At 42.0% G+C, this 267,661-nt stretch overlaps 1 long non-coding RNA gene across 2 annotated transcripts; it reads right to left on the reverse strand.

Annotated features, from left to right (window-relative positions):
* Positions 1–24,877: 24,877 nt before the first annotated feature.
* LOC135983012 (uncharacterized) lies at positions 24,878–233,404 on the reverse strand. 2 transcript variants are annotated; one of them, XR_010600508.1, is made up of 5 exons: positions 233,157–233,404; positions 230,569–230,801; positions 34,900–35,011; positions 34,402–34,490; positions 24,878–28,592 (listed from the first exon to the last, which is right to left on the reverse strand). It is a non-coding gene; the product is annotated as an uncharacterized LOC135983012 (long non-coding RNA). The 2 variants fall into 2 exon arrangements; XR_010600507.1 differs by lacking the exons at positions 24,878–28,592; positions 34,402–34,490; positions 34,900–35,011 and adding an exon at positions 219,315–225,754 and having other exon boundaries at positions 233,157–233,387.
* Between the last annotated feature and the right edge of the window lie 34,257 nt (positions 233,405–267,661).

Genomic DNA, 267,661 nt, shown 5'->3' on the forward strand with positions numbered 1-267,661 from the left:
AAACAGTGTCAGTGGGGGATAGTTCCCGCAGAACAGGTTGTTGTCATTGCTGACCTATTCAACTGCAATGACAGCAACCTGCCTTTGTCTTCTACTCCACTAAACAAACTGATGTCAGCCTCAGTCCTGCTGCAGAAATATCAAGAAGTAAAGAATTCACAGAGGAGGCATGCAGCAGGGTTGACACATTTTGCAGAAACAGGGAGAGCCAGTCAATAAAAGGGGATGGAGGATGGATCAAAAGGGGCTGACTTACAATGGGATGTGGGCTCAAAAGGGGTGCATACAATTCTAAAGGTCACAATTTACAAAACAGAGTGTTCCCTGAATTGTCACCTCCTCCACAGTAGGGAGGGACCTGGGAGTGACATGAGGAAGAAACGCATTCCTAGTAGTTTAACATAGGGGTATTTTTTTAAAGGGGAGGGGGAGCAGAATTCACTGCCGTCTGCAACAATGTAATCTGCTGACTTCATGCAGAGAACAGGACAACATAAATGTATAGAAGGGGTGATAGTAGGATAGACAGTGAAATAAAGAACGATAAGGAAGGGTGGGTTTGTGGTTAAGGCAGTGGCCTGCTTCTCAGAAGATCTGGGGGTAAATCAAGGCTCTGTCACACACTTCCTGCATGATCTTGGGCAAGACACTGCATTTCTCTGTGTTTCAGTTCCCCATCTGTAAAATGGGGACAATAATGCTTCCTTCCTCCTACACTCTGCCATGTCCATTTTTATTGTAAACTCTCTGGGGCAGGATCTGGCCCTTACTGTGTGTTTGTACAAAAGCTAGTACAATGGAGTCCTGATCTCATGTGGTGCATTTAGGCCCTTCGGTAACAAACAATAGAGTTGGTTGGCCAAAATCCCTGGGAAGAAGAGAGAGGGGAATTGAGAAACATTTCTAATTTGTTTTCCTTTTGCAGGGTTTGAAATGGAACATTTTAACCTTTTTTACGTTTTTCATAAACTACCTTTTTAAAGAAAAATATTAAATGTTCATCATTTAAAGTTTTGTTTTATCCTTTTTTCCTCATAGTATTTCTCTTAACCCATTAACCAGTAAGTGCAAGATAATGATTGATGTCCAGGGATTTTCTTTCACTTTTCCATTTGTTACTGTCACTTTCCAAAACTTCCTCAACATTGGAAAAGTTACAGAGTGGCAAAAGGAAACATAAAACTCTGTAAAGTTTATACCTTTTCAAAAATTGGAAAATAAATTGAAGAAAAAAAAACCCTTTTAAAAATGTGGGGAGAGTAACATTTTCTGTCATTTTACATTATTTTCATACTTTTTTAGTGGAAAAAAGGTTAAAAAGTATTAGAAGGTTTTTTTAATTCTCTTCACTTTCTCAAACTTTCCCCCCATTTTTTTCCAGTAGAAAAAACAAGAGGAGAAGAGTCAAATACTGGGAAAAACTGGGATTTTTCCTACTATTTCAAAACAAGAAAATTTGAAGTTGTTTAAATTTCTTTATAAATTACATTCTGTTTTGTCTAAAGCAATTTTTTGGGGATAATGTTTTTAGGGAAACTATTTTTAACTGTCAATAATAATAGATAAATGGGCCTGCAGATAGAATTTACCCCCAAACCTTTAGAGATTAATGTACAGAGGGGTCTTTAACCCCAAAGCTTCTCCACAATGAGCTCCCTTCTGTGGTGGCAGTGGCTGCAGATGGCCCCTGTACAGCTACCCTGCCTCCCACATGTCATGATATTATGCGGTTAGGGTGACCAGGTGTCTGAATTTTAACCGGAACTCCTGCTCAAAAAGGGATCCTGGCAGCTCCAGTCAGCACCGCTGAGTAGGCCATTGACTGTCCAGCTGGCAGTGCTGCGCAGTGGGACTGGCAGGCTCCCTGCTAGCCTCCGCATCATGCGGCTCTCAGGAAGCAGCCTGCATGTCCCCCGTCCTGCTCCTATGTGTAGGGGCAGCCAGGGGGCTCCGCATGCTGCCCCCATCCCAAGCACGACCCCTGCACCGCATGCTGCCCCCGTCCCAAGCACCACCCCTGCAGCTCCCATTGGCTGGGAACCACAGCCAATGGGACTGCAGAGGCAGCGCCTGCGGACGGGGCAGTGTGCAGAGCCGCCTGGCCATGCCTCCGCATAGGAGCTGCAGCAGGGACATGCTGCTGCTTCCTGGAGCTGCCTGAGGTAAGCCCCACCCAGAGCCTGCACCCCTGGCCCCCTCCCAGGCCCAAACCCCCTGCCCCAGCCCTAATCCTGCTCACTCTCTTCCGAACCCCTCAGTCCCAGCCCAGAGCACCTTCCTACACCCCAAACCCCTCATCCCCAGCCCTGCCCCAGAGCCCACATCCCCAGCTAGAGCCCTCTCTCTCCCCCACATATGCCCTAACCCCCTGCCCCAGCCCTGATCCCCCTCCAGCACTCTGAACTCCCCCCGGAGCCCACACCTGCAGCCAGAGCCCTCATCTACTCCCAGACCTCCGAGCCAGCCCAGTGAAAATGAGCAAGTGAGTGAAGGTGGGGAGAGCGAGCAACAGATGGAGTGAGCGGGGGGTGCGGCCTCAGAGAAGGGGCGGGCCTGGGTGGGGCCTCAGAGAAGGGGTGGGGCAAGGGTGTTCGGTTTTGTGTGAGTAGAAAGTTGGCAACTCTATATGGGGTTAAGTGGCATGGCTGTCTTGTTTGGGCCTGCTGTACTGGCAAACAGCATGAAAATAGTTGTTTATGCAGATAAGTCTCCATATAGTAAATGGCAGTAGGGATCGGTGATATTTTTCAAATAGTTTATTCACTGAAATTGCTGTTTCAGAATGTAGGTGACATTCACAAAATGGCTGGAGGAAGAGGTGGGCCAGAGAGAGAAAAAGAGAGAGAGAATGACACTACAATCCAACCGTCAGGGCTCTCCCCTGGGAGACCCAGTCTCTGCTCCAAAGACTCTGTAATTATTTAAACACAGTGGAATAGATGCAACAGGAGAGATTGAGAAAGTCCTACCCTAGAAAATCCCACAGCTGGGTGGCGAAGGCACTCTTCTGCAATTTGGGAATCCAAGTTCAAATCCCTCTCTGAATGAGGTTGGAATTTTCAGGTTCAGGCCAAATCAATTTTTATTTTCAATTTTTCAGAACTGCAAGCAAACCAAAAAGTCTGTAATTTGCCCAGCTCTATGTGTAAGTGCTGATGACAACGGTGGGGTGACATGGTCACCACAAAGGAAAGTCTTGAGTATTTTAAAGGAATGGTTAGGACTCTTGAAGGCCAGCCTATCTAGACCATTGCATCATCCATTTTGTATAGTCAGTTTAACCTAGGGAGTTTGAATTTTTAAAAAAGAAGGTGCAACATGGCCTTATTTTGTAGGCTAAAAAGGGCCCAGTCCTCAGCTGTTGTAAACTGGCATAGCTCCATTGAAATCAATTTACACCAGTTAAGCATCTGGCCTCAGCTGTTTAATTGCTGACCACCTAACAGATAATGTTGCAAGTAATACAATGACACAGAGAGGTCAAGTTACTAACTCATAAAAAGTGAGGACTTTTTGTTTCTTGCCATGGGCAGAAATGTCTCCAGAATTTTACTGGGCACCCAACCTGTATTTAAAATCTCATCTTTATTATTACATGCATATATCAGACAGGCTTTTTGTCCATGGTACATATGAGCTGAAGCTGTGATTCAAATAGTCTATTAAACCCCTCTACAGCATGCTCCTTTTTTTGCAGCAGCGTCCTCTCAACCATTGGGTAGTTAGGCAAATAAAATGCCTAATTCTTTGCAGGAGCCCTGAAAATCACCCTTCTCGGAGGTGTAAACTTGGTGATTGTACTCCATTGTTAAACATTTTATTTGTGATAGTCCAGAAAAACAGAGAACTTGAAATCTCTTTGTGGCATATTAAAGTGCTCACAATTATAATAAAATCCTGCCCCAGCAGCTCCAGTCACAGACAAAATCAGTCTCAAATGTCCAATGAACACTGAAGTCCCTGCAGAGTTTCAGCTTCCCCAAATAATCAGGGTACCTCAAGCTGTGTTGACTTTAAGGATGTCCTGAATGCCCATCATAAACCACTCCACACACTCGCCACTCTCGGTAAAAATATGTTTTTTATTTCAATGCTGTTTAGGGCATTATATTTTTACTTCACCAAAAAAGGCAGCTGTATTCTGCTCAGGCAAGACACTGCCAGATGAATGTCATTTTGTAGTACCCGACACATCAAAATAAAATAATAATAATAAGAAAAAAATCTACATCCTCACAATACAAACTAATCTTCAGGCTTCCCATCAAGCAAAACATATTGACAACTGACAATAGGCAATTAATAGATTAATGAGCATAGCTCTTATCTGTCTACATTATGAGTTTATCTGGTTGTAACAGGATGAACACAACATGGGCCTGTGCTCACTGCATTGGTGTCCCAATAGAAATGAGATCACTGCAGCGAGATATGAATGCAGCATTTTGATTACCAGGTATCGTTCAATGGAACAGAAAAAAAACGTACTTTATTCTATACGTTTTTAAATTATTCAAGGGCAAAGAACAGAATATAATTTACTAGGGAGAGAATTAGAGGAAAAGGTTTTACAAAGGCTGGAGAGATTAGGTTTTGATTCAGGGTTAAGAACGCTGCCACTAGCACACATAGAAACTGTCAAGAAATAAGATGAAACAAACTTCCCGCCTAAACTGTGCCTAACACAAATTACAAATTCAGTTTTTAAATCAGAAACTGGATAAAACCAAGTTAATGGGCAGAGACACAAAGCCAGAACTTCGGCTGGGGTAAATCAGCACAGCTCTATTGATTTTGATGGAGGGAAACTGATTTAGTCCTGCTGAGGATCTGGCCAAGGTGCTGTATAACTACATAGGGAGAGAAATACATGTTCAGTTTAGGATGAAGATAGGACAAACAGCATTGCAATGTTCCTTTAAATGGTAGATCTGGGGAGGGTGAATTAAGGAGGAATTTGGGGTTAATACCACCATTATTTCAATTCTATTCTAAATCCCGCCCTTTTTATTGCCAGTTAGAGTAACATGTTTCTCTGCTGTCATGCTTACACTATTCTTATTTCCTTCACTAGATGCAATCTCTGCCTTTCTTACACTTGGAGCCAAACCCTGTTCCCTTTTGCTCCCATGAGCGATCCGGTTGTCTTCGATGGGGCTATTTGCATGAGCTAAGTGAGTTTGGCCGTTGGTAGTGTTATAAAGCTTTTGAATAAATGTGTTATTTTGTGGGCTAGCAAACAATCTACAACTGCTGCGTGGACACTGTAGCTCTGCCTTAGAATTACACAGGCTTTCAATTTGACTAACGAACTGAGACAAACCAAATACAGCGTGATGAGCTGTAAATGCTGTAGATGATCATTCCATATTGTTTTGTTCATTATTTCGTTTAGAGGTGATTGACTAGGCTTGATTCGAAGTCAATGGGAAAACTCCCATTCAATGAATTTTGGATCAGACCCTCTGTTATTGCTTCTGTATTGCCCTACCCTGTGAGAATTTGGAGATTCAACCTAGTTTGATTGACAGTTTTAAGTGCTTTATTTTCATGTGGAGACCATATTCTTCTTTATACCATGACTGCACTTACAAGAATTTAAGGCAAACAGCTACTGTGGTCCACCCCAGAGGTGACTGAAATGCTACTTCCACGTGTGTCTGTTTCTACAACAAAAGGCACTATACTAATTCACAGAAAGATGATGTTATTATACAATGCAATCAAAAGGGAATTCAGCTTGTATCTCATTTTTAAGAGTTAATATTCTTTTATCTGATCAAATGGTAAACAGTGCTGGTAAATTAAGTTTCTACAGTATATATATTTGCAAAAAGAAGTTTATATTCAAACTCTTTTGAGATAATCCAGCAAATTTTTGTTGATATCCTCTGTGGTCACGTTCTTTAAAAGCCTGGAAAATGGAATAGTCTCCCTTGCATTGCTTTAAAAATGTACATCAATGTCTGGAGTTTCTAAGTGAATGGGGCCTACTAGACATGAAGTGGGGAGAGGCTTAGGGGTTTTCAAAATGTTGATTTTATTACATTCTCTTTGATTATATTCCAGGAAACCCAATCTAAAACTTCATCACTGAGAGCTACATGGTGCCATTTAGACACAGCCCGTAGCACGGAGCTGTGTGGAGCCTTGCCGCCTCACAGGGAACACTGGAAGGCATTCTGCCTCAGGAATTACATGTTCACATATACATCCTGGAGCTCCCTGATGCACCGAGGGGTAGCTCCTGGGCTTCTCAAAGACAGAATACCAGAGCTGCTGGGCACAGAGTGGCTGTATGCCCATTACCACTTCCTTAAATAAGATGCACCTTACTCTCTCCTGCACTGCCAGCCACGGTCTTGCCTCCTTTCCCCAGCTCTGTGAGGCACAGTACACCTCAGAGCAGCAAATGGTAGCAGATTCTGCTGTCTCCAAGCAGAGTCTAGCCCTGAGTGCTTATTTCCACAGCAGTGAGTTTTCAATTCGGTGCATTCACTCCTGATCTCCCTGGTAAAGTGTAACAAAAGCCCTTGGCATTCATTTTCTCAGTGTTTCTGGGAATACCCTTTTCAGTTTCATAGATTGATCTGGGATCTCTCTTTTGCTGTTTCCGGAGAGAACTGTTGACAGCACAATTAAGAAACATCCCATGCCTGTTTTGATGGGAGATATGTCCCTGACTAGAGGGCAGGAAGCAAATTTGACTAGACCAGTTGTGACTTCCTTTTTCTTTGTTACTATAAAATATATTATACAGAAATAGATTGCTAATGAACTTCCACCTTTGGGTTTCTGGAAAACAACTCACTCTAATACTTGGAAGATGCAGGGACCTTTGGTCTTAGAAAATGAAACATCAGACTCATTAATTTGGGGGAAGTGCAGTGGTCCATTTATGAAATTTCTTAAAAACATGATTCAAAAAATCCTTCTGAGACTGTATTTTAATGCTGAGATCCCAATAGCCTTACTATAGAAATAGAAAGTAAAACAAAGACATTTTTGATCCAGGTCAATTAGAGCAGTGGTTGTCAATGTTTCCAGACTACTGTACCTCCTTCAGGAGGCTGATTTGTCTTGAGTACCCCTCACTTAAAAACTACTTGCTTACATACTTGTCTGTATGAAATTTTAGTTCTTATTGACTTCACTAGTGCATTTTATGTGGCGTGTTGTAAAACTAGGCGACTATCTAAATGAGTTGATGTACTCCCTGGAAGACCTTTGCATATCCCTGGTTGAGAACCATTGAATTAGAGAAATTTTGCATCATGACATAGATCTATTGAAGTAAATGGACTTATGCCAATTTACACCAGCCAAAGATCTGGCCCTATTTCTTTAACATTTTAGGTGGAATAATTTGTTTTAATTTGTAATATTTATAATCTTGCTCTAAAGGAACCAAATTTAAGTTTTAGGTACTTCTCAGTTACATCCTTTCCTCAGACTTCATCCCACACACAGGCAAGTTTACTCAGTTTCTCCATCTGCAGATGGAGATAACAATACATACATCACAAGAGTGTAGTAAGGCATAGTTGTGAACCCCTTATTCACACTGGTGAGCAGGTACTTATGGGAGTAATTGGTTCACAATCTGGCCCTTAATGGTTGTAAGTTACTTTAATTTCCTCATGTGAAAGGTGATGCAGAAATGGAAAGTATTATTTATTTCAGTAGCGGCTAAATGAATTTACATTATTCATGTGAAAATATTTAAGTTTTAGATATTCTTCTCAGAATCCCCAATTATAAGTGTGTGGGAGGGGAGGATTCCAGTCCAAAAATGTGTGGCTCCTTTTAAATCTCAGCTTTTATACTTTGTTACATGAGATCAGTCATACGTGTAAAAAAAGACACATGAACATGGTTTGTTGCAACAGTGAAAATTTAAAGATCAAATACTTTTTTCATATCAGCTCCCTCATACTGATTTCGGCTCTGAGCATCTAATCAAATGCTAAGTACCTGTGCCTACGATGATGGTTGCATATGCTTCGATAATTAGTTTGGCAAGGCGTTCTATATCAAAGTTACACACATTTTTACACAATATCAGGCAAACCAGCTTGGATCTCTCACTATTCATGTCTCTGTACTAATTGTGCTCTGCATCATTTCACAAAAACGTTATTTAACTGAGCTTGAAATTTGTCATTATACTGAGATTTCTAAAAATACCCAAAAACTTCCATTTGGCTTGCCAGTAAAGAGAAGGACTTTATATAGCTTGTTTGTTTGAACTTCGAGGCTCATACAGTCCCTGAAATGACACTGCCTTGGTTACTGTTGTGCCCCATTTCTCACATTACTCATGATGGGTTGGATTGTCACAGCCCAGCTCAGCCACACAAGGGAGTAAATATTATCTTTTCCAAGTAGACCCCGCTGATATAGGGATGCCCCTTTAAAGGAAGGCCCCAGGACAGGTATGGACAGGGGAGTCCCTCCAGTGGAGTAAGAGGTGAGTGTCAGAGCCAAAAAGCAGCAGCAGACGCGTAGAGTCGCCATACAGATTATTTTGGCCTCCGAGATCAATAGGGTTTCTGGACAGCTCCCATGTGGGCAATGGGTATAAACCACGGCCTCCTCGCATGGGTTTTACTGCAGGAGAAAGCAATGCCACCTCAACAGCTTGTGGTTGGCAGTACTTATTATTGCTTAAACAGCTTTCAAGAGCCACTCTAAGACACCCAAAGAAACAGGGAGGGAAGCCCTTATAAATAATTATAAAGCACTGAAACTATCCAAGAAAAAGGACACATCTATATTCAGAGCACGTGTTAGCTCCAGAAGAGATGTTACTTCATTCTGTAGAATCTTCCTATGCATTAGATGCATAAAGAGAAACAGGAAGCATTTGACAGGAGACATTCTCATTACAGCTAGAGCTGCAGAAGGAGGTAGGGGAACTGCTTTCTTTCTTTTAGTTTCTCACAAAAATAAATTTATTTTCAAATGTGATCCCTATGTTTCACTCCTTAATAAACACTGTAAGTTTATAAGGGAACCCCAGCCTGTCTTTCTAGAATTATAAAAAGACCAATTGAGTGATTGCAAGAACATAACACATTCAAAACCACCTTCACCAAACAAGGACATTCCACCCAAGAAATAGATTCCATGCATCATGGAACGGGCCACCAAATAACCTGAGAGAACCTGCTTCAATACAGAAATAACCCCCCCTCTGAACACCCCCCCCCAGTTGTTACCTACTACCCCACATTGAAACCCATAAGGGCATCATCAAACACCTACAACCCATACTTGATGGGGACCCACATCCTGAAACAAATCTTTCCTGAATCCCCTCTTCTGGCCTTCAAACAACCCCCCAATCTCTCAGACCAAGACACACCAATTCAAAGCAGTACCAGATCCTGTCAGAACAACAGATGCAAAATCTACAGACATATCTCCACCATTACGATGATCAACACACAACACACCTTTCAAGATCCATGAGTCCTACATATGCCTATTACAATGTGTGGGGTACCTCATCCAGTGCACTAAATGCCCCAACAACAAGTTGTGGGTGAAACCAGACAACCGCTATGCTCTTGAATGAACTCACACAGAAAAATGATAAAAGACAAAAATACCAGATCACCTGTGGGTGAACACTTCTCGCAATGTTATCAGTATGTCTGACCTATCACTCCTCATCCTCAAAAGAAACCTGCACAACACTTTCAAAAGACAAGCCTGAGAACTTAAATTCATCACTTTGCTAGACAGTAACAATCATGGGCTGAACAGAGACACTGCATTTATGGGTTATTACAACAATCTGTAACCCACTAAAACCCTCCCCAACTGTCTTCCTTTCCCCCCTATGACTGGAGGGTTGTTAACAGGGCACTTCACCTTGAATCGTACCTTGAAATGTGTGTTAACTACTTACACTAAACCATCTGTCCCATCCTGTATTTAGCTGTGACATTCCCAGCCCTGAAGAAGAGCTCTGTGTAAACTCGAAAGCTTGTCTCTCTCACCAACAGAAGCTGGTCCAACAAATGATATTACCTCATTCAGCTTGTCTCTGCGAGAACTGGCTCACTCCTGGGTCATGTTATCTTCCAAACAGCTCATGAGGACACTGTATAATTCCCAGAAAAAACAAAGGCAGGGGACTCATGAGTATATAGAATTACTGAATTCGTGAAAGACACAAATCTGCTCCTGTAGAAGTCAGTGGCAGAATTCTCATTGACTTCAATGGTGCAGGTCCATGCCCATTGGGTGGCTATTCAACTGCAGCCCCAAATATTTCACTGAACCTTGGAAAGCTACAAAGGACCAGACACTGTGGTCAATGGAGGAGATGAGAATAATGAAATAAATTGCACTGAAGATATCCTAGAGGAGAGGAGTAAATGTTGAACCCTTGGAAAAGGAGGTGGAGGAATTGAGTTTGACTGAATTGTATGGAAGCTTGAGACTGTCTATGCAAATGGCTACTGGTGAACAATTCATTTCAAACCCAGGCCAAAGTAAAGAAAAGAAGCCACGTGCACACACCAGTTTTTGTCCCCCCCAAAGTCAAGAATTGCCTAATCAATACTGGCACTAAAAAGAGATAGGAGCTCTCAGGGGTATCTGGCTCCAAATTACTTTAATAGGAGTCACACGGCTAAAACTCAGTGCAAAGCTTTGATAGTTTACCCCTTAGTCTTTCTAAGCATCTACTGCCACCAGGTGGCAAATGCAAAGCAGCAGGAGGGACAGAGAGATTTGTTTTTGCATTGACCGGTGCCAGAACGTGTCTAGGAATTTGCACTGCTTGCAATGCAAGTGTCAGTTATTGGAAAGAGAGTGAACACTTAACACTTACCATGCCCGTGTGCTCATATGAGTGTGTCTGGTGTCCAAAGCACTTGGACTAATCCAATCAGCCACAGTGTTCCATTACCTAAAAATTAACTAGGACTTTTCAGGTAATGCTTTGATTGGACTTTCCCCCCCTCCAAATTGTGCTCAACCACTTAATAGAAAAGCTCCAAGGGATTTAAGGTTTTAAATCAAATAAAGAAGCACACAAAAGGGAAAAAAATCCAATCAGGGCAGAAAGGGATGGCTTAAATAAGAACTGATTTTCTTTCTACTTTCACCAGCATCAAACTCTATATGAGCAGCAGCAGGAGATGGAAGAGGATAAGAAGAGTTTCTCTCTTTTGTATATCTTGATATGAGGAGAGGTAGCGTCATGCAGTTAAGAGGGTATTGGTCTGGGAGGGAGGACATTGGTTCTATCCCAGCTCTGCCGCCAACCTGCTGTGGGCCCTGAACCAAGTCACTTCACTTCCCTGTGACTCTGTTTCCCTTCTCATTCTATTTCACTTTTGTTTATTTAGAGCAGGGACTGTCTCTCACTATGTGTTTGCGCAACATGCAGCACAATGGGGCCCAATTTTGGCAGCATCCTCTAGGTACTACTGCAACACACATCATAAATAAATGTCAACAACCAAGTTTTAAAAGGAAGCTGAAAAATACCAAAAGGAAGGAAAAGAAATGCAAAATAAATAAAAACTAAGAACAGAGACCTCAGTGAAGAACCGCACTGAAATGGAAAATAGTAAAAACCTGAGCAAAGCCAATGGGGCAAGCATCCATTTATCTGCTCAGATGGAGCAACTGGTAGGACAGGGTAAATGGGTAAAGATTAGACTAGAAAGTTGGATGCTGGTTACAAGAAAGAGAGTGGGAAAACCCTCGCTCAAAGATGTGACAATGTGCTTAGGGATCTGCAAAACTAGAAAATTCTTCTCATAACATTTTACCCCCAAAATTGCAATTTTATGGCCCCAAAATTTCACTTGTAGTGAAATGTTCATGCAACGCATTTTTGCCGCAAAATATGTAAGCATTTGATATTTTGCATGGTTTTGATTCAAAAAAATGTCTTAGCTGGAGCAAAAAATGTGAATTGTGAAAATGCTGAGATTTCTCTGATGACTTATTTAAAAGTGAACTGTCATAACATTTCCCAGCTTTTTCTTTAAATATGTCCAATTTATAGACAGACAGGAAGATGGATTCTGCGGTTTCCAAATTTTGTTGCGAAAATTTCACACGGCTCTTGTGATAATGCAGGCACCCCAAGAGTTGTAGCTGCCCCCACAGAATCCAGGATATTGTATCGTTGAAATGACCTGTTTATTTCTGAATTATGAGAGTCATTCACTAGTGATATTCATACTGCATATAAGTGCCCCATTACTCTACTTGTTCTTTCTTCCAGTCAAGGATTTTACAATACAACTCCATATTTAGGCCAAAACTTTCAGAAGAAAAGGGACCTAAAATTAGGTGCCTAAACACATATTTGGAACCTAATTTTAGGTCCCTATTATTGAAAATGTTGGCCCATGATGCCACAACTGCTGAGATTCCATTGTGATGGGAGCCTTAGAAATATGGTAGATAGATAGGCCCAAATCCTCAAAGTTATTTAGGTGCCACTTGATATCAGGTATTTTGAAATCAATGGGAGTTTAAGTGCCTAAACAGCTCTGAGGATCTGTGCCATAGTGTTTGTGGGTCTGATCCAAAGCCCACCAAAATTAAAGCCTTCCATTGACTTCAGTGAGCTTTGACTCAGATCCTAAGTGGGTGGATGGCCTGAGGGCTACTGAATACTTTTGTTGTGAGTGCTAGTGTTAAGCTAGTTCCTGCAAAGTCACTTTCTACACAGACATTAGACCCAGACCTCACCAACTCTGTCTCCTGAGCTGAGGCAGATTGGCACTTCAGAAATCGCAGGGCATGCGGAAGGTTAACATTCTGACACTGAGAAGGCAGAGAAGCCTGGAGCTCAGCAACTGGCTGAATATATGCACAAGAAAGGATATGAGGTAAAGGTGGAAGAGAAAGAGAAACAGAAGGTAACAAAGGAAGAGAAAAGTGAAAAGAAGGAGGCATAGCAGAGGGGAAGAAAAAGGGAGGGGATGAGAAGCAGAGAAATAAAATGAATTGAAGGAAAGGAACAAAATTAAAGAGAGAGGATAGGAGAAATGTACAGAAGGGGAATAAGAAAATGAACAAAGAAAAATTAAAGGAAAGAGGTGAACTATAGGATGATAAAACAAGTGGTGATGCAGAAAGCAAGAGAGAAAAAAGGAGGGGAGAAGAGTGTGAAGAACAGAAAATGAGTAGACATGGGAGAGAAAACAGAAGGCAGAGGAAAAGGAAGGTAAAGAGAAGGAACTGAGCTGAGGAAGGACTGAAATCAAAACAATGCTAGGGGGCCTGCTGTGGTAGGTCACTAAGGGGTTCACAAACACACGCACTTCAGCTTCTGTTTTTGATTCTGTGCCATTGTTAGGCCTCAAACTGCAGCTGCAAATTGTTTGTCTGGCAGTTCTGGTAGGTTTGATTCAATAACTCCTATAAGAGGGCAGGCAGGATATCAATGCTGCTTTATTGCCTTTTTCTCTGCCTATAATAGCAATCCTCCAGTCATACAGTATTATGAAGTGTCATCACTGGGGGTCTGTATCTCAAAATAGTCAAGCCTCATCTTCCCAGACCACTGTGATAAACTAGTAAGGCTATTAGTCTGTAACTATGTTCATTTTGAAAAATGATAAATATTAGGGGGCTGACTGGCAACGGGCCAGGAGCAGAGTCTTGGTGCTCAGATGCCACCGTGATGGGGTTTAAGAATATGAGTGTGTGTGAGAGAGAGAGAGATCTTTGTATAAAGAGAAAGAGGAGAGAGAGAGAGAGAAATACCACTAAGATCCCAGTTCAAATCCTGTCTGGACTGATAATGACCCATGTAGCTCCACCTGATGACTACTTGGTGGCCTTTGTGAAGTCTCCTTCCAACTGGTATTGGACAAAGCATTCACATCACAAAAAGCTCCCCTGTAATCGTTACTGGGAAACATAAAATAGGTTGCTCAGCCAGACTTTCAATTGGATAACGTTACATGCAGCTTTCTTAAGCCTTTGGATCTGAGCTCTTCAAAAATAAATGTGCATTACTATGATTATAAAGCAAAAAGTATCTGACATTTGACCTAATTAGCCCGAGACTCATATTCGGAGACCAAGGACTGATTTAGATTAAACTACCCTTCTTACTTCCTGCAGGGAGCTGTCCCTTCAGGTCACGGTGGAGGTACCTTAGCAGGGTCGCATGGGGAAGCTTCCTCAGCCTTGACTGTGATAATTAGAGACCTTCAATTACCCAATGCTGTCAAATCATCACCTTGGACAAATACTAAATCCAAGTTAAAATTGTCACACACATAGTGAAACAGGAAAATCAAGATCAAGAAAATTGCCCATAAGATATTTTACTGGCGTCTGATTAAAAAACCCTCTGTAGGTTCTTCTGGTTAAACACCCCACTAGAAACAGTATGCTAATATGTCTGGTGTGGGCCAGGTTATTAAGTGAGCGGCTGCTCAGCGAGAGAGTTTATCTGCTCAAACTTTATCTCCCTTGGATGTCTTTCAGAATATATTTCAAAATCATTGTAGCTTTACTCTGCAGTTTATTCCATATATTTTCAATTCTTTGACTCATATGCTTCTGCCTCCAACTTATTTTTAATAGATTAATTTGCAATTGCTCCATTGGCATTTGAACCATTCATGACCATTTGCAACTCATCTCATTTCACTCATCAAGCCCCTACATAATAATGAAAGTTTTATCAAGTCACCTCTATTTGTCTTCTTTCCATGCCTTCCCTCTTGACAAGCCTTCTTAAACCTGAGTCAACTGGGCTTTCATCTGATGCACCCTCTTCAGGGCAAAAATAAAATTCCTCTTGAAAGGTGACTCCAAATGAATTCATTTTCCATCAGTTCTATAGAAAATTTGATCACAGTCATGTGATTTCAATTCTCTGACACCTTTAAAGTAACCTAATATCCTGTTTTCTTTTTTTCAGAGCAGCCGCACACACTGGGCTGCTGCGATTTTTCTGTAATACCTCTTGGTCTCTTTTTTGTTTGGTACATTGCACAATATCAACACTGTTGTGGCTTAGTAGCTCCAGACATATTGGTCTAGTCAACTAAATCCAAAGCTCTCCGTTCAGTGATACTGGTTCTTTATGATTTGCTTAACCTTTGCATTTGGTATAAGTAATGAACAAAGTTTGATATTTTAATTGTGATAGTCATTCAAATCATGTTGATGGGCCAGATCCTCAGCTGGTGTAAATTGGCATAGCTGCATTGTCTTCACTGATCTGACCACATGCATCATAAAAAATACATGCTCTAAAGTCAGCCTTGAGGGCCACCTGCTAGTGAGCAGATTTCAGTTGATGTTTATACCCACTGGTTGTTTCATGTGTTGGAATCAAATTTGTTTCCTATTTAAATGCTGAGGTCTACTTAGTCCAGCCATCTACCATGGCCAGGCAAGCTCACTGGCGGGAGAATTGGTGCAGTTCCATTGTGCAAGGCAGGGCTGGGCAGAATGTTGGGACGTGAGCAGTCCAGGAGCTCATTTGCACCTTAAGGTGGCCCTATTCTCAAGTAAAAGCACTCTTTTTTAAAATGTGAAACTTACTCAAAGACCAGTTTTCATATGGAAACATAGAGCTATACCAATGTTTCTATCCTCTGGTACAAAACTGACTATTCCATAAAAATGTCATGGGAAACATTCATTTCTGGTTCTCAAAATAGCACTAAACAAAACAACAACAATTTCTCATACACCAAGATTCTGCAGAGACTACAAACAGGGGGAACAATTAGTGCTAAATAAGGTGTGTATGGGGAGGAGGTGTTATTTCCACTCCCTCTAAGACTGGAAGTGAGACCAGAAACTCATTTCAAATAAGCACCAAGCAGCCACTGGATAGTAACACCTTTCAGTCTCTTGAGACCTGAGATTGATTTGAACTGGTCTACCACTTCAATGAAGGAAAGCTATCATCCCATTACTAATCTCTTGAGCCATTCAGTCCCACTTGAACCAATTTGTTTTTTTACTCAACAAGCTATTTTACATATTTCACTCGTTACCTTAGCTCATAATATTTACGGAGGAAACTTATCGGATGATTTGTGAAAATCTAAATATGACTCTCTCTCCCCCTTTCCACCCCCACTGTATTTCAGTTGTGTCATGCTTTATTAGGAATATGATGGAAGAACTCCAGGACTGTCAAGCAAGACCACCCCAGCACACTCTGTCATGAACCTACGTTGCTTTCCTTTTAAAAGAATAATGATTTTCGTGTTACCAATGGCCAAATAAGAAAAAAGTGTTTCTAGTTATTTATGCACACATGGTATTACTCTGATCACTCTACAATTAGCTGTTTTATGGCCTTTTTGTGAATAAATGTAATTTTGTTTGCTACTATGCTGTTCTCAAGGGAAATAATATTTATTATATATATAAAATGTATGTCTTTAAAGTGCATTCTGAGAACACCCCTTCAAGACAGAGAAGTATCATTATCTCCAGTTTACATTTGGGGAGACAGAGGCACAAAGGAGTTAAGGATCATATTTTCTAAAGTGGCCTTTTAATTTTGGGTGCCTCCATTTTTGGGCATCAAACCTGAGACACCAAGAGCCTCATCTCAGAGAAGCCTAGATCTAGATGCCTAAAATTACAACTGAAGTCAGCAGGAGCTCGAAGTACGAAGCAATGCACACCTAAAAAATCAGGCCCTAGGCACCTATTGCTGGGTGCACAAAAGTTCAGGCACCCCAAATTAGAGCCTCCCTCTATGAAAATTGGGCCCCACATGACTATCCCCATGCCTCACCTAAGATTAGTACTTAGGAGTTCCTGGCTTACAGACCTGGATTTAGCCAATTAGGTCATACTGGAAGAACTCTGTCAGTTAAGAGAAGTAAGGAGTATTACAATATGAATCTCCTTATTTTTCTTACCATTCTTCTGAAGTTGGATGGATTACTTTTCCTACCTCCACTCTGCACTGCACATTTTTCATAACAGCTACTCCGGCTGTTAAGAACATAAGAATCACCATACTGGGTCCAATCAACACTCCGTCTAGCCCAGTATCCTCTATCCAACTGTGGCCAGTACCAGATGTTTCTGTGAGAATGAACAGAACAGGACAATTTATTGCAGTGTTTCTCAAACTGGGGTCGCCGCTTGTGTAGAGAAAGCCCCTGGTGGGCCAGGCCAGTTTGTTTACCTGCCCCATCCGCAGGTCTGGGCGATTGCAGCTCCCGCTGGCCGCGGTTCGCTACTCCAGGCCGATGGGAGCTGCTGGAAGCGGCACGGGCCGAGGGTCTTACTGGCCACCACTTTCAGCAGCCCCCATTGGCCTGCAGCAGCAAACCGTGGCCAGTGAGAGTCACGATCGGCTGGACCTGCGGAGGGGCAGGTAAACAAACTGGCCTGGCCCGCCAGGGGCTTTCCCTACACAAGCGGCGACCCCAGTTTGAGAAACACTGATTTATCAAGTGATCCATCCACTGTCATCCAGTCCCAGCTTCTGCCAGTCAGAGGTTTAGGGACACAAACACTTATTCTTTGTCTATCACCCCCAGAAATAAAATCCAGGTCTTAGAAAAATGTGTAACCTCCTGATTTCAGCCATTCATGCCCCTGAGAAGTTATATTGCCAAAATGACACTACTCTGATACCATTCCAATGACAGATATTAGAGTTTGAATCAGCAATGCACACTTTATGAAAAGGGATGCAGCTATAATGACACTATCAATTCTTTGAAAACATTGTAGTTATTTATCAAGTGATTAAAATATAGTAACTTACTCTGGTTTTACTAACCTATTTTCCATTGGATCTTAAATGATTTTACTGCCTCAAGTATGGCACTCTGATTCCTTATAATTCAGATTTTATTACATTATCATATTTTTTAGATTTATTTCTAGGTTTTGCATAAGATTCAAATTGTTATCCAGTTTATAAAATAAGATATATTTATCTTGGTCAAAAATCACATTAAGATAATTATCTTGCTCTTTTGGCAGATAATTTTGTTTATAATATATTGAAAATACTTATTTTTTAGCCACTCATTCTTGTTAAGGTGGCTATATTTTTGTGATCCAAGCAACATTTTTTCCCCTCTCTCCGCTTGTCAACAGCTGGGTCCCCACCCATTTCCCCCTTCCCAGGGGGAAAAAAACGTGTCTGCTACTGGCTGACTAGCACATATCCAGTGAAACACCTGTGAGTCAGACACATATATGAATAGCATATATGCCACTGCTGATTAATCTGTGGTTCATGATACATTTTACTTAGGGGCAGTTCAGAGGGAGATTCATTAAGGCAATTCCACATCATGATAAAGGTAACATTTGTCAGACTTGAGTGTCATTTTAATGTGTGTGCTAAAGGATGCTGTCACAAGCTTTCTACCAGTACTGTTGTACCATCCCCTGCACACAGCTTAAATCCAGTTCCTGTACGGTAACTAGAATGCTGAAAGTATATTATGGCCAGAATGCTATTAGTTCCTGATACAGACATAGATCACAGAAAAGAATATTTTCTCAGGGAAAGAACTTAGGTGACTATTATGGTCTTTGTCCATCTCTACTTTCTCAGCAAACCTTGGTGTCCTGCTGTGCTATTACAATTTCTCCTAGAGCTGTATTTTCCTCTTCATATTGTAAGCAGTGGCATGCTACAGTCAATCCTGTCTCTAGCCCATGCTATTAATTCTGAAGTAATTTATTCAGGTTCCAAGTACCATCAGAGCTTTCAAAGTAAAGATGTGCTGCGGCACCAGCAACATAGGATACCACAAGCAAATCGCACCTTCCGTCTGTTCTTGACACTGGCCTCCACAGAGACCAGATCAAATTCAAGGGCTTGGGCTTCCCACCATGGCTCTCAGTGGCTTGGGCCCAGCGTATTTAAAAGACCACTTACATCTCCAGGATGAAGATTGGGGTCAACCGCTCTGCCCTTCAGGCACAATGGAACTGTCTATAATAATAGTAAAGCTCATCTGTGCAGGTGGCAGCTTTCTCAGGGACCAGCCTGAACAAACTCCTACAGGTACTAAGGATCATCACAAACCTGACCACCTGTGACTGGTGGAAAGGAGATATCCCCACTTCCACTGAAACCAAAATAGAGGGGACAGTTATGATTATCATTTATTATTTGTACTGCAGTGATGCCTAGAGTCTCTTGCAGGGTTCAAACCTACTCCAGTGTAGTAGGCACTTTACATACACAGAACAATAAAACTGTCTCTGCCTTTACAATCTAACCATAAGATCGGAGACAACAGGTGGCTAAAAAACAGATGGCAGGAACACAAGGTAAACATGAAGGTAACAAATTCTGTGCCGGTGGAAATGGGTGCTGCTCCATTGTTTTCAATGCTGTCACACAGTAACGATAGAGCACACCATCATCTAGTTAAAGCATATTCCAAAAGAGTACAACAAAATAAGCTTAGCAACAAAGTGGCAACAAAATAAGCTTGCTTTGTGTATTCCCATATTATGAACACACTCTCTCTCTTTTCTAATGCCAGTGCAGCCCATGTTAAGAAAGTTGCTGATCATAAACATGGACTGTAACATGCTACACCCAGGCCTTAAACTTCCTCCTCCTTGCCGCTGCAAAACAACACCACAAGCATCTCAAAGATGTTAAATATGTGACAATCAGTTCATGTTTTGCAGGTTGTCAAAATCCTGACAGACAAAGATGTAGGGAAATCACCTGTCAAAACACTCTTAGGAAAAGTTATGCTGTCACTGAAACACCATTTATTTTAAAAAAAGTATTTAAAAAAAAAAAAACAACAACCCTGAAAGTACAGTATATCAGTATATAAGGAAACCCAATTCTCCTGGCCAGTGCTATTGCTCTGTGTACCTTCATTTTCATTCCTTAGTCTGCAGGGAAATAAATATTTCTCACAAGCCATATATATTAATTGGAGTGCACTCCTGTAATGACACAAGTTATTTGATAACAAACCGCAGTGGTGTTACTGCAGTATTGCAGGATGGTTACTTTGCAGTGGCCATTATTTGAAATGAAGTTACTCTGCAGTTACCACAAAACAGCATATAAAATTATGCAGTAACACAATAAATAACCCATGTCATCTCTATAGCTATACCTTTTGCTAGGACAAATACCAACCCAATCTAAAAACAAATCTCAGAGTGCTATAATAATGTTGGAATGACATGCCTCTTAAGCTGTTTACAGCTGACAGACTAAGTGAAATGGTTTGACAAGGAAGAACACAGTATATGTTGACAGCCTTGCTTAGTTCATATTTGAAAGGCAAAATTAAAGTCATACTTTTACAAGGTGCAGAATTCCTCTTCCTTGAAGGACATTCTGTAAAGCAAAGCACAATATTAAGACGATGTCACCCTCCTCCTCCTTGTCTCCTGTTTTTATGAGAAGGCCACTAAGTGGTACACCTAAAAAAACCCCAAACAAAACAGTCCTCTGACTCCAAATCTCAGTAATTGCCTGTGAAAACATATCATTTAGGAGAGTCTGAGGAAAGAGCAAGTGTGAGAGAAGCCATAAGTGTTCACCCTCCATAATTTCAGGGAGCACTGGAACATATGGGCACCATTTGGCTTTTCTTGCAGCGGGCAGCACCATTAAGAAAAAGCAAACATCAAACAAAGGATGAGTACAAATCTGCTAGATCCATGGGAACACCTTTCACTTGATTACAGGATGTGGGAGAAAAATCTAAAACCCCTGAGAATAAAAACCTCCTTTGGCAGAGGAGAGGAGGGTGGTGGAGAAATAGTGATATGAAAAATAAACCTGTCTAGGGCACTTACAAAATATCACTAAGGAGAATGGGGTAGCTCAAAAAGTGTTAGTGATACAACGGTGGAGGCTTTCACCTTGAGCCTGTAATCCCAAACTCAACTGAAAGATGTTACCACCTGATTATTGCTTGGTGGCCAGGGTGAAATGAGCTTGGGGGTCTCGGTCCAGTTTCTGCTGGACAACTCTTTGCACTGCAAAAATCATTGCTGCTATTTGACAGCATTGTTAGAAGATGTAGTAGAGATCATGGAGACTAAACTGCCCTTTACCTTCTATGGGTGGTGGCCAAGGCACGGTGGCAGGGCAGTTCAGGGAAGGCTGAATGGATTGCTATACCTTTTCTGTGGATAAACATAGGAATTCACTCTCTAGGACTGTCAAGTAATCTTGTTCCTTTCACATATACTGAAATTCACCTAAAAATATGAGCCGAGAGTTTCCTATTCACATTTTTTCATTGTGAAGAATTATCAAGAGAGCATTGGGAGTGGCCCTATATAGAAAAGTATAGGACCTGATTCTAATTTCATTTACACTGGTCTAACACTGGTGTAACTCCACGGACTCCATATGACCCTGATGTAAGACTAGAATCACGTCCACAGTGTTCAGAAGGACCTCCGTTGTGTTAGTACCATTCTACAATTAAACAAGGGGGAGCTGGTTCAAGTGATTACCTTACTACAGGCATGAAAGCTTAAAATGCAACATTTCCCAGTTGCTTTAATTGGCTCCATGTCAATAGCTTGCTGGCAGCTCTCTCATGGGAATTGTGCAAAACTTTGGGTGATAGCTGCAGTTCACGATTCAGAACAATGCTGAGTGGAAGCATTTTTTCTAACTAATGGAAGTTTTGCCTACATATTTCTTCCCACACATGAAGGTCATCAAATGTTTGTGTGCCAAATGTTAGAATTGATGCCATCCTAATGAACTCTGAAAACATTTTCCTGTCAAAGCGAATAGAACAAGTTGACATCACTGATCCTGGCATCGACCAAAGAGAAAAAACAAACAAACCATCAGTTCAAAAATCAAAGGGTTTTTTTGTGCTCTAAGTTCAAGGATGAGAGTCCAGCAGTGCAATGACAGAGGGAGGCTTGGTGCATGACAAAAGGGTTACACTCATTTGAAATGAAATGGGCCCGAAGGAAAAGGGATTGCCTGAGTGCTGAGGTTAGAACACTCTGGGGCCCTGCCTACTCCTACTGGTAGACACAGCTGAGAACTCCTGTGTCTAAAATGTGCTGGGTGTTGTCCATATCATACTGTACTACAGGCGAGGATCTTAGCAGGGGACAAAACCTGTTAATACATTTTGTCAGAAGTGACAAACTAATGCAGTTGTTGGAAGTGAACCAGTGGTTCTCAAAGTTTTCCATACTGTGACTACCCTGACATACCCATTTCCGTCTAGAGAGAGACCCCCTTCCAATTTAGCAATATGGAATGGACAAGGCAGTCATGAGACTCAGGATGAGAGCCCTTGATGTGAATATTACAGGCAAACAAGAAGAAAATAAGCCCTTTGGTTAAGGTACTGGACTGGGACTCCGGAAATCTGGATTAATTTCCTGGCTCTGCCACAGACTTCCTGTGTGACCTTGGGCAAGTCACCTCGTCTCTCTACATCTCAATTCCCCATGTGGAAAATGGGAATAATAATACTTCCTTTCTTCTATCTTGTGTGTGTCTTGGCAGTTTAGAATGCAAGGGATGGGCAGTTCTCTTACCATAAGCTTGTACAACACTTAGAACAATGGGGCCATCATCTGGGTTGAGGCCTCTACATGCTTCTGTAATACTAATACAAATAAAAAGCACTATTTATATAATAACTGGGAAGTGACAAAGGGACAGGTTTCAAAGGCATTTAGATGCCTTAAGCTGCAGAGAAGTGCCTAGGGATATTTTCAAAAGTGCTTAAGAAATTTAAGAGCCTAATTTCCAAGGAACTCCCAGCAAACGATTCTTCATTGTGTTGCTGAAAACATTTTGCTGATGACAAATGCCAGAGGAAAATTAATCTGGGTGGGAGTTATAGTTGAGAAGCAGAGTGGCAGAATTGGGATTGGTGACAAGGGAGCAAAAAGAGAGGATGAGAACACCCCTCTTTACTTCCCATTTCAAACACATTTTTCCTATCCTCATCTTTTTATTTCCTGCTATTTTCGAGATCTGCTCTGCTCCCCCTGTGCCACTTTCCAGTTCATGCCTCCTGTTTTTTGGCTGAGCTGTTAGCCCAGTTTCCGCTTCCTCCAATAGCAGTTCTAACCATCAGTCATTCTCCACTGCTGCAGTTTTCCTTCTTCTTGCCAATTCTGGCCACTTCAGAAAACTTTCATCTTCACCCACCTCTATTTCTGCTCCATCTCATTTCCTCTTGCCTTTCCAATGTTTGCATTGCCACAATACATCTCTGCCAGTATATAGACCATGCAGAGATAGACCTAGAGATCCCAAATAGGTGAAAGATGGATGATAGGTGAAAAGATGATAGGTGAAAGAATGCCGAAAGAGGGAAAGGTTAGATTGCATAAAAACCCTTGCTTGCTTTACCAGAGTGAGTTGTACTTTCATATATCATGATGGATGCAAGTTATGGGTCACTCTCTCACTTATGAAAATAAATGTACCATATCACTGCCAATTGTTATACTGTATATTATAAATTCTATCTCAAGATTTATACACTTAGCAAACACACACACAATACAGGTATGGCTCAGATATATGTATGACCTATGAACTAATACCCCTTGTAATATTGAGAGAAACAGCTGCAAAGTACTCCAGTGCAGTATACTGGTATTGTGTTATCCAGAGTGGTCCAGCTTTTAATGGAAAATGGAAGAACAGTCCAGCACATCTCTAGTTTGCCTGGACTGTAAGGGACAGGGGCGGATCTATGTTTTTTGCCGCCCCAAGCATGGCAGTCAGGCCGAAGGCTGCCTGACTGCCGCCCACATGGCGTCCGGCATGCCGCCCCCCGCGGCTTGCCGCCCCAGGCTCGCGCTTGCTGCGCTGGTGCCTGGTGCCACCCCTGGTAAGGGACATAAGAAAGAGCACCTGCTTACGTGATTTGCTGAACTGGGGCCTACGAGCACTGTGCTCAGACCCCATTTCAGGCAACAGAAAGATCTCTCTTTTCTATTACCTAGGGTTTTGGTACCATACATATTACCATAGTGTCTGAGAACCTAATTGCAGATATGATGAGAGGCTATAATAAAATTATAATTGCGCTAGAGAACTGGACATGCCTAATAGGCATCGCCTATTCACAACCAACAGGAATAGCATGCTTGGCTAACTGAAAAGGCAAGAATTTCAAACCAATAAAAGGAAGTTGTCATGAGGTGTAGGTATCTTGTCCTGAGGTCAACCATGAAGGGGTGAGACCCCTTGCCTGAGCTGAGAAGAAAAGCCAACCCTTTAGGGCCCACCTTAGGTGTCAGATCTGATGAGAGGGGATAATAGTTGTAGCATGGTAAACAGTTGAAGGATGGAGCCAACACCTGGGCCTTATCTACAGGGAAGCCATGAAAGGTTTCCAGTGAGATGGGGAGGTGGCCCTGTGAAGGATGTGGAGAGCGTGGATTAACTTCTTCATCCTTCCAAACAAAGAGGAAAAGACTGATGCTTGTGGAACGTTCTCTCCTCTATCCTCTTTTTCACTGACACTGAGGAGGACTGTGTGGGGCCCCTTATTGAGAGAGGGCTCTATTGTTTGTTTGCTGTGTAGTTAGCCACTCTGACCCCCTTTCCCCCCCCCCAAAAAAAGGAACAGTGAGAAACTAATCGCCTCCCAGGAGGAAAACAGCCTAAACAAGCTGTTTTGCTATTTGCTTTAGTTTGTTCTTCCACCCTAGCTTAAAAGGGTCAGCAACCCTAAACCCACGGGCCCTATTATAGAAGTACTTTTGTATGCAACATATAATTAACCTCTGGAACTCCCTGTAGCAGGATATGATTGGGGGAAACATATGAGTAAGATTTTTATTTAATAAAAGGATTAGATATTTATAGCAATAAGAATATCGTCTGCATTTCTACAAGCTAGGATACAAACTAGCAGCCATTGTTCTTCAGGTCAGAAACCAATAACAGCTAGGTTTGAGAAGCAAATTCCTCCCCATGGAACAGTATTACAATTAGATGAATTCTGGGGTTGTGAAACTTCCTCTGAGGCCTCCAGAAATGGCCACATACACAGGCAGGAAAATAAAATACAGTATATGGCTCTTTGACCTATTCCAACATAGCAATCCTTTTCTCTAACCTCATAGCTGCAAGACCACCCATCTGCAAGAACACAGGTGTTAGACCTCTGATTTTAAAGCCATAGAAGGATTAACTAAAAAGAATGTAACTACTGGGTTGATTGTGAGGCTTATCTGGCAAACTGAAACCTATGAACATGTTGTAGCAAATGGCAAGAATCAGGGACTACATGGGAACTTTTGATTTTATACCCCTCATGACTCAAGTGGCTTCTGAAAAGAAAAGCCTCATTCACAAACAAGCAAGAGAAAGTGACAATCCTTGAAGTTCTCAAGCTATTTTTTGCAGAAAGGTAAAATTGCTATAGCTAGATGGACAGGGCAGCAGACAGTGCTGTTTGGAATCTGCTGGCGTTTGGAGTATTTTGAAAAGTACGACTTGCAAATAGGGTTCGAGAGGGAAAAGTGACATCCTTTGAAATGGGCCCTGTGTGCCACAGCATCAGTTTTGTTCTTGTGCACAGGGAAACTACCAGTGCTATGAAAAAGAAATAACCTTCCCCTAACAGTGTGTGACATTAACAGAGATGTAGATTTTGAATTGATTCAGAATTGGGAGCCTTCCTGGGTGCAAAAGATATTGCGAACCTCAAACACCTCAACCAATTGTCTCTATTGTGCCACACAAATATTTGTGCCCTTTGGAGCCAGATCCTTGCCTGGTGTAAGTCTCCATAGTTCCAATTGCTTCTATGAAGCGACACCAATTTCTACCAGCTGAGGATCGAGCCCTTGGATTTTATCTGAAGGATCTCCACAAGTGATGGAAAACCCCCCCAACCATTTCAGGTTTTAACACTTCTCTGTACAAAACTGAAATGTCATTGCATGTAGTGGTGTGAAGAGACAAACAAACAAACAAAACCCCCTGCAGCCTTGTGAAACACAGACAGGGAAACTATAGCTGTGAGTTCTGACAGTAATAAAAACATCCCTGGATTGATTCCAGAGAATTTATTGAACAGAATTTAGTTAGTTGGGTTCTTTGGAGTTAGTTAGTTTGTTGTTGCTTTTTTAAAAAGATTGCACATCACTTAATTTTTATGAGCTCAATTATGTCTTTAAGGCTCAGCCCAGCATAGGGGGTGATGTGGAAACAAACCTCTCGAGAGAGAGCACTGCAAGACAGAATGCCTTGTGGGTGCACTCAGGCCGAATATGTATTACTGCAACCCTTTATAGGCTTGAATTTTGTATTATCTATTGCAAGTCACTGGCTCCTGAGTGGAAAGCCAGATCTACAGTGCATAGGAGATTGGAGCCACGGCTCTGCCTTCTTTCCACCCCTTCCTGACCCCTTTGGAGCTCAGTGCAGGCCAAGGGAGTAAGGAAGAAGGAGTCCCTGGAACTCCCTCAAGCACAGGGGCTGGAGAACCTGACCCTAACCAAGCCCTACAAGGTTGGAAAATGTTACACACACACACACACACACACACACACACACATACACACACACACAGAGTTGAGAGATGCTCCCTTCACACATACACATACCCTTCCACTCTGTATGGCCCATCCAGAATCTAGCCCTGTCTAACTACAAGAGGTTTGATGGGAAGGATATGGGATGTATCTCATGTGTTGTAAGACAAGTGTCACTTGTGATTTATTTATTTAGAATAAGCCACCCCTGCTCTGGGTATTTTTTGCATAATTTAAAACATTCACAATGTTAAAACCAAATACAAACCATCAGAGAATAAACTGCTCATCTCACCTGCCCCACGGGCCAAGCAGTAGCTAATCCCGAGGGCCATGCAGTCCTTCAGCCCATCCCCTTCCCAAAGGTCAGAGAAATCAATGGCTCTTGCAAGCACGTCTGGAAGGTTAACAAGTCTGAGCTCTGGCAGGCCAACAGGGGAAGCAAAACTAGAGCTAGAAATCAAGATATTCACAAACAGTGAAAGTGCCTGTAAGAAACACACCCATCCTTGTTATTAGCCTTTGCAAACCAAGCAACAGGGACTAGGGAAATGACCAGTGCTGACTGCATTCCCAGTGTCCTGCAAATACTGAGTCCACAGCACCCCCCACAGCCCAACCCATCAGCCCCTTTTCAAAGCTCATTGCAAAGTTCCTGATCCAAGCTGCTTGTGGCCTCACAGCACTGCCACCCAGGAGGGCTCCTCCGAGGTGAGTGTTAAAGGAGCAGCGGGACTGATACTGTATCTAATGTGGCACAGGGTTCCTCCAGCACAATGCGCCCAGACTAATGAATGGCAGTGCCCCGGAGTGCAAACAAACAGGGAAAGGTTCTATTTTCAAAGCAATCACATTGCACTTCAATGAAGATTCCCTTCCCCCACTCTCCTCAAAAAAAAGTTTTAATATACACACTAAATTAAGCTTGAAAAAAGGGGACATTTCATCTTTAATCTATTTACTTCTGAATATTTAACATACAATTCTGGCACCAATCACCAGATTTAACTGGAAAATTACTTACTAATCTGTTTGCTTATTTGGAATAATTGGGTAGGCTGCCAGGGAAGAGGATTTCCTACCCTGTTTAATATCTCAGTTAGTAGTCCAATTTCAGCTTGGCGGCATAATTACTCTGACAGAGCTGTAGCCACAGGGCCTGTGAGTGGGGCTGCTTTTTAAACCGTAAATTATGGAGGATTAGCATTTATGAATTTTAAATCAGGGCTGTGGTAGGAGACACTAAAGCTGCTTAGAGCTTGCAAACCATTGCATTCAATCACCAGTCATTAACACTTCCCTTCCCAGAGCTTTTTGCAACCATACTAATAAAAATACATTTGCAATCTCCTTGGGGTGACAGTCACTGTATCTGCGGCACAGTGTTGGGATCCACGTTCTAGCAAAAGGTGTCACGATTCAGGCTGACCAAGATTTGCCTCCAAACATAACACCGAGAAGCTCTCTCCCTTGCCGGGTTTCTGCTGCTGCTTCTAACAGATGGGAAACTGTGTCATTTGATCCCGAGGATATCAGTGTTAGTATAGTTAAACAATTACAAATATTAAAAACACAGCTGAAATCAGAGCTGCAATGAGGCTGTTCTGCAGAGATCTGAACTCTGCCATGCTTCTAACTCAGGCGCTTATTGTGAGCTTATTGCTGTTGTGTTTGCTCGTCAGGCTCATGATGAATCGTTATGGGGTAAATCCTTCCTTTGATGTATGCGTGTAACTTCTTTTAAAGCCAATGAGAGTCATGTACATGCACCGAGGATAGAATATTCTGTGCCCTGAAGAGTGAGACTTAAAGAAACCTGACAAAAATGGTACCACTTTGAAATTACGAGTCATTCCACTCAGGAGTCCAAAGAGCTCTGAAGCCATAAGATGTACATCCAAATGAAAGTATTATGCCCTTATTCCTTTATGAACATGTCTATGTGTCTCTCTCTCATTGAGGGTCCAATTCAGCAAGGTACTTCAGAAAGCAGTGCAATAGCGAGTGCCTGGTGTTACCATCTGGGAGGCCGGAGATGCACACAGGAATCCAGAATTGTTAGCGTAAGGTCCCACAAGGAAAATTTATTTATAACAGCTCCTGCATGACTGAATGTAAAGGGAAAAAATATGTACAGTGCATGAAATTATATACATAAGAACATGAGAACATAAGAGCTGCCATGCTCGGTCAGATCATGGTCCATCTTGCCCAGTATCCTGTCTCTGACAGTGGCCCATACCAGACTTTTAGGGGCACTGTACAGAACAAGGCAATGATGGAGTGATCCACCTGGCTTCCATACATGGCTTCTGATAGTTAGAGGTTTAGGGGCCCCTCAAACAAAGGGTTGCATCCCTGACCATCTTGACTAATAGCCATTGATGGGCCTACCCTCTATGAATTTATCCAGTCCTTTTTTTGAACCCAGTTTAATTTTGGCAACAAGTTCCACAGGTCAGTTGTGCATTGGGTGAAAAAGTACTTCCTCTTGTGTTTGTATTAAATCTGCTGCCTATTAATTTAACTGGGGGACCCCAGGTTTTTGTATTGTGTGAAAAGGTAAACAACATTTCTCTATTCATTTTTTCTGTACCATTCATGATTTGAGCTGTTCCATACCCTTGATCATCTTTGTTGACCTTCTCTGAACCTTTTCCAATCCCATTATATCCTTTTTGAGGTGAAACATTCAGAATTGGACACAGTATTAAAGGAGCAGGTGCACCAAGGGTTAATATAGAGGTATTGTGGTATTTTCTGTCTTTTCTTTTTTTTTTTTTTGATCGTTTTGCTAATAGTTGCTACCATGCTGTTAGCCTTTTGACTACTGCTGTGCACTGAGCAGAAGTTTTCAGAGAATGATCTATGGTGATTCCAAGATTTCTTTTTTGGGTGGGAACAGCTAATTTAGAATCCATGATTGTATCTGCATAATTGGGATTATTTTTCCAATGTACATTACTTCATCTAGTCATCCAGTTTTGAGAGATCCAGATGAAACTCCTCACAGTCTGCTTTGGATGTAACTGTCTTGAATAATTTTGTATTGTCTGCAAACTTTGCCATTTCACGGTTTGCCCCTTTTCCAGATCATTAATTAAGATGTTGAACAGCAAGATCCCAAACCAGATCCTTGGGGGACCCTGCTGTTCCCCTTTCTCCATTGTGAAAAGTGACCATTTACTCCAACCCCTTCTTTCCTGTCATTCAACCAGTTGCTGATCTATGAGAGGACCTTTCCTCTTATCCCATGGCTTCTTAGTTTTCTTAAGAGCCTTTGGCAAGGGACCTTGTCAAAGGCCTTCTGAAAGTCCACGTACACTATATTGACTGGATCATCTTTGTCCACATGCTTGTTGATTCACTCAAAGAATCTGAATAGATTGGAGAGGCCTGATTTCCCTTTAAAAGGCCATGTTGACTCTTCCCCAGCAGAGAGGTAAATCACTGTGGGGCAGGAGGCGGGACTAGGAAAGACCCGTCTGGTGGCTCCCACCCTGAGCTAGGCTCAGTTGCTTGTCCTGGCTGGGCTGGGAAGACGGGACTTCCTCTTCCCGGCATGACATCTGGGGATGGGTCAGACCCACCCCCAGATTTTTCACCCAGCTGCAGGAAGCTCTGCAAACTGCCCGCTCCCCACCCCTGCACTTCCTGTACCCATCGCTCCTCAGCTGCAGGGGAAGGGATCACTGTACAGGGAGCTGCTCCCCCATCCGCCCCACCCCCATGCACCCAGACCCTCTCATACCCAGACCTCCCACTGACCTTTGCCCCCCACACTCAGAACCCCTGCTGCCAAGCTCCACTCCCCCTGCACCTGGACCACACTGACAAGCCATCCACACCCGGATCCCCACCCCACCAAGCCCCAACCCACTGTACCTGGATCCCCACCCCACTGATCCCCATTCCCTCACACCCAGACCCCCCCGCTGAGCCCTAAGCACCTATCCTGGATCCCCCTGCAGAGTCCCCATTACCATTGCACCCAGAACCCCCCAACAAGCCCCTGTACATCCAGATCGCCCCCACACCTGGATCCCGCACTGAGCTGCCCACATCCAGATTGCCCCACACAGAACCCTCTCAACCCACACCTGGATCCCCCCACACTTGGATCCTGCCTTGCTGAGCCTGCCTGCCCACACCTGGTGCACCTGGCATGGAGGGGCAGGGCCCTGGGATGTTTCTGGGGGCAGGCTCCTTGCACTGTATCTGGGTTAGCAGCCTCACCGCTGAGTCTGTGTCCCAGGGGGAGCTGCACAGTGATCTCCCACCTTTGTGAAGCCGGTGGCCTGTGTTCCCCAATGCCATGCTGGAGCTGCCGCATTTATTTGACAAAATGTGTAGAATTTTAAAATATTGTGCACAGAGTTTTTATTTTTTTGGTGCAGAATACCCTCAAGAGTAAATTTCATATTTGAGTTCCTTCAAAACTCTTGGGTGAATGTCATGTGAATGTGATGCCCTGGAGACTTATTGCTGTTTAGTTTATCAACTTGTTCTAAAACCTCTGCTATTGACACATCAATTTGGGAAAGTGCTTGTGATTTGTCACCCCCCAAAAAATAGTTCTGATGTGAGTATCTCCCCCATACCCTCTGCAATGAAGACTGATGCAAAGAATTCATTTAGCTTCTCAGCAATGGCCTTGTCTTCCTTGACTGCGCCTTTAACACCTTCATTGTCTAGTGGCCTCACTGCTTGTTTGGCAGGGTTCCTGCTCTGATGTACTTTAAAAAAAATTACTGTTAGTTTTTGCATCTTGAGCAAATTGCTTCTCACATTCGGTCTTGACCTGCCATATTATTCTTTTGCATTTTACTTGCCAGTTTGTGTTCCTTCCTATTTTTGCAATTAGGATTTGACTTCCAAATTTTAAACGATGCCTTTTTGCCTCTAATGATCTCCATTACTCCACTGTCTTTTTTTGATTTGGGTATACATTTAGTCTGAGCCTCTATCATGATCTTTTTAAGTAGCCTCCATGCTGCTTGCAGGCATTTTACCCTTGTGATGCTCTTCTTAATTTCTGTCTAACTAGCATCATCATTCTTGTGTATTTCCCCTTTTGGAAATTAAATACTACAGTGGTGGGTATTTTTGTGTGTGGGTATTTTCCTCCTACCACAATGCTAAATTTAGTTACATTATGGACACCATTACCAAACGATTCAGCTATAATTACTTCTTGGATCGGATCCTGTGCTCCACTTAGGACTAAATCAAGAATTGCCTCTCCCTTTGTTGGTTTCAGAACTAGCAGGAGCAGTCATTTATCGCTAGAAATTTTATCTCTGCATCACATCCTGAGGTGACATTTACCCAGTCAATATGGCAAAAGTTGAAATCCCCCATTATTATTGTGTATTCTGATTTTGTAGCTTCTCAATCTCCCTTAGCATTTCACAATCACTGTCAGCATCCTGGTCAGATGGACGGTGGTATATTCCTATTGCTATACTCTTTATTATTCAAGCATGGAATTTCTATCTGTAGAGATTCTATGTACAGTTTGATTCATTTAAGATTTTTACAATATTTGACTCTATGCTTTTTTTTCACATATAGTGCAGCTCCCCAGGCAACATGACCTACTCTGGCATTCCTATATATTTTGTACCCCGGTATTACCATGTTCCATGAACTATCCTCATTCCACCAACTTTCTGCAATACCTATTATATCAATATCCTCATATAATGCCTGGCACTCTAGTTCAGTCGAGTATTTAGACTTCTAGAATTTGTCAATATTCAGTTGCTTGCCTTCAGGGCCAGCTCCAGGCACCAGCTTGGCAAGCAGGTGCTTGGGGCAGCCACTCCGGAGACGGGCGGCAGGTCCAGCTATTCAGTGGACGGTCCCTCACTCCCGCTCGGGCCAAAACCCTGGAGCCGGCCCTGCTTGCCTTCATGTGTAATGTTTAAATGTGACTCTTTGGTGTTTGACTGTTCCACACTCACTCCTACCTATACTTAACCAACTTCTTTTTATTGTATATAGTACAATAAATAAATGTACAGAGTGCAAGAAAAGTATTAGGGGATAAAGAAAGAATTGACACTTAGCTAAAATCCTGAAGGAAAGGTGGACTTTTTTTCAGGTTCTCTGAAGATAAGAACAACTATTCTCCCCTCCCGCACTTCTAAATATTATTTTTCATGTATGTTTGCAAGGATTATGGCTCATCAAGGTTACATCAAGCTGGACTCAAGAAGAAATTATCTTCCATTGCAAAGTATTGCACCATTAGGTGGGTTTTATATGCTTTTCCCCAAAGCATCCAAGACTGACCACTGACAGACAGGACACTGGATTACATGGAGCTATGCTGAAGTCAGTGGGACTATTCACATGCTTAAAGTTAGGCACATGGGGTAAAATTTTCAAAAGCACCTAAGTTCCATTTTCAAAAGTTCTGACGTGACTTAAGAATCTAAGGCCTGGTCTACACTACGGGTTTAGGTCGACTTTAGCAGCGTTAAACCGAATTAAGCCTGGACACGTCCACACAACGAAGCCCTTTCTTTCGACTTAAAGGGTCCTTTAAACCGGTTTCTTTACACCACCTCTGACGAGGGGATTAGCGATAAAACCGGTCTTTGCGGGTCGGAATTGGGGTAGTGTGGACGGAATTCGACGTTATTGGCCTCCGGGAGCTGAAAGTCAATAGGACTTAGATGCTTAGAAGCCTAAATCAAAGAGACTTAGGCTACCAAGTCACTTAAGCACTTTTGAATATTTTACCTATGCTCAAGTTCTTGTGTGATGTGCATCATCCTGGAATGTATCAAGAAACAAACAGACTTTTAACGTAGCAAGCAACAAGCAAGTTTTAGACCACTGAGATCATGTACAGACAGACTATACTGTCGTGTTCAGACAAGTTATAGAACAAAGTGGGATATGGCAAGCACCTCTTCTGGTAAATTTTATGGCTTTCCAGAAGGCTTTTGACAGGATGCACAAAGACGGTGTTTGGAAAATTATGACATACTACAGAATACTAGCAAAAATAATTAGAATCAAGGATCTCTAGCAGAGGTCGGCAACCTTTCAGAAGTGGTGTGCTGAGTCTTCATTTATTCACTCTAATTTAAGGTTTCGCATGCCAGTAATACATTTTAACGTTTTTAGAAGGTCTCTTTCTCTAAGTCTATAATATATAATGAAACTATTGTTGTATGCAAATTAAATAAGGTTTTAAAAATGTTTAAGAAGCTTCATTTAAAATTAAATTAAAATGCAGAGCCCCCCGGACCAGTGGCCAGGATCTGGGCAGTGTGAGTGCCACTGAAAATCAGCTTGCATGCCGCCTTCGGCACGCGTGCCATAGGTTGCCTACCCCGATCTATAGGATACTGCCAAATGTGCAATCAAAGATGGTGACCACATCACTCAGGGTGGTTAGGCATTGGAATAAATTGCCCAGGAAGCTTGTGGAATCTCCATCATTAGAGATTTTTAAGAACAGGTTAGACAAACACCTGTCAGGGATGATCTATGTAATACTTAGTCCTGCCATGAGTGCAGGGGACTGGACTAGATGACCTCTCGAGGTCCCTTCCAGTCCTATGATTCTATCAGCCAATGGCTTGTAGTGACAACTGTATTATGTCCCCACTATTGCTTGCACTGGTCATTGACTATCTCATGAGGAAAGTAATTGAAGAAGGTAGCCAAGGAATTTTATGGATAAATGATATATTCAATTGAATGACCTCATTTTCCCTGATGATGATGTCCTGCTTAGTTCAACACACTGCTTAATGGAAGAAAAGAACCAGCTTTTGGCACATGCAGCAAAACAAGTTGATTTGTTCATCAACATGAGGAAGACAAAATATATAGCTATCAGTTTCCCAAAAGTAACCATTAGAGTAGATAAAGAAACACTAAAAGAAGTAATTTTACCTGTCTAGGAAACGAGATGTGCAGTGATGACGACACCATGCTAGATGTCAAGGAGCAAATGTTAAAAGCAGCAAACAACTTTCATAAACCTGAAAAGATTTGAAAAAGTTGCATGATTGGCATTGACACAAAAATATGAATGTTTAACACGTCTGTCCTCCTTTATGGAAATCTACAGCAGAAATCGATAAAATCAATTCATTCCAAAGTAATTGCCTGCGAAAGATCTTCAGTGTTCGTTGGAAAGAGCTTTTTGCAACATCAGAAATTCTAAGTAAAGCAAACCAATCTAAGGCATCAACATGATAAGACAACAACGATGGATATATTGAAGGATGCCACCAACTCGGCTTCCATGGCAAATGATAATATAGGCACCATCTGGAAAGAAAAAAATAAAGATACCTTGCTGAATCAGGGTCTAAACTCCTACCCATACCAGTGAAACCTAAGCTAGTGGAAGCTAAGGAAGAACGGTTTATATGGAACCCTGCATACCTTTTCTCTTTCGTCCATCTTTCTACCGCCAGATCCTGGAGGAAAAGTGAACTCTCGGCAATGCTATCCTTCTATCAGGAACTCCACTGATAGGATGGCAGGTCCCCAGAACCTATTGAGAGATGTAAAAATAAACTTCAGCCAGATTTAGAGTCAAATTAAGGGACCACCCAGAGACTGGATTTTCTTCCCCATTGAAGCCAGATAAATAAGACTCTATGTAGCTGACCTCCTCTTTTCTCTGAAGGCCAGGTGAGTCAGAGATGTCACATATAATCCCACCTCTGCAAGAATCAACCCAAACCAGCATGGAACAAGTGTTCCCCATTGTGCATGCAGCAATTAGGGAACATACCTATACGGCTCTGACAATCAGACCTGGATGATCCTGAAGTGTAGGGTCTGGGCAGAAGGGCAGGCATGAAAGAAGTATTCAGCCTCCTCTTTTTCTCCACATCTCTTCCACCATTTTTAGGCCTTTCCTCATTACAGTTATTAATTACCCAAGGTTCCTTCAGTGATGGATTACACTGTGTATATTACAAGTGTCGAGGGAAAGAAGAAGCGTATGTTCAGCACTGAAATGAGTGAAAAGTTGCCTTCAAGTGCTCTCCTCCCCCTTTAAACATCAGAGAATGAATGAGAAAAGCAGAGAGAGGCAAAGCCTGAATTGACACGCCAAAGAATATATATTTTTGTATTAAGTGCTATTAGTCTGAAGAACCAGCAAGACTGACAGAGGCGGTGGGACACATGGCCACCAAAAGATAAGGCCTCAATTCTGAGCTGTGCCAGGAGATTGACAGGGGTGTGGGGGAGGGAAATGTGGCTTTACACCCCTTTTGCAGACACCTGGTTTCTGGAAGCCAGCTGGTCCTCCACGTAAAGCAGAGCAGGGTCTGAGCTACGCTAATTTACATTCAGCCACAACAGCCCCTAAGGGTCACTCTTGTAGCTCAGAATAGCTGGAGTGCAGCGTGATTCAGCCATGCCCCCCTCCAAACACCTTCTGTTCACACCACGTCTCACTCCTACTACAATGAGGAGGAGGGAGAATATGAGGGGTGGTGACGGACAGCTATTTCAGCATCTTTACATGGCTCGTGAAACCTCTTAACCTCAAAGGGCTGGTTATGCTGGGTATGCGGCCCTTTGATTTGGGCAGAGACGATATAAAGATTGCAGTGGAGACCAGAATCAAAACCTAACTTCTTAGATTTTCCTTGACCATCAGAGACTGAAAGGAGAAGGAAAGGAAAGAACTTAGACTGAGCCCCAACACAACACTCCTACATGTGTGAGATTCCTTAGCGTTTTGGTGATATGCACCTATCCCAGTGGTATTGCAGATTCACTTGAAAAATACTGATGGGAGCTACAGAATACAGTTTAATCCTTGTGCCTCAAAAGAAGATGATCTTCCTTTACATTTAATTTTTATAGCACAATATTTCTGAGTGCAGTCAAATCTACTCTCTTTTGACAGTGTTTCCCTACATAGCTTTGAAAGTGTCTCAAAACTTGTGGAGAAAAAAAAGGTTTTTTCGACAGTATACAAGATGAAGGTACAGCACCAGATATAACTTTGACTTGGAAATCTCTCCTCAGAAGGTTTAATATGATTCCTCTGCCTGAAACATGTATAATGTATGAAGCAATCCTGTCCAGTTTCCTCTCAAAGCCAGCTGAACAATCTCCTTTCATTGGCCATGGTGCCTTAGAAGCAACTCCTCCACACAACCAGGTGGCTAGTCACACAGCCTTGGATTTTTATCCTCTATAACTAGACACATTTCAAATATAAATAACACTACCTCTCCCAAAAGTTGGTTACTTACAAACCAAGAAAGACACTGCCATTTCCTCTGACATGGATTATATAATATTATTTGGATTCTTTCCAACCTTGGGGGGGGGGGAAGGGAAGGAGGAGAATCTTTCTCCAGTCACTTATCCAGATGGAGACCTGGCTTTGTAGGACACCATCAACAGTGTGTCTGGGAGAGCTGCTTTGGAGAGATACTTGTCCACTTCTGAATAATGAAACAGAAAGTGTATCTATGAAAAGCTACTCGCCTGACACCCTGTCTAATTTCTCTGCTCCCACAGACACTCACTATCAAATGAAATGTGGTAAAGTTAGAAAGCTAGAAATGGTTCTTGTAACTCTTTTTTTTGGGGGGGGGGGGATTATACAACACAATTATTGTACATCACCAAATAGACTTGATTTGAATCTCATTTATATCAACATAAATTGGGGTAATTAAACTGAGGTTGGGACCAGAAGCAGAAGTATAAACTTATCACAAAGTCCTTGTGCTGTGACCAAAATAAGGAAGTACTAGAAAGCAGATAGCATGGGGATGGGCATGAGCTAGACAGAAAACTTGCCCTTGCAAGATTTTAAGAAAAAAGGAGCATCAGATACAATTGAGATAATATCTCCTTTGCTAAACCAAAACTAGTTACACTATGTGTTTAGTGTAACTTGTAAGATTGTCTACTACCTTACATCTTTTTATAACTATTTACAAGTGTGCCAGGTGAGTGTACACTGCTACCACCGGTGACAGTGAGTGGAAATTTCTGGTTGCATTTTATATCCAATTTGCGCAGGTCGAAATGACTACATCAGGAGCAAGGCAGTGGAAGCCCCCTACTTTGTTCTCCATGGGCAGGATTTCAACTGGAAGCACAATGCTAAGCGTAAGCTGTTCCACTCTAGGAGCAACACTGGGCTGCACGGTGACTCTGGGACACACCTCTAAATCACAGCGCCTCCCCTGCTTCTTCCTGAGATAGTGATTACTGCTGCCCTGCACCAGCTAGCCAAGGCTCTGCCCATTACCCATGCCCCTGCTCAAGGAAGGGAGTGAGCAGGTACACTGCACACCTCCCAGTGCAGATGGTGAGGCACTGCTTAGGCGAATAGAGTGAAGATACACCTGAACCCTGTGGATCTATACCTGGGCATGTACCCTATATGCGCTCTACTTACTCAAGTTCTGCCTTCCCTGCTATTTTTAGCAGGGCGAACCGTGTCTGCTTTTCACTGTGATACGTAGCTGCACATACCCTACTCACCATGGCAAGAGATGTGCAGTGTAGATGTAGCCCAAGTCAAATGTAACCCAACTTATTCTATCACCACCAATTTTTCAGAACATTCAGCACTGGTCTCGCAATGCTAGTCTGAACTGTGCAACCAGTTATCTGGGATTAGTTTTGTACATTTGGTTTTATGGCACACAGAGAAGCCGCAGTATCAAGATGATGCAGTGTGCCAAATAAATGGTCATAACCTTTTAGATATGTATATTGTGACGTTGTGCAGTCTATATGGTTTTATAAAAACTTGATAATAAGTCAATATAATGTAACTGAGATAGTTTTAGAGAAAATACGGTAATAAGTGAATGTAACGTAACTGGGATATGCCTCATGCAAAAGGTCTCTTGTAAGGTGTCATTACAAAGTTTATAATCTACTGAGTATGATCATCTGATTTGTATAAATGTACCACTCTTGTATCTAAAACTAGAAATATAAAATGTAACTCTGAGGGCCTATTGTAATTGTGTAAAGTGTGGACCATTAATGATGGTTTGGAATCTTGATGACTCCCATTGTCTGCAGATGGCTGTATTTACCTGTGAGTCTTCCTGTATATGTGTGTGCTGGCAAGTGAGTAATGAAGTCTTGCAGTGACATGTGATCATGTCACCTGAACTGGAATCCATCTTTAACCTGGTGCTTTTCCAGTGGGGGGGGGGGGGGGTGGAAAACCAGAGAGACAAAGAGTTCCCGCCTTATGCAAAAGATATATAAAGGGGGGAAGAGAACAGAGAGGTGGAGGAGCCATCATGAAGAATCCCCTAGCTATCACCTGAGCTGCAACAAGAGCTGCACCAGGGGAAAGAATTGTGCCCAGGCCTGGAAGGTGTCCAGTCTGAGAAAAACTTACTGAAACATCTCTGAGGGTGAGATTATCTGTATTTAGTTTGATTAGACATAGATTTGCGCATTTTATTTTATTTTGCTTGGTGACTACTTTGTTCTGTCTGTTACTACTTTGAACCACTTAAATCCTACTGTCTGTATTTAATAAAATCACTTTCTATTTGGTAATTCACTCAGAGTATGTATTAATACCTGGGGGAGCAAACAGCTGTGCATATCTCTCTATCAGTGTTATAGAGGGCGAACAATTTATGAGTTTGCCCTGCATAAGCTTTATGCAGGGTAAAACGGATTTATCTGGGTTTAGACCCCACTGGAAGTTGGGCATCTGAGTGCTAAAGACAAGCACACTACTGTGAGCTGTTTTCAGGTAAACTTGCAGCTTTGGGACAAGTGATTCAGACCCTGGGTCTGTGGCTGGAGCCAGACGGGAGTGTCAGGCTCAGCAAGACAGGGTGCTGGAGTCCTGAGCTGGCAGGGAAAACAGAAGCAGGGGTAGTCTTTGCACATCGGGTGGCGGCTCCCAAGGGGGTTTCTGTGATCCAACCCATCGCAGTGGCGTAGTCGTTTTACCCTGCATAAAGCTTATGCAGGGCAAACTCATAAATTGTTCGCCCTCTATAACACTGATAGAGAGATATGCACAGCTGTTTGCTCCCCCAGGTATTAATACATACTCTGAGTGAATTACCAAATAGAAAGTGATTTTATTAAATACAGACAGTAGGATTTAAGTGGTTCAAAGTAGTAACAGACAGAACAAAGTAAGTCACCAAGCAAAATAAAATAAAATGCGCAAATCTATGTCTAATCAAACTAAATACAGATAATCTCACCCTCAGAGATGTTTCAGTAAGTTTTTCTCAGACTGGACACCTTCCAGGCCTGGGCACAATTCTTTCCCCTGGTGCAGCTCTTGTTGCAGCTCAGGTGATAGCTAGGGGATTCTTCATGATGGCTCCTCCACCTCTCTGTTCTCTTCCCCCCCTTTATATATCTTTTGCATAAGGCGGGAACTCTTTGTCTCTCTGGTTTTCCACCCCCCCCCTCCCCACTGGAAAAGCACCAGGTTAAAGATGGATTCCAGTTCAGGTGACATGATCACATGTCACTGCAAGACTTCATTACTCACTTGCCAGCACACACACATACAGGAAGACTCACAGGTAAATACAGCCATCTGCAGACAATGGGAGTCATCAAGATTCCAAACCATCATTAATGGTCCACACTTTACACAATTACAATAGGCCTCAGAGTTACATTTTATATTTCTAGTTTTAGATACAAGAGTGGTACATTTATACAAATCAGATGATCATACTCAGTAGATTATAAACTTTGTAATGACACCTTACAAGAGACCTTTTGCATGAGGCATATCCCAGTTACGTTACATTCACTTATTACCGTATTTTCTCTAAAACTATCTCAGTTACATTATATTGACTTATTATCACGTTTTTATAAAACCATATAGACTGCACAACGTCACATATATATACACAAAAGTGTGGAATCAAGTATGCAGTGAATGAGACCTGAAACTGTATTTTCAATAGAGGTTAGGGGCAGCTAGAGAGTCAACGTGTATGAGTCATTTCCCATATCTTGAAATGTATTCAGCTGAATTCTCACATACAGCGTGGAGCTGGATCTCATAAAGGCCTTGATTAAAAATAATTCTCTCCTTGAAAAGCACGAGTGACTCATCTACCAAAAAATATATTGTTTAGGACCATGGATCTGTTGGAATTTACTCAGAGGACATCTACGGGCAAGGTTCAACTAACTTCTGTTGGTGAGAGAGACAAGCTTTCGAGCCACACAGAGCTCTTCTTCGGGTCTGGGAAAGGTACACCACGCATCACAGCTATAAAAGCAAGATGGAACATATTGCATAGCACAGTGGTTTTCAACCTTTTTTCATTTGCAGACCCCTAAACAATTTCAAATGGAGGTGCGTGGATCACAGGTTGAAAACCACTAGTTTAGCATAATACACTGGGTTTATGGCTTAAATCACAACCATCTGTAACTCACTAACCCCCCTTTTTGTCCTATGACTGCAGAGGTGTTAACAGGACATTCTATCATGAATGGTCCTTTAGAATATGTGCTAAGAGTACTTTTCCCAGACCAGAAAAAGAGCTCTGTGTGGCTCAAAAGCTTGTCTCTCTCACCAACAGAAGTTAGTTGAATGAAAAATATTACCTCACCCATCTTGTCTCTATAATGAGCAGAGACAGACAACTGCAAATCTTTTCCCGTGACTCCATCTCTATAGGGAGAATGTGCGGGCTTTCCCCATAGACCATTCAGAGTGAGACTAGTTGAACCTTGCTCATAGATGTTCTGAGTAAATTCCAACAGATGCATAGTCCTAACCAACATATTTTTGAGTAGATGAGTCCCTCATGTTTTTCAAGGAGAGGTTAAAGAGGGGAGCTAATTGAAAGAAATACAGCACGTTTTCATGAATCATAAGAACGGCCATACTGGGTCAGACCAAAGGTCCATCTAGCCCAGTATCCTGTCTTCCGACAGTGGCCAATTCCAGGTGCCCCAGAGAGAATGAAAAGAACAGGTAATCACCAAGTGATCCATCCTGTCGCCCATTCCCAGCTTCTGGCAAACAGAGGCTAGGGACACCATCCCTGCTGATCCTGGCTAATAGCCATTGATGGACCTATTCTCCAGGAACTTATCTAGTTCTTTTTTGAACCCTGTTATAATCTTGGCCTTCACATCATCCTCTGGCAAGGAGTTCCACTGGTTGACTGTGCACTGTGTGAAAAAAATACTTCCTTTTGTTAGTTTTAAACCTGATGCCTATTAATTTCATCTGATGACCCCTAGTTCTTGTGTTATAAGGAGTAAATAACACTTCCTTATTTACTTTCTTCATACCAGTCATGATGTTATAGACCTCTATCATATCCCCTCCTTTAGTCGTCTTTTTTCCAAGCTGAAAAGCCACAGTCTTATTAATCTCTCCTCATATGGAAGCCGTTCCATTCCCCTAATCATTTTTGTTGCCCTTTTCTGAACCTTTTCCAATTCCAATATATCTTTTTTTAGATGGCGTGACCACATCTGCACACAGTATTCAAGATGTAGGTGAACAATGGATTTATATAGAGGCAATATGATATTTTCTGTCTTAAATCCTGTTTACAGTGTCACACCACAAATGTGCTGTTTTATTTTATTTTATTTTAAGTTCCTGGACACCTGATGGGACATGCTTCCTTACAGGATGAGCCCAAATTATTCCCCTTACTTCCTGATCTGGCTTGGGAAATCACTTAGGAAACAATCATTAGTTAAGAGCATCTCATATGGAAAAATGCTGTAGTCTGATATTAATATTCCATGTTCTGTATAGTATTTAGCATGCATATTTAATTCAGTGGACAATACAGTGAAGTTAGCCAGTTTGTACTACAACCAGATGATAAAGCATTTCTGATGGAAAATAATATCTCCCAAGTGTGTCACCTTTTACATAATGGACAGATTTTTGTCCCGTAAGCAAATCCACAAGTAATATAAATCCTCTCTTTTTGCCAATCTCTCTGAGAAACTTTGGGCTAGATTTTTCCCTGTTTTGGGGCCACTTTGTCAAAGCAAAACCCCTATGAAGCCATGTCCTCAAGGTAAGTGCTAGTGTCACAGCTCCCACGACTCTCTCCATGGTCAGGGCAGGAGTTTTCTGTGTTCTGGGGATCCCCAGCTGCCATCCCAATTGCTTTGAAGGCCACTGGCTATCAGTGTAATTTAGAACAGCTCCCAGGTTGCTCTAACTTACCCCAGGGGATGAGCCGGGTACAAAGCCAGCCAAGCATTAGGGAGTGCCAAGGTGACTTAAAACCACCTTTGCCACCCTATACCAAGCTGTACTGTGCACTCCATTGCTGCAGCTGAGGATCTAGCCCTATATGCTAAACAGCAAGGGTCTGATTCCTTAGACTCCTCACTGACATTACCCATACATTACCCATTGGAGAGTAAAGGCCTAATGGCAAAGGCATATTCCTTCTTCATAATCATCCACCCCATTAAAAGGGTAGCAAACGGAGTCTGATCCTACCCTCATTGGCTGTGTGGGAACAGCACTGGCCCATACTGAGGATTAGGAGAGATTAACTGCCAAATAACAGACCGCCGAAGCATTCTGGCTCACTGCTTTTCAGCATATTTACAATTTTCCATTTGCCTTTTCTGCCTTAGAACTCAACTGTCAGGGTGGTTGGATCCTCATATAAGTGCTGTAAAATGGTCAGCCTAGGCTCTGGACAGTGTTGGAAGGGATGAAAACAAACTAACAGCTTTTTCTCATCATGGTGGGATCAGATCTCAAAGGTTTGCACTGACATTGCTGGTGACCCATTTTGTGTGGTCTCCCCTCTGTGCTCTTTGGGGTTCCAGTCTTAACAGGGAGAAATTAAATTCACTATCTGTCATTAGTTGTAGGATTGTGACTGCGATACCCGACAAACCTCCACTGCACAGCTGGCTTTCAGCATGTTGGGAAAGTTCTTGCTATGGAAAAATGACCAGATCTAGAAAGGACTCCTTTACTACCCTCCTGACGGTTGCTTATTAATTACATCAAAAAGATTCAAAGCCAGATCCTCAGCGGCGTGTAATTGACTTCAGTGGAGCTATACCGACTTATGCCACTGGAGGATATGGTCCTCAAGAGTTAGTATTGTCTCCATTTCCTTTGTATTAAGCAAAAGGCCCTGCCTCAATGGGATCTATGCAAGAATATATGTAAAAGCCTATAATGTGAAAATTTATTATCTTGTACTTTAGATTGTTTCCTGCTGTGCCCTTTGTTTCTTGTTTCATTTCATTATCCTGAGCTGTTTTACTGTCTGAGAACTACAATATGAAATGAACTCATTCATTATCTTAGGGCCAAATCTTCCAGTCCTTCCTAAATCTATATTCCGTCAAAACTCCCTTTGACTTCAATGGGAGTTTGGACCAAGTTACAGCAAAATAAGGATTTGGATTGCATTATGGCCCAAAGCTGCATCATGACACAAACCGGTAACGCTTTGTTTCTCTTTTCACTCCTCTGACATAAAAACAGGTCAATGAGGTATTTTTTTTCTTTTAATTTACAAAATAAAAAATTGCTCCCAAGCCGAGATCTCATATGTCAAGTTTAAACCTCAGAGAAGTGGTTTATGGCTTAGTCATGAACCAGAGAAATAGGGGTACAGAGTCAAAATGTTGACTTGTTGCAGTGCAAGGAGGCGCTGAGAGATGTCAGCACTCTGAGTTATATTTTATATTAGCTGAAAATGAGCTAACTCTGTTATTTCCGTAAATTAATCTTAATTAAGATAAAGCCCTCTCAAAGCCTAACAGAGAGAGAAAAACAAATTCATCCTGAACCACGTCTCTTTGCCATGAAATTTAGAATTGTATTGGGGTCATTTTATAAAGAAAATAATATTCCCGGCCCATCACAATTTGTGACAGTCAGGTTAGAGAAAAAGCAAAATTCCCCATCGTCCTCTCAAGATTTCCTGCACTGTTCTTTTGTGAATACGCTAGAATGGGTGATAGATGGGAGGCTGCCCCTTTCTAGAGTTCTTGCTGCGTTTTGTGATAACTCATTATATTTCTTTCTTTACAAATAGCCCCATTAACACTCCAGAATTGAACAGAATCATAAAGCTTGAAACATCCCACTCCCATTCCAGTAGAGCTAGAAGTATTGTTTCATGAATTACAGAGCTGCCAAGACCTGATTTATCCAAGCATAGCCTTCAAAGCTGAGTCACAGGGGGGTGTGCGGTGGGGGGGGGGGGAATGGATTGGAAAATTGGAAAATAGTTTTTATTAAGATGAGGATGATATAACCTAGCTGCAGCTTTATTTAAATTGAATTGTGTGTCTTTTATGTTTCTCCAACAATATGGTTGATGAAAATATTTTAGCCCTTGTTTTTTTGGCTGAACTAAAAACCCTGTTAAACCGTTTATAGAAAATTTACAAAACAGAAGAGAGTCAAGCTCTTTCAAAGTCTCCGTGGCCTCAATAAAACCTTATATATTCTGAAATTAGATGTCACTCTTAGTCAGATGATTCCAAACAAGACTACTATAATCCTCTCTGTTATGGAGATATTTATTTTTGTCTGAAAAACTTCAAAGCATGCCGTGAAAGATAATCAAAATCAAAATTACCATTCCAATGAGGATTTTTTTAAATAAAAAAGAATAATTCTTACAGTTCTTCTGCAAAAGAGAACCAAACTGACTTGCTTATCTCTTCCTTTCGTCGTTATTCAGTAAAGTTTTTACCTCTGTTGGGCAGAATCACGTCACCAGAAAAAAACCCTCATTCTCCACCCCCCTCCCAAAGTTAATTAAGTAGCTTAGGACCATCACCCATACACTGAAATACAGTGGCCCACTTGGGAGAATACTATACAGACATACTGGGCTTTTCTCCCCTGGGCCTAGATTGATGCCTTTAGTAACAATTGATGCCAGAGCCCTAAGAACAGCATTCACCCTCCCCGAGCTGCCCACTTGTTTTATTATAGGTTATTATTTATTGTGTGTCTTGCAATCGCGCCTGGAAGCCCGAGTCATGAACCAGGACCCTATTGTGCTAGGCACTATACAAACATAGAACAAAATGATGGTCTCTGCCCCAAAAAGCTTTGCGACAATTAGAGATGCTGTGACATACCAAGGCACAATCCAGGCCAGAGGGGGCTGTGTCACCCCTGAGGCTGCAACCTTGGGTGCCTTGATACCCCTGTGCTTCCCTGAGAGGAGGGGCTGCAATTCTGGCCAGTCCTTACATGTGCTGTACACAGAAGGGAATAGGCTCCTTATTCCATCTCCAAATACTGAATGGCAACGTAAGCACAGCCTCAGTCTGGCCCTTGGTGATGGCTATAACAGATGTTTGTTTTCCCATTTAGAGTATTAGTAATTCCCTACCAGCACCACTAACGAAAACTGAAGAAACAGTGAACTTTCCACTGTTAGTAAAATAATTCCTGGATTTTATCCCAAAGACTTCTAGGCCCTACAAATGACTATAAAGTGGATATATTGTGCATTGGACTTGCACTATTCTGATCCAGAGTAGAGAATCTGGCATCTCTCAGGGGAACATACACAGCTTTGATACATGTCCAACATGTGGGGGACTTCATATTATGTTTGTAGTTAGCCTGCAGCGGTTTGATTTGGGGGGATGAATAAAGATACTGCATTTGGAAGATCAGCTTGCTTGATTCCTTATTCAGTACATGACAGGTTCTGTAACCCTTATGTCCCACAGAAGAACTACCAAGATCAAGGTGAAGGGATATTTGGGGGAAGGGAGGGCACTGCTGTGCAGGGTGGCCTTGTGATAGGCCACAGGATTCAGTATCCCAAAACTCCATCTCATATACTCTCAGTGACCCCTAAGCATAAGTAGAGGCTCTAAAAGGGCTGTATTGTAGCCCCATGACCAGTCCCTGGAAAGAAGTGTCCTAATTGCCCCAATCAGTGTTACTATGGCTTTCAGTATGAGGAACTTCACCCAGAGGGAGACAGAGAGAAATGAAGGATGGCACAGGAGAGGACGTCTGGAGACCTGGCTTCTCTTCCTGGTGAAGCAAAATGGCTGTTCGTGGTTCCTAGCTGGAGAGCACTAATGAATCTGGCCCTAAATGGCCATGGAATATCTCTATTATACCTGTTGCTTCTGGAATTACTAGTTGTAGGTGGGTACAGGACTAGTGAGGAGCATAGCCCCTAACATGGATACCATAGCCTCTGATATTCCGCAGGAGTCAATTGTGGACCTCCGCAGTCCATCGCCTTGTCACACTCTATGCAAAGCTGATTTTGTGGTTCCTTTGTTATGTAAATGAGCTACTAAAACAGTCCTGATATCCTCTAAAGCAATAGCACCCGTCTACAAACTGCAGAAGCTCACTTCTGTGTGGCAAACAGCTCAGCTCCCCCCTCCAATCCCTTTTCAATTTGCTGGGGTTATAATTTTTGCATTTCCTTTCTAGACCGCATACAGTCTTACTTGCATTGTTTTACACACCATAGCACAATGGCTTCATCAGTTCTCCCTTTTATTTCATAATTATTTTAAGAAGAGATGCTCTGCAATAACACTGCATTCAGAAGCAAAACACAGAAGATGGAAACTTTTTAGGCTGCCTGCTACATGGGCTGCTTTGATATTCTGATCTCACCCCCCTCAAGTACAGTTCTTGACAGTGAAGGACGAGCGTGTAAGTCAATCTCTGTTAAATGCTAGTGTGCTCATTTAAAGATACAATGGGCACACTTGGCTGTGTTCACGAAAATCTTGGTTGATACCAATTAAGCCCTAAAGAGATTCTATTAATAGTCTAAACTCTTCTCAAATCCACTTTGCAATTTATTCTGGAAAGTCTCAAAGTTCGATGAAACTGCAAAAATCCTCCAAAGATTCAATGGAAGGAGAAGTTGGAGCAAATATTACTTTTAATAATAGCAAACCTCTCCATGTCCCCAATTTGGGTTCTAAATCTCACTCTCACCTCCTTATCCCTTTTATTCTCTTTTATTCTTTGAATTACTTCCTATAATTGAGACTTTCTTGAAGGGCTGTTTAATGAGAACAAGTTACATTTATAGGTTTCTGAATATAGATTCCTTCTTTGGGACATGGTGTGCCCAATTTTAGACCTTTATTCTGAGGTCTTTTCAGCATTAGCCCTGATTTCCATGTGAATAACAATCAAAATATTTGGGAGGCGGGAGAGAGAGGAGAGGGAGAAAGAGAGAACCCTACCACCACCCTAGCCAAGGCATAAAAAGTAAATTGATCAGGGAGCTTTAACTTCATGGGCTGTTTCAATAGACTTGGAGACCATTAGCTCCCTGGATTTTTGATAAGAAGTTTTGATTTTTGTTTGTATTTTAGAAGATAAAGTTTTCAGTGACAAAAAGCCAAGCCCACAGTTTATATTCCTGTCTTGATGTACTTTTAAAAGGTTTTCCTCCCCCCGCCCCTCCTTGGCCCCTAATTCATGTTGCATAAGAGGATCCCTGCATCTAAATTGTAAAAGGATACCATTAGATTTACTTGTTTTATATTCTATATATAAAAACAAGAACCCTTCCCTGAAAAAGAGAAGACATTTCTGCTAAGGGATTACACGGTACACCCCCTCAGAGTGAGAGACCCTGAGAGCCAAGGTGACAGGCAGGAAACAGAAATGACAATCAGTTTTTTGGAGAGCTGGCCTGAGCCTCAAGTGGCACCATAGTAGCTATTACAGCGGCTCTTCTATTTCTAAGCAAAATGATATCAAACAGACAGAAAAGACATCCAATAATGAGAAACTTGCAGCTGTTCTTGAAGAAAGACTTTTTATATTGTATCCCGATCCAAAATACTTTAAACCAGTTTTATCAATAGCGATAAATCAGTATGACGATGTGATGTCTCTTTAATCTTTTCTAAAACAAAATTTTTTGAACTTTTGAGCCTGGCCTTCCCAAATGGGTTAGGTCTTCTAAGACAGCATCAAACCTTCTTTTCCTTGCTTCCCATGTCAGCCTGAATCCCGATAGTTATGAAGCATAAAAAAAGTTCAAAGTAAAATATAAATTACCATCCCCTTCAAACACAAGTAGAAGTCTTATTAAGTCTCTAGTGCTTGAATCACGTCCCATGTCTGTTCTTTAGACCTTTCTTCCTTTGTGAGGCATAAATGGACACATCTTATTGATTTTCTTTCAACCTGGATCACCTCGATTGCTGTGAATATGGCAGACAAATCCAACTCATTCTCCCGCAGGGAACGAGGAAGAATGCAGACGAGAAGCTGGGGAAAGTCTTCTCACAGTAGGATACCAAGAGTCATTACGCAAAAACCCAAGTCTAACTGCTTGTAATTCCAAGTCCTTTTTCTTTTCAGCTCCTTCAAAAAAAATTTTTTTTAAACACTGAGCACTCTTTCTTAAATTTTTGATGAATACCATTTTGACTATGGGATCAATTGCTCAAAGTGTTTTTGTTTAAAAGAAGTAGGATCAGATAGGCCCATGAGGGCTACTAACCCTGATAAGCATATATGGTTAACGATTAGTGAATGTGTAAACAGACTGGTCAGAAAGAGGAAATCAGAACAACAGAAAGCATTGTGTGAAGCTTGAGAAAAAAAAGCAAGTTTTAACTCCCTCTTCCCTCCCTCCCGCAACTTGACTACACTTTGTATTTTTTTATATAATGTATGGACTTTTTTCTAAGGAAAATTGTATGAAATGAAAGGAAGTGTAAAAGTAGAAAGATTTTTGTGCCTTACACCAAACCACTTACTGTACATGAAAAAGGGATTTAGTTATGTAGGTTTTTTTAAAATCAGGTGAATGACTTCAGTGAAGTGTAAAAAGGTGGCAAGAATGGGTAGTACCCCCAGCTCTGCTCCCAAAAGAGGGAGAAAAGACACAAGTGAAATCCGGTGGGATATCTGTGGATGAACTAGACGGACCGTATACAGACATATTCAGTGGCAATCTGTTCTAAAAAGGATTGTATTAAGAGTACAGTGCACAGTGGCTTGTACATTAAAGACATGATATGCAAGGACTAATTTCAAAATTCAGTAATTCATTTAACGAGAAGGACTACTGTAAAAGCCAGATTTAAAGGACTTAGGTGCAGTTCAAATCCTTTCACACACAGCCATCAGCACAGTGCACTAGCAAGGCAATGCCCATTTAATAAAACCGTGGCTTTATAACTTGTCAGCATCCATGAAGTTGCTCATCACGATGGCAATGAAATGCATTTCTCCAATAGCTCTCAGTGTGGCATGCAAAAGCTTTTAGTCCAGCAATACACAGTCAGTTCCACATAAAATTAACACCAAAGTGTGTTAACATCAAGGGAAGAGACAAAGTCTCTTTCAGATGGACTTCACAAAGTTTCAGAGAGCTAGTGTTAACTCCATGGGACCTTTGATGCTCTTTAATGAGGCATTTTATAACTAAACTTCTTGTTACTTTAGACTCGTATATGAAGAACATAAAATGATGTGATCACAGAAGATGCACTAGGAACTTTAATATTCTTGCTATACAGGTTTTTCTATGCTATCTTGCTACATATTCATCTCATTACATAAAGTCATACTGACAGCAATGGCTAGACCTAGGTGAATACCTCAGAAGAGTTTCTACAAATATTCACCCAAGTAAGATACTGAATTGACTCTGGGTGTATACACACTCATTTTTCAATCTTTTTGGGTGAAATTCAGCCCGGTGCAGTAGGCCAGCGCAAGACCTGGGCACCACTGAAGTATCCAAAATAAGGGCATGTCTACACTGGAAACTTGAAAGCGCTGCCACAGGAATGCTCCCGCAGCAGCGCTTTGAAGTGCGAGAGCTCTCCCAGCACTCTTGGTAATCCACCTCCATGAGGGGATTAACTCTGAGTGCTGGGAGCGTGGCTCCCAGCGCTCTGAGCTTGTCTACACTAGTGCTTTAAAGCGCTCAGACTTGCTGCACTCAAGGGGGTGATTTTCCACACCCCTGAGCCAGCAAGTTAGAGCGCTATAAAATGTAAGTGTAGACAAGACTTAGGAGGGACCTAAGTGGTGTATAGACCCTGTATTCATCCTTTCTGTGAATATTCTAGAGAGTAAGTTTACTGATTGGACTGTTCACAGAAATGCTACCAATTTTAAATGCTGCAAATGGCCCATGTAAACATTTGAATGGCACCCACTGTATTTTTAGGAGCTACAGCATTTGAAAAAAGAATAATAAATAGATACTAAGGACAGAAGCAGAGCATTAAGGTAGACAAGGGATGCCTTATGGAGGGCTGAGGCAACACTTGAAGACCAATATCTGGAGATGAGAACAGTTAGGAATGATAAAGAGCACTGGAAAGTGCCACAGGTTGAGGAAATAAGAACTCCACTCAGATGTCAAACCTATAGATGTTCCCAAAATTAAGAACCTCAGTCAGAAGATGAATGAAACAACCAGTTTTTGAGCCCAAGTCAAAACTCATTTTGACAGGTGGAATGGCCCAGTGGTTAGGGCACTAGTCGAGGATTTTGGAGACCTGGGTTCAAGCCTCTACTCCGCCACAGACTTCCTGTGTGACCTTGGCAAATCATTTAGCCCCTCTGAGTTTAGGTCCCCTTCTGTGAAGGAGGGATAAGAGCATTTCCCTACCTCACTGGGGAGTTATGAGGATAAATACATTAAACATTATGAGGCACTCAGTAATGGGCTCCATATCAATACCTATGATTAATTCATTTCAGGTTTTGCTGTTCACAAGAATTTGGGCACATTTTTCCCTATTAATTTTTAGTAAATAGAGTGGAAGAGATATAAACAATTTATAAGATCAAGCCATGGTACCTGGTGGAAGAATCCAGATGTTCCTCCTGCCAATAACATCATTAAATGGATGAGGTGGATGTGAAATATTTATGATGAAGGTGAATCATAGAACACAGAGCCGGGATCTAGGGCTCCATCATTCTCTAGCACCAAGTACAAAAATACAAATGCACTGAACAAACACCACACAGAGGGAGAGAAGGAGATCTCCCTGCTGAACGAGGGGGTAGGGCTGACCTAGGAAAGAAGGCCTTAAAAGCCAGAGGCTAAGCAACCAAAGGGAGCTAGCGAACAGGGGCCGCCAGGGCAGGCTCTGGCTTTTTTGCCGCCCTAGGCAAAAAAGCCACCCGCCGCCCCCCCGCCCCCCCGCCCAGCGCGGCAGGGGAGGGCGCCGAGCCCGGCCACGGGCCCGCAATCCCCGACTGGCCGGAGCGCCGGGAGCAGGGCGGAGATCCTGGCCGGGGCTCTCCGCTCTCCCCGGCGGCCAGAATGCCGGGGGGAGGGCGGAGAGCCCCTGGCGGCCAGAGCACCGGGAGGAGGGCGGAGAGCCCGGCCAGGGCTCTCTGCTCTCCCCGGCGGCCAGAGCGCCGGGAGCAGGGCGGCGAGCCCAGCCGGGGCTCTCCGCTCTCCCCGGCGGCCAGAGTGCAGGGAGGAGGGCGGAGAGCCCGCCGCGGCTCTCCGCTCTCCCTGACTGGCTGGAGCACCGGGGGGAGGGCGGCGAGCCCAGCCGGGGCTCTCCGCTCTCCCTGGCGGCCAGAGCGCTGGGGGGGGAGGGCGGAGATCCCGCCGCGGCTCTCTGCTCTCCTCGACCGGCCGGAGCGCCGCGGGGAGGGCGGCGAGCCCAGTCGCGGCCCCGCTCTCGGGCCGGAGCTCCCCGCCGCGCCGCCCCCCTCCAGGCGCCGCCCCAAGCACATGCTTGGTGGGCTGGTGCCTGGAGCCGGCCCTGGGGGCCACAAAGAGGGGAGTTTGTAGGAGGGACTCGTAAGATAATTGCTATGGTTAGGAAGGGAATGTGCCACAAATTCGGAACAAAAATGTGCCCAGCAGATATTGTAAACAAACTGACCCAAACATACAGTAGTTAAATGTACAGTATCAAGAGGCCTCAAAAACAGAGTGAGGTTCCAAATGATCTATAGCCTATTTGCAGGTACAATACTATTGTGCCATTTATTATTTTTTGTATTGTATTACTATAGTTTAGAGGGCAACCAAAACTGAGACAAAATACAGATGACAAATAAGAGATGGTCCCTGTCCAAAGAGCTTACAATCTAATGAGGCAAAACAGACAAAGGGTAAGGGGAAAAAGAAGAGGAACAGAGATCATCTTACCATGGTCAGCAGCAGAACCAGGAGGAGAACCCAAGTGTCCTGAATACCAGTCCAGTGCCATATTTACCAGACAACAATATCACTCCACTTCACTTCCAACACCATTTTAACAAGCCTTATTAACAGATAGTCTACCATATCTCATCAATGATATCCAACCAATGTTCCTTTTCTTAAAATACAGTAACCAATTACTTTCGCTGTCACAATGAATGGCACCTCTCTCAGAATCACCGTGTTTATCATCAATGATCCTCAGGTGCTTTGCCCTTACAATCCAGGGATTATGCCCATGGACAGGTGTCCAAAGGAGGGATGCACCCCGTTTCCCTACTCTAATCCTCCCAACAGCAAGAACAATTATCAGTGTGTTTTAAAGATTATGGTGTTGGTTGGCACTAAAGTGTCCGATCTCTTTCTTTAAGTAAACAGAATCAATCATATCACCTCTGGGATAAAACAATACATAAAAATCAACAAAACCTGGGACCCTCTGTGCATCCAAATTGCAACAAGAAAACAAATAAAGCAGTATGATAGCAGTAAGTCTTCTAGAAGCTCCAAGGTGCTTAGACCCCAATTCAACAAAGCACTTAAACACATGCTAAAGCTTCAGCACTCGCTTAAATATCATTTATATCAATGGGACTTAAATATGTGCTTAACTTTATCCATATGCTTCACTGCTTTAATGAATCGGGGACTTAATGTGCACAAAACCAAACTTTCCACCCCATTATTTTATAACAGCCATAAATTAAGAAACCAAACAGGAACTGGATTGAAAATTAAACATTTAATAAACATACATTTTCAGTCATACTTGTTGCCTAGGAAACCATGTGATCCACCCATTTTCAATGTACAGTCTTCTTATTCTGATCAGCAGGAAAGCAAAAATGCTGCTCAAGGCACAAGCTAACACAGATGAGTCCCAGAAGGTTAAGTAATGCTAATGGTCATGGAATTAGAATTCAGTCTCAATGATAAACCTCAAGTTCTGCTCCTTAATAGGTGGTCTAGGTGCACAATGAACAGAGATGCTATCGCTGCTGCCCTTTGGCATCTGTCTCAGCATCAGCTGTCATTTCTGTTTCAACCCCCTCTTCCTCTACTGCTGTATCAGGCACAATTCTCCATATGGCTTGGTCTTTGCCTCTTGACCTTTTACACTTATCAACCTTTTAGCTGTTACTCACTTTCTCCCTGTGGTAGCTGCCCCTGCCTCTTTTACTGCCAGACACATATTCAGGATGCTGCCTCTTGCGCTTTAATAAAGCTGGTAATTTTTTATGTCCCCCCCTCATGCCGGACCTAATCCAGCTCCAAGTCAATCTGGTGTGGTCTTCTACATAGCACCTAGTCAGACATTTTTGCCTTCCATTTAAAACTATAATTATAAACTCATCTGACTTGTAATAAGTTGAACGCTAACCCAGTACTTTTAATAAATGGATTCAAAATGAAATATGATGGCGTAGCAACAAACACGGCTGTAATCTGTGTACATTCCCTATTTATTAGGGTTCACTCTAGCACTTCTTCAGTCAGACTGGCATGAAAAAAGAAAAATATCATCTTGGCAACTGACCTAACCCATTTTTCATTGGATTTTGCCAATTTGTTAAAGTCTAACTGTTTTGCAGAAACAGGTACCCAGCTTTGCCGCACTCCACGAGAAGCCAGAGATCCTGGGGAGCATACTTCATTTCAGAAACACAAAATTTCAGTGTTTCTGAAGCTAACCGTTGCAGGATTTCAGTTCCACAAAAACCACCGAGGTTTTGGCTTTTTCAACCAGACTCAGGATGGAAAAATATTTCCAAAAACTCAACAATTTTCACCAAATTCAAATTCAGTTTCCCAGCCACCTCTAAGGCAAATGTAGGGAGTGCAACTGAAATATCATTCCAAACAGAGGCGTGGATTGTTGTTGATTCTGTGTAGGTGAACAAGTGAAGAGGAGGGAAGGGAGCACAGGTATTGTCAGTACCGTCCTCTCCTTTCTCTATGCTCACCATCTTTTTTCTCACTCAAATTTGACTTTCAGGTTGTGTTTTGCTTTCTTCTCTTTTCTCTTCACATCTAGGCTCTCTCCCCAAAACATGTTGGTTTCCCCTCTGTAATGCTTCTCAAAATCTACCCCTTTCTCTCTTGTCCCCTGCCAAATTCATGTCCTGGTGCTCGATTATCCTGACAATAGTAATCTCTGACTCGCTGCCCTCTAAATCCAAAGGCAAGGCCCGATAGATTGTCAGGAGTGGTGCTAAAAATGGAGCTCTGCAATGAAGTTCAGGTCCTCTCAGAGAGCAGTCATGGCAATATGAGGCCTGTGTAGAGTGAATGGGAGGAAAATTGCATAATGGAATTAAGGTAAAGATTTAACTTTATTCCAAACCTTCTGCCTCTTCCCTTCCCCCTCATCTGCTACCCCAGCCCACTCAACTCTATGACATAATCAAATTCTTTTAATCTTTCAGGGGTCTATCCTGAGGGGAGATATACTGATATATAGCAATTGGATCACAGAGACCTCCTCTGCTTCTCTTATATCCCAGTCATTTCTAGATGAGGTTAGGCAACTGTCCCCATCTCATCTGGAACTAAGTGCTGGTGAGAAGATTGCTACAATGATTTGTACCAATAGGCCCACTGATTGAACAGTATTGAACAGGGGCAGCATGAATTATTGGTCTCCTTGCTTTGGTTTGGATGCTCATGCCTTGTTTTGCCCCTCTGCATTGGTATACAGTGTTTGGATTGACATTCTCCAGGAGCAGCTTGTATCACTGGACTCTCTATGAATTAGATGTCCTGTGGCTTTGTAGACAAGGAAGCATGAAGACGTTTTTCCACTCCCTAGGGCTGGTCTACACTAACTCTGTAAATCGACCAAAGTTACACTACTTCAATTACGTAAATTACATAACTGAAGTTGACATAACTTAGGTCAACTTACAGCAGTGTCTACACCGTGCTCGCTGTGTTGATGGGAGATGCTCTCCCGTTGACATAGCTTCCACCTCTCCGGGAGGTGGAGTACAGACGTTGACGGGAGGGCGCTCTCCCATCGACTTAGCATATCGTCACCAGACCCACTATCGGCACCACTGCCTCAATCACAGCAGTGCTGATTTAGCCAGCAGTGTAGACATGGCCCTTGAGTATTAGAGAAATTATCAGGAGGTTATCAAGTGAAGACAACCAGGGTAAAAAGGAGGTAGGGTACACATGGGGAAGCTGAGTCAGAGAGATTAAGTTCCAATTATACAAAGCATATTGCCTACACACTATGTGGAGCTTGCAGCCTACAATTCTCTTGGGAGAACTGGCTGGTGCCTCTTTTCAAAGACTGAAGATCCACTGTAGCTGCACTCTCATCACTGGGATTTGGCAAAGGAGCTTGTGTGCACCAGCCAGATGTACTGCCTTTCCCCCTCGACATACACTCACTCTTGCTGTCTCTCTTCCTGGGGCATCTGCAGCTCAGGGTAGCCTACCCAACTAACACCACAGATAACCCCCACACCACCTTGGGGGGAGGGATAGCTCAGTGGTTTGAGCATTGGCCTGCTGAACCCAGGATTGTGAGTTCAATCCTTGAGGGGGCCACTTGGGGATCAGGGGAAAAATCAGTACTTGGTCACTGCTAGTGAAGGCAGGGGGCTAGACTCAATGACCTTTCAAGGTCACTTCCAGTTCTAGGAGATGGGATATCTCCATTAATTTCATGTATTTGCATACTCACAAGAGCTTTTGAAAATTTAGGAGTCTCATGTACCACATGTTGGGTAATAACATGTGATGACACCACATTTTTAAGACTAAACTCACTATTAAGAGAGTTCTTTACAGAGATGCTGCAACTGCAGCTAAGTCTCCACCCATATGCAAACAAACTAACTTCCTGGTGCCTCCTCCAAACTCTTTCTCCTGCAATCTGTGCTCCTTTCTCCAAGTTCCATGCAGGTTACTGCAGGGGGAAAATTAGCCCTCACTTAGCTCCAGCACAAGGCCTATTGTCTACTTAATTCTTATTTAGAGGGTTTAAGTGCTACAAGGGGATTGGACAGGCCTGCTGTATAGGGCTGAATTTCATCCTAAGTAATTTGTCCAAGACTACAGAGCAAGTCAGTGTCAGAGCCAAAACAGGAGTTCCCGTCACCTAGTCTTGTGTTCAGACCACTAAACTATGCATGTCTCTGTCTATATAGATAAAATAGATCAAGTGAGCCAAAAACTTCATTCTGAACCCTTGCTTCCTCTCATCTCTAACTCTTGGCATGTTCCAATTTGCTTTTCTAGACCTCTACCTAATTGTTATGCTTACCATTGTTTTCTATTATCATTTTGATGACAAAACTTGTTGGCTTTCTGGACTATAAACATTTCAGTCCAGAGTGGAAAGATGGGCTATCAAACACTTTCTCTTTGGGGGGGTAGAAGGGGAGGGGAGGGTGTGCTTGACAGAAGCTGAGAGTTTTTTTTTTTTTTAAAAAAAGCTTTTTTCTAGTATTAGGAACCTATAGTTCTAAATCCACTTAACTCTCCTATTATTTTTCCTATTGTAAAGTAGAAAAAGAAATCCCTAGACAAAAAAAAAGGAATAGACTGTGTAAAGTTTTAGACTGTAAAATATGTTCCATACCTAAACAATTGCTTAAAAATACAAAAGGTAAGCTAACTTATAATAAATTATAAAACTGTTTTCTATGGAATCTGAAAGAATGAACTGTATAAATTATTTGTGTGAAAATAGCAGCATTTCCAAATGTAAGGCTTACAGTCCTGTTAAAAAAAATCAAAAATAGCCATTTTTTAAAGGAGAGAGGGCTCGGTGGGATTTATTAATGCACATCTTTCAGAGATATTCTTATTTGTACAATGCAAGCACTGGGTTAGCATGGACTTCCAAATTATATTTAATTGGACAATTATTCAAAGTGAAAAAACCTACACAATAAACTAAGGAGGTCCTTAATAAACACCTTGTCTCTTCAAGAAAAACAGGGAAGTCATTTACTGACCCAAGAGGCACAATTTTGTCTTTGGTAAATTTATTTTAAAGTAATTGCCAACTCCAGGAGTAACAATATTTTAAAGAAAAACTTGGCGCTCTCGGGCAGAATAATAAATTGTTCTCTGCCCTGTATGAAGGCCTAATCACATTAGAAAGATGTACATTTAGCTGGCCGAGGCAAACAGAGGATGTATATCACCTGGTCCATGAGCCCAATAAAACTCATTAAATGACATATAGCTTTCTTCTCTCACCAGATTAGAACTGAATTAGAGAGGGAAGACAAATGATAATGTACAGGCCGGCTTTACATCTCTGTCTCTCTCTCTCTCTCCAAAACAAAATCTCCCACTTTTGTTTAAATAAGGTCCTTTGTGGCCTCCAAGAAGGACTTTCAGTGATTTACCTCTCTACCACCCCAGTCATTATACACAAGAGAGAAGGGGAAGCCCCCTATTAGCTTCACCTTTGTTAGGAGTTGGCTGCTCTCTTAGGACTTCATAAGAGGCTATTTAGGCCACCAATGAAAAATCAATAGTAAATTCTATTGTTTAGCACTATATCTGGGACTGAATGGGAGCACTGGGTCAGATGCTATGCCCACCCTGACTGGAAAAGAAGTCTGGAGCCAGGTAAGTTCTTCATAGTTTTTGGCCTCTCTCAATAATGGGTATACCGTAGCTGAACATCTAACTCCTGAAGGTGGTCAGATCTGGATCTGAATTCTGTAGCTCAAGGTCATCTCTCTTTAGCACCTACTCCTTAGCTTTTCATCTTCAGAGCTCTTTACAATCACCAACCAATCAATCCTCATGATCTACTAGGTAAGTACAGTAATGCCATTTTACAGACTGGGAAATTAAAACAGAAATGGTCACAAAGGGAGTTAGCAGAAGAGCTGGGATGAGAATCCCATAGATCTTGGCTCCCAGGCTTCATTTTCTTTCCTCATGTGCGTCAGACATAGCTCTCTTGGGAATATAACCATAGGGCTCAGTCCTGCAAATACACTTCCTGTAAATAGCCCCACTGACTTCAATACAAGTGTGGGCTTCCACTGGACTAGTCATAGGAATAAGCTCTACGCTCAACAGTAACATTTAGTTCTTATTTATTTCCTTACAATATTTTGCCAGGAAAATTCCAGTTCTGAAGCCTCTTCTCCTCAGCAAGGTCATCCTAAGTTGGGACAGCAATGCCGTATCTACACTCCAACCTAAACAAGCATTCATCAAGATGGACTCTCCTTCCTCATTTCAAACAAAATTGCTGGGACTCTCACAAGACAGGTTATGATAACAGGTTTATTTTGTGAGGTGGGAGGGGGTATTTTTAGTCAACTTAATAAGAAGCTTTCCTTTTAGATGCTTTCATTACAAACCCTGATAAATCTTAAGGGTAAAGAGGATGTAAGAGTAATGAGGACTTGAAGGGCTCCTCGGCTATGTGGTGATTATCTCTCTCCCGTACTGCATTGCCGTGGACATCTGGTTTCCAAATTTGTGCCTCTCTTTTGCAGATCTGAAGACCAGCCTACCAATTATACATTCACATAGGTTGTAATAAATCAACAACAACCAAACTCTGACAAGGTGATGGCTGTTGACAGATAAAAATGATACACGTCTTTGTGCTGTTCTCCAAAAACAAACACATGCTTTTATCAGATTTTTTTTCTTTTAATCAAAAAATTGCCTTTTTCAATGTAGTCTCACCTAATTTCACAGAGGACTTGCACTACTCAAGGTTCCCCCCTCTCAACCTGAGCCGAATGTAAAAGCAAGTCCTGATACAGGCTCTGGATCCAACTCCTATTGAAGTCAATGGAAAAACTCCAATTCACTCCACTGGGAGTTAGGTCAAGCTCAAAGAGCATACCCTCTTGCCTCTCCCCCCTTTTTTTTAAATGTTATTTATTAAGAACATGTTTTGGGCAAATGAAAGGAAAGGAGCAAAGAATCCAGGTGTAAAAGTCCTGGATTTATTCATAAGCTAAGTAGAAGGTGGGCACCACACACATCCTCCTAGCAAGGTATGTCTTATGCACCAACTTTTGGTGTATAGGGCCCAAATCGTGCTGCCACTGACTTTAATGGAATGAGAATCAGGCCATTTCACAAAAGTGAAATTCCCTTCCTAACCGCCCCAACCAGAGGTCCAGAGCAAAGCTGATGCATCACTCAACTCCATAAAATAGAATAATTGGGTTAGAAAGGACCACAAGGGTCATCTAACCCAGTGGTTCTCAACCAGGGGTACACGTATGCCTGGGGGTACGCAGAGGTCTTCCTGGGGTACACCAACTCATCTAGATATTTACCTAGTTTTACAACAGACTACAAAAAAGGCACTTGTTAAGTCAGTACAAACTAAAATTTCATACAGACAAAGACTTGTCTCAATGGTTCTCAAACTATGGGTGAGTCTGTTTTAATGGGGTCGCCAGGGCCAGTGTTAGACTTGCTGGAATCCAGAACAGAAAACTGAAGCCTGATCCCTGTCATGCGTGGCTGATGCCGAAGCCCAAATTTTTAAGTGAGGTGAAACTTGGGGTACGCAAGACAAATCAGGTTCCTGAAAGTGGTACAGTAGTCTGGAAAGGTTGAGAACCACTGATGTAGTCTAACCCCCTGCCAAGATGGAGGATTTGTGGTGTATAAATCACTCCAAGAAGATGGCTCTCCAGCCTCCTTTCGAAAACCTCCAGTGAAGGAGCTTCCACATCCTCCCTAGGCAGTCCGTTCCATTGTCCTACTGTTCTTACAGTTAGGAAGTTTTTCCTGAGATTTAATCTAAATCTCCTATGCTGTAGTTTGAACCTATTGCCTCCTGTCCTGCCTCTGCGGCAAAAGAGAACAACCTTTCCATCTTTTTTATGGTAGCCTTTCAAGTATCTGAAGACTGCTATCATATCCCCCTTTAATATCCTCTTTTCCAAACTAAACATACCTAGTCCGTTCAGCCTTTGCTCTTATGGTTTGCATCCTGTTGATCATCTTTGTCACTCACCTACGGAGCCTTTCCAGTTTCTCTACATCCTTTCTATATATTGGTGACCAAAATTGGACACAGTATTCCAGCTGAGGCCTAACCAGCACTGAGTAGAGCGATATTATCACCTCCCGTGACTTTGCATGCTCTGCCTCTGTTAATGCAACCTAAAATTACATTTGCTTTTTTTGCAACAGCATTGCATTGCTGTCTCATGTTGAGATTGTGATCCATCACAACTATCAGATTCTTCTCAGCAGTTCTTCTGCTTTTCTTCCTAATTGGTTTCTCCATTGGACCTTGCCTACTATTTCTCTGAGTAGGTTGAAATCCACCTTTCTGAAGTGTAGTGTCCTTGTTTTGCTGTTTTCATGTCCTCCTTTCCATAGGATCTTGAATTCGATTAGATCATGATCATTTCCTCCCAAGTTCCCGATCACCTTCACGTTTGCAACTAATTAATTCCTGTTGGTCAAAACCGGATCCAAAATGGACAACTCCCTGGCTGTTTTCTCAACTTTCTAAATCAGAAAACTGTCCCCTATACATGCTAAGAATTTGCAGGACATATTATGTTTTGCTGCAATAGTCTTCCAACAGATATCAGGGAAGTTAAAATCCCCCATTTATACTAGCTCACGTGTGTTAGCTAATCTTGTTACCTGCTTGTAGAATGACTCATCCACTTCCTCTCCCTGATTTGGTGGTCTCTAATAGACCCCTACCATAACATCGCTACTGTTCTTTCCCCTTGTTATCCTCACCCAGAGACTCTCAGTAGGTCTGTCGCACACTTCTCTTTGGACCTCGGAGCAAGTGTATACATCCTTGACATACAGCACAACACTTCCTCCTTTTTTCTCATACCTATCCTTTTGAAACAAGCTATATCCCTCAATGCTGGTACTCCAATCATGGGAGTTGTCCCCCAAGTCTCTGTGCTGCCAATTAAGTCATAATTTTCTTCATATCCCATGACTTCCGGTTCATCGGGCTTGTTTCCCATACTCCTTGCATTTGTATACAGGTATTGACGATACTTTGAAGACTGCCCTGTTACTTTTCTTTTTACCTTTTTAATGCAGTTGTGATTTCTATACCCTTCTCCAGAAATTAGCCCCTTCCTCTTGTCTTCATTACTTGAAACTAGATGCGCATTGGCCAGATTTTTGTCACCATGCCCCCACAGGACCTAGTTTAAAGCTCTCCTAATACATCTTAAATGGGATTTAAGTGGCACATTAGTCTTGTGCTGGCCATTTGCACAGACATGAATTTCACCCGGAGGGCTCAGTCATCTATTAAGGCACGATGAATGTGGACACTATAGGGCTGCACCATCCTCGCTGGGAGCTCTGGGAGGGATTCCAATTCAGGGGGACAGGATTCATCCAGAACTTATTAGCAGATGGGGCAGTGACCCAAATACCATACACCTTCAGAAGAGTCCAGCATTGTCCTCCCATCAAATTGAGGGAGCAGTCCCTGACTTCCAGAGAGCTCAAGAACTGCAATTGTGCCAAGCTGTTCCACAGGGGCATAATGATGCACAGGGAAGTGGGTCATAATCTAGCCCACAAAATCTTATGTCTTTTACCTCCGGCCACATCTCATAGGAAGTCTCATCTCCAATCCATGACGACATTTGAAAGAGTCACATCACACACACTATTTTCCTAGTGACGTGACTGGGCCGGAAGGGAGTGGGTTACGCTGTGGATCAGTTTTTACTCTGTCAATGTTAATACCTGAGAAGCACCCATAAAACATATCTCTTTGATTCTTTTTTGCTGGTTTCTCTTCCTGCTAGCCCCCTAACCCCTAGTTAGCATTCAGCTTCAATACAAAAACTGACAGGTCCTACTAAAAAAAACCCACACACTTTAGGCCTTTGCTCCCTCTCCCTCTCCGCTAAAGGAATCCCACTCTCCTTTTCTCATCTATAATATTGAATAAACCATTAACTGGAGACAATCCAGACAGAAAATCAGTCTATATTATAATAAATCCCATTCACCTTTACTTGACCAATTCATAGAATGAGTCACTGAAACGTCAAAGCACATCCTTTGCCACAACTTCTTATTTCTTTCCTCATTTAAAGTTCAACACTGCGGAGATCACACCTGTTGTATGTTCCATAGTTGTTACAATGTAGTCTAATGTTCTGTCTTGATGCTCACCTGATCCCTTATTCTTTCAAAAAGTATTCAAACTTCTGTAGATATCTGTGTGTTACACATACAAATACCTTCCACAAATATGAACCACTGAACCAATATTTCTCTAATTAAGACAACTGCAGAAATGGATTTACTTCAGATTTTTAGCAACAAAAAGGTACAGTGACATTAAAACACATGTAATGTTCTGGGTAACATGAGAATAAGAAGCTCGGGTTTTCAAAAGGAGTCTGAAGAAGTTGTGCACCCAGTTCCCATTGGAATTTAATTCCCTTGAGCCCCTTTGAAAATTCCAGCCAAAGTTATTTAAATCATTACAAAGTTTAAACTAAAACTACTGGTTGCAGCCCAGTTTGGCTTGATTGGGTTTAAGAAGTTCTTGTGGCAAATTTTACTGTCAGCGCCACCAGCAGTGAAAAAACAAAACAAAAACAGCTTCTCCATTGACGTCCATGGAGTTATTCTGCATTTAAACCAGTGACAATGAGTGTGGAAATTGGACCATTGTTTTTTAAACTGCATTCAGTACTGCTGCTAAGTTAGAGAATCTCTGAAAAGGATTTGGGGGTTTGAAACACTTAGAAATGATACTCAGAACTGATACTTTCCCCAGTTTCTGGAAGATGATATACTGAGATGCATTGTGACAGATGCTTATGGATTATTTACACAGTGCCACAGGTGTGCATAGTGCCAGAGAGACAAACAAACAAGAAAAATTCCCTGTCCCTAGGAACTTATCAACTGAGATCCTGATCCTCAAAACAGTTTGGTCTGCAAGACTAGTTCCTCTCCTAGAGTCCCTGTGAAGTGAAGTCAATGATTCAATACCTCTCCTGGGTAGCGTCTGCTAATAGGGTTGCTAGAGCCATAATTTAAAGCTGTTCACAACCTCCTCTCCCCCTGATGGAATCCTTTTGGGAAAGCAATGGTGAGTCTATCTCCTTTAGCATAGCTGCCCCCAGAGGTGCAGGAAGATGCAGATGGCACCTCCTTGTGCTCATGGGGTGAATCTGGCAATAATCTGCCATGAATTATTCACTCAGCTGTACTTAGCAGCATGGCATTAGGTGCTATCTTTAGACTGAGATTTAAAACGAAGCTCTTGACTGAACACTGTCATTAAAGATTCTCAGGCACTTTCCTTAAGAACAAGGCATCAACCCCAGTGTCCTAGCCAAACTCCAACTTGGGTAAACCATTCCATGAACCTCAATTCTTCCTGCATTTCTAGTTAGCTATGGTAATCCTCTGCATTTCCTGTCCTACCCTGCTCTTTGTGAAGCACTTTGGGATCCTTCAGGATGAAAAACCATATATATGATTACCTTTAAGATTTTTGAAAATGCCTTTGCAAATAATTAACATTACAATTGTATTTCCTATGATAAGGAATTAAATTGTGCTATGTGTTCCTTGTATGAAGTCTAGGGAATGTTGTAAACACATTGGTAATGTTTTCTATACGCAAAGGCAAAAACAAAGATTTCCATGGCAGAAACTTATTATCATTCACACGCTTTTTATAGTGTGTCCAAATAAATTCCACTGAACCCTTGAATAACGTGGGAGATATGCAATACATTTGTCAATTGTTCCAGCTAGGGATTAAAAAAATGATCTTGAAAATCACTAGTTATATAAAAGGTGTAAGTCCAGAACCCAAGAGATGTTGGGTAAAATGTTCAAAAGCACCTACATGGCTTAGGAGCCCAAATACCATTTTCAGAAATAATTTAGACACTTGGGAGCCTAAGTATCATTAAAAGTCAATGGGACCTAGGCTCCTAAATCACTTAGGTGCTTTAGAACATTTTACCCTGAGGCACCAAGCAGTCTAACTCTCCCTGTAGCACTTAGTGAAGATGCTACCTTTGCTGACAGGAGAGCTTCTCCCATCGGCGTAGGTATTCCACTTCCCCAAGAGGCGGTAGCCATGTCGATGGGAGAAGCCCGCCTATCAACAATGGGGGTTAGGTCGATATAACTGTGTCACTCAGGGGTACAAATCACTTGAATAACTGATTAGTTTGGTAGTATATTACACAATACAATCATACAATTTATTTTTGTATAGCACACCAGCTTGTCACTAAGGGCTGGAGATGATAGGGCAGGGTAAAATGGTACAAATAATGGCTACCTTTTGGGGAGGGGCAGGAAATGGGATTCACTTTTTAAATTAGACAGAAGAACATATAGGGTAGGAAAAAATCTGAAGGGACAAAAAACAGCTTGGACCCTATTACCCCACAGAGAGGTTCTTTCATGTGGTGGTGTAGGAAGTACCAGAGGGAAAAAAGGAAGAAGGCTGGTGTGAGACTGGTAGACCATGGCTGTAGGTGTCAGCTGAGCACTGACAAAGCTGGAAACCAGACCAGCTCACTTGTGTGATAGTATTGTTCAAGACAGGTGTTAAACTTGTACGGATGTGTTTAGCGTTGACGCTCTAGACTCTATGAAATGCTTGCAAGTTGCTGCATGCATTAATCTTACTTATAATGTATCCCATGCTATAAGGTAATATGTAAGTTTTGCTTTAAAACTGTAAAAATGCCATAAAAAAGTCCCATATTTAAGCACTCCTGCAGGTGTCCCAACTTTTTCTTTAAAACAAGGCAAATTGTTTTTTCTGTCTTTCACTCCCACCAGTACTGGCGGGTCTGGCTGCTGGCAGGATCCCTGCTCACCAGCCGCCCATCCACTAGCGGTGAGTGGGGGGGTCCAGTGGCTGACGATGGGGGTGGGTGTGCAAGGCTGCGTGCGGGGCCAGCTGCTCCCTCTGCTGGTCCATCAGTGCAGCCCCTGCGGTGTGCTGGCTATCAGCCAGCAGGGCCACCCCCGTCCCGTTTCTAGCCAACACTGATTGGGCGCTGCGAGCTGCGGAGGCCAGCGTGTATGGGCAGCGACCTCTGCTGCCCGCTCATAGGCACTTTAGGTGCTCCCCCTCTCGCTGTCTTCTCCCTGCTTTGCCCCTTCAACTCCCACAGCTCCTCCATATCTCGCTCAGCAGGGCATGTCCTGCTCCCAGTGCTGTGCAGAGAGCCAGCCCCTGTTCAGGGTGCTCAGCTCGCCAGCAGGCTTCTTCCTTCTCCCACTGCCTTTGGCTGGGCTGGCACCTTGGGAAAGCCCATGACCCTCTGGTCTGGGTCACTGGCTAGGAGGAGCCAAGCCCTGCATGTGCCAGCAGAATGGGGCCCCTCACAGCGCTGGCACGGGGAAGCCTCTCCGCCCCTCAGCTAAACTCTGGAGTGGCGGCGAGGGGGGAAAATGATTTCCAGCCTGTTCGCATCCTGACCCTGCAGGCTCCACAGCAGACCCCCGGGCAGGGGCTTAGCACCCTCTTCACCCCGCCCGGGTCCTGCCCCAGGGAGCAGGGGCTGCTCCATCCCCTAGGCACCCTCCCCTGATGAGCCATCTCTCTGGCCTATTCCCTGCAGTCAGGTTCCCTGGGCCCCAGTGCACAATGCATCCCTAGGGCTTAACCCCTTCCTGCCCATGCTGTAACCAGAGGTACTGGAGGCGGCTGGGTTATGTTGGTGGCCAGCAACAGCCTGGAGGTGTTAGCTGCCTTTCGACACTGTGCGGGCAGGACGGGACAAGATGCTTCCAGCTACAGGGGAGGGGGGGAGAAGAGATGAGCGCTGCAAAGACACAGGTAAGGTCATCCCTTCCCCTGCAGCTGGAAGCAGCTCCCTTCCACACAGGGCCAAAAGGCTGCTGCTGGCCACATTCTGGTGTGAACCCTGACAAATCAGGGGGGGGAGGGGCATGTGAATGACGTAGCACCAGGTACCAGGAGAGATGGATCGTCCCGGGGGACCAGCCAGGCATGGAGGGCAGAGAGTGCAGGGCAGGGAGGGTTGTGTCACTTGGTCCCCCCCCCCGTGTGAGAGAGGTGTACGGGAGTGTGTGTGTCACCTCTCGCCGTGTGAACCCTAAAGCCTTAAAGATAAGAAGGTAAATAAAAATAATCCAACTATGCAGTATTTCTTTTTAACAGGGGCTCAGTCAACTTGATGTTAATTTGAACGTTTGTACTTCATAGTTCTGATTGATTGCCGTTGAACTCACTTGAATAGGAGTAATTTTACCAGGTGTCCTGTATTAAGCATAGGGAAATATAGTCACCCTGGCCATTGTGAAATATCACAATACAGAGACTGGGCTAGTGGCCCTCTTGTACCTGTAAAGGTGCTACATGCAAGGAAGCTTGTCCCATCAATTTGAATTCTGGAAGAATGAAATACAGATAGCTGACATGAAAATTCTTCATCTCTTTGCTATTTGGACTCTCACAGGGCTAAAGCAAGGAAAGAAAAGAAAAGATTCCCCAGGGTCAACTTGGGTTAGCCCTAAAAGCCATTCAGTGGACAGATTAATACATCTGTCACCTTTTGGAACTATAAACTATAACTCATTTGTGCATACATGTTGCCTGCTTTAACTTGTAAATAACTCCCTCATTTCTTTTTCCTTGTTAATAAATCCTTAGTTAGTTCACTATAGGATTGGCTATAAGTGTTGTCTTTGGAGTGAGATCTGGGGTAAGTGACGGGTCTCTTGGGATTGGGAGCAACCTGAATATTTTGTGATCTTTGGTGTAAGTGACCATTTATCACTAAATCCAGCTTGCCCAGATAGCAAGATAGACTGGAGCGTCTGTGACTCCATGGGAAGACTGTTACAGTGCTTCAGGAGTTCACATTTGTTACTGAGTTGGTGAGATCTAATTACAGAACGTACCACCAGTTTGGGGTGTCTGCCCTGCTTTTTGACAGTCTGCCCTGAGGTTTCACTCATGGTTGTGAACCACTCCAGACAGCGTGACAACTGGTACAGAACAGAATGTACAAGGAATAGACTGTACAAGGAACAGAATAGAGAATAGGAAGAGATGGGGTTGGAAAGAGAAAGGAGTGGGGTGGGGCAAATCAACAGAGGATCTCAAAGCTACAAAAACCACTGAACTGGATTCAGAAATGGTCAGGAAGTCAATAAGATGACAAGGGTGGGAGATTTCTGTTCCTATTTCAGGATAGGGTGAATAAAGGGGCCTCGCATTCTTGATGAAGTGGAGTATAAAGATTTGGGATTTAGAGGGACCGTGAAGGAGGGAATTAAGGTAATTAAGACAAAAGGGGATTAAGGCATTCATAATAGATTTGTGGCAGAAGACTGTGAGGGGTGGAAGGCTGGCCTTCTGCTTAAGAGCACTGGCTTGAGATTCAGAGAAATGGGGTTCAATTCCTCCTGACATAGAGTTCCTGGTTGACCTTAGGCAAGTCACTAACTTGTCATTTAATCACTTCAGTTTGTAAAATGGGGATAACAGCATTCTTTTCTATTTAGATTTAAGCTTTTCTGGGTAGGAACTATCCCTTAACGATGTGTCTGTACTGCACCTATCACAATGGAGTTCTGGCCTCAGGCATAAGAAAATATTACAACTTATTGCAACGAAGTAATTATTGTGATAAGAAACACTCCCTTTGGAATTGCAGCCACTACAGTTCCCAGACTTCCAACTAGATTAACAGGAATCATCAGGAATTTTGGGGAAATTCTACAGCCTGCGCGATACAGGATGTCAGACTAGAGCAGGGGTCTCAAACTCAAATGACTATGAGAGCCACATGAAGACTAGTGCATTGGCCCGAGGGCCGCATTACTGACACCTCTCCACCACCGCACTCGGCCCTGCCCCCACTCCACCCCTTCCATGAGGCCCCGCCTCTTCCCACCTCTTCCCTGCCCCCATTCCAATCCCTTCCCCGAAATCCCCATCCCAACTCTGCCCCCTCCCTGCCCCCAGGGGCTACAGGAGGGGTGTGGGGTGTGGCAGGGGCTCAGGGCAGGGAGTTGGGGTGTGGGGTGCAGCAGGGGTGAGGGGTACAGCAGGGGTCAGGATGCAGGGTGCAGCAGGGGGCTCAGGGCAGGGGGTTGGGGTGCAAGAGGAGTGCGGGGTGCAGTAGGGCTCAGGGCAGTGGTTTGGGGTGCAGGAGAGGTGCGGGGTGAGGCAGGGGGTTCAGGGCAGGGAGTCGGGGTGCAGGGTGCGGCAGGGGGCTCCGGGCAGGGGGTCAGGGTGCAGGGTACGGCAGGGGGTCGGGGTGCAGGAGGGGTACAGCATGGGGCTCAGGGCAGTGGGTTGGGATGCAGGAGGAGTATGGGGTGAGGTAGTGGGTTCAGGGGAGGGGGTCGGGGTGCAGGAGGGGTACGGCATGGGGATCAGGGCAGTGGGTTGGGATGCAGGAGGAGTGCGGGGTGAGGCAGGGGGTTCAGGGCAGGGGGTCGGGGTGCAGGGTGCGGCAGGGGGCTCAGGGCAGGGGGTTTGGGTGCAGGAGGGATTCGGGGACAGGATCTGGCCCGGCGCATACCGGGGGCAGGGCAGGCTCCCTGCCTGCCTGTCTGCCCTGCCCCCGCGCTGCTCCGGGAAGAAGAGGCTGGAATGTGGTGAAGGGGGGGGGCGGAGGAGCTGTGTGTTGCTGTTGCTTCAGGCACCGCCCCCAGCAGCTCCCATTGGCCGTGGTTCCCCATTCCCGGCCAATAGGAGCTGCTGGGGGCGGTGCCTGAAGCAACAGCAACACACAGCCCCTCTGCCCCCATTCCTAGCCTCTTCCTGGAGCGGCAAGGCGCCTGCCCTGCCCCCAGTGCACATCCGGCCAGAGCCGCTCTAGGTAAACACTGGGGGAGGGTGCGGGGGCTGTGAGGGGCTCGTGGGCTGCAGAAAATAACCCCGCGGTCCGCGTGTTTGAGACCCCTGGACTAGAGGATTGCAATGGTAACTTCTGGCCTTGGAATCTCTGAATCTATAAACTACTGAATGAATGGCTCTATGGCAGAGTAAATAACATCAGTGAACAGCATCATGCACAGGATGGAGGAAACTTTTGTATAAGGTCACATATCAGAACAGGAACTCAATGAGATGAGTCATGTTCTGATTCAGTTAGCAAAGGTTAAGTTACGTACAATATGAAGTACAATACGAGTCCCACGGAGATGTAGTCAAATGGAGCAATTGTGGATCAGGTTGCAGGCTCAAGAGTCTACTGATGGCCTTAGATAACAAGTTAGGATACAGTCTATCCACGATTCTGCCTTATATAAACTACAGAGTCCCAAGTAATTATTCGTCAGTGTATTGCACAGCCATCGATAGACACTCTTCTGCAGAAAACACAAGGCTTGGAAGCAGATACAGCTGAGAGAACAGAACCTATGTCATTTATATCTCTTCACTATGAAAACAATGGAGTTTGCTGTTGAGATGGAAAGAAAACATGAAAAATGTCACAAATATGGAATCAATCCCAATGCAAGCAATGCATTATAGTAAGTGAAGTCAAGAATTACTTTATGGCACCAGGGGAGAGAGAAAAGAACTCTGAAAATTGCAGTAAAGTGAGGAGGACCCTTCAGTGAATTCTTTTAGTCAGATGGACACCTTATGATGTCGGAACACAAGGAGTTTCAAAAAACGGAATTAATTTGTATTGCAAAAAGAAATTATGTGCACACACCTTAGTCTCTACAACTAAAGAAAACAATTACCTAGTAACTAATTACATGACAGGACAAATTCTAATAGGTCATACAAGTCCAGCTGCTTACTTTTTAAGTACCCTGAACCCTTTCATGTCAGTATTCCCAAATAACAGGATTATGCACATGAGCCAGTTCCACGGTAGTGATACCATTCACTTTTACATTCATTGATATGAACTCAAAATCGTTTTTAGATACCTGTCTGCGAAATATGTGGCTGCAGCAGAAAGAGGTGAGACATGAGTTCCTGGCTGTAATGGAAACGGTATATCCCTTTTAAAATGATCTATGAGACCCCTGTGGTCTCTAGCACAGTGTTACACATCTGGGGCAGGAACACATGCTGTGCTTCCAGCCATGTAACTACACTCTAATTATAGTAACTTTAGTACGAAGTGTGACCCTTATAGTCCACACTGGCCTGATTGGTCAATAAACCGAGGAGACTATTCCATATTCTTCAGAGTAACCACAGGTTAACAGGTTTAGGTTGCCAGTGAGCCTACGATACAAATCTAGGTACTGACTGAGCAAACTATCAGATTCCTCATATCAAGCTAGGGTGACCAGATGTCCCGATTTTATAGGGACAGGCCTGCTATTTGGGGCTTTTTTTTATATATGGGCTCCTATTACCCCCCACCCGCTGTCCCGATTTTTCACACTTGCTATCTGGTACCCTATATCAAGCCTTGAGTGGGACTCCACGCATACTCTCAGGCTTACAACAACTGTGTACCTGTGAGAAACAGAATCTGACAGACGACTTAGGTAGCTTTCTTGAGCTGAGAGTGAATCAGAAAAGGACATTTATCCAGCAGCACAGCATATGCAACTTGGCTAGGCCTGGGATTTTTGTGAAAATCAAATATGCAAAAAATATAGATAATTTATTTCAACTTAAGCGCAAACTCATTTACATCATTTTATTTCTCCACAGAAATAACATGCCAGCCCTGGAAACCATATCTCCACTAGAACTAGACTATTTGCTGAATGGTAAGAACAGCACAGCATGTCATCACCTGCCAAGGGTCTTTCCTGATGACTGCTTATGATTATAAAGGTAAATTATTTGCTTGTGTAAAATAATAGTTAAAAAAGGAAAAGGTCACCCATCCAGATATAAACTTGGCTGCAAAAAATCATCAGCATACAGAGTTAGCAGGCCTATTCATTGCTTTATAAACAGTAGACCAGGATAACATTACATAGTTTGCAATCTGTATTTGTTCTAACTATGTGAATCATAGCTTTGCATAATTTTATCATATTCCTGCCAGGAAAAAGCAAACATTAAACGAAATATTAGAAGCTAGCCAGTTAAATATCCTGGAAGAAGAAAAACATTGAGATTATCTCCATTGCTATGATTGATGAGCATTATTTTATCTATGTGATTTGGTGGCTTGCTTCTTTTTATATTTTTTGTAATATCGCTTTAAAATAATTTCTAAACTGCGATTAGTTTATTTTGGTTGGTCTGATATTGTTACATTGTGCTGAAGCATTCATATAACCACTTGGGTTTTACATATCACATGATTGATTACCTACAGATAAGAGAGAAAATATTACTTTAAGAGATCTGACCTTCAGTGTATCATGTCAGATGAAAATAATTTAAATGCTGCATTACATGCACTCAGCACCAGGAAATGTTATAAAAGGAAAAACTGTTTACTAAAGTTTTCTGCTTGGATCAGGAGCTTCCTCCAGTAACATCCCTCTTCTGTTTCCCCTGCTGGAAATATTCCTTATTCCTAGGTTCTGTTGTGAGAACAGACACAAATACCGCTTCAGAAGATGACTAGCGATGGCCTTCTACCTGAAAGTCCCATACTTTTGTAAGTTTTCTCCTGCAACACGTTCTGGTCCTCTCTAGGAACTGCAAGATCAAGAAATCCATGGGAGATATTCCGCCTCCCACATTCCTGCCTCTATACTGTGACCTAGTGATGTATAGAAGCAGTAAACAGCCACTAGGGGCCTATGAGTGAACATCCACAATGTATGCACTGCATTGGACCCAGGAGCACTGCCAACTTTTTTGCTGCCCTAGGCGGTGGAAGGTCCCGCCCCCGGAATACCGAAGATCCGGCCGCCGCTCCCCAAATGTTAGCGTCCTAGGCGACCGCTTAGGTCACCTAATGGGTTGCGCCGGCCCTGATTGGACCACCAAGGCACTAATAATGCTAGCCTCACAATGAGCCCTGGTATAGGCGGGTCATATTGGGGGTGAAGCTTGGGTTAAAAGGGGTTGAAGCTGTATCATGTGCCATTATGGTTATTCTGACTTGTGCCCCAAGCCATAAGCAGTACTAGGGAAGCTGCCACGACTTAGAGAAGTCTCCTATGCTGCTCAAATTCTGCCAGGGGCTGAATCAGGGAAGGTGCAAAAATGGTTAAAAGCCATTTTTGCTCCACCACTTTCCTGAGTTGTGCCTTATGTGATATGAATTTTACTTAACTCCACAGGTTCCTCCTTATACAACCATTCCTCCTTGTGCTGAAAAGCCTCTACATCCCACTCTCAACTGTTAGCAGAAAGTTCTAGGTTTTGCACCATGGAGGAGACAGGCAAGGACAAAGGGGATTGATCCTATCAGCAAGCTTGGACATCTTTCCCCATGCCCACCCTTTTGTCTCCTGACAATTGAGAAAAAAATTTACTAGGCCTCCAGGGAGAGAAATTCTTCCATGAAGTGGAAGTGTGCCTTGTAGAAGCATGCATTATCAGTTAATATGATTGGAAAAACAGTATATTTTCAAACTGCACTAAACTTGTGTGTAGTGTCATCAGATCTGACTGCGTAACCCTGATTTGTTAATAAAAGTACCTCGTTCACTGATGAGATGACATATGTTGTCCAGGAGTAATTTGATGGAGACAGTGGATAATCACAGCAGTAGAGACTGACTGGATCTGTGACAGGGTGCATCTCTGGGCAGTGCTTAATTTGTAATGAAAGAAGTGCCAGGGCTCAAGCAATTATTTTACATTCACAAGTGATGCAGCAAGTCCAGAGGTGCTGTGGCTGTGAACTGCCGAGCCTAGAGGTGCCAGGACTCAGCCTTGGAACAAATTAAGCACCGTTTTTGGGTCATCACCACACCTGATGTACAGTATGTGAAGTACCCATCAAGGAAGGACAAAAATCAAGGAGAGAGAATTAAGAAGTTCCATCCTGGAGTTACATGATTTGTCAGGAGAATTTGCACTTTGCAGATTACTGGCACTCTCTCTTGCACAGGATACTCATGAAAGCTAAAGACCCCATGCTGTCAGATGAAACCAAATCAAATAAAAGAAGAGAAATTCTACAAGCAGGCTTTAAAATTGCACCTGTCCTCCTGGTGAAGTCTAATGACTTCCTGTACAAAGACACTCCCAGCATAAAAAGTCATGGAAGCTCTGTGGCTTACATTTAAAATTAGACAGGGCAAAGCACGGAAAATATTCAGCAGGGAATAATCCTGAGTTGGTGGGAGGCTGGACTAGAGTACTAGATGATCTGTTTTTCCATCTGTGATTTCTGTCTGAGGTTGTTATTACTTTTACTAATTAGGCCTTAAGTATTGATCAAGACAAAGTAGCCTAAAAGCAACATTGGTCTCTTAGTTCATGAAAACAACAGTGTTCTGCCTACATGTGATAAGATGGCATTTAAATTTTCTCATTTATACAAGTTCATCTGTTTGGGACCTAACCAGGAAATGTATGGAATCTTGCTGGTTCATCACATTAAGAAGAGAGTAACTCTTGTAGACTTTGTTTTATTCCATTGCATGTTATCTCTCTGTGCATCCCCAAGGCTGTGCCTATAAAAGACTGCAAGGTGACAGAATATGTTCATACAGCCTTTAAGTGCTACTTTTCAGGATGCATTGTAGTCTGTAACCCTGAGGCACTAAAGTGTTTAATGATGTTACTGTATGTACTTAGTTAGTATTCTCTAAGTGGCTCTTATATGAAAGTGTTCTAAATTATAAATCTAGAAGTTAACTTAATATTAGTGATAAGCAAACCTCAAAGGGTGCAGAGGTTCAGTTTTCATAAGCATCTTTAAATGCTGATGCTAATTTGGAGTCTACTTGAATCTCTTTGGCCTAAAAAATGGGTGGAATCTTCAAGATAATTCCAGCAATGCTTGTCTCCAGCCAAGTCAGCAAGACTTTCAGAATAACTTATCTCCTGGTATTTTGAAAACTTCTGCTCCTATTCCTAACCAGACCAAGAAGGGCAGAGGTGCATACAAATGACCAAAATAAAGATGAACATATTTTCAAAAATCATTTGTTTTTCAGGACCTGCACAAATGAGATATTGCACATTCATATAGCTATTCTACTGAACAAAATTAAATAAAAACTAGTTATTTGCCAATATTGTGTGATCTAGTGGTAATAGGATGTTTCCTGGTTTCTTACTTGTTCTGCCTTTTGTAATCCTGGTTATGAAATGTGTGCAAGAGAGACAGAGACGAGTACAGGCTTGGTGGGGGGCAGTGAATGAAAGTGGAAATAGTGCAATAGTGTTATAAGGCACAGCTAGTAGTGAGACCTTTAGTCAAGATTGTATAATACTTTTCACTATAAGCCCCTATTTTCAATTGCTTACAGCTTTGCTAAACTTTAACTATTTGGGCTGAAGTTTTCCATGCTTAGTCTCTGCCACAGGCTGCTTTAAAAAAAAAAAAAGTCTGTCCTTTTTAAAGTATGCGATAACAAGTGGATTTCCCAATGGTAAATTCAAACATTTCTTTGAAGAGCTCTATCGCTCCCTGGGTTTGGAGAAGGAACTTTGTAATCTGCTGTGGGGGTGGTCCTGGGGTCTGAGAGGTGCCTTTTGCTCCCTTCCCCAGATATACATCCAGATTTGACCAAGCGAGAAGCCTATCAAAATTGTCATTTGCACATTCAGTCTGGGTTTTTAAGAATTTGGCTGCTAAAATCTCAGAACATTCCATGTGCATAGACCATGTTCCCTGGCCCCACCAAGCTTGAGCCCCAGCTCAGATACAATAGTAGAAAACATCCTTTTGGTGTGTGGGAAGAAGCAGTGGGCTAAGCACCAGGAGAAAATCTCAGCTCTTCCACTTACCAATATTAGTAATTCTTTGCACTCCGCTACTGTCGAACAAGCAGTTGTGTAAGCCAGTGGTGAAGCATGTGTCATGTCTCCATTCTAATTGCTGGCCCATATAGAGGGTAAGAGCCCACTAGTCCTATCAGTTACTCCATTGGCTCAAATGGTCTGTGGTGCGGAATTAAAGGTCCTGGGCTTAAATCCTACTGATTACCCATATGAGAGTCAAAATAATTCCAGATAATGGCTTTTTTCAGTTTATTTCCGACACCTAGGAAATTACATTTAAAACACCTTCTTTTGAAGAAGATTAAGATTGCAAAATCAAACACTGAGTCAAAAGTTAGGAAATGCCAGAATTAGGATTGTCCTTGCATACTCCTTGTGTGTACTATGAAGTAGGATTGTTCTGTAACACCCCTGCTTCATTCAATGCACAGGCAGACAGTGAATGAAGCAGAGGTTTATACGGCTAGCAAGGATGTTCTCTTGTGCTAAAGACAGTGGAGAACTGTGAACTGTTACAGGCTTTCTGTGGGAGTTAGATAAGACTATCATGATGCATATATACAAAGGGGAGAATAACTTTACGCAGGCAACCTTGATTCTAAGTATTTCTTAACTTCTGCATGTGTGACTCTGCAATCTAAACTTTATTTAAACATCCTTTTTGTATGTAACAGTATGAAACCTGTCAAGAATATCTGACTGGAGCTGGTAGAAAAATACACATATTTATGTGAAAATCATTATTTATTAAAAGATTACACCCAAATTACCAATAAATGTTGGAATAAGTTATTCCATCAACTCTAATCCTTACATCTGAGATCTTATTCAGGCCCTAAAGAAAGAGCAAAAGCTAACTCTCCTTTCACACTGGGACATAGCTGACTAAGAGAGAGAAATTCATTTACTTAAGATATCCAGAGGATCATAGCTAGCATTTTGTGATGTATTACTGAATTTTAAAAATTAACTTTGTTTTACTGTGACTTTTGTATATTAACATTCAGGACCATCTGCACAGACTTTATCCATGCATATTTGAAACTCTGGAAGAGCTCAAGTTTGAATTAGTGCTGATGTGTGGACATTGTTCATCATTAATGCACAGTATGTGTGCCCTGAAGAAAGGTCAAGAGATCCTGAAATATAGAAACATCCATATCAACACCTGCTACAGAATAATGATATCATCCCAAGCCAGTTTTAGACACCTGTCTTTGAAACCTGTGACTGTATGGGAAAGAGGAGAAGCACAAAAGGGCAAGTTCTCAAACCACTGCATATTGCCCTCCCACCCCCCAAATTTGGTTAGTTTCTTTGCCAAAGCTGTGCATTCCCAGTCCTGGAGAAAGCATCCCTATAGCTGGCCGAAAAGTGGAAATATCTTCCCATGAAAAATGTCACATTTCTGGAATTGTTTTTCATCCCGAATCACAGTGAAAAGTCAGAAACATGAAGTTTTTCACAGGAAGGGATTTCCAGAAGGCTCTTGTCTATTTTACCATCTCCCTGCAGACAGAAATTGAAGTGAACAAGAGCTTTCCAGGCAGGCAGTGAAGACTGAGTGCTCTGCTTCTTTGCTTCCCCTCAGCCAGGCTGCCAGAAAGGCATAGACCTAGGGAGTGCATCCTCCAAGCCACCCCTCACCCCCAGCCTGGCTGCTGGGAGGTTAAGTACCCTGGTTCTCTGCCCCTACAGCAGTAGAGTGGGGTATGGGAGTGGGGTGGGGGGGTAGAGCTAAGGATGAGGGGAGCCAGGGCACTCAGACTGCAGCAACCCACCTAGAAGGCTCTTATAAATTTCACTTTTCAGTTAAATTAGCAAGAGCTTTCCAGAGGGCCAGCTGGGGAGTAGACATGTTGATTTTCCTGGTGAAAAATTGGAATTTGTTGTTAAAATTGAAATTTTCCTGTGGAAAATTTAGTTTGTTCAAATCTAAACCCACTTCTGTGCGTCACATCTCTCATCATGCCACGGCCCAAATTTGGGATGGAATGTGTGACAAAAAGTAAAAATGAAAGACACGACATTAATTCATGCTCAAAATTCAAAATGCTGTGGGATTCCTTCCTTTAGTCTGAATAAATTTTTCTATAACCTCAGCTTCATGATCATTTATTTCTCAATAATAAAAGTGAAGGGACACCAAATTTATATAAAACATAGGGAACTCTGGAACTTGAATGAATGACAGACATCTCTACAAATGAGGGATATTTGAAAGGTTCCAACTCTTGATTTTAGTGAAGTCTTACGAAGCACATTTCATACAGTGTACTTTTCAGAGAGAAAGGTTATTCAGTCTTGGTCACTGAGTTTTGTCATGATAGTCCCTCAAATATGCAAGACAAAGTCCCCATCCTTGTCTATCTTAAATCATATTGTTGCCCCTTTTGACCTGAACAGTTAGCCAATATTCTGGGCTGTCAGATTGTTTCCATTAGGAGGAGAAACTGATATGAGTCAGATATTTTTTTAGTGCAATCTTGTTTATTTATAAAGAACCATACACAAAGTCCTGGTTCCCTGAACACAATAAGAACAAACAGCAGCAAGCAATTTCCAGTTTAAGGCCTGGTCTACACTATGACTTTAATTCGGATTTAGCAGCGTTAAATCGAATTAACCCTGCACCCGTCCACACAACGAAGCCATTTATTTCGAAATAAAGGGCTCTTTAAATCGATTTCTGTACTCCACCCCGACGAGCGGAGTAGTGCCAAAATCGATATTGTCATTTCGAATTAGGGATACTGTGGCCGCAATTTGATGGTATTGGCCTCCGGGAGCTATCCCACACTGCACCATTGTGACCGCTCTGGACAGCAATCTGAACTCGGATGCACTGGCCAGGTAGACAGGAAAAGCCCCGTGAACATTTGAATTTCATTTCCTGTTTGCCCAGCATGGAGAGCACAGGTGACCACAGATAGCTCATCAGCACAGGTAACCATGCAGGCCGATAATTGAAAAAGAGCACCAGCATGGACCGTACGGGAGGTACTGGATCTGATCGCTATATGGGGAGAGGATTCAGTGCTAGCAGAACTTCGTTCTAAAAGACGAAATGCCAAAACTTTTGAAAAAATCTCCAAGGGCATGATGGAGAGAGGCCACAATAGGGACTCAGATCAGTGCCGTGTGAAAGTCAAGAAGCTCAGACAAGCCTATCAAAAAACAAAGGAGGCAAACGGTCACTCCAGGTTAGAGCCGTGGACATGCCGCTTCTACGCCGAGCTGCATGCAGCTCTAGGGGAGGCCACCACCACTACCCCACCCCGACCGTGGATTCCGAGGTGGGGTTAATCTCATCAGCTACACCTGAGGATTCTGCGGACGGGGAAGAGGAGGAGGAGGAGAAGGGGGACGAGCTTGTGGAGAGCTCCGCAACAGCCAGGATCTTTTTCTCAGCCTGACTGAAGTACCCTCCCAAGCCAGTATCCAAGATCATGACCCAATGGAAGGGACCTCAGGTGAGTTTACCTTTTAAAATATAAAACTTGTTTTAAAAGCAAGCGTTTTTTAATGATTACTTTGCCCTGAGGACTTGGGATGCATTCGCAGCCAGTACAGCTACTGGAAAAGTCTGTTAACGTCCCTCCAGGGACATCTCCATGAAGCTCTCCTGGAGGTACTCCAAAAGCCTTGCCACAAGGTTTCTGGGCAGTGCAGCCTTATTCCATCCTCCATGGTAGGACACTTGACCACGCCATGCTAGTAGCAAGTAATCTGGTATCATTGCATGACAAAGCCTGGCAGCGTATGGTCCCGGTGTTTGCTGGCATTCAAGCAACATCCGTTCTTTATCTCGCGGTGTAATCCTCAGGAGAGTGATATCGCTCAGGGTAACCTGGTTGAAATACGGGACTTTAATTAAGGGGACAGAGGTGGCCGTTCCTACTGGGCTGTTTGCCTGTGGCTGAAAAGAAATCCTTCCCTGCAGTTAGCCAAGTGCCGGGGGGGGTGGGGTGGGGGAATTTGCCCTGAGTTTTTCATGTTCAGCTAGCAGGGATCTTCCCTGATAACAGCCACGCGGTGGGGGGAGAGGTACAGCAACCATCCCAGATAATTCATGGTGGGAGGGAGGGGCGGGGGTTTAGTTTGGTTTCTGCAGGGATCTTCCCTGATACCAGCCACGCGGTGGGGGGAGGGATAAAGCAATCATCCCAGAGAATTGGATGGGAGGGGGGTTAGTTTGTTTTCTGCTGCTGAAGGTTAATAGGAAAACTACAGCAGTCAATGGGCTTTGCTTGGTATGTGGGAAAGGAGGGCGCAGAAGCCGAAAGACTATGGCTTACCATGGCCGCATGCAAGCTGAATTCTGTTGCCCGGACCTGCGTCTGTGATCTCTAACACCAAAGCCACAGGCACTCAATATTAAAATGGAAAATGCGACCTTGTACTGAAATCACATGTGCTATGTAATGTGAATAGTGTTGTTCACCATGAAAGAGTATAAGCATTGTTCTGTAAAATGTATCATTTTAAAAACTTCTCTCCTTTTTTTCATCCCTCCCTCCAACAGCTGCAAATTTTTCAAGCCTCCCTCCTCCGTCCCGAACGCTATCGGCGGAGAAAGAGGACGCGAGACTAGATGTTCTCGGAAATAATGGAATGCACCCACAATGAAAGCGCTCATTTGAATGAGTGGAAGGACACGGTATCTAAATACAGGAAAGATGCCAGTGAACATGAGGTCATGAGGGACGCTCAAGATGAGAGGTGGCAGGCTGCAACGCCGGGGCTGCTGCATGATCAAACGGACATGCTCTGGCGTCTGGTGGAGCTTCAGGAATGGCAGCAGTATAACAGACTGCCACTGCAGCCGCTGTATAACCTCCCTCCCCCCTCACCATGTTCCATATCCTCCTCACCCAGACATGTAAGAACGCCGGGGGGGGGAGGCTCCGTGCACCCTCCCACTCCACCTCCAGCCCAACCAAAAGGCTGTCATTATATTGAATTTTTTCAGTGGCCTTTTACTTCCCTCCTATCCTCCTCCCAAACCTCACCCAGGTTACCTTGTTGGTTCTCCCCCTATGTTTATAATCAATTAATAAAGAACACATGATTTTAAACGATAGTGACTTTATTTCCTTTAAAAGCAAGCTGTGATTTAAGGGGGGAGGGGGTTTGCTTACAGGGAATGAGTCAATCAAGGGGGCGGGTTTTCAACAAACAGAACTTTCACACGGTAGCCTGGCCAGTCATGAAACTGGTTTTCAAAGCTTCTCTGATGCGTAGCGCTTCCTGGTGTGCTCTTCTAATCGCCCTGGTGTCAGGCCGCGCATAATCAGCAGCCAGGCGATTTGCCTCAGCCTCCCACCCTGCCATAAAGGTCTCCCCCTTACTCTCACAGAGATTGTGGAGCACACAGCAAGCAGCAATAACAATGGGGATATTGGTTTGGCTGAGGTCTGACCGAGTCAGCAACTATCACCAGCGACCTTGTAAACGGCCAAATGCACATTCTACCACCATTCTGCACTTGCTCAGCCTGTAGTTGAACAGCTCCTGACTCCTGTCCAGGCTGCCTGTGTATGGCTTCATGAGCCATGGCATTAAGGGGTAGGCTGGGTCCCCAAGAATAACTATTGGCATTTCAACATCCCCAACGGTTATTTTCTGGTCCGGAAAGTAAGTCCCTTGCTGCAGCCCTTTAAACAGAGTAGTGTTCCTGAAGGCGCGAGCGTCATGAACCCTTCCCGGCCAGCCCACATTGATGTTGGTGAAACATCCCTTGTGATCCACAAGTGCTTGCAGCACCACTGAAAAGTACCCCTTGCGGTTTATATACTGGGTACCCTGGTGCTCCGGTGCCAAGATAGGGATATGGGTTCCATCTATCGCCCCACCACAGTTATGGAATCCCATTGCAGCAAAGCCATCCATTATGACCTGCACATTTCCTAGAGTCACTATCTTTCGTAGCAGCAGCTCAGTGATTGCTTTGGCTACTTGCATCACAGCAGCCCCCACAGTAGATTTGCCCACTCCAAATTGATTCTCGACTGACCGGTAGCTGTCTGGCATTGCAAGCTTCCACAGGGCTATTGCCACTCGCTTCTCAACTGGGAGGGCTGCTCTCATCTTGGTATTCTGGTGCTTCAGGGCAGGGGAAAGCAAGTCACAAAGTTCCAAGAAAGTGCCCTTACGCATGCGAAAGTTTCGCAGCCACTGGTAATCGTCCCACACCTGCAACACTATGCGGTCCCACCAGTCTGTGCTTGTTTCCCGGGCCCAGAATTGGCGTTCCACGGCTATAACCTGCCCCATTAACAGCATGATCTCCAAAGCACCGGGTCCCGTGGCTTGATAGAATTCCATGTCCATGTCCTCATCACTCTCGCCGCCACGCTGCCGTAGCCTACTCCTCGCCGCCTGGTTTTGCAGGTTCTGGTTCAGCATAAATTGCACGATAACGCGCGAGGTGTTTACAATGTTCATGACTGCTGTCTTGAGCTGAGTGGGATCCATGCTTGCTGTGGTATGGAGTCTGCACTGTTCACCCAGGAAAAAGGCACGAAAAGGTGTCTGCTGTTGCTTCCCTGGAGACGGGGGAGGATGTACCCAGAACCACCCGCGACAATGTTTTTGGCCCCATCAGGCATTGGGATCTCAACCCAGAATTCCAATGGGCGGAGGAGACTGCGGGAACTATGGGATAGCTACCCCAGGGCAACGCTCCGGAAATCGACGCTAGCCCCGGTACATGGACGCACACTGCCGAATTAATGTGCTTAGTGTGGCCGCATACATTCGACTTTATATAATCTGTTTCCAAAATTTAAATTATATAAATTCGGATTAATCCCGTAGTGTAGACATACCCTTAGTCTGCATTCCCAGTATTCTGTGCCCAAAAGCAGCTTTGTCTCTGCTTAGGTTTTGTCTCCTGACCTAATGCCTTGGGTGGTGGCTTTCTATTGTTTCCAGATATCTCTACATAAAGGGACCTAACTGATTCTCCACTTAACCTGAATGCAGAGAGATTAGGATACCCATTAACTTTAATCAGGCCCATGATTGTCTCTGGACCAAAGACCTGCTTGATGGTAGCCATTAACACCTTCCAGCATGACAATATTGTTCTACTGGTATAGATGTATCCCACATTTTTCAAAAAGCAAAGCAAAACATGCCCCATGGTTTGATCACTAAATAGATTTTAAACACATCTATATACATGAGAGTGGCATTACCAATAACTAGCACAAATCATTTTCCAATTCTGTGGCAGAAACACATGATTTTAAAATTGCTGGACCCTCACTGTCCAGGCAAATTGAAAGATATTGAACTATCAATCTCCAGGAAGATGAGCAGTGACAATGTCTTTATTACTTGTATATCACATGGGTGAACTATCATTGACTCTCTACAGAATACTGCTGCCTGTTGTAACACAGCCTAAAACAATAGGAAAGCTCCATGGAAAAATCAGACATTGGAGGGAAATTCTGGGACCCCATACTAATCTGCTTTATGCAACCATTATACACATCACTTATTGGCACTTGGTGTTTGTGCTCCTATGAACTGCATGTTGTAATACTACCCCCTTCTGCTGTCCAGAGAAGTGATAGGCGCATGGTCCATATATTCCACAAACTGAAATGAAGATGAACGAATCAATCCTTCCAAAAATGGAACTTCTGGTGCCAGAGCAGCACACAGTCAATTGCTCTATCGCAGAGGTTTTCAATCTTTTCCCTTCTGCAAGCTCACGCTTTAGACATGAAAATAATGTAACATTCTGAAGTCATGGCGCCAGACACTGCAGACTCCATAGGAGTAGCTGTACACTTCCTGCTCCCTTCCCCCTCCTTGAGAGAGATGTTGGAGGCAGCAGCAAGGACAGGGATGCAAAGCTCTTGTTGTTCTCCCTGAGCCTCAATGCATACAGCTGGTACAACTTTAGCCTTTAGAGTAGGTTACACCTGGGCCATCATGGCCCCCAGCTACCTAAGATGGGGGGAGGGGAGACAGTGAGCAAAACACAGTTATTTAAAGACACCTTTCACCCCACTCTTCTCAGTTACACTGCGTGCATCTAGCGCCCCTCAAGGGTCAAGCATAACTGGCAAACAGGTGTTTGAATGGTGTTACACCCTCTTGACACTAGTGTTTCCAAAGCAGTTAGTTAAAACGTGTTAGCCAAGATACACAACCCATTTTCTTACTTTAGACACGGCCTTAGATAGCAATTAGAATTTGCTCATTTGGACTAGTTCCTCCACTTTATTTCTTGTCTCCTTTCAAACATTCACACCTGGCCATTCCACCAGTATGTGTACCAAACTCCAAAAGAACCAAGAAGTGGCCTGAGATCTCAACGGGATGTGCACCTGCACAGTCTCCCCACAGCCATACATCTAAATAGAGGTGAACAGCAGGAAAGGTTGGAGAGGGAGTGCTAGGTGAAACCTAGGGATGGCTTTGAGGGAGGAATATGGATACCACTGTTTGAGTAAGAGATTATAATTATTTCTTTATAGTGATCTATTTGCTTAATTTGCACCACCAGATACATGAAGGTCACTAGCATTGGCAGAATGAAGGCCTGTGAATTTGGTTTATATTGCTGATCATGGTTGTTAGGATTATTTAGACAAATAATCTGCTTTGTTCCAATTCTTACTAGGATAGTCAGTGGAAGGCACATAAACAGAGGCGCGCTCTCTCACACACACACACACACACACCCCTCATTCACCGTCATGCCCACCAGCTTTAAATATTTGTGATTGACATTTCCAACATGGGAAACTCACTCAAATATATCTTCCATATATTTTGCAATAGTGAAATGTCAGAGAAGGTGGAGCATCAAATATTATTCCCCACACTACAGACCAGTTTTAGAAGACTAGAGGGCAGTAGTTTTCCTTTGATTGGTGACCAAGTAAATCGCAAACCTACAGGAACTAAAATCTTTGTGTGACTGCCAAATGTGGAGCTAAGGGAGAGCATTGTTCAGGTGAGCACTACTCTGACCATGGGTCTATTTCTTTCCTTTTGATGTTGCCTATTGTCCCTTGGGATAAAAAGTGAAGCATGAAATGCAGCGACTTTACGATGTTTAAAGACTGTGGCAATTTAGTTCAGGCTGATTTTCAAAAGGAAACAACTGAGTTTCAAATCAAACTGTTTATCTGTGGCTACAATGATCACAGTATGTTCTGTATTTCGGAAATTAATTATTTACTCTAGTGTGATATATTTAATTGCAATATATAATTTAGTCACAAGATATTTCTGTCTGCTATATGGAGTTCCAGACTGGGTGTGGTCCATGGTAAACAACAGACAAAGCTGGAACTCAAGTTCTGTGAAAGCCTCTTTGTATCTGCAGTTGTTTCCTTTAATAAATATTTCTTGTTTAAAATGGACTGTCAAAAGTAAACCTGTGAGAAACTGAATTCACTCCCTAGTAGAACAGGTCAAAAAATATGACTTTGGAATTTTGACAAAAATTTTGACAATTTTTTTTTAAATATTGTGTAATTTTTTTCCTGATTTTGACCAGCTTATAGAGTGTGTTTGAAAATTATCAAAAATTCAGAATTTGACAGATTTTCCAACCAGCTCCATTCACTAGTAGCAATTCATTATCTTAGCACTGCAGCTCCCAGCCCATAAAAAGCTTCATTGTCTACCTAAGGTAATGCCCTGCCTTCGTGTGTGAGAGACTGCCCTCTAGTGTTTGACTGACAGAGAGATTAAGATTGTTGCATGCACCTTCTTGCAGCCATGTTGGTACCAGGATACTAGAGAGAGAAGATAAGTGAAGTAATACCTGAGAGCGAAGGGCTACGAGGTGTAGATGGACGCCCTGATCGTCAGAGCCCTGGGCACCTGGGACCCCTGCAACGAGCATGTGCTGCGGACCTGCGGGATCAGTCGACGCTATGCACAGCTCATGCGGTGCCTCATGGTCTCAGACACCATCCGATGGTCCAGGGACATCTACATCGAGCACATCACCGGCCACCGACAGTACCAGGAGGCGTGAGCCGGAGTGACATCATTCTCCCACTAAGAGAAAGGGACCAAGTGACCTTCTCTGTTGGATCATATGAACTGGAACCAGAAACTCCCTGAACATCAAATCTCACCAAATGAGGGTCAATCCATCCTCATCATCATATCCACTCATTATACTCCACACCTGAACATAGCCACACTATGAACTTCATACCCTCATATCTCAATGCCTGTACTTTGACCCATCAACCTTTTACCCCCAATCGGGGATATTGCAGATTATGTATTCCTTATGCCACCTGATCTTAAACCAAACTTTGCACCCTTGATAATCTGTACGTTATTCCCTGATAACCAGAAACTTCTATGTTCAAACTCTGTTCACTTTTTTTTTTAACATCATCTTAATAAAATTTTTAAATCTGTTCTTTTGTTGGACCAACTTCTGTTGGTGAAATAGACAAGCTTTGGAGCTTATACAAGACCTCATCTTCAGGTCTCTGAGTAAGTTCGAAAGCTTGTCTCTCTCACCAACAGAAGATGGTCCAATAAAAGATATTACCTCACCCACCTTATCTCTCAGACTGATTAAGAGGCATTCTACTGCTTCCAGAAAAGGGAGATTTCCTTTAGCTCAAGTTATAAACGTCTGAATTTTTGGAGCTGAATGAAGCAGGGATCTAAGACCAGGTACATGTGTGTAAGAGCTTAAACAAATAATTGTTTGTCTCCTCTCACACATGAATTAGTTACAAAAAGACAGCGTAAGAGTTTCTGTAAAAATATCACTATCACTACTAACACGAGTAAAGAATGACTGGAATCCATGAACACATGCCCAGAGTCTTTTGATGTCTTTAGACTGATGTGGGCTCCTACTGACTGATAAACATGGCTGCAGTGGGTCCTGATAAGGTAGCACAGGTGTAGCATTCAGTGGGGTTATGGTATTATAGTTAATTTATAATTATACTGGGATATGGGAGCAAGTCTGGGTGAAGAGACTGGGGTAAAACAGAGGCGACCTCATGGTGGGGGTCTACTGTAGACCACCAGATCAGGAAGATGATGTGGATGAAAAATTTCTAGAATAAATAACAAATATCCAAAACACAAGACCTAGTAGTAACGTGGGACTTCAACTACCCAGACATCTGTTGGAAAAGTAATACGGTAAAACACATGTCCAATACATTCTTGGAACATATGGGGGACAACTTTTTGTTTCAGAAGGTGGAGGAAGCAAGGGGACGGCCATTTTAAACTTGATTTTGACCAAGAGGGAGGAGCTGGTTCTGAATCTGAAGGTGGAAGGCAATTTGGGTGAAAGTGATCATGAAATGATAAATGTAATGATTTTAAGAAAAGGAAGGAATGAGAGCAGCAGAATAAGGAAAATGGACTTCAATAAAAGTAGACTTTAACAAACTCAGAGAACTGGTAGGTAAGAAAATCTAAGGGAAAAAGTAGTTCAGGAGAACTGGCAGTTTCTCAAAGAGACAAATGTAAAGACTCTTTAATGACCTGAAAATCAAAAACGAATCCTACAAAAATTGGAAACATGGACGGATTGCTAAGGATGAGTACAAAAGAACAGCACAAGCATGTAAGGACAAAATCAGAAAGGCTAAGTCACAAACCGAGTTACACCTAGCAAGGGACAAAAAAGGCAATAAGATGACATTCTATAAATACATTAGAGGCAATAGAAAGCTAGAGGAAAGTGTAGGTCCTTTACTTATCAGGGAAGGAGAGCTAATAACGCACAACATCAGGACAACTGAGGCATTTAATGCTTATTTTGCTTCAGTCTTGACTGAAAAAGTAAATTGTGACCAGATATTAAAACAAATAATATTAACAACAAGGAGAAGGAACCCAAGTCAAAATAATGAAAGAACAGGTTAAAGAATATTTAGATAATGTACATGTGTTCAAGTCAGCAGGGCCTGATATATTTCACTCTGGTACTTAAGGAACTAGGTGAAGCAATCTTGGAACTGTTACCAATTATCTTTGAAAACTCCTGGAGGATGGGTGAGGTTCCCAAGGACTAGAAAAGGGCAAACACACAGAGTGCCTATATTTTAAAAGAGGAACAAAAGAAAATGATAGACCAGTCAGCCTAACTTCAATACCTGGAACGGTACTAGAACAAATTACTAAACAATCAATGTGTAAGCACCCAGAGGATAATAGGGTTATAAATAATAACCAACATGGATTTGTGAAGAACAAATCATGCCAAACTAACCTAATTTTCTTCTTTGACAGGGTTACTGGCCTTGTGGATAAGGGGGAAGCTACAGAAGTGACATATACTTTTAGTGAAGATTTAGTTTAGATTTTAGTGAAGCTTTTGACACGGTCTCACATCATATTCTCATAAGCAAACTAGGGAAATGTGGTCTAAATGAAATTTCTATAACGTGACTGCAAAATTGGTTGAAAGACTGTACTCAAAAAGAAGATATCAATGGTTCGCTGTCAAACTGGGCAGGGGGAGGGACATATCTAGTAGGGTTCTACAGGGGTCTTTCTTTGGTCTGCTACTATTCAATATTGTCATTAATGACTTGGATAATAGAAAGGAGAATATATCTATAATATTTGCAGCTGACATCAAGCTGGAGGGGTTGGAAGCACTTCGGAGGACATGATTAGGATTCAGAATGACCTTGACAAATTGAAGACATACTGGTCTGAATTCAAAAAGATGAAATTCAATAAAGGTATATGCAAAGTACTTCACCAAGGAAGGAAAAATCAGATGCCCAGATACAAAATGGGGAATAACTGGTCAGGCAGTAGTACTGCTGAAAAGGTTCTGGGGGTATTAGTGGATCACAAATTAAATATGAGTTAACAACGTGATGCAGTTGCAAAAAAGGCTAACATCTTTCTGGAGTGTACTAACAGGAGTGTTGTGTGTAAGACTCGAGGGGTAATCGTCTTGCCCCACTCAGCACTGGTGAGCTCCAGCTGGAATACTGAGTCCAATTCTGGGCACCACTCTTTAGGAAGGATGTGGATAAAATGGAGAGAGTCCTGAGAAGAGCAACAAAAATGATAAAAGATTTAGAAAACCTAACCTATGAAGAAGGTTAAAAAACTAGGCATGTTTAATCTTGGGAAAAGACAACTGAGAGTGGACCTGATAACCGTCTTCAAATATGTTACGGGCTGTTATAAAGAGGATGGTGATCAATTGTTCTCCATGTCCACTGAAAGTAGGACAAGTAGCAATGGTCTTGATCTACAGAGAGGGAGATTTAGGTTAGATATTACGAAAACTTTCTAACTATAAGGACCGTTAAGCATTGGAATAGTCCTCCAAGAGAGGTTGTGGAATCCCTGTCACTGGAGGTTTTTGAGAGCAGATTAGGCAAACACCTGTGAGCAATAGTCTAAATATACTTAGCTCTGCCTCAGCACAAGGAGCTGGACTAGATGACCTCTTGAGGTCCCTTCCAGTGCTATATTTCTGTGATACTGTATTTAAGATTTTATAACGATAAAAGAGAACCTGATGCTTTCTCAGCTACAAACTTTGATCCAAGTGGAGGATGAGAACTTTTTTTGTCCAACTGAATAACTTGAATAATAGTATGCTATTTTGATAGTATGCTTTCCTCCCCACAAAGAATCCCAAAGGGCTTTACATAGGGTGTACTGGGAAAAAATCTGCTACAGTTGGCTCTAGGATGGAACACATCAGTTGTCACAGAAGTGAAGAATACCTCATTCATTAGAAAGGGCATGGGGACTTTGAGGTAGGTAGAGTGCAGTTGCCCACCATAGCATACAAACCAGGCCACTAGGGTTCAAATTCCAAAAAAAAGGTACATAAATCAGAAGAATTGATATTGGGGAAGAGGTTTCTTTTCCTCCCCCCATCTAAATAAACTGATAGACGTCTGCAAGCAAATGCACCATGCTCTATTACTCAGGTGCTATAAGAAATTAGGAACTTTCTAATCTCCAGTCTCTGATCCTGAGAACATCATCTGTTGGGGTTTTGGCAACACCACAGGGAAAACCAAGCTGCTTAAAAGCTAGGAAATGTTTCAGGAGATACCAGTGTCAATCTCAAGGGTTGCTTTCACCACCTCACTGCTAAAATTAACATTGAGTAAAAAAATCTGGAAAACTGTCTCAGTCAGTGGCACTTTATAAACTGATACAAAATGCCATTCAGCGTTAAAAACATGAAAAAGAAAAGAAAGTTAGTGAGTTTAAAATTAATAACTATATCTCCTGCTTTCAGAAAAGATATATGCTGGAGCCACATGTCAGGCCATTGAATATTTCTATACTGGCACTGCATCTGCATGTAGAACCAAATGGAAGAAACAATACTTTTTAAAAGGGAGAAGTGACACAGTAGTAATATTACCATGAATACTCATGGTCCTTGAAAAAGATCTTTAAATTCTCATTATTTCTCATTTGCATTTGCCATCACTGGAATTTTTATGATAAGGTCCAATTAAGGAAAATGTTTCTTTTTTACAAGGCCTATTTATCAAAAATTCAGGTAAACTCTTTGATGAATTTTCTGCATAAACTAATCATGAATAAACATAATCCTGTTGCTCCAAGAACAGATGCCATCCTGTAATTCCCTGCCCCCGACAGCTCTGCTCTCCAATCATAAAGGAAAAGGAAATTGTTTGACCAAGTTTACAGAGTAAACCATAAATCATAAGCATCTTTGCCAGAACAAACTCATGTTTCTTTTATGAAACAATTGCTCCTAAAAGAGTTTATTTTCATTTTAATAAATTTTCTTTGCAAAAAAAATAGAACACTGTGTTCTTAAACACTTGGTATTTTTCAGTTCTGGTTGAGAGTAAAAATTTGCATCATCAAGTGGCTTTCTACAAGCAGGCAGGATGTTACCCAGCTGCAGAATGAGGGGATTCTGTAGGAGATAGTTTGATAATATTTGTATTTTTCTCACTTGGAAAGGTGTAATTGGAAAATGGTGGGGTTTTAAGGGTTGTCTCTGTCCAAGTCAGATATTGGATATATGAAATAAGAAAAAGCTTTTTGTGAATGCGCTCAGAAGGGAAATTTCAAAAGCAGGTGCTCTGTGGGAGATCACCACATTCTCTTTTAGCCAACACAAGTATGGTTGTTTTTTCCCCCAGAGGGTAAATAGGGCATGGAAGAGGTTCTGAAAATACACCCCCAAGCACTGCCCATTCCTACTTGTAAGTATCCCTTCCCTCTCTCGACTTCCAGCACCCCTCTCTCCCACACACCCCTACTGTGAAGCACACAGGAAACCAGGTTTACATAAAGGACAAGTCAGGCCTGAAAGTGGCACCCAAACATAGGGATGTTCAAAGAGCACATCCCTGAATAGAGCAGTTTTACTGTCATATTTCCTGGCACATTACAATACAGTGCTGGGGTGAAGACTCACACTCCGTTGAGGGAAAGAAAGATACATTAGACACGTACATGGGGTAGAGTACAATGGAGTAACTGGCACAAAGAAAGCACTAACCTCACTTACATGTTCTGCCATGTTCCCCCCCACACACACATCAGACATATACTGCTCCCTTTGCCCAGAGGTCCTGGGGCAATTTTTATAGTAGGGGTGCAGAAAGCCATTTAACCAGACTGTAAACCCTGTATATAATGGAAACCAACTTCAAGCCAGGGAGTGCAGCAGCACCCCCAGGACCTGTAGTCCCAAGCCTATGCCTTAACCTCAGTGAGCAGCAGCACCATGAACCACAGTGCATCAGGATTAGAAGCAGTAGAATAGACGGTACTAGCTCAGAGGAAGAGCCATATCATCATTGGCGTAGTCCTTGGTACAATGCATCACATGAACACAATCTCTGGCTCCCTGGCTGAGCATACACTGTTCAACTATACTCTGCTCTGCCCATATTTATTGATCAGGGGCACTAATAATAGCATAGCGGTGGCCATGCTGGGTACAAGGGGAGCAATAAGGCACTGGGTGTGTCAGAGCACTTAGTGTTTCAGAACAAACTGTGCTAATTAACTCAGATACAACCCTGCATGGCCCATTTCAATATAGAAACAAGGGGCTAAACCCTCAGCTGTGCCAGAGCAGAAGGTCCTGCATCTAGCAGGACTACGCTTCTGGGGCCCTTAGAGGAGCACATGCCTGTGCTAGTGTTCCAGGACAGAGATCATTCAGTCAGCATCTCCTAGATGCGGGGACCCCTCCTTTCCAACAGCTCATTGGCTGACTGCACTGACTTTCTGTATGTTGGACTGTCCTCTGCTCTGCCTTATCCTCATTCCAGCCCATGCCCGTCTCCAGAATATGATTCTCTACCCTGGGGTGGAAATGCTGGGGCAAAACTTCTGTGCTCCCCTAGTCTCACACAGCTGTGCAGGGTTGTTTGTGGTCAACTTCCACCCCCCTCCTCCCAGAACATTTTGTAAAATGCTTTGCATGGCCAGAGGGCCCTTCCCCCATAGCCCTACTCCAACTGCCATTTTCAGCAACACATACACACACAAATTTTCACCTCTATTTCCTATTCTCTTCACTTTCATCTAAACATAACTCTACGACTTTGCTCCTCCCTCTCCCCTTCAGTGGTTTTACCTTCTCTCATCCCTCCTGACTGCAAGGTTGTGCTCCCTCTTTCCCCCATTTGTCACCTTCAGCCTCTCTTCCCTCATCCCCTCTTGCAGGCTCCATTATTCAGTTCTTCCCCCCATTTCTGTATGAATGCTCATCCCCTACCTTCCCCTGCCTTGCCTCCACCTGGCTTTGCTATTTAAGACTTGTATCGCATAGTGCTTCAAGCATCAGTAGTGAGAGGTACTACACACAAACACATAATGAAAAGACAATCCCTGGTCCAAAGAGCTTGATCTCTCGCTCCTCTGTCCGTTATCCTTCATTTCCCTTGTTGCCTCATACTATCTGCCACCTCTTCTCCACTAGGACCGGGATCTACTCCACAATGAGAACACATTTCAGTTGTATCTGGTATTAAAATTTTGAGCCTCCTCTTGGTGGCAACGTCCTTTCTGAAAAGTGACAAATTTGTGACAACAGCAATACAAGTGCCTAATGCCATAGATCTGAAATCACTTTCCCTTTTGCCTTAGTACGTTTTTTAAACAGACCCTAAATGAATGTCACTGTTTATTAAATATTTTTCCTTAAATGATGTTTTCAGAGGAGACAATAGCAACTGGAAATGACAACTTGTGCCAGCTTTAAGTCATATTATCTCATGACAACACAGCATATAATATGTGTCATTCAATGTATGAATGATTTCTTCTGTTCAGAGTTTTCATCCGCCTGCTTGTCGCACAAAGTATATGCATTACCCGATTAAATAACTCATGGCCCCATAAATCGTTAACCATGTGTACAGTACATAATTCAGTGGTCTGAAAACTGAGCTACAATTCAAAGCTTTTCTTAGGTTTAAAATAAAATTAACTTTGTTTACCAAAAACTGTTCCAGTGACCTTTCTCTCTAGTTTCCATGACATGTTTGTTCAGCTAACTGCTCAAAACATTTTTAATGCCACATTCAACCTCTGCAAAGTCAAACTAATGCATGACAATCCATCAAAATCAGCTAGATAACAGAAAGTATAGTCTGATTCCAGAATTATTGTCGTCTGATTCTAAATGACAAGGTATAAAACAAAAAGAGCAGAGAGTTTGATTTTCAAAAGCAAAATTAACACCACAAGAATGATAAAAAAAAAATCTTTTGGACCAAGATACTGGCGAAATGATATGAGATTAAGCATAAAGAGAATACATGCATTGTCGCATATGCAAACTTTGGTCAAATAAAGGCTTTTAACAGTGTGTAACCAGATACTCTTTAAATATAGATATTATAAATTTGTTTTATAAGAGCAAAGCAGGAATGTGCTTGAAACATAAAGTTTAGGTCTGGTTCCAAACTCCCCCAAAGGGTGTTGGTTAAGGCCCGTCTCTTACCTAAAGCAAGGTTTTGATCGTTTGTTGGCATAAGAATTGGTGGACACCTAGGCAACCCTAAATATAATCCACATAGAAGTGAGAAGAAACATTCTAAGACTTGTCTGAAGTGAGCCTAGAAGAAATCAGCTACGGTACACATGATCTTCATCACCATAGCATCTTATCACCTCCTCCAAGATAAAAAGGAAACACCACACTTGCTCTCTCTATATTCACTCCCTCCCACCAAGAAGCAGGCTTAGCAGGGGCTGTGGAGGGCCATTTAAAGAGGGGGGAGACATAGGGTCACCCTGTCTGACCTTTTTTTCCCCCACTCAGGCACCCTCCCCTGCCCCAGCCCACTGGCAGCCTAACCCTTCTGGCCCATGAGCTCCTACATCCACCCCCTCCAAATCTGAGTCAATGGCATTGCAACCTGGCACATGAGGTTGCAGCACCACTCGGGTTTGACTCAGCAGCCCCACCATCATAACCGAGAGGCAGCTGGGCCAAATCTGATTGAGTGACATTGTGATATGGCACGTAGGGTCACAGCATCACTCAGGTGTGGCCCTGCGACCCCTCCATCATCACGGAAAGGTGGCCAGGCCAAATTTGAGTGAGTACCATTATGGCCTGACACGCAGGGTCACAGCATCTCTCAGGTGTGGCCCAGCCAAAATTCATTAGGGCCATGGTGCAGGTGCCCCCCTCTGTTACCTATGTTTGGTGGTTTTTTCCCCTTTCAAATTAATGTGTGAAAATGAAGGGGCTATAATGGGAAATCTTGATTAAAGTATTAGGTTTTGCATTGAACTCTGAAAGCAGCAAAGCTAGTGGTCATCCTTATGGCATTGGGCAGCAAGTTCCATTGTTTTGGCCAGGCTCTTGTGAAGCTTTTGCATCCTGTCACAAGCCACTCTCATTGGTCTACAGCTTCTTGGTTCTAGTGTAACGCGGAAGCCAAGGGAAGCATGGACACAGAGAAACAGCCTACCTTTCAGGTAGCAAAGGCCAGGTCCATGACCGGCTTTGAAAATCAGGGGAGACACCTTGAACTGGACTCAGCAGGGAGTCAGTGCAGAGAGTAATGTAATGGAGTGATGTGTTCTCAGTCATCTGCATTACAGACCAGCTGTGTTCTGAACAAGTGGGAGATTCCTCAGGGCATGGGGTTTCCTTCCTACATGTAGAGAGCTACCACAGTCCAGCCTAGATGTTACTGTGGCCCAGAAGGTGTGTAATAGGAATGGGCACAATCTTTTGTCCAGTGCATGCGAGCACTTTTTTGCCATTGTGACTACTAGGGTGCCTAAACACAGTAGAGATGGAGTTAATGCTGTGGGCTGATCTGACAATCTAAGGCCAGATGCTGTTGATGGATAGGGTTGTTATAGAGAAAAGGAGTTCATCGAGGCACTTTTCTATTTTACCTTCCTTGAGATGAAGGATAGGATACAACATATGAAAGGCCATGAGAAATGCAATGGGATGCAAAAGAAAAAGGTCCTTTTAAAGCATAACAAAGCACAGAGGAGGAGCAATGTCATTCCAGTCACTTTCTGCTTGACACTACTAGTTACAATAGGTGAACCTTACAGAGTTTGAGAGCTAAGTTTGGATAAGCATGCCAAAGTTTGGACACTTATTTTAACCTTATTTGAGGTGCTTATTTCTGTGAAATTGGGCTGGAAATCTCATGGGAAGAGGTTCTCGTGAAATTTATATTATTTCTTGCTTCTCTGGAAGCATTTCCTCTGCTGGTCCAAGCTACACACAAGGGCTCCAGAGGCACATGAACACGAAAAGTTACTCATATTTGTGTCACCTTCCAAATTGGTTCAATATGAGTTTTGGGCCACAGTTTATATTGCCTCATTTTATTTTAATTGGTTCCCCCATCCTTAATTATTAAATCACTAAGCCACCAATTAAACCAATACATCTACCAATTAAATACGAAAGTATTAATGCAGCTACTAACATTGTCTTGCTTGCCCATCAATCTAGCAATGTCAACCCCCCACAATTCAGAGCCCGCCACTAACTCCCTCTTTCCCACCACAGCAGAGTCAAGCTTCTTGTGCTCACTGCAAGAATCTTCCACAATCTGCCCCTCCCTGCTTGTCTGCCCCTAGTGCCTCATTGTCTTGCCATCTGCACCTCCATTTCTGCCAACAATAACAGCTTTAATCCACACACACCCTTGCATTTGTCACTTCTTCAACAATGCCCTTCCTAAAGTAGTCCAAAAGGCTACTACCCCCCTCTCCTCCAGACCGACTTATGCCATGACAAAACTAAGAAATTACCAACTAATCATGATCAGGTAGAGGGACACAGCTGATACTTTATGATGTACATATAGTTTAGTGCTATTTATTTTGTTTGTATGTTTTCTTTCTCTCCCCCTATTTTCATGTGTTGCTTCTTGTCTTAGGCCCCAATCCTGCCAACACACATGTAGAGCTCTCCTAATGAGCAGTGCTCATGTGCATAAAGTTACTCACATACATGACTGCAAGATATGGGAAATCCCTGCATTAATCTTGCAGGAAAGATTGTCAGCTTTTAAAGCCAAAGACATCATCTTCCAGTGTGTGTATGGATAGTGCCTAGCACTTGTTCAACACAAGTAAATAATTAAAAATCATACTCATGGCACCTCCATTCTTCTGTCAGCCAGCACTAAGACAAGCTAAACCCAGACTACATAATTACCTTTCCCTTTGCTGTGATAAGCTTTGTTTAGGTGCCAGTGGTAGTCCATTAGGGCCTAATCCTATGTAAATTGAAATCAGAAGCAAGGTCCCCATTGACTTCAATGGGTGATGAAAAATGGCCCTTGTTAGATAGGCCAGAGCCAAGGCTACTTGAATCCCTCATCAGGACCTTGGCACCAACACCCTGTAGGAAGTGCAGTTAATTGGAGGTTCTGTACTACTGGGTTCCATCCTTCCTACGAGACAATAAAACTAGTTTTCTTCTGGCTATCGAGGTGGATAATCCTTTTCAAAAACAATAAGGGGATAAAGCCCGGTGTCCTGGCCAACAGTACCTTTTCTCAGCAAAACAAGCTAATGCCCAAGGCAGCTTGTCCAATGTTAAAGCTGTTGTTCAATGAATATAGTGGCCTCTGTACTTCCACTCATATTTGACTCATTACCTTGCCAAGAACTTTTAAATATCTTGAAAGTCAATCTCTACAACCAAGTTCTATTCTATTGTAAACAGAAAAATAAAGAAAAACAGATCTCACATTCTTAATTATTAAATTTGTTCCCAGGCAAACAGACTAGTTTTTTTGTTTGTTTGTTTGTTTGTGTTTTTTTTGTTTTGTTTTGTTTTGTTTTAAATCGACTCTCCCTTTTACTCTGGCATTGTAGCACTTTTTGGAAGACATAAAGAAAGGTAGATCATTATAAAAAGTCAGATGCAGGTTTTAAACAACTCACCCAACAACATGACTTATTTATTGGCATTTTTCAGGCTTTGAACCCCAAAAAGGTCTCTAAAGAATAATCCATGTTCATCATATGAACTTATAAAGTCCTCATCACCACGGTACCTGGGTGCACTTTACATGATTTAGACTAGTGCTATGTTGCCACAAAAATATGCTTCAAGTCCCTCCTAGCTATTGAAACTAGCTATAGAACTGCCCTGAAAGAGGGGAATACCAGCCAGGATACTAATTGCCAAGCAAAATTCCAATGCCTGCCATTAGTGGAAGGCTTGAACAAAGAAGGGCATTTTACAGTGCTTCATAAACCTAGCGAGATTCAGGCTCAGACAGATTTCTGGCAGGAGTGAGTTCCAGAGGCAGGAACTTGTCGCTGAGAATGACCTGCCCCTCAGTTCCCACGAGCTCCTCCCTTGGGACAGATGCAAGAAACATGTGAATCTCAACAAATGAAAACCAGTCATTAAAAGGTGAATAGAATACTGTGGAAAAACAACTGTGGAATAGTGTAACTAAGAACTAAGAACTAGACTCTCTTCTTCATAAACAACCATCCTCGTGGAAAAGTCCTATAGGATTTAATAGGGATGAAACCAATAGAGTTCTATAGAAATTTAATAGGGTTCTGTGGAAATCACACTATTAAATTCTATAGGTGTCAAAGAAGAATAGCCTTTCTATGGGATTTTATTTTTAACAAAATCATCCTGTAACAGGGATGATAAACCTGTTTTAACACCACCCTGTAACCAATCATTCTATAAAAGGGAAACAAATCTCTATTAAATTCTCTAGGATGGTTTAGAAAACCTATAGGAAAGATTATCACTTTCTATTAAACTCTATATGCCTGGTCCATAAGGAAATTCCGATCTAAGGGTCGGGAAAAACTGAGTCTCAAATTCATAAGAAAAAATTATTATTAGGCTGAAAAAAAGAAACCCTAAATGTAGGCTTGGCAGAATGAAAAAAAAATTAATAATTTTGACAGATACTATTGATGGTTATTTTTAATCTTTTTTTATTTTTATCTATTTCCATTTTCACAGTTGTGGGAAATTATGGTGGGTAGTCAGAAAACAGGGGGTCAGACCATAATTATTTAATGACAGTAGACACAGACACAAAAAGTTACCTTTATAACCATTAAACCACAAATTGTCAACATCAAATGTCCAAATATACAATGCAGATATCCTTAAATCAAACTCTAAGTTCTCAAGCAGCATTTTTCTTACTTTGCCTATCTGTACATTTCTATCATCAACCATGGAAATATTTTTTCATTGGTTAGGGTGTGTATAGTGAAATTGACATTTACAACATTTACTAATAAAAATCTAATCCTTCCAAGCTGACCTAAAAGAAACTTTTGAACCCCAAGAAAGGGGAAAATTTGCATTTACCTAAATTATAGACAAATCCAAAGTTTCAGTGCGATACCCTCTGTGACTCTAAGAAATCCTGATATTGCACACTTAAGGCCTCATCTTGTGAGGTGTTCAATTTCCACTGTATATGAGAAGCTTGCAAGATTGTATCCTTAATCTGTTGTTACTCTTTCACATGTTGCTATATTCTGATTTCAAGGTATTTATATTTCAGTAGCTATTTAGCCTTCCATAAAAATCCTTACAACGATGTTTGGCTTAGGCTTGGTCTACACTACCCCCCTAATTCGAACTAAGGTACGCAACTTCAGCTACGTGAATAACGTAGCTGAAGTTCGAAGTACCTTAGTTCGAATTAGTTCGAACTTACCTTGGTCCACACTCGGCAGGCAGGCTCCCCCGTCGACTCCGCGGTACTCCTCTCGGCGAGCTGGAGTACCGCAGTCGACGGCGAGCACTTCCGGGTTCGACTTATCACGTCCAGACTAGACGCGATAAGTCGAACCCAGAAGTTCGATTTCCAGCCGTCGAACTACCGGGTAAGTGTAGCCAAGGCCTCAGGTATTTAAACTGACTTAGAAATATGAACATTCACTATTTGGAGACATATTTAGAAAATTAAGTGTTTGATTTTCTGAAACTTTCAACAAAGAGGTAAAAACTCCACACTGAAAGAAGGAAAACCATGTCTGTCTGACCCTGTCTCTCAAACTATGTAGCACATATAGTATGTATTCTACACTGAGGGTCAGACTTTAAAATGTCAGACCCTTTGCATATGGTGAGCAATTCACTGAAGGTATTTCTTCCGAGTGTAGACTTAAGAAAAAGAAATGGATGACACAATTCTAACATTTTATTTCAGAAGTGTGGTTTAAATTGGTCTTCCAGGAACTTTTAGCCAGTGAAATGTAGGTGTAAAGGTACTAAAATATACACAACATTAGAGACAGGCAAAACATTTTGAACAATGCTGCTGCTTTTTTTTTTTTTTTTTTTTTTTGCATCAAAAATGCAGATTCAGTTAGACTGAAATACTTTGTGAATTCTTGTTGAATTTCTGAATTGTTATAGTAAAAAAAAATCCAAAAAAGATTGAAACATTTTGTTTTCACCTTTTTTTTAAAAATTGAAACATTTAGTTTATTTGAAACAACTTCAATTTTATTTTTAAAAAGGTTTAAAAACTCACATACATAATGAAACATTTTATTTCTGGTTGAATAAAATGTCCTTTTGACCCAATATGATTTTCCTCCCAATTTTTCAGTTATTCTCCCAGCTCTACTCAAACACAGATGACTATCATATAAAAGATATAATTTTCAAAAAACATATTTTGCAATGTTTTCTATCAATGCGCCAGAAGCATAGAAGAGACCATCTAATAGCTAAATGGACAAAAATCACCATGGTATCTTGTATTTTGCCTGATATATATGTAAAGCTATATACACACATATAATCTATATCTTATATAGATATATTTCTTCTATAAATAAAGAGTCAGAGGATCAGGAGGTAAAAGATATAGATATAGATAAATATATTAACCACCTGACCTTCTGACTAGTTAGAGAAGAACACACAAAAGGAAATCTGAAATCAAGAGAAAATCCACAAACCCATATGGATTTGTGTGAACACTATATGATGCAAGTACAGTTTTACTATGAAGTAGTAATGATACTCTAGTATGTCTATGATCTCCCTGAGAAGTGATTGGAGTGCATTATGAATGTGAAATGTCTATGATGTGCTGTGACTACGAATTGACTATTATCTTTTGTGACTCTGATGTGGCTGCAAAGGTACTGCAAAGCTCTGAGACTTCGATGTGACTTACTGCTATAACTGTGACATTGCTAGGATGTCAGAAGAAGTCTCTGCATTATTTTGGGGTGAAAAATTTAATTTCATAACAAAACAAAATTTTGTAAGTCATTTTCAGAATCAATGTAAGCATTTTGCTCTGGCTGATCTGATGAATATATTCTTCCATAATGTCAATATAAACAAAAGCTCAATGTTGTAATTATGGTTTTGTTACTGATATTTATATGACAAGGATTTGTAAACATGTTAATACTTCCTAATTAAATAAATAGCATTAAAAAAATTCTGTGTTGATTTTTTGTTTTGGGGTTTTGTTTATTTTGTTGGGTTTTTTGCATTCCGGCTAAAGGTTTTTTAAAATTGCAATGAAAAAAAAGTTCCAAAATATTTTTAAAAATCATTTGTTGCTTAGCAAATTTCTAGAGTTTCAGTTTTTTACCTTTTAAACTTTTTGCAATAAAACTTAAAAATTTTAAGTATCGTTTCAAATTTTTCTAAAAAACATTTAATTTTTTTTGTATTATGCAATTTTCTTTAATTTTCCAAACATTTTCAAGTGTTATAAAATGCAAAAAAATGTTTTCACTGGCAAAAGCTCACAAAACTACAGAGGTCAAAAGTTATTTTATAGAATGCAAACATTTCCAGGATCAGTCTTTAGCAAGCAACAAACAACTGTTGACTTCGACAAAAATGGAAGTAAATTTTTTTAGGAAGAAAATTAGGTTTTGCCAATGAAAACCTTCCAGATGACATAGCTGAAAACATGACAAATATGAAGCAAACAAGGATAGTTATTTTGCTTTTTGCAAAATCCAGATAAACACAAGTCCACCCAGAATTTTCAATGAAGTATCTGCAGGACATGGAACTCTCAATAGTAACCCATTTATGAATGATTCAACTTGAGAGGCTTCAGTATATTATGATTACACTTTAAGGCCAGATTTTCAGCTGATGCAAAGTGGCACAATACCATAAACCAATTTACACCATCTAAAGATCTAGCCTTAAAAGTATAGAATCATAATATACTGAATTCAGTGTGTCCATAATATATTGAAATCAACTGGATAATGTCAATTTACACCATTTGAGAATCTGGCTCTACTGCTATGCATCTGCTATAAAATACATATTCCATTAAAAAGCCATCATAATATATATTCAATTTTAAAACCTATGTTAAACTACATTAAGGGTGACATCCTGTATTAGAATCTGCTGGATTCAGTTCAGGCACAGGGATAGCAATGCAGGATTGGTGCCTAAGGTTGTAAAGCAAAGAACACAAAAGTCATGAAATGCCATCTTAACTCTGGCTGTGTGTGTGTGTGTGTGTGTGTGTGTGTGTGTGTGTGTGTGTATTATGAGGAATATGTGATGATGTAATTGACGACTATCTCACATAGTACAATATAATAGCATATATTTTATTAAGATTTTATTATGCACTTGAGACTGTACAGGCCACCCCACTCCATGCAACTTATGAGGTTTGCAGGCACGAGACCTTCTCCTGTGAACCTGAGCAGCTTTTACCATGCAAAGGACTCAATCCTGCAAGAAGCTGAACAGAGTGGCCTAATCAAGTAAAGCACTTAAGCATGTCCTTAACTTTAAGTATGTGAGCAGTCCCACTGTAATCAGAGAGAGTCTATCCATCAGCCTCAATGGGTTTGAGTGAAACCAGGGCTTCTGCATAGCCCTGACTCACTCATTACAGACTTTACAAAGGCTAATTGGTGTAATATTTAACAGGAAGCCAGTTGTCAATCTCTTCATCTGAAGAAACACTCTCCAGACAATGATGCCTATTTAGAAGAACTAATCGCATACAGTGATACTATGACAGATACCATACTTTGGAAATAAACATAATCCTTTCCTTTTTTACCCACACTTTACCAGGTAGAGTTTCCTGCCTGTAGTCAGACTGAAGCCCCAGTTTCATACTATAAACAACCACCATGAATTCTTTGACATTTCAAAATATTATATCATGTATCAAGTCATTGTTTTCAAATTACTTATTATTCAATAATTATTTATAGCCATGTGAAACTGCACTCTGAATATGTGGAATTCTTGAAGCTTTCAGAAGGGATTATATAGTAATAATCCATAGCAAGACCTAGTCTAGTAGCAAACACTGATAAATTAATGGACACGGGAATATTTTTGAAACTTAGGACCTGATCCTGCTTCCCTTGAAGTACATGGTGAAATTCCCATTGATGGCAAGAGTGTGGAAATTGATCACAAAGTGATAATTTTTCAGTCTTAAAAAAACCCAACACACAATACCTCAAAGAAAACTCTGAATTCCTCACTGCGTGCCATCTCTCAGGGAGTATCGTCACACTGTAAAGAGACAGGGACCAAAAACCATCAGAAACTCAAAGGAAAGCAGAACTGCTGCTTATTGAAAAGAGGGGAAAGGAAAGGTCCTGGAAGCATTCCTTTTATTTTCCTATCCCATATCAAATAAATGTTTTATCAGATTTATTTTTTTACATATTTACATTCCTGAAATAAAAATCTGCCTAAAACACTATTCAAAGCCTACTGGGGACAAATTCTGCCTTCAGTTACACCTATGTAACCCCGTGAAGTCAGTTGTAAAAATTGGACACACTCTCCAGGATTATTGTTCCTGAACTGGTTCCCTCCTGTTTTTGCAGTCTCCTTTTTAAAAAATTTTTTGTTTTTTTTTATATAACTTTTTTATCCTGACTTAAAATTCCATCCTCTGAATTTTTGAGTTGTAACCCTTGATCAGAGGCATCACCTGGCTTTGCTTAGAGGTTTAGTGGGCTTTATGAACTCCAGACCACCAGTCTCCCTGCTTCCCAATGCATCTGGATTCACAATGCACAGAGTTGATTGGATTCATAGTGAGCAAGTGAATCCTCAGTACTTACAATTCTGTGCCTATGAATTTTACTGCAATGGTGCTTTGCCATAACTGGGATAACAACTATACTAAATGTATTTCATCTTTTATCAAACTTGGGTTTTTAGATGAAATGTAAAACATTGATATTCCTATTACATCCCATGAGGGAAAAGAAACACACCATTTGCCACAATCAGGGGAAATGTTCTATTGCTTTAGACATGCATTTGTCTCTCACACAAATAGAAGTCATAAAAAGAACATACAACTGGTTAAATGTTATTTGATGTACCTTAGTTCCCAATTGGTTTGCTGTAGGTCCTGTAATGTCTTGTGGAAGTAAATCCATGCATGCACACAAGTACAGAGTTCATGCTTTTTTTATTAGAAGAACTTCAGCAGTCTGCTCTATATTCTAAGAACTCTAAGAGCAGTGCTGTCTTTCTCCCATTACAAGGTGGTAGCCTTAAAAGGGGACATATTACTTCTCTCCCTCGATTCTGTACAAAGCCACCAAGGACTAATCAATCATAAACCTCTATAGCTTCGTTCTCTTACTTCTCACTGTTACAGTCTTATGGACCATCTTCACTGGTCATCTTACTATAGTCACATCTAAGAGATGGTTTGTCCCTATTATCTGAAATGGTATTAAGGAGGTCTGCTTTTGAACAGCTTCCAATGGACAGCTCTGATTTGGACACACTTTACCATTGGCCATAATGAACTTGCATACCTTCTACTCTGATAGCTGAGTGACCCTGGTGATGTATCTGTATGGTTGTTTCTGCTTTTTTCTCCATTGTACTATTAGTGCACATCCAGAGTTCCTACAACAGCAGATAGATTTTTCCTTTGTCAACGTTTTTCATCAGAAGCTCACTTTCATGCTGAGGTTTTGTTTTCACACCACTTTTCCCTTTTGTAAATTCATCAGCATGTTCCTACACTTTCTTTAATTCTTTTTAAGCACTTTAGAGTCTGCAATGATTCACAGTGCTGATACTGCTTTATTCCATTGTCTTCCAGCTTCTTCACTCTCTGGCTTAAATTTTCCTTTTCTCAGCAGCACTTTTTGTATGTGGGTCTTCCATGGCATGGCCCTCCAGCAGATTCACAAAAGTCACAAAAGTGCAAGTGAACCCCTTCCAGGGTAGTGAAGAGTCCAATAAATGGATAGACCCATTGCCCTTACTTGGGTCTTCAGCCCCAGCTCCCTTAAATTCAGCCATTGGTTCAGGCTCTCACACCTGTGCCCTTCTTGGGGTTTATGTCATGGTGGCCAGTAAAGGCACCCAGGCCAGCCCACTATTTGAGGGATGCTATCAACTGCAGCTACACACTGCTCGATTTCAGTTCATTACTGCTTCTTCCTTGAGCCTCTTCCAACTTGGCTCCTTGTAGCTTCACCTTTACTTCAGGGCTAAGGTTCTCCGTTTATCTCTCTCCCTGCAAACTCAGCTTAAGCAAATGCAGCCAGAAACAAACTCGGGTTCTCCCTCAAATTCCTTTGGCCAGAGAGGAGCATCCTTACTTGATCCTCTGGTCCCAGCCAGGAACTGACTTGCTAAGGCCTTGAAGCTCCTTTTAGCTGATCCTGCTGGATTCTGATTGGCTGCTTCGATAAGGCCTTTCTAGGCAGGCCAGAAGGACCCACCTTCACTGCTCCTTTCCTGCCACTTTGCTGCTTCTTGGGGTAAGGTGTATTATGACTACTCTCCTTCCTGTGGGAGCCACAAAGGGCAGATATACTTCTAAAGATCTTGTTTTCTCTTTCAGTTCTGCTTTGAGAACACAAGTTCTGACAAAGCATAAATTGTCCTTCAATCACATTGATGTGCTCCACTCTGTGTCAGCATGTCTCCTACAATAGTCATTGCTTGACCCACCCAGAATTCAGGAACTTTGGCTGCACATCTCTTGTCAACAGCGGATGGATTTTCCTTTTCCAGTCTTGGATTTGAATTCTGTTGTGGGATAAGCACTTTGCCATATTTATGACATTCCTTTCCAAATGCTGGGCAAGCTAAGTGTTGTCTTGAATAGAGTTAGTACCAACAACATCTTTTGCAAGTGTTTTAATCACAAATTTTAAGGCTTGGTCTGCTGGGGCTGATGGCTGGTGTGCCCTTTGCATACACACAAGCTGTCCATCATTTTCCATGCTCAAGGCCTGTGACTCTGCCACTTCTACAGCTCATCCAACGTCCAAGTCTGACCAGCGTAAGATCTAACTCACTAAGAACTGTTCTGCAATGATAGATAATATCACACAGTTTCCATCTTTATCTCAGAATTCAAAACAGAAAGCTTGCATGAAAGTGCAAGTTGGCATCATATGGGATAATAATACAATCACTTTCTCAATTGGTTCTCGTGTAAAAAGAGATGCTTTGTACATCACCTGTATTAGAGAGAATTTTTCAGTCACAACACTTGGTGCTTTTTCAAGGGGGAACTTCACCTCTGCTAGGAATTTTTGCGGGGATTGAATCATAAACGTAATTTACCCTTTATATCACATAGTGCAGTTTACCAATCTGGACTCCAATTACAAGCACCAAAAATTGGGCAAATGTTCCATTCTTATTGAATTTTGGAAGTGTCGGTAACGCAAATCCATGTTCCTTTTTATAAGTCTTTTCTTTTGGTTTTCCATTTGTAAACTTATTGGGACAGATCTTCAGCGGGGGTTGCTCAATTGATTTCACCATTTATGCTAGCTGAGGATCTGGCCCTTATTTGTATTTTCCTTTCAGAGGTTTAGGATTTTATGCATGAACAAGAGTAATCACATGAATGTTTGTGAGTAGCAAATAAAAAGAGTGTCAACATGGTAGTCCTGCCTTGAGTGCAGGGAACTGGCATAGAACACTTTTTGAGGTCCCTTCCAGTCCTACAATTCTATGATTTTATGGTTGAATCAAAACCAAAACAGAATATGAACCAATATTCTGACCAGGTCTAATCTTGAGTTTAGCCTATATTAAGTGATGACATCACCTTGTATTACTATCCTCTTTCCTTTTTATTTTCATGGATCTCATACTATTTTAAAAAATGGTAGATCTGTATTTAAAAACCAATCAAGAAGAATTTCAAGACCTCCTAATCTGAATGTCAGGACTACATCTGGGTGGGAAATGATGCTCTCATCACGTAAAACTTTGAGATTTCAAAAACTTTACATTCTGAACTGGGATGAACCCAAGACCTTAAGAAGTTTATGAAAAAACAGAAAGAAAGAGACTAACACATCCAAAATAGCCAAGGCTAATTCAGAGCAGGGACTTGACCTTGGTTCTCCCATACCCCAGGTGAGTGCCCCAACCAACAGGATATTGGCTATTCTGGGACACTTTTCTGTACATCTCCCTGTCTCTGTCCCATCCTGGCCCCAAGAAACTTTTCCCAATGACACTTTTGATTAAACCAGTATGTTCCAGGAAAAAGTTTTGGTTTGGCGAATTGACATTTTCAGATGAAAAAGGATTTTACTTAAAAAAAATTCCTGACCTGCTCTAGTCGGGATCTTTCATGCCCCTACTGCTCAACATCCACTAAAACTTCTTTTTGAATCCTATTTCTGCTTCTGAAATTCCAGCAAGAATTCATAAAAGAAATCAGAAAGGCGCACGTTAGGTAGTCAAAGAAATAAATAACTTTTAGAATAAATGGAATTGCAAGGGTGTTTGCTTTTTTTAAGTCCTACTAGTATTTCTTCCATTATTTAAAACCTGGACTGGACAAAGCATTGGTGAATACGCTGCAGGAATAATTCTGTTTTTGCCAGTTGATGGACTCTAGAACCTAACTGGTCTTTACTAAAGCTAATCTCTATTTAAATATAGCCATTTAGCCACAGTTTCTGTTCAGTGGCAGAAAGTGGCAGTGTTCTGTGAAGTGCTAACATTCTAATGGAGCACTGACACTTCAGGGGATGTAGCTGGTCCCCGGAGCAGCACTAGCAGTGCATTTTGCCCAACCTGCCAACTATCTGAGGTAGCAGCGAAGATATGAATAGGTTATTTTCTACCTCCTCCTTTGAAAAAAACTATTCCTGGGCAAGAGACTTAAAAACTGCAGCTTTTTTTTTTTTTTTAATCCCCTGCCCTCCCAATTAGGAGAATGAACAAAACTCCATAGCACACTTTCTGGGTTTTCTATACACTAGCCCCATTAGTTTGCTGGGGAAAATAAAATTAGAAACACTTTATTACGATTTCCAAATTAGCATGTAACAAATGTTTCAATAATCCTTACCGAGCAAAAAGTCTGTTTTGCTCAACAAGCAACTGACAGCTTTCTAATCCAGTTACATTAAAGTCCTTTTCTGAGGGTGTGAGGCACTTTTTAACTAGCTCCTTAGGGCATTGTTAGATATCATTGCTTATAGCCTCTGGGAGCCACTGTGCTGTAATAGTGATTCCTACTTCTCTCCTCATCAGTCATATACAGTAGCCTACAAACGATTGTTATGAACATGCAAATAGCCTCTACCATCCAGGAATGCCATAAATATGACTGGAAGACTGTCCGTTCACATACTATGGTCAGCCCAGACTAACACCACCTTATGAATGAGAATGATTTCCTGAGTCGTAGGGCAAAATAATTCACTTACACAGATCCTTTTTCTCCAATTGATAACTTACATATAGCAGTATACATTTAAGGGTGTTTTTTAAAAACAGAAAATACGTTTAGCAACTCAAGATGCATTTCCTTTATATAATAGACTGTAGACTATAGCTATGTAACAGTTTCAATCTCAGCTTCATGTGAGGACTGAATCAATTTAGTCTGAAATATGGACAACTAGGAATCAGGGGCAAAAAGCATAATATAATTTGCATTTTAGAAGTGCAGAGAGAGACCCATAAATACATGTAGACAGTTAGTAAAGAACTTCACTTTTAAGAATTTTACAGCTCTTCTGGGCTGGAGTTTGTGGAGATCAAGTTCAGGAGTTATTAAAATTGCCAAGCTACAATTAATAGCACAGGAACTATTCTTGTTGAATGAATTCTTGATATTAACCAGGAACTGTATGTGCAAAGTGCAGGAGACTTCCACTGCAACTAATTACCAAAGCCAGTAACATTAGCACTACAAAGTACTACTGCCCAGGAATAGACGGTGAGAAAATATTCACCTAATGGTGAACATGTGAAAGTGAACATGAACAAAAATGCTAAATTTAGGGCATATTTGAGATACTCTGATTTGTGGAATCAAATATGGCATAAGACGAACTAACAAGGATTATGCAAACTATACAAATGCAAAACCCTTTCAATATACTATCAGAAGGTAGTGCATGATGAGTGACATTTCACCCCGTGTAGATGACTAACATGAAGCCAATGTATCACTCTTTAAATCTCCACTTAAACCCTATTTTGAGGTCTTAATTGGGACGTAAATGTTGCATAGACTTGGTGAAAGTTTATTTTTTAATTGATCTCCCAAAATATAGAAGAGTAATATATAGCTTCTGGAGTCTACATTATTCAAAAGTGAAAGACAGAAGCCAGATTTGAAGCAAATAGCTACATGGATTCTCTCATAAATCATCCCCCCCACCCTAGAGTTGTCTGATTATGTTGTTTCATTAGTTACAGGAATTTGTACTTCAGTTGTCTGTTTCAGGGATGCATATAAGGATATACCAGTTAGAATCCTAGGAGTCCAGCTCTGAATATGACCGACCCAAATTACTTGCTTTTACAAATAGTCACGAAAATAAATGTCAAGCTCAGTTTTTAGATTTGCATAAAATTATTAAAATAGAAATAAAGTCAGACTACAAATCAACACAAAAATCTTTTGACAGCACAATTACTGCAGCCTTTCCAGCTCTTAATAACGTATCAGAACAGAAAATCTGCCTATCCTCATTTCTCAAAATACGACACCAAGCCTGGTCCTTGGTTTGCCTGGAAAAGTAAAAAAAAGCTCAGAACATCTCCTCTATCCTCAAGGTGGTACCCCATTACTCCCTTCTCCTCCCCTTCCCTGCAAGCCCTACCTTGCATGAAGAGTCCCTATCTGAAAAATCATGATGGTTTGGTGAAGTTGCACATTTCCAAGCCCAAAAAATGTTTTTAAAAAGTTGTGTGCGTTACTGTGTTCATGGTTGGTCATGTTCTCCCCATGACCCTGAAGTTTCCTATACTGTCCAGCTGGCTCTTGACTGCCTGGGAAGGAGTCAACTTAAAATTTCCAGTCAACCAACTGGACAGCCTTCAGTCTCTACCAGTGTCTTTCTAACAAGTGTTACTTGATACCAAAATCGATAGGCATTCTCATACCATAACGATGTGTGCAATATAGACAGACAGAGGGCTATCGGCCCATCACTGCACCTCCTGAAATGAACCAAGCCAGTAAACAGTATAGTAAGGACACAAGGAGCTTTTGAGGATGTCTCCAAATGCATGATATGACTCAGAAAGTAGCACAAGCCCCAAAGGGTTTGGGGTTTTTTTTTCAGAGAGAGTGTAGTGGAAATTAATATTACTGATCTCAGTTCTGTCCACAAAGGCTGCCAGGTCTGAGCTCCAATTTTTATTTTTTGGCAAGTTAAAGCAATGAGAGCTGATATTTATTTCTAAATATTAATATTAGGCCAAAAATAAAAAGATGAATGTGGATCATCCCCCTGTGCTCAGCTCTGCTAAGAGTAAGGAACAACACCTGGTTCTCCAGTAAAATAAACTGAAGTTCACCCAGAACACATTCAAGAATTAGATCAAACCAGAGCTAGGGCAGCACTGTCATGCAAAAAAGAAAAGGCATCAGACATCTCTGGAGAACAAGACCGATAATACCATTGCGACTGAGTTCTCAAGAAAGGAGATATATCGCAATTAATTTTTTTCAGTTACTCACGCAAACCAGCACTTGACTTGTTCAAGAAGCGGAAGCTCTAGAATCATTGTTTTTATCCATTGGACCAAAGACAGCCGATAACCCACATGGAAAAAACATGACCCTGGGATACACGTTGAGCAGTTTTGCAGTAAATCTTATTTATTTCCTCTGAGTCTTCAATATCTAAAGCTCTTATGTATTCGTTATCAGCAACATGTCAAGTAATGTGATAACTTGACAAGGTTCTATTGAAGCAGCTTAGTGGGACATGCAGTACTTATGATTTCCGATAAGAAAACGTTCAGAAAGGTCATATCCTCTGTAGAATTCTGTATCTCTCTGGGCTACAGCAGTTAGGTGTTTGGAAAACAAAAGTTCTGAAATATCCCCGGAAATTGTGAGTGAAAATTAGTTTGGTTGCATCAGCACCAACTATTATGTACTTGGAACTATACAAGAAACAGAATAAGCATGTCCCTGCCCAAAGAGTTTCTCTAATCTGCTAATGGATGTTTGTCAACATTATGCAGTGACCTTTTGGTACAGCTTGGCATGATTAGTAATATAATGTCCACTTGAATAAGAAATTGGGCTTGCAAATGAGGATACAGAGTGCATTGCTAAAGTTCTGCAGTGTCGTTTTGCAGTGCTTAGGTTGCCCCAATCTTGCTGAGTACTGTGGTTAAAGCACAGAAATGGGAGATAGGAGATTTGGGTTCTACATAGTCCTGGCTCTGCTACAGGCTTCTTGTGTTACCTGGGCAACTAACTAAACTCTCTGTGCCTCAGTTTCACCAGCTGCATAATGGAGGAATTCATAATTGTTATTATACCCATTTTACAGATGGTGAAGCGTGGGCACAGAATCCACAGAAACCAAAACATATGCACAGGCCTCTGACGTGAAGCTACCAAGATTTGTACAGCCTCACTTTATACAAAAGTCACCCAGAGACATGAAAAAAAGAAAAGGAAATTTAATTAAACCCAAATTATATTAAAATAACCACAAAGGTCTTATAAAAATCATTAGGAAGTACCTGGGCCTGGAAGTGTGCATCTGTGGAGTGTGCATACCTAACACAAAGAAATTATGTTATAATTCCCATGGAATACTTCTTTTACATCAAAACACTGTCTTAAAAGGGTGACAATCCTTTTGAACAGATGAAGGATGCAGGCACTTTATTCATGCATTTCTCCTTCTCTACTATCACCCCCATGCAAGTTGGCACTCCTCCGCATTTCCCTGTTCCTCTCTCTGAACAGATTGTGAACCCCTTCCTCACAAAAGTTGTCCCATTGCCTTCAGTGGGACTGGCATTTGGAATGGGATCCACCCTCTCTGGTCATGTGCATCTGAGCCAGCACATGTTGGAGGAGGGACAGTTGTTTACTGCTGGTATAGGATAAATAGCAAGAGCAAGGAGAAAGCAGGGGAACTGTTCCTCAGAAGGATGTGCCCACTCAGTCACTGTGTGCGCAAACGCTGTTCTTGATCAGGGCTGCACCTAACAGCACAATCTTACCCACAATCTCTAATATAACATTTAATTATGGCACCCCAGTAACACAACAGCCCTTTTTCAAAAGCATGAGAAAATCCCAGGACAACACTGACTGGAGTTTTAACACTGACTGGCTGAAATTCAAAATTTCCGGTTTGTGGGAAATTTTGACATTTTAAAATTTGGTTTCAGTCTGATTTCGGTTTCCAACCAACTCTAATTTTAAAGAAAATGGGCCCAACTTCTCCCCTACTCTGGCCAACTTTGCATCGTGTAGGCAGATCAAAATGACTAACTGGCCAGCTGAATATTATCATGGCATATGGAAATCTTCAGGTGTCGTAGAGCGAAATAGCTTGCTCAATTCCACACCCTGACTAACCACTGTAGGGGCATGACCAGGGAAAAAGAGCGTGGCCAGGGCACCACTGCACTCCAGCAACTCCCAACTACCAGAATGGCTCTGTTTGGGCCATACGTAGGCAGCTGGGCACAAATTAGAAGAACAAAGCTTCACCAGGAGTTGAGCCAGCACCGGGTTGGCCTCAAGATTGAAGGTCCACAAAGGCAGCATACACCCCTCTTTAGCCCCAGGCCTTTGTGCCAAATGGAGCTTGGCCAGATCCATGAATTGGGCCTAGTGTTTTGCTACACAAATAAACTAACATCAGCTGATGCTCAAGCTACCTCTGTCATCACGAAAATCACCACCCAACAATGAGCTGCATGCACATATATTACATAATATCAGAGACATGTGAACACATTCAGCTGAGTGTATAGCTTAGAACATATGTGACAAATCCCCAGATCTTTACTCGGGCCCAATGTAAATGGAGTTAACAATACTTCCAAGAAATGTTCTTAACAGTAGTTTCCTTCTGTACAAAGCCTGTTGTGCTTTCCAGCATGTCATGCTGCTTATTCCATTGAACATATTGAGCCAATTAGGTCATCTTTATTGTTACTTTTTTTCTGTCTTTCATTCTTCCTGATGAACGCAGAGCTCTTTCACTTGAGTTCACAAGTTTTGGTGAAGAAAATGCAGATGTCATTATTGGAGTCTATTAGATAAAATGTTACCTTCACATGAACTTGACTCAGAACAATGGTTTGATTGTAAATCTGAATCACAGCTGGAAGCCACAAGCTAAATAGCAATACGAATAATAGGAGGAGGAAAAAATGGCGCTATTAGGCAAATCAAAGAATCATAATTTACATAAACACCTGCTCATGCTTAAATCTTTTGAAAGACAATTATTTTAAATCCTGGCAAGTGCCGCAACTCAGATTGTTAATGCTCAGATACTCTTGTTCCTTTTTTCACCCAGGACGCTGGTGGGATCAGAATCAGCAGATTAAGGAGTCGCTGTCAGCTGTTCTGCCTGAGGGAGGATTTTCCTTATGATGAGACAAGGGACCACTCTTGATTAAAAAAAAGAAAGAAAAACGAACCCCTAATGACCACTTCCCTAATGCTGATTGGAAATCAGCCTGATTATCAGTGCTCAGGTTATTGCCATTAAGGCTAGCTCAGAAGCCTAATTATTTACCAGCAAAACTCCTCCTATAGGTGAAATCAATGTTGAGTCTTTGGATGGAGCCAACAAATGGCAGAAAATTCAGAGTGGAGATTGAAATTCTGTCCTTAACTTGTGATCTCATGCTTCTGTATTGCCAGAAACCCTGCAAACATATTAACCAGGCATACTATCTAGGGTGGATTTTGGAAACCGGGCAAATTTCTGCTTGCAATTACACCCCTATAACTGGATTAACAGGCTGAGTGGTGTAACTAAGGGAAGAATTTTGTCCACTTCATACAACAGTGTGGACCACTTACTTAGAAGAGCCAGATTCTACCCAGGATCCGCACAGAGTGATCGCAATATTGGGTACTAGTGATGTGCCTGAAACCAAAACACTGCACTTGAACACCCTTAATGTGGAGCAAGATTGTACATGGATCCAGCGTTCAATTTTGCAACTGGCTCTTGTCTCTTCAATGTGTCTAGTCAATTCTTTAGCTCCAAACACACTTTCAATTTTAGGAATGTTTAGAAGTTGAACTACCCCTCAACTTTGTGGCTCAGGATCATTGCTGATCTTAATCTAAACTCACTGGCTTTTCATCAACTTTAACTGTGCTCCTGCTGTGAGCATTATTTTAACTTGGCATTTTGGTGAGGGATTTTTAAAGTAGTGTTAATAAAAGGCATCCTAGTGATTGTGCTATACATGTGGCGGGGATTCTCTTGTTTGAGGCATTCCCGTGTTCACAGTGGAAGACAAACATTCAGGGCCAAACTCTGCCCTTTGATTCACATGCATGAATCAGAAGAAGCCTTGTACATGACCAAGAACAGAATTTAGCCCTTTGAATCTGTGTGAATATCCTGAGTGAAGCTCAGAAGCGGAGGCTTAATTTACTCCATAATCTCCACTGTTGCTCAATAAGTCACAGACTCGCTTAAAGTCTTTCCTGGCAGAACACAGATATGGCCAAGTCCTAATTTATTCAGGCAAGCGAGATGCTAACTTGGGATTGCACCTGGTTATCAACAGGTAGTTTTAATCACAAGAAGAAGCCTAATAAAATTACAAGCTTTTCATGGAGGCATACTTGACCTGTTCCTTTTTTTGTTAAGACCGAAGTCGCAGAACATGGATTCTTGGATTTGAAAGCTTTGATTTCTTCCCCTTTGGCACCGTTGATTCTCACTGGACTGTATGGCTTCCCCCCACTTCATGCATAAAGTGACATGGAAGGAGAGCATCAGCCAGACAGTTGAGTGGATTTTACTGGGAAGTTGCTCTGCTGCATTGTCCACCATGGGGAGGGAGGCCAGAGCAGGAGCAGCGTGTACTGGAAGGCAGTGGAAGGTCAAGTCTGCAGGACTAAGAGCTAGTTCCCACAGCTTTCATCCTGTGTATGCTCCCCCCTCAGGTTCTCTACAGCACACCAGCACTTTTTTGGTCATTGGTATACTGCCATTGCCATGGGCATGCTAGCTCCCATCCAACGCTCCTGTTGCAGTGTACAAAACTCAGAGAGGAGAGTTATACCGTTGCTGCCAAAAGCAGTAACTTTGCTTTCTTTGTTCCCTGACAGGGCAACGTAGCACTTAGAGCAGCTGTACCTGAGAATCCGCCTCTTGGGCCAGATCTTCGGCAGGTATAAATAAATGTTGGCCTACAGAGGACCTTGTCCCTCATCTTTGTTTCAATCAGCTACTTGGAGCTAAGTTCCCAAACAGTGTCAATGTGGGATGATGCTCCCATATACCTGTGATTGTGTACAATCTCCTCCACTTCCCCTGTACTCTTATTGGCTCACATACATACACACCATACAGTGGAAGGGAGTATCTGGTTGATTCCTTAATACATGTGCCTCGTTCTCTATTACTTTAGCTTTCTGAAATCAAGTCTTTAAGCATTTAAATGTTTATTAAACCTCTATTTGGGGATTATATTTATTTCCAGTCATATACCAGAGATACCTTTTATCTAAGGGTAGGTCTACACTACGAGAGTAGTTCTATTTTACTTAAAGCGAATTTGTGGAACCGATATTACAAAGTCGAACGTGTGTATCCACACTAAAGACAGTAATTCGACTTTGTGCGTCCACACTCCCTCACTCCCGCCCTCCCTCCGTGAAAGCGCCGGCGGGCAATCAGTTCGCGCACTTTTCTGGTGATTGACAGCGCGGACGCCACAGCACCGCGAGCATGGAGCCCACTGCAAGCATCACTGCAGTTATGGCCGTTGTCAACACCTCGCGCCTTATCATCCACCTTTTTCAGAGGCAGATGCTGAGAAATCGGGTGAGGAGGCAACGGCAGCGCGGTGAGGACATTAAGTCTGAGAGGGGCACGGACCTCTCACAAAGCACGGGACCTCCCGCCTTGGACATCATGGTGGCAATGGGTCATGTTGATGCTGTGGAATGGCAATTCTGGGCCCGGGAAACAAGCACAGACTGGTGGGACCGCACAGTGCAGGTCTGGGATGAATCACAGTGGCTGCAAAACTTTCGGATGCGTAAGGGAACTTTCCTGGAACTTTGTGAGTTGCTGTCCCCTGCCCTGAAGCGCAAGGACACCCAGATGCGAGCAGCCCTGACTGTCCAGAAGCGAGTGGCCATAGCCCTCTGGAAGCTTGCAACACCAGACAGCTACCGGTCAGTAGCAAAACAATTTGGAGTGGGCAAATCTACCGTGGGGGTGGTTGTGATGCAAGTAGCCAACGCAATCATTGAGCTACTGCTCTCAAAGGTAGTGACCCTGGGAAACGTGCAGGTGATCATAGATGGCTTCGCTGCGATGGGATTCCCAAACTGCGGTGGGGCTATAGATGGAACTCACATCCCTATCCTGGGACCGGACCACCAGGCCAGCCAGTACATTAACCGAAAGGGCTACTTTTCAATGGTGCTGCAAGCACTGGTGGACCATAGGGGATGTTTTACCAACATCAATGTCGGATGGCTGGGCAAGGTTCATGATGCTCGCGTTTTCAGGAACTCTGGTCTGTTTAGACGGCTGCAGGAAGGTATTTACTTTCTGGACCAGAAAATAACTGTTGGGGATGTGGAGATGCCTATAGTGATCCTCGGGGACCCAGCCTACCCGCTAATGCCCTGGCTCATGAAGCCCTATACAGGCACCCTTCGCATTCCGTCTTTTCGATCGCAGCTCCGAAAGCACGGACTCATCACCCCACACAGCGATCAGATCCAAGACTTCCCGATCAGTCCATGCTGGGACCCTCTTTCTATTCTGCGATTGCATGGTCACCTCTGCTGGAGAGCTCTGCATCGTTGCCAGTGCTGCTGAGCTCTCCACGATGTCCAAACAGGAAACGGAATTCAAATTTTCACGGGGCTTTTCCTATGTGGCTGGTCAGAGCATCCAAGCTCAGACTGCTGTCCAGAGCGTCAACAGAGTGGTGCACTGTGGGATAGCTCCCGGAGCTATTGGCATCGAATTCCATCCACACTAACCCTAATTCGACATGGCCATGTCGAATTTAGCGCTACTCCCCTCATCAGGGAGGAGTACATAAATCGATTTAAAGAGACCTCTATGTCGAAATAAATAGCTTCGTTGTGTGGACGGGTGCAGGGTTAATGCGAATTAACGCTGCTAAATTCGACATAACCTCCTAGTGTAGACCAGGCCTAAGACTCATTTTAGAAACATGGGGCAGCTCCATTGATTCACACCCTCTGATTCATCAATTTACACCCACGAACTCCAAAGATGTTTAACAACAATTAAAAACTACAATGGACTTACTTAAAGGAGTAAACAATTATTAATTAGTAAAAGTATTACTACTTTTATCATTTCCTTTGAGCTTGGCCACGCAAAAATATAGGACACAACCCTGGCTCCAAAGAACTTTCATTCTAATCACCAGGTGACATTTCAGCTAAAAGAAGGGCAGTTCTCAGAAAGATCACTTCTGGGGGGCTTTGTGGAAAAAATGTGTTTTTAAGGAAGGTTTGAACAGAGAGAGGCTGGCTGGCTACATGGTGCACAAGAAGGAGGAGGTCCAAGTACAAAGGGCTGCATGGAAAAAGACAGACGTAACTAGCAAAAGTATACCAAAAACATGGTTGAGAGAGGAATAAAGGCAGCAAGAGGGATAGCAAGAGGAAATGAAATCAGAGCATGTACAGTGGTCATTATTAAAACATCTAAGGATAGGAAATAACTGCAGTGTCTCCGATAAGACAGTGTGGTGGCTACTGTTAAATGCTAGCTTTTTAATATTGCTCACTATAGTCTGGGGTGGAGCTGTACGGGCCACAAAAGTGAGTATAAAAGGTAATGTTTGATGTAGAAGGTGAAGGGATCCAAAGAGGACAGGGGCACGGCCAGCGCAGCAAGAGACGAAGATGCTTTTAGCACAATCGGTTTGGATAAATTTCAAGATGGAATGTCAGGAAGCCAAAGAGTCAAACTAGAATGGAGATTCCATGGGTGACCAAGGGAGATATTACTGTTACTTCACTTTATTTTTCAGTGCTGTTATAAAGAACGGTAACATTAACTCTGCCATGCCTTCTAATGTTTTGAATAAGCAATTTGCATTCTGGTCCATTTCCAAACATGGTGTTGTGAATGTAACCATTTTGCTCAACCCAGAAATCTGAATTTTTTAAAAATAATCAATCCCTAATTATTGATTGATATATATGCCTGAATTTATTCCTGTGGAGAGAGATTGCTGAACATACAACATTTAAGAGTGCTAGTCTGAGGGAAAATTGTCTTTGAAGAGCATGAACCAAAGACAGGGTTAAAACCTGTCATAAGATGCAGAGATATTTTTGTTATTGTTTACAGAACCAAAATTCTCTACAGGGAATCCCAAATTCTATAGAGGGTTCTTGAGTGTTAAGGCCAGACCCCCACCAGGCGTAAAGCATCCTAGCTCCATAGCCCCAACTTTACTTTGAAGCCTTTATATTAGCAAGCATTAAAACCATACACAACCAACCATCTTCCTAGGAGGTATAGTTTCTTCTCTGAAGAAGAACAACTGTATTATGTGTTTGTACAGTAGCTAGCACTATGAGGCTACCTGTGACCTGGATTATGGTCTCTAGAAACTACCATAATAGAAACAAAAAAATATGTAAGGGGGCTGTGGAGTGTAAATTTTTCCACCCAAAGTTAGGAATAGCATTGCCTCCTGGAACTGAGTTCAGAATGGCAATTCTTAGGACTGCAGAACAAGAATAAGTCATGCATCGTAATAAAAATACTCCTTTAGGGCAAAACAATAAGTCATTCTAGACTTCCATCAGGAGAAACAACAGAAGCCATCAGATCAGGAGATGTTCTGGAAGGAGAGCAGAATCTTAAAGATTCTACGTTAAGAGTTTTGGTCCAAATCAAACTTCAACTAAGTCACCTTTTGGGGATAAACTCATGAAGATATGAGGCAAATTGAAGCCCTTAACAGTTTATTTTGGATTGTGTATGTCCCAGAGAATACAAAATGTGAAGATTTATGGAAGTATGAATTAAGAACCTCAGGGAGCTGTAGAAATATTGATTTCGCACAGTATGCTGTTCAGTACAGGAAAGTACTGGAGATAAGCAGCAAAGATGCATGTAACCCTGTCCTAGCACATTTCACTATCTATTAGCAAGCTCACAGCTCTCAAACAAGCAATTGTTTAATTCATTCATTCCTAATTATTACAGTTATGATCCAATGAGGTATAGAATACCTCCATCTCAAGTTGAGTGCCGTGCAGCTCTTGGGAAGTGCCAAGCACTTGGTATGGTCAGGTCAGTCCTCAGTTTGTAGAAAAGACCAAGAGAGTTGTTTTTTAATCAATAGTTGGAATTATGGAGGGTAAAAGTATAGTTTGGATAAAATAGCAGCCAACCCAACTCTGCAAGTACTCTGAACCTTCGTTAACGTTCATCACATTTTGTTAGTTCATTTTCCTTATTTTCAATGATTCTAGGCATTGAGGGAATGATTTCAGATAAATGGTTCTGGTTTTGACAGATTTCTGAGAGTAGGTGATTTGTATTAACCCTCCTTTTTATTCTAGTCAGCCAGGTTATAGGGAAGAGATCTTTTTGTGAATGGTAATGAAATGATATGGAATACCGACGTACTGGCTAAGGAGAGGAGATTGTGGATGAGTGGTTAGAGCAGCAACAGTGATTCAGAGCTCTTGGGTTCTAGTGTCAGCTTTCGATACCTTCAGATAACCTTTTTAACCAGCAGACTGATAGAATTTTTCCTTACCTTTTCATTAATTATTCAGAAATCAGCAAGTAGATTTTTTTTTAAAGAATAAACAGAGCTTTGGTCTGAGAAAGGGTTTGCAGGAAAGTCCAGTGCAATCTCAACCACAGCTTTCATTGCCCAGCAAAACCAAAATAAATCATCTCAATCCCATGTACTTGCTGAACAGTCCAAACTTGGGTCTAACTATATCAATAGCCCATCCTTTACCTGAAAGGGGGGGGGGAATCAGGTTCAGGATACTTTCTCCATAACTACACACCTGTAATACAAAATCTCTGCATGTCTTCATTAAAAAACTAGCCTGTCTTCTCTTTTAATTATACCTGAAAAGTGTTAAAAAAAATACTGCTTTGAAACAGAGAGAGGGAGGGATGGAGGGAGGGAAAGGAAGAAAGAGCTAATATGGTTGTGTGAATCTCAAAGACCCTTGCAAATAAGGGATCATCATTTTAATTCTCAAGTAGAAATTCCTTTAAGGATTTCTAACAATTCATAAATGAGTCCTGATGCACAATCCAATTCAATTAAAAAGAGGATAAGTCAAAAAGTGGAAAGAAAAAATGCCAAGCCTGTGTATCTTCTCACTTATGAATCAATAGAGCGTTCATGAATCCAGCCCAGTGTGATTGCAAGGAGCTGAGCATTCTACATTATTACCGTACTGTAGTTCATTTAATACTGCAACTATAGTTCATTTAATGCTGTGCTGGCTTCTCTTGCATTTTCCTCATATAAAAGTTAAGTATCCACTACAAAAATGAATCATCTAAACTCCAGGTAAAAGCTATCACAGTATGAAAGTAGAGATCATGCTGTGAAAATGATATCAAATGTTATATAAAAAGAGCTATCCTATTGAAAGTGTTTGTGGTTTGTAGTTTACCTCCTGTTAGTGGTTCTCTCTGTATTGATTTCAAAAACCTGCTCAGAAAGCTAAACTCAGAATTTTTATGAAAGTATCTATAAAGCGCAGCCTGTTAGCATCTTTTCAGGAGTGGAAAACCAATATAGATATATTACACACCAAAAAAAAAAAAAAAAACCCTTACATTAAAAGAACATTAAAGCTGCAAAGTCAAGCATTCAAAAGTTTGGAAATGTTCAGCCCCCTTGTGTGTATGTATTAAGATCTTTAATTACATGATCGCATACTATTCTCTCCACAGCACCCCTGCCTCATTCAGTGTACTGGATGGACCTGCTTTGGGAACAATCAGGATCATGCAGTGAAGGACATTGTTGTCTGTAAAACACTGCCTCATTTGTTAGAGTCACTGTTAGCTGTAGTAGATTGTTACTGTCTATGTGGACCAGCACTAGATGGGGCTAAGACTGGTTCACATAGACAATTTGCCAGCACCACACATTTGCTGTCATTCATAATGAGTATTCATTTTCAGTGGGCTAGGAAAACCAAGTAAGAATTACCCTACAGCCTGGTGATTAGTGCACTCACTTAGGATGCGGGACACCCAGGTTCAAAAAAGTGGAACAGCTTCAAGAGGAGAGATTGAAAAAGTCTCACACCAGACTTTCTTAGCACCCAGAGGCTAGGATACGCTCCTGCAATATGGGACACCCAAGTTCAAATCCCTTCTCCGTTTCAGGCAGAGGGGGTCTGCCACATCCAGGAGAGTACCCTAACCACGGCATTAAAGGTTATACAGGAGCTCCTCCCCTCCCCGCAGCTTTCTGTGAATCTAACGCTTGGCTTTTGTAAAAATGCCCAAGATCAAAGCAAAACATTTCAAGTCAGGTCAAAACACAATTTTTTGTTTTCACATTGAAAAATCAAAATGTTTTGGTCATTTGGTGAAAACTATTCAGTGAACTCTGTGAATTTGCAAATAGTTTATTTACAGAATAATACAGTTTCAGTTAACTTAAAATTATTTGCCTCCCCCCCAAAAAAATTCAGCTAGGTCTAGTAAAGAAACTGTATTTCCACTGGGAGCAGCCAGACTAGCAATAGTGTTTAGACATCTCTCTGAAACGTTTTCAGGCAGCATAACTACGACAGAAGGATAGGAAAAAACTGCCAGAAATAAGGTGCATCAAATTCACAAAAGCACACGGCACCTGTACTAGTTGAGACAGAGCTATGCTAAACCAGGATCCCACATGCTCAAATGCTGAAGTGTATTGCAGTGAGAGAAAAGCGTAAAACATAGTACTGATTAATGTAATAAGCTGAACCAAAGGGAAATACTGAGGCCACATTCACCCATCCAGGAGGAAATAGGGTTTTGTGTTTGGAAAAACAGTTAAGTACACATCAGCATGCCTCCATCAAATAAGAAAGAGAAGCTCCAGCAGGTGACTGGCAAGTACTGGGAGGTGTTGTCAGGGCCAGCTCCGAGCACCAGCCTAGCAAGCAGGTGCCTGGGGCGGCCAATGAAGAGGGGGGCGGCACATCCGGCCGTTCGACAGCGGGGCCGTCACTCCCTCTCAGAGCAAAGGACGTGCCGCCGAATTGCCGTCGTAGAATGAAGCGGCAGTAGAGCTGCCACCGCTTGCGATCATGGGGTTTTTTTTTTTCTGCTTGGGGTGGCAAAACGCTAGAACCGGCCCTGGGTGTTGTATATCAGAGATGTGCCTCAGACACGGACTCCTCCTTGTATTCCACAGGGTCTCTGAGGAGAGAATAATTCGTGTTACATCATTTTATGGAATACAACACACTTCCCTCCCACAGGTCCATCAAGCTTTGCTGGCTGGTATGCAGGGCATGTATTCCATGTCCCACACACTCATTTCCAGGAGGAAGTATCTCCAGCTCAGCCCTCTGGCTCCTCTAAGCAACAGGAGCCATGAATCAGAAATTCCTAACATGGCTATGCAAAGGGGATTTGGATTCACTATTCCCTCCTACTTCCCTGCTTGCCCCCCACCTTAACCTTAATCTAGCCCTTCAATGAAAAATAAGTGGCTGTGTGTTCTCATTTTGTAAAGGCCTCAAACTTGTCTGCAGTGTCCTGTAACATGAGGATTTTCAGAGACAGTATCAACTTGAGCATGGTCATCCACTCATGGCTCTTAGAAGCTCATCTTCTTGACATTCCCATTTCTTCTTCTGGCCACAATGAACTAGAATAAAATAAAATCTGCAATTTGTTTAAACGTGGACACATCATCATGTCCAGGATAAAAAAAACAAAACCAATGGGACTAGCAATGAAGCAAACATTCATGTTCAACATATAACTCAGCACTGCTCTATGTAGCCCCAAGAGCCTATCTGTTCACAATGTGGGACATCTGCCCATTTGCAACGGTTTCAGTTGGTAGAATAGCAGGTTATATTTTTTCTGAATGTCGCTGCAGAGTCTCTCGGATCCAGATATTTTACACATAGCAGTCAGCATGCTGTGAACACATTCCTTATTAGGGAGAAATTTGTGCACAATCAGGTTAACAGTGCGGGTGAAGCACAGTACGCGTTCAGATCCCATGTCTACACATACAATGCTCCTTCCATTGTTCAAAATGACAATCCCCAAAGGAAAACCATTAGTAGTCAGCCAGTTACCAGTTTCCTTCTTCAGTGTACATACATATAATAATTTGTGTCCCCCATTCCCTCAAGGCCAGAAACTGAAATGGCATTATTCTGCCTATCATCTTCAATGGGATTAAGTCCCAGTAGTGAAACAAGGAACAGGAGGAAGAGGCTGTTGCAGAAAAGTTGCAAATTCATCCCTGGAAGCCTGTGGTAAAAAGAACAAAAACAAAACCAGCATACGGCCCCCAGCAGCAGAAAATGCACTGAGGACAACAGTTTGCAGCCCAGTAAGCCAGCAGCATCAACTACAAAGGTGACGGGGCCATGGTGGTGCAGTGTACCAATTCCCCACTGCAGCCTCGCTTGGCTGCACAACCAGTGGGAACAGTTCCGATGAATCCAGCCCCTACATTATAAATGCATGTGTAGGTACAGCGTACAATATGATGGCTGTTCTATTCAACAGAGCAGCAGTAAAGATTTTAATGCATTCTCCAGTTAGTAAGTTATAAATTCTTGTACAGTCACTGCAATATATACATTATGTCTCTCTGGGAAAACTCTAGCTATCTGAATAAAGAACAGAGCAGAGAACAGATCCTGGAGCAGCACCCAGACTCTGAATGATGGTTTTTTTATCCAGTTAGCCACTAAGTGGAGCTACTCAGTAAGAAAGGTAGAGAAAACTTTGTTTTTCAGTCCTAAACTATCTCCAGTTCTGATAGAAGCAATGTTTTAATGTTCACGGGTAAAACAAAAGACAAGGTTTAAAGGGTTAAAAAGAGTAGCCCTAATTGTCCTGGTCATGCACTTTGTATTGATTTACATGCAGCAGGGTTCATTTTGCCATGCTCATTACAGGAATGGTTGGATGGTTTTATCTTATAATAAATAATATTATTCCACCTGACGTCCATTCCCAATTCCAGTTGTGAGGCTGTATTTGGCATTCCTGCCCCATTGCGTTCACCTAGCGCTGCAGGGCCACAAACAGTGCTGCAGTGAAACGTTTACTACAAGTCAAGCATTTGTGGAGAATTCCCAGCAAGGTGCTTGATGTTCTTCAACTACCAGGTGAGGAGGTGAAGAGTGACTTGAAAAATGGGCTGATTCAGTCACTGAACTGATGTAAAATATCACTCCGCTTCCAGGATGTAACCTATCAGAACTCCAGAGTCCATGTGGTATGTTAACTTCTTTCCTGGCTCAATGCTCCCAGAAAGTAGGATGAGGAGGTTGCTCCTCTTCCCATAGGGAACTAACCTATGGAGTTCCACAGGGATGCATCCCCTGCCCCCTCTCCTCCCCTCCCCCCATTCCAGATGTCTATACCACAGTTGCGCTCAGTGGAGATGTTTGAGCTGGATCCCCCTCAATTTAAAGGACAGAGGGTTGGTGGTAGAGCATTCTCAGGGAGGGGTCCTCAGCTCTGAAATAGACATGCTCCCCTGGTCTGAAATAGCCTAACTCTATTGGCCTTCAGGGAAAGTTGCACGGCTCATATGTTTATATAGAGGCTTTTGAGGGAAATCATATTTGTCCATTGGAGAGGAATATGGTTTTCTGGGGGAGAAAATTTAAAATTTATAGCATGGACATCTAGTACCTGGGAGGATAGGCACTCCTTTTGCACATGTCAAAAAAAAGAATGACTAATAAATACAATCATTTGTAGTCACGTAAGGGCTTGATCCATAGCCCACTGAAGTCACTGGGAGGCTTAGCACTACAGACACCATGTTCCTCGGAGAGGCATACATACGCAGCATCTTTGATTAAACTCATGACCTCCTATCTCAACTGCTTTAGCTGATTAGCTAAAGGAGCATCTCCATTCTATCTAGGCTAGTAGAAAGAAGGTATAAGCTTTTGAGCAAATCTGATTTCATTCAGTAGAGGGCAATGGTACATATGCATATAAATTGGACTATTACACTGGCACAGTCAATCCAAGATGCATGTATACATCTGCTACTAACAGTATTTAGGGATGTAAATTTAGCTATTTATCATAGGAACTTAGGTTAGTTATGCAACAAATTACTTAATTCCATATGCATTAGTCCATGACAAGGTATGCTAATCACAGCTCCACTTAGCCAAAATATGTCACAGCACTTGTGAATGGACAAAATGTACCTTATCACGTCCACCATGACTGGTCAAAATACGGGAGTGAGGGTTGAGGGAGGAAATTCCATGAGTAATTTTGCTGAAATTTCTCCCCAATTTTGACCTTTTTGAATTTTTGCAACTAGCTTTTATACTGGCTCCAACAATGTTCTGTAAACAAAAAAGACTAAACAAATATTAATACTTATATTAATTAATATTGGTATCGTCATTGAGGGTTTTTAACCAAAACTGTTAAGAGAAATTTGATAAAGGAGGTTCAATCTTCCAAAACATTTTCAATAAATGTTGCTATTATTCACTGAACAACATATTCAAAACATCGTATTCAGCCAGCTAAAGAATTAGTCAAATGCTGCAAGAAAAAAATGGACAAGTAAATTAGTAAATGAAAAACAGCCAAATTTGCTGAACTCTATTCCACAATTATGGTCTAGTTCTCTCCCATTGTTATTGATGCAAATTAAACATATATCCATTGAAGTCAATGCAGTTCCACCAATGTAAAACCAGAGTAAAATGAGATCAGAATCAGGCCCATCATATTTGATCAGCTCTAGTATTTAGGCAGGTGAAGCATCTTTTCACCTCAAAGAGCAAGAAATGTGAAAAGATGTTAAGGAACTAGGAAGGCACCACTTGGGTGGTGACATTTATTTGTTTCACCATTTATGAGAGCAATAACATTGCACAAGGTATAGCAAGAGATAAGATTGTAAGGGTGTGAAGTCACATATTCTGATCTCGTTTCTCAATCTCTCTCCCCACCATCTAGTTTCGTAGAGCAATCCGAAGATGGTCTGTTAGTGATGGCCACCCCACCATAGGTCTCCAGATGTAATCAGCCTTATAGTTATAGTACATGTGACACAATTACTCTGCAAGAGACTCATTTTGTCCTCCCACAATGGCAAAGTTAATGCTAAGCAAAACAGGAACCACTTGCCCAAAGAGAGGCTAACTTCTGCTATAGAAAAACTGGACTCAGACGTGGACAGTGGAGTATTTTGCTGTAATTATACAGTGTTCCAACAATGCTGCTTCATTTATAAAAGCCCTAACTGGAATTACGAGACAGTTCATTGAAGCCATTGTCTCTTTAAACCTATAGTAGTGCAACGTTACATTGATTAATTGCACACAGCAGGACTTTTGACTTCTAAGATCCTTCCCCAACATTTCTTTATAACTTTGCCATCAGTTCCATAATACACTTGTAATTTGGGTCATCAAAGGTGGTAGTTAAAAGCGCCTTTCATCTGCATTGTTCTGTTAAAATTAAATTGTGTGGCTCCCAAACCTAAAAGTAATACTTATTTTTCAATGGAGCTTTGTAAACTTTACAAATACTGGAAGGTCACTTATGTTTTCAAGGCCATTTAGCAAGGTCAGGTTATAATGAGCTGCAACTACTTTATTTGCAATTTGTGGCTCTGAGGGATTAATTGTCCCTACTCTGTCTCATCCACAATCTAAGGCCGAATTGTCAAAATGATCCATGGCTTTCGTCCCCAGGCCCATGGTTTCATTATTAAGGTGCATTCTAATCGATAGTAGCATTTTTAACATTTTACCCCTTACGTTTTATCAATCCTTATTATCTAATGACCAATACTGAACTGGCACAAGGTTTTTCAGAAACACACTGACAGATTACAACAGGCAGTCACATGCATTTGTAATTGGACTTCATTACCATTATAAGTGCTGAATGGGAATAGAATAGAAAGGCAGAAAAAATGCACCCAGTTCACTATATTTGTTGCATTTCTTAGAAATGCTGCATGAGTCATATTAGTAAATCTTAATTTAAAATAACCCTGAACAACCTGGGATCACTTTCAGACTGAAATGCTTGATTCACTCTACTCCAGAGGCATGAATGATATCCGTGGCTTTGAGAACTAATATGGCATCTAGAAATTATAGCACTCCGTTTAGGCAAAGAAAAAACCCATAAGAAACTTAGCACTTGCCTTAATTCTTTTGTTGTTTTGAATATGGTGGTTTTTAATTACTCTCATTCTTTGTAATAAGTTAATGTTCAGATTTACCAAAGAGATATAAAAACAGATCCATTTTGTTTGGCTATCGGATGGAGACTGGAGCTATGACAATTTACACCAGACAATTTATACTGCCTCCTTGCCCAAGAGCTCAAGTTGTTTAGAAGAAAGTGAATGGGCCAGATTCTCAGAGGTGTAAACTGGCATATTTCCACTGAAGTCAATGAAGTTACACTGGCCCCATAATTGTCATAAAAAGATTATTGCAGAAGACTGAAATTTTCCAGCCTGTAGAATAGGTGGAATAATTAAATTCCATAGCATCCATCGCTTCTCAGGGGTTTATGAAATGCCTAACCTCTCTAATGAATAACAGTGTTACTCCATGAGTGTCCCACTTTCGTGAGCTCACTCTGGCTCCCAGAAACTTGGCCACTGCACTCTTTTCAACCTTGCCTTGCCAAAGCTACCAAGGCTTTCTAGACAGTATGTTAAGTTGCGTAACCCACATTTCTATGAATGCAGCCAACAACAAAACACATGACGTGACATTAAACACTAACACAAACATTCAAAAGTTTAGAATCCCAGATAAAACTCAGATCTACCCAAACCTTACCCAATGAATAAAAATTGGGCCTGAGCTGCATTTCCGGAACTAGATCAGACTACCAACATAGTGGGTAAAATGCCGATCCCTTTGAAGTCAATGGATTTTACAAATGACGTGTTCAGAACTAGGATTTTGGTTAGATCTTAGCAGCAGCCACATTGGACTAGTTCATCATAGTTTCACCTCTGGCTGCCATTTTGTGCTCCAGAACCTTAGCTTTCATTTTAAAAAAAGAAATTCTAGTCCTTATAGTTACAAAGAAAATCTCCTATACGTGAACCAAATGTAACTGATGCCGTTATGTCTAAGTCTGCAGGCAGCCTGAAACTGCTTTGAGGGAGCATTGTTAACCATTTTATTGCTGATCAAGGCCCACAAGAAGGAACGATTTTATTAGAAAGATCTACATAATCTAATGTGAGTGGCATCTCATTTTGACATCACAAATGGGTGCCACTTGAAAGCGTATCACCACTTATATTTTTCCTATATGATTCCTGTTTCTTATTTTCCATCCATCCTTAAGGCATAGTTTGATAGAGGAATAGTTCAGATGGGTCAGTCCCATGTCTCCTTCAGTATTTTCTTAAGTGACAGACAGTAAAAGTGCCACCAACAGAAACACATTTCTGCCTCAGGTCATTTTGAATTTGTTGAATATAGTACATTTCTGTGCTGTTCTTGTGAGACTTTTACCCACAAAGGTGGAATTTTCTCCATTTAAGGTGAAATCTCATGAGAACTATAGTAAATGACCTACAGCACAGTATGAACAACTATATTTATATGTGTATAGCTACTTAAAAAAATAATTAAGAAACTTGCAGGCTAACCTTCCAGTACACCAAGTGAGGTAATACAAAAGAAAGTTGGTCTGTTAACGAACTAGTGACTTGAGTCAGCCTGGGTCTATGCTGACTTCTGCCTGACAACGTCCATCATTATGGGGAAGCAGTCGCAGGCTTCTCTCCAGCATTTGCTATATGAGAAGAGGGTATGGCCATATTCCTAGAAGATGCACAGCATCTGCACATCCCTCAACATCCTCGCCCAACAAGGATCCTAAATTCAACATATTTTGTTGCAAACTTTCCTGATTTGGCTGAGAAAAAGCCAGTCAAACTGCAGTCTTCCTCCCCTCCCCCCTTTTTCCACAGCAAATTAAAATACATTTTATTTTCAATGTAAATCTTTCAGAGCTGCTCTAGAAACAACTTCTTCTGGGACTCAAGTCAAATTTGAAGCTTCCACTCAAATTCCTGTACTCCTTTATGAGAATATTCAGATTTGTTTTTCATTCAGTGATGTGAAAGCCAATTCAAATAAGAGAGGAGGATGGACCAAAATGCTGGGGATGAACACTTCCAAGTGGGGATGAACACTTCCAGATCTGCAGGTGAGCATTGTGACTCAGGCCTAGCTCTACTACAAGTATGTTTGCACTATCTGTTTTAGAGCTTTATACTGTCACCCATCACTGAAGTAATTTGACTATTTTCCACATGTTGGTACTGTGAATACTTGTGCACATGCTTAACTTGATGTCATAAGTATTACCTCATTGTTACCCTGTGTTCCCCCAAATCTCTTCATTATATCCACCAACTACCCCTTGTCTTACATTTATACTGTAAGCTCTTTGAGGCAAGAACGATCTCTTATGTTTGTATAGTGCCTACTGTAATGGAACTGGGGCCTGCTGCATTAGAAACAAATAATTAATAATACACACAACATCCTAAATACATCAGTGGGACTCTGCGTGCGCAGAAAATTAAGCGTGTGCATAAGTGTTTGCAGAGTACAAGTCTACATGCAATGACAGATAATCCAATCACCATAGCAGAGCTTTATTCTGTCCGTGCTTTCCTAAGTACCACCTGCATTTGCCTGTGAAAGAATAAGTAAAATCTTTTAGAAACACCATTAAAGTCATTAATTGGCAACAGAGCATAACCATGCCAAAACAATGTTTGAACTTTATGCACAGTATAAAGAACTGTATCATGACCAGGACAGAGCTACTGTACATTTCTTGCTAAGTTGGTGCAAGAATTGTAACCACAACAGCTGAGACAGAAGCATAGGCAGATAAAGAAGAATTAAGATTTCTTTCTATAAATTACTACAAATAGTAAAGATTTTCAATAGCTCAAACCAGCACTGGGTAAGATTTGTCAGGTAAAGTGTAGTTATGTGATCATTACATGCCAAAAATATATTTTTAAACAATTACTTGATAATTATCTAGGATTTCCTAATAAGTGACTAGGAAATTTACTTCAATTCTGCGTATCTATTGCTTGCCAATTTCGTTCCTATGGTGCCGGCACTCATATCACATCCTAGACACTGAGTTCTTCGTTTAATGTTACAGTAGAATGCAATGAATAATTTTGCAATATCTGTGGCAGTGTTGTTCTTCATATAAAAAGCAGGCAATGATGTTGAAAGAAAGTGTTGCAACACATCAGCACAGTCAAATTTCTCCTTTGCAATATGTTTTTTTAACAGGTCGCTTGTGAATATATTTGACTCATTTCAATGAAATAAAAATATAGTGGGAGGGTGAGGAGACAGAAGAGAGAATTTAAATATGTGATAAACCAACCAAACTGTGTAAGGGAGATCTGAATGCATCTGGTAAGTTAATCATTTTAGAATCTTATTGGATTCTGTCATTCCTTTTGGGGGCACAAGTGCTACACTGTATAGAGGATGACATCCCTTTGTATTGTCAGGCAAAAGGAATGTTGAGGTGCATTGTGGTTTACTGATGCATCTCCTATAGGGAAACAATTTGCTATGTAAAATATTGAAGGAAATAGATGGAACAAATATAATTATGAACTGAGATCTTCATTTTTTCCCCTTACAAATTTCCTCCTATAATGAGACTGATCCTCCTGGACTCTTACAGAGAATTATGAGAATCAGCAAAAAGAGGAATGATTCCACTAGGGGCAACATATACACAAATCCAGGACATTTTACTTTTACTTGTAGTTTATATGCCTTTTCACATTACTCCTTGCCAACTATTTCTACCAAAAATAATTATTGCAAACTATTTCACCTTACGTTTTGACTGTAATCCAGTCAGTGTCTATTATTAATGAAATATAGAACCGTATTTGAATTCAACAAGTACAGAGAGATAATTAGTTCAGTACACATGCCATGCATATCCAAAATGTTCAGGGTAACCTTGTCAAGTCCAAGTTCCCAACTTCTAAAAACAGAATGCTCAGATTTCTTTTTCATACAAAACATTGTTCTACATTGCTATGTAATGCTCACCCACTTTATTCATAAATCTGTGTAGGTTAATTCACTGTAAGAATGAATGTCCTTATTTCACCAAGTTTCCATTATGCCCATTATATCAATAGCCTCATTGAATGCCAGACACTGTAGCTCACCTAGCTTGGTATTTAGACTTCTAGCATTTGTACATCGGCATTTGCACATTTTGTCAATATTCAGTTGCTTGCCTTCATGTGCTATCTCAATCCTTATGTTCAAGGCACTCGATGGCCCGGGCCCAGTATATATAAAACTTTGTCTAAAGCTCCAGGACAAAGATCGTGATCGACATCTTTGCTCCTCTAGCACACTGGAACTCTCTACAAGAAGATTAAAGCTTATTTGTGCAGAATACAGAACTTTCTTCAGGGTAGTCTGAAAACTCCCCCAGGAATGAAGGACTATCATAAACCTCACCACTTTCCACTTCAAGTGCAATGTACATTTCTTTGACCTTGCCTTCTCTAATATAACACACATAGCAACAATATATGTATTTATGTATAAAAAAGATGCATACAACCAAAACAAGACATTCTTCTACCTCTGGGAAGAGGATGAGAGAACAAACATGTCACAGATGTGTAATCATATGGCTTAAAGCACTGCTGGAAAGCATACAGATACTACGGTGATGAGCCCAATATAAAAACCTACATAGAACAGAATAGAATGTACAGTACAAATATCCAAATATTATAGCACTGGGATATTGACCTCAACATCCTGGTACTGTAATGATTTTGGAGTAAAGTTCACAAGGTTGCTTATTGCAACTCTGAGTCTATACGGACCTTATGTTTCTCCTTGACTGCTGAAGTTTGGGAGTATCTCATTAAATCCTTCCCAGACTCACTACATAGTCAGAATTTCTGTTTCAACAACAAAAAATTTATTCGCTGTGATGTAAAGCAACCACAATCACATGGAATTGTTAGCCAGCTGTTCCTATTTTGGAAGGACAACCCTTAATTTTAAGTAAATAGTCAAGTGCTTTTTCTGCTCTCTGTTGAGTTTTTCTGGTCCACTATATTCCAATGGTGTTAAAAGGAATGTTGCTATTTCCACATTCCTATGCTTCACCAAATCACAAATGGTGATGACTACATAATTAACGAGAAGGTTGTACATCACAAGTTCAATACACAGTATTGAGCTTCATTCACATTACTTTTTATCAGAATAATGCTGCCCCACAAACGATATCAGATGAGGTGTGTCTGATGAGGGATTCCCCCTACTTCCCTTATTACAGGACTGTGGACATAAACAGATTTTCTAACAGATACAAGGTGAAAGCAAGCACTATTCTGATTGTTTGCCTACTTCGCCAAGAAGTATTTTACTACAACAGCACTATTCACCTGGCTCTTCTGGAGCCATTCTTAGATCAGCTTATAAAGCTGTCAAATAGAGCAGGCCAAATTCTGTGCTGATGTTCATCTCCTATCAATTTCAAAAGGGGTCCCATAATGCAGAATATGTAGGGTGACCATATTTCCCTATGCTAAATATGGGACACCTGGTAAAATGACTCATATTCAAGTGAGTTCAATGGCAAATCAATCAATCAGAACCGTGCAGTACAAACATTCAAATTAACATGAGGTTGACTGAGCCCGTTAAAAAGAATCCAACTACTCAGTATTTCTTTTTATTTACCTTCTTATCTTTAAGGCTTTAGGGGTCACATGGGGAGAGGTCACACACACACTCCCATACGCCTCTCACACCGGGTGGTTGACTGACCACCCCGACCCTCCCTGCCCAGTGCTCTCCACCCTACAAGCCTGGCTGAGCCCCAGGACGGACCCATCTTTTTTGGTACCTGGTGCCGCATCTTCCCGAGGCAACACATGGGGGTGGGGGGGGCCCACGCAGGGTCACATGCCCCCTCCTCCCCAGATTTCTGCCAGAGTTCACACCAGAATGTGGCCACCAGCAGCCTTCCAGCACTGTGCGGGAGGGGAGGGAAGGGACGGGAGCTGCTTCCAGCCACAGGGGAGAATGGGGAGGGAGGGAAGGGATTACCTGGCCTGTGTCTTTGCAAAGCTCATCTCTTCGTCTCCCTCCCCCAGCCCCCCATGGCTGGAAGCAGCTTGTCCCTTCCTGCCCGCACAGTGTCGAAAGGCAACTAACACCTCCAGGCTGCTGCTGGCCACCGACATAACCCAGCCGCCACCTGTCCCCCGACAATGCGAGCAGGAAGGAGTTAAGCCCTATGGACACATTGTGAACAGGGCTCAGGGAACCTGACTGCAGGGGCTTCTGCGAACCCGGCCACAGACGTGGCTCAAGAGGGGAGGATGCCTAGGAGGACAGAGCAGCCCCGCGCTCCCTGGGGGCAGAATCCAGGGCGGGAGGGTGGGTGGTAAAGAGGGTGCTAAGCCCCTGCAGGTTCAGGGCATGAACAGGTTGGAAATCGCTTCCCCCACCACCACCACTCCAGAACTTAGCTGAGGGGTGGAGAGACTTCCCCGTGCCAGCGCTGTGCGGGACTTTGGCACATGCAGGATTCGGCCTCTCCTGGCCAGCACCCCAGGCCGGAGATTTCCCGGGGCGCCAGCCCAGCCAGAGGCAGTGGGGGAAGGAAGAGCCTGCTAGCCAGGCTGTTGGTGAGCTGAGAGCTCCAATCAGTGGCTGGTTCTCCACACAGCACTGGGAGCAGGACGGGCCCTGCCAGGGCAGATATGGAGCAGCAGCGCGGTTGAGGGGGGTGAAGTGGCAAAGTAGGGAGAGGACAATGAGAGGGGGAACATGTAAGGGGCCGATGGGTGCGCAGCAGAGACAACATGTAACTAGCCACCACCTGGTGCCTGCCCGCTCTTAACAGCCACTGCAGCTCACAGCATCCAGTACCAGCCAGAAACGGGACGGAGGGCAGAGCCCTGCTGTCTGAGAGGCATGCAGGGGGGGCTGCTCTGACAGACCAGCAGGGGGAGGACGCAGCTTTGTTCCGTCACCAGCCTTGCACACCCACCCACATCATTGGCCACTGGACACCTGCAGGAGGGCTTAAATACGGGACGTCTGGTCACCCTAAGAATATGGGAGTGATGCGGAACCTGGGAGAATACTGCTGCTCTCACTTAACACAGGTTTAAATCAGAAGTAGCTAAGACTTGGACTACACTAATTTTTTTTGCCAGCATAGCTATATTGGCTTGGAGTGGGGGGGAAGGGGAAGACTCACCCCCTGTAGCCAATATGGCTCTGCCAGCAAAACCCTCATGGTAGACACAGCTATGCCTGCAGAAGAGTGCTTCTGTTGGCATAGCTAACATTGGTCGGGGAGGTGGTGAAGGTATGCTGGGAAAAGAACTCCATATGATGGCATACACTGCATCTACACTGGGGGATCTACTGGTGTAGCTATACCAGCCAAGCCTCTGTAGCATAGACAGGCCCTAAGGCTCTGTCAGCCCCATTGCACAGTAATGGCCCTGTTCAGCATTCTTACCAAGACAAAATGCCCTTGCTGAATCCTGGTGGTTCATTCATCCTTCTTCCAATGGCTTGGTTAGTAGCTGAAAACTCTGTGATGCATGGGACTCCAGGCATATGCTACAAGTTACGTCATTTTTGGGAAAGGTAAATGCCGACAGTGGCACACCAGTAACACACAGAAGGATGGATTCTGTTACACCAGTTTAAACGATAGAGATTTGTTGAAAGTAAATTTGTTAGAGAGTGGATCAGCGGTACTGACAAATTTTATGTCTGAAGCTCAATTCAAAAGATGTCATCTGTCCTCTTCTGAGCATATAAACCTATTTCTCCATGCCTCATGTGAATTACAAAGACCTACCTGCTTACCTTTCTCTCTTCTAGAAAGCGATAATGAGCAACCTTTAAATTAAAAGAAACCAAAAACCTTATTCACCGATTCTTGTCCAACTTTCCTACAAAAGGAACCAACTTGTGTTTTGGTAAGTTAGTAAAAGTCTGGGCTCTCCCTGCCTGCAGTGTGTTCACAATTCTGGGATAGACAATGTCCTATTTCTAAAGTTCGTCAAAATATGAAAAACAATCAAACATAGAGAGGGAGGGAGGCATACTAAACATGTAGCTGCTTTAGCCATTCTGTGAATGTCAGAAAATCTGGATCCATCCTGTAACCAAAATCATCTCAGGTATAAAGCCACTGAACCTGCATGATCTCAGGCACAAAGTTCTAATTATGGTATGCTTGACGGGCTCTTAGAACAACAGAAAATAGTACAAGAAGCAGTAGATACCACAGGGGATGGTTTTTTTCCTCCCTTCCCACCTAGGGAGTTTTCAGCAGTGGTGAGTAGCTCTTTTTCTTCTTTAATGCTTAAGTTGTTTTGCATTAGGATTTGTTTGGCATGAAAAGAATCCTGTGACCTAACAGACTGGAAATATTGTATCACAGGACAGTTGAATGGTTACTAGTTTCTTTTTAGGGGAAACTCTTTCTTGTCATCCTGAGCATCGTTCTTTGCAAAAAGATTCAATGCAGTAATCCTCCTCTAAGACCGTATTTAATATCACATCCTGATAGGATTGATTCCACTGATATAACTGTAACAGTAACACTGAATAGAACATACGGTATATTTCTATAGCATTTTCATCTCAAAGGATCCCACTGTGCTTTATGAAATCTGGTGGAGATTTTCAAAGGCACAAATGAAGTTAGGTGCTCAATTCCCATCAACCTTCCATGGAAGCTATATGCTTAACTGGCTTTTGAAAATCTCTCTCTTCATACATTAATTTCCTCTGAAATACAACCATTTCTGAGGTAACAGGGTAGCAATCATCTGGGCTACAACATAACAAATTGGGGGGGAAGAAAATTTTTGGCCAAGGACAAGAATGTGTCCTTTTACAAAAAGTTGCATGGGGTCTTTCAGGTACACCCAGAACAGAGAAGACCTCCATTTTTAAGGTCTCACCTGAGCAACTCGCACACAGAAAATTGCATGGCGCTTTCTACTTTAAAAAAAAAAGGTTGAATCAATGCTGTCACTGTGGGATCATATTGCTAAAAAAGGGCCAGACTCTGGGACCTTCTTAGCAATCTTATCAATTTACCCCACCCCCAATAGATTACTCACAGACTGACGTGCTAATCATTCTGAGTAAGAATGACAGAATTTGGCCCATAATGAGCAATTCTTTTCATCTGTTGGCTACTAAGAAATCAGGGCTCTTTTTTTTCCAAACCAAAAGCATTACATTTCAGTTCCTTGGGGTTCAAGGTCTCAAACTCCACCCCAACAATATATTTTTGTCAATTTGTGAAATCCTGTTGCTCATCAAGATGATGGTTTTATTTCTTCAGTTTTAATTTAAAAACCAATAAGATGCACCATTATAAAAAAATTAAAAGCCAAAGAGTTTAATTTTATTTTCTGCAGCAATAAAGCTTTGATTTCTTTCATTTTATAACTTCTTTTCTAAAGTCATAAGTGAACCACTTTTCAGCATATATAGTTTGGTTATTACAAATCCAGATGAAACAGGCATCTTTCATCTGTGATTGTGGGGTTTTATTTTTTCCCCGGACAGTCTGAAATAGAATTTCAATTTTCAGCTTTAAGCCTTTACAAATTGTTTAGCGACACACAACTAAAACGTGGGATTATATATCAAAAGAGAGACAATTGTTCGAAGTATCTCCCTTTTGTAATACAAGACTTCTTAGCTATGCACCTTTCCCCTGGGAGAAGCTGTTATACATTGAGAGGGGTCCATTCAATTATTATTTTTGGACAGATCCATTAGGACCATGTGCAGCACTACCACTGTACTTACTGATATGCGCTATACCTTAAGGCTAAATGAGCCCCTAGATAGAGTCTAATCCATGATCCATCAGCATTTAGCTTTAATGACAGCCCTGTATGTTTCTCCTTTAATGACAAGCTCTCACTGTATATGTTTTTCCATTGGCATATTCTCATCTCTGTCACCAGATCCAAACTAGCAACTTTATTTCTGTAACACACAAACGCAAAATGCTCTTTTTCAGTGTTCTATTACTGTGATGTTTATTTTAAATAATCCCTAAATATTGCCATGTTATTTTAAATGGGTGTATTTAATAGGATTTTCTATCAGGAGAGCTGTTCTATGTGAGATGATTTAAAATGATAAAGAATATATATATCATAAATTTGTTACACCAAGAAAATAATTCCTGGCTCGTGATTGGTTTTAGCCAATCATGGGATGAATCAGGAAGTTTTATTCAATCCCATCTATTTCTTGCATAATTGGGCTGAGCTACAATTTAACTTATATAGTACCTATTAGCTCCAATGCATTCTATTTGCTCAGAAAAACTGCCTGCACAATCCAATTGAGTTACGTAGCGAATTACTTAGTTTTCTTTCCGTAACTCTGGGGCTGACTCTGTTCTCGCACTTATGTGAGAGGAGAATTAGTCTTATTGCTTGATTTCCCTCTAGACCTACACCCTCTTACCCACCCTCCCTCTCCTCTTCCCAGCCGTGTCCCTCTCACCTCCCTTCTCTTCCCTTGCCTTGCCTCCCCCCACTTTTCCCAAAATATCGTTTAACTAACACAACATTTTCTGGCATCATTCTGCAGGTGTGTTATACCCATTCCCCAACTCTGTGTTTGTCTTATCTATTTAGACTGTAAGGCCTTCGCGGCATGAACCATTTATCACTCTGTTATTACAGTGCCTAGCACAGCAGGGCCCTGAGGTACTATTGTAATAAACAAAGTTAATAATAATTCCCAATTACCCTTAATATATGCATTTTTATAGTTTTTTATACTCTCTCACACCATTGTGGTCTAAAAATCTATTGTATGTGTGTTTACAGATAGATACAGACACACACACACACTTCCTTCAGTCAGTTGTAATATTCTGATACAAAAATCCAACCTTATAGCCCATTGAAAATTTCAAATTAAAGAAAATTACCAATTCCAAATAGATCACATACCTGGCTATTTTGCTGTTATTCATCTACTTAGCCAACATATGATGTAATATAATTACATATAAGTTTTGCATTCAGAACTCCATTCCCATTTATCAACAGGAACTAGACCACATACACTTTTCTTACAAGATGCCCAATGTTTAACCATTGCTAACGTGGTCAAGGCAGTTGACAAAAGATGGAGAAGCCACCAACCCAGAAAGGCTGAAGAGAAAAAATGGTCAAACAGAGATAAATGATGGAACTGCTATCAAACTCTCAAGAGCTTGGAGATGCCTCTCCATCCCCCCCCCCCCCCACACACACACACACACACCCCAAAATTCTTGAATGTCACACTTGTGTTTCCTTCAAAGTTTATGTGACATAAGTGGTTGCTTTACCACATTGACTGTGCATTGTGAGGAACAAGGAATAGAAATTTCCCCCCCCCCCCCGCACACACACACACACACACACACACACACACACACACACACCATTGTTCTAGGAATTAATCCGGCCACATTGAATTTGTTTTGTAAAATCAAATAGCAATTAAAGGCCCCAATCCTTCCTGTGAGGAGGCCCACTGAAGTCACTGTGTAAATCTTTGCAGGATTAAAATGATATTTTGCAACATACAGAGAGGCACTTAAATGTGGGTACCCTATAAATCAGCACCTAAAAAGTTATCCTCCATTTAAACCTCCCCCATTCAATTTTGAAACTTTAGCCCTCTGGGATCCATTCAGATTGTCTGTCTGCAGTAACAAGCAGCCGATTGTAAGTTGCTCTGTCCTAAACAGGAATTGTTATTTTTCCAGTCAAGTGCCTATTTTTAATAACCAGGCTTTTATTCATTTGCTAGATATCAATTAATTTGTTAGGCTGCTGTATTCAATTCATTCCTATTTCATCTATCAGCTTCTATTTAAGACATTGATTATAAATTTAAAATGTTACTTCATCTAGAAAGTTATAATAAAATCCATTAAATTTTAATTTTCTGAACTTTTAACACATTTTAAACATTAACTTTCCACAGAAATATTTAATTTAAATATTTAATCAGACTCTTCATTTCAAACTAAAGGCTATTTTGGAAGCTCTTCACAAATTCTGGCCCCAATTCCAGAAAGCAATCCTATCCAGGACATAACTTAAGCACATGCTTAACTTTAAGCACATTCTTCAGTGCTTTCCTGAATCAGGGCCAATGGTTGCTTTCAAAGGGGATGGCCTAGCATTTTCCTTGCAAGTGAAAATTAAATTAGATCTTATTTGTGTCTCCGGTAAATATTCTGTGTGGCCCCATATAAAATGTAATTACTAACAAATTCATTTTTTCCAAACAAAATCTTTCTTTAGATGACTGCCTACTTAGCATGAGGAACTCAGTGCCACTAGATGTTGAGGCCAAGAAGTTAGTGGGATTTAAGAACAGATTAGACTTTTATATGGATAATGAAAATGTTGATTTCTATATATAGAATCTTTTAAAGCACTGGAAGGGATATAAAGCATTGTGCTTCAGAGGATAACCTGGAGGGACTTTAGGTAGAAACTTCCCTATGAGCAGGTTATCCAATAGTTGTCCAGTATAGAGTTTAGAACCATAGAAGATTATGGTTGGAAGGGACCTCAGGAGGTCATCTAGTCCAACCCCCTGCTCAAAGCAGGACCAACACCAACTAAATCATCTCAGCCAGGGCTTTGTCAAGCCGGGCCTTAAAAACCTCTAAGGATGGAGATTCCACCACCTCCCTAGGTAACCCATTCCAGTGCTTCACCGTCCTCTTAGTGAAATAGTGTTTCCTAATATCCAACCTAGACCTCCCCCACTGCAACTTGAGACCATTGCTTCTTGTTCACAGATCGAGGGAAGTGATTATTCCCCTCTATTCAGCACTGGTGAGTCCACACCTGGAGTATTGCATCCAGTTTTGGTCCCCCAACTACAGGAAGGATGTGAACAAATTGGAGAGAGTCCAGCGGAGGGCAACGAAAATTATTAGGGGGCTGGGGCCCATGACTTATGAGGAGAGGCTGAGGGAACTGGGCTTATTTAGTCTGCAGAAGAGAAGAGGGACGGGGGATTTGATAGCAGCCTTCAATAACCTGAAAGGGGGGTTCCAAAGAGGATGAGGTTCCAAAGCGCTCGGCTGTTCTCAGTGGTGGCAGATAGTTTCTTGCACTTCCTCTGAAGTTTCTGGTTCTTGTGGGTGTCAGAGTTAGGATACTGCACTAGATTGATCACTGGGCTGATACAGTATGGCAATTTTCTATGAAGGTCTATAAACTGAGGCCAATGTTTTCAAACTTGGGTGCCTAAAGTTTAGGTGCCTACATCCATGTTTAGGCATCTGAAAATGGGGCCATTTTTAATCTAGATACTCTGAGCTTCCATTGCTCCTAATGAAAGGCATGGATTTAGATTGCTAATTTTGCGTTTAGGAGCCAGCCTTATTTTAGGCATCCAAGTTTGAAATTGTTGAGCTTAATCACAGGAACCTGTGGCAGACAGCCTTTCACCGGGCAAGGCACTGGGTTAATAGACCAGTTAACCTATGGCTATTGGATATGATAATGATCAGCCAGACAAGACCTATGGATGGTAGAATTCCAACCTAATAATAAATAATCATGAGAAGTATATCATGGTTTACATTAAAGTTAGCAACTGAGCTCTGTGAAATCTCTCCTTTGCCCTGGCATCTGATTTCTCTACATCTATTGAAGTATAGTTTCTGTTCTGGGAGGAAGCGGTTAATAGATTCCCTGAGTTCTAATGCACCATCAAAATGTTCTTCTAAAGAAAAAATAATATAAAAGTGGCTTGGGGCTTTACTTTTCAGATAAACTAGCGTTGAGTCACCACTACCCCATTAGAATTATAGCTGATGGCCCGCAAAATTTCAGTTTACAAAATATTGCTTTTGAATTGTGGAGTACCAAAAAGGAATAAGATACAGTAACTTGTATCTGAAAGAAAGGAGAAGGGTTTTCAAATATGGTTGAAGAAAACTTTTGCCCTCATGCTGAGACCTTCATGTCAAGTTACAAACCAGAACAGGTTGGTTTTTTTTATTATTACTAAAATCTAAAAGCCTGGAAATGGAGATTTATAATGGTCACGTCGACACTTGTAATTAGAGGTACTTAGGTGTGCCAACACAATACAATTTAAATGGCTGTGAATAGTTCAGGGGATTACTAGTGGGCTATATGCAACCTTTACTCCTATGCCACCAGTTTGAATCCCACCTAGTAAGTTCTTTGGGGGTCAGGATCCTTGTTTTCATACACCTGTATAGTTCCCAGTCCATTGTTGGTACCATGCAGATAAATAAATAAATAAATATCTTTATTAACACTTTAACCACAATATATGGAATCTGTAAATAAATTATATTAATATAAATTAATGGAAATTAAGAAGAAATACCCTTTGATAGTTATTGGGAGGTCGATGTGAAATGAGTTAGTGGTCTCTGTCAGACTGCTAAAAGATAGAAAAGTGGCTATTACCCCAGAACACCATTTAAATTGGCACCTACATCAGTAATATCAGTAGAGAGGTAAAGGAATGAATGGACACGGAGTGAAATCGTGAACGGATTGAAGTTGGTGATAAAACTCCCATCGACTTCAGTGGAGCCAATATTTCACCCATGGAAAATAAAATATGTGGGATGGCTGAACCGTCATTGCCTATGCTGTAACTTTGCTGTGTTTGTTATACAGCATGTGCTAAGAAAAGCAAGGTCTCTACCTCAGAGAGTTTGCAGTCTAAAATCCCAGTCGTACCGAATTTACTGCCCTTGTTAAGTTAATGGGAATCATCAGAGGCATAAGCACTGTACAAGGTACTAAGGATTTGAAGGGCCTAAATGAATAATATAGACCTTGTATACATTGACAAAGTGAGCTGTGTTAGAAAACGTGTTAATTCACACAATTGTCTTTGGCTACACTAGGTATTAAGTCGTGTTTAACATGTTGTTTAAAATGTGTTAGTTGCCATTAGAGAGACAAGTTGAGTGAGGTAATATCTTTCAATGGACCAACTTCTGTTGGTGAGACAAGCTTTCATGTTTACACAGACCCGCTCTCGGATGCATCACTAAGGGCTGGTCTTCACTACAGAGAGATCCACACTGCTGCAATTGATGCAGCAGGGGTCGATTTAGTGGGTCTAGTGAAGATCCACTAAATCGACAGCAGAGCACTCTCCAGTCGACCCCAGTACTCCAGCTCCCCAAAAAGATTAAGCTAAGTCAACAGGAGAGCATCTCCTGTTGACACATCGTAGTGAAGACACCGAGGAAAGTCAACCTAAGCTATGTCGACTGCAGGTACATTATTCACATAGCTGGGGTAATGTAACTTCGGTTGACTTACCCTGGTAGTGAAGACAAGCCCTAAGATTTCAATTTACAGCATGTCAGTGTACCATCACACACAAACAATATACTCACTTAAACCTGAGAACACAAGAATGGATCTCAAGTGTACTTTTGTATGCCCAGAGATACAGGAAATAGCCAGAAATTTACCTTCCCTGATTTCTTATTAGAAAAACTGGCACTCTGGTTTAGAAACCCCTGAAACTCTGGTCATTTTGAAACAGGTTTTCTAGAGAGCTCAGAACCCTCATTTCACTGAATCCTGTAGAAGGCTGGAGTTTTCCATTGGTAATTAGTTACAGTGGCTAGTAAACTATGGAGGCACTGTGCTCTCCTAGATTGCAATTTGCTGGTTACCTCTTGATACAGTATGTTCAGTTTAACACGTTGCAGGGAATTTCTCTGGTAGTTTCATCATTGTAAAAAGCATTTCCAGGCAATAAACAACAAAGATATGGCAGCCCCAATGGGATCTGAATTAAATTTGGGGAGCGTGAGAGAACTGGGACTTATTTACCGTTCAACAAATTCCCTTACAAGGCCTCACAAGTAGAGATGCTTCAAGACAATAAACCACCTTCTCTTCAAAATCTCATTGACATATTTTAGCCAACACAGAAAGTTTATATGATCAGCACTAGAGGCAGGAACCATGATGTCAGATTTGATAGAGATATGAAATTATTTAAAAGAACAAAATACTCCTCGAGTGTACATTCGTTTGTTATACATAAAAAATCAAAATGCTTTACAAAATGTCTTCCAGTGCCCAAAGAAATCTATGTTATTCAATACTTTGGACCCGATAACCATATTCAATATGCTATGATCAAAACAAGACCTGGGCTGGGAGAGGAGGAGGAAAGAGTACCGTACATTCTAGTTCTGGCCTTCATGCCCCCAGCCCACCAGGGAATGCCCCTTTAACCTGGAGTGGACAGGGAGAGCAAGTGTCATGAAGTTAGCTATGTCAGCTTTCCATAGATGCCCCCTACATCTGGCATATCCCTGGCTGATGTCAAGGCAGTTCTCCATCTCTTTCATACCTAAAGGCCAATTTATCTTTGTTTTGTCAATATAATCATGTCCTTTTACACTTCTCTCACTATTTTCCTAGGATATGTCTCTACACATGCCTTAACTGTGTCTTGTTTACCTTGATTATTTAAATGACCAACGCTTTTCCAACACTGTGGTTTTATGGTTATCAAATCTCTAGATGGGTCTCTCTTTCACTAGGCTTTTTACTATCAACTAGAAAGTTTGAATCGGAACACGTGTGCTGTATTATATTAGACGTGCTTCCTAAATATAGAAACTATAGATTCCTCCCCTCCCCCCACCCAGCCCGCCTTATTTCTAAATTAGCAAGTGTAAATTTTCACATCAAAAGTGTTTTTAATGTTCATTGCGTCCAGGTTTGGGCCCTCCCTGCACTATAGAAGGGATGTGGACAAATTGGAGAGAGTCCAGTGGAAGGCAACGCAAAAGATTAAAAAGCTGGGGCACAAGACTTACAAGGAGCGGCTGAGGGAACTGGGCTTATTTAGTCTACAGAATAGAAGAGTGAGGGGGGATTTGATAGCAGCCTTCAGTTACCTGAAGGGGGGTTTCAAAGAGAATGGAGCTCGGCTGTTTTCAGTGGTAAAAGCTATTTTACTGGAAGGTTGGTGAAGCACTGGAACGGGTTACCTCAGGAGGTGGTGGAATCTCCATCCTTAGAGGTTTTTAAGACCCGGCTTGACAAAGCCCTGGCTGAAATGCTTTAGTTAGGGTTGGTCCTGCTTTGAGCACGGGGTTGGATTAGATGACCTCCTGAGGTCTCCTCCAACCCTAATCTTCTATGATTCTATATACTTTGTGCTTCACTGTAAATAATTTGAAGCCCCACAACATTTTACAAAAATCCAAATTTCACATGAAATGATCTTATACAAAATGTGACACTAACTTTTGCAAAAGTTCTTCATCTATTTCACTCACCTCTACTCAATGGAATGTGGTCCAGTGGATAGGACCCTAGACTGGGTCTCAGGAGACCTGATTTCTATTCCCAGGTCTACCACTGACCTGCTAGGTGACCTTGAGCAAGTCACTTCATTTCTCCGTAACTCAGTTTCCCCTCCCATCTTTTGTCTGTCTTGTCTATTTAGATTCTAAACTCTGAGTCAGGGATTATGTTTCATTACAGTGTACAAATAAGGCCACCATCTTCGCTGGAACCTCTAGACATTAGAGTAGTGCTAATAATAATAATAAAAGTCAATGTCTTCCCAAACATCTTGATCTGTATGAGAATATCTTCTAAAAGAGATACAACATGCCATAGCAGATCAGACCATGGTCTATCAAGTCCAGGATCCTCCCCCCACAGACTGTGTGCAATGATTCTGAGGAAGGAAGAAAATGAACAAATCATAATTCACCAAGTTAATCGTGCAATGCAGCAGATGAGAGTAAAAATTCCTTCTTGTCCCCTGCAGCCTTCAGTTTATACTGGGAAGCATGAGTTCTAGTACCCCTCACTTCACATGCATAATTATAAATAATGTTATTACAATAAATTTTCACAACTATTTAGCAAAAACAGAAAGGCCCCTTACTCCACAAAAATTATATGAGGACACAGCCTTATAGGTTCAAGTCCATTAAAATAAATACTATGCAGTGTATATTGCAGATAAATAATAATTTAAAATGTCCTTTTAAAAGAAACCAAGTTCCAGAATGCTGTATATTCTGCAGTGTTTCACATGGTCCTATGGAGTAGGAACAGCAGTATTGTACGTTTGCAGATTTTCCTATTACTATGTACTTCTAGAATAGGTAGTTCAATGGAAGATAATGGTGCTATCCACTTCACTCTTCCTTAATAAGCTAACCATGCAATTTCAGGAGCTGACCAAACAGCCATCAGTGACCATCAGCAGATGAAAGAAATCACCACGGTATTTTTTAAAACTGCACTGTTAACTAGCTTCAATGACTTTTCAGGCAGCCTACCTGGATTGTTTGCAGTCTTAATACACTAGTGGCTACTTATGCAAAAAAGGGGAAACTAATTAAATTTGTTTATGTATGTTATCATGTGGAGCACTCATTTCCAGACATCAAGCTATGAATCATTAAATAACTGCTAAATTGGTCTCCGGGGACAGATCATTCCTCAGAGTTGGGCAGGCCCCCATCCCACCAAAGCCAGGTGTGCTCTGCAGTGAACAGGATTAGAACTGCTTTAAAGGCCATGATTTGGGTATGCAGCCAGGCCTCACACTGTGAGGTGAGTGGTAGGAAATCATGAAAACAGTGACAGCCTTCCCGTCAGAGTTACTCCTCTGTTTGATTAATGAGGGCATTTGAAAGACAATTAGCAAGAGCAGGTTTGGCCGCAACTGGCTTATCAATCAGGAACCCTCTATTCAAAGCACTAGTGCCTTCTTTTGTTTTTTCCATTGCAAAAAAATTGTATCAGTGGCGCACAAACAACAAGGGACCTTTACATGGTATTTAAAAGAGAAGAGCAGAATGTCGCAGACCACAACCTAAATAGGAAAAAATGTTTCCTAAACCATAAGTGATTGACTATTGGCAATCATAACACTGCTTTTTGCATCACTGGAGTTTAGGTTGTGTATCATGAATAGCACTATTCAAGGCTTCATAACCAATTCTCTCTGGGCTAAAGTTCACATTACACAAGATCACAAGAAGAAGAAAAAAAAATATTTGTGTCTAAGAAAAACACCAGTTTCATTTTGAACCCTCTTGTATCTTCAAAATAGTTTTTATTTTAAAGCTGAATTTTAAAAATAAATTTAGAGTAATAATTCATCAGTTTGATTATTCATCATTGAGGCACTCTTAGTCCTTTCAGATTGCTGGTCTAAGCAGAATATATAGAATTTTTTTTTACTAATCAGTTTCAGGCCCAGCAGTGTTTCTCCTTGCTTTGATCCATTTGGGGTATAGATTTGCCTTATATGTATTGTTGCATGTTGTCATAACTATAAAAGGAAGGGTAACAGCTCTCCTGTGTACAGTACTATAAAATCCCTCCTGGCCAGAGACTCCAAAATCCTTTTACCTGTAAAGGGTTAAGAAGCTCAGGTAACCTGGCTGACACCTGACCCAAAGGACCAATAAGGGGACAAGATACTTTCAAATCTTGGGGGGGGAAGGCTTTTGTTTGTGCTCTTTGTTTTGGGAAGTGGTTCGCTCTTGGGACTGAGAGGGACCAGACATCAATCCAGGTTCTCCAAATCTTTCTGAACAAGTCTCTCCTATTTCAAACTTGTAAGTAAACAGCCAGGCAAGGCGTGTTAGTTTATCTTTGTTTTCTCAACTTGTAAATGTACCTTTTGCTAGAGTGTTTATCTCTGTTTGCTGTACTTTGAACCTAAGGCTAGAGGGTGGTCCTCTGAGCTCTTTAAGTTTGATTACCCTGTAAAGTTATTTTCCCATCCTGATTTTACAGAGAGGATTTTTACCTTTTTCTTTAATTAAAAGCCTTCTTTTTAAGAACCTGATTGATTTTTCCTTGTTTTTAGATCCAAGAGGTTTGGATCTTGATCCACCAGGAGTTGGTAGGAGGAAGGAGGGGGGATGGTTAATTTCTCCTTGTTTTAAGATCCAAGGGGTTTGGATCTGTATTCACCAGGGAATTGGTGAAAGGTTTCTCAAGGCTACCCAGGGAAGGGAATTAGCTTTGGGATGGTGGCAGCGGACCAGATCTAAGCTGGTAGTTAAGCTTAGAAGTTTTCATGCAGGCCCCCACATTTGTACCCTAAAGTTCAGAGTGGGGAAGCAGCCTTGACACATGTAATAGAACTAAGGAATGACTACTTAAAACACTGCGTGCTATTGCTGAAGTTCTGCTTTCCATGAGATAGAACTATTTTTTTTAAACAAATGTCTGTCAGAACTAAGAAAACTGTGATTTCACCTGTGGATGAGTCCGACAGAGTTACTTACTAATGTACTTAAGCTAATTATCCAGTTGATCTGAATAAATCCTAAACTGAAAGAGGAGGATTGAGTCTGAAGCATAATGTGCCATGTTTTCTCTCAGTTTACAGGTAATGTTCCCTGATAATACCAGAAGTATTTCTAATGAATGACTAGGCTGGTACTAAGTGGGTATGTCTGCAATGCTAGCAGACTAATTTTTTTTTTTAAATTTGCTATAATTTGTATCAGAAGTAGGCAAACAAAATAGCTTCAGTGTGTGTGTGTTTGTGTGAATACAGAGCAAATAAACTAAGAGGCAAATTAATCTCTGGTTTGCTTAGCTAAAGTACAAAGCCAAAGGATGCAACATAGCCAAAAACCTCTCACAAGCATCCCTTGGAAGTGTATGACAGCCCAGCAGATATGAATAAAGAACTACAACTGTTTACAAAAAAAAAAAACTGGAATGCTTCCCACTCAGAACTCTCAGCTTGTCATGAGCCTAATCTACAACAATGCTTTTGCTAAAATCTCCTACTATTCCACTAAATGCCCAGCACGGCATTATTGTAGATCTGCCACCGGCATTTTAACAACCCAGTTCTGATCCAATGTCCAATGCAGTCCAAAGAGAGTCTTTCCATTGGCTTCAGTGGGCTTTGAGAAGGGCCCTATCCCACCTAACACTGCCCTGAAGTTGTAACAGTGCTACTGCAGTTTTGAGAGATGCTAACAAAAATTATGGGAGATGATAAAGGCCCTAAGTGGGTGATAGTACCGTAGTGACTCTGAAATGACTCTGCTTCGAAAGAGAATCAGCTGTTTCACACTATTCTCTGTTTCAACTGGATTCAGCTCACACTGGTGGGCTCTGTGGAGAGGTTGTGTTGCAGAGAAGCAACTGCAATGTAGTCTTTGATTGGGACTCCGTGAGAATGCAGTGGCGCTAGAAGAGCTATAAACTGCAATATAGGCCCAGGCTAGTAAAAGCAGGTCGGAGAAGAATGTTGGGGCCATTTTTATAGAGATTAACACAAACTATGACTTTCCTTCAAACAACTAACAGTTTTTAAGATCATACTCAAGAAACTAGATATTTTGGGCTGTGACATCATGAGCATGAGGATGACAATTACCTCCTCATCTCTATTCATCACCCCCATTTAGACTCCTTGCTTCCCCGTTGCCTAGTCGAGACCAGAGTAGGAATGATAGTGAGTAGGCTGAAGCTCATTTATTGTAAGCTCCTTGGGGCAGAGACTTTTTGTTCTGTGTTTGTACAGTGCCTTGCACAATGGGGTCCTAGTTCATGCCCAGGGCTCCTAATACAAATAAATAATAATAATAATACTAGATAAGACAAATCTGATTCTTGTAGGCAGTAGGAAGCACCCAGAGGGTTTTGCAAAGACTGTGTTCTGCTTCCTGGAGATGGAGTTGGGCTGTTGTGCCTATGCTTTCTCACTAAAAGCCGCAATCTACAAACAATCCCATATTTCCAACAGCTGCTGGTTTCTTCAGTGGTGGCAGTGGCCAGAAATGCTTTTATTCATCTCGGTTTGTCTGTTAGGTTTTAACCTTTCTTGTCTCACGTGGGTTTAGCCAGTTATCCATCCACACATCCATATCCATCACACTGGATTACTACAATGAGTTTGAAAAAAAGGGTGGGGGACCGAGAAAATTTTGTTAAAATTTCCCTCCATACTTTTTTCTTTGGTCAAAATATCAATTTTTTGTCAACTTTTTGATTATTAAAACAAAAACAAAAAAAGTCAACCAGCACCACGGCTTTAGATGGTGTTTCCTCGGAAGGTCATTCAATAGCTTCAGATAGCATAGAACAGTGGTGTGCAAACTTTCCCAGTCAGACCGTCCCCACCCTTACTATTCACATAATTTGTCACACCCCCAACTCCCTTACTTGTCATCTGAAGTAATCCCTTACTTCTGTGCTGCTGCTGCTGGCGGCGGCGCTGCCTTCAGAGCTGGGTGGCCAGAGAGTGGCAGCTGCTGGCCAGGGCATTCGTGTTATTTGTGGCACAGGAGTAGTAATTTTTTAATCTTGCTCCCATCCCACCCTCAATATTCACTCTATAGTTAACCCACTCCAACTATTATGGCAGTGGATCCTGAGGGACCTGCAGGATCCCATTTCTTTGCACCCCTACACTGTTCATGTGACACACACACACACACACACCGCCCCAGTTTGCTCATCACTGGCATAGAACATACATCTTATGTCTTTTCTATAGACTACACTGGCTTCCAATTTACTTCCAAATGCAACAGGATATTTTGATTTTCATCTATAATCAGTGCTTAAAATGGTCTTGAAAACGTGTGTGAGGTGGTGGTCTATCATTTCTACAGAAATGAAAGTGATATCACATCTCCCTCATCCCCAGACGCATCAATTCTCCCCCTCTCTCCCCGCACATCTGTTCTGCCTTCCTAACCCCTCCCATTAATTCTGCTCCCCAAGCCTCACCTCTGCTCCTCTTGCTGCTCTGGGGTTCTTCTCCCCCCTCACCCAGGCCGGGGGTGGGAGGGAGGGAAGATGGGGCTAGAGTGGGATACCCTCTCCCCCTTCCCAAGCTGGCTGTGGTGGGGAAAGAGAAAGGAGGAGCAAAGAACCCTCCCTGAGAGGCTGGATTTTCTATTCCTTCCTCCTACCTCCCCTCCCGTGACAACGAGTTTGGCTCCTGAGAGGATATTCCTGCTTCCTGCAACAGCTCTGATCAGCTGCTTATACTCCAGGAGGTGAGGAAGTGGAGAAAGCAGCTAATTAGAGGGGTTTACTCCCCAGGCAGGGCTAAAATGTGCACCCCACCGTATCTCAGTTCAAGAAGCAGAAATTTGCTTTGCTGGGTCTGCAACCCCCTTTGAGCAGGCACACTAAGCATGGTTTAAGTCCTCATATGGTTTGGGTTTTAGTTGCTCAGAGACCATCTTTCTCCTCATGTATCATCAAGGCAGACATTAGATTTAAAATCTTGAATTCCTCAATTCTCGAATTTGCTTCTCCAGTTGGTCCAAAAAAGCTTGAAGGCCAGAACCTCAAATCAAGATCTTGCCCCATATCTGCTGAGCTGCAGGGCTCATCAATATATACAGGGCTTTGCCTTCGAGAAGGAGTGCAAGATGAGCAGTGACCATGATTGAGGAAGTTTACCCTGTTGATATCTATTTGCTTGGCACTGTTGCTTAATAGGCAGCACATGTGCGGCCAGGGCCCAGCAGTTTAATTGACTTTAATAAATCAAAAAAATACATAAATACACCCATCTTCACAAGGTGCAGAAAAAATCACCTTGTTTCCCCTCTTAATTCCGTAGAGTGGGAGACATGCTGTCTACGACAGATTGTTTCATCCAGGTGAAAACTATGTGCATCCCTGCTGATGTCCCATTAACTACAATTTAGTAATTCTTCTTTACTCTTCTGCGTCTTTTAACACAAGTAAACTTTAACTTAGCAATTTGCTCACTAAATAACACATCATTGTTATTAAAGAGAGAAATGAAAACTTGCTGACCTAATATCCCTGGCTAGGATTACTCTTGTCAATGATTTCACATTTGGAAAGCCAAAACTCTGTAATATATAAAAACTAACTATTGCATTTGGCATAACTTCAAATTAGCTGTCCCACACACACTTATAGCATGCAAATTAAATGTTCTGAATAAACATTAATCATTATAATAGGCTAATTATTGTCAGTTAACTAATAATTAACTACTGCACCACTGCAACAAATTTTGGAGAAAAATATTAATAAGCTGAATCATTTTACTTGAGAGAAAGAAAAAGGAGTCAGACTTTCAAATGCTAAAAAAAATTGTAAATAAAATATCAGTTTGTTAAACCTCATAGAAATAAGGTATAATTACTTTATTTTTGCTAACATACATAGGTTTATTGTTCCTTTGTGACCTACAATTAATATAAAGGCATTTTAAATATACCACTTAAAAGGTTTAATGAGTTTTAAAATATTAATTAATGTGTTAACAAACAGCTATTTCTCCTTGTCTCTGGCAATATATATGGACTGCCATGGTACTTATGGATAGCAAGGAGCCTAACTGTTTTAGAGGGATAAAGTCTACATGAATGCAGAACTGCTGCTTGGAGGCAGTGTGCTAAGACTGCAGAGTGTATATTGTGACAGACCCAGACCAGTGGGGTACAGGAGTCTGGTAGAGGGCAAATATACTGGTCACTGGATGAGTAGTTTTCTGTTCCCTGAGTGACCAGAGCAGGGGCTGCACTAGAGTAATCAGGAACCTGCTAGAACCAGTTAAGGCAGGCAGGCTAATTAGGATACCTGGAGCCAATTAAGAAGAAGCTGCTAGAATCAATTAAAGCAGGCTAATCAGAGCACCTGGGTTTTAAAAGGAGCTCACTTCAGTTTGTGGTGTGAGGGTGAGGAGTTGGGAGTAAGAGGTGCAAGGAGCTGAGAGGGTGTGCTACTGGAGGACTGAGGAGCACAAGTGTTATCGGACACCACGAGGAAGGTCCTATGGTGAGAATAAGGAAGGTATTTGGAGGAGGCCATGGGGAAGTAGCCCAGGGAGTTGTAGCTGTCATACAGCTGTTAGAGGAGGTACTATAGACAGCTGCAGTCCACAGGGCCCTGGGCTGGAACCCAGAGTAGAGGGCAGGCCCGGGTTCCCCCCAAACCTCCCAATTGACCTGGACTGTGGGTTATTCCAGAGGGGAAGGTCTCTGGGCTGTTCCCCAACCCACATGGTGAATCTCTGAGGCAAGAAAATCTGCCAATAAGCGCAGGACCCACCAAGATAGAGGAGGAACTTTGTCACAATATTTAATAAAGAAACAACACATTCTTGAGTGTAAATAGAAACTCAATATTTAAATACCATGGAAGCAGTCATATAAATACTCAAAAGCCAAGACATTCATAGCTAAGTCTCAAATCTTAATAAAAATATTTTTTAAACTAGCCCAAGACCTGAATTCAATTGGAATATCAACCTTACTGTTATTTGTATTACCATAGCACCTACGAGCCCTAGTAATGGCACAGAACCCCACTGTGCTATCTCTGAATTCCCTCTCTCTCTCTGGGTATGTCTACACTACAGACAGAAACACTCCAACTAGCACACTAAAAAGAGCAGCATAGTCAGGGGTTGCACGGGCAGCAGCTCAGATTAGCCACCCAAGTAGATAAAAAAGGGGTCCAAGCGGGTTAGCGACACTGCTGTTTTGAGCACACGAGCTCAATCCGAGCTAGAGCATGTCCATCTCCCCTCCCTGGGAAGCATGTCCCCAGCTGCAATGTAGACATACCCTCTGTGCGTATTCTGTGAGGAGAGCAATCCTCCGGTCTAGTTTAAAATACCCCGAACAACAATTTATCTTATTTACTTAGAAGTCTTTCAGGTGTGGTCATCACTGTCGTACCTGGCCACTTCACAGCCATTAGTGCTTCCATCTCAGAATGCCCCTGTGAGGGAGGTGGTCATTATTATTCCATTTTACAGGTGGAAAAACTGAAGCACAGAAAGATTGTGCGACGTCACACAGGAAATCTGTGACAACTCAGGATTAGAAATCATTACCTCTCCTCCCTCTAATTCCTGTTGACCATGCTGCCGATTCTCTAGACCAGGTGACTGGCTGAAGATCTTCTGCCACAACTGTAGAATGATGAAATTTTGGCCATCTTGTAAACTCTTCTTAAACAGCTCTCAATTTTCATTTACATTTTTCTGTCTAAATTTTTCCAATTTTCATTGGCATCTGGCCATCAGAATCTGGCTTCGTTTTCTCTCTACAGTGAAGCTATTCCAGTTTGGGGCAACCTGTGCGGGAATTAAGATTTTTGGTTCGAAGTAGCAAAAAATTCATAGCCTAACCTCCTGCCTTCATAAAAAGGCAGCATTCTACCCTTTATCCCTACTACACACCACCAAAGCCCAATAAGCACTCACCACTAGCCCTCCTACTAACAAATTTTGAGATTCAAGACCCCTCTGGGCTTTAGAACATCGTTCTCTTTCTTTAAACAGCAAGAGATACTGCCACATCAACAACATTGCCCTCACAGACTATGGAGTGGAGAGAATTACCTCAGTTATACTCAAAACTCCAGCCAGCCTGAAGAATTAGGGACAACAAAGATACTTATACTCAAAGACTCCGCATGACTATGGCTGGCTACCAAACTATACAGAAGCCTTGATTACTGAAACCCAGGTACTGGGTTGTCGTCCCCCGCACACTTTTCATGGCAAGACTTTAAGCTCTTCCTTATATTGGAATCAACATTACTGAAGGTAGGAGAATGCCACTACTAGATGTGGAGTAAAGAAAGAAAGGGAGACTGAAAAATAGATTTGTGATTAGGAAGCAAAGGAAAAATAAATATATTCACTTGAAGGCCCCGTCACACAATTCCAGCAGGTAAGTCTTCATTTTCCTTGTTCTTTTTTAATGTAATTCCAGTTCTGAGTTGCATGTGAAGAGTGGCAAAGAATCCCTTCTTGAGCAATAATCAAATCAAGAGCTACTTAAGAAAAACACAACTTTCACTCAGACACACACACGCCGAGAAAATTAATGGTAATAAAGTATTTTTCTCAAGATTACTTATGAAATTTTTAAAAACCTTTCACTTTTAGATCAGTTGTCAGTCACTACCTTCGTGTTAAATAATGTTGTGCACGTGCACAGTAAGAAGTGCATGGGCTGCAGTATAGATGTTGCTGAAACTGAACAGAAAATTAAATGTAGTGTGAAATTTCATGGCCTCTCAGTAGCAAGAAGGAATAAAACCCAGAGGGCTATAGAACATTTTTCACAAAGGGGTCATCCCCTTGTCCATTGTGGCCATGTACACTTCTAAAAGGGAGGTTTAAAACCCACTGAGGAATGGCAGACGTTAGCACACAAAATGACCTAGTACTTTAATTCTCAAGGCTGGGCTTTCCTTCTGTCAAAGTGTTGGGACACTAAACATGGGGACCTTTTAGACGAACAACAACAGCTGAGCTGACGATGACTGTCCTGCTGACCCAGCTCTAAATATTTATCATCTTGTAAGAAAGCAGAGTTAAGCAAGTTCAAATAGATTCTATAATTTAACCCACCTGTGATTTTCAGAAGATTTTTTTCAATGAACGTTTAAAAACAAATGCTGTTCTAATGATATGGAAGTGATTTATTGAGTCTGGAGAGACATTTTGCTATAGCTGTTGTAAAATAGATTTACAATAAAAAAGGATCTTTTCCTACCCCAACTAAATTTCACACTGTAAAACAATGATCCATATAGCATTGAGTGGTACAAGATGATAGAAAATTGTTTGAAAAGTATAAAACATGTCAGCAATATGTGCACAAGGCATACTAGAATCAGTGATATAATTTTGCATGGGATCTAGCATCAGAAATCCAAGAGTTGTTTTTCCCCTTGTTAAATTAGACAGAAAAAAGTAAAACTTTGAAATATCATCGTGACTACCAAATTATAGGCAGTGTCTGAATATTACAGCTATTAGTCTAGCAAGAACAATTTGTTAAATTCTAGAGTCTATTATGCAATGTAGACGACAAGAGTTAATGCTAAATAGTTGGACAGACACAAAGTACTGCTTTGCTAACAAGGACACATCAACCGATGGAAATTTTTTGAGTAGTGTGTGTGTTCAGGTAGTGAAGTGAAGTGATCTCCAAAAGCGCTTAGTACCTTCTGGGTGATATAAAATAATAACTATGCATTATGACCTTTAGTCAGTTGCTTAATGATAATACTAATGGGCCCACAATAAAATTTCGCTGACACTTAGTCAAGAATATTGTTGGGCTATTTTGTGGCATTAAGTTGGCATATGTAACAGCATTTAAAAACTAGATTAAATATTACAGAGTTTCAATTATGAATGATGCTTACATTAAAAATAATTTAGGTGGGTTTTGATTTGACCAAAAAAAGATGGTTTTCATAACTGTAGGTTTTTGGGTATTTTTTTCCAGGGAAATGGCAAACATGGTAGGAGACAAAGTTTTCCAAAACAGGAGCCTACAGTGGTTGTGCCCATCAACAAGCAGTCTCTAAACAAATATCATGTACATTTACAGCGCTAGAAAATTAATGACAGGATATCACTAACCATAAGAGCAGCAGCAACACAGCCAGGAAGATGATCAGGTGATAGAGTTAGCAAGTAGCTGATTAAGAAGAAGAAGGTGTTGTAACCCCAAGAGCCCTTAATGCCCACTAGCATAGAGTACACTGTCTCTCATCAGACCCAACCAACTCACTACGCCTAACATTGTTGTCATGGTATTTATCTAAAAGGTACTGTGTAAGGTATCATATAAAAGCTAATACCATGCTGCTTATTAATATCATTGTAAAATGTATGCGTTAACACTATGTGTGACGTTATCAATTCCCTCTGTATGATGTTACTAGAACATGTTTAAGACAAGACAGCCTAGCCTAGGTACAGATGATAAACAGGTCTGTCCTAAACAAAAGGAATGTTTACCTCAATTTCCATATTAGTAGTAAACAAAGCTATTGAATTAAACCAGCAGGGACTATCCTAGTCCTGAACAAGAGAGAGTGAGAGAATTAACATGGCTCCTGCACCCCAGAGAGACACAGGAGACTGAATCCCCAGGAGGCCGTCTTGACTCGTAAGACAAAGACATCCTCCCTTTGGGGATATGAGGAAGAGAGACACACCCCATATTTACCCTTCACCTTAGGAGACAAAGAAACCAAATGATTCGATCTGTGTGACAGGGTCCTGGCCTGGCTGGCCAGTAAAAGGCTGGAAAGGAGACTGTGGGTGAGAGAAACCACCTTGAACAAAGACTGCATCTTGCAAGATAATATTTTAGACTTTTAGATGAGTGTTTTCACTTTTATTTGCTTGTGATCATTTCTATCTTTGTCTCCTTTGCTTGGTATCACTTAATCCCTGCTCTTCTGTTAATAAACTTGTTTTACTTTCATAATAAATCATCAGTGCTGTGTAAGTTCAATAAAGTGCGTGCTAGTAGAAAGCTGACAGGCTACAGTGTTTTACTGTCTTTGTAAAGGCAGCGAACCAAACAATTTCTCTGTGAGGGTCCAGAGAGAGAGAGAGACTGGCCCCTGCAGTAGGATGATTAGGAGGCAAATTCAGGGCTGGGAGAGTCCTAAGGTCAGCCTGCAAGAAGTAACCAGGTTGGGCAAAGCCAAGGTGAGGCTTCTGGGCTCAGAGCTCTGGACCAAAGCTGAACAGCCACAAGACACCCCCAGTCACAAGACAGATGGTGGCCAAACCCCTTACTAGCCCCAATGAACCCCAAAACATCATAGCTGTTACCTGTCAGAGGTAACATTTTATTTCACCATTGAAAACATTCACAACTTTAGCGCAATTTGACAGAGATTCTGTGAAATCCATATGAAGCAATACCTGGGAGTCTCGCCTAACCCTACTAACCAATTACTTTTTCTTACTCCTCATTTCACTTCACAGATTTAGTGGAGAACTCACTTTAAAAAGACTTTGTTTAATAAGGAACATAATTTTTGACACCGTCCCTGATGATATTCTCATAAGCAAGCTAGGGAAATGTGGTCTAGATTAAATTACTATAAAATGGGTGCACAACTGGTTGAAAGACCATACTCAAAGAGTAGTTATCAATGGTTTTCTGTCAAACTGGAAGGGCGTATCTAGTGGGATCCTGCAGGGGATTGTGCTGGGTCTGTTACTAGTCAATATTTTCATTAATGACTTGGATAATAGAGTGGAGAGTATGCTTATAATATTTACAGAGGACACCAAGCTGGCAGTGGTTGCAAGTACTTTGGAGGACAGGATTAGAATTCAAAATGACAGGTCAATTGTAGGTGCCACACTTCTAGAAAGATGTGAAAAAACTGGAGAGAATCCAGAAGAAAGCAACAGAAATGATAAAAGGTTTAGAAAACCTGACCTATGAGGAAAAATTAAAAAAAAAAAAAAAAAAAAAAAGGAGAGGGGGGCATGTTTAGTTTTGAGAAAAGAAGACTAAACATTGGGGGACCTGATAACAGTCTTCAAATATGTTAAGGACTATTATAAAAGAGGACAGGGATCAATTGTTCTCCACGTCCACTGAAGGTAGGACAAGAAGTAATTGGCTTAATCTGCAGCAAAGGAGATTTAGGTTAGATATTAGAAAAAAATTCTAATTTAGGCATAGTTAAGTACTGGAATAGGCTTCCAAACAAGGTCGTGGAATCCCCATCATTGGAGGATTTTAACAACAGGTTAGACAAACACTTGTCAGGGATGGCCTAGTTATTTTGGTCTAGCCTCAGCATGGAGGGATGGATTAGATGATTTCTCAAGGTCCCTTCCAGCCCTACTTTTCTATGGTTCTATGCGAGTCGTGGCCTTCTTAAATAGCTGTTTGAAATACAAAATGAAAAATCTCTGTGGGAAGCTAGCTCAAAATGGGGAGGGAATTTTGAAGAATTAAACAAGTAAAACCTCAAGAAAAATGTAAGTAAAAAGTAAACTTAAATCTAGAATATATGTTGTATTTATAAATTATTGAAATCATGTAATAACTACACAAAGAAAAAACAAACATACGTTAAGAAATGTACCCTTATATCCTGTATTTTTAGTTTGACTTTAAATCAATAATAGTCTTAAATTGGCTCAGAATATGGAAACTAATAAGGACTATGGGTAATGAAAATAATATTTAAATAATGATCACTTCAGAATTACGGGCTCAGCATCTGTATCAGAGAAAGCACAAGCCATAAATCTTAATATATTTTTGTGTAATGCTACATCAGCACAATATGGGTTAATTGCACACTCTTGATTTGCTAATCACCACAACCTTATCCCTCGATTCTCTAAGCAAACCCTTCATATTAGATACAAAGATCTATTAGAATCCAGAACTATATCTATTACATGAGAGAGAGAGAGAGAGAGAGATCTTCGACTTAACACCCATTCTAGACTAGAATACTTCAAGCTCTCTTTACAATCCCCAGTTAATTTTTGATATTGATGGACTTTCAGTGTCTTTCATTGCGTACATACCTATCCAAGTGGAGTACTCTGCAAGATATGTACAGTCTGACTCTCCGCTATGTTTTAGCTTGTGTTTTCAGTCATACCTGTACAAAGTAAGTGCATAATGGGTGCAATGAATCAGAATGGTCAATTTTACACCCACTTTGCTCAAGTGTGAATGATTGTGCAAGATGTAAAGCTGTGGCGATTCAGATCCACAGAAAGGATTTTCTTTATGGTAGTTCATATGCTTCCTTCCACTAACGTGAGCCGATTGGGGGGAAAATAGGCAGAAATGGGCTAGCAGCATGGGTCCACAACACAATCCCTTGTGTAGGAACTGCCCCCTCCCCCTGTCTCCACTCTGTAGGATCACACCTCCACTGTTGTAGAGCAAGCATGCCAGGGGTTGAGCCAGAGGAGATCTCTGTCCCATAATCCCCTACCCCCCCACCCTTAGCCCTGTAGGAATTTCCTTGCAGAAAATAATGCTGCTCTGTTCAGCTTCAGTTTGTGAAAACACCCACTATGAGACGGAGCCACCATGGGAGCAGCTCTGGAGCCATGCACTTTCATGGGGTAAGGAAGACCAGGAAGCAGTTTGGAGACCCTGGATCTTTATATGACAGTTTCTGCCCTTCAGAGGTGTCCTGAGATCTGGAAGACTTTTTTGTGGGCATGTAGGACATTTTGTGATTTGTTAGGTACCATCTTTTCCCACTCTCTGGGACAAGAGAGCAAAGCCTGCCCCATGTCCTGCCTGACAGATGAACATGATGGGAACTCCTTATGTTAAAATTCAGTTTTCTATTTCTGATGTTGGTTATTTCCCATGTACTGAAGGGGGTGGTATGACTTTGTATGGTCACTTTACCCACTTAAAGGCTGAGGTTAAAGGGATTTTTACAGCTTGTGATAGTTTTTTTGAACAGAAGCTGAATAGCTTAAATCATTGCAATTGTTTTCTGTACATAGACATGAAACCAACAGTGATTTACTTTGCAAAAGTAGAACAAAATTTTCTTTTATCCTATCTACTTTTCCCTAAGATTTTAAATTTTATTAACATCGTAGAAGTTCCCATTCATCCTTTCTGAAATTCCACACAAGCTTCTCTCACAATGTTTATTTCTACACAACATTATTTCAGTAGCACATGTTGCTTTCAGAATAACTCTATATGCCTGTTAACCTTTTACCAGAGCACAATACTTTTTTCCTTTCGATATTTCAGAGCCTGCACCTGCCCTACATTAAAACCGAACTAACACAAGCCTAAAGCAATTGTCATTTTGCTTCATTTTAAAAATTTACTGTAGGAAAACATCCTTCGTATCTACAAAACCCAATGTCACAAGGAAGCTTTGGAGAGAACTGATGAATCTAGTTGAGAGCCGGCTTACCACTGTTGCACATATATTTACCCTCCTGAGCAATCAGATACATGTCGGTCTCCTCTAGATTTGGTTTCCGTTCTCCGTCTATTTGTGCCTATAGAAGTGTAATTTTTAAAGGGCTTAGAAAGTCATGGACAAGTTTATCCTTTACATTTCAAATCCCGCTGTTTATTCATGTACAAGGCAGAAATGTAATTGGGGGCATGAATCCATTTTATTTGCACACATTCTAATGCTAAAGCAGTTTTCACTTGGAGAGGACTTAAGGGAAGTCATAGAAACGTTGGGTTTGGTTCTGCTGGAGAACAAGGCTGAGCAAGTACTGTCCTGGCTGAGGCAATCAATGAGCACAACTGTCAATGGATGAACATAATAATAATCACACTTTATGGGTGGGATTTTCAAAGGCACTCAGAGCTGGCTTAACTCCGCTCCCATTGAAGTGAATGGGACCTGCAATAATATAATTGTTTTCCAATGAAAACAAGGGTGCTCACAGGGCCTGTATGAAACACGGTAGTGACCACGGTGTCTCGCAATAGTAAAAATACTCAGATCTTGAACTCATAACACTCAGTACAGCCAACCCTCTCTTACCTCCCAGAAATAACCCAGTACAATATTGCCGTCAACTGTTTTTCTTGTATTCCAACAGCTCGCAGCCTGTCAATTTTCCATGCTCTGACAGTCTTATGCTGCACTCTCCAAATCGGAAGGCATTACACCTATTCTTTAAACCAATTATCTGTCCTGCTTTTAAACATAATTTCACTTCACGTAAAACATTTGTCAAAGGTCTGTTTTTCCCCATGCCCTCCTCTTTTCTCTCTGCTGGCTCTTCATTATGGCCATGCCTAATTGTAATAAATTGTCCACCATTTATTCTAAAGCATTGTATAGGGCTTTGTAAAATGCCCACCACTGACATACCTACAATTGGAAGCAGTTAACTCTTTAGGGCCGCTCCCTTGTTTCAAACAATGAATTGCATAAGGAACTGGCCCTCGGCCCCAATTAAAAATAAAAAAGGTCTCCATTAAAGTCTGAGATTGCCAAATTGGGGGTTTATGAAAGGGTCCAGTCAAAGCCCCAAATAGGGAAGAAGGAAATTCTACAGAATACAGATAATAATAGGACTATCACAGCATTTAGGGCAGAAGCTCTGCTAAACCTGGATCCTGAATGCGTTACCCTTAGGTTGGGATTTTTCAAGCTTCCCCTCTCCATATAATCCTCAGATTTGTTGCCTAACATTACTGTCAAAAGCTGACTTTGGCAGTAGTCATAAGTTAATTCCTACATATTCTTTTTAGAAAATTCCAGATTTTAACTATGGGCATGGAAGTATTAAAGAATTTTTTCCCAAAAGGACATGCATATAAATTCAGCCCTTACTTCTGTCCTGTGAGCCCACTATTTTTGCATCATGGCAGTTTCTCATGACTGGTCTTTACACAGACTCCATCAGCATGCAATGCTATAGTATTCAGATGAGTTTCCTCTCTCATCAGTCAGCCCCAATTCCAGGAAATATGCCACCAAGACACTGTGCAAGCATGAATTCCCTCACTAGGTTAAAGAACCTGCACTCAATACTCATTAGCAATATGCACAGTTCTGAGTTTAGTTTGCCACAGACTATAGCAGTATCATGTCCCGTCTCCTTCAAATGATTCTTAAAGTTATCCCAACTTTTGCTCACATTTCCCAGTACACATTGTTGCATGTCAGAGGTGCCTTACCTCCCAGCTTATTTGCATAAATATTTGAGTACTTTGTATTTCTTTCTGATGAGCTGGATGCATCTTTGAAGTCCACTTACATTGACGGGTCTAAATTAATGATTTTACTTCAGTTGTTATAGATCCCCTCCCTGGACTATGTTGAGCATGATGAATGAATGCTTTCTATAGATGGTTTGACATATCAGTTGACAAATGTTGCATATCTGCATTGACATGCACCTTCTTTGGATCTGGTGTAAAAAAAACTGTGTATATCAATATCTGTATATCTGCCGTATGTCTGGAACGGATCAATTTAAAGCTTCGGAATGGTGTAAACAAGCCACTACTTTGAATGCTTTAATAATACTTTATACTCCTATAATCTCTCTCTTCTAAGGATCTCTATGAACTTTATAAACATTAAGGAAGCCTCAGACCAGGCCTGTGAAATAGGTAACTAATACCGATTGTAACCAAGGCACAGAGAGATTAAAGGTCTGGTTTTCAGAAGTCCTGAGAACTAATTGTGATAAAGTCCTGACATACAGATGTGTTTGCAAAAAAATTGACATTTTCTTTCCTGCCCCCAGCCATAATTTCAAAGCTCAAAAGCCAAGCACCCACATGTCACATGACAGTGACCAGAATCCACTAACAGTTATCGTTACATCTTCCCTTTCAAACAAACAAACAAACAAAAACCCTAATAACCAATGAGTTACTGTCTCTGATGCGAGTCTATGCTTTTCTGATCATGTCACATGAGCAGGCTGAGTAGGGACTTTCCAATGGTTACTGCAATACCTACCACTCCAGTGGAAGCCAATGGGAGCTGCAGGCAGGTGTGCTGGAACAATTTTCACAGTGGGGGTGCTAAGACCCATTGAACCAAACTGTAAACCCTGTATATAACGAAAACCACTTCAAGCCAGGGGATGCGGCAGCACCCCCAGCACTCCTAGTTCCAGCAACTATGACTGTGGGTCCTCAGCAACTTTTAAAATCAGGGCCTAAGTTATTTGCCCATGCTCATACAGTGTGGATAGAGCTGGACATATCTGCTCACTCCCAAACCCACTTCTTACCACTAGAAGACACACCCTTTAAATTATGAGCACATTCAGGTGCAATTATCATTTGATAGCTCCAAGCTGCCAGAGAGGAGACTGGACCATGAACTGCCATTCCTTCCAGTTCTGCATCCAGAAATGGGGATGTGGACTGATGGTGACAGTTTCCTCCCCTCAAGTCCGACTGCTGGAAAAGTTGATCATGAGTTGTTATGGCTTGGTCTATACTACAAAGTTACATCGACGTAAGCTGCCTTGCATCAACCTAGTCGTGCACATGTCCAGGGCCGCCCAGAGGGGCAATTTGCCCCGGGCCCCACAGGGGCCCCCACAAGAATATAGTATTCTATAGTATCGCAATTTTTTTTAATGGAAGGGGCCCCCGAAATTGCTTTGTCCCAGGCCCCCTGAATCCTCTGGGCAGCCCCGCACGTGTCTGCACTTAAATTTGTCTCACTGATGCAAGTTTCCCATTATGCTGGTGTAGTCACAACCTCCCCAAGCAGAGTTGAGCCAGGGTCGATACGCTAAGGTTGACTTGCAGGTTCAACAAGCCCAGGCTTGCCTCCCTCTGCAGCCCATTGAGAACTCAATCTCAGGACTTTCCTATACCCTCCTTCAACATTCCACATGGCATCAAGCGTCTCTGCACTCCCGCTACCACCAGTAGCATAGCTAGCAGGGTGCAGGTGAAGCAGCCGCTTCCCCTCCGCAAATTTCCCCAATGCGGCGCCTTTCCAAAGGCGGCCGGAGGAGTGGGGGTGGGCACAGGCCGGCCACCTGCAGCGCGGTCGGCAGCCATGGGGGGCGGCGGGCATGCGACCGGAGGAGCGGAGGGAGGCGCACCATGCTGCTGCGGCCGGAGGAGCAGGGGGAGGCGCACCATGATGCCGCGGCCGAAGGAGTGGGGGGGCGCACCAGGCGGCCCGCAGCATGGCTGAAGCCCGGGGGGGGGCGCAGGCTGGCTGCCCGCAGGGCGCAGCACCGCCGACAGATATGTGTGGGTGGCGGGCATGCGGCCAGAGGAGCAGGAGGGGTGCAGGCTGCCCGCCTGCAGGCCGCAGCACAGCCAGCAGCTATGGGTGGGTGGCGGGTGCGCAGCCAGAGGAGTGGGGGGAGGCACACCATGCTGCCGCAGAAGGAGGAGCAGGGGGAGGCGCAGGCTGGCAGCCGGCAGCAATGGGGGACGGCGGGCACGGCCGGAGGAGCGGGGGAGTGGGGAGGCGCAGCATGGCGGCCAGCAGCCGCGGCCAGAGGAGTGAAGGGGGGGAGCCGCGAGTGTGGCACGGCAGGGCCAGAGGAGCCATGGGGGGGAGGGACGGAGTGGCCAGAGGAGGAGCCAAGGAGAGCGCCTTTTTTATGTTTGCTCCCCTTCCTCTTAGAATCTGGCTACGCCACTGCCTACCACTTGACCCCAGGGGACATTAAAGACAATCACAGCTTCAAGTACACTGACCTGTGAAAGCCCTGGTTGGTATATGTTTAACTGAAATGGACATGAATGTTGTTTCCCCTTCATAAGTTCTGTTCTCTTCGTTTATTAAGTTTTTTAATGTATCTGTTTTAAAGTTTCATGGGGGGGGGGGGGGCTGCACTGAATTATTTTACAACATAAATTTCTATTATTTAAACCATAGCTCATATTTATTAGTTTGCAACATCTGCAGGTCTGAAAGCAACCAATTACTTTTTACCATAGGCGGCAAGTTCCATACCCACGTGGTGCTCGGGCACCAGCAATATTCAGAACCCAGGGGCCCAGCTCCACCAATATTTGGGGCCGGATGTCCCCCCTGGCTCCACCTGCTGCTCCCCTCCCCCACCCCCGCGCCTCCCCTGAATGTCCGGTGGCCCCAATTTGCCCCCCCCCCCCCCCCCGGCCTTCGCGGCCCCAGAGCAGAGCGTCTCTGTCTTTGCCTCCTCCATGCTGCTTCCCTGCAGCAACTGCTGCCGCAGGGTCCTAGTGCCCCCCCTCCACTGCCAGGGCCTCAGATCCTTCCCTTTTCCAGCAGGACCCTCCGGCAGCACAGCCTCCCCCTCACCCCCCCCGCTGCCCACAGTCACTGCCCCTGCCCCATGCTGGGCAAGGAGGAAGCCCCATCCCCCATCCCCAGTGAGGCTACAGTCAGGGGCAACAGCAGGGGAGGAGGCGCACGCAGCACCCCACGGCACCCACCACGGGGGAGACAAGGGAGAATCCTGGACCTGAGAGGGGCCCTAGGAGCACGTGCAGTGACAGTGGTGGGGGTGAGTGTGCTGCTGGGGGCGGGGCAGGAAAGGAGAGCTCCTCCCCCAGAGCTTGCCGCTGCTGGCAGGGAGAGGGTTGGGGGGAGTCCTCCTCTCTGGCCCCTGTCCCGGAGCAGCCTGCCTGCACCCCAAACTCATCCCCAGCCCTGCCCCACCCCAGAACCCACACTCCCAGTCAAAGCTTTCACCCCCCCACCACACCCTCAACCCGAGCCCTGAGCCCCTCCAGCACCCCAAACACCTTATCCCCAGTCCCAGCCAGAGTCCTCACCCCCCCACACTCCTACGCTTGCCCTGAGCCTCTCCCACACCCCAACCCCCACATTGCCAGCCCCAGACAGAGCCCTCACCCCTACTCTCACCCTGAGCCCCTCCCACACTCCAAACCCCTCATCTGCAGCCACAGCCCTCACCCCTGCACCCCTCCCATCCCCAAACTCCCTCCCAGAGCCTGCACCCTGCACCCCAATCCCCTGCCCCAGCCTAGGGCCTGCACCCCAGACCTCCTCCCTCACCCAAACTCCCTCCCAGAGCCTTGGGCAGGTGGGGGGGGGGCGGAGTTTGGGCAGGGTGGGTTCTGGGCACCACCAACATTTCTACAAAAATGCCACCCTGCTTATTACTGACCATGTGTACAATTCACAGAATAAGCTACAAACAAAATGAATAGATGTATTGACAAGGCTATGCTCCTACATGTACATCAACCACCATACAATTCCTAATACACCCTAGAAGAGATGGGCCAGGTAGAGTACACTACAACAAAACACCATATTGTGACTCACTGTTAAAATGGTCTTTCAAAGCCTCCCCGGGCTGTTGTGCTTTTCTAATAGCCCTTGTGTCTCGCTGTTCAAACTCAGACAGATACTCTGCCTCCACCCTGCACCGTGGCAGAAACTTCCCACTTTGGTTTATATATATATAATGCAGGACACAACAAGCAGTTATAACCCTTGGGATATTTGGCTCACTGAAGTCCAGTCTTGTGAGTGAACACTGCCAGCATCCCTTCGATCAACCAACAGCACATTCAAATGTCATTCTGCACCTACTGAGCTGATAGCTGAATTGTTCCTTGGTGCTTTCAGAATGCCCAGTGGACAGCTTCATGAGCCAAAGAAGCAAGAAGTAGGCTTGGTCACCCAGGATCACTACTGGCATTTCAACATTCCCAACAACTGTAATCTGCCAGCTGAGAAAGAAAGTCCCTGCTCCCAGCTTTCTGAAAAATCTTGTGTTCTTAAAGATGTAAGAGTCATGTGCCTTCCCTGACTACCCCACATTGATGTCAGATCACGGGGGACACTTCACTACCTATGCTTGCGTAACCATAGAAAAGTCTCTCTTTCTCTTGACTTACTATGGGGCAAGGTAGTCTGACGCCACCACAGTTGGGGAACCCCATTGCTGCAAATCCATCCATTATGTCCTGAACATTTCTGAGAGTTACATAGCAAGAGGCAATTAATGGCCCTTCACACTTGTACGACAACAGCCCCGGCGATTGATTTCCCGACTCCAAACTGACTTTCGACTGACCGATAGCAATCTGACATTGCAAGCCTCAATAGTGCAACCACCGCTCACTTCTCCATTGTCAATGCAGCTCTCATTTTGGTGTCCCTGTGCTAGGAGGCGGGGGCAAACCCAGTGCACAGATCCAGGAATGCAGCCCTGCATATCCGAAAGTTCTGCAATTGTGTTCATCATCCCAAGCCTGCATTACAATGCAATCCCACTAGTCAGTGCTCGTTTCTCAGACCCAGAAGCAGCGTTCCACCCTCTGCAGAGGCTCCATGAATGTCACCAGCAACCTTAAATTGTTTCTCACTATGTCCCACAGCAATCTGTCCTCCAAGAAATCATCATCATCTTCAACACTGATTTGGTTCTTCTTGCGATTCTGCAAATACTGCAGGATCATGCACCCTGCACTTGCAACGCTTATGACAATAGTGCAGAGCTGCGTAGGCCCCATGCTTCCATCTGAGGTGGTGGACAACGAGGGTTTATGGATTTTGTGGACAGGGCTGTGCAGGTTTATGGATTTTGAAAAAAAAAGTGTGAAAATTATGGGATAACATTGACATTATGGGATGAAGAAAGTTGCAAACTGGGAAGTTGACCATCCATGCTCCCAGTCGACCCTATGCAACTTGTTTCAGGCCCATCATGTATTGCCAAAACTTCCCAAAAGATGGTGGCAAGTTGCACAATGGGATACCTACTCAGAGTGCACCACACTATGCATTGATACAAGCACTCCTGGTGAGTACGCGCATCGACGACACAAGTATGCACATGTCATGCATGTATGCATGTACTAACTGGGGTGGCTTTATGCTGATGTAACTTGCATCAACATAACTTTGTAGTGTAGGCATGGCCTAAGCCAGGGTATCACAGGGTTCCCAAAAGAATAAGACTATCAAGTGATCGCTTGAACTGCCTGTGCCCTAAGGCTGGCCCGATTCACACTCAGTTCTGCCTAACTGCAAAGCTATCTGAAATGAGCCTATCATTAATAGCACTGTGCTTTCTGTTTTCATGGAAGCCTATCCACACCTCTTTTTACCATTTTCAACTTTGAGAGAGTTCCTGCAGCAATAAGGATCGAATCCTATATATTTTTATTTAATTACAGCAAAAATTATCAAGAACCACATTGGGTTGTTTTTTTGGGGGTGGGTGGGTTGGGGGAATAACTACTATTTTTGTGTGAGCTTGCATTGTAAAAGAAGAGCATTTTCAGCAATGGGCATGTGATATTTTTCCTATACGTTGTTTTGGGGCACATCATCTGGGTTTGGCATTGTCTTGTAGCAACAGACAAGAACCCCTAGGAAAGAAAGAGCATTGATCATTATCTTCATTGACCAGGCATTAACACAGCAACAAGAGTCCAAGAGAAAGGAAGAAAAGTAGTAGAGGAGAGGACACATTCTGTTTCATAGTCTGCCACATGTGTAAATTATACCATAAGAATACAGACACAGCATCATGGACACGTCTCTTCTGGTGCATTTTTATCATGTAGTCTGGATTTTAGGAGTACCCAAGGAAAAACTATTCTCCACAACTCATACCTACAAGCCCTGGCAAGACAATGCACATGATGATTTAATAAGTTATTTCCACCTCTATTTTCTATGATCCAATGAACAAATTATGGGTTTATACAATTATTTCTATATATGGCCTTGAAATATGTAACTTTCAATGGCAGTGAGGAACAGAGTGTTTAGCTACTGATTCACAGTACTTGTTTTTAGTACTCTTTTGTGATCTAAACAGCAGTCAGGCTACAATATTTATTTACAAAACTCTTAATTTATATAATACCTTATATAAATTTCTATCCAGTTTTTTCCGGCCTTGAAGCATTAACCTGCCCAGCATTGCCACACAATGGGCATTCAAGAACAGCTGTAACAACATGTAATGTACAAAGAGCAAAATTGCTCATCATGGTTACATAAAAAAATGTATTTTTGTTTACGCACAGCATATCCAAGACCAGACTTGTGACTGAGTAAGAGAATCAGTGAGACACAAACAGCACAGTGCATAAATTGAGCACCAAATTACACTTACTCCCACTCCTCCAAAGCATCCAGAAGACTAGGGGAGAAAAGTAGCCTGAATATCTGAGGTCTAAGTGCCTTAAGTGCTTTTAAAATAAAAATAATAAAAAAACCCACAAGAGATTAAGAGAAAGGGAAGGGAGGGAGGAAGAGGAAAGCCCCCAAACAGCAATTTCTGTCTTAAGGATGTGAAAGACACAGAGGAGAAGAGTCCCCAAGCACTCGCTAAAAGTGCTTTTGGTATGAAATAAGAGGGGGAAAAAACATCCCCCATAATAAAAGCTGCTCCCATAAAACTGGGTTTTGTTACTGAAGCAGCCCAGCTTTAGCCAATGGACTATTCAATGAGATGTTTCCTAAAGGTGCTACTCAGCTATGCTTAGCCCATTTGGACCCATTTGTTCATGTTGAGGAAAATCCACAGGAGAATAAACTAATAGCTTTTCCAGACAAATCACAACGGCTTTGCTTTAGCAGTTCCTTTCCTATCCAGTCGGGCAAAACTCCTAGGAGAAGTGACCACCACAACCAAAGTAAGCAGAGTGTTTGTCAAGTTTTAAAGGCTAGCCTAGAAGCTTTATCTCATACCAACCTCTGAGCAAAAGCACCTTTTCCTGCTCTCCGAATCTTTCCATTAATGTAGATCAGAACACCTGGTGGCCAATTGCTAGTTGAAGATAATTAGCCTTCAATTATCACCAGTTATATTTTCACCTGTCCCCTTTGCATATCCCTGTAACTTCTAGCATGTCCAATTATTCTGTTATGACCCATCCCCACACCAGCAGTGAGTGGGGAACTAGTCCCTTTGCTATGGAATTAACCTTTCACTCTCCAATTGCCTAGGCTGTCTCTCACTCAGCAGTAGTTCAACACTTGAGTACATGGCTTGCAGCAAATTCACTCAGTAACAAGTCATGTGTTCTTATTCCTTAATCAAGGAAGGCCATTTCTGGTTAGCGCTGCCACCTTTCAGTCCATCAAAAACTGACCAAAAGACAAAATATTCCAGTCCCCATGAAAAACTGGAAATCACCACACATCTTTGATGACGCCACATCCTTGCCCTCCTACTAAAGCTGGGAGGTGAGCATCCCTGCTCAGCTGCTAGAGTAAGAGCCCTGCAACCCTCACAACCATTCCCGTTTTATTGTGTGTTGTGCCCCGAATTCGAGTCCTTGGTTCAGTAGCTCCGCCCCTTAAACTGGGGGAGGGGCCTTCAGGAACTCAATAGGTGCGAGAGTAAGAGCAGAGCACTGCCTATCGCCTAGCTTCTGAGAAAAAGAGGGCACTTTAGCCTTCACTCGACTGCTGGGAGAGCAAGGTGCTCCATTTTCTATTCCCTTCTAAAGGTGGAAAGTCCACTCTCTCTCTCTTTTCTTGGTGGCATTCCCCTCTCCTGCCTATCCCACATATTAGGAGGCATTCTGGAAAATCTTGTTGTTTTGGCACAGATCCTCAATGAGAGAGGCCAGAAGACATAAACCCATTTCTTACGTGCTAAAAAAAATTACATTTTCACCAAAAAATTATTGAACGGATCAAGTTTTTGTTCATTTTCTGCAAAGCAAAATATTTCCTGGTTTTCAGTTTTTGGAGCCATTTCCCCTTAAACAAAAGGTAAGCTTTGCTGGGAAAATCTTGAGAGGTGAACATTTGGAGGTGCAGAGTTGTGTCTGATGCACCTTGGCAAAGCTGGAAGGAGAAGCAAAATCTACAACATGGATACAAAATTAATTGTCTGCAACCAACCCATTTCACAATATGGTTTATTTTTATAACCCCTTTAGTTTTCAGTAAGCTCCAATCATGGTTGTGACAGCCCAAGGAAATTGAACTTTTCTACACAATTCTCACTAATACAGCCTGCCACTTGGTCTTATTGTTATTAGAATAATTTGCTCCCAAGTTCTGAAATGAACTCTGTGCCCAAGTAATTAAAGCTCTTAAAGTTTCTAGTCCTTTGTTTAAAGAATTCGTCCTTGTGCTCTCTATGCCCCATCAGCTACCTAATTAGCAGAGCCTTTGCGTGATTAAAAATTCTCACAGAGATTCTGCTGGATATTTGCCTCTCTTAATGAGTGTTTGTGGACAGCTGGGAGCGGGAGCTGGTTCCCTCCTCCCAGGACCTCCAATGAATTCTGCAGACCTCTGTCAGGGCCCAGGAGTGAAAGCTGTCATTTTAGTAATGTGGATGAAAATTGGTCAAAAGCACCGTGGTCCTTGAGGAATGAAAGGCCTTGAAATATAAATGAAGATGAATATTCATATTTGATTCAATAAGTGCCAATTATTAATATACATGTCTGTCAGTAAGAAAAGTCAGAACTTATTCCATTGTGCCTGGCATAATTTGGATCCTAATTCACAATTATCCTGCTATTCTTTGCATTACTTTCCAGGTAATTTTTAAAGTTCAAAACTTGCAGGAAAACATGAAGAGGATGGGGTAATGGAAGGGGTAATTATTTCCACATACAAAAAAATAAGTTCTCTTCAATCTTTTAGCTAATTTGCTGTCTATTAAGACTTACCTGTGGTTTTTGTACAGTGGATTCTAGCCATCTTGCTCTCTTTTAATATCAGTTTTTAAAGCTGCCCATCTTATGGCACTAGAAATGTATCGGATTTCTTTATGGGAATTCCCTTTCTGCTCTCTCCCTGCATCCTCTCTTATTGCAACTTCACTTGTATTTTCTACTCCTAAAAAACTACACATTTTCATGTTATTCTGTAAATAATGAATTTTAACAGCAGAATTATAATTTAATTGAAATATCAATCAATAAATAAATGTCATGGGTACATGCCTGCTGCTTTTTGGATATGTTTGGGAAGAGTGAAGAGAAACCTCTGGTGCCAGCTAGCTCTGTTACTGTCAAGTGATTATTAGCTTTTTGAAATAAAGGCTGGAATTAGAGATATGCCTGGGCCAAAATTCATAGCAAAACATTAAATCTACATACTGGCTCTTAACCTGGTGACAATCACTCTGATTTATCGCAGTTCAGGAGATATTGACTGGGAAGTGACCCATCTGCACTATTGTATTATATAATGTAATATCTTATGTTTATGGACCACGTTTCATCCAAGACAAACCAAAGCACCCTGCCTACCTGAACTGAGATACAAACTAGACACTTTTACCTCCACTGCTAAAATTCACACAGCTCTGAGGAGAAGAAACACAGGAAGCATTTCAGAGGACAAAGCACCACTGCATAATCACTCAGGTCAAGAAGTGAAGGAGACCATACCCAACTGAAACTTTGGAGAGATGCAGAAGAATTATATCATCAGAATGTAATTGGAGGAGCTGGAATTTGGTCTGGATTACAGGACTAACATCCAAGGAAGAAGTGCCATGAGAATATTAGTAACTTCAAGCAATTAGTACTTTGGTCTAATCCAAAAATTAGCCTCGCTAGCAGCAGTTACCTCAATCGTCGTACTAGGCATTAGTTCCATAATGTCTCAGGAATAAGAGTACCACCTATTTATCACTAGTACCACTTGCTACAACACCTAAATGTTGCTTGGAGGTTTCTTATTTAAGCTGTGACCTTAAATCAACAGAGGCACTTTTATTTATTTACCACTAATCCTTATTTCCAGCAATAAGCACTGGGTCAAATCCTGAGATTCTTATTCAGTTTTTACTTAGTCAAGTTCTTCCCGACTTACAGTGGGAGTTTGCCTGAGTTAGGGCTGAGTGAAAACCACACATGGCTTCAGGGTGTAGTATGGTAAGGAAAGAGCTCAAGGGCCTGATTCTCCACTACTAACACTGATGTGAACGTGGAGAAATTCCAGAGAGGTCAATGGAGTTACGCCAGTGTAAATAAGAGGAGAATCACGTCCCAAGTATTTTGACATCAGCCACGAAATTCTCCTGTCACTTATACTGGTCCAAGCCCATTACCTCCAAGGTGGAATTTCTTTGCAGTCTATTTGTATGTTTTTGTGTTTTATGGTTCATTATAATATTTCTCTTCCCAACCATTCCGATTTACAGGTCATGAAGTTGTTTTTGTGCATGGAAGATTCTGCCATGAAACATTGTTTTGTTTCAGTGCAGAATGGAGATCAGCTGTTTTCACTGGCAGTTTGAAAAATGAAGTTAGGAAGTTGGGACAGGTGTGGGTGCACATTAATGAGGCAATTAGGTTTGGAAATAATGATTTATCATTTGTAATAAGGTCACAGTTTATAAATCTATGTCAACAATACCCTTAGAGCTGTGCTAAATCAGAGGTTTCAGTTCACAGAGGCCTTGCAAACCTTTATTTTTAATTGTGGGGAGGAGGGGGTTGGGTCACATGTAGTCACACCATCTGACCAAAACTGGTTTAGAATTGAAACCATGACATACCACCAAGTTGGATACAGTTTTCAACCAAAACTATAAATCCTTCCCTGACACCCATAAAAGGGAGTCAGTCCAAAATTCATGGGTTCACCGAAATTGTGGTGAAAATTTTGACAAACCTGCAAGAAATTTTTGGTTTATAATATAACTTGCCACAATCAAAGTGTGCATTGAAATGTGCAGGCTACTCAAAAATGGTAAATTGTTAGTGGTGCAGATTATCATCTGAAGCACTACAATACCACATAATGTGTGGGATTTTAGTGTGGAAGAACAGAGACCATAGAGTTTCTTGCTAGCAATCTATCATTCATTATTTTTACTCTCCATACACAGACACACATCCTGCTAAAGGATTTTGGCTAGAGTAATCCAATAAGCAAGTCCTAGTGCAAGTAGTAATTAGAAACACTAGTCTCCATTCAGATGGGTCTGATTTTTAGAGCTCCCAGGCCCCATGTCCATATCTAGAGTTTTGATTTTCTCTAAATTCTCTTGGGTTTGATTTTTGTTGGGAGTCAGTGCAGTTTGCCTTGCCACTGTTATGGGTCAGATTTTGTCCACAATGAAATGAAATTGAATTAAAAAACATTTTTTAAAAAGGAAAATTGGTCAGTTTAAAAAAATAGAATAAAATTGTCTTTTTAAAATTTTTTACCTTCTACAGCACATATCTCATATTACATAGTAAAAAAAAGAAATCTTGAACACAAGGGTATCGGTATAGTCATGCCAGATTGGACCAGTGGTCCATCTATCTCAGCATTTTGCTTTCAACAGTGACCAGTATTTAGGTGCAACAAACACCATCCTGTACAGTAATCAAATAACCTAACCGGATCGGTGGGTAGCAATCGATCTATCGGGGATAGATTTATCACATCTAGTGTAGACGCGATAAAAATCGATCCCCGATCGCTCTGCCATTGACTCCGGAATTCTACCGCAGCGAGAGGTGGAAGCGGAGTCGACGGGGGAGCGGCAGCAGTTGACTCGCTGCCGTCCTCACAGCCAGGTAAGTCGACCTAAAATATGCAACTTCAGCTACACTATTTGCATATCTGAAGTTGCGTATCTTAGGTCGCCCCCCCCCCCCTAGTGTAGACCTAGCCTTAGAGGAAATCTCTTCCTCACCTTGGTCACTCATTGGTTTGTGTGTTAGCTTGTGTGTTTTCAGTGACTCATTAAACACCATTCTTTATCTGGGTGGTGCAGACCAGGCAAAATCATGTTAAACCCTTTTAAAGAAAACAAACATTCTTTATTTCAGCTGTGTCCTAGAGTAGAATATCATTTTCTAAGATGTACTTTATACGACAAATCAGGGATACATACACATGCACCCACCATGATGATTAGCAGAGTCTTCTGCACCAAAACCAGACCACTACTACTTGAGCTACAGGAGAGCTCCCTTAGCTACATGCCAGTAGCAAGCTGTTGGGTATATCTACACTGCAGCTGGGAGGGAGACAGACTCACACTAGCTCAGCTCAAGCTAGCACACTTAAAATAGTGTGAATATTGTGACACTGGTGCCTGAGCTTGAGCCCAGAGAGTCAGGTGGGCTTGGACTAGCCCTAAGCCAGCACTGCATCGTCCACACTGCTATTTTCAGTGCACTAGCTCCAGCTGAACTAATGTGAGTGTGTCTACCCATGCTGGGAATCACACCTACCAGTTGCAGTGTAGACATACCCTTATTTAGCAACTGGGATCAGCAGGTAGAGGGTGTTTGATCACATACACTAGGCCATTACATTAATACACTTTTGCGTGGTCCACCATGATCTTAAAAAAGGGCATTTATCTCAACCCGTTTCAAAAAATAGATTGAGAGACTACAACATATCTATCTTGCCATAGTTGGGGTCTAAATGAGGAATATTGGCCGGTCTTATAGTAATATGTTTATAGCATGTGTATATAGCCAAAATTATTATTATTTTAAGAAAAATAGGCATCTAAAAGATAGGCCCCCAAGTCTGTATTTTGGCACGTGAATTATCAAATTCAGGCCCGATTACCAAAAGTGCTGAAAATGGAGCAGTTCCATCTTCAGTGGGAACTACTGAGTGCTCAGTGCTTTTGAAAATCAGGCCACCTATTCACATGCCTAAATATGTATTTAGTAGCCTGTCTTTTTTTTTTTTTTTTTTTAAATCTCAGCCACAAATGTACATTATTTATTTCAGCAACTTATGTGTCCATGTCTTCAACATGTGGATACACCCCAGTTAATTTAAAAACAAAACACAAAAAAAGTCAGTTGTAACCTAAAATCAAGAGAATAAGGAAAGAAGAAAAATCGATCCACTAAGTAAAAAGGAAGAAAGAAAAGCAATACTTTAATTGAATCCATTTGGCAAAGGCATGGCTGGAAAGATGAGCCTGGCACCTCTCTGAATGGCACTGAATTCAGACGCTGACAGACTTCGGCAGGAACAAGCTCTCGGTTGGGGACTCTCCACCAGGGCCGACTCCAGGTTTTTTGCCGCCGAAGCAAAAAAAAAAAAAAAAAAAAAGCCAGAGTGCCACCCGTTGAAAAGGGCCGCCCCAAGCACATGCTTGGAGTGCTGGTGCCTAGAGCCCGCCCTGCTCTCCACTGAGAACACCCTTCTTGTAGTCCTCAAAAGTACCATCTAAGCAATGGCAGAAAAGGCAGCTCAACTATGCTGTCAGTTATACACACAGTTTATGACAACATACATCATGGGAACGAGGAGAATAAAGTTCAAGTGGTATTTAGAGAGGCAGCCAATCCCAAAGATTTAGGTACGCACTTATTCATGTATTTTCTGCGTTTGTGTTTGGGGGACTATGACAAGCTTGTAATAAGAAAAAAAAGAGAAGTTCCTATTTAAATCATTTGTAAAGTTGGCCATCATCTCCCCCTGTATACTTTGAATTCGCTTGTTTTTTCATTTTATTTTCATAAGATTCTGTTTGTTAGAAATACACAGTGAAAAAAGAAAAATGGAGGGGAAAGCCTGTTAGGGTGTTTTTTTTTTTTTTTTTTTTGTTTTTTTTTATAAAGAATTTCCCTTTGATTTCAAGACAATTACGAACAGAGCAATTTTAGGTTTTAAGATTGTGTCACCACACACACACACACACACACACACACACACACACACACACACACACTACTAGATGAAAGTCCTGGATTCAGTATGGATATCTTGGGTGGTGGGAGGCAGGGGGCGTGGGAAATCAGCATTGGAAATCTGCACAGAAAAAAAATTCTTTTCAGGAGGCATTTGAATTGAGAGTAGGAGGCCATTTTGCCATCTATTCTTGGGGTGTCTATGTGGAAGAAGGTGTGAGGATGACAGCAATGGAAGGATATACTGGAGACGTATTTCTTTCACATAATGAAATCATCACACGTAGGAAAGAGATTATCTATGACTGGATATGGTCACAGAAATGCACTGAAATTGGCCATAACTGCAAAGTCAATAAAATGCTCTTAATCTTTCAATAAACAATTTATTTTAAAAAAAGACTTATTTTGGAGCTATTGGAGTCCCTGGAGTGGGGAAATAAATACATTTTAAATGTGCTGTACACTATGCAGTATCTTGGATTTATTCTCATTTCAACAGATGCATGGTCTGGTCATCTGAGCACTAGACTAGGAGGCAAATATTCTTGTGTTCTAATCCCCACTCTGATAATGACTCCTTTTGTGGCTTTGGACACACTGCCTAGGGCCAGATTCTGAGAGCCTTCCTCGACGTGCGAAGCAGGTACTATTCAACATGAGCAAGGCAATAGAATCTGCCACTCAATTTCTCTGCATCTGTTAAATTGGGGGTAAAAAACAGTCTTCCAACCTTCCTCATAGGGTTGCAAGAACAAATTAGCTAACATATGGAAAGTGTTTTGAAGATAAAGAGAAACACAGAGATCTAGTCAAGGGGTAAAGAATATTGAAATAATTGTTGTTCCTCAAGTTTCCAAAAGAAATTATTTCTTTATTTCCATTTTTGTGACTTTTTATTTTTTTTAAATTGGCTTTGAATTTGTTGATTTTAAAATTTTCATTTCCCTCCCACCACCCCCTTTTCTGCTTTTTCTCACCTGTTTTCCATTTTTCCCCTGTCAAAGTGGGGGGCGGGTACATAGAGGGGAGAAAGTGTCAGGATGAGGTGAAAGAAAAACTGGAAACATTTTCAAGTGTCAAAAATTTTAAATGCAATTTTTTCCACAACATTTTTTTTAAAAGGCAGTTTTCAATGAGTAATGTACCTGTCTGAAATTTTTCAACCAGTATTATTCTATTATACAGATGGGTCCAAACCAATTCCTGGATCTGAACACACCCCAAACTTTGGGAGAGGCTGGAATTTCAGTTTCACATTTGATAGCTTAATTCTATCTCTGTTAGTTTATTGTCTCAGCAAACACCGTGGGAATCAGTACTAATGGTTTGAGGACTCATCCTTGAAATTGACTGCTCCATTAATTATTACTAAACCATTTTTAAGAAGTCATAGCATTTGCACATAGTTAGTTATATAACTGGCTGGAGACAGGCCTGGCAGACCAACAGTATTACAAAGTGCTACAATGCAGGGGGCCAGCCTCAAGACTCAATGCCAGTCTCTTGCTTCAGGGCTGGCAACAGCTGGAACCAATCCAGGCAACACTTCATTTTGAGGAAGAGGAAGAGCCACATATGACTCTGCAGTGACCCCCTCTGGCTGGTTGGGACAGGCTCCTGTGGTAGGCTAGTTAGATTCAGCCAAACTCAATTCACAGCATATTCATAAAGGTAAAAGTCCTTGAGGCTGCACAAGAGAAGAGAGATTCTCAGGGTGTGCAGAAATGTTCCCACTACAGGCTATTTCCAGGAGAAAGGAGTTGATTAATGCAGGTTTTGTATTAATCTACACTTACTGCCATAACATATGCTGATTCTCTTTAATGTAGCGCCTGTAAAAGAGGCTATCCTATTGAAATCCTGGAACTGTGGGGGAGGCCCCCAGAACAAAATCCGGTCTCCTTCAGGTAAGGGAAGACCCATAGAACCCAGAATCTAAATTGATTATGGGGGACAAAACAGGAAAGGGCATGCCCACCACCTACTATAGGGTCAAAACAAGGAATTCAGAGGGGGAAACCAAGTAGAAAACCTGACAATGCCTACTGCCCTGAGAAGATATCAGTGGACAGTGCCACAGGAACTTTGCCTAGATTCATGCACAGACAAGAGACTGGAAACATACCTTGAAGACTGAAGTCCTCTTGTTTATGGACAGAATAGGCATAGCACAGGTAGCAGAGAAAGCTTCCATATATCATCCCACCAATGTGCATCAGCCCTCAGATGGCAGTATCAGCCAAATAGAGGAAAGGAAATTCTTGTCTCTGTGACCCACCCAGTCCTTGCTGATGCTACCAACATGGGTGCCAATTGGTGCAAACTGTGATGTAACCCCTGAAACCGGACTCAACCCAACCAATTCATTTTATGTAGGTTATCTGAGGTGCTAACAGCTTTTGGTCACTACTGACAGAACCTGGGGGCCAAATAATAAACCCTGGTATCCATGTGCAAAGATGACACAACCAGATCATACCACTCCTGCATGGAATGAGGTCTCTCAGCTGCCTCAGAAGCATGGTCCCTTCCATGACTTCTGCTTAGGTATACCCTATTTATCTGAGCATCCAATAGTATTGAGGGGGATAAGAGGACCCAAGACGTGGACTGACTACAATCTGAGGGAAGATGTTCACTACAATGGATGAGGCAAGTTCTTTGAAGCACTTCAATCTTTTTATCAGCACCACATCAATCTCGCTTGTGTTTAGCATTAACCAGCTGTCCCTCATCCAGAGATGGTGTCATCTGCATATTGCTGACACTTCACCCTGTATTGTCTCACCAGCTTTCCCAAACAGCTCTCTATAGATGTTGAATAACATGAAGGAGAGGACTGAGCCTGGTGGAACTCCATGGGCAAGGCCTTTAGAAGGGGAGGAAAAGATGGCTATAAACAGCTTCCTAAGTTCATTCTGACCCATTTCAGAGGATGTCTTTTCACCCCTGTAGCTTCTCAAAGGACTGTTTGATGAGCTTCCCAGACCAGGTCGACAGATTTTGGCTAATAGGGCTTGCACCAATGTTCTAAAAATAGCTGTATAGACAGCGCTTTGAAGTGGCAGTTTGGGCTCTGAAGCCCACCCTGTTCCCTAGGCTTCAGACCCTGAGCTCCAGCCCAAGCCACGACCTGAAAGCACTGTCTATAAAGCAATTTTAAAAGCACTAGCACGGTCCCACTAGCCCAAATCTGTCTACCCAGGCTGAGAGGTGCACTCCAAAACACTGTGTGGATATGTCCTGGGTGCTAGTTTGCAAGGTGCCTAGCATCAAGCCACTATTTGTTTTCGTTTTTGTCAGACTATTGCACATTTTATGGGGTGGTGGAAGAGTCCTTAAATTAAAGGAGACATTGACTGTGTCTGGGCCTGATCAAAAGCCTGCTGAAGTCAATGGGGGACTCTTCCGGTCCTCTGTTAGCAGGGCTCCCAGACATTCTCTACTCTAACTATTCAGGAAGGGAAGGTGGCAAGGTGAAAAGCGGTTACTTTTTTCCATGATTGCTTGTTTGAATATTCCAGATTCTTGGATCCCCGTGGTCAGTGCACTGCACAGACAATACACCCTTTGGTCAGATAAATCACTATGGCTGGAAGGTGTACAACACTCACAATCCTTACTGTGTGGTGCTGTATGCAATGGATTTTGCTATGAAGTGAGTGCAGTGGGGTATATAGACCCTACACAGCAGCAGACACCAAAGGGGTTAAGTAAGAGACCACTCTCCCACCTACAACAGAATGGCTACACAGCAAGAGCTGGGATAAAAATCAGCAACCCTGACAAAGTAGGCTGGCTGCTGGAGAGGCTGTGAGTCACCATAAAAAAGCTCCACTGCATCAGACAGGGGAAATCCAGATGGATCCAGAAAAGGACGTCATACAGATGACACCTGCAAAGGCTGTAGGTAGGAAGCAGCAGGAGACCTAAACAAACAGCCCTTACTACCTAACGCAGGGTCCCCAGGACGGGACCCAGAGGAGAGGGTGGGTCTTGATACCCCTAACACCCCTTGGAAGGAACGGGGCATGCGCTGCTGAAGCTCCAGATTCAGGCTGGCAGCCCTAACACAAGACTATTGACTTTATTTCTGGTTTCAGAGTAGCAGCTGTGTTAGTCTGTATCCGCAAAAAGAACAGGAGTACTTGTGGCACCTTAGAGACTAACAAATTTATTAGAGCATAAGCTTTCGTGGACTACAGACCACTTCTTCAGATGCATACAGAGTGGAATAAATATTGAAGATTATATATATATATATATATATACACACACACACACACACATTGAAGAGATATATAGATATATATACACACATACAGAGAGCATAAACAGGTGGGACTTTATTTCTGTTCCTTCATTAACTTCCTTTGTTCCTCCACAGTGAAGAAAGGAGAGAGGAATATCATGTGCCGGGATTAGCAGCTGGAGATCCAGGACAGGGCCCTCAGACCTTGGGATGAGACTCCTTACTACCAGAAATGGGGAAAGACTCAAACAACCCAAGTGGAAGGCTGGAGGTATAAAGAGAAACAAAGCCCTGTAGACCACATTTCAGAACTGATATCAAAAGGGAGTCTGAGACAAAGACCTCATGATCAAACACTCAGTGGGGGAGTGGAAGGGGGGTATTATAGGGTGAGACCCAACAACAGGGAGATTTTTCTGATGATGTATTTTCGCAAAAAGTTCTAATAAAGAGTCACTTTTAAATTCACATTTTGTGGCTTAGCCAATCGTATATTTTAATGGAGTGCAGGGGGTAAAAAGCTACTGAAGAAGGGCAGAGAGGTGAAAGTGTATTTTAGAGAGAGAGAAAGAATTTATTTGACTTGTGTGCTGAAACAGGAGCTTTTAAAAATCCCTTCCTCCAAGCAGGATGATGTATACATATATCAAACAGTTGAAACATTTTAAAAATAAGAATCAGCTTAAATAACTTGTCCCTTTAAAAAAAAAATCTGCTATGAAACAAAGGCAAAAGGGTAAGGAAGGAGGAAGCTGGCTTGTGGTATTTTTAAGAACAAGGTCACATCTCAGCAACTGAAAAGTAGCAGAGCTCCTTTCATCAAGTTTTTAACTAGAAAAATAGTATGCCCATTTCTTTGTAATACACCTCTGGGCTTTTTTATTATGACTTCATTTCCCCTTGTAATATTGGAACGTCTCTATAATTGTAAAAGTGTAATAGAATCTAATAGAATTTCATTTGGAACTCTGAATGGTCTATGCCATCTCTGCTCATTTTGAGTAAAATAATGATTTTTAATGTCCACACATGGCTTCCCATGACCTTATTCAATCTTTGGGTTGATCAGGAAATATATTGATTCAATTACATACTGATGACAAATGAACTAAAAGAAGGAGGAAAAAAAGGTCAGCATATATTTGAAAATGTAAATCTTAGCAATGTCTTTTGGGTTTGCCCAAAAAAAAAAAAAAAAAAAAAAAGTCATTTCAAAATGCCATTTGTGGCTAATAGTGTGGAGTTCCAGTTCCTATCTGTGAGTAGCAAAGAAATCATTAAAGTGTATAGAGCATATTCTCCCCTGCTTTTATCATTACAAAATCCTCTTTCCTTCAGAGGTTTGCATAGAATGACCTCCTCTGGCAAAAAGACCCTTTTTTCCCCTCACTTTACGGAGACTTTAGTTCATAAATATACTGGGTGTTTCATTAATTTTTCTTTTTTGTTTTTTTTGTTTTTGTTTTCCTCCTCAAACAATTACCACTGCGGACATTTTATCACTACCACATCCCTATCCCACTGATTTCGTTATTACTGCACCTTTCGCTTTCTCTTCATCTTCAATCTCAGTCATATAAAATGCCAAATGGGATGGCTTGCATCAGTGGAGTTATTTCCAGTTTAATAAGCTGTAAGTGTCCATTTGTAGTGTTGTAGTACTTGATGGCATCTCACACTAAAAACCTTTTTAATCTAGACTGAAACTTCACCTCTGCTCTATGAAGCTGGGCTCTGAACCTTGGATACAAAACATTTAATTGCTAAGAAGCAGTAAGACATGAATAGAAATAAAGCAGCAGCAGTCTGTAATAAAAGCAGTCACTGTGTCATTCAGCTTATTTAATAATAATGTGGATTTCAGGAGATATCTTGGCTGCTCTGGTTTTGGTTTAAATGTTCGGTTCATTTCACTAGTTTGTTTGTTTGTTGTTTTAAAGAGGAACCATGGGCTTGTGAAAGGCATCACATTGACAATCCCAGAGCCTGAAGTCCTCTCTATAATCAAAATATAGATACAGGTCAACACAAGCCTTCCCTACATGGCCTTGCCAATGTGCCCCAGAACTGTTCTGGGATCAGGGCTTAATTCAGTTTCTGTGGCTCACTTCATTCTAAGGGTGTTGGCTGTGACTGCCAATTAGTGCACATGCTGTAGTGTCAATTTCAGCCCAAGAGAATATTTCAGCAAGTGAAAAGAGGGGGTTATAACTGAAACTCTTTTACACATTTAATTATAGCGTGCACTAAGTGAATACTATAATGCTTGAAAACCTATACACTCCTTACCCTGATCAATAAGCTGATAAGTCAGATACAGTACATATTATGGTATTATATTACAAGATAGGTAACTATTTACACTATTGTTATTTGTATTTCAGTACCCAGTAGAGGACCCAAACAAGGTCAATACTCCATAGGTGATCCATATTCACATCGCAGAAACAGTCCCTGTCCCAAAAAATTTACAATCTAAATAGACAAGACAAAGTATCAGAGAGGAAGCCATTTTAGGCGGGAAACTGAGGCAGAGAAACTAAGAACCTGATCCAAATATCATTCAATGGGCTTTACATCAGACCCTAAGTGAATTGCCTGAGGTCATACATGAAGTGTACATCAAAACCAGGAATTGAACTGGGATTTCCCCAGTCCACCAGTGCCTTATTCACCATACTATCCTTTCTTTCTCGATATGCAAGATAATATATTGGATCTCATCTTCAAATCTGGTGGCTTTATAGGCATCTAGATCTAGCAGTTGAACACTCATCAGGACACCAGGGCCATTTTAGGCATAAAATTGCCAATTTAAATGTCTTAAATGCCAGAGTTTGACAATTAAATTTCCTATTAACAAAATATACTACACTGGAGGTGAACCCCGCAGTAGCCTGTGTATGTATTGGAAAAACAATACCACAATACCTGGCCAAAGATTTCATCTCTCCAGTTTTGGAGAATTATATCTGACTTTATACTATATAAAAATCAATCAGAATTAAAAAGACCTTGGAAAGAAAATAAAGTTTATGGACAACTGAACTTAAAACTCCTGTTTCTCAGTGATGTTTTCAAACCTGGGCTCCAAGGCACAGTCAGGGTTAATTTCTTCAATACCTGCACTCTCTTTTAAACTGATGAACATTCTTAAATATCAAATCAATTTACTTCTTCATGTTCATTTTGTTTTCGTGACCTCTTTTATCCACATATTCAAAGGAGAAAGGTTGAAACACAGCAAAACATTTTATTTTCCTATCCTTATTCTTTTGGGGGCAAAGTTGCTATGGGAAATATTTAGAGGGGGATTCAGCAGAGGCGGCTTTGCTGATACCGTTCGTTACAAAATACGGTTCATTCACAATAATCTCTTGAAAACACAGTCACGCAGTACTACTTTCAATCTAGAGCATTTTCCATGGGAATGAAACACAGTTTGGAGGATTAGTTTGTCCACCAATGGAGCGTTGTTTTATGTTACTATTCTTTGGAGGACTGACTTTGGAGCACTGGAGTCTCTACAGCCCTTTTAGGACACAAATGTCAATCATTTGGGAAATGAATGCACATTAAGGATCTTGTTCTTGACAAACAACAAAGTGAACAAAAAAGATTAAACTTGCTTCACCGCAGTCTAAGGACATATTGGAGGGATGCATTAAACCACTGAAAAATAAAGTTAAGGGTCTGACCTAGACTCACAGTGTTTGATGGAATAAAGAGGCAAGTCAAACTTCATCCTTAGCCGAGCCTTTTGTGCCCAAATATTGCAACACCGGTGGCAAATATGTGACGCCACCCAACGCTGGGAACTGCCTCCAGTAAATAGGTGAAACAAGGCTAATTCAGAAACAAGTTTCAGCCTTAACTCTAAACTATCTGTGCCATACATACCAGAACTTTTTAAACAGTACTCTTATCTTTTCCTGGTTAATTTACCTTTTGATTTTCAAAATTATGATTTAAAAAACAATCTTTATATTATTTATTCACCACGTGCTAGGATAATGCTGCAAAATCTTTTAACATCCCAATCAGATCAAAGAAGCCATTCACATTTAACCATATTCTGTGCATACGTTGGCAGTGTTTAACCCTCCACCGTCCAGCAGCAACACGCTGCTTCACGTTCTACCAATCCATGCACCCCAGACTTCGCTCACTGTAAACAGCGGTCTCACCCCACTACTCAAAGATTTAATTGCGAAGTGTGTTCTTGAGCGCTCTCATTACCAAAGGCTCCTTTATTTTTACAAATCATCCTACAGAACATTTGCTAGCCTACTAGAAAGTATTATCATAAAGAATTTAAGCCAAACTACACTTGTCAAACAAAGACCCGAACTACATTGTGTGAGGCAGTGGCCTTGATTGTGTCAGTGGTGTAGTTGCTTGTCAATTTGCAAAGTTCAGTAATCCAAAAAGTGCTACTATGTGCCAGACTACGGCTCATTATATTCCACCCACACTGGGGAGTAAGAGGGTGGAAGGTGCTGCCTTATTGCCCTGCACTGGATACATATATCATGGGTCACAGGTCAAGGAGGAGAAAAACCTCCAGGGAACAACCACAGCACCACTCATGCAGGTAGGTGGGGAATGGATGGAGCCTTGACTCCGCCTCCCAAAATGCACCGGCCAACTGAGCTGGGCCACAGAGGAACGGAGCTGATCACTGTCTGTCTGGAGCAAGCGAGGAAGCAGGTACACAGTCACAATCTGGTCTCTGTTCTGTTTCTGGAGCAATGGCAAAGGCACAGGTTATTCTGGTGTCAGGAGATCAATAGCAACTATGAAAAAGACATTAAATGGGAAGCTAGGGTATGTTGCTTTTTTAATGCAGCAGCACTAGAGTCAATGACAAGAGCATTTAGGGTGGAAGGGACAGGAGAGAAGGAAAGTGAAAATTACATCTCTGTGGTGAGCAAAAAGGGGAAGAAAGTGAGAGGTAAATCAGCCTTGGACTGTGACCAATTTATTGGAGATACAGCAAGGGAAAAGGGGGCTGGAATGAGGGATGGCAATATGGTTAGTGGAAGCAACCCTCAAAGGGGGAGTGAGAGGACAAGAAAAGGTGTGGGAGGAAGAGAGAATGAGTATGGGAAAATGGTAAGGACAAGTCAGAGAATGAGGTAGAGACAAGAGCTAGGAGATATGAAGACTAGTGGCCTGGCCCAAAGCCTGCTGAAGTCTAAGGGAAGATTCCAAAACAGAGAGAAAAGACGACAGTGCTTTGGAGGTGGGGGGGGGGGGGCACGCAGGAAGACATCTGTAGAGTTGTGGGAGTAGAAACAAGCAGTAGGACTAAAACACATGGGGCCAAATCCTGCATGCCCTTACTCAGGCAAAACACACCAAAGTCTACGACAAAACTCACACTGCTGTCTATGGGGGTTTTGCCTGAGTAAGGGCTGCACAATTTGGCCCAGTATGAACGTCAGCATTCATAGAATTTTTTATTAGTGAGGATGCTGTCGGAGACCATATGAATGTAAATAGCTGACTAGGGGTTAAAATTATGGCTGATACAACACTCTGGAGGAAGAGGGGAAGGCTTTTCCCATGCTCATGGCCCCTGTGAAAATAATACAGCTAAAAGCAGTGGTAATACCCACAATACAACTGACTGCACTCTGAGCACAAGGGATCCCATTAGCAATGATTCACCAAACCCTTCACACTAGCTTGTGATGCAAAGCTTTTTTGGGGGTGGTGGGCAAAGGGTGAATACATGTTGCACCTTTTCAAACGGTGTAATGAGCCTCAGAGAATGTGTTCCCTTCAGTATCTCCATTGTTTGTTCTATGCTTACCCTGCACCCCTTTGTGGCTCTGGTACTGGAAGACACAAAATGAGCCCTTCAATTGCAGACATGGAAACAGGAATTGTCTGCATTTCAGCTCCTAAATGCCTTTTTACAGCCAAAGCACTGACAATTCCTATTTTTTTACCTGCCACTTAAATAAGCAATACAAATGTTTACATCTGGCTCCAATGGTCTTGAACAGGATCTTTTACTAGTGGATCATTCAATTAAGGCTGGCACACATAATGTATATTAGTTTTTAGCCATTTCAGATAGAACGAAAGGACTTGTGTGTTAATATCACCCAGTGAACTGATAAGAAAATGACTCAAATTAACATCATTTGGAAAAACTTATTAGGATTATTAAATATAAACTGCGTGCCAGCAATATCAAAACATTTATTTCCTAACATTGAGGTAGTATAAGGCACTTTATCTCTTGATAATAATCCCCCAATGTCTAGTCCCATTTTTTCCAGAAGTAGTTGGCAGCTCATTAACAACTCGTTAGAAAAACTGGAAAAACATGTGACAATAACAAATCCAGTGCAGCAGAGGGATTCTACTTGGGAACTATACTGAAAACTCAAACATTTTCTAAATAACAAGCCTGGGGTGTTTTGCCAGCATTAGGCCTGCAGGGCTTGCAATTATTACATGAAAACAGTAAAAATAGCTCAATTTCAGCAGCTGACTTTACTTGTGTTTATATGAACAATACTGGAGGAGCCTTAGTACGTGAGTAGGTCAGGTGACACGAGGCAGAGATAATGTGGACACAGCGATGTGGGAGAGACGGTCATGTTCCTCTGTATCAGATATGGACTAGTGAGGGAGCTTGCTTATACACACACACACACACCAGATGTGTTCAGCATAAGATCCTTTAATGCTCTGCTGGGTATGGCTAAAAGACACAAGGTGGGTGAGATAATATCTTTTATTGCACCAACTTCTGTTGTTGAGAGAGACAAGTTTTTGAGCCACAAAGAGCTCTTCTCTGGGTCTGGTAAAGGTATGCCCAGCAGCACAGCAAAATGCAAGGTGGAGCAGATTGTTTAACATAAGTAGTTATCACACACTATAAGAGTTCATTCAAGGAAGAGTGGCCCAATAACCCCTCTCCACTCATAGGACAAAAAGAGGGGATTAGTGGGTTACAGATTGTTGTAATAAGCCATACATCCAGTGTCTCTGTTCAGTCCATGATTTTAGTGTCTAGCAGAATAATGAATTAAAGCTTCCAAGTTCACATTTTGAAGGTGTTGTGCAGGTTTCCTTTGAGGATGAGGATTGATAGGTCAGATATAGAGTAATCGCTTTGTGAAAAGTGTTCACCCACAAGTGATATGGTGTTTTTGTCTTTTATCATTTTCATTCAAAAATGTAGTGACTGTCTGACTTCACCCACATAGTTGAAGTTAGTCCAATAAAAGATATTACCTAACCCACCTTGGGTCTCTTATATCCTGGGACCAACATGGCTACAACTACACTTCATACAAGGTATAGTTAAGATTAGCTTAAATAAGGTATAAAGAAGAACAGGAGTACTTGTGGCACCTTAGAGACTAACAAATTTATTAGAGCATAAGCTTTCGTGGACTACAGCCCACTTCTTCGGATGCATAGTGGGCTGTAGTCCACGAAAGCTTATGCTCTAATAAATTGGTTAGTCTCTAAGGTGCCACAAGTACTCCTGTTCTTTTTGCGGATACAGACTAACACGGCTGTTACTCTGAAACCTGTCATTAAATAAGGTATAGTGCTTTACACACAGTGCCACCTCGTGGCTGAACAATATAATACAGTTCAGCATTCCATTACATCTCCCCCTTTAAGTTCTACCATTGCAATCATTTTTTATGCTATCTTGCTGTTTTTGAAGTTCAGTACGTATCAGTCTGATTCTGAGACAATTAACATACTAGTTTTCTAATTACACAACCTCAACATATAACAACTAGGTCATCTGGCTGTCCATTAGTTGCAACAACTGGCTATGGTTGGTTTGGGATCCTTGGGCATATCTATACTCATGGCTAAATCGGCACTGCTGCGATAGATGTAGCGTTTGGTGAAGACCTGCTAAGTCGATGGCACAGGGCTCTCCCATCTGCTTCTGGACTCCTGCTCCCCGAAAAAATGTATGGTAAGTCGGCAGGAGAGCATCTCCCATTGACACATCGTGGTGTAGATACCGCGTAAGTTGACCTAAGTTATGTCGACTTCAGTTATGTAAAGTAAAATAGGGCAACTTAGGTCAACTTACAGCTTTAGTCTAGACCAGCCCCTTGAGTCGTCTTCTTGATCTGCATCTGCCATCTGTAGAGTTTGTTCTTGATTGTAGTTTTTGAGGAACAAACTGTATATGCAGGGAGTTTCTGTTTAACTCTCCACTGTCAGTCTCAAATCACATATGATCTGGGCTCTGGATTCTTTTCTTTACAACAGCTGGAGTTGTCCATCCTTTTTCTGCATCCAATTTGACATGAACACAGTCTCCAGGTTCCAGTCCTGGGAGTTCTCTAAAGGAGCGATGTCTGTTGTAAAAGTGTTCATAAGCTCTTTTAGCCTTTTTATCCAATTTGGCTGCCCTCTTCTTGTCAAGTCACTTTGGAGTAGGTTCTTTCCCAAAGTTGGAACAGTAGTTCTGAGTTGTCTGTTCCCATCAGGAGTTGCTATATATTCAGAAGTTGCTATTAGTATTTATCTTTAACTCAGAAGAGTGAAGAACAAATGTCCCACTGTAGGATTTTCTTGGCTGTCTGTACAGATCTCTCAGCCTCTCTTCATTTGTGGGTAACATGGGCTGCTGGTAATATGATCAAATTCATATTTTGTTCAGAATGACAAATTCTGCTGCAGTGAATTGTGGTCCATTGTCCAACACTAGTTGTTCTGGAATATCAAAGTGAGCAAAAGTGTACTTCAGTTTCTCGATACCACTGTGACATGTCATGACTTTCAAGTACATTATTTCTACATTCTTGGAAAAATAGTCCATAATGACCAAGTATTGATGTCCTCAGAAATCACATAAATCTTCAGCTAGCCTCTTGCAAGGTCTGTCTAGTAGAGGTGTTTGTACTCAGGACGGTGCAGCATGGTCTCACGTTGATTTTGTAATGGATCTCCTTTCAAAAGTCCAATATCACCAAATATTCCATCAAGTTCTTCCACCTTTCTCACTAGGCCCATCACGGCTGCTATGCTGTGACTAAGAAAGTCGTTGGTCTTAGATCACATACACTCTGAATGCATTGCTTTTGTCTTTAAGTTGTTTCTGTGATGAACTGGACAATGCAGTTCAAAATACTCCAGGGCTAATCAGTTGTGTCAGAGGACTTCAGCTCTGGGAAGGGTTGAAGATGATTGTAAGTCACTTCTCAGATGAATGTCCAGTCCAGTGCACACTGAAACAGGACTTTGGAAGTGCTGTCAGTGCAGTGAAGGTGTGATCAATAAAGATAATATACAATATTTCACTAATACTCAAGTACTTTGATGTAAGGAGTTCACAGTCAGGGGACACACATTAAAATCCACCTTGAATTCTGCGAACAAAGAACACATTTCAGACAGGTATCTGAATGTTTGGATCCTTCTCCCAACCAAACCCCTGAAAACCCTTTGAAGTCCATCCATTATTACAGTGGGACAGGGATTGATGAAGTTTATAGAGACCCAGATCCATGAAAATCTTGGAACTCCTCGCCCCAAATTAGGGCACCATTAGAGAGATTCTTCCAGCATGTCTCAGAACCTCCCAGAACATTCTCCTTCCCTTGATTTCTGTGATTCTATCCTCTTTGGGTTCCCCTTAATTCTCAGGGTGCTCTTCAGCGTCTCTTTTGGTAGCTCCACTGCCTCTTCTGTCTCCTTTTTTGTTGAAATTCTTGAGGCTCTGTTCTTGGTTCTCAAATCCCTATCCTTGGGAGGATAAATTGCTCCTCAGGCTCTAGTCATCTGCTGCCTAGGTTACTGCAATCCTCTCTTCTCTGTTTTGTATTTAAAAAACAAAAAAATTCACTCTCCCAAGTCTACTTTGCCCAAAATGCTACAGTCAAAGTAGTCTCACTCACATCACTCATATCTTGGAGGAACTTTGCTGCCTTTTCATTGCACTGTATGTAGAGTTCAAACATTTTGTCCTCACTTTCACAGACTTCTATCATCCAATCCCAGCCTGCATCTTTGATCTGGTTTACCATTTCATCTTCTCCATCCCAGACCCTCTTTGATCTGCCAACCCCAATACACCTTTCATTTCCTTCTCTCCCACACCTCTCTGCCTTTTTCTATGCAGCCCCTTAGGTTTGGCAAGCCATTCTCACATGGATTTGTCAGCTTATACAAATCACTTCTGCAGCATCACCTACAGAAAACGAATTTGCTCACACTTGAAAGAAAATGTGTACCACCAAGATATATGGGTAGCTAAACTGAGTCTCTGCAAGATCATAGAGAGGGAGAGAGCATGAGCCATAACTCATGTCTATCTTCCTGCTCCTCCTCATGGTGTATGTTTCATCCTTATTTGTCCCTCAAGTCAGTCTCTGAGTCTGTAAACTCCTCAAGGCAGGGACCTGTCTCTTGTGTGTTCTCCTTGAAGCACCCAGCAATCTTGTGGATGCTACAACACAATGGTAATAGATAAACAGATGTGTTCTTGTTTTCCTTCTATTCATTTACCCTTGATCTGCCTTCCATTTGAGACAGGTCAGCCCACTCTCAGCAGGCAGCTGCCTGGCAAGTCAACAAGTATGTATCTGCAAGGCATATGCCCAAGCCAAAACCCCAGATCCCAGTCCCCTCAGATTTGGGGAATTTTCAATCAGGATTCAAATCCAGACTTGACGACTGGCCTACATCTCTATGATGGGCTGCACCAAAACCCCAGATCCTAATACCACTTCATGGCTCAGATCCTTCTCTAGTGTTGTGCTGCCATCTGGTGCTTTTCGTCTGTCTTAGTGCTCTTTCTGGGCCCCTCTCTAACCATGGGTCTTATAAACCAAGGTACTTGCCTCTATCTGTCCCTGAATCTGGGGCAGTGTCATATTTCATACACATTCAGAGCAAGTGCCATAACACTCCTGCTGTTCCTGTATATCTCAGCATTCATCAATATTGGAAAAAGGTTTTGAGTGGCATTTTGCATAAGCAAACAGATCTAAGCACCATAATGATTTTGTCTGAGGATGCATGTGCCTGATCCTGCTTCTAATTCATTCCAATAGAGTGTCAGCCTTAAGTTAGGCTGTAGTCCTCCAAACACATAACCAGACAATACTTGCTACCTTTAGCCCTAATGAAGTAAATGGCACTATTCATGGTAGCTAGCTTGCCCAAAGGAAGCGTCTTTAAGATCATGCTCAAAAATAGGACTTAGAGGACCAAAACTGACCAATATTTGTTGCAAATTTTTACAGACAACAACAAATTCTGAACTAAAAATCATTCTTATTGTGGATTCATACGTTAATAATAAAACATAATATAAACCCTCAATTAAAACGGTTGGCAAATTTGTAGCATCCACTCAAACTTCATATTCTCAGTGGTTTTAATTTTCCCTAAAATAAAACTTCTTTAAACAAGTAGTCTACATAACCTACTAATCCCCTCTCCAAATTAATTTTTAAAACCTCAACCAATTTTGGAGTAATAAATAAGCATCAAAAGCCAGTAAAATTTCATTTATTAATGTACATGTTTATTTATTGATGTTCTCTAACATAAAAATGGCTTCAAAATGTGTACATATAAAAAAATTGACTGTAGCTCTAAGATCAAATGTGCCATAAAAGCTCTCAGCAGGAGGAGGATTTAAAAAAAAAAAAAAAAAAAAACATTTGACAGTAAATTGGTTTATCCATGTTTAAGTAAGAAGATAAAAATTAAACTAGATCACTGGCCCAGGGTGATTTCTTATAGCACTTTAACATTTAAAATAGGCGTTTCTCTCCCCCGAACCTAATTTTTATAATTAAATGGCATCTCAGCTACACTGCAAACCAGAGTTATAACAGAAACCATGTTTCTGTTATTTAACATAACCAGCTGCCAGACTAATGCATGTTGTTTACTACTCAAAGTCCACTTCTTATACATGTAAAGATGCTCCTAATCCTAAAAACCTAATGGTAGCTAAATGTAACTACTTTTTAATGAACTCCCAATGGATCCCACCCAAGACTTTCATATAACATCTCTACTCAGCTTTTGCTCTCGCTTGGTCAAATAATCCAATATTTTTAAAAAGATACTGACAAATACAATCACAATGATTTTTTTCCCCCTACCAAGCTCACATTAGCAGTGTTTTTTATTTACAGCAGTAAAAACAGTCATGTCTATTCCCTCTCAGTCAATCTGTGAGAGAACAGTTTCAAAATATACTTCAGCAGAATAAATCCAGTCTGCGGTATCAGAAGCCAAGTTGATTTTGAAGATACTCTTAAAGAGTTAATTGTTAACAAGAGAGAGAGAAGCTGAACTAACTGAAGAATCAAGAAAAAACCCTGAGTTAGCTCCTTTCTATTATCCTTATAATAGAAAATACAGGAATAAAGATTATAGTGACCCCTGTGCTTCTGCATCCAGTTACCAACATACAAAGCTTCTGCTGATAAATCAGTTGCTCATTTCCAAGCTGAATTTTTGCATATTATTTTCATATGCAGTGTGGTATAATGCATAGCTAACCAAACACACACATTACAGTGTGCCAAATTCATCCCGGATGTACATCCATTGGCATGTGAGTTACATAGTTCCCACTGCCCTCATCTACCTTTCTGTCTCTCCTAAGTCATCATACACCTGGGCCCTATTCAGGAAGTTCGGCTCTCGAATCAGATCTATATCTGAACTGTTCTGGATCAGGCCCATCTCTACTATTGTGCTCACCAAGCTACAGTGTCATTGTCAGAATTGGAAGGTGTTCTAGTGGCAATGAAGTACGGCGAGAGTTTGTATTAACAAATTACCCTAGGTTAACATAAGAATGGCCATACTGGGTCAGACCAAAGGTCCATCTAGCCCAGTATCCTGTCTTCCAACAGTGGCCAATGCCAGGTGCCCCAGAGGGAATGAACAGAACAGGTAATCATCAAAGGATCCATTCCCTGTCACTCATTCCCAGCTTCTGGCAAACAGCAGCTAGGACACCATCCCTGCCCATCCTGGCCAATAGCCATTGATGGACCTATCCTCCATGAATTTATCAAGTTCTTTTTTTGAACTCTTAGTCTTGGCCTGCACAACATCCTTTGGCAAGGAGTTCCACAGGTTGATTGTGCATTGTGTGTGCATTTTGTTTGTTTTAAACTTGTTGGCATTAACTTCATTTGGTGGCCCCTAGTTCTGTGTTATGAGATGGAGTAAATAACACTTCCTTATTTACTGTCTCCACACCAGTCATAATTTTATAGAGCTCTATCATATTTCCCCTTAGTTGTCTTTTTTCCAAGCTGAAAAGTCCCATTCTTATTAATCCCTCCTAATATGGAAGCTGTTCCATAACCCTAATAATTTTTGTTGCCATTTTCTGAAACTTTTCCAATTCCAATATATCTTTTTTAAGGTAGGGTGACCACATCTGCATGCAGTATTCAAGATGTGGGCATGGATTTATATAGAGGCAATATGATATTTTCTGTCCTATTATCTATCTCTTTCTTAAGGATTCCCAACATTGTTAGCTTTTTTGACTGCCACTGCACATTGAGTGGATGTTTTCAGAGAACTATCCACAATGACTCCAAGATCTCTTTCTTGAGTGGTAACAGCTAATTTAGACCCCATCATTTTATATGTATCGTTGGGATTATGTTTTCCAATGTGCATTATTTTGCATTTATCAACATTGAATTTCATCTGCCATTTTGTTGCCCAGTCACCCAGTTTTGAGAGATCCTTTTGTAGCTCTTGGCAGTCTGATGACCGAGTATTGTAGGCTGATGACAGTGTACTCTCATCTCCCCAGAATGGAAATGCTACTTGGAGACATACCTCTGAGTCATAATTCTCTGGAGCTCTGTTTTGTGCAGAAAGCAGGGAAATGTACCAGCCAACTACCAGACATAGCATACTCCTCTTTCCCCCCACCCCCATTTGGATCCAGTCACCAGGCAGGTGCACTAGCTGGTACATAGCAGTAGGGAGCTGTGACTTCACCTACTCTCCACCCTTCCTAACCCATTTACTTGTGGGGCAGTTGATCTGGTGAATAGGCCCCGCAAACACCAGAAACTTTTGGACTCAATGTCAGATCACTGGAAGTAACAATGACTGGTGAGCACCCATCAGCAGTCAGTGCTGCCCTGATGTCAGTGCTTTAATGGGGCTGAAACATAAACCATGCTACAGCATCAAGTGCTTAGTGAATGCAACAAGGGTGAGGTGGCATCAGAATTTAGGATAGCAGTAGAATCATTCAGGAGGAAAGAGATTTGGTACAGCAGGTCTGAAAAAGGAATAGGCTGGGGTACAGGAAGTACAGATCATCTTAACCCTTGCCACTCTGGCCCCAATTAGACACTAAAAATGTAAAGTGTAGATATCAGTCCATAGAAAATTAAGACCCTCCTTTCAAAATCCTTAGCCTGTACAGGGGTGAGATACAAAAGGTACAATATACTGAATTTGGTCCTGTTTCCCTGTTGCATGTGTGTTAAGGGTTTTTTTTTATTATTACTTTTTAATTCATTATTATAAGTGTAATCTCAGTCAAGTCAAATCAGTACATTAATTAAAAGGGATTGAAAAGGTTGTTAGCTGCCGGATTCCACAAAGGCCTGAAAGTTCAGACCTGTTTATAGGAGGTTGTATTTCATTTGCTGCCTATGTCAAACTACTACCCATCAGGCCTTTGCTAGGCCCCAGAGACGAGCCAATCAATGTCTGCTTGCTAAAGCTCCTCACACGAATCCATTTAAGCAATGTGGATGCTTCCTGTCAAAAAAAGAAATGGTCTCTTGGTACCTCTGATAGAAATTAGCCATGAATTAGAAGAGAAGCACAGTTGTTTTGGAAGAAAGCCAGAACCAGAATTAATAGGCCATCTGAGCCTCTTGAGTGTTAAATCCCATTTGTTAGCAATTCTTTATGGAAGGTTTCCACTACCTGCACCACTTCTGACCTAGGTCTATATGCTTGCTCCAGAAACTAAAATCATTAGTAAAGTTTTAACCAGTTGGGAAAACAAACAAAAATACTGCCTCTTTGTCATTTGACATTTTATAAACGTGGTTGGATATTTGTACTTATGTAACCCATTTGCTCTAAAACTGTTTTCTGGTAAAATATCCATCTCCTCATGGCCCAGCACGTCTGAATAATCCATCCCTGATGTAACTAGTCCATTGACTTAGATGGAGTTACACTAGAGATGAATTTGGCTCAATAATGTTTGCAGAATCTTTTAAATGCTTTCACTGTACGTTTGACTGCAATTATCCTGTTCAAATATAAACTGCTGGATAGTACAATGTATGCAGCTACTTTCTTCCATCTTTCTCGCTCAAAGGCTTACAGCTGAGATTTTCAAAGCCACCTAAGGAATCTGAATGTCCAATTCACATTAAAATTAAGTGGGAATTGGGTATCCCGTAGGCACCTTTGAAATTCTCAACCTAAAGTGCTCTGAACTTCCAATTTTGTAAAGGACAACTGCTTAGTGTCTGGGCAAGACAGCTGTCAAAAATGGGTCACATTTTGGGTGCTAAACCATAGGCATTTAGGCTTGAATTTACCAATATGTCCTTGAATTTTGGGTGCCTTACCTTCTGGGTGCCAAACTTTAAATCTGATTTTCTAAAGAGTTAAGTACCCACTGCTCTAGGGAAGTCAATGGGAGCTTCAGGAGCTCAACATCTCTGAAAATCAGAGAGTGGGTAGCAATGTCCAAGTGATGTGAGATGCCTCAGAACCATCAAGTTGTGCACTAGCTAGACTGCAGCATATAATCCCTAAGTACAGTATGTAACAATTATCAGGGGGTAGCCGTGTTAGTCTGTATCTACAAAAACAACAAGGAGGCTGGTGGCACCTTAAAGACTAACAGATTTATTTGGGCATAAGCTTTCATGCATCTGAAGAAGTGAGGTTTTTACCCACAAAAGCTTATGCCCAAATAAATCTGTTAGTCTTTAAGGTGCCACCAGACTCCTAGTATGTAACAACCTTATTCTCCTTTTCCTCTCTCCACACTTCCTTCCAATTCTTTGCCACGCTCACCTGTTGCATCTTCATTCAAATTAGGCTTGGGGCAGGGACTCTTTCTTTGCATAGCACCTAGAGCAAAGGGGCCCTAATCCTAAATGGAGCCGTTGGGCACTTCTGCCATCCAAAAAATAATATTTTGATGAACGTTTCAGTGGGAGCTTAATTGGCATTACAGTCATAAAAATACCATACTTGATGGTGGTGGTACCATACATTAGGCTGACAATGACTTTTAACCTTTCTTCTGAATGTGCTGATTTAGGGGATGGGGAAGGTTAAACCTAACCTGTATTGGCCCCAAACCTGCAAACACTGATGCATGTTTGTAACTTTATTCATGTGTATAAATATTTGCAGGACGGAGGCCATTGTTTGTACAATTTAATTTTTAATGTGAACTGGAAGTAATCTCCCAGTGTATCCAAAAGGAAGCATTTATTTCCTGACTTTTCATTATTTTTATTTATTAATTTTTTTAAGTAATTTTTTTTAATTGAGCACACTTGGGTGAATGCAAGGAAATTTTTTAGCAAATCCCTCTTCTGATGTTAATTCTAATTATTGTGTAATTTCATCATTTAGTAGGTCTTGGCAAAAAATATGGTATACACAGGAATGTTGTAAACAGCTGGTCTGCCAGGCATCAGTTCTAATGCATTTTCACTTGATTTGCACTGTCTAATTTCATTAACAATCAGTAGATATCCATCTCTAAGCTGTCCACCATATAAATGCTTTTCATCCCCTTGCTCTGAAGGAAGCTTTTACTATTTAATCTTCTGTGATCTGTTCATGTGTCTGTCACAAAAACACTCTTTTGAACCATCCATCAAAGCACACAGCAATTTATTGACCACTTAAGGACAAAAAAACCCTGTCTATTGTATTTCATGACCTTTTTTTTTTTAAATAAAAGTGAAGATTTTTAAAAAGCATTTTAACTGTGATTGTAAAACAATGGAATTATCACAGGGAAAAGCATCAAGGAAATATTTTAGGACATCTTTTCCTAACAGAGATGGTGCTTCATACGGTAGAATCTCCACATGCAAGTAGGACTAGTGTTCTTCTCCCCTTGCCAAGTGGAAGGAGCCTCAGTCTCCCAGCAGCCAATGTCCAAGCAGCCTATAGGACCCCTGCAGCCAATGTAATTTAGAGTAGCCCTGGGGCTGCTCTAAAGGACATCTGGGGCTGCATCCAAGGATTAGAGTATCAATTCCTCAAATCTAGGTTTCGACTGAGAAGTAGACAATGGTGAGGAAAAAAAAAAAAGCAGACTACAGCGGCTGCAGGACTTCCACTCACTGCAATATCACCTTGGCCACAGCTGCTCCTCCTCCCCTCCCACCATGGACTGGTGAAGCAGCCAAAAAGGGAATGAAAGACAGTGTGGTGAACCCCCCACATGTACAAGGCAGCACTGGGGGAAGACCCAGGAAGGGAACTCCAAAAAGAATAGGAACAAATGGTGTACTTTCATTATGATGAAAGGTCAACGGGCGGGGGGGGGAGGAGTGTCATTGCCCAGTGTTCCATGGCAGGCTCAGTATGGTTTCTTGAATGTATTTCTCAAGATATGAATTCCTAGGAAGCATCAGAAATACCATTTTATAAATGTTTGTTTGAGTGAAAGAGACGACTGGTCCAGGAAGCCTGTGGCAGAGCCGGGTAAAAATTAAAAGATTTGCTGGATGCAGAATTAGTTATTCAGAGTTCCAGAACTTTTGGATGCATTTCTAGGATTTCTAGAGCCTGTCTTCCCTGTATGTATATAAAACACTGTCTCAGTCACCGCGCCCCATTTCCCTCTCACTTACACAGTTCAGCGAGACAAACTGTGTGCAGAACACACAAATATATTACAGGAAACTGCTGGTTCTATCCAACTGCCTTAGCGAGGTCCTGGGGGGCTTGTGCCAGGTCACAAACAATGGCCCATTCCACATTCTAAATGGTATGCTCCCCATTCCGTGTTCTGCATTGTAAGAATAACATTGCACTGTGTCAGCTCTCTATGGGTTGCAAAATACTGTACATTTATACCTGACCAGTATTGTTCAAGACAGGTTTCTCATCAAGTAGTTTTATTTATGGACCCAAGCTAATTCTTTTCAATGGGCTATATTTTGTGCTCAACACTGGTTTTGGTATTCTCCTTCTGGAAAGAATTCTAAAAGATTAATTGAGTTTATAAAGGTGTTTATGCTGTAAATATATTTTTATTTCCAGTAGAGCCTTGATGATACCAAGTATCAGGGGGTAGCCGTGTTAGTCTGTATCTATAAAAACAACAAGGAGTCTGGTGGCACCTTAAAGACTAACAGATATATTTGGGCATAAGCTTTCGGATGCATCCGAAGAAGTGAGGTTTTTACTCACGAAAGCTTGTGCCCAAATATATCTGTTAGTCTTTAAGGTGCCACCAGACTCCTTGTTGTTTTTGATGATACCAAGGATCATTGCCACAAAGATTAATATAAACCAAAGCATTACAAGTAACATTTCCAAATGCACCTAAGGGATTACATACTACAGTGTTAATGGAATACATGGTTACCTTTTAAACATGAGGATACACATGCTAGCACCGGCTTCTATAGACATTGGTTCAGCAGAATTCATGGTCTCAGAAAAACATTCCCCACCCAATAACCAGAGTTGTGGGGTGAAATTATATTAATTCTAGTTGGGAAGATGCTCAGTGATGAGTGACTATAAGAATTTAAGGATTTGGCCCTATAAAAAGTACATAGCATCACATGTACACATGATAAGTTATTGGGCTAAGAATGAAAATGATTAATAATTACTACACTTTTAAGCTACTTTCACTTGACCCAAATACAGAACCAACCCTAAAAACGAACAGAAGATTGTTCCCAAAGTAGATAATGGTCTCCACATTCCAGTTTAGCCATTAACAACATTTTGTCTCATCTGTTTCAAAAGCAGCATTCAATTGGTAGCAGGTAGATAAAGATCATGGCCAGGTCAGCCTCCTCTGCCTCCTTATCCAAACCAAAAACACCTTCAAGAAAAGAGGCTTTTGGAGGGGGTTTTTAAGTTCCCTGGGGGGAAAAAAAAACTTTAAACATTAGTAGAACCATCAAATATATTTCCACTTTACTGAATATTGGAGACTTTATGCTGTGCTGAGGACACAGCAGGGAAAGCTCTTGAACTACTACACTTTTGCATAAGTGCTTTAAAATCAGTAAACAGTGCTGTTAGTCAGAATTCTACCTTACAGAGTGTGTGCAAATTCAACACTTCAGAATGGGACTACAATCCAGACTACCAAGAAACAGTAAAAGTGGAATCATAAAGCTGTATCTTGATGAGCTTATTGGACCACTGAAGGACTAAAGTAGTTGAGGCCATCTTTGCTTTAAAATAAATAAATAAATAAAACAAACCAAGACACTGCCATCCATATCCCACTAGCTGATTTCCTGAACTTCTAAATCTGGCTATTTCTTTAAAAGATGAGGTATATCTCTTGGAAGTTATGCATACTAGCAAGGAATGCTTTCTGCGGATACAACATTTGGTGTATTATCTCTAGGAAAGGAGTTTGATCTGCTTTGTGTAACACAAAACTTAATGGTAATAACTGCATGTTAGATGTATGTGGTCCTACTCCACATTGCTATCCGTTATATCATGTAGCACATTTAAGGTGTTTTCAAAACGAACGTATCCACAAACAGGATTATTTCGGCAAGTGTCTTCAGATGCCTCTCTTTTCTGTTCATCTGCTGTTCAATTCATCCTGTGGCAAAAGACCATAAAAGCAGACACTTAGGGCTTCTCATTTAAACTAAGCCCCTTTTTTCACTGCTCCGGCACCTATAACTGCATTAAGGTTCCTTTATGGTTCCAGACTTAAGGGGCCTTAGCATAAATGAGAACAAGGTCCTTAGCTTGGCAGTGAGAAAGAAAAGGGAATATGATCTGTACCACTTCAGATTCTTCGCTCCACGTTTGCAATCAGTTTTGGCAACTACGCCATTTTATCAGACTAAGGTCCCAGTTTCCAAAGGCACTAAACCCCAAATCCTATTCTTGTCTAGCAAAGTACTTAAACCAGCTCTGCTCCTCCCCCTTTGTGAGTGCCTTAAACCTCCTACTCAGCTGCCAAAAACCTTAGGTTGACTGGAAATCCAAAACAGATCTAATGCATAGTTAAAATTTTTCTTCTTCTATTTGGCTTCCCTTCTTTCTCCTTCATGTTATGGCAAACTTTGGCAGCTGTGCTGAATGCTGATGAGGCACACATTTACTGGGTGCAATCCTGATCAGCTATTTTTGGCTAAGTGGCATAATCCACCTCCTTTCATAGTACCAGGGGAGTGAGGTTATCAGCTTATTCTCAAAGAGACAGGTTTATCTCTGTCAAAAAGAAAAGAAAAAAAAAAACCCACCAAATTTACAACACTACAACCAAAGGAATGCCTAAACCAATAAGGCATTCAAATTAGTAGAGTTTTAAGGTGGATTTTCCTTTGAAAATGCAAAAATGTTAGGAAAGTATTTTGGGCTCTCTCTAAACAAGATTGGTACTTGGTCCTGGGTCTGAGACCTCAGGTGTAGCATGCCAGATTGTTTTATGTAGACACATTAAAAAAATGCTAATCCTAATTCGGTTGAAAGTCAGAGTTATAGCACTGGCTATTGCAAAGTATGCTGCCGGGTTGCAAGCATGCAGGTTTCCCTCTACAGCTTTGCCAATGCCTGTCAATCCTGCCTCAGCACAGTTGTTGGACTCTCCGGAACAGACACTGCCAATCATGTGGTTGTTTTGTGATGTGACCAAAGACCAATTGAGATGTCAAAGCTTATTTGACCCAAGCTATTTGTTACTGAGGTCTACAGATATAAATGCCCAATACTGCCAGGTACTGAGCTCGCTCAAATCTGAAGACTTAGGGTAGGTCTACACTTACCTCCGAGTCCAGAGGTAAGCAATCGATCTTCTGGGATCAATTTATTGCGTCTTGTCTAGACGCGATAAATCGATCCCGGAAGTGCTCGCCGTCGACGCCGGTACTCCAGCTTGGCGAGAGGAGTACGCGACATCGACGGGGGAGCCTGCCTGCCGCGTCTGGGCCCGCGGTAAGTTCAAACTAAGGTACTTCGAATTCAGCTACGTTATTAACGTAGCTGAATTTGCGTACCTTAGTTCGAAATGGGGAGTTAGTGTGGACCAGGCCTTACACCTCACAGGATCCATCCCCAAATCACTATTTTGCACATCTACACAGATGATCCATGCAAAACGTTTCTCTGTGTTTCAGATTTATTCCACAACTGTAATAATATCCATATATTTGATACTCTCCAAATCCTATCTAAAATGTGAAGGAACTGGTGACTGATGGCTAAAGCATTTGGTAAAGAGATAGGGCCAGATTTTCATTGACCATAACGCCCCTTTATATCATTCTATTAGTATAAAGAGGTGTGTACGATAACAGGCACGCCCTGCACACCTGTCGTCATCTGCACACACAGCCCACTTGGAGACTCTGCTTGTAAAAACCACATCTAGCTTGTTTACACAATTCTCCCACAAACTTTACACCATCATTCAGCACCTTATTTACCACAGCAACTCATCCTGTCCCCTAGGTCAAGGATAGGAGTGGTAGGCGATCTCTCTCAGGGCTAACACTGAAAGCCTGCTTCTCTCTGGCTTTCTTCTCACTCTCTCTCCTCCTGGCATTTCCTTCTGTGCCTTTTCCACTCTCCAGAGTAACGGGTTAGCTAGCCTTGTAGCTCTCTCCAGCCCAATCTAACAATGAGGCATAGCTATTATCATCATCAGGTTTATGCCCAGGCAACTAATTGCTGTGAACAAAATGCTGGTTCAGCTGCTGTTGCCCAGCACTCTGTCATAACGTGTCACAGTGGGAACACGTGACATTTGAACACATTTAAGGTCCCTTTACACATCGAAGTTGATGTAATGGGACCTTAGTGTCAATCTAGCTGATATACAGCCTTTTTCCACTGTGTCAAAAGTTTGCAGTGATGGAAAGTGGGTACCATTCGGTGGCGGTTAATTGGCCTCTACAAAAAGACCCAGGGTGACCTTACTCCAGTTGCATGTGGGCATAAAAACTGGAGCTAGCAGGCACCCATGTGAGTAGCACCAGCAAATATACCAGGACTGAATGGGATGAAATCCTGGCCCCATTAAAGCCAAAGGGAATTTTGCCATTGGCTTTAATGGGGCCAGGATTTCTCCTATGGAGCCTGAGCTACCCTCAACTGAAGTGGTCCTCTACCAAGTGAGGTTGAAGCACAGGAGTGTGGGGAAACATGCACAGTCATTGCCATTATTCTGGGCAGTCACTCATGCTGTCAGTCTGGCCCCTTTCATGAGCACCAAGTCACGCAACATTCTGAACAGAATTCCATAGGTGAAAAATAAGGGAACAATTAAAAAGGAAATTTTCAAAGGCACCCATGCCCCATTGACTTTCAACAGAAGATGGGTTTCTAATGGCTTTTTGTAGCTTTAGACACGTCCCTCTATCCCACAAAAGTCATTTGTATTTCGGACCGGAGCCAAAGCCTACTGCAATCAATGAAAAGATTCCCATGGACCGCAATGGGCTTTGGATCAGGCCCTTTATCTTTTCTAAAACGTCATGATAAAATGCAGAGAGTTAACGGGGGGGGAGAGAAGGAGAGGGCTTCAGCCAACAGTCATCTCATTTTGTGAAGTTTAGTCAGGAGCTGCTATCAGAGCCATTTTAATTAAAAAGGTCACAAAAGGATCTGCTTTTTACCTTGAAAAGGATGTGGTCAGGACTTTAACTGAGCTGAATGGCTTGAATTTCATTATGACTTTGGATGAAAAAAGAATTTTATTTTTTTTTAAAACACAACTAACAGCTTTTGTTCAACACATCAATACAGCTATTTGCATAGGGTATTGATTAGAAGCCATTATAATCACAAAATGTTAATTACACCAATTAATTCCCAATCTGTTTGTACCCTAGCTTGTTTGCCTTCAGCACAGAAGGTTAAAGCCAAAGAAAATCAGTCTTGAATTTTTCTCCAGGGACAACTTTTCATACGTTGTGTCCTTTTTATGCAACAAAATAGCTTTTTACAGCAAGTCTGGGGCTTTATTCCCCCCACCCTTTGCACGTTTGAAAGCAAGTATCGTGCAGTGACATCAAACCCTTGCCTGTGTCATCTTCACGGAGTATGTTCTCCGAAGAGTAAGAATGAGTTATTGGTATTACACCACCAATAAAATATTGAGAATGACTGAAACAGCTCCTAAAACTCAAAGACGTTTAGTTATCATCCAAAGGGAGAGGTTCCGGCAGACATTTGTTAATGAGAGCCCTGGGTTATCATCTCCTCTGAAAAATCAGGCCCTATGCTACGATAACCAGATTATCTGATCTCTCTTCATTATCTTCATGAGCCTAATATATTTTTGGATCAAATTGCAGGGGAGGGCATAGAGCCAGTATTTTTTCCTTGTTTAAACCACTTGTTTTACTCCCCCTGCAGCAATTCACACTTACACTCTCCTCTTGCAAACCCCAGGATTCAAGACATCATGGGTTGCATTCCAGTGGTGCTTTTGTACATACAGTGAGTATGCCATGCTAGCCCAATCACATTTTCATTATTTTCTAAGAGATATTAGCTGCCCTTTAATATTCCCATGAAAAGCCACATAAATGTAATGTCTCCATTATTTCTGCCCCTTTATCTCCCTCCCAACCATTTTAATAATCCTAAACCACTTCTGTCTACCTGCTGGCACACATACTTTAATACAGCTGCCTAAGGTTTGAGAGGCTTTAAGGAAAAAAATATGTGAACTGTCATGGGCTCACGTGAAGCAGCGGAGCACCTTGCAATCAGTCCGCTAATGTTAAAGTGGCCAGTCAGGCTTTAAATTCCACAATGTAAAACAAAATCTTTTGCTGGCTCAGCCAAAAGGTGCAGTCAGAGTTAGGCCCCTGACCAATCCAGGCTTCTGGGTTTAAGCCGGGGACTTCCCTTCCCGGAAGCAGCCAGCCCTTTTTACCTTCCCTACTATATTTTGATTGGCTCCTGCCTGCTCGCTGTCCTAACTGCTGGACGGTCAATAGTTGTTAGTTCTACAAGCAGTTGATCCTTCCTGACCTCTCTAGCATACCTCCAAGAGTTCCAGGTTTGGCAGGACAACCACACGTTGAACCCCCAATACCCCCAGTCCCAGCTAAAGCAGCTCCTGTCCCATGGGGCTGTCTGACCTTGGCTCCACACTCCAGGTGTTACGACCTGGCCCCTGGCACATTGGTCTCAGTGCCACTCAGGTTTGGCCCAGCCCCCCTGATTGGGGGAGGGCAAATTTGAGTGAGTGTGACCTGGCGCACAAGGTTGCAACGCCACTCACTCAAATTTGACTTGCAGTCCCCCCCGTCAGGGGGTCTGGGCCATAGCTGAGCAGTGCTGTGACCCTGTGTGCTAGAGCCCAGGTTGCAACACCAGAGTGGGAAGCCAAGCCCTGCCAACCCCACAGGACAGCAGCCACCGGAGCTGCCACTGTATGGTAGTGCAGGGTGCACTCACCTCTTCATGGGTTACACCCCACGTTTTTCTTCCATTAATGCACACCCGAAAACAACTAACTGCATTCCAAACAAATGCCTCCTCCTTTACGGTGTTGCAGCACACATTTAATCTAAAAAAAGTGGCTTTACCACAGCCATCGGAATAAAAAACATCTATGCCAACAAGGGACTGTGCTCTGCTATGTTACTAATAAAGCCAAAACTACTGGCTCGTGTTTGCAATGGTTGCTGCCCTAATAATTTTGCTTGTGCTATATTGTTGTTTGTGTAGAAGGCCAACGGTGACCCTAGCCACCGTGTCAGAGGGAGGGTAAAAACCCGAAATGGTAACCCCTCACAAGAAAATGTTAATTCGGGGTCAAGGGGGGGAGGGGGACTGTAACAACCCCATTAGAAATCTGTGAAGGTAAATTTGCATTAAAAAGTACCTTAACACTCATTGTAAGCAACTGCAGCATTCAGCAAAATCCATTGGGGGTTGAATGACAAGTGCTTGAAGATATTCCGGAGATACTGTATATAAAATTAACTTTTGTCTGGATTCTAAGCTCTGCTGTCAGTCAAGCAAGGCAAATGTGGATGTGGGGTAGAGACACTAACTTAAAATCCAGGATTTTGATACATCCTTCCAAGATTATCAAAGCATTGTAACATTCACTGTGCTAGGGAAGGCTGGATTCCATAACTCTTCTGAGCTACAGAAGCATGAATTGGATGCCTGCCAAACCTACTACATGATGGGATACAGGTTAATAATTAAAAAAAAAAAATTAAAAAAAAAAATCTGTATAACAAAGGCGAGAAACTAGGAAGAAATTGGTAAAACTAAACATAAACCATCTAGCTAATGTTATTGGCACCAGAGGGATGACCAGTTTTTATTGGTTATAGGGGAGAGGCTTTTTTTCCCCCAGTGAACGGATTAGCACACTCTTTATTCCGGTCACTGATACAACAGAATTTTGAAGCTGAATTTGGAAAGCTGATGTGAAAGGTGGCACTACACAAAGCTCATTGTTATTTCCAAGCAGGACAAGACATTGGAAGACCTCCAAAGATGAGAGAGATGTTAGTGAGCTGGGTGTGGATGCGGCAGAACAGATGAAGTAGGACTCTTCTAACCACAAAAGCATTTATGATGGTCTAACACGCTGACATCTAGAACCACAAAGGCAAAAACGCCCCATTTTAGATGAATGCTCTCAAGAGACCTATTAAACATGATGTTAGACCCCAGGAAATGAGCCTTGGTTTCAGAGAACATGCCTAAAATACCCACCTTTACCTAGCACCTACTGGAAAGGATTTCATGACCCACAGTGACCACAAGGATCATCTGGCCAAAAATCACTCATACACAGAGTGTCCCCTGCATATTTGTCCACTCCTCTCTCATGTGGTGGAGAGGTCATAGACCAGGTGTAAGAGTGGGGTGGCTGGTATGTAGAGTTGGTGGACACACAGCATCTCCACCATCAGTCTGGGGCTGTGTTTAACTCTTCTGCGCCTCTGCACACACGGAAACATTCTGGGAGCAGCAGCTGGAGGAGAGGGCTGCAGTACCTTGGAGGATACTGTTGTATGGTAACTGTGAACAAATGCTGACTTTTGAGTGGAACCTCTCCCCAAGGTTAATGTCCCTGGTGAGCTCAGAAACAGACACAGCTATTTCATACCAGATCAGCAAGATGATGCATAAGATCAGAGCCTTGATCTTTTATGAGGGCCTGACATTCCTAACATTTTTGTAATCTCTCCTTACACCTAATGTATTTTCCCTAGTAATCCTAAAGAATTAGCGTCTTTACTTAGTTCTCTGAACTGATTTGGTCACATGTAGAAGCCTGTTAATAGAGAAACTAAACAGCTTTGGTTTATGCCATTTTTGATACATTTTCATAGGAAGGACAATTTTCCATAAACTATTTTACACTCCACTGAATGTTATGTCGCTCTACATGAATATCTTTCTTGGTTGGTGCTAAGGCAAAATATTGTTGAAAATGCTTTATTTTCCTAAATACTGGACTTTATGATTTTTTTAATGGACTCATTCTATGCACGGTTTTTGTACCACATCTCTTTCCTATTGGTGGATTTGTATTAGCCAGCTAAAGGAATTTCCACTGCTGTTCCCAGAGCCTTCACCTGTGATTTAGAGGAGAAAAAGGATCACTTGGACTTCCTGTAATACCTATACTTTAAGGCAAGGTGGAGAATTGGATCAAGACCTAAGAGTAGAAAGAAGAGTCAGTGATCCAGGAAACTCCAGGGTCAGTAATACCGCAACAGAGAAAAGAGACTAGGGACTTAAAGGAAAGTAGACTGAAGGGATGGCGGGGTGAGCAAAAGAAATGCTGTTGAAATAATAAACCAAGAAACAGACTAGTTAAATTCAGAGATAAATGTGTAGGTTGGCGTGTAAATGACATATTGGTAAATGCGTGCAAGTCTAAGAAAGCATATTGGTGTAATGCAGATGTGGTAGGAGATAAAAGAAGGTATACTTTGTACCAAATTAAAATCCCTCTACACACGTACTTTAATTCCCTTAGGGCCAGATTTTTCTCCTTTGCTTTGGTGTAAATCTAAATCCAGAGTAATTCCACAGGAATAAACCCATTAACTCCAGATTTGAACGACTATAAAGATTAGAATTCTCCCTTTAGAGTCAGTTCTGAATTTGGCCCAAGAACACCAGTAGTTGTACATCTTTAACCATCCTTTCATTTTATTTTAAGAGAGATTAAATGTACACTACAGTAATACTAAAAGCATGCACCCTGATTCTCCCCTCACAATTCTGTAAGTCAGAAGTAGCTCTGTGTAAGTGAAATAAGCCTGATTTTTCCCTCTCTTTTTTGAATTTACAGTCACTGCATGGACCCTATCACCACTATCAGCCCTTCTCTTATGATTTCGCATGTAATATACTTAAGGTTCTCTCCACGTTTAAAAATGCAATAATTATAAATGTTCATAAACTGGGCTTCCAACCGGCAAGTTTCAGCATGCTCCAGAAATTTTTTTTTTTTTTTAAATAAATCTGTATTCCTCATAAGCAAGACTACGATTCTGTCATGGAGATCATGGATTTCCGTGACTTCCCAGGACCTCTGTGACTTCTTCTAGGGCAGGGCTGGAGCAGCTGACCGGCCGCCAGCCCCGGCGCACCGGCTTGGGTTGGGTCAGCCCCTCTGGGGCTGGGTCAGCAGCAGTCAGTCTCTGCCCCAGGATCAGTGGCGGGGCTGGAGCAGCTGCAAGTCCTGGCAGTACTCTGTTTGTCCCCACCCCAGACTATTTTTAGTAAAAGTCAGGAACAGGTTGTGAGCTTCCGTGAATTTTTGTTTATTGCCCGTGACCTGTCCGTGACTTTTACTAAAAATAACTGTGACAAAATCTTAGCCTTACTCATAAGTCACTGTAGTTTTTGAATTTCCAAGTCACTGCAAAATGGAAAAAAGAGAAATTAAAATATAGGAAATAATACAAAGAAATATATAGGATTGCCTTTGATAATTGTATAAACAATACAACTATACATCAAAAGAATGCGAGTTGCTGAATGGCCTTAAGATTGAACCCTGCCACTCTCCATAAAGAAAAAATATCACCCAGTAAGAGGGTGGTAGGGATCTTCTTTTGACTCACCCTGTTACCAGGAGTTAGAACTCTACAGGGAGATATTGACCGATTCTTGCAGACTCATTGTTTCGGCAGGTGTAATTAGTTAAGTCCACCTTAGATATGGCCAGAGAGAACTGAGGTATAAGACAGACAGAGTTTCTGCAACAAACATTAGGATCCACCAAGACTAAGAAGACAACATAGGCTGAGGTTTATGCTGCTGTTCTTTGAGTTACTAATAAAGTCAAGCCTCAGGAAGAGAGTACGTTTGGACTAAATACAGTGGAAGTCAGTTCCTCAGCAGATGTAAGTCCCAGCTACAATAGCACTGTTAGAGTCACTTTTCAGGGCAGAACCTGTAAGCATTTTATCTTGTTCAACACTGTCCTATGACTTCAGAGTCATTTCTAATACTCCTGGCGAGGGTCACCGCATGGCCTGCTTTTCTTCAATAAGAACAAGTATATTTTTTTTTTAAAAAATATATATCCCTGCCAAAAAGTGTTCCTAATACCTTTAATCATTCTAGTTGCTTCCTTTACATTATACCTTTTCTAGGGCAATAACAATCTTCTTGTAAAGCCGTAGCCATAAACACAGTGTTCTAACCAATGCCTTGCAGATGAACATCATCCTTTCTTTTGATCCATCCAATATCCCTCTGTTCATACAATGCCTCTTGCCTTATTTCTACACCATACACCAAGCTGATGGATTCAAGGATTTTTCTACAAATGCCCTAAATCCCTTTCCTGGACGATATGCTGCATGACTGACCTATTTAATGCAAACTCCCTGTTTTGGTTCATTGCTTGCAGACTTTTTTTTTTTTTTTTTTTTAATTTTGTCTACAGTAAATTGCATTTTCCATTGAGTAGCCTCATCACCTGAAAAAAAGTGAATCCACCTCTATATTTTCTAGCCCTTCAATTTTGGTACCTTCAGCAAAATGTTGATGCTTTCTCCAAATAATTGACAGCTTGTCTGGTATGTTGCTAGTGTAGTACCGTATATCACACATGGAAAATTACTTTAAAATAACAGAGGGCCAGGTTTCCAAACACTGGCCTCCAGTTTTCACACCTGCAATTATTTGCAGGCATTTTGTCAATTCATGACACGTAGCTGTCTAAGTATCTGATTGCACCTGACCACAGTTTATGGAGGCATATTAAAGGCTGGGCTCAGACTGTGGCCCTAAAGTTCTAGTTTAAATCTGAAAAACCCAGGAAATGTACACCTCCCGCACCTAGGTTGGTACATTATGACTAAGTATTACAGGTCAGACATCATATCACCTTCAAGTTCAAGTTCATAAAAGGGTGAGTTAGGGATGAAAATTCAGTCTTAATTTTTAACTGCAGGAGCTTTTCTCACCCAAATAAGGGGATTTTCTTCAGCATCTCAAGAGTCTCCCCACCCCCCATCATACACTTGACCCTCAAAAAGTCTTACAATTTAAGGTTCCCCAAGCTGCCAGAAGAGAAGATTAAGATTTGAGTTCTTGCCTTCCCTTTGTGCACATATAGGATCTGAGAGGTCATCTGGCAAAGAGATGTATGTATCCTCTCTTCTTCCTCTCTAGCTCCATTGCTGCAGAGAGGGGTAAGGCCAACCTGCCAGATGCAAAGTTTCCATGAGAGGCAGGCCCTGCAATCCATTGGAGCCGAATCCAATCACTTGCTTTTCTTGAGTTTAAGGCCATCCCCAACTCTCCAGGCCTGACATTGCAATTAACATCTTTATCCCTAAAGATGTCTGGATGGGATTCCCTTCAGATCCCCTCAATGCCTTATTTAGTCCAGAGAGTATGTTGTTGTGTAATTCAAGTTGCTCCTGACCACCTAGTAGCTTGGCCTGCTGTCTCAACAAAACCCTTAGCCCCTAGAGAAGATGAATGCTACAGCATGAACACTATGGTTCACATGGGCATGTATGTAGGGACTTAAAATAACAGTTTTAACAAATATATATCAATATTTGAGTCATTAAAGCATCATTGTCTCTAGCAAATTAATTACTATTATTATAGGGTCCCCATCAGGGATGGCTGTGCTAGGCATTGTACAACATGCATAGGAGATACTCTCTGCCCCAAAGAGCTTACAGGCTTTGTAAACAAACAAGGTAGGCAGTGTGAGTTTTAAGGAGGAATTTGAAGACCACAATAGCTCTTTTGAAATCATTTTGTTTTATCATGAAAGTTTGTGCTGGATACTACGCCGGGGTGGGGTGGGGTGGGGGAGGTTAACCTTATAAAAATACTAACTGCAAACTTCAATGTGGACATGGAAGGAGACCTTCCTTCCTGGGTTCCCTTTTTTAAATTCCCTACCCCGTTCTTGGGTTCACCTTCACAGCAGCCTCTTGACCAGGTTCTGCCCACTTTATGTTAAGAGGAGGTGTTCTGCACTGAAGCTAAGTAGGTTTTGCTGAGTTAGTTTTACTCTTTGTGCATGCATCCTACCATCTGCCCAAGCTACACATTGCTCCCTTTGGAATCTCTCTCCCACACTTCTGAAGGCATTTTTCTTTAAATGTTGTAGTTGCACAAACCATCACGCTGGTAATTTGTCTACCTGCAGAGCGGCTGGTGGCTATGTATAATGACACAGATGATACACACAGTGCAGGTGGTTTTGAAAACCCAGCCTCTAAAGGGAGGAGCACCACAGAATATGGCCAGCTCTAGAAGTACCTTTTTGGTTGGTGATCCCTTCTAAGACAGTTGATTAACAACTGTTGCTGATCTACACTTTTACCTTCATTTATATTGCACCAGATTCCAATACCCTCATTCACGCGGGAGTAGCATCTGCTCCACAAGTTCACCCTCTGAAGTTAAATGGGCTACTGGGGGAACTAGGGTGCTTCTCTGTATGAAGACGACATTAGGGCCTGGCTCTTTTTCTTACTTCCCTCTCTCCCCCATTCCCAGTATTACTCTTGGGAGAGCTGGCACAATCCCTTTCCAAACCTCCCATGGGGTAAGTGAAGCTTTACCCTCCCTACAATACACGGCAGAACCTGAATGGCAGAGTGTACGTAGAGCAAGATGCTCAAGACAGGGCTCGTTGTTTTTGCCATAATCAAGCATAAAAAAAATTACAACCTCTCGACAGTAATCCTCACGGACTCACTATCCTTGCCACATTTATCCCTAAGCAAGATCACCTGCGGTATCTGCTTTGTAAGGAAGCCTGCAATGTAAAAGTAATTGTAAAGGCGAGTTTAAATATGACCTCCATCAACCTACAATGCATGCAAACACTTAATTTAATTTTCCATCAATTTACAGATGAATGAGGCTCACTGTATTTAAAAATAAAAACAATCTGGCCTTTGACTTCCTTCAAGATTACTCCTCCACATTAATATACTCCACAATGCTTCTTGCAAGCTTTGGGAGAATTAGGTGAAAAGCATTCAGCGAACACAGACAATATCTATTTGATCTTTTTCCCACCTCTACCCACACTGAAGGCCAGCCAGGCAGAGAAACATGTAAATATGTACACATTCAAAACATCTGCGCTACATGCCTCAAGGGTAACTGAAGGCATTGGTGAGGCAACCTCATTGAGACATACCGTCAAACAGAAAGAAGAATACACGCAAAGATCAGAGTCTCTCTTTGCAGTGTTCATAGACTTTATAATAAATGGAGTAGCCTTGGTTTTTCTGTTAGCAAACTTTTCATATTTAGTGTTCCTGAACACTAACTATTTATTTAAACAGAAGACTCAAAGGTCGAGTGTTCACTGAAATCTTCTGTATTAAATGTTTTATAACTTGAGGTAATTGTGTATATTGTCAATGAAGAAACAGTATCTTTCATAACAAGATGTGAAATAGATGCTCTATTAAGTTTGGTTTTTTTAATGCCACGAAAGATATACGGAGACAGAGCTCTCGTTTTCAAGTATGTCCTGGATAGACATAAACATCAGCATAATCCATTAACCTCTATTGCCATTACATCCAGATTTTAAATGAGTAAGTGGAAAAACAAACTTACTAAAAGTTTGATTACAGCCCTAAAGCATAATTAACGATCTCTGCGACAGCACATGAACAAAGCAAAAATAAAAAAGGATCTATTGACTATCAAGGAGCTGATTATGGCTCCTTGAGTCTCAAGTTAGAGCAGTCTGAATGGTGCTCTAACTTATGCCAGCTTCCCAGGGTTGCTTAGAGACCGTATGCCAACTGAGCCTAGCTAGAACATAGTGTGGGGGACAGTACTTTCTGTCCCCCCACCAGGCAGGCCCCCTACACCGACACCAAGTGGGATTTGGCCCAGGAGCCAGGTATGCTAGCTCTATGCTTGCTGAGCACTCCTCTCATGATGCTTTTCAACCCCTTTGTGCCCCTGAGGCAGTGCAAGACTCACAGTGCTCTTAGAACATGCTTAAGTTTTATCCCATGTAGAGACAATGCAGTTGTCCTGTACAAGAATGTAACTTGCCCAGCAATGAAAAACAAACAAAACAAAAAACTTAGTCATGTTAAGAGACTGATGAATGAAATGGACACATTTTTGACGTGCTCACATCCGGTGCATCAATGTTTTAATACTTACTTCATTTAATGCATTTTATAAAAATTTAACTCTATCCCCTGTGGGGGGGGGGGAGGTGACATGATGGAACAAATCATTTTTACAGATTTGCTGCAAAACATGTACTTTAAAATAGCAAATGTGACATTCGTAAATGAGCCCAGCCCCAGTGGTGATCTACAACAGATGGGAGAGTAACAGATTCCACCTACAATGCCACAGCATGGAAAGTGAAACAGCACAAATGCTAAAGACTGAAAGGTAGCATTGATCATAATCGCAGTGCCCAGGTTTTGTATTATTGTCATGCTGAGAAGAAAGAGTTCATTGGAGAACATGCTTTTTTTTTTTTTTAATTTGAATTCCATATTCAGACTCAATTCAAAGGCTGTACAACAGTTTGTAGAGGCTAATTTTATCTTTCCCCTGTAGCAAATTGGGAGAAAGTTTCAGTGCAAGGAATAAAAGAGATGCTAACATTGACTGAAAGTTTCATCTTATGAAGAAGTGTTATCCATGGGAAGGGGCTTGTTCAGTCCAAGAGAAAAGCAATTCTTTGTTTCTAGACAGAGATACAGGAAATTTTGCTGGAAGTTTTAAATTTCTTGAGCCAGAATCTCAGCTGGTGTAAATTTGCATAGATCCTTTAACAATGCTGATTTACACAAGCTGAGGAACTATCTCCTTATGATTTTCTGTGCTTTAACCACAGTAATTAAAAAAAGAGAACACACAGTTTGTTCTATTGGTTCAGAACTATGTCTTCGGTCAATATGTCTCTATCCTTTTCATGGCATGGTGGGAAGCTGCACAGTAAGGTGTGATCACAAGTGGATGCAAGCTGCCATGCAGGAAAAAAAGTCTGTTCTCACCGACAAAACTACTCCACAAAGGGTTTCAGTGGAGCTAGACCTGTTTACATCAGCGGAGGATCTGCCCCGGTATGTTTTGCAAATAAATGCAGGTGTTCATTTTCCAGCAGGGTAACTCAATCACTGCACATGAGCACTACCTTCTCTTTTTATATAGGAGTGATCAAGTTTCTTAACACTCCTCTCTTTGCACACTCACTCAACTCTGCTCTTGCTATTCCCAGTTCCAGGCAAATCCTCAGTGTCGGCATACTCTCTTATATTTAAATCAGTCACACCACTAATCATTTTTGTTGCTCTTCTCTAGATGTTTTCCCACCATCGGTCACCACTATTCTCAACTGACATTCAAGTCGATGGCACAATCCTGTTCCCATGCCCCCAAAGATATGCCTGCTGAGTGAATTTGAAAGACAACTATATCATGGCTATGTTGTAAGAGGGATCTGCATTTCACCAAACAGTTGCAGAGAAATTCAGCGGTGACCTTGTGAAACCTCTTGTTTGCATTCCAGAAACTTCAACAGGGTGAAACTATATTAATTCAATAGATTTAGGACCTCCACAATAGATTTGTGGACTTAGAGAAGATAGTGACAGAGTTCATAGAGACTTACATGGTGATGCCTGCGGTAGCACAATCTGCCAGAGACATATGTGCAGATTATCATGGATATTTATGAAGGTAGCATAACAGTAATGAGAAGCAGCTGTGGCAACAAAGAATGATTCACTGTGAGGGTAGGTCTACATCAAGGATCAGCCTTAAGCCCACTCCTATTTGCAATTGTACTGGACACCTTGATGCAAGGGATCAGGGAGAGGCTCCATGGAGCATGATTTTCACCCACGACATCATGTTGCGCCATGAAGATAAATAATAACTGGTTGCCTTAGTAAACCATTTTTTCCTAATCAGTCGACACATGACGGACTATGTGCAATGAGAGAAACATCAAGAAGCAAGTAAAACTAGGTGGTATAGAATTCAAGTCTGAGCAACAATTCAGATTCCTCAGTTCAGCAGTGAGCTATGATGGAAATGGGAATGTGGACGTTAGTAGCCACATGAAAAGCACTTGGTGCCAATGGAGGGACTTGACAGGAATTCTCAAGAATATGCCAAGTGTACAAGACCATGCTTAGGCCAGCTATGACATATAGGTTGGAATGCTGGTCAGTGAGAAAGAGAGAACAACTATTTCACCCTGCCAAAATGAAAATGCTCAGGTGGGAGCAACCAAACTCACGGTCCATTTTGGTCAATTTCACAGTTATAGGATTTTTAAAATAGCAAATTTCATGATTTCATCTATTTAAATCTGAAATTTCACAGTGTTGCAATTGTAGGGATCCTAACCCAAAAAGGAGTTATGGGGGGGGGGGTCACAAGGTTATTGTAGGGGGGTTGCGATATTGCCACCCTTACTTCTGTGCTGCTGCAGGCGGCGGTGCTGCTTTCAGAGCTGGGTGGCCAGAGACTGGCGGCTGCTGGCCGGGAGCCCAGTTGTAAAGGCAGAGCCGCCGCCAGCAGCAGCGCAGAAATGGGTGGCATGATATGGTATTGCCACCCTTACTTCTGCACTGCAGCTGGCGGGGCACTGGCTTCAGAGCTGGGCGTGCGACCAACAGCTGCCACTCTCCAGCCACTCAGCTGTGAAGGCAGTGCAGAAGTAAGGGTGGCAATACCACAATCCCCCCTGAAATAACCTTGTGACCCCCCTGCAACTTCCTTTGGGGTCAGAACCCCCAATTTGAGATAAACTGATCTCCCCCGTGAAATTGATATAGTATAGGGTAAAAGCACACAAAAGACCAGATTTCACGGTCTGTGAAACATGGCCATGAATTTTGTAGGGCCCTACTCATAGGTTATGCAATGAAGTGGTACAAGGCAGGATGCAGGTAGCCCCAATCATGGAAAAGCTCAGGTAGTATCAACTGAGATGGTCAGATCATGTGAGACGACAAGATTCAGGATACATTAGCCAGACAGTACAAGAGCTAATAGTCAGAGGACAAAACCTTGAGGAAGACCCAGAAAAAGGTGGTTTGAGACTTTGAAAGAGGTGTCAGCTTGGAAGACACACTTAAGAAAAACACTGGGAGATGGAGAACAAGAGCTGCCAGTCCTGATTTATGGACTAAAGCAAAAGGCAACAAAGAAGATTTAAGGCCTTCAAATACACAATTAAAAAGCTAAAACTTCTTAAGAGTCACCTTGTTCTCCCATCGGTCCTTCACTGCTGCTCTGTGCACTTATCTGGGTCCTGCTTTAACAAGACACTGAAATATGTACTTAACTTTGGGATTATTCATGTGCTTAAAGTGTAAGTACCTTATTGAATCAGGCCATAGTTGTCTGAACCCCATCTCCGCCACCTATTAATCCAAAAATTGGCTGCTTTGTAATATCCTTAACTGCCATGCTGTGGTCACAAGCAACTTCTTCTTGTGTTGTGTCTGTCTGACTACCTCCAAGAAAGGGTATTCGGGGTCAGTAAGTTCAGTGGTGCTGACCAATTTCCCCCATCTCCTCTCCTTCCATTGTTCCATGTTCAGGCTGAACACACTTCAGGAAAATACCCCAAAAAAAATATTTCAAAAAGGGATTGAGAAAACAGGAGCAGCTGCCATTTCCACCGGCAGAAAGTGTTAATGATCTATTTATGGGAGCAACTGAACATATGGAAAGAATAAGGCTTTTGTCTACAGCCATGAGGGAGGGCAATACTATTAAGATTAATTCAGTCTGTGCAATTAATGGTGGGAGACTACTGAGGCTAACGCAGTGACAAACCCTTTCCAGAGGAGAATACCATAACTGAGACCACCTGTGGCCAGCTTAAGCACTTGAGTTATCCACTACCCTATGTTGACTCAGAATGCAGGTTTAGTGTGACTGGCAGGCTGCCAACATACCAAGGAATTTTGCTTATGCAGGAAATCTTTGGCTCTCCATTTCGTATATCTAAGTGATATAAATAGGAATGGGAAATACCCCAGTATTCAGACATTTATATTCAGGGACTCATTATTAGGCTATTATTTCAATGATATGGGGATATTTAGGTTCTGAGGGAAAAAAACTGAAAAAGTAAATAAGTGTCAAGGGAAGCAGCAGCATCACCACAGTGGAAAACAGAAGGAAGAACAGAACGGTAATTTTTTTTTTTTTTAATTACAGGTAACATCCCTTTTTATCCTACAGCCATGAAAGAAGTGTGTGGGAGGCTATCATGGCATCTTTACTCAAGGGAATTTCTCATGGAGTCTCAACCTGACTAAGGATGGCCCAGGTTTTTAAAGTTAAACCAAACGTTTCTGAAAAGAAGTAGGCAAGATTTGTTCCATCCCTCAAAAAAATTGGTCTTCCAAAAAGTTTACAACATTAAGGCCGATCTCCTCCAAACCTAACCCGTATCTCACAGACAACTCCTGCTTACGGCATCATATCTAGACCAGCACTTACTGCTGCCGCTGATGCAGAGAGAAAAAAAAATGGTGAAGTTATTTAAAAATCACAGCAGGGGGAATTTGAAAATGTGGTTTCCACCATTTCACCCAAACAGCAAAATGTTGCCATTTTAATTTTGGAATGCAAAACTTTTCACATAGCCTTAATTAGAAAACAAAGTTTCAGCGGAGAGCACAGAGCCCTGAGCCAAGTAAAGAACATAATACTATGGGGGAGGGGCAGATTTAAGTAGCCTAAATTTAAAACCATAATTCTGTAAAATGTGACATCTCCTAATTAGACAAATTGAGTGCTCTCAATTTGGAAATGTCCACAAGGCCAGTTTGTAGACAGTTAACCCCAATCTTGTTTGCTTTTATTTAGTTTCTTTTATCTGTATCTTTGCTTCGGCTAGTAGAAACCCAAAGGTTTTTCATCGTAATTTATTTTTTTGGTCTAAAGTAAAAGATGACAGGTAATAATATAATGTGTGGTAGCAGGAGAAATGCTGACAGACATTGTGTTACTTTGCTTCAATTAGGCTCTAATTACTTCTTCTCTTCAATTAGAAAAATCACATGAACCAATTATGCCAGATAATGTGTGCTTATCCTATTCAAACTGCACAATGGGTAAGGTCTATTCACATTGATTATCTTCAATTTATGCTTTTAGCCTTTTTTTCCCCCTTCTGTCTGCATGGCCCATTACAGTTTTAAAGTGGAAGCTCTTAAGCAGTTCACAGTATTATGATATCATTCATAACAATTGTTATGTTTTGATGGAAGTATAATTTTGATGCCTTGAATGCAGAGACAAAAATTCTCTTTGGATTGAATGTATTCCAATTCTGCTATTTTGGTTAACAATATTCCCATGGCTTTTAAATAAATATAACGGACAGCTGATTCAGACAGTTGATTCTATGGAACAAAGACATTTCAAAAGCATACACACAGTATTGAACCCAAAGAATTTTTCAGTGGCCCTCAGGCTCGGACACAGAAGCGTCAGTTCTACAAGCTCTTTTGGGCCTCACTTATGCTCTGAAGAGTGAAAGGTGATCAGGGAGGGAAGAAAAGTAACAAGTCTAAAAATAAAAAGGAAGAAGCCACCAGAATATATTTTCCTCCAAAATAAATGTGAGAACATTTAGCAGCATTAATCCTCACCACTCACAGAGCCATCCACGGGAATTTGATGCCCAATTCCCATTAGAAAAGAATGAGAGTCTTAATCCCCAAGACAGCTTTGAAAATCCCACCCTATATGTATACAGAATACTCACAAATCAAAGTAGCATATGTGCTTATAAAGGTTTTATTCTCCTGTTGATGTGGACAATTTTCTCCTGTTAATATTCATGGGAATCAAATGTAGAGTAGACCTTTACTATCCAGTGATATGGACAGTTTCAAAACTTGGCCATCATTTTAAGTTTAGGTATAAACACTGACTTATCGTCAGCTGTATATTCCTTTTAGACAGGGCCTGCTCCAGGCACCAGCTTCTCAAGCAGGTGCTTGGGGCGGCCGCTCCGGAGAGGGGCGGCACGTCCAGCTATTCGGCGGACGGTCCCTCACTCCGCCCAGGAGTGAAGGACCTCCCGCCGAATTGCGCCGCAGATCGTGATCAAGGCTTTTGTTTGTTTGTTTTGGCTGCTTGGGGCAGCCAAAACCCTGGAGCCAGCCCTGCTTTTAGAGCCAAGAACTGTGATCCTGGATAGTTAGCAAACTGAGTGTCACTCACCCTCAGTCAGTTTGAAACATGCAGTGCTCTTACGCACCAGGTGCCCAAACAGAATACACACACAGCAGGACTACATATTTACTAATTGATTTCTAGAGTACACATCACCAATAATTGTGAGAATCCACCAGGGTTCAAACAAAAAATCAGGCAAAAAGATCAGAATCTAAAAATTAAAAAAAAATAAAAAATCCAGTGGTTCAAGTTTAAGACTAATACACAGTTCCTATTTATCAACCAAAGATGATCCCCTTAAAACTGTCATAAATCTTTTCCCAATATCCTCCAAGAAAGGGGTTCTGATGACCTTACTGCTGCCATAAGATCACAACACTTCCTCAGCACAGCAGGATCCTTCTAACAGCCCTCACAGCAACTTCTGTGGGAAGTTTGCAGGCATAGGTGCAACCCCAACCTTGTCACATTGGGCTATGGCACCATATATCAAAAGCAAAACTGACTAGAAACAGAAGTGAAACGGATTACAATGTAGTCCCTCTCCAAACTGAGATAAATGAAAAATTTAAACAAAATCACACAAATGATGAACGTTAATATTTGTTTTAATATTGTGTCCGTTTCCAAAATCTCAGGTGGTGTTTGTGTAGTAGGTACAGCAGTCTCAATTTTTAAAATACTTATTTTAACCTGATGTTTTTTTTTTTTTTTAAACTGAAAACTAATAAACTGGGAGTCAAAACAAAGACATCGTTATATAAAATGACTGGTGAGTGTACATCTAGCAAGACATTAGGACTAACTTTCAGCAATGTACACACACAGTTATGACTCTGACCATCTTCACATGCAGTTACTCAAGTTCCACCTGCAGTTATGGTAATTGTGCACACAAATTAGATACAAAATTGTACTTGCTTTTTTGTACATGCAGTGGCATGTGTACATTTCCTAAAAATCACGCTTATAAAGTATAAGGAGTGCACATAAAACATAATATAATAGCAGCAACAGAGAAACTAGGATTTAAAGGTGGGCAGATTATTGGATATAAAATGAATGAACGATTATTTGTCCAAAATGTCTGAGAACAATATATTACACAAAATAATGAATATCATATTGGATGTTCAAATATGACAGAGAGAATGAATAGCTGTTATGAAATACCGTGAAGTCATTTTTCATGAAAATTTAACTGAGAAATGTAAATAAATGTAGTATGTTTGAGGAGTTGCTATTCTGAGTTACTGTAAAATTACACACCAATTTAGATAAAATTACCCAAAGTTCAAACTTCACCAGACAGGAACTTTTTCAGATTGAAAGCACTTTTGGTTAATTTGGGGTTAAGGTCCCCTCTGCCATCTGTTGTAGGCCCTGATCCAGGTCCCATTGAAGTCAGTGGTCCTTAATGACCACTCATTGGCACTTACTGGTGTCAGATGGGAAAAGATGTTGCATAAGAAAGGATATTCTCACAGTGTTTCTGAAGTAGTTAAAATCAGAAAAATAGCCAGACCTCATGAGATTTCCAGACCAACTGCCAGGTCAAAGAGGTTGGAATACATTTAGACAAGGACCTACAAACTTCTGGATGCTAATCTGAGCAGAAGTGTTTCTCTCAGCCTTCAGATCTTTGCCCATCAAAAGTCAAAATTTAGCATACAGCACAAAGTCTCAGCCTCAGGGGACAGTGTCTGAAAATTTAAGCACACCTAGTTTGGCATTTGAGTTATAAAAGTGATAAAGATATAAAGTTTAAATTTTTAAGATTCTTTTTGCACTCATACAAATCAAACATTGTTTTTTGAAGACTAGTTTTCCATTTCTTAATGGCTCACACCTCTTTTTCATTTGAAGGACATTAAGATTGCATCTCTAACTGACTTGATTTGACTAATAAAACAATGGTCACAGAACTCTGATCTGGTATGAGTCCAGGCAGAACTAGTTTAGATCAGTCTGGTAGCCTCAGTTCATTTCAGTGGGCAGAACCAGTTACTGTCATTTGTCTAAAGAAAGAAAGAATAGACAAGCTTTTTATATTTTTCCACGTAGGATTCTGGAATACAGGTGAATGTTAGTTTTTCCCTTCTATTGTAGCCCACAGAGCTAGCTTAGCCTTTTATTTTACTCAGCCGTAGCAAAAGGAACTTACAGGCCTGTATCCTGTAAGACATTGGCTTAAGCAAGTTAGCATAAGTATAGTAGGCCTGTGACCTTAGCATATTTAAAATGGCCTGACAGTTGCCCTAGATTTTGGGGAACTGGGAATAGCTTGCTCAACAGAGGGAATTGGTATATAATGGTACCAGGCAACTGTAGGAACACTGAATCAACACTGGGCCTTGGATATTTTAGGATAGAATTGTTGGCAGGTGTCTAACCATAAACTTGCTTGAGCAATAGGTGACGTATATGAGAATGAGTTAAATGGCATTAATATGTTAACCTATAAGAAAGTGCACCCCAATATTAGTAGGGTGAGGAAGTTAGATTTAGACACGGAAGGCCGGGCATCAGAATGAATATTCATGATAGTGCTCAGGCTCTATAATAGGCCAAGCCCCCATATAAAGGGGGTTAGCTTTCCATCATTGACCCTTCAGCTCTTCATTGTTATCTACCACCAAACTTTGGGCATTGGGGAATCTAGACTATCAGACTCATTTGGCATGAAAGAGGCAGGGCTGGTCCTTTGTCTCTCACCACCAGGTCCCGAAGGTAAGGAGTGAGTATATAAGTATACAAGCATATGCAGTGAACACTACCAAATATATCTTTAGTACTATATTACTCCTATCTGTTTAGTGGTTTGGAACTTTTGTCTTTACAAATTGTTCTAATAAAAAAAATTGCCAAGGCTTCACTGTGCCTTCAGTGTGATTGTCTTTGACCCACCCTCCCGAGGTTCCCTACAAGATATTGAACTTGTTAGTTTTAATTCTGTGGAGCCTGATTCTGGGCAAGAACCCTGTTACCCCCAGCTCATTAATTAGTATCAATTGGCAAACAATTTTTATTAACCATTAAGCAGGATCAAGCAACTATCTAATGAGAGAGATCCCAATAATATTCATAATTTATAATCTCTCCAATATAAAGGTTTTCACCCCAGAAGAATCCCAAATAACTTTGCAAACTATATTCAGGTCACTTAAATTCAGCCACTGAATTGTAGCCACTTCTGCAGTGAAGTCAGCAGGTGTTAATCAGCAAATAGTAACATAACACAACACCAAATCCCACTGAAATTCTTGCAAAGAAGCGTCATGGAATGTTCGGGGACCTGAAGTTCTCAGAACCTTGGTTCTGCATCTCATCCAGAAGTGCCCCTAACAGCAAAATACGCCCCATTACAATGATAGGGCAATTGACTGAGTAATGATTCAGAAGGAAAAGTGTTGCCTGCTGAAGTACCAGAACTACTTATCAAGACATCCTGTATTTTTCTTTTTATTCTCCCCATCCAACATCTAAAGTACTATTCCATCTATGGAGAACTAGATACCTATCAAAATCAGCATTAGAGGTGCTGGTGTGGTAGCACAGTTAAACTCTCTTGTGATCATAGCTAGCGTATAGAGAATGAAATGCATATTCCTAATGATATGGAGAAATACTTAGAAATTACGAAGACAGACTGACTCAACCCATCTAGTGTTTTTGTCTTGGTGTGTTGGGGTTCAATAGAGGCCCCCAGTCTTACACTCCCTAGCCCTATGGAAGACTGGGTGATTCACAGAGATAACAATTGCCCCATGAGTGGGAGGCTTTACTGTAAAAGTACCTTCTGCCATCTGACCTACAGAGATGCATTAATGTCACCCTCAGCAGGGGCCAGACAGCTGGGGCCTGATCCAAAGTCAGTGGAGGCTTTCAGTTGGGATCTTCTGTCAGCAGGAAGAGGAGCCTTCCTTTGTACCTGTTTAACAGGGATAACAGTGCTATTAGGGTGTGAAGTTGGGCAGCCATCTGATGAGAATAAGGGGGAAAACAGTGTAACCATTCGGAGGGAAGGGGTAGAAGCCGGAATGGCGAGGTGGCAGAAAGCAAGTCCTAGAGGAATGGGACTAGGAATACAATGAGGAGAGAGGCACCACAAAAAGGGAAGAAAAATAGGTTTTGAAACGAACATGTGCAAAGCCATCGTCTCTTGGGTATTTATAACAGTTTAGCACTGAAATATAGTTTATGAACAAAAAATATCCTCCTGGCTGGTTGAAACTATTGTAAATTGCATTGCTTTTACCCCCTTTACATAGAGTACTTAAAAACAATTATGACCTACCAGTAAATGCTTTTACATGAAATATTACATTTTTATGGCAAGCTCTGTACCTTCATCATTTGCCTGAAAGTTTCTGAAATACTTGAAAAGAAAGGCAGAACTGAAATATATTTGTCCATGAAAAGAATTCAGGCATGTGTCTCTCTTCCCAGATATTACTTATTCTTGATAACGGTACAGGGAGAACTTTCCCATGCTAATGCAAACAAACATTCACACAGGAGTCAAATGGGAGCAAACAGCACAGCAGGGAAGCAGGCACCCTGAGGAAGCACAAGAAGACATCTGCAAGTTTTACAGCATGCATGTTTTCTAGCTTTAAATATGAAAAGTAATTCAGGAGATTCAGGGTTTATACATGCAAGTTTTTAACTGAGAATGAAGTTATGCTCAAAAATATAAGCTCTGAAATGGATTACTTCACATTAGTTTTAGCACTAAAAGGAAAACAGATTGGGGCAACTCAGTGGGAGAAAAATAGGATTTTTCTGGGTAGAGATAGACTCTTTAGTGATGATCATTCAGTCTCATAAAGTAGGAGATTTGGTTTGGGGGAATTATGCTTAACAATTGTAATTATAGAACTGTGTCTGTGATGAATACTCTGTTGTGGATACAATAGCATTGCATTTTTAAACTACTGTATAATTTCTGGGCACACTTTGATGAGTTTTCTGGCAACTGGTCTGTCTATTTTATAAATCAGCAGGGGATTTGACAAGATGAGAAAAAAGGTTCCCTCCTTCCTCGATTTATACATGTTCAGTTATATTCATTGTTAGTGCTATTCTGAACAACTTATTCATTGATTTGTGGCATGTGCTCCTTAGATCACTTTTAATGTTTTTATGTGCCCTGCATGCACCTTTTACTTTAAAAAAAATTGAAGAATTGTAGCTTCAGACATGACTTACAGTTTAAAAAAAAAAAACGCCACATAAAATCCCTCTTTTTTCATATCATCATGCATTTAAAGTGACTATGTATCCTTTATTTCTCACCTCAGGCAAGTAAAGAAAATGCCAAAGACTTACATCATGGATTAACAAAAGACCTCACACCTCCAAAATGCAGATGAACAAAAATGTTCAGTTTCTCATAACTCTGTGTTTCACCTTAATCTCCATCAGCTAAGATACTCATTCTTACCATTAGATCAACTCCAAGCTCACAAGAAGGGTAGATGCTGATACAGGACACCACCACTTGAACAAACAGGCTTGGGTTACTCAAATTAAATGCATCTTCATTGACCTTGAGACCATGATTTAGGCTGTTCCCCCTGAAAATAAGATCCTATCCCAACTCCAAGCATCCAGCTCCCCCCAGACTTCTCTCTGTCCTGCACGCTCTCAGATTCTCTCCCCAGGCCAATTCCCTCTCCCCCTGCCATACCTGTTTCTCTCCCCTCAGAATCTTTTCCCTCTCATCCTCCATGCCTCCCCTCCTCTCTGGTTCTCCTCGGATCCCTTCGCTCTGTGCCTGATTTCTTCATTTACCTCCCTCTGGTTGCTCTCCCCCACTTGCCATCTCTAGCTCTCCATGATCCCATCCCAGGACCTTTCCTTCCTGACTTTCCAGTCTTCCTTCTCTTAGTGCTAGAGGAGATGGGGGAGACAAACCATAATAGACCTCCCTCTCCCAGGATGGTGCATAAGCCAAGGTCTGGGATACCTCCTGTCACAGTTCAGGGCAACTGCACTTATATTCCCCCTCCGTGGTCCCTCAAGATCCTGGCTCCTCAGCCATCACCTCTCTTGAGTAGAGGTCTGCATCTCTCCACTTCCTGGCTGGGTTTTTTCCAGGCTGCACAGTTACCTGCCTATGCTGTGATGTCCCCAGTAAGTCAGGCTGCTTAAACAGGCCAGTGTCTGTGCTTTGCTTTCTCTCTGAACATTATATCCAGTGTAATTGCTCACAGCTAAAATTACATCATTTCTAAAAAAAAACTAAACAAAAAAAAAAACATTAAAAACCAATAAAAGAACCTAAAGGGATGCTAATAAGCTTACCAGAGATTACCCCACACTCCCACAAGGGCTCTGGAAAGAGTCAGTCCTTCAGACCCCACAAAAGAGTTTTTCTGTGATCAGAAGTTATAACAGCCTTAGCTCAGAACCAGAACCACCACCAGATAATAACCAGATAATGGTCCTCTCCTCAGGGTGTAGCTTCAAAAGCTGGGTTTTTGCACAGCCCAAGGTGGGTAATTTGCATTCACCTCTCCCTAGGCAAATCACTTGACAATTCCCCAGGCAAACCACTTGACAATGTTTGTCCCAAAAGTCCATTCTTGTCTGACACATTGTTCAGCACAGTCCTTTGCAGTTCATGACACTTCCCAGGGTTCATATCCTATCTTCCCACCAGAAAGATTACATACAATCCTGATCCATAATAATACACAGTCCTTTGCATTTAATACAACGGACTCCAAAGATACTGAAGAAGGTTTTCACAGATATTCCAGGAAACTGCTATATCTGCCAGATCTCTCTCCACCTCTCTGCAGTGCAGTGGGCAGGAAGAAACAACACCTAGCACCCCTGCTCGGCATGGCATCCTCCTCTGCATGCTGCTGAGTGGAAGCAACTCTGCTCCTCTGAGCAAGTGATGGGCAGCTCACTACGCTCTCTTCTCCTCTCTAGCCCCTGCAGAGGGGCTGAAAGTGGGGCGGAGAGGGAGGGTGAAATCCATCTTTGTTCCCATCTTACAGAAAGTTGCTACTGTGGTTTGTTGTTCCATTAGAATCAGGCTTATAACTAATCTTCTTCAAGCTGGAAAAAACAAATCAAAATAAAGGGGTGACTTAAAGTCAAAAGCCGTTCAGATTCCCCAGACTACATCACGTGTCTTGGCAGTGAAAGGTAGAACCCTGTAGCCAAGAATTTAGGGAGTCAGTCAAAGGTAAATCATTACAGTCATAGGATGGCTCTGATGAGAACCCAATGCATCTGCAAGGGTCACCTCTACTGGATGGTATCAGCTGTTGCTCTTCTGAATTATACTCAATATCTAAGCAAAGTTAAAGGAGCTTTAAATATATATTAAAGCAAGTTTTCAGGGACATGTTATTTATTGGGTGTAGGACAAATGAAAGTTGAATATATATGGATACACACATATTTAGCACATAATAGCCGAAACCTGTGGTGGTGATGTTGAGAGAGTGTAGAAAAGTAAATACTGTGTAACTATACATCCCACAGAGATGCACAAGGATGTGGTGGGAATAGCCTGTCCCAGCACATCACGTATAGTACATGAGGTCTATGGTTTTAGCAGGTTCCCTGGAATTGAAGTATTCCACAGGCACTACATTTCTCATCTTCATTTGCCATTCGATATCCCCTACATATTTTATTCCTTCACATAAGCTACCTGCCTGAAGTACCACCTTTAAAGTCAGTCAGAAGATAATTCAGACATGTATCCACCCTCCCCTCCCACCTCACCTATTTTTTTTCCCAGTGTTGTTAACATCCTTCAGCCTAGAACCTCAGTGCCGCAAGACCATTGCTGAACTTGGGCTCAGCTATAAACAGCAAAGCATTCTACAGCAACGCAGCACCCCCCGCTCCTGATGTGCTAAGCTCACCTCCTCTTTTACCTTCTTTGCAATCCAAATCTGATGAATACAAAATCGTAGACACAAAGTATTTTGAGAAACAGCTTAATGGAGGGTACCAAGGGATGTGAATCAGACTTTATAACAAAAAGACAAGTACTAATTTAAGGTAGAGTCTAATTCCCAGAATGACATTATCTGTGTAGTGTTAATTCTTTATTATTCAAAAGATTGCTAACAGTTCGTATCTGCACAAATGCGTTTATGCTTCATTCATTCCAAGTCAATAATAATGGATTCTTACTATTGATTATACATGAGCCTTTTTGTCCCATCATAATGAAATTTTAATGTTGATGGTCCCCAAACTATTATTTCAACCTAATAACAGTGAGACTTGACAATTACCTCGCTCTGTGAATTGCAGATAGAACTAATAAGGTCATCCTTAATAACTTTGTTTACCCGACATTTGATAATTTTATAGTTATTATGTATTATTTTAAAGTCAGAAGAGTCTTTTGCAAAGAAATGTTGTTTCCCTGTGGAATAAAATACACTTCTGCCAAAAGGAAGCCTTTCTTCTTGTCTGCTCTCTGACCCTCAGTGTGGTGCTTGTTTCTATTAAGGGACCCTCTCAGCCTACAGAGGAGAGGAATAAGCCTCTGTAATTACAGCTCAAAACAATCTCACACACACACACAGGGGGAGAGAACTTTAAATCTTCAAAAACAATTTAGAAAGAGAAACTTAATTTAAGACTCAACAAAGGCAGGACAGGTAGAGAAGTGATATTAACTTTGTTCAATGAGCTAAACAAGTATTTTGTATTCCCACTATAAATTTACTACCATTGTGGGGCTGTTGTATAAAGTTTTATTTCTCTATAGCTGTCATTGGCAAGGTGCCATCACCAGCTCCCTTGTCTGTCCCAGGAGAACACCACTGTGGCACTCGCAACTCCTGCTGCCTGTAAACGAATATGCAGCAAGTGGATAGCAAAGGTTCTAAACAAAGAGAAGCAGTACTTCAGATTCTAAGAGCACCTGGCACCTCTCTTTAGGCTGTTAGCAGGTACTCCTATTCTCCCAGATGTTCCAGATGCATTGGTTCAGGTAGATTAACACACCGCCACCAGGCTTTTATTCCACTGTCTGAGGAACACCCAGGAGTCAATGGGAGCTTCCCCCCCCACCCCCCAAATCAGGACTGCAGGATTGGACCCTGTATTTTTAACCCTTTAATTAAGACCTTCAGAATATTCTTAGTTATAAATCATAAAAAACAGCATGTCAACTCATCACTGCTGGCCGCATCAAAATAAAATACAGGCTTTAAAATCTCTTCAGTATACTTTTACCACCAGCTTCAGTTGTTTTGTTAACGCAGTCATGCCTCCAGCAAGCACTGCAGGGTCAGCATAGCCGGGATCTGAAAGGACAGTCCCTAAAGTCAGTCGAGGAGGAGAACTGACTGGCTTAGAAATCTAGATCTCACTCAGAAGGCGAGTGACCATAATATGAGGTCTTGAGGATGTATGTGGTGAGGGAAGAGGATAGTTAAAGTGAGATGACCTGAGGGACTGGAGGGCAAGACTCCTCCAGCCTTCACCATTGACTCCTAAGGGGCCAAATATTTTCTATGGAAAAAGCATCAGGAGTTAAAGAAATAGCCCCTGTACCCAGCAGTGGGGCCCCAGCTCAGCAAAGTACTTAAGTATAAACCTATCTTTAAGCACACGTAGTTAAACCAACGCGACCACTCATGTGCTTAAACGCCTACCCAGCTAGAAGTATCCTGCTGAGCTGAGACCTTAAAATCTTCCCAAAACTGGCGTTACAGTCCCCAGTCTCTGTCAGTCTGAGTGAATTTTTACTAACACAATAACATTGGTGTGCAGGGGCCTATACAGACAAATAAGATAAGGACTCTCCTTAAACAGCTTTCAATCTGACCCACAGAGCTCTTTCAATGAAAGATGACCATCATCTTTGGTTGAGAGATGAAGGAGTTATGTCCTGCAAGCATTTCTTTCTTGTTGCCATGGGAGTCAAGTTGATTCTGTTTAATGATCAGGCACCAGCACAGGAACAGAAAGCACAGGGGTGCAGGATTATTGATGGAGAGCTAGCCAAAGTGAGGTGGGGGGGGGGGGCACGCTAAAGGAAAAGAAGAGGGAGGTTGCTTGACAGACAAAGCGAGGGAGACGGCTCCAAATGGACAGGATGGCATGAGAAAAGGTAGAGTCAAGAGGGGAGAGTCAAAGGGAGCATCAAGAACAGAGGAACGAGCACAGAATAGGGCCTGAGAAGAGGAGTACGAGGAGATGAGAGCAGCCGAGGGCAGAGCCTTGAAGATGAGGACAACTTGCTTCTGGACACTGCCACACACTCTTGTTCCAAAAGATGGAACTTTCAAAATGTAATAGGAGGTGAGCAGCAGTCTCTGTGCTCGGGGCCCAGCAGGGAGGTTCATCAATAAGGTAGGGAAGGATTATGTTGCTACCTAAAATGCCCTCAGAGAGCCTTTAATCTACACCTTCTCTAACTCAGTGGATCTCGGACACATTGGGAGAATCCATAGATTCACTTGCAGGACTGGGTCCTCGAAACAGTATTCCAGGAACAACTTCCAGGTTAGGGATGGAAAGAAAAGCACAAATAGACAAGATGGAGCTTGGGTCCAGTCAGTTAGAGAGACAGACTGCAAATCTGAATTGTTTTCGTTTGCTCTACCTCAAAGAAAACAGCCCAAAACTCTTTCACTTTAAGGCTTGCTAGAACTAATATTTTTTGTTTATGGGGTTGCTCATAGTGCCAGCATTCCCAGGACTGCCAACAAGAATTTAAGAGTGTTGTCATAGGACAGCCTGCTGCTCACTGCCTCCCAGACTTGTCTTAACAGAGAAAGAGTACAGGGAGCGGGGAGGAGAATGAGGTTAGTAGCCAAAAGACACATCGGGTGATGCATTTCTAACTGGCAATAGAACAGCCTGCAGAAGCTAACAGATGCATTTCCAAAAAGTGTCTAAAACTTTAGGTGCTGTTAGAGTGGTATTGAAAAATGCGGTCATCTGGCAACTAAATCTTAATTGCACTAGTTTAGTCTAATGAATATTTTAAAAGTAACTTTTGTTTCAAAACTAACAGTCTAATAAGATAGTCTGTGCATCAGAGTGTGCCAAAATTTCAAACATTCAGATTTAGTTTACACTGTGTTAATTTTGAATGCTAGAAGTGACCCAAAAAAGAAAAGAATTTTTTACCATCTTTAAGTACCAGGTATTTAATGTGTATTTGTTATGTATATGTCACATAACCCACCTGTATACTTTTAAATGCCACATATTCCACATGCATATTCTTAAGTATTGGTTCCCATGACAGGGATCCATGTAACAACAATTATCTGTTTGTTTTTAAAAACTCAATAGCTTTCCAAAACATCCTTTGCTCAAGTGCATTCACCAAACTATACATGTATCAATCTGGGAGCCTGAGAACCAAACAACAACAAACACTCCCTCCCTCAGATTGTCACCTCTAACAACATAAACACTACCCCACTACAACAGTAAGAGGGGTGCCGGCCCAGAGCCTGCCCCTGGTCTGGATGTGCAGGAGCCTCAGGGGGCTGACTCAAAGGTAAGTTGGGAACATGTAATCAAATAAAGGTTGCAGGCCTGACTGTTACAGCCCCTTATGAGCCTTCACCCATATGTGTACACACAAACCATATCTTTACTCAGCCCAGAGCCCTTGTGTAACTACATAGGTGACATGGGGGAGGGCATGCTTGGCCCCTGTCCCCAGCAGCCAGGCCTAGGCAGCCTGTTGCCGCCTCCCCAGGAGGACACTCTCTCAGGCAGAGAGCTCAGCAGCCCCGGGCTGGGAGCAGTGTCGGGGGGGGGGAGGGGGTTCGCTGGGCAGTCATGTGTCCTCCCCTTTTGATTGTGTCCCCCCAGTATGGGGGGACATGAGTCGCCTATACCTAGTTATTAAGTGTAGCACACACGGTACTCACTGTTGAGTTGTCCTCTCAGGGTGGCGAGGTAGAAAGGTCACCCCTTGGAATGGAAAAGGCCCTCAAGTTGCTCAAACCCTGGCTTTCCCTTGGCTTCCAGGGCAAGGGAGGCCTAACAGGTGAGGATGGCGGCTGGTCCGACAGTGGAGTCGGAGGGCTCCTTCTCTCCTCTCCCCTTTGTCCAGTCCAGGGCAGTCTGCCTGTTGTCTCTCCCTGTTAACTCTGGCTAGATGCTAGAGGAGAGAGTAAGAAGCTGAATCCTTTTTACCTACAATGCTTTCTCCAACACTGCTGTTGTGAGGCCAGCGTCTGAGAGGGGAACCCACTGCTTTTAGTTAGCCAGGCTTCTCTTGCTGAAAAGCAAAATGGAGCTCTCTTCCATTTGTTCCAGAGAGCCACAGAGGGGCTGCATGCCTACATCTGCTTCTACTGCTGGGAGACAATTCCCTTACTTCCCTCCCAACAATGTGCTTGTTTGGGCAGTGCCAGCCATGGGTGGGGCATTCTAGGTGTGGGACTGGTTATCCTGGCAGGTCAATCAAGCTTCTGGCCCAATAACTCCTCCTCCCCCATGGCTGCCTGGGTCTCAGGTACAGGCCAGACAAGCAATTACAGTTCAAACAGTGAACAATACCATCTGGAGGAAACACACACACATCTAGTACACTGTTAATAAAACCACAGTACACCACACCAAATCTACTCCACCTCTAATGAAAACTAAGTGTCTTAGAAACACTTCTGATCAATAGTTCTACTTTAATGAAGTACATTCTAGTAAAAAAGCAGACTCCTTTGTAATGAACACATGCTTGATGTGGTGCCTTGAGGGTAAATACAACCATGTCAACAAAAACACTCATTCCCTCTTTTAAAAAGATAAAATGAAACAATGGAAATATGCATACCTAAAACTCAGAAGGACAAGTTTCCTCCACAGAAAATACACCAGGGACATTCTACTGCTGCCCTTAATAGAGCACCTCTAATTACAGATCTCCACACACCCCATCAAGCTAATGAGGAATATTTTGCTTCTCCTACAGTCTGCCTAAACTTTCTGCAACTTAAAGTAATAATAATAATCTTTCTTCTGCTAAGTGCACAGAGTTTGCTAAAATATAAAGGTATCTTCAAACCGGAACTCAGATCTAACCCTTCTGCCCCTGGGTTGTGGGTAAGTTTGGAGTCAGATCTCAGTGACACAGCTTTGACCTTTTTCTCTAATGATCCAGAGAGAGTGGATCTGGTCACCCTCAGTCTTGGGGGAAGTTTGATTTGCATCTTAACATCATGACTCCCAACCTTTCCTAATAATCAATGCTTGTTCCACAACTGTTTTGTTGGAAGCATGTAAGTTAAAGTTTCCATACTTCTGTATTATCGCTAACATGTTTCCCCTAGCTTACTAAGCTGCATTATGGAGTCTTTCTCACTCTCTCTCTGACCCATTTAATACAGAGTGGAATGGCTTCAACAAGAGAGACTGATAAAGGCCCACATCAGAATAGCCTATAGTTTGGTGGCTAGGGAACTCTCCTGAGCAGTGGAAACCACAGAGTGGGAAATTGAACCAGGGTCTTAGTACTCAAATCACTGGGCAAACAGTTATAAGGGAGTTAGATCACTGATATAGGTGTTCCCCTAGTTTGAGGACCACAGTGGGGTATAAATGGAAGACAGGCATCTGCATGAGGCAGCAGGGTGTAGGACTAGAAGCAGAAAGTTAGCTTCCATGGGATCTTTTATAGTAAAAACTGAGGTATTGAGTGAGGTTAGGCACTTCCAGAGTTAGGCTGCAACTGCGTGGGAGTTTTGTGGATTGCAGTACCACCTAAATCTGGGGTTTAGGCACCTAAATCCCTTTATTTACCCTCCATACCAGCTACAATGCCTAGAACTCATGTTTCTGATGTTTGTCTGGTTCTCTGTATTTTCAAGTCGGGGGGCAGATTAAACCAGGTATGTACTTTAGTGCAACAATGAGGTCAAGATATTAAATATATTATATATAAACCTAGTGTGGACAGAGATTCATTGTAAAAGCTGCCACTGACTTCCAGGTGCTAAATGAATTCTCCATTTTTCAGTTCCTGCCAATTTAAGAGGAAGTATTTTTGAACTCAGGCTGCAACTACATGCTATTCTTTTTAGCAAACAATCTCTTTTTAACTCACGCTAGGTGTAGATAGTTGCCCAGTTACTCTTCCACTCACTTTGTTCCTAAGGAAGTATAACCCCAACTACTAAAGTGTAGCATTTATTTCTAACACTAAGTGGAAGCTGAATCCGTATGACACAAACTCTCAATGTTGATTTATTGGAGTTTAGACTCTCCAAAGCCTCCTGACATGCTAAACCTTATTCATATTGTGAGTGGGGACTGTACTATTTGCCTTCTCTACTTACCAATGCCTGAAGGGGAGCAACTCCATTTTCAAAGGCAAGAATAAAAAACATGTAATATTGACTTACAAAAAGCCCACACAGAGCCTTAGCTTTCCCACAGACTCCAATGGTTTCCATTTTAGATCTAGAGACTATTCCCTTTATCTGAAACCAAGTGGCTTGAGATTTAACAATCCTACCTTGCACTAGGTGATCTTGTAGGTCTTATCCATCTCTGTGATTCTGCAAAGTGCAACTTGCTTGTTTTTTTGTTTTGTTTTTAATGGCATTTGTTGTTCTCCTACAACTAAGCCACAGCTGCTTTCAGATGCAGAATGTATTCTTCCCCCGTTGCTGAATAAATCACGAGATCATCCAGTTACCCTAACAAATTGGTTCAGTGAAACCAGACTCCAAAATAGAAGAGGGGTGTTAAAAACCCCTTACTAATTATTGAAATACTTACTACACCTCCTGGACGATAAGGAATGCACAAGACAGCTGTGGCCCTCCCAACCAGAACTGCCTGATTGCAGCCACTTATCATACCTAATCTAGTAAATTACTTTGCCCTTTCCAGAACACAGAGGCTCATGCCTCAGCAAGAACAAAGTATCTTTGCACACTATAGCATTTGGTGTTCCAGAGACAAGCCCTAAAATCCCCATATTTCTTGTGCATCAAGATTTGGGCACAACACTGTAGCAGAAACCTGAGAAATCTAATGTGCTAGATTTAGATTTATAAAGGCATTCCGGTTGCACTAACCTGCAGGTACATTTACTTCAGTTAAAAGGAAAATGTAATCATAATTTTATCATAGTTGTTTTTCAGATCTATCTTTCCAAAACGAAGAGATCAGATCAGCAGTATGTTGGTTCCTGAGGCCAGAGGTGTTTTATTTTCCTCCACATTCTCCTTTCAGTGGCAGTGAACATGGGACAGAAGATGACCTGGCAGTGGACCATCAGCAATACACCATAGAAAACTAACATTAACGGGGCTACATCACCAGAGGGGGGAAAGTGCAGTATTGGTCAGAATAGCTGGTAGCCCCTGGCAGAAAATTCTTGGGGGGAGGAGCAGCACAGAAGGTGCACACTTGAGAGAGGAAGAGCAAAGGTGGCTTTATGTCACCTTTGTGCTGTCTCAATTCTGGGCTGCTATGGGCCCAGGATCAAAATGGCCCAGGGCAAAACTAGAGCAGGAGTCTCCCCAGAGCTGCCTGTGAACTGGGTAGCAGCCCAGAATCCATCACAGAGCTCAGTATTGTGCTTACTCTTCCTACCACCACCACCATGGCTCCTGTTGTGGGGATGGAAGGGGTGGGCTATATCAGCCCTACGCAGCGGCTACCCTGAAGGAATTCTCCTCCATGCAATTGCAGCTGTTTCAGAGCCCCTACAGAGGGCCATTATGTATTTCTAGTGAGGAAGAGACAAATGAGGGAGGAAGAGAGTACCAAAGAGCCATGCCCAGAAGAGAAAAAAAATTTATATTCAATTTAGAAATGGCATTTAGAAGAATGAAAAATGATGGGACGATAAATGAAGGGAGCAGAGAGGAATCCAAAAAAAAAAAAAAAGGAGGGAGGGAGGGGGGGGAGGGGGTGCAGGGGGGAAAGGCTCAGGCCCAGTTCAGGCAAAAGCATTAAATACGAGCCAGAATTGTAAAGTCACAGTGCAGCAGCTACCGAGCTGGAAAGGTAGGGTGGTTTTGTGGGTAGGGCACTGGACTGGAACTCAGGAGATCTGAATCAGTTCTTGGCTCTGCCACAGACTTCCTATATGATCCTGGGCAAATCACATAATCCCTCTGTGCCTCAGTTCTCAATCGGTAAAATTAAGATATCAATACTTCCTTTCTTCCACCCATTGTCTGTCTAGTCTATTCAGATTTGAAGCACTTTGGGGTGGAGACCCTCTCTGACGTGTGTTTGTACAGCAATTAAACACAACGTGGCCCTGATTTCAGTTGGGACCTGTAGGCACTAGTGTACTACAAATTAATAATGATGATGATAAATGGATGGGCAGAAAATGAAGTGAAGAAAAGAGAAGGGAAACATAGTAAGGCAAAGCAAAAGTCAAGCATGCTGTCTGGTTTTAGACTGATTGAAGTGGCTGAAGTGAGGATTTTGGAAGGGTGGTGGGACTGCAGGAATGAAGGCATGCAATCACAAGGGCATGGGCCTCATTATATTTCCCTTCTCTATTCTTCTTTTCATTTTCTACCTATCCATTTATCATTATTATTAATAATTCGGTGTTACGGAAATATTACTAATTTAACCTGAGAAATATGCATTGCTAAATGCAAGCAATAAACCTGTGTCTCATCCAACAAAAAACAGTTGTATTTGATGATCCCTTTCAGTGAACTTCTTCTAACTAGACTTTTGTTTCACTGTAACCTGCGTAGGTGAAGGAAGGGATGCAGTTGATAGAGATGTATTTTATTTATATCTAGACCTACCCTTAACAAGGCCTGACAGCACCTCATTCATCCATTCCCTCCTCTGCATTCTCTCTCTAGGACTTTGCTTCCTCTCACAGGTACATCACCAATCCAGGAGGAGGGGTCTGACGTTCCCCATGTGTTATCTGGACCGGTGATCTGCTAGGTCACTCCAACCCTTGACTCTGGGAGCCAGCCTTACCCTGCTCTGCTGTGAGAACCCCCACTTCTGAGCTGTTCACACACAGCCTCTAGCATGTAAGCAGCTCCTTGGATTGTGCAACCGAATGACACTAGCCAATATCTCTGGTCCCAGACACAACCCTAGGAACCTCTGTCTTGCAGTGTCCAGTTATGCCCGCAGGACGTTGCAAGCTTATATGAGTTCGTCAATTTAACAAAGAAATTGATATGTACCAGTTATCCTTCTTATGTATCTTGTTATCCCGAGGGGAGTCTCTGACTCACTTCTGCCTGCTGCAGGTAGAATAAACAAATTTATTAACTACAAAGATAGATTTTAAGTGATTATAAGTCAAAGCACAACAAGTCAGATTTGATCAAATGAAATAAAAGCAAAACACATTCTAAGATGATCTTAACACTTTCAGTGCCCTTACAAACTTAGATGCTTCTCACCACAGGCTGGCTAGTTGCCCTTCAGCCAGGCTCTCCCCTTCGATCAGCGCTTCAGTCGCTTAGTGGTGATGTCTGTTGATGGAAGTGGAAGAGAGAGGAAGAACATGGCAAACATCTCTCCCTTTTATCATGTTCTTTCTTCCCTCTTGGCTTTGCCCCCTCCCCTCCAGAGTCAGGTGAGCATCGTAGTCCCAAACTGACCAAAGGAAGGGGGGTGACTCACTCGAAAGGCCAACAGATCCTTTGTTGCTGCCTAGGCCAGTGTCCTTTGTTCCTGTGAGGCTGGGCTGGGTTTGTCCCATACATGCCCTGATGAGGTGTGAACTGCCCCTCTGCTCCTGGAGAGTTTTGCCTGGGCCTGTTTTAAGCCATGAGGACACATTTTCATCCTCAGAAATATATACATGAAATGACAACCTATAACATTACTGTAACAACAATTACTATAACATCAGTATAACAACAATGCTCAGTGCATCATGAGCCTTCCGAAGACACCTGACATGACAAACTTTCCATTGGATACCACACAATCATTTTATAAGGATGAAGATGGAGGTGTAGGGTGTTCCCCTGAGGTACAGAGCATCACAAGGGGTTCTTTTATTTGAATGTATTTGAGTTTTCAAAAGTATTTTCTTTAAACCTGCCTCCACTCAGCACAGTATTAATGCAGCCCTAGTTGCCATAAAGCCTTGCAAGCTGTTAAGGAGCTCTGCTGCTGCTTCTTCCTCCTCCTCCTCCTCCGCTAAGGGTGGTTCGAGGCAGTACAGGTATCAAGCTTCTTGTATTACCCCCAAACTGGCTGGCAGCATTATTTGCCAGCACAAATTATCTCTGAGTAGTTCTGAACATCTACAATTTTTAGAACCCACCTTTTTTTCCCCATCAGCCTTATTCCCATTAGGAATAGCCCAGATTCTTTAATTGACAAGAGACTGCCCACAGTTTGACATTTTCATGTTAAACTAACAGTCACATTACTTTTTCATTTTTAAAAGGTACTATTCTCGATCAGCGCCAACATGCATATTATTGAGTGCCTTTCAAAGCTGGCATTTAAATATTGCTAATGGAATTTCTTTGTAATCATTCCCACTGAGTTTAACTCTGTACCACACAGCAAAGCCATCCTAGCATCTGCCATCGACTCAAATAATAACAGAAGATTCATAACTGGCTCTCACTTTCAGTTTTTGTAAACATGATGAAACAAGAAAGTGACTTTAAGAAAGAAGGCTCAACAGTAGTACAGTGGAAAGTCTCACCTGGAGGGTAGTGGTGCTTTGGGAAACCTCAGAAGAATTTTCTGAACATGGCAATTAAAATAACAATTATGCAAGGAATTCAAACCCATTTGGATTTCTTTTCTGTTAGACTCTTTCCTTTGTCGACACAGATAACTCTATTACTAACCCTGCTGCAATGCACATGTTGCACTAACAAAAGTGGTTCTTTCAGCTCAGAATTTTTTTCCTTTTCCTTTTTAAAAATAATCTTCTTATTACTCACTGTTGAAGTGAATGTGTTATTGAAATAAAATCTGGACAAGGACAGGTTGGTGGTTTTTGTTGTAGCTGAACAGCCAACTGGCTTATTTTAATCTGCTATTGTTCTGGAAATGAGGAAATATTTTTAACACTCCCAAAATGTGTTGGCCTGGTTTGAATAAAATCAGAAGCATTTGTCTGCAGCTGGGCCAAGATCACTCATTGAGGTAGCAGAGCAAACAGCAAACTGGATCGTAGGCTCTTGGAGGTAGGGACTATCCTTTTGCTAGGTTTTTATTCACTGGCTAGCAGATCAGAGCCCTGCTCCATGGCAGAGGCTTCCAGGTGCTATTGCAGTGTAAATAATAAACACTAATGAGTTGCACACTTCCCCTCCAGCATAGTAAACTCAAATGGCTGAGAGTGTTGGAACCTTCCGGCTACAGGAAGGGCAGGCTGCCATTTTTAAAATCTAGTGCCAACTTGTATTTGTATACAAATTATTTAAAATATAATGTAACCCCTTTGGGGTTTAGAGAGTATGGGCCTTTAAATCTTTTTCCTAAGGGGGAGGGAGAGAGTAAGAAAAAAGGAGGGAAACGTCAGGGGGCAGCGCTGGAGCTCCAGGGAGAGGGGGAGGCAGCCTGCAGGCCCTGGAAAAGTGAAGCAGAGAGAACGTCTGGGAAGGACAGGGCTGATTGGGGACACCCCAGGACAGGAGCCAGGAGGAGCACTGTGCCAGGGAGGACTCGCCCGAGAAGGACAGGCCAGAGCTGGACCCAGTATCACTGTTGCCCAGAGCTGCATGGGGCTGTGAGTACTGGGGCTTGTGACTCTGCACTGGGGAAGGAGGGAGGTTGCTAGCTAGTTAAGTGGGGAGGTGGTCGCTCTGTGTGGCTTTGCAGAGAGCGGCAGAAGAGGGCACCGGAGGGGTTTGTTAGGGGAAGGTTCACTGGTGCTGAAGACGACCAGGAGCACCCAAGACTCACCACTGGACTGGAACTTTGCTCAGGACTCCTGAACTCTGTGTGCAGACACATTGCTCAGTGTCTGCCCTTCCAGACTGTGCTACCACTGGGTCTGTGGGGCCTCGGCTTGGATGCAGCCCTGTCTTACTGCTCCCCCTATATTTCCCCTTGTTGTTTTTCTCCTCTCATCCCTCTGTAAATAAATATTTCCCTTGTTATAGCCACTGTACTTTTCCTGTGGGTGTGTGTGTTCACTCTGGGGGGTTTGGAACAGGTGCCCCTGGGGTGGAAGGGATTTCTCCTGCTGCATTCCTGCGCACGCCTTCTCTTGGCCAGAGCTGCCTGCAGAGCAGACTCCATCTTGGCCACGAGGGCTAAAATTACAATAAGTCAAACTCTGCTCTACGTGGAAGTCACTTCTGATGAAGTCAATACCGTTGCACTCATGTAACTGAGAGCTGACTCTTGCCCTATTAATTTAAATTTGAATTGTTATAATGGATCAGACCGGTGGTCCATCTAGTCCAGTATACTGTCTCTGTCAGCGGCCAGCACCACTCACTTCATGGAAAGTTGCAAGAAACTCCTCAGTGGACAGTTATGGACTAGCTTGCTCATTGGGAATGACTTTCAATCCCTGTCACCCAGTGGTTGGCTTATACCCTGAAGCATGAGAATGTATATCCTTATAAAAAATTGTCCTATTTAATGTAACTGTGGATCTTCTCTTTCTCCTATAAACGTCTGGTCCTTTTTTGAGTCCTATTAAGCTCTTAGCTTCAAATATATATTGTGACAATAAGGTCTATGGCTCAAAAATGCACTTTTAAAAATCTCTGTTTCATTGAGTTATGCTGTATTATGAAAAAGGTAAATGGGAGTACCCAATTTTGTATTCTAGTACCCAATGCTTCTATCATGTCCCCTCTTATTTGTCTCCTCTTAAACTAATCCATCAAAAGCTTTTCAATCTCATTTCGTATGGATATTTCTCCATGAAGTACATTATTGTCTGTCTTTGCAAACCTTCCACTTGTATTATATCTTTACTCAATACCTACAGTAAATACTGATAATTAAGCATAATCCTTTCCTAAATACATATATACAGAAATATCTTGTATCCAATCAGCCAGAATGTCTGTGTGATGCTGTCATAGCTATCACCCTTTCCTCATTGCAGCTGCTACATCTCACTGGTTTCAATATTGTCCCCAATCTATTCTACGGGATTCTGCACGTATGCTTTTCAAAGATAACATGGGCTAATGAAAACACTGACTATAATCCTCCAGTACATAAAAGAAGCTCTTTATCAACTCACAGTCCTGGATAGCCAAACAGGTCAGCCTCCACAGTAGTCCAGGGCAGGGTAATTCATGCGGCCAGCAGACACACATCACTTGATTTCACAAAGGCCATTTTACCTCTGTATCACGCAAACTATTTGAATTCACTGAGGTCCTGTTCTCTTGTACCAATGACAATCTACTTTTGGATTTAATCCACTGACCATGGCTCCTACAGATTTCACAGGCATCCCCTCAAGTCACCCCTTTTCTTCAGCCTATCTTTTGATACAATGCTCTGCCTGCCCTCTCCAGGCCTGGGGAGATGTGCAGGAGCAACTACACGCTATTGGTAACCAGGAGCCCTTTCTCCAGACATTCATGATTCTCTAAGAAAAAGAAGAACAAGAGTACTTGTGGCACCTTAGAGACTAACAAATTTATTAGAGCATAAGCTTTCGTGGACTACAGCCCACTTCTTCGGATGCATATAGAATGGAACATATATTGAGGAGATATATATACACACATACAGAGAGCATAAACAGGTGGGAGTTGTCTTACCAACTCTGAGAGGCCAATTAATTAAGAGAAAAAAAACTTTTGAAGTGATAATCAAGCTAGCCCAGTACAGACAGTTTGATAAGAAGTGTGAGAATACTTACAAGGGGAGATAGATTCAATGTTTGTAATGGCTCAGCCATTCCCAGTCCTTATTCAAACCGGAGTTGATTGTGTCTAGTTTGCATATCAATTCTAACTCAGCAGTCTCTCGTTGGAGTCTGTTTTTGAAGTTTTTCTGTTGTAATATAGCCACCCGCAGGTCTGTCACTGAATGACCAGACAGGTTAAAGTGTTCTCCCACTGGTTTTTGAGTATTTTGATTCCTGATGTCAGATTTGTGTCCATTAATTCTTTTGCGTAGAGACTGTCCGGTTTGGCCAATGTACATGGCAGAGGGGCATTGCTGGCACATGATGGCATATATCACATTGGTAGATGTGCAGGTGAACGAGCCCCTGATGGTATGGCTGATGTGATTAGGTCCTATGATGATGTCACTTTTTTTTTTTTCTCTTAATTAATTGGCCTCTCAGAGTTGGTAAGACAACTCCCACCTGTTTATGCTCTCTGTATGTGTGTATATATATCTCCTCAATATATGTTCCATTCTATATGCATCCGAAGAAGTGGGCTGTAGTCCACGAAAGCTTATGCTCTAATAAATTTGTTAGTCTCTAAGGTGCCACAAGTACTCCTGTTCTTCTTTTTGCGGATACAGACTAACACGGCTGCTACTCTGAAACCTGTCATTATGCAAGGCACTGCATTTAGCCGTATGGAATGGAAATCCATCAACCTCATGAAAAAACTCGTACAGATACAGACAGACATCATCTTCCTTTCCAAATGCAAGCAGATGGACATCATACCAAAAGGACTAAAGGTAAAAAATCCATTACAATCTACATATCACACAGACTATGCTGAGAGACTGTGTCACACACTCTCAAAGAAACTGCGAAATCACCTGATCAGCATCCTATACAGCAAACAGGGAAAGATTAAGAATGAGCTCTCAGAACTGGATACTCTCATAAGAAACCAACCTTCCACACAAACTTCCTCATGGATAGACTTTACAAAAACTAGACAAGCCATTTACAAGACAAACTTTGCCTCTCTACAAAGGAAAAAGGACACTAAACTATCTAAACTGCTACATGCCACAAGCAGCCACAACAGTAGTTCCCTTAACCCACCCAGCAATATTGTTAATCTTTCCAGCTATACTCTTAGCCCAGCAGAAGAGTCTGTCCTATCTCGGGACCTCTCCTTTTGTCCCTCCAGACCCATGAATATGATACAGTTCTGCGGTGACCTAGAATCCTACTTTCGACGTCTCCGACTCAAAGAGTATTTCCAACATACCTCTGAACAGCATACTAACCCACAGAATCCTCCCTACCAGCACTACAAAAAAAAGGATTCTGCGTGGACTCCTCCGGACGGTCGAAACAACAGACTGGATTTCTACATAGATTGCTTCCGTCAACGTGCAAAGGCTGAAATTGTGGAAAAGCAACATCACTTGACACATAACCTCAGCCATGCAGAACACAACGCCATCTACAGCCTCAGAAACAACCCTGACATCATAATCAAAAAGGCTGACAAAGGAGGTGCTGTCGTCATCATGAATAAATTGGAATATGACCAGGAGGCTGCTAGACAGCTCTCTAACACCACATTCTACAGGCCATTATCCTCTGATCCCACTGAGGATTACCTAAATAAACTACACCATCTGCTAAAAAAACTCCCTGACAAAGCACAGGAACAAATCTGTACAGACACATGCCTAGAACCCCGACCAGGGGTATTCTATTTGCTACCCAAGATCCATAAACCTGGATATCCTGGACGCCCCATCATCTCAGGCATTGGCACCCTAACATCAGGCTTGTCTGGTTATGTAGACTCTCTCCTCAGACCCTACGCTACCAGCACTCCCAGCTATCTTCGAGACACCACTGACTTCCTGAGGAAACTACAATCCATCAGTGATCTTCCAGAAAACACCATCCTGGCCACTATGGACGTAGAAGCCCTCTACACCAATATTCCACACAAAGATGGACTACAAGCTATCAGGAACAGTATCCCTGATAATGTCACAGCTAACCTGGTGGCTGAACTTTGTGATTTTGTCCTCACCCACAACTATTTCACATTTGGGGACAATATATACCTTCAAGTCAGCGGCACTGCTATGGGTACCCGCATGGCCCCACAATATGCCAACATTTTTATGGCTGACTTAGAACAACGCTTCCTTAGCTCTCGTCCCCTAACGCCCCTACTCTACTTGCGCTACATTGATGACATCTTCATCATCTGGACCCATGGAAAAGAAGCCCTTGAGGAATTTCACCATGATTTCAATAATTTCCATCCCACCATCAACCTCAGCCTAGATCAATCCACACAAGCGGTCCATTTCCTGGACACTACTGTGCTAATAAGCGATGGTCACATAAATACCACCCTATACCGGAAACCTACTGACCGCTACACTTACCTACATGCCTCCAGCTTCCATCCAGGACACACCACATGATCCATTGTCTACAGCCAAGCTCTAAGATATAACCGCATTTGCTCCAATCCCTCGGATAGAGACAAGCACCTACAAGATCTCTATCAAGCATTCTTAAAACTACAATACCCACCTGCTGAAGTGAAAAAACAGATTGACAGAGCCAGACGAGTACCCAGAAGTCACCTCCTACAAGACAGGCCCAACAAAGAAAATAACAGAACACCACTAGCTGTCACCTTCAGCCCCCAACTACAACCTCTCCAGCGCATCATCAGAGATCTACAACCTATCCTGAAAGATGATCCTTTACTCTCACAGATCTTGGGAGACAGACCTGTCCTCGCTTACAGACAACCCCCCAACCTAAAGCAAATACTCACCAGCAACCACACATCACTGAACAAAACCACTAACCCAGGAACCTATCCTTGTAACAAACCCCGATGCCAACTCTGTCCACATATCTATTCAAGTGACATCATCATAGGACCTAATCACATCAGCCATACCATCAGGGGCTCGTTCACCTGCACATCTACCAATGTGATATATGCCATCATGTGCCAGCAATGCCCCTCTGCCATGTACATTGGCCAAACCGGACAGTCTCTACGCAAAAGAATTAATGGACACAAATCTGACATCAGGAATCAAAATACTCAAAAACCAGTGGGAGAACACTTTAACCTGTCTGGTCATTCAGTGACAGACCTGCGGGTGGCTATATTACAACAGAAAAACTTCAAAAACAGACTCCAACGAGAGACTGCTGAGCTAGAATTGATATGCAAACTAGACACAATCAACTCCAGTTTGAATAAGGACTGGGAATGGCTGAGCCATTACAAACATTGAATCTATCTCCCCTTGTAAGTATTCTCACACTTCTTATCAAACTGTCTGTACTGGGCTAGCTTGATTATCACTTCAAAAGTTTTTTTTCTCTTAATTAATTGGCCTCTCAGAGTTGGTAAGACAACTCCCACCTGTTTATGCTCTCTGTATGTGTGTATATATATCTCCTCAATATATGTTCCATTCTATATGCATCCGAAGAAGTGGGCTGTAGTCCACGAAAGCTTATGCTCTAATAAATTTGTTAGTCTCTAAGGTGCCACAAGTACTCCTGTTCTTCTTTTTGCGGATACAGACTAACACGGCTGCTACTCTGAAACCTGTCATGATTCTCTAGGGGATCTCAACTTCTTGGCTTAGGAACGTCCTTCCCCAAAACTGGGCATCTCTTTCAGACCCACCTAGATTTGTTTGTCCCAACACTAAATATTTTCCAGTAGTCACAAGATCAGTGGGGTTTTAAAGGAAATTACAGTAAATATGCGCAAAGGTACAGTTGTGGCAGAAGTGAAAGAACACAGGAGTCATGTTAAGTGTCATTGTCGGTAGAACTTGGATGTGTGGCAAAGTAGCTTGCCATACAAATTCAATAGCAACAATAGCAGAAATTACAGCAGACCCCTGACGAAGAGAAGTCTCTGCATCCAGTCAAGTCAGGTATCTAAAGACAGAAGAGGGAGTGAGGAAAATTACTTAACAAGTACATGGTGATGTGGGTCCCAGGTATAGATACGGCTGGTTGAAAAATGGGCGTGTATGCTTTTTTGCAAAATAAATGAATAAACAAATAAGTAAACAAACAGAAATGGTTCATTTTTCATCCAATTTTTGAAACTTTTTGAAGTTTTCCTACCAGCACTAGCTATAAAAGAATCCTGAATTATCAGAAATGCTCTGATTTTAACAGTATTTCTACGCAGCTAGTGCTCTGTCAATTCATTCCTTAGGCATGAGTAGACTTATGTGTAATTTAAAATACATGTGAACACTATGGGTCACCTGAAACTCAAACATTACTGGCTCCCCATTGCAGGTGGGAAAGAATATGGAAAAAAGGAGGAGAGAAAAAACAGTTGGTGTAGTAATATATATTTACCTGTACCTTTACCTAAACATGCATATGACAAAATATTTCTTGCCATACCATAATTTCTTGAATTTAACATTTAATAGCCAAAAGATGACAATTTCAGGAATGATACTAACGGCCTGATCCAAAGCCCACTGAACTCAATAAAAAAAACTTCCACTGGTTCAATGGGCTTTGGCTCAGGGCCCTATATCAGAACTGCTGGCTGGCTACTACCATTGTATCAATTCCAGAAATATCAACAATCTTTTGTTATACCCCAGAAAGGTAAATGGGAAGCTATTCAAAATGACAATGGATGGGAAAGTATTTCTCTAAGTTTGAAGTTAAGTGCTCCTCAGTTTTGATCTGAAGCACCCTCTTTATTCAAGTCTTGAGCCTCTGAGGGCAGAATAGAAATCATGCTAAATTATGGTGCATTTATACTGTGGGAAATTACTGTTAGGTGCTAGCACTGAAATTATTGATGTATTTTTATTTCTGACCTTAGTAGTACTTGAAGACTGGTCTCTCTTTTTCTAGACATGAAACATTAGTACATTGACTTTCTGTACCCCCTTCTTCTCACAATTTTTCTGTGTTACATGGTACTTCAACCATGTAGCACCAGGAGTCACGATTTTCTGCTTCTAATTGTAAGTTAAAAGAATAGTGCCAAGCCAGCACCAGAGAGTGCATCACATTGTAGAGTAACCGTGGCCACATTCTGCTCTCAGTAACACCCGAATAGATCAGGAATCACTCCAGTGAAGACAGTCTACCTAGTATCATGGAGTTTGACCCTTTGACCTCACTCCTGTCCCTGTTCTTTTATTAGTTGTCCCCCGTAATTTTTTGGTCTCCAGGTCCTGTGGACGCCCCCCCCCCCCTTAGGCTAGGGGGGATCCTTTAGCAGTGGGCAGGCTCGCCCGCCCACTTCCTGGATCCCAATAGGATCACGGAGTGTGGAATTTGGCCTATGTTTTTCGGGAACAGGTCTTCTCACTATAATGGATCGTCCATGGCTTAATTATTATTAATAATTCTTTATTGATTCTTTTACTGAGATTATCCATCAGCAGGGACATCCCTACATGAATGAAGAAAGAAAAGTAATGGGACTTAAATGATAGACCGCAACCAGGCAAAAGAGACCGGTGATGATGTCATATTTTAATTAGAGTCCATGAAGGTTTATGGCCAAAGATATTGAAATATAACTTAATGCAACTGTTATGATGTTTTTACTTTCTGCGTTTCTACAGTAATAACAGACTGTTACAGGGCTTTCCCTTCACCCTTTCCCCTGGTTCTTGTCACGCAGACAGAAAGCAGAAGACCAGAAGTCTGAGGTGCAGGCAATTCAATGTTTATTGGGTTAGTTTCAAGCAAGCGTATCCATAGCTCTGATGCTGCAGAGCCTTGTTTCCCAGTGTCCCATTCTCCCCATCCTTAGCAGGCATAATTATACTTGAAATGCACACCCTCGGTCCCATCCCTTATAATTTATGATCATGTTCTGTTTTGGGGGATCGTGAATCTGGGGTCTTCATCCCACCTCTTTTGTACCCCATGGGAGGGGTAAGGAGTAAGGAGTAAGGTTGTGTACTGGCCAAGGCCAGGCTTTTCTTTGGCCTTTTAGTGTTTTATACCTTTCCCCCGTCCCCCCTTACCGCTCCCAACTGGTTGCTTGACCTGGCCTTGAAATAGGAGTTGAGGCAGTCTTCAAGTGTGCATTCGTAAATTATACTTCCACCACGCCCAGTAACAATTTCATTGTTCTTATCTGTTTCCATTATAGTAACAAACCCATCTGGCTTGGCAGAAGCAACATACACACTGTCTTTGTCCTTTGTTCACACATATTAGTCAGAATATAAGTATATCAAGAATCAAATGGGCAAACAAGACCCAAAATACTGTCTCAGGTGAAAATACAGGCCTGAATCCTACATTGTCACTAGCACTCCTAACACAGACCTCTAGGCAGAATAAATTATCACACAGTTTGTGGGGCAACTTACATATCTGTATCCTGGGTTTATTTCCACATAATTTGCTGCATTCTTTAGGATTTTAATATTTAGTTTTTAAATGACTCTAGCTTATCTGGTTGCAAAGGTTGCCTTGAGTCTGTAAATCCAGACACTGCTGTCTCACTGAGTCTGCAGACAGAGCAGGAGAAAACACTCATCTATACCGAGGTGCTATGTTCCCCCAGTCGGCCTAATGCAGAGTATGATATTAATGTCAAAACCTAGTAACCAATTACAGCAGCCACTGCTGAAAAGTGCAGCGCACTCCTGCAGAGTCTGCAGGTTCCTGCTGTGCCACAAACCAGACTGCAATGGACATTCCCTGCAGTGCATGCAGTACACTGGGCCTGTGGGAATAACCCTGCACTGTTCAGTGATGTTGACTTAATATGCTAATACTATTAAACCAGCGGCTTTCAAACTTTTTTTCTGGGGACCCAGTTGAAGACAATTGTTAATGCCTGCGATGCAACGGAACTGGGGATGAGGGGCTTGGGGTGTGAGAGGGGTGCAGGGCTGGGGAAGAGAGTTGGGGTGCAGGAGGGGGTGAGGGGTCTGGGCTTGGGGTGCAGGCTCTGGAGTAGGGACGGTGATGGGAGGTTTGGGGTACAGGAGGGGGTTCTGGGTTTGGGGGGCTCAGGGCTGGGGCAGGAGGTTGGGGCCTGGGGTTGGGGCGCGGACTTACCTCTGGCGGCTCCCGGTCAGCGGTGCAGCTGGGATGCAGAGGCAGGCTTCCCGCCTGTCTTGGCACCGCAGACCGTGCAGCGCCCCCCCGGAAGCAGCCAGCAGCAGGTCCAGCTACTAGGCGGAGACGTGGACGCGCGACTCTCGCCCACAGGCACCCACCCCTCCAGTTTCCCGTGGCCCCCCCTGCCTAGAAGCCAGACTCACTGCTGGCCGCTTCCGGGGCGCAGCGTGGTGTCGAAACAGGTAGACACTGGCCTGCCTTTTAATTCCCGGTTGGCGGTGCTGACCAGAGCAACCCAGTGCCTGACATGGCGCGACCCAGTAATAGGTTGCAACCTGAAGTTTGGAAAATGCTGTATTAAACAACCTGTTAGGATAGAACAGTCTAGAGTTTGGGTTCTAACTCCAACCACCCAATAAAAAGACAAACAAAACAAAAACACTGCCAAAAATGTGTTCATTGCCAGCTCAGTGAACTGAAGCAAAAGAATATAACAGTAATTATGTTATTTACACTATAGGTATAGATGATAGCTCCTTGGCCTGTGTCAAATGGCATATCTGCACTGAAGTCAATGGAGCCTCACTGGTTTACACTAGCTGAGGCTCTGGCCCAATATATTTAAACCAGTTTCTAATCTGTAATCCAGTATTTTACAGTGGTCATTAAAGCAGAACTCTTCCCTGTTTCCTCCCGATCTGAATGGGCCTATGAACAAGAAACTTTCAGAATAAGTGAACTAAAATCTCATTCATTTTTTTACAGGCTGAGTATTTCGACAATGGAATTCCATTTCCAGTGAATCTAAAGATCACTTTAGCTACAGGTGGCCATAATTTAAATTCTTTTTGCGCTGCCATCAATCTTAATCATAGCAGCACTTCACATTTTCTCCAGTAAGGGTATTTTAGTACTCCCCCTGGAAACCCTACATTTTCAGGGATTTAAAGCACAACCATAAACATAGCTCCAGAATAGAACTTGGTTTAGAAGGTCTAAGGCTGAAAGCAAATATTTTCTTAGTATTTTTGAAAAGAAAATCATTGCAGCAATTTTTTTATATTCTAACTGAACCAGACATTCTCCTGTTTCAGGGATATTTTTGCTCTTGTATAAACTCAGAACAGCTGAGTTTTTAAAAAAATAACATTTGGTCACCGGGTAGTCTACAGCACAGTTAAAGTTTCCACATTTAAAACTGTTGAGATATTGAGATTGAAAAGTTGGCTAATGCCCATGCTCATGAACCCAGAGGTAGATTTCCAACACTGCGTGTAGCAGATTAGACGTGAAACTTTCCTTTTGTATCTAATATATAATCTTGGCCATGTTTCAACTTGATATGTATCAACAGTTCCAAAAAAGCAATATCCATCATATGATTAATTTTAAAATGAGTAAACATGGCAATGTACATATTTAACTGGTGCAGGAAAAATCTTTCTACTTTACTGTCACCATTATACAGTTCTTCTGGGAAATTATTTGTATCCGTAAATACACATAATATACCAAAATACACGCTGTATGCATAGTATGGAAAGAACAAATACATCATTAGTGTATTTACATAAGCCAAAGTAACTACTCATCCAAGAGACCAGAGCAACTGTGAAGTACTCAGATATTTCAATTGATTTACATTATACCTAATATACAGATTTTTTAAATGTTTTTGATGCATGAATGAAGGGCCTGATGGGCTTTCCAAAGCCCATAAAAGTCATTGGAAAGACTTATTTACTTCAACAGCCTCTAGATCAGGCCCTATTGGCGCAATTATTGAGAGAGACTAACATCACTAGCACACCTAAACCTGAGTCAATGGGACTGCATGTCATTGTTTCCTGTGTTGTATATTGGCTTGTGGTTAGTGCTACATGTTAGATGATCTCTGCCAAAAGTCCCATATCATATAAGAATCCACAAAGCTGCCCAATGTTTAGGCTAACCGTAGATAGAAAGGGAAAATTCTATATTAGATTGTTGTGTCAAACCCAAATGCACATGGAGGCATAGTCCCTGGACAGAAGATACTGGATATTAAATAGTTCTTGACTTTAGCCAAAGGATGAAGAAATGATTTCAGTTGCTCTATTTTTCTGTAAATCCGGCAATGATATTTAAATCTGCTGTATTTAAATTCTTCTCTGCAATTAAACATGTTTTACTTCTGCTTTCTGAGATCCCCAAAAAGGGATTGGACATATGCATTTGAACCCTTTTGTGTCTCCCAACCAGCTTCTGCTGATCCTATCAGGTTGCTATTGACAATGAGCAAAGGACAATATTAATTCATATATGTGGGATTTTTTATTCCAAATTTCCTTTCATTAACATTTGTTTAAGCTTTGTTTTGACATCAGAGGAATGTTTACTTGTATATACATTTACATACAATTCTATAAGTTACAAATCAAATCAAACTGCCTCAATGTATTGTAAGGTATAATGGAAATACACCTCTACCCCAATCTAACGCGACCCGATATAACACGAATTCGGATATAACGCGGTAAAGCAGCGCTCCGGGGGGGGGGGGCTGCGCACTCCGTCGGATCAAAGCAAGTTCGATATAACGCAGTTTCACCTATAACGCGGTAAGATTTTTTGGCTCCCAAGGACAGCGTTCTATCGGGGTAGAGGTGTATTTGAATCTACAGCTCAGAATCATCATCTGAAACCCGAAGGGAGAGACACATCTCACTTTCTCTTCATGCCAATACTGTCCTCTCAATTTCCTAAATGTTCTGTGTTCCTCCTGTCCTAACTTGAGTAACTGAGGGCTGCAGACAGCTGTGTGCAAGTGCAGGGTTATGTGTCAGGCAGTTACACTTACTGGGACTCTAGCAATTCTAAAGAGACAGCTGCTGGACAAATGGCAAACTGACAGTTTTCCACTGACCTCTAATGAACTGCAGGTTCCTGAAGAATGAGAGAAATAAACTGCTCAAAAACCAAAGAAATAACAATATGGAATTTAGTTCTTGAAAAAAAGATAAAAAGAGAAACCCTGGGTAGTGAAGGAGCCACTGGCAAGCAATTCCACATTGCCAACATCAGTATAAAATAAAGTGCTTCCTATACATTACAGAAATTTCATTTCCCAGCCACTCACCGTTGAGCTGTCATGTCGGGACTTTCTGTTCAAATATAAAACCCTGCATTTTAAAAAGTGACTAGTGATTCTGAATGCCTCCATTTTTCAGTGCCCAACGTGAGACACCATAAAGGGGCCTGATTTTCAGTAACTGCTAAGCACACACCCTCTGAATAGCAGGCTCCTTTAACGTCTCGCAAGGTTGCACGCTCAAACACCAAAGCACCCAAAATCACTACTCACTTTAGAAAATTTAGGCCAATACCTTTTTCTGTTAATACATGGCTAAAAGTACAGTTAAATATCTGATCTTCATACTCAACCCTAATAATCCATCACCAGTCCCAGTACTGTCCAGTACATCACATCAGTGATTCAGGTTGCAGACTGTGTATATCATGCAAACTGTAAGTCAGACACCACCAAGGGTTAAAGTTTCCATGTGAATCACTACAAGATACTTACCAAGCAATACGAGTAGGGAGGTGACAGAGGGCGAATGGAGGTATGACAAGGAGTAATGCATTATCAGAAAGATACTTTGGACCAAAACTGTGTGTCTATTTACACCAATGCTATCCCTTTTCGTGAATGTGATTTAAGGCATAATTTGGCTTAGGAAGATGCAATTTCACTAGCAAATTTATCTTTAGAGGACACATATATTCTGTTAATTATTCAAGTAAGATGTTTTGGAGCGTTCATCTCCTCCTTGTTTCCCTCCATATCCCGCCTTTGTTCTTACCTGCATGCCACCGGTTGCTTCAGTTCTTCAGAGATCATATCCCAAATCCTACACATGCCATAGTTCAGCATATCTGGAACTGCAAGCAAAACACTCCTACACTCTGCAGGTTGCTGGCCTTCTCAGTAATTAGTATCATCACTGTCCCTAAGGGGGGGGAAATATGCTCTTGTCCCATTACCAGCTGTCTTCAGATCTTACTGTAGCTGCTTTCTCCCTCAAGGTATTCCTGCTAATGTTGACTTTGTGTTTTCAGATGCAATTTGTGATCTTTTTCATATCAAAAAGATTATACTCATCTACTTGTACGTATAGCTTTCTCACATCTCTCTTAGGTCTCTATTGCATGTTCATGCTGCAAAGATTGAAGTTTCTTCCTAATCTCCAGACTACTGTATGTTCTGCACTGGTACTGTACCATAAAGCTTTTTTTAATTTTTACTGAAACTTTAACCTGATCCAGCGGTTACTTACAACCTTGAATATGATGAGCCTTTTGAGGTTCAGATCATTTAAAACTTCTCATTTGGAATGCAAGGAGACTCATTTTCTCTTTCTCCCACTGGGCTTTTCCTGCCTCCTTCCCGGATTCTATACCCTCACAGAAAATTGTTTGTCATCTTTGATCTGCAGCGGAAGGCATATTCTTCCATCCTATTTCTCATTCATTCAAAACTGACTGTTTCCTTGTTTTCTAGCCTCCAAATAATTTACCACTGAAGTTTCTTGAGATTATGGCGTTGAGGGGGAGATTTTTTAAAATGGGTTATCAGGGAAATATCAATTTTTTAGCCCTGAAAGTGAGCCTCTCCTGACAGTAGCCCCGTTTGGAAAATCTCTCCTTCAGATTGCAAACAAGAGTGGGTCTATGTGCATTACAATCAGAGATATCCTACATGGACTGTTTTATTTACAGAGAGTCACATAGAAAGCTGGGTGATTGTTCTGTTTCCTGCTCACGGAAAAAATTAGATGCAAGGGGGAAATTGTGTTTTGAATCTTTAAAGTAACACCTTCTAAATGGGATCACTCTCAAGGAAGGTGAATGTTTAGGCCTAATAGCCTTGAGTGAAATTGACCACTAACTTAACCCTTGGTGCTTGGGTGGGAATTCAGTGGTGCACAGGCCCTTAACAAGGGTGAATTTCACCCATGGACAACAATGTCATATAAATAAAGCATCTGATTAGGTCTCCATACAGTTCTATCATTGGACTACATGTATAGATGAGGAAACCTGAACTATCCTGACTTGTACCCATGAGCTGATTTCTATAATACTGTAGCTTCATTTTCCTCTCACACTGCATGCCTATGTACCAGTCTTCTTCGACAAAGGTGAACGATCTAAATCTTTTAAAACCATGCTCTCTTCTTTGGTAGTGTGTATAGATAGGTCCATTTCCTGGTCCTAATAAGGTCAATGGGCATTTTGCCTCTGACTCCAGTTTGTGTAGAATTGGGTCCTTCTTTCCATTCACATGACCTTATCCATCTCCATCTCTTCATTGCAAGTCTAGTCATACTATGAGTATTAAAAAACACTATACGATGAAATAGGTAACTGGTTGATCAGGGGGTTGATAATAGAATACACAGAGTTTTTCACCTCTACCAGTTCGTCCCCAATTCGCATCTAGTTGCTAGAGCTGGCTGAAATATTTGTTATTAAAGATGACAATTTTAGTCCTCAATAGAGGAGAGCACAGTTTTCCACAAACTAAGCCCAATTTTCTTGGAAGATACTCATTTTTGGAAGTGCTCATTGAATAGTTCAGATTCTTGGTTGTCCCTGAACTGTTTCCGTCAGTCATCTGCTATTCGTATTTGTGTTTTGTGGTTAGCCACCTAAGGGCTTGTCCACACAAACACTGAGTTCGTGACAAGCGGTTATGTAAATCTACCCCTCGCTAGCCTGCCATAGACTAGGTGTCCATGTGGACCCAGCTGCAGTCCACTTACAGTTCCTCTAGTCCACCTTGATCTACTCCCATTTCAAAGAGGGGTAGATCAAAGTGCACTAAGGAACGGTTAGTGTGCTGCTGCAGCAGCACTTGGAGTGCAGGGTAGATTTACACCTTGGAGTGCTTGTGTAGACAAACCGTAAGTGGCACAGAATTGTTTCTATACCCTGCTTGGATTAAAATTTTAAAGCAAGTGAACTGCAAATAACTGATTGTTTTAGATTGGGATTTTCAAAGGGTTTTAAAGTGAATTAAGCATCCAGTATCCATTGACTTTTAATAGGAGTTAAGTGTCTAACACTCAGTCCCCTTTGAAAATCACAGCCTGGATGAATAAATGTTCGTGCTAAAATTCATGAAACTTTCAGGATTCCAAACATGTTCACAAATATCCAGCAGTTGCCCACATATCCAGGAATCATAGCAGAAAAAAAACCAGTGCTTTTATTCATGAACGTATTCACAAATGAATTATTTACTGTTTGGCCAGTTCTAGTTGTGATGACAAGCCATGAGCATACAATGTGAAATTAATTTGATATATCAGTCCAGTTCATATTAGACTGGTATTCAAAGCGATACATATTTAATGAATTTATACTACAGGATATGTTTAACACAGTGGGCCATTTACATGTACTTTAGTGGGGCTACACTAGTGTTACTGAGAGTAGAAGAGAGAACAGAGGTTCTGTAGATTAAAGCACTGGACTGGGACTCAAAAATTCTGGGTTCAATTCCTGGCTCTGCCACTGGTTCCCTGTGTGACATGGGGCAATCCACAATCACTCTGTAATTTGGTTTCTGATCTGTAAAATGGGGATAATAAATGCTTTGTCTATTTAGTCTTGTCTATTTAGGTTTTAAACCCTTCTGTCTTTTAAGATGTGTTAATATGGCGCATTGCACAATGGAGCCCTGATCTTGATTGGGGCCTCTAGGTACTACAATAATACAAATAATAATTTAGTTAACATTGCTGAAAAAACTATGGTAAAATATCAGATTAGTACTGGGTCACAATTTCTGTAGTATAAAAATGTACAGAATCCTATTCTTATCTGTTACTTGTTTTCAAAACTCCTGCCATTTGAAGAAACCCTCAACACCCCCCAGTAAAAAAGCTAATTCGAAAGCCACATAGTTGCAGGAAATACAATGCTAGAAAACAGAGTCATGGCAAAACTAGTGATAAAATTATCAAGCAAAACACTGCTATAGTGAAATTCAGACATACATCTAGCCAGCTTTACAGCTACAATACACATTTGCTGCATATAAAAATTCTTCATTCAGTTCTGACAGTAGGCATTAGTCCATTTCTTTGAGAACCAAACCCCTTATCTGTATGCAGACTGCTTTTGTTCAGAGCCTTTCTTCATGTTCTCCCTCTCTTCTTAATTAACAGAAAACAGTTATGAATATTAAAGAACAAATTAACAACAGTGTAAATAATTTCTGGGTGTTTGTAGATTCCATATTTAGTTTTTAATTAACCCCCACTGGTTTCAAAAGGCTGTTTAGGAGATAGATATCCTTTTAAAATTCTCCTTGTGTTTTTTTTTTAAAGGTAACAGTGAAAAACGGCAACTTGGTATTGCAGACACCAGCATCATATTTAGGGCAACATTCGGGCTTTGCTTCTTAGCTCAACTTGTAATGCAGTTTCAACAATGAAAGTCATGTAATGCCACCATCAGCTAAATAACGTGGTGTTAGGATTCTGTGTTCTAAAATCTACAGTATAGTTATGGTAATGTTACAGGCCATTTTCTATCTTTAGTTACATGCATGCAGCCATTTTGATATCAGTGGGGTTAAATAGGAACATAGCGATTGCCAGACTGGATCAGGCAAGAGGTCCGTCTGGTCCAGTATCCTGTCTCTGACATTGACCACTATCAGAGGAAGGTAATAGAAACCTTGCAGTAGGCTGTCATAGAATAACCTATCACCAGGTAAGTTTCCTCAAAACCCCCTAATAGCCCTGAAGCATGAGGTTTTATTTACATTCCAGAGCTCTTGGGTTTTGTTTTGATCATCACAACAACTTTAGATTTCCTGGTTAACCATATAAACTTCCAATTCCTTTTCTAAATCTTGATAATCTTTCAGCTTCAGCGATACCTTGTGGCAATGAGTTCCACAGGCTAATTGCCCTTAGCAGAAAAAAGTATTTCCTTTATCAGTTTTAAATGTGTTGCTTTTTGGTCTCATGGCATTCATTACAGGTAAAATTGAGGTAAGTGTTTGTGCTCCAAACAGGGCTGGCTCCAGGGTTTTGGCCACCCGAGGTAGCCCAAAAAACAAACAAACCGCGATCGCAATCTGCGGCAGCAATTCAGCGGAAGGTCCTTCGCTCCGAGCGGGAGTGAGGGACCGTCCGCCGAATTGCCGCCGAATAGCTGGACCTGCTGCCCCTCTCCGGAGTGGCCGCCCCAAGCACCTGCTTGCCAAGCTGGTGCCTGGAGCCAGCCCTGGCTCCAAAGCAAATCAGTACCACACAAAGTGGTATATGTGTGTGTACCGTAAGAAAGAGCAATTTATGGCTTGTCTATACCTTTTAAAAATAAAGAGAAACAATTGGGACTTCTCCTGCCATCGATCTGTGCACACGTCCTGCTGAGTTCAACAGGAGTTGTACGTGTGAAACAATGACAGGTAGATGCTCTTAGGAATCTAATTTAAAGATGCCTCAGGAAAGCTTTAAATTGCATTTCCCAGTGAGCAGAATGGGGCATATCATCCTCTTCTCTGTGCATAACACCCATTAGCGTTAATTTGAATTATCCATGTTCACTGAAAGGAGAACGTGACCTGGTGCAAGCTAGAGGAATTTTTTGGATTCTCACTAATGCCACATATTCCCTCCGCTTTCCCACACAACCATCATGGGTACATGTTCTTGAGAGACACAACATGCACTGCAGCAATACTCATCCCGACTACGACACACAAAAGGGCCACTTCTCCTCTGTATGTCCAAGGCAATTCTAAGGGATCAGAAATGGATACTCTGGATATTCTAAAGTCCTTAAACTGAAAAGGGAAGTTTGCTGCCTCTTTGCTGTAACTGAAAAAGCAACGGTGCCATCCCATGAATTGTATGACTCAGATCACAGGGAGGAAAATACATTTTATAGTCTTTAAAACATTATTTTATAACTGTACATCTTGAGCCCCTACTTAGACAAAATTTGCTTTGCAATATACACTATTAAGTCAGTGGCAGCTCTGCCTGAGTAAGGACTGCAGGGCTCAGTCCACCGTTAGCATTTGTCTTTGGGGAGCCATTTCTAACCCCCTCCCTTGCTTTACTCTAGTTCTTCATCCTCCAGAAGAGAGCCCTAGTGAAGCTTCATTTTGTTTTATCCTAAGAATATATTAATGTTACAATGAAAATGGAAAGGCAGTTGTACAGTTAATTTACCAATAGTGATACAAATGAACTGAAATAGCTACTAACCCAGTTGCATGGGTTCCCATGGCCTAACATCAGTAGAACCACAATGGTTTTACTGTGGGGGTGGAATAGCGGGAGGTAATATCCTGTACACTGCAGAGCGACACTTCATTGTGGCTTTCTCCCTGGATCCACAGAGGGGAGCTGGGAGCAGAGCCGGAGCATGACACAGTGAGTTCAGGAGCTATGCACATCCACCGAACTAATGCCCGCACAGAGAGGCTGAGGCATTACTAATCGCTTCCTGGCTCTTTGAGCTGTGGTCCAAGTGTAGCTCATGGACAATAATAAGTGGCTACGCGGCAGAGACAAAGCTGTCCTCAGACCTACCACTGGGTGGGCGGAAAGGAGTCCATTCCCGTCAGGGCTTACATAGATCTCCCACGTAAGGCTCATTTACTCATGCTTGAGGGGTTGGAGGAAGGGGAGTGGCCAGTGTATGGTCCACTGTGTGGGGAAAGTACCATAATTGAGCAGTAGGTGCTGTTGGTGCCTCTTTGCACTACAGCGCCCCAGTGCAGGAAAGAGATACCAGTTTAGAACACTCCAGGAAAGAAACGGACTCCGATCCCCAGCAGAATGTTATCTCAGGATCTCCTGCGCAAGACTGCCAGAACGAGCAGGAGTTTTGCTATGTGGGTACACACCCACTAGTGACAGGGACATGTATGTTTCCTTGTGCAAAAAAAGAGCACAAGGGGTTTACTAATGTAGAAATACTTTTAGAGATCAGAGGCCATTGAAGTCATCAGAGTAACACCAATTTATGTCAGCTGGGGATCTGGCCCCAGTGGGCCTGATATTGCATACCAGCATCAACATGTCAGAAGGAGAAAGGAATGGAGCCAGAATAGGGTGACCAGACAGCAAATGTGGGGGGGGGGGGGAATAATAGGAGCCTATATAAGAAAAAGACCCAAAAATCAGGACTGTCCCTATAAAATCGGGACATCTGGTCACCCTAGGCCAGAAACATGGTAGCAAAACATCTAGTACGGCCTCTGATGTCATAAAACCAGCAATGTGATCTGAACTAGTGTGGCCGTTGCCATGGCCAGTCCCTCAACCCACCTTACTGCTACTTACGTGGGTTGAGAGAATTCCTGGACTGGTGCTCCTAATAGCATGTCTGGCAAGGGACAGGTAGCAAATGTTCTCTACTCACATCTGTTAAGTTACCTTTCTACACAAGCTGGTTTTCATGTTAACTAGGCCATTAGCAATCTGCAGTTCCTACATATTACAAGTGAATCCTGCCTCAGGAAGCATTAGCTTACACTGAGTTTTTAATGTAACATCCGCAGGGTTGGAGAAGGATTATATGGCATGAATATTTCCCCACACGACTCCACCTACTTCCCCTACTAATCACACCCCCCAAGTCTCTCTTCTGCAGAAATCTGGGAGAACAGACGTGCTTCTGCCTTCATGGGGCAGCCTCCTCTGTGTGTTTTTTTGAGCCTGTTTTTGTGGTATCTTGAACAACACTCCCTCGCTGCATGGTGTATGAGACAGAAGATTATGTGGGGTACAGCTAAAAATAACACTGATCAATTAGCAAAAGGGCATCTTCATGACTAAAAGCATTAAATTCAATTTGCTATTCATTACAGAGTCATTTTGGGTACGTCTATATGGGGATAAAAGCCTCGCAGCATGGCTTTGGCTGGCCCAGTCAGCTGACTCGGGCTCACAGGGTCCAGGCTGTGGGGCTAAAAATCTCTGTGTAGACATTCAGGCTCGGGCTGGAGCTCAAGTTCTGTTCAGCCCTGGAGTCCCAGCCCTGCAAGGCTGAGTCAGCCGCAGGTGTTTGAGCTCTGTGTAGACATACCTATTGTTCAATACTCGAACACTTCACACAGGTGCTAAGTATTTTTGAAGATATTCACAAATCCTGAAAGCTTCGTGAATTTTAGCACAAATGATAAGTTAAAAAATTGATACCAGATGCTTATTATTTAAACTATTTCAGTCATCCAATCAGGGAGCAGAAATAATACCTCGTGACTTAGGGACCATATATACAACATGAATTATACATAGCAAATAGCTACAAGTGAACATTTCACAAATAACTGGAATGTTGGCCTGATTCTCAGCTGGTGTAAATCAGCATGGTTCCATTGGATCTGGCCTTGTGTGTCCAAACTATTCTGCAACTGCTACCAATAAGGCTATATCTGAGGAGAATCAGGATCAGCTCACATTTGACCAGCGAGCTCCAAAAACGGGCTAAATTCTCAATATAATTGTAAACCATTAGTTCAACCCAGCACGAGCTTAGAGCAACAATCTTTTCATCTGTTCACTTGTTCATTGTGGAGAACACTTATAAAGGAGGCATTTATAGAAATTAATGTGACATAGGCACTAAGAACAAAAAAGCCAAATTTGATGTAAATAGGCATCTGCAAACATTTCACAAAAGAGTCTCTAATGAAATCCTTGGAGAGCCTGCGTAATCTTTAGTTCAACAATTCAACTTTAGGTTCTTTTCTTTTTTCCTTTTTCTTTTTTTCCCCTTTTTCAGATGTTCCCCAAGGTGTCTGTGCTAGGAAATATCTTTATGGTTAGACAAGTTCAAATACAACTTAAAGAAAAAGTGTTTTTTATGTCACTTTTACAAGTTGAGGTCAGTACCTTACTGTTCAGTGAAGTCCCCAGCAGATAAAGCACAGGAGAAAGTCAGGGACAAGGCAAAACAAAGGAAGAGAGTTATGTTAAATTGTTAGCAGACCTCAATCTAGTTTAAACTGTGTTTTGTTATATTTGAAAATAAATGTTTCCTGACACCCTCCTCCACGTCTTGTCAGCTTCTCACACAATTGCCACACGTCCTCACCATGTGTGGTACAACCTTCCTGAGCTCATCTCCATAGCCGTATTTACCTTAAGACTTGCTTCTGCCTTTGGTTTTTGCCCACTGATCACTTCTTGGGCTGCTGCTCCTTTTATGTCTAAGCAAGAAAGCAAGTACAAAATAGAATTGTAGCTACTAGAAGTGGATATGACCTATTAGATCATCTAATCCAGCTCCACGCAGGATTGTTCCCTACATTATGTTTTCAGTTGCTATGGCCAGTCTAGTTTTAAATTACCATCCTCATGGGGCTCCCATTGCTTCCCTTGGGAGGCCATTTCACACTCTGATAAAGCTAAGTATACAATTTTCTCCCAAATAAGTACAGTATTTTCCCACGCTCCTGTAATTTTAAGAACTATCTCATCGTAAACAGGCTGGCATTTTCAAAGAGGCATAAGGGAGTTAGGCACTCAAAGTCCAAACTCCTTTGAAAATCCTATCCGTGATTCACAGCTCAGGCCCAGGCACTGTTGAAAGGTTGCCTTAAACTGTAGCACCGCAAGTGCAGTCCATCCATTGTACTGAGTACTCCTCTCCTCCATTATTGCTCCTAAACTCTCCTGTCCTTTTAATTAAACAGTAGTGCCCTATGTGTTTGGTGCCTTTGAATTTGATGGGGTTTCCTTTCATTAAGAGCAATAAAAGAACCACTTCTAATTCATAAAATTATAGTAAGTGACAGAAATACCCACTTTTTCTAATGTAAGCATCTGCACAGCTGAATGTTTTCACTGTGCAGTTGGGAATCACCCATCACAGTACATTAATATTGTATTAGAGGATGTAGATCACTTTTTCGTTCTTAATTGGTACTTAAAAATTTTCCTCTAGTGAAAATACTGATTGATTTTATGTTTAAATGAACTCGTTCACTGCAACTACAAATATCCTGCATACAAAGTACTTTAAACTAACAAATGTCACGATAAAAAATTGATAGACCTTACCTGGGGAAAAAAATGCTATTAAAATGAGCTTTATGCCGATTTCACATCTGTATTCAGAGATACTACAAATAATTGTAGGACATATGTAAGGAACCTTGAAATAAGTCTGCACAACTGTGCTTCATTTTTCAGTGTTCAACCCTGAAAGATTGAAAGTCATGACTCAAAACCCAAAAAATCACGAGATTATTAAGAATAATAAATGCTGTGTTCTTAGAATCATACAAACGGAGGGCTGGAAAGGACGTTGAGAAGTCATCTAGTCCAGCCTCTTGTGCTGAGGCAGAACCAAGTATACTTAGACCATCCCTGACAGGTCTTTGTATAACCTACTTTTAATAACCCCCAATAATGGGGATTACACAATCTCCCGTGGTAACCTATTCCAAAACTTAACTACCCTTATAGTTAGAAAGCTTTTCCTAATATCTAACCTAAATCTCTCTTCCCGCTGATTAAGGCCATTACTTCTTGTCCTATCTTCAGTGGACAAGGAGAACAATTGCTCACCGTCCTCTTTGAAACAGCCCTTAAGACATTTGTAGACTGTTATCAAGTCCCCCCTCAATCTTCTTTTCTCAAGACTAAACATGCCCAGTTTTTTTAATCTTTTCTCATAGGTCAAGTTTTCAAAACCTTTTAGCATTTTTTGCTGCTCTCCTCTGGACTATCTCCAATTTGTATTCTTTTTATTTGCCTTGTGGTTTCTGAACCTTTTTGGTTTTTATGTTTTCAGACTTTTCTCTGCAACCAAGATAGCTAGAAACTATTTCTTTTTTAAAATGAGAGTCTCGAATCACACAACTCCAGGAGCCGGAGCTTTAAGAAAAACAACAAAAATCACAAGGATTGTGATAAAACTCACCAGAGTTTTCTAAGCTATGCATGTTGACTCACTGATGTGTTGTCCACCACTTTTAGGAAAAAAATATTCAAAAATGTGACATTGGAGTATTATTTTCCTCAGTAATCTTTTTCATTGTTTAGGCTTCCTTGCATTCTCTTACCCCTCAGTGTAGTATGATGCATGCAACTGTAGAAAGCAGATGAGGTTTCAGGTGGAACATATGTTGGTGTGGGATTGGAGGCTCAGAAATGCAAAGCTGAGGTTTGCTCCAAGGAGCAAGTTGGTGACAAATAGTCTCAGCATATAACTCTGGTTTCTCACTTTCATAGATTTATAGAGCTGAAGATCACAAGAGACATTATGATCATATAGTCTAACCTCTTGCATAACCCAGGCCATAGAACTTCACCCATAGCTTAATGTTACTATGACTTAAGCTTAATAAAACCCCGTTTCTCACAAATTTGCCTGCTTGCTGAATCACTTATTGCTAATGAAACACTGAGCCCCTGGACTCATTGGAGTCTGTACTGGTGAAGGAATTAATGCTTAATGTTTGGTCTTTGGGTCTTTTCTTTTCCTTAGATACACTTCCCAGTTTGTCTGTGACCCTTTGCAAGATGCACCCTTATCACTGACCAAGACAGTGTGTTCCCAGCCCTAGAAAGCAATCAAGTATTGGACACCTTTGCTTCCCATTTTACAAATAAGTTAACAAAGAAGTGGCACGAGATCACTGAAATCAAAATGGGGAATGGAACCAGGGTCTCCAACATGGAAAGCTCAGGTCTTAGCTATTCAGCTCCACTGCCTGAAAGCATCAAATATGTGTTTTTGGTTCTCGATATGCTAACCACTACACGACACCAGAGCCAGGGCCGGCTCTAGGCACCAGCACAGGAAGCAGGTGCTTGGGGCGGCCAATGGAAAGGGGCGGCACATCCGGGTCTTCGGCAGCAATTCGGCGGCGGGTCCCTCAGTCCCTCTCGGAGGGAAGGACCAGCCGCTGAATTGCTGCCGAAGAATGAAGCGGCGAGGTAGAGCTGCCGCCGAAGTGCCGCCGATTGCAGCTTTATCTTTTTTTTTTCTCTTCGCCGCTTGGGGTGGCAAAAAAGCTGGAGCTGGCCCTGACCAGAGCCAGCAATAGGAGCCCAGAGTCCTGATCACAAATGTTCTACTGATGACTACCAAATACTTGTGTAACCCCCTGGCAAAGCATGTGTCACGTCCCCTCTGGCAGATGGTCCACACGCAGCACAACTGCTATTCCCATCTCTGAAGTGTTGGGGTGTGACGTGCGGAACTGCAAAGACATGATTCAAATCTTGCACCAGAACCTTGGAGGGGAACTTTATAGTCCAATGAGGTTTGCATTTGTTTTGGTTTTATTGGTTGTTTTTGGGATTCTTTAAAAATCTGTGTCTGTGCGGACCTGGACAGGTTGGGTTGCCAGAAGCTGTGGATTTTGGGGAGCTGAGTTGCAGCAGGCACAAACGAGCCCATTTCATGCTAGAAGCAGGTAGTGGGCAGGTGCATCAGAAACCTGGGAGCATCATATCGTTCACCCCTGTCAAGGCTGCTTCCCCACTTTGAACTTTAGGGTACAAATGTGGGGGCCTGCATGAAAACTTCTAAGCTTAACTACCAGCTTAGATCTGGTCTGCTGCCACCATTCCAAAGCTAATTCCCTTCCCTGGGTAGCCTTGAGAGACCTTCACCAATTCCCTGGTGAATACAGATCCAAACTCCTTGGATCTTAAAACAAGGAGAAATTAACCATCCCCCTCCTTTCTCCCACCAACTCCTGGTGGATCAAGATCCAAACCCCTTGGATCTTAAAACAAGGAAAAATCAATCAGGTTCTTAAAAAGAAGGCTTTTAATTAAAGAAAAAGGTAAAAATCCTCTCTGTAAAATCAGGATGGGAAAATAACTTTACAGGGCAATCAAACTTAAAGAGCTCAGAGGACCCCCCTCTAGCCTTAGGTTCAAAGTACAGCAAACAGAGATAAACATTCTAGCAAAAGGTACATTTACAAGTTGAGAAAACAAAGATAAACTAACACGCCTTGCCTGGCTGTTTACTTACAAGTTTGAAATAGGAGAGACTTGTTCAGAAAGATTTGGAGAAACTGGATTGATGTCTGGTCCCTCTGTCCCAAGAGCGAACAACTTCCCAAACAAAGAGCACAAACAAAAGCCTTCCCCCCACCAAGATTTGAAAGTATCTTGTCCCCTTATTGGTCCTTTGGGTCAGATGCCAGCCAGGTTACCTGAGCTTCTTAACCCTTTACATATAAAAGGATTTTGGAGTCTCTGGCCAGGAGAGATTTTATAGTACTGTACACCAGAGAGCTGTTACCCTTCCCTTTATAGTTATGACAACCCCTCATGTTTTAAGAGCATTACCCTGAGCAATGGGAAACAGGGATGTGCCCACTGCTGAGGCTGTGAGCGAGTCCCTGAGATACTTATAAGTCATTGGAAGGGAGACAGTGATGGGGGGGGAGGTCTCTGGGGATTTAATAAATAAATAAAGGTCATAGTGAACTCATCTGGTAACCCTTTGAAATCAGAGGAAAGATTTCCAATCACTTCAAAGGGCTTTGGATCAATCCCTAAGTGACTGCCTAGGAAGGAGTACTGCGGAAAGGGATCTGGGTGTCATAGTAGATCACAAGCTAAATATGAGTCAACAGTGTAACACTGTTGCAAGAAAACCAAACATCATTCTGTGATGTATTAGCAGGAGTGTTGTAAGCAAGACACGAGAAGTAATTCTTCCGCTTTACTCCACTTTGATTAGGTCTCAACTGGAGTATTGTGTCCAGTTCTGGGTGCCACATTTCAGAAAAGATGTGGACAAATTGGAGAAAGTCCAGAGAAGAGCAACAAAAATGATTAAAGGTTTAGAAATGACCTATGAGGGAAGATTGAAAAAATTGGGTTTGTTTAGTCTGAAGAAGAGAAGACTGAGAGGGGACCTGATAACAGTTTTCAAGTACATAAAAGGTTGTTACAAGGAGGAAGGAGAAAAATTGTTCTTAACTTCTGAGGATAGGACAAGAAGCAATGGGCTTAAATTGCAGCAAGGGCGGTTAAGTTGGACATTAGGAAAAACTTCCTAACTGTCAGAGTGGTTAAGCACTGGAATAAATTGCCTAGAGAGGTGGTAGAATCTCCACCATTGGGGATTTTTAAGAGCAGGTTGGACTAACACCTGTCAGGGATGATCAAATTCTTAGTCCTGCCAGGAGTGCAGGGGACTGGACTAGATGACCTCTCGAGATCCCTTCCAGTTCTATGATTCTATGCAACCACGTGAGTGGTAAATAACCACCAAAAACATAAGTAGCAGAAAAAAAAATTGAGATTAGTTTTGCCTTATAAACAAAGCTATGAAGACCCTGAACATGTGAAGAAAGCAAAAGTAAGCAAAAAAGCAAAAGGTTTTCAGGATTAGAAAACGAGGGACCTGTGAGGATGTGGTGAGAAAGCTGGACCTGGCTCATATCAAGAGAAAGTTAATAGGTTGCTTGTGTCCTGCACCCAGGTAGCCTCTGTCTCAGGGTTACCATTTCATCCCTGCCAGCCTCTTGTGCCAAAACAACAGCAGAACATCCATTGACATGAATGTATATAACATGACATTAATTTATACACACTTACATGCGCTGCTGGCTGCTGGAGCCTTGGGATGGGATAGAGAGCCAAAAGCACAAACACCAGTTCATGCCAATACTTCCCACCCCTCTCCACAGCACAGACATAAATAAGCACTAACCCACCAGATACATAACTATGGCCCCACCCCCTCACCAAATCAGTATGTACGAAAATAACGTCCTGCTTTGTCAACAGACACATGAAGAATGTGTTTCATGTGGACAGATGGACATTCCTAGCAGAACTGTGGCAGGAGCTGAAAACACTCTTCAGAAAACCCTTAGAAGTGGCAGGTCTGCCATAACAAAGCACTAGGAGGCTTTGCTGTGGGAACTCACAGGAGAACCTTTTTATAAGGACTACAACTAACAAATGAACACATTTGCACACCAGGACCACACAACGGAAACGCTATGTTTCTATTTCAATGGGGGAGGAACTGAGTGTGTTTGGGGGCATTTACAGTGGGTCAACCCAGGACAAATTCCACACTGGACAGGAGCAGAGAGGTGCACCTGTCCATACACTGTGTGGCATAGAAGGCCCTGAAGCCTGCGTTGGCTAAGGCAAGGAATTCTCAGCTCCCTGTTGTGCTTCCGTGCTGTTTCCCTGAGGCAAAGCTATTGTACCTTTTGTCTTTGCGCTAGTTTTCAGGACTTGGCCTCTGGAATTTATTTGCTGATATTTGAAATCCATGTTAGTGGAAGCAGGTATCCAAATCCTGGCCAGATGCCAATGTGGGGGCTGTATTTTAGGTGTTCTTGCTGAATACCATGAAGCCAGCACACCTCTAGTATTTTATTCTCCAAAGAAGACAGGAACAGAAGGGGAGAGGAAGAGGCTGGAAAGGACAAGGGCTGAAGGGTCTAAAAGCATTAGAGAACATCCCCCACCCCCTACTGAATCTGGAACTGAACCCATTATTCCTGGGGCAGGGAACATCAGGAAGAGCAAGGATGGTCTCATAGGTAAGGCAGTTAGAATGCTGCCCTGGAGAACTGGATTCTATCCTTGTCTCTGCCTGGGCTCCTATGTGATGCTAGTCAAGTCGCTTACACTATACTTTCTACAGGTGGCCAACGTGTGTCTCTTAGTTTCTGAGTACTCAATTTGAGACTCCTGGGGTCTGATCTGCAGAAGTGCTGAGCACTGACAGCGGCAACTGAGGTCAATGGGAGCTTTGCATTGAACATATGAAGTGCTATAAAATGCAAAGCATTCTGAAAAAACAGGTCCTAAACACCTCAAATTGGGCACCAAAAATTAGTGGACACGTTTGAAAATTTTTGACTTTAATCTCTGTGCATCAGTTCCTCATGTGTAAAAAAGGAATAATACCACTTCACCTCACAGGTAAGTTGTGAAGATAATTTCTTTAATGTATGTAAAATACTAAGAGACAGGAGCATCGTAGAAAAGCAGGCGAGGACATTAATAATTCTGTATTCAGTGCAGGGTTGGGACGATGTGCAGCAAAAATGGCATGGGACACACACATTGGATGATGAAAAAATATACATTGACTAGCAACCCAGTTAGCACCATCCATTCTGTGCACTGAATAAGGCAGGAGTCCTGTGGAAAAAATAGTACATGATTGTGTAAATTAAAGTCTGTATCATAGTGCATATGCACAAAAGGGGGCAAATTAAGATTGCACAGGCAACCTTAATTCAGGCATTTCCTAACTTTTGAGTGCTTGATTTTGCAACCCTAATATTCTTTTAACGTCGTTTCTTTGGATGTAACATTAGTAGGGCCCTATCCAAATTCATGACCATGAAAAACAGGTCACGGACCGTGAAATCTGGTCATCGCCCATGAAATCTGGTCTTTTGTGTGCTTTTACCCTATACTATACAGATTTCATGGGGGGAGACCAGGTTTCTCAAATTGGAGGTCCTGACCCAAAAGGCAGTTGCAGGGGGATCGCAAGGTTATTTTAGGGGGGGGTGAGTCACGGTATTGCCAGCCTTATTTCCATGCTGCCTTCAGAGCTGGGCACCCAGAGAGTGGCGGCTGTTGGCCAGGAGCAGAGCTATGAAGGCAGCACCAAAGTAAGGGTGACAATACCATACCATGCCACCCTTACTTCTGTGCTGCTGCCTGCAGAACTGGGCGGCCGGAAAGTGGTGGCTGTGACTGAGGGCCCAGCTCTGCAGGCAGCAGTGCAGAAGTAAGGGTGGCAATACCATACCATGCCATCCTTACTTCTGCGCGGCTGCTGTCGGCAGCTCTGCCTTCAGAGCTGGACTCCTGGCCAGCAGCCGCTGCTCTCCAGCTGCCCAATTCTGAAGGCAGCGCCGTCACTAGCAGCAACACAGAAGTAAGGGTAGCAGTACCGCAACCACCCCCCACACCCTCCCACACACATAACTCCTTTGGGGTCAGGATCCCTAAAATTACACCACCATGAAATTTCAGATTTAAATAGCTGAAATCATGAAATTTACGATTTTTAAAATCTTATGACCGTGAAATTGACCAAAACAGACTGAATTTGGTAGGACCCTAAAC

This window comes from Chrysemys picta, chromosome 4, assembly GCF_011386835.1.
Source record: "Chrysemys picta bellii isolate R12L10 chromosome 4, ASM1138683v2, whole genome shotgun sequence".
Classification (NCBI taxonomy): Eukaryota; Metazoa; Chordata; order Testudines; family Emydidae; genus Chrysemys; species Chrysemys picta.